Source organism: Schistocerca nitens, chromosome 6 (assembly GCF_023898315.1).
Source record: "Schistocerca nitens isolate TAMUIC-IGC-003100 chromosome 6, iqSchNite1.1, whole genome shotgun sequence".
NCBI classification, from domain to species: domain Eukaryota; kingdom Metazoa; phylum Arthropoda; class Insecta; order Orthoptera; family Acrididae; genus Schistocerca; species Schistocerca nitens.
The window spans coordinates 243,533,374-243,777,166 of NC_064619.1; the positions used below are offsets into that span (position 1 = coordinate 243,533,374).

Consider the following 243,793-nt stretch of genomic DNA (forward strand, 5'->3'; position numbering starts at 1 on the left):
TAGTTGTGTTAGTTACCTATTTTTCTCATAGAATTACACGTGTACTCGAACAATATTTCAAAACAAATTGGGCAGATGTGTCCACGTCGCCACTCCTTTTCCCTCGCCTTCAACATTTCGCAAGTAGCAGGGCTACGTTTGTCACTCAGCTGCACAGTACATCGCGCTCGGGCATTAGGCGGCAGCAGGGGGGCGGAGTGACGAAGAACCAGTGCGTGAGAAAGTTTGAAAGCTGTACTTTCAGAAAGCCATAATTCCATACCGTCAGAATTATAGCACGAATTTTCGAGTGGTATCGGTTACTAGGGCTGATATCGTGCAGGCGTGTCTTCTTCTCTTTTAAGTACAGGCACAGATGAAAGTAGCACGTGTAAGTATGAAGGAAATGCAGTGAAATTACAAAAACGAAGAGCTGTAATGCGCGTACCATTTACTCACAGTGAAAAGTACGTTGAAAAATACATTTATGGAAGATGCTGAAAGTAAACTCTTGCAACATCAATACACAGCTGTGCACACCTAAGCATACTCAGGTACACCCGGTGTAGAGGTCGGATATCGATGGCGACAACTTAACGGCTGATGTTGTCTTTCATTCCTGTATTGTGCGTGGACTTGTTTCGTAGATCTTGCTCTTCAAGTGTCAAACACCTTGGACGTGTGGCATGTTGCTCCGAGGAATCATGACGTCATATCATGACATGACGTCGTCTCTCGTGCGTGTCAAAAAGTATTGTTCCAATGATGCGCGTTCGAGTTAAACCACAACCAACGCCGATTTTTTGTCGTGTATTGGCTGTTGACACACAGTGTTAGGGTTCTCCGTTGCCCAGTATCTCGTGTTCTATGGATTAACATGGCAAGAAAGATGGAACTAAGCTTCATTAGTCATGAAGTAATGGAAAGGGTCAAACAAACCATCGTTGATGTTATTCAACAGTCACGTGCAGTAATCTGCACGTTTCTGACTCTCACTCTCCCGTAACTGCTACACAACGGTCACACAAAATGGCTTCAGATTAAGAGTTTTCAGTATCAGCTGGCAACTCCTACTCTTATCTGCCTGCTGGGCCAGTTCACGTGTAGACTTCTCTGGGCTCCGAATAACTCTTCGTCGAATGTCTACAGTACCTTCAGGTGTGCGAATTGAAGAAATTCTTTGTCGTTTTATATTTTTACAGATCTGCAGGTGCCTCTATTTTTATACCAGCACTGCCTTGTTCTCTTTGCTGGTAGTCCTCTATCGAGATACTTGACACCATAAAATTGTGCCTCGTTGTGCTAAGAACCGATTGTTCCATAAAACTGTGCATTGTTGTAGCTGTTTATTTCACAAGTCGAAATACTGTATTCGCTTGCAAAGGGGATGCAGGCTGCTTTTAACGGGGCCACCCCGTCAGGTGTCAAGTTGGTGATGTTTTCTTGTAAGCTCACTGGAACGAACGTTCGATTCCTGTAGATTCTCTGTACTGGTAAATAAGTTGGTTGATCGCTCTGTATTACCAACCACTTACTTCATAAACGCGCTTCACAACGTTAACCCCGTCCCAGAAGACACATCACACAATCTACACCCACAAGGAATCTCACCCGACTCCAATTTCGAGATGTGCAAACCGCTCCACGACATTATTTAATATTTAGGCCTTTCAGAGGATCAGAACCAGGAGCAGGTTGGTTGGTTGTGTGTGAAATCTTATGGGACTTAACTGCTAAGGTCATCAGCCCCTAAGCTTACACACTACTTAACCTAAATTATCCTAAGGACAAACACACACACACCCATGCCCGAGGGACTCGAACTTCCGCCGGGACTAGCCGCACAGTCCACGACTGCAGCGCCTTGACTGCTGGCTAATCCCGCGCGGCTCGAACCAGGAGCAGAATGTTGGCATTTTCATCAGTCATTTCCTGCTCCCATTTATAACGATTCCGTCACAAGTGGTGCTTCCTGGCAGAATCTGTAGAACTACCACTGCAATGAATTTTAGAGAAAACCCGTCACTGAGGCGAATTTACTTTTTCTTGAGCCTGCCTCGTATGCTAAGACCGCCGCTTTTTTAGCGTAGTTAAGATAGAACTGGTCCATTATCTGCAGACTGGAAAAAACCTCACAGAAACGACGTAAAATCGATTATCTGTCTACATCCGAGATTGCAGCTTACATACCAAAGCTGTAGATGCGTATCAAAATCCATTAAGAAACGATAAATGAGGATAATCCAAACTTAACGAACAATATTTTCGTCGAAGTAAAAAACCAGGATAGGATTACGACAGTCACCAAAATTCTGTCAGAAAAATAGTAGACACTAGTCAGGCAAAGTACTGAGGAGGCTTTGGAAATGGATAATACATAACGCACCACTGACAAATCACGAATGGAATTACAGAATGGAGCAAACAGCATGAATCATCACTTTGCCTGTAACTCAAGAATATTGAGAGAACTTTGGCCTCTGTTTTAACAAAATCTTTTCTAACAGATGTTGAGAAAGGGGGAAAAAATTCTTGGCGATTGTTCTGGGCACTGTTAACCAATCTATTTGTTCCACATAAGCATGGTAAGCGATCAGGAGAATTTCCAGTAACTTATTCTCTACATCACAGCACCTGGGTTGAGGAAAGTGTGTCTATAAACAACATCTGGCGTCATCGCCCAAACAACAACAGATCACTTTCCAGTGGTTACTACGTTTTCGAGACAGGACCCAAGTTTCCTCTGCTGCAGTGCTGCCATGGAGAGGAATGTTTAAGACATTAAATCCAACAAGTTTTGGTATTACAAATGTACGTTCTGCACGTGGGAGTTGATGTTGTGATCGTTTATGGCTCATGATAATGTGATGAGTAATGGCTGCCATACTTGCGAAACCAGTCAAAAGAATTCCTAATAGAATGTTTGATTCAGTGCAGTAGACAGGATATTTTCCCAAATCGTGTATGGAGGCTAATTTGGACCCTCTCCTCGAACCAAGAAAAGACTGTACAATCTTCAGTAGTCACAGAAGTCCCAACTAACGAGTCTTAAAGAAATCGCCTGAGTGAACAGATAACCATTTCTTTGAATGTATACCAGACACCAAATAACTGCTTACAGCTTTCAGTATGGTTTCAAGACGTACTGATCTACTGAAATTGCTGGAGCAGATAGACAGAAGGACTCCCTGGATAGCTAGTAGTACTAGGTGATATGTTTTTGATGTACAAAAACCATACAGCGCTACTTGGAGGTGTATTAGTCTGAGATAGTTCCTTCGACAAGGCTTCTCTTGCCGTCTACCTGGGATAATTCGGTTCTTCTTGACATAAATCTTTTTTGAAACAAAGCTACTCAAGTTCTCTCCAGCAGTTTCGAGCTGGAGAAGGGAGTCTCTTAAGAAAGTGTTTTCAGTATCATGTTCATTACCACACTGTCTAACCCCAATTGCCAGTCGCCCTGTGGACTTCAAAAATTTGATAATTTTATTGTATTTCTATCTCAGTAAGATTACATTCAATACCCAGCCATTCCAGCCAGCCGCACGTGCTATTATACGCGTGCTGAATCAATAGCTCAAAGCCCAAGGGCAATACAGAGCTCGTATTAAGTGCTGCATAATCCAGCATCCTTTGAATAAACAATTAAGAAGTGTGGAAGAGATGCCGTTTGTCTCTGACTCAGTCTCTTTCTCTTATTCTGCATCCACCCTGAGATATCATTGTTCCCTTTTAACCTTTTTAAATTTTGATCGCCGACCCATACTGCCTAAGCGACTCGTATATGAGAAGCCTATATCCTTCCTCGACATTTCCAATAAATGTTATAAACGTAGATATTTCTTCTTTTGCTTTACGTAACTCCCTTCAGACACCCACATCCTTGATCATCCAGACCAGAAACCGCTCTGCACCTGTACAATATCCATGACCAGTATAACGTCCACAGCAAGGACACCCATGGGATGCTCCTTATTTGAGGACACTTGTGTTGTTCTTTTGTTCCTGCTGCAATTGTGAACGAGAACTCACCTTTCCTTTAATCTTACTGTTGTACTATCATGCCTCTATCATCCAACCTGGAATTATCTCAGAATATAATTATTTTCGATATTAACTGTCTGTTTTTGATGACCCTATTCAATGGCATAGCCAGAATTTTGGCAAAAAGGGGGGGGGGGTCCGATTTTTTAAGGAGCCTCTTAAAAAGGCTCATGTTTTTATTTACTCTGAAAACAATTATTTTATTTTATGTACATTATTTGCCTTTGGGAGGCCTTCACACAAATTGTATTTGGTCTATAAAATCAAGCACAAAAATACGTATATGAGAAACATCCAGATGCACAATTAAATATTTTATCCATTGAGGAATATGATAACTTCACTTAATTGCCAAACGAATTATAACTCTAATATAATATGTTGCCTCTTTGGTAGTATAACACAGCTCAGTCTCCTAATACAAGGTTCACTACCGCAGAACATAAGAATCTTAATGTTGGATTGAATAACTTATGATGTTAAAGGGTTGAAACCTCTTTTAATAATAGTTGTCTTTCTCATAATACAATCTTGCATTTAAATTGCCCACTTACTAAAACCAAGTCACAGTTGGTTCACCACTTAAAAGCATCCCAAGCTCCTCAATTTAATCTCAAATTTTAGTAAAGAATCTTTCATTTCATTAAAATTCTTCAATTTCCATAAGTGATCAAGAACTTATTTTTAAATTATTATTTTCACAGTCAATTTGAAACTATAGAACCAAGTTTACTTACAAAACAAAACAGAATACACAAATACTGTGAGACCAGTTTGAGATCTTAACATTAATTCATGCATTGATTTCAACTAGACTTTCAATGTATGCAACCTCACAAATGAGTTTGTGTTTATCCACAGTAATGTGATTATACAGTTCTTTGATGCTGATAAACTCCTCTGTGATATATGACATGCGTTGTTACTTTATGATATTTATTTACAAATACATTAAGAACCCCAGATTTGTTCAACAGGTTGCAGATCACAGTGATTCATTGCATAGCCGACCGATCGCTTTGTAGATCATATGTTCGTGGGCAAATCACAGTGATCGGTGGCTGATCCCTGGTCATATGGAAATCCCAGGCAATCTGATGGATTGGATGAAATTTGGGCACACAGTACAATTGTCTGGATTGTTAGCAGTGGTGTGTGGATATATGACTGCAATTCGTTTATGGCTGCTATATATTTATGAAACCTGGCTGTGCAGTTTTGTTGTTTCACTTTACACACACGAATAAGAAATTTACATTAGAATTTATAGTTATCCAGGGACTATGAATTACTCTGAGAAGTGAAGTGGAAACTGGAGTTGCCATTTATATTAAGAAACAATACAAAATATGTCCTCCGATTTTGCACTGATTAGCATTTTGAAGCTTGTGTTAAAGAAGTAGAACCAATGGGACGTTCATAGTTACAGTCATAATACAATGGGCTCCATCTTATGATTTTTAGTTGTTTGTGAAATAATTATATACCTTGTTAAAGTTTTTAACTTCTAAACAGAATGGTATATGTACCTAATCGAATGTTAAGTGGACATTTTAACTTAAATGTTCAGGGCAAATCTCTTACGCAGTTATACTCTAGTTTGCAGTCATTTAATAACATTTAATTCCCTTTCATACAATTTATAGCAAGAGTTACAGTAATCAGTAGTGTCGCTATTGACATCATCTCAATAGACACATCGAGTAAATTGTGTAAATACTTGCAGTTAAGCTATAAGATTAATTAATAAAGAAGTAATTGAGAACTAATAAAGGTGAAACGGATTGTACTGGCACACTGGAAAGATGTACACAACCCATATAATCTATAAGGTAACCTACAATTCCCAAGAAGAGTATTTCATAAAACCTTTAATGAATTTTAATTCTTGTTTATTTTAAATTAATGTTTTGTAATTATTAGTGGGTATACAGAAATCAGCTGCAACTGTTCCTAAACATAGCAGTTCATTTTCCATGGCAGAACTTCTCGACATATTACTGATTGAAATTGCTTGACAAATCGCTTGTCTGCTGGATGTTATGATGAGTGATGAACTGCAGGTGACATTACATATGGCATATCGCTGTGAACCATCTTTCGTGTGTGGTACCCTTTAGAGTTGTGACGGCTGGACTCACTGTTCCAATGATATTACAAGTAAGACATTTCATAGTAGAACATCTTTTCCTGCAGTAAAAGTTGAAGAGGATCGATGGCCTTTGTAATCTGGTCCTTTTGACCTCCCCCCCCCCTAAACCAACCAACCTAAAACTTGAAGATATGATACATCGCTGTTCTAAAATGAGCCACCTGAATGTACAAATACGTGTTACAAAGTGACGTTTGGTAGCGGCCTAGTTATGTAAATATTACTTAACTACGCTTATTGTCGAATTTTACGTAAACCAACAGTAAAATTAAATACTGTCTGCCTTAGAAATAAATAACAACTCACCAAATCAACATAAGTACTGTTACAAATGTAAAACAAAATATTTTTATACAATTTTTTCTAGAATTAGAAACAATGCAATTTAAAGATAATCATAGAACATCTAAAAACGCCTTAGATATTGTAGAGCTACAAGAGCATAAACAGATTATAGACAAAAGGAGAGGGGAGGGAGGGGGCAGTGGGGTGGGGATGTAGGTCGCAGTCGCCTCAAATTGAAGTAACCCGCTGAAAAAATCCTTTATAAATGAACGAACTACAGAATGTATTGCCATCACATATCCTTTCTGCTCTTTACAAACCCCTCCCAATTGTTCCATATCGGAACTAGTTTTCATAATTCACTGTGGCCAGGGTGATCAGACTGGGCGATATTTTGCCATTGGAACTACTAATGATAGAATTTTTAAAGAAATGCAACCATCGCCATTTGGGTGACATTGTTGTTCATCAAAGCGATTTTTGGGCGACACAGGCTGATTTTAATTTAATAATATTTGTAGTTATGTTTACTGCTCCGCTGGTTAATTAAATGCTGCAATATTTCAACTCCAAAATACTATCAGTCTCCAAATAAAGACCCCAGTAATAACATTAAACTGCTATGGATAGGTAATTAGGCTATTATAGTAGCGTGTACATATTTTTATCTTATCATAACACTAGTGGACGAATAAAAATTGATTTTCCTCATCTTTATTTTTACAAATTTACATGTAATTAGGAACTATCACAACAACGCATAGAACAGAAGCAATAAACGTCAGCACTTACATTAAATTCAGCTTCAAATAGGAAATGAACTTAATAAGACAACAACAACTGTGCTCAAGCAAGGACAACAGTGTGCAGTACTTGGTCTTGACTAAAACATGGATGGGCTATAGCTGATAGTGCTATCGATATATCGATAACTGAAATATGTTGATGGCCTTTTTGACTATCAACACTTATTTGCCATATGACGTAAAATCAAAATATCCTTCAATTTCACTATGAAACAACTAGCACATGTGCAATTTCACTTAGATGATAGGGGGCCAGACCCCGTGGACCCCTTCCCTCTCCCCGTCCCCCTCCATCCCACCCTTTAGCTACATCCTTGCCCTATTCCAAACATTCAGGACATTGTAGTTTTAGGCGGCAAGGACTGAGTTTAAAGTTCTTCAGATAAGTATATGCATGCGTTTATACTCATTTAACTGCTCTCATCATATTTCTAATGCACATGACTTGCAAATATAGGAAACTGTTCATATGTAAGAGATTCCACTGAAATTCAGGGTCTCATATTTGATTCAAAACTGTACAGTTCACCTCTCCAAAGGAATCATTAAGCATGACTCTTGAAGGTATTGTTTCCATAATCACAGATCTTTGGCAAACAGTGGGTGGGGAGGCTATATGGCTTTTATGCGATTCTGGCTAGAATGTGGATGCACGAGATCAGAGAAACTGCTAGTCTGAAAATAATTGACTCCATCCTCCATGAATGGATCATGCTGACCACTGTGGCCTGGAGGACCAGTATTACACATAGTATGTGCCATAAGGTTGGCGAATCAAAACATATCTTCTGGAAGCAACTAATCATAGTGCATCACATTTAAGGTCCTTGCTGTCCCAGAGTCACTAGCAGAGAAAATGGTGTTCAAATGGTTCAAATGGCTCTGAGCACTATGGGACTTAACATCTGTGGTCATCAGTCCCCTAGAACTTAGAACTACTTAAACCCAACTAACCTAAGGACATCACACACATCCATGCCTGAAGCAGGATTCGAACCTGCGACCGTAGCAGTCGCGCGGTTCCGGACTGAGCGCCTAGAACCGCTCGGCCACACCAGCCGGCTTCGCAAAGTGTCTGTGAGCACTAAGGCCATTTGAGTTTCCTATGAAGCATGACCATGTGGCATTTGATGTGTGTAAATTCCACCCCGGATCTATAGTTGCAATTGATGGTCACTCTAGTTAGTAAAGACGCTTCAATCTGGAAAATGTTTTTAATTCGTTAATCTATTAAATTTGAAACGAACACAACTATGTAGCAGTACTTACAGATGTAGGTAAGCAGAAGTAGTCTTCTTTATATATATTCATTGTACACTTTCGCGTGGAGGAGGATGAGGAGGAAAGAAATGTTTAACATCTCATCAACAACGAAGTCATTAGATGCTTTGCACACTCTCTGATCGGGGAAGGATGGAGAAGGAAAGCGGCCATGCCCTTTTGAAAGAACCATTCTGGCATTTGCCTTATGAGATTTAGGGAAATCACGGAAAACCGAAATAAGGATGGCCATCCATGGGTTTGAACCATTGTCCTCTCGAATACAAGTCCAGTGTGCTAACCACTGTGCTACCCTACTCAACACTTTCGCATGATGTATCACTGCTAAATAACGTAACTCGATGAAACTTGAATCATGCACAGAAAGAACTGCTATGGTGTAGTACAGAAAGTAATCGAAAAAAATACACAATGAAACGAACAGAAACGACACTTTTATTCGAAGACTGTAATCACACTGAAGTCAATGCGATTCATAATGGTCCGCTGAACGTTACAAACGGCAAGAGATAGTTGATATAGGGTGTGCAATCACCATTGGCACAGTGTATGTTCTGCAACATGTCCCCATGCAGGCCAAAAGGTTGGTAAGGAGTTCTTGATGTAGGGCCATTCCTCCACCAACGCAGCTGATAACTGTTGGATGGTGATTGGTGCATGTGGATGTGCTTCAGTATATCTCCTCAGTGCATCTCACATGCGCTCGATGTTACTCAGGTCAGAGAAATGGTCAGGCCATGCCACTTGCTGAATATCATCTCATTCAAAAAGCTCCTGAACCTACCCATTGCGATGCGGTCACGCATTATCATCCATGAAAATGAAGTCATGGCCAAATGCACGACTGAAAAGACACACATTGGGATGGAGTACAGTGTCACAATAACGTTGACCAGTGAATGTACCATGTTCAAAGATTTGGAGGTCCATACACCCATGCAACATTATGTCTCCAGACACCATAACACCTGGATCACAAAAACAATCTTTATGGACTATGTTCCTAGGTGCATTAGCCATATGAGGGTATGTCCAGTATCGTTGAGCATGATCTTCTCATGAGTCATCTTTTATGGTGTGGAGAGGCATAATTTTGCATTGGCTCACTGATCTCCAGATCTTAGAATCAATACACTCACCTGGCAAGGTCATTGTGACACTATACTCCTTTCCCATGTGCATCTTTCTAGAGGTGCATTGAAACTGACTTAATTTTCATGGATGAGAATACGTGATTGCATCGAACTGTGCAGGTGTAGAAGCTTTTAGAATGAGAGGATACTTACTGAGTGGTCTGACCTTCCCATTCCCTCGACTTAAATCCGATCAAGCTTTTGTGGGGGTGACGTAATGCATCAAAGACCATCCAGCAGTTGTCAGTCTCACAGGAAGAGTAGTGGAACGCCCTACCACAAGAATTTCTTAGCAACCTTGCTGAGCAACAAGAGAGCACTTTCCAGAACATTCATTGCTGTCTGGGGTGTTCACACACCCTATTAAAAACCATGTCCATAGGGTTCTGCAAGGAGAGCGAAATATTGAGGGAAGGAGGTAACATTTGCCCCTCCTAGAATCTGGGTACAGGCTTTTTATTCATTACGGAATTATCTCGAATTTTTAGCAGTCATTGTCTGCGAATGCACTAAACTATAGAGTTAACACTGCCGACTGTGATGGTAAATACTGTAGCTTAGCAATCAGTACTTTGTTCGTGGGAAATTATGACAATTCCTTGGTGTACCTGCAGTTTCAGCACTTTTCTGCAGGCAAAATAAATGCGAACCTTTGCAGAACAGTGCTGAAATAATATCTTTGGCCTTTTTCAGTCTTTTCTCCACTTAGTGCTTACCGTACTCAGAAAGGAATCAATTACCTACCCAGGCACACGGTTTCTGTCACTAGTTCCCAACATTACATAAACATGGCTGCCACATATGTGCCAGTCATCCATCCCCGATTCTCAAAAGGAAAGCTGCACAGTGGAATCACGACTGTGGTTCCCCATTTGTCTCTGGATAAGAAAAAAAACCATGTTGGCTTTCTGAGTCTATGCTAGTTTTATGAAGGTATGCTGAAAAGTAATGCCTCCGAATTTTTTATGCCAGAACTCATAAAGCTTTTTGAATAAAACAAACGTTATTAACGTTTAGCATATCTATTATTCATGTCTACATATTTACTACTGAACATAGTCATCCTGGCGGTGAACACACTTCTCTCAATGAGAGTCCAGTTTCTCCAACAGGGCCAAGTCAGGAATGTAACGAGAATGATCAATGACAATGAACCCAAGGCGTCGGATTGTTACGGATGTTGCAGCGATAGTGTGTTTTCTTGCATTGTAATGCTGGCATTCTCATGCATAATCGTTACACCACAAAGATGACACCCATATTCATGTTAATTACATAAAATGACGAACTATGCATATACTATTCCAATTCCAATATGCTTACTGTTCAAGTACCAAAATAATCTACTTTGGAAATACTAAGTTAATAACTATCAGTTCTTGGGCATGACAAGTTTTCAAACTCACTGAAGTAGTTTACCGGTATGTTAAAAAGTGGATTTTTGAGTCTTATCCATCTTGGAAAAAATTCTGCAAATGCCCTCGTCCATGTCCTGCATCTGGTAACGTCCAAGACACCATAATGAACCATGGTGACTTCACTGTAATTATTGTCTTCGTGTAAAAGTGCCATTTCTGTTCATCTCATTGCGTATTTCTTTCAGTTGCCTTCTGTACTACACTGTAACAGTTCTTTCTATGTATGATCGAAGTTTCATTGAAGTATGCTACTTGGCATCAAAACATCATGCAAAAGTTACATCCGTCCTTAAGTTTCGATAATAAGTATGATTTTGTACCAAATAAAATATTTTTTGGAAGTCAAGACATACTGCATCCATCTGATCGTCTTAATCTTTGACTCTCAGCTTCTCAGATGAGTGGAGCATGAGTTGGATTTGGCATGATCAGTTTCTTTGAAAACTACGCTGGATGACATGGGGAAGGTCGTTCTTTTCGATGAATGAAGGTGACAATAAGAGTAATAGATCATATTTTGCGGAAACTATATGAAGAGTACAGTGATTAAAGACATTGTAGGGCTTCTATGAAGGCAACCATGATTCCTCTAGAGAACTGAAGCAACTGTTGAAAGTTTTTGACATTTTTTTTTATTTCTGTCACAGTTGTGATTTAATATAAGTCGTTACAGGTGTCAGGCACTTTCATATCTACCAAAAAATTGCATCCAAAACACGCTTATACCATATAGGTAGCAAGGTAGCTTGACTCTTTGATGTACTTGTCATTTTTCTTCTAATGTTCTTGTAGATCTCAAAATGGCAAACAACAATCAAAACCGTTAATCGTTTATGTTGGATTCCATGTGTAATTTGGAATGTAACATGCCTACCATTGTTCAGGCGCCGTATGGAGGTGGACTATGTAGGCTACAAGTTTTTTTGGTCGCCGTTACTTATCTCTGTCAACTGTTTTACTCGACAATGTTGATCTATCTTGATGCAGCAGACACCATTCTCAAAGAAGCAATGTCCAAGCCATCTAGAAACCGCAAACACCAGTCACTACAAAACAAATTCACTTGCTGCTCTTTATCGCACCTATATTTTACCACCATTATTACATTCCTTGCCAATGGCCTTGCCACAGTTGTAACACTGGTTACCATCAGGTCAGCAAAGTTAACCACTGTCAGTCCTGACTAGCACTTGGATGGGTATACCGAGTGCTGTTAGCAAACAGGGTGCAGTCATCCTTTGTGAAACCAATTGAGGAGCTACTTGATTGAGAAGTAGCGACACTGGTCACAAAAACTGACAATGGCTGGGAGAGTGGTGTGCTCTCCACATGTCGACATGCCCCTCTGTATCCGCATCTGGTAACACCTTAGGGCTGAGGATGATATGGCGACCGGTCAGTATCATTGGGCCTCCAAGGACTGTTCGGACATTGTTTATTTGTTTGTTTTATTATATTCAATTTTATATTTGACCATAGCAAAGCTTTAACAAAACTCACAGTACGTATATGGCTTTGTCATTTAACTCTGTCTGTCCTCTATGAGCTTCTGTTGACAAGTGGTGTCATGAACATTATCTTGCACAGAGAAGTTCAGTGGCTTGCATCAAATCTCCAAGGTCAGACGGTGTTCTCATAGAATACCATTCCAAAGGAGCAGACGTCTCTGTGCACAGGAAATTCAGGTGCCCATCAACCCTGCCTTGCAGATACACAGCGTCCACTTTCACTCTCATGACATTCACAAAAGAAACAAAATTTCTGACACAATATGCAGCCAGAAACAAACACTTACTTACTAAAATAACAAAAATGCTTGTTCAAAATCGCTACTATGCCTTGTTGGTTAGAGAGATAAAAGGAATACCATCACTTTTCCCAAAGTGATATATTTGATATGTTGCCCCGAAAACTGAATAAATAATCAAATATAGAGTTCCTAGTTTAATTGAGACTGAGTGTACATTGATTCAGGGTCATAATATTAAGAAAAACTCAGTTTAGTCAATGCTGATTTTGGTTTAATTGTGGCCTACTTATCTAAACTATGAACACTCACTGTAATATTATGCCTGCTATATTGGATATTTTTATTTAAGAGTCAAGATTCGTAGCTAAGATTTATAAATTCTGTGTGTTTGTCTGTAATGGTATAGTTAACTGTACAAGTATTATCACAAAAGCGCCAGTGCCCAAGGTCTGGATTAAGTCCAACTGGGACTTGGCCCAGTTTCAAGGTTAACAGTATTTTTGCTAACAGGGCCATTTATTTGCTAGCGAAGATATAATAATAATAATTTTATTGTCATTCCCCCATTATAGCAATAGAAAACTTCACACATACAATACAATACAATTGATAATTTGAAAGAAACAATAGGCTTCTTATTAGTATCACAATATTATTTCACAGTGAAATATTCATTTATGTCATAGAATGGGTGGGTGGGTAACTAACCAGTCATACAATATTTGTTTGAATGCTTGAACAGGTAATCCTTGTAGAGATTGTGGAAGAAATCTCAATGGAAAAAAATCCAAGTCACCATGCAACATTTGCAATTTGCAATACCAAGATAGGCAAGGACAGGCAAAAGAGAAACAACATTTCAGAACATCACCATTTATTTGCTGGCGAAGATATAATAATAATAATAATTTTATTGTCATTCGCTCATTATAGCAATAGAAAACTTCACACATACAGTACAATACAATTGATAATTTGAAAGAAACAATAGGCTTCTTATTAGCATCACAATAATATTTCACAGTGAAATATTCATTTATTGATTGGCGACTCCATGGAGTGTTCTGCGCACAACGACCAGATAATGAATATAATTGGAAGGAGAAACAGCATTGGTTGTATTTTTTGTTTTATTATCCGCAAAATCAATTTTAGGTCACTTAGTGCTGTAATATACAATTAAAATTGGTAGGCACTGGTATCAACAATTTTAGAGCATTCACATAAACATATGTGATCGCTCTAAGCTCTAAGCTTGTTGATACCAGTGCCTACCAATTTTAATTGTATATTACAGCACTGAGGATGGACACTAAGTGGCCGAAAATCGATTTTGCGGATAATAAAACAAAAAAATATGACCAATACTGTTTCTCCTTCCAATATTCGTTTATGTCATAGAATGGGTGGGTGGGTAACTAACCAGTCATACAATATTTGTTTGAATGCTTGTTCAGGTAATCCTCATAGAGATTGTGGAAGAAAACTCAATGGAAAAAAAATCCAAGTCACCATGCAACATTTGCAATTTGCAATACCAAGATAGGCAAGGACAAGCAAAATTAACGCTCAATCATCAGCAGAAACCCTATTAGGAAAAATACTGTTAATCTTAAATTGGTCAGCAAAGCGAGTGTAGGTCCAAGTTGCAGTTCACCCAGGCCTCAGGTACTGCCTTCTTTGTGAAATTGTTTGCAGAGTTAAAAATTCTAAGATCGACAAGGATAACCAAAATTAACATTCAGTCATGGGGGGGTTAAATTCTATTGCGGGTTACATTCGCTCCATGGACCAATTTCAAAATTAATAGTTTTTGCTAATCTTTTTAAAGTTCTAATAATGTTCTTTTCTTAAGTGGTAATGTTGTTATAAAATGTTTTTAAATGTTTTTAATTAACTCAAGTTTACTCAATGATTTAATTATTAGAGTTTGTTAAAAGTAGTGTTAATAAAGTAACTCCATATTTGCCAAATATTTTGCTGCAAATTTCTAAGCTTCCAATAATGTGTCAAAGGGCTATAAGCTCGGTGTCTAAAAGTATCTCACTCGACTGTGTTGCTTTTATGCAAGTATGTGCCTGTGTAAAAAAACGAACAGCTACATAAACGTTGTAACAAGGTGCTCAGAGGCTGTTCACTTTCAAACCATTGTCTTCAAGCCTGTCCTGCTCCAAAGATTGCTTTTGGTTCCCCATACCTGTCCTGAAGGTTTCAATATTAACCTATTGAAGTCTTTATAGAAGCTGACATTCCTAATGTTATTTTAATGATTTTCACTTTGTTCTAAGGAAAGATAAATACTGGTAACGAGAATGAACATTTAAATGTGAAGTTATTGTCAAAATACCTAGTTTTTTGAAAAGGTTTGTGATGCATGTCCCAAAATAAACAAGAAGTACAATTCTTACAAAATGTTTTTGAATTCTGAAAATGCTGTCAGTGTAAGCTGAGCTTCCTTAAAAAATGATTCCATGACTTATTACTGAATGGAAACATGTATAATAAACTAATTTAACCATATTTAAATTACATATCGAAATTCAATGTTGGCAACTGTAATTTTAATAATATGGAAACCATAAACATATTGTGTCTATCACTTCAAACTTGTAACTAATGCAAGAGAACATCACCATGCACACAATTAAAACCATTAACCAAATCACGAAATATTCTCAGCAGTAGTGATTTCTGATCCGTCAAAGTGAACTATTAACTATTTGGTCTGTTTTCCTTTATGAAAGCTACTATGCATGAACTTTTCGACAGTTGCTGTAAATGCTGGCAATTATGATATGGGTCATTAATTCTTTCCTGAGATTTTGTCTCCTTTTTCATGAAGTTGCTTGACAATAGCATGTTTAAATCTCTCTAGGAAAGTACCAATGTGAGAAGTTTAATTATGTAAGTAATTAAATATTTTCACAAGTTCAGGATGTGTGTGATGGCCTTGGTTAGTTAGGTTTAAGTAGTTCTAAGTTCTAGGGAACTGTGACCTCAGATGTTAAGTCCCATAGTGCTCAGAGCCATTTGAACAATTTTTTGAGGAGAAAAAATGGCTAATCTGCTTTCATCTCCATCTGATTTCTTTTCACCCTTCGTTTTCTAAAAGATGATGTGTCTTTCTTATTAATTTAATAGTAGTATTGTCTGAAAAAGGTGATGTTATTTGCGAATACTATAAATAATGTATTTGCTGCATTTCATCTCGCAAAGATCAACAACTGAAATTTTTCTCCAGCAACCAGATATCTTAATGCGACTGACAGTCTATGTCAGAAAGTAAACACAAGTTATACATTGGAAATTTTTGCTATTATGAAACTTTCTGTAAATGATGTACCTATCTCTTGGTTTTATGGAGTGTCACATGCATGTATCTTGCCAGCAAATATCTTTTACAATGATATACTTCAACTACAATCAACTTAAAACCGAAAATTTTATGATGATTCAGTTGTGTTAATGACTGACTTTTACTAGTATCTAACTCAGATCTTTGTACAACATTATGTAACGTTCATCTACCAGCAATTTGCTGTTCAAGCCATGGACCAACACAAAATCTTCTTCACGTTTTTCTCCACTCTACTTCGACAATGGCTAACAGAATTAACGCAGCTATTTTATGCGAGTCCATTTTCGTAAAGAAACTGTGAACTACGCGCCAGATGCAGCCATAACTGTCACTGGAGAACGCTAAGGTCGCAGATTACGATGAGGAGCTCATTCCATGAGAAGTAGCAGGTCGTTTCAAAGTGAAAAGAAACCGTCCTGAGTGAGGATGGCAGTATCGAATAGTGAAAGGTTATCAGTAACCATCTGTGATACAGTAAGTTGGAGTATAGTACCAGAATTAAGGAATGAACAACGCTAAAGTTTATTAACAGTCAAAGCAAACTTCACGTTCTTGGTCAGTTTGGTGTGCTAAAGTACTGAGAAGTGGAACAGCATTTCAAAACGTCGCCAATTATTTGCTAGCGAAGATATAATAATAATAATAATTTTATTGTCATTCCCCAATTATAGCAATAGAAAACTTCGCACATACAATACAATACAATTGATAATTTGAAAGAAACAATAGGCTTCTTATTAGCATCACAATATTATTTCACAGTGAAATATTCATTTTGGAGGTGCATTCAAGTTCTAAGGCCTCCAATTTTTTTTCTCCGGACTGGAAAGAGATAGAAACATGCCCATTGTTTTAAAATGAGGCCGCGTTCATTGCCAATACGTCCCAGAGATAGCAGCACCATACGGCAGATGGAATTTTACCGCCAGCGGCGAGAATGAGAACTGTTTTAAACACTTAAAATGGCGACGTTTTCCTTACTTGCACAGCGTGCAGTCATTCATTTTCTGAATTTACGTGGTGTGAAACCAATTGAAATTCATCGACAGTTGAAGGAGACATGTGGTGATGGAGTTATGGATGTGTCGAAAGTGCGTTCGTGGGTGCGACAGTTTAATGAAGGCAGAACATCGTGTGAAAACAAACCGAAACAACCTCGGGCTCGCACAAGCCGGTCTGACGACATGATCGAGAAAGTGGAGAGAATTGTTTTGGGGGATCGCCGAATGACTGTTGAACAGATCGCCTCCAGAGTTGGCATTTCTGTGGGTTCTGTGCACAAAATCCTGCACGACGACCTGAAAATGCGAAAAGTGTCATCCAGGTGGGTGCCACGAATGCTGACGGACGACCACATGGCTGCCTGTGTGGCATGTTGCCAAGCAATGTTGACGCGCAACGACAGCATGAATAGGACTTTCTTTTCGTTGGTTGTGACAATGGATGAGACGTGGATGCCATTTTTCAATCCAGAAACAAAGCGCCAGTCAGCTCAATGGAAGCGCACAGATTCACCGCCACCAAAAAAATTTCGGGTAACTGCCAGTGCTGAAAAAATGATGGTGTCCATGTTCTGGGACAGCGAGGGCGTAATCCTTACCCATTGCATTCCACAGGGCACTATGGTAACAGGTGCATTCTACGAAAATGTTTTGAAGAACAAATTCCTTCCTGCACTGCAACAAAAACGTCCGGGAAGGGCTGCGCGCGTGCTGTTTCACCAAGACAACGCACCCGCACATCGAGCTAACGTTACGCAACAGTTTCTTCGTGATAACAACTTTGAAGTGATTCCTCATGCACCCTACTCACCTGACCTGGCTTCTAGTGACTTTTGGCTTTTTCCAACAATGAAAGACACTCTCTGTGGCCGCACATTCACCAGCCGTACTCCTATTGCCTCAGCGATTTTCCAGTGGTCAAAACAGACTCCCAAAGAAGCCTTCGCTGCTGCCATGAAATGATGGCGTCAGCGTTGTGAAAAATGTGTACGTCTTCAGGGCGATTACGTCGGGAAGTAACGCCAGTTTCATCGATTTCGGGTGAGTAGTTAATTAGAAAAAAAACCGGAGGCCTTAGAACTTGAATGCACCTCGTATATCATAGAATGGATGGGTGGGTAACTAACCAGTCATACCATATATGTTTGAATGCTTGTTCAGGTAATCCTCGTAGAGATTGTGGAAGAAAACTGAATGGAAAAAAAATCCAATTCACCATGCAACATTTGCAATTTGCAATACCAAGATAGGCAAGGACAAGCAAAAGTGAAACAGCATTTCAAAACATCGCCATTTATTTGCTAGCGTAGATATAATAATAATAATAATTTTATTGTCATTCGCCCGTTACAGCAATAGAAAACTTCACACATACAATACAATACAATTGATAATTTGATAGAAACAATAGGCTTCTTATTAGCATCACAATATTATTTCACAGTGAAATATTCATTTATGTCATAGAATGGGTGGGTGGGTAACTAACCAGTGATACAATATTTGTTTGAATGCTTGTCCAGGTAATCCTTGTAGAGATAGTGAAATCTTATTAGATATTAATTAACTTTTCATAACTGGGATTCACAGTCATGTAAAATTTTTTGAAAGACATCATGTTTACGCCAGTGACTGTTAAACTTTTTATTTACATATTGCAATTTCGGCCTTAGGCCATTATCAAGTGCAGATATTTTGGCTTTAAGCCATGTCAACTTTATACAGGCTGACACATTTATATGTCGTTGTCATTTCCTGTTATATACATTCGTAATGCAGCTAAGTAGCTTATTAGATAATTTGTGTCCCATACATACAAACACATCAAACAATAATCAAATATATTTTATATTCTAATTAGAGCCTGTTTACCCTAACCACTTTGTTTTCATGTCTTATGTAACTATTAATGACATTAACAATTGTATTTTTCTCCATCACTAGAGCTGATTTTTTCACATAAAATGTCATTTAATGAAAATTGCATCATGAACTTATGTTATTATTTATATACTGTGTAAGGGGCACAGCTCTGTTCTGTTATTGTAAAACCTAAATAACTTTTTGCTTGCAGATATCTGACCGCACTTCTGGAAGAAAAGTCAGTGGAAAAAAAATCCAAGTCACCATGCAACATTTGCAATTTGCCACGAAAACAAAGCACAATAATAAAATAATGATTAAGAAGAAATATGAACACAATATTGACTGCTATAATATGAGTGAGTGAATCGGAAATAGATTAACTTCTGATGTTAGCAGATGACACCAACATCAAACCGTTCTTCCCTAGAAACTTTGATGTGAAGGGAGTGCCTGTTTGAATGCTGCCACTTGGAATTCATTGGGGAATATCTTGACATGACACGACATGATGGCCAGTGTGATTTACGCTTTAACCCTTAAGTAGTCGTGCCGCTTTTTTTCCATTATTGTTAGCATGGTATACTGCATACAACATCCTACTGATTCGCACTTTAGGGTCTAAAATTATGTAAGTGCTGCTATTTATGATTATTGTAGACATACAGTAAGTTGAGTCTGTAAAGAAAGAATTCATCAAAGAAAGGTTCAACAGTTAAAGATAATAAAAAAGCAGTAAATGTAAATATAACCTTACAATTCCAGTCAAATGTGCAAACTTCAGCAATATGGTAGCCGTTAGGGACTCAGCATTCATTACTGGATATGGCTTTGGCGACTGCCAGGGTCCTGAGCTGGGGACTGATAAGTGCTGCCAGTCCTCCATCACCATAACCTCTAGTCGAACATTGTGTGTCACAGGGAAGTGAGATCTCAGACTGACCCCTTGGATTGAGCTTATGGTGAAAATCTTCCCCCCCCTTCCCCACCTCTCTTTCTGTGTCTATCTCCGTCATATATATATATATATATATATATATATATATATATATATATATATATATATATATATAGAGAGAGAGAGAGAGAGAGAGAGAGAGAGAGAGAGAGAGACAGAGAGAGAGAGAGGGAGAGAGAGTGAGAGTGAGAGAGAGAGAGAGAGAGAGAGAGAGAGAGAAAGAGAGACAGACAGCGAAAGAGGGGGGAGGTTTTCACCAACTGCCCAATCCAAGAGGTCAGGCTGAGATCCCACTTCCCTGTGACACACAATGTTCGTCTATCGTGACACATGGTGATCATTGAAGAAGCATGGGGTGGGCAACCTCTGGGGAAGCTGCTGCATAAAGTTTACACAGGCAAGTGGGGCTCTATCTGACAAGAGTGGACCCTTATATCCCTAGCTGCTGATGGGATCAAGATGGATATCTCTAAATTCGCTCCTCCTCCTTTTAGCAGAATGGATGGCCCTCTGGTAGGTACCTACACCCAGTATAATAAGAAGGTTCGTATGCTCCAGACTCCAGACTCAGGAATATTTCAGAGTCCTGGTGTATATAGTATCAGAATGCATGTTGCTAGTTGGAATGTGTTTTTTTAGTTAAAATGGGGAGGGAAGCATTGAAAAAGTCTCATCTTTTTACATTCAAAAGGGTTTAGAGGGGATTGCAGGTACACTAAAACCTATGAAGCGGTCTCGAAATGGGACACTGTCAAAACATGATGTTTACAACTAGCGTCAGACCTGCAGAAAGTCAAAAGCTTTGGTGGAATATGCCACAGGACTGAGCCTCATACCACTGTAAACCATAGCAAAGGTGTTGCAGATCTAATGGACAATCCCAAAGATGAAATTGAAGTTAAATGCGGCCAAGATGGCATTATTGATGTCCAAAATACACTAGTGTCCAAATTTAAAGCAAAGAAACGCTATTTCCCCATACCAACTGTCAACAGACGTCTGTACGACAGTGTTCTGTATGTAAGATAGCATTCTGGTCAATGGACACCCACGTCAGTGATGACGTCAGGGCACCCATCAAATGGGGTAGTATGTTTTGGTAGTCCTGCATCAACAATCTCTGTTTATACAGTCACAGACGGTTAGTATGGCTCAGAGACGATGCCTGCCACACTCTCTGCAGTGGAGAGGAGTAGGAGGAATGGAAGCAGGACAGTCGCAAAACCAATGCGGCTCGATGGTTTAAAATGAATCGTTCTGTTGTCTCTCGGATGTGGTGACAGTTTGTAGGGACCGAAACTGTATCCCAAATACTCCAGGGGAAGGACAACCATGTGTCACATCAGAAAGAGAAGATCGATGTTTGGCAGTAAGGGTAAAAAGGTACCGCCTCAGTATTGCACAGCAACTGACATCTGACCTCGCAACTACCACGGGACGTTTTGTATCGAGGCAAACAGTGTACAGAAGGCTTCATCAGAGTGGCTTTTATTGTCAGAAACTGCTCAGGAGATCAGAGTAAGGACTGCAGCAATTCAGCATATATCATGAAGAATGGAATATACAAGTACTTAAAACTCTGAAGCTCATCCTGTACTGTGAAGCCAGAAAGATTAAAGCCACGATACCCCTTGTATTAGCTACTTCGTTTGCTTCTGTTCTCAAACAGCCAGGTCATAAGACTAATACTGGTACATACACGGAGGTTGCTAGGGTCAGCACTATTACCTACGTTTGTCAATGCACTTACGATGCTGCAGTTACTTCAAAGCCCACACCACCCCCCAGAACATCATAAAAGGTCTTGGTTGCCGACAGTGCTGAGCTCCCTGCTTATCCAAAGGTCTACCGTCCAGCACTGCCAGTACCACCTCTATGGTTGTGGCTCCAAAGCATACCCAGGCAAAAAAATCAGTCAAAAGCAAAGAATCAGCCTCTGACTGAGATGGGAAATAAGCAGTCTGCCTGTGTCGACTTTGCTCTCTCGCTTACATTTCTCATGATCAGTCTTCAGAGCCAATGAACCTTGACGTCGGCTTGGGACCTCATCTCGCCCTAAGACGGAGCCTCCAGTGCTATGGGCTACTCCGCCTGAAGCAAATACAGGGTGGGAATGCAGCCCCTGGCAGAGGAACATTAGTGGCTTCAAGATACATGTGGAGAAACTGAGACAGGAACGCCCCCTGTACTTCTGTTTGGATGAAATACATTTTATGGCCTACTGGGGAAAGGGCCACGGGAGGTATTGCTGTATGTGTCAATAACACACACCATTTCTCAACTCTCTCCATGATTATCGATCTACAAGTTGTAGCCATTGCAGTTCACGTGTGTCAGAAGATCCTATCTGCTGTCTGTACTTACCACCAAAGGAATCGATAGACACTGGGGCTCTCACAGATCTTACAGAACTACTCCCCCACCCAGTTCTTCTACTAGGTCATTTCTATGCCCATTATGTATTATGGGGCTCAAACTATACTTGCACTAGGAAGTCAAGTCTTGGAGAATATCATGATATCTGAAGACCTGTGCATCCTCAACATAGGTGGCCCCACTCATTTCTCAGATGCTACTCAGTCATCCTCAGCAATCTACCTCTCTTTCTGCTCTTCAGCCCTTGCAGACACTGCTCAGTGGGCTGCAGTTAATGACCCTCATTCCAGTGACCAATTCCCACCATGGATCCAATTACTGGATGGAGCTATACTTGAATAGAAGCCATGGAAGTGGATGGTCAGCAGAGCCAACTGGATGCTATTCAGTCAGCTGAGTATAGGCTGCTGTACACGAGGCCAGTAGTGGCGTCCACTATAACTGGCCAATAGTGGCTGCCACCATTTATCATGCCAGTGGCCTTGTGTGTAGGGGTACTGGCGCCTCACGTAGCCAGTAGCGAGTGGCGTCCACTAAAGTCAAACATGTTTGATTTTTGTGGCCGATAAGGCGGCCAGTAGCTGATCACGTGAGCTACTGGCGGTCATTATTGGACGGTTGTTAAGTGCAGTGGCCGCCACCAGAGCTGATTCCGCCATTATGTGGCCAATAGTGGCTGCCACCATTTATCATGCCAGTGGCCTTGTGTGTAGGGGTACTGGCGCCTCACATGGCCAGTAGTGAGTGGCGTCCACTAAAGTCAAACGTGTTTGATTTTTGTGGCCGATAAGGCGGCCAGTAGCTGATCACGTGACCCACTGGCGGTCATTATTGGACGGTTCTTAAATGCAGTGGCCGCCACCAGAGCTGATTCCGCCAATGTGTGAGGAGCTGTACCTTTGTTTTTGAGCTTAGATCAAGTGGCTGGTGTGCCATGCTGTTCTGTAGTGACTTGATATGTCCTGTTAAGTGCAAACAAAGATACTGGTACTCAGAAGATCAAGAAGTGGGGTACAGGTAATACTGAAATATTTTTAGAAACTTTCTGAAACTATGAAATACTGTGGAATATACACCACGAAGATTACTCGAACAAAACAAAAAGAGAAAGTAGTATTTTGAAACTGAAAGAAGTCCTTGAAAGTGAGGATGTAGTTGTTCCCGATGTTGCGTTTTTGAGAGCTAGAATAAAGACTATCACAACAACATACAGAAGTGAGTTACTAAAAGTTATCTCGTATAAAAGAAGCAGAGCTGGGGCTGATGATGTTTATACGCCGAAGCTACCTTGGTTCAAAACACATGACACGTTTCTAAACAGCGTCGTCGTAATTCGAGACTGTCAGTCAAATTTGGTAAGTTCTTGTTATTGTGGTCTTCAGTCCAGAGACTGGTTTGATGCAGCTCTCCATGCTACTCTATCCTGTGCAAGCTTCTTCATCTCCCAGTATCTACTGCAACCTACATCCTTCCTCCACGTGCCCTCCAATACTAAATTGGTGATCCCTCGATGCCTCAGAACATGTCCTACCAACCGATCCCTTCTTCTAGTCAAGTTTTGCTACAAATTTCTCTTCTCCCCAATTCTAGTCAATACCTCCTCATTAATTATGTGATCTACCCATCTAATCTTCAGCATTCTTCTGTAGCACCACATTTCAGAAGCTTATATTCTCTTCTTGTCTAAAATATTTATTGTCCATGTTTCACTTCCATACATGGCTTCACTCCATACAAATACTTTCAGAAACGACTTCCTGACACTTAAATCTATAAACTCCTTTACTACTTTAACTGTCTCATTTCCTAATCTAATTCCCTCAGCATCGCCATTCTAAGTACATTGCTTGAAAATTACTAAATACAGAAATAAAAATTGCCTTTTTAGAATTGTTAATGTATGGAAATGTTCAATTGTATTTTCCAATGCAAGCAAAAAATTTTAATCGTAAAATGAAACAATTTTTTTAAATAATATGATAACTAATTTTTATTGATTATTTACAAAAAAATATTACGAGTCTCTGAACTATTTATTAGAGATTGTTAAAATTCTAATTTTGTAAGAACAGAAAAGCTAAATCGTTGAACAAAAGTAGATACAATCTGAAGTTTGAATTACTAATCATCTTGCACCAAATTTACATTCCGATGGCATTCATTTGCCAAGGAACTTGTCCTTCGTTGTTGAAGTAAGCATCCATATTATTCCTCCTTTCCGAAGCCTGCTTTGAGTAGGCGTTTGCTGTATGAACGCTACCTATGGCTGGTAGCTCAGTTCCACCTGTGCACCATAGCTCTGGATGCAGCACTCCTGTTTCTGTGTCTTCATAACCAGCCAATCCCCTTTCAAACTACGTACCTGGCGGCACTGTATGTAACCGGTTATGAATTGTACATGCAGCTTGCACTATTAGATCAACTGTGGATAAATTAACTTCAATCTCTTTTCAAAATACTCTAAATCTAGTTGCTAATATGCTGAAAGCATTTTGAGCAACTCTTCGTGCTCTTGGTAACTGGTAGTTGAATATGCGTTCTTCCAAGGACAAGTTTCTTCTTGAGAAGGGTTTCATTAAATTTGTAGTCAGGGGAAATGCGTCATCTGCTACAATAATGTAATAAAGAAGCAAATTCAGGCTGCTGTTGTCAATGACTGTTTTCAAAGTAGACAGCCTAAACACACTTCTATCATTAGCCCTTCCATTTGTGCCAACATCTACATACATGATTTTACTATCGGTCTCAATCAAAGACAACAGTATTATGCTGTAACCCCCTTTGTAGTTGTAAGTCTGCACAACTTCCAGGTGGCCATTTGATGGAAGTATGTTTACCATCCAATGCATCTAAACAGGATGGAAAATTCCATTTGATCTGAAAACTGTTTTGTATATGTCTCCATTCATCCAAAGTTTGAGGTACCTTCAACAACAAAAAAAAACATAATAAATAAATAAAAATAAAAATATAATTTATTGATTTGTTAATCTATTTAATAAACCAAACAATAAACTATTCAAATAGGCAAATCATTACAAAATTTCTATAATGTCGCACTTGTATCTTTCAGAAAAGTCCAACTGAAGAATATGATGATGGACAACAAGAAACCATTAGTCTCCTTACTGAACTTCAAGGAAATGAGGAAGAAAATACTCAAGACATGGATGATGAAAGTATTGCTAAGAGCACAGTAAAAGCAACAGGAACGTCGGCACAAGAGAACCAATTTGCGACGCCATTTTCAAAGAAAAGACGCATTTCAAAACATTCCGAAGTGGAAAGTGCAATTAATAAATTGCAAAAAATTGCTACGGAGAGATCATTGTCTACAAAAAAATGTAGTGGACTCGTATGGCCTGTTTGGCCAACACATTGCTGGCCAATTGAGAACACTTCCTGACCGAAGCTGTGCAATCTTGCAAGAAAAGTTCCAGAGCCTTATCACCAAAGAAAATCTAAAATACTTGCCACCATATTCACCAGTTACTTCAGCATCACCATACTGAAGTACATCTTCTCATGTGTTAGAAGAAGAAGATGACCTTACCAGTTTGAACTCAGATGTATTCACAATTGATGATATGATATAAAGAAATCTTCAATAACTTCTCCAGAAATAAATACTGAGTTAATGTTTATATAATGTTTATATAAAGTAAAGTTCCATTTGTAGAAAACTTTGGGTCAATTATAATACCTGAGAAAAAAGAGATGAACTTATTATTTACCTTGTCAAAGTTTCATAATGAAGTGAAATGATCATGTGGCATTTTCTTGCATTGTGCCAGTCTCTTTAGTTAAAGCCATTCAGCGAGTTACATGTCAATGATGATGAAATAATGATGACAAACACACAACACCCAGTCCCCTGCCGGGATTTAAACCCGGGCCCCCTGCCTGGTAGTCAGCAACGCTTTCGACTGAGCTAAAAAGGAGTACAAAGTTTTATAATAGTAGGTTGTGGGTGAATATATTTTGTTTCTGAATAACAGTGATAAAATAATCAGTTAAATAATTACATAATTAATAGAAGGTAGGTCTAAACGACTTTCTACACGTCTACTTTTATCAAATTACACAATTATCAACCAGTAAAACTCACCTTTAAGTGGTGTCATAATCCACTTATGCCTGCCTGGAGAACTTCAGAAATGAATCTTGAAATTGTGGTGGCTGATATGCGAAACAATAATGTCAGAGACTGAAAACTATCACCAATTGCTAAATACCGCAGTGGAACCTCTAGTTTCTGTTTGGAAGTTATTGCATTTCTCATAATAGTATCTCTCTTGGCTATCTGTTGCTCAATTATGCTCAAAAGCTCATTAAATTGTTCAACATCGTTCTCAATTGTCTCTGATATTCTAAAGGATCTTTCACTGACAGTTCACGAAAGAAAGTCGATTATCCTCCAAGGGTTTCTCTTCGACCTACATAGTCTTTTACCCACACTCTATGTTGATTTAAAATGGTTCTCAGCTCCTCACTTAAAGTAACAACAATTTCACCCATAACTTCGTCAAAAGCCTTCTCAAACTCACTGTCACTGTCACATCCCATATTTTTCACGAAGAAACACGTAACACTGTATACTTCACCATCTCTAACTACACACTGGCGGCCACAGATGAGAATATTTTGGAAGCCATTATTGGCTTCGTGTATAGGCTTACCGCCCGGTAAAACCTGTAGCGTCCACTTCTGACCGCCAGAACTGGCTACCACTACTGGTCCCGTGTACAGCAGCCTTATGACTGATCACTGTGACTACATCTAGAAATGGGTGAGCAACATCGTATGGGTGATTCATCATGCCTCTGACTCATCTGTCCCAAAGTCCTCCGGTCACCGTTGGAGTCAGTGTGCACCATGGTGGAGTGATGAGTGCTGATTAGCAATATGAGAAAGGTACGTGGCTCTTTGATGGGTTAAATACTGTCCAACAGCAGGCAACCTCACAGCCTTTTGAATCGCGAGAGCTAAAGGTAACCCAAAATTGAGGGGAGTAAGGAAAGTTCATGATAAGCGTTCCTGACTCCATCAACCATTCCACTTGTTCTTCGAAAGTAGGGGAAGCCATCAGGAGGATTTCTGGTAAACATAGTCGTTTCCCAGAGGCAGCAATGCTCAAAGAGGGGTGTCTCTAAACAATGCCCAGAGCTATCGCTCAGACGAAGGCAGAGCATTTTTCAGTGATTACCGCCAATGCCAGCCAGTTTCAGGAGATCCACCGCTATCATGCAACCATAGAGAGGGACAAGCTGGACTTCAGATCTAACAATTCTGAGTGTCACAATTGCCACTTCTCCATGTGGGAGTTGCATTCTGCACTGTCAGGCACTCATGATGCTGCACCCAGTCACGACCAAAACTAGTACTGCATGCTTCGACATTTGCCAACAGCATCACAGGAAATCCTTCTATACTGTTTTAATTAGATATTGCAACAGGTTAGTTTCCCAACTGATGGAGAGAGGCAATTTTGATATCCCTCCTCAAAACAGGAAAGGACCGAACATCTCACAGTACTTATCAGAGTTTCAACATCAGTAAGGTGTACGATGCTACTTGGAAATACAGTATTCTCATGCATCTCCATCAATGGGGGTTTTGTGGGCAGCTTCTCATTTTCATATGGTCTTCCCTGTGTAAGCGCTTTTTTAGATCCCATGTTGGTGACGGTCGGATCGTTTTGAGCAAGAGAGTGGTGTCCCTCAGGGCAATGTTTTCACTGTTACCCTCTTTACCATAGCTATAAAAAATATCACGTCTACAGTAAGGAGTTTTGTCCAATGCTACTTATTTGTGAACGATTCTGCAGTTTTCTATTCCTCCTCAAAAGTTGCAACAACGACTTGTCAGTTACAATTTACAGTGCAGAGCATAGAGGAGTGGGAGGCAAAGAGGAATTTTCAATTTTCTGCAGCAATATTGTGTGTGTGTTCATTTTAATCATTCTCACAATATCTTCAATTTACCTGGCTTGCATATGAGGGACACCATTCTACACGTTAAATATACAGGGAGGTTTCTGGGTTTCATTTTTGACTCTAAATTGTTGTGGTTACCACACCTGAGAGAACTGAAAGCCAGAATTCGGAAGGTACTGAATACCTCAAAGCTCCTCAGCCACAGGTCTTGGAGAGCAGACAGGACACGTTTGTTCCAGTTTTATAGGGTTTTTCGCATCTTTGGTGTGAATCACAGAGGCCCTTTAATCTGAAGATTATTGAGGCTGTCCACTGTGATGGGGTCATGCTGGCTATAGGTGCTTATAAGATCAGTCCTATACCCAGACGCTGTGCTGAGGCTAGGGAACCACCACTCACCAGATGGCATAAATTCCTCATGGTGTGTCAGGCATGTAAGTTCCTTGCTCCTTAGAATTCACCTGTTCACCATACTGTTGCTCATCCATCTCTCGAATGCCTTTTATCCAATTGCCCATGAGCAACAAGGCTATTTGGAATCCGCATGCAGCATGTACTTGAACTTGAACCACTTGATGTGAAGGATGTACAACCCCAACTTCAGGGTTTTAACCATCTTCCAACCTGGTTACTCAAGAGGTCCAGAGTGATTTTACATTTACTGCAGTACAGGAATGATTGCACTCCTGCACATGTTTTTAATACATTATTTCGTAACAACTGAACTGAACACCAATAACTCTGTAACTGTATTTATACATGAGTCTCAACAGGGAGACTCTGGAGATTACTCTGTTGTTTTCCTCGACTGTATCCTCAAGATGTGGCTTCCTCAAGACTTTACTGCCTTCGATGCGAAATTATAAGCGGTCTTGTGGGTACAGGGGATAAGATGAGTCGTGTTTCAAGTGCTAAATTCCTTGTATTTTTCTATTCCCTGAGAGCTCTTCTCACTTTACAACGATTGTACCCAACAGATAAAGTAGTCCAGAATATCCAGGACCCCCTCCTCCGACTACAAGGGCTTGGGAAAGAGGTGTCTTTCTGCTTGGTGCCATGGCATATGAATATTACAGGAAATAAAAGGGCGGATGTAACAGCCAAGGAGGAGTGTCATGATCCTCAGTTAGTTCAGTTGGCCATCCCCTGCATGCTCTCACCTCACTGTTGGGGAACAGTGTCATGTGCCATGTAAAGAAGAACGACTGCAAGTGACAGATAATAAGCTGTGTCTCATTCAGTCCACAACACGGGCTTGGCGTACCTCCTTCCAGCCATGCAGGCAGGGTCAGGTCCTCCTTACTCATCTTCGCATAGGCTACAACTCTATGATGCATGGCTTCGTGCTCTGCCGAGTGAACCCTCCAATGTTTGGTGGTTTTGGCATACAGATCACAGTGCACCACATTTTACTAGATGTGTTTTTTGGACCAAAGGGTAGCAGCTCATTTGCCTATGTGTTTTAGCTGACAATCAAAAGAATGTAGTACGACTTTAAAATTTTTGGGAATTGTCCAACATGTTGCCTGAGATTTTAAATCACCATTTTTAATGTGTTATCGAAGGGGCTGGCTCATCCATTTTTTGGTAAGTAATCAGCCAGCCACATGTTGCTGCAAATCTCTTTTGATTTATTGATTGACTTATTGATCCATTTTCATTACAGCTGCACAATGTGCAAGAGATATTTGGATTTGTATGTTAATATGAACAATTTTGTATATAATTATACCTTTGTACATAATAACACACATTAATATATCAATTAATGATGAATACTTAAATACACTATGTGATCAAAAGTATCTGGACAACTTGCTGAAAATGACTTCGTGGCGCCCTGCATTGGTAACGCTGGAATTTGGTATGGTGTTGGCCCATCCTTAGCCTCGATGACAGCTTCCAATATCGCCGGCATAAGTGCTGGAAGGTTTCTTAGGGAATGGCAACCCATTCTTCACGGAGTGCTGCACTGAGGAGAGGTATCGATTCAGTCAGTGAGGCCTGGCACAAAGTTGGCTGTGTATTGTGTGATTTTGAGTGACGAGTTGTCTTTTTGTGTGTAAGTTTTGTTTTGAATACATTTGTTTTCAAGTATATATACACAAGTAAGAGGCAATACCATCCTTTTTTGAAACAACCATCTACATGATTTGCGATTATCTACATCTTTCATTATTCTTATATATATTTTTTTTAATTTTGAATGTTTTGATGCATCTCCAGAATTTCCCATACTGGAGATGAGATAGCATGGCTGCATAATATACACACTGAAGAGGGTTGTAGCTAGTACAATTTTTTACTATATGCCCTAAGGGCCCAGGTTCGATTCCGGTTGGGTCGAAGATTTCCTCCGCTCAGGGACTGGGTGTTGTGTTGTCCTAATCATCATCATTTCATCACCATCGACTCACAAGTCGCCGCAGTGGCGTCAAACCGAAAGACTTGCACCAGGCAAGCGATCTACCCGACGGGAGGCCCTCGTCACACGCCATTATTATTATTATTTACTATATGCCACACAAAACCAGAGGTAGTACTTAATTTTAGTTTGTTTGCCCAATATGTGATTCCATTACAAGTTGTCTTGTAGATGAAGTCCAAGAAATTTGGTACAGGCTGTTTTGATAATTGTGTGTCCACATAGGTCTAGATTGTGTGAGATCAGATTTTTTGTTTGTGCTGTGTATATATCCACAGCTACAGCTTTTCCAGTGTATATTATTAAGTCATTGTTATTAAAGTAACATGTTGGCCAGTCTGTGACTTCTCTTATGTTTTTTACAAGGGTTTCTTCTGAGTTTCCTGTAATTAGAACGCTTGTATCATCAGTAAATTAAAATATTTTACTGATCCTTGTGGCACTCCATATTTAATAGTCAGTAGCTTGGAATGATGTTTCCTATTGACATTATCCCTTTCCTGATCTGTTTCCATATATTTTTCCTTTTTCTTAAGATAAGAGCTGAGCCAGTTGTTAGGTGTTCCTCTGATGCCAAGATTTTCTAGCTTGTGTAGCAATTTGTCAAGATTTACGGTGTCAAATGCATTTGGCAAATCTAAAAATATGTCCATAATAAGTTTTTTGTTGTCTAATGCTAACAGCGCCTCTAATAGAATGCAGTGAACTACTGATGCGGTTGAACACTCTGCTCTAAATCCATGTTGAGATTTTGACAGGTTGCCATTATCCTCTAAGAAGTCTGTTAATCTCTTATTGAAGAGTCATTCTAATATTTTTGAGAAAACAGACAAATGTGCCAATGGTTTGCAGTTGGAAATATCATCTATGTTTCCTTTCTTGTACCACGCTCGTTTCAGTTGATCTTTGTATGGGCGCTGATAAACTCTATTTTGAGCGCCCCTAACCCACAAACACAACAGTGATATGGAAGGCGCATGGACAAGGTTAGGCAACACAGTTTCTTCAAAGAATAATCAAAAATGGAGAAGTGGTGTATGCAGTACAGCAGCACAAGTGTTTAAGTGTTAATAACCTTTCACCGGTCTTTTTTTTACGAAAACGGTTCTAAAGAAGCTTATAACTATGTTTTTTTATTTATGTGTAAATTTTTCCAGTATGTATTTCGTAAATTAGTCTTGATTTCCTCAATCCGTTTTCCATTTATCAGTCTTTTAATTTCCATTTATTTTTAATTTTTATCATGCCTCTAAAAAAATGATGAAAATTAAAAATAATTGGAAATTAAAAGATTGATAAATGAAAAACTAATTGACGAAGTCAAGACTAATTTTTATCATGCCCCTGTAAAGGAAACAAAAGAAAAATTCGGTGTAGGTATTAAAATCCATGGAGAAGAAATAAAAACTTTGAGGTTCGCCGATGACATTGTAATTCTGTCAGAGACAGCAAAGGACTTGGAAGAGTAGTGAACAGAATGGACGGTGTCTTGAAAGGAGGATGTAAGATGAACATCAACAAAAGCAAAACGAGGATAATGGAATGTAGTCGAATTAATTCGGGTGATGTTGAGGGAATTAGATTAGAAAATGAGACACTTAAAGTAGTAAATGAGTTTTGCCATTTGGGGAGCAAAATAACTGATGATGGTAGAAGTAGAGAGGATATAAAATGTAGACTGGCAATGGCAAGGAAAGCGTTTCTGAAGAAGAGAAATTTGTGAAAATCGAGTATAGATGTAAGTGTCAGGCAGTCGTTTCTGAAAGTATTTGTATGGAGTGCAGCCATGTATGACAGTGAAACGTGGACAATAAATAGTTTAGACAAGAAGAGCATAGAAGCTTTCGAAATGTGGTACTATAGAAGAATGCTGAAGATTAGATGGTTAGATCACATAACTAATGAGGAGGTATTGGAGGTATTGAACAGAATTGAGGAGGAGTTTGTGGCACAACTTGACTAGGAGAAGGGATCGGTTGGTAGGACATGGTCTGAGGCATCAAGGAAGGGATCACCAATTTAGTATTGGAGGGCAGCGTGGAGGGTAAAAATCGTAGAGGGAGACGAAGAGATGAATACACTAAGCAGATTCAGAAGGACGTAGGTTGCAGTAGGTACTGGGAGATGAAGCTTGCACAGGATAGAGTAGCATGGAGAGCTCCATCAAACCAGTCTCAGGACTGAAGACAACAACAAAAATAACAACATCATGGCCCTTGCTATTTAAGACCATCGCTGTCTATAAGACCATTAATAATGGAAATTACGCTATGACTTTGCTGTCTCGATGCGTCATTAAAAATGTTGTCTGTAACGATGTTGCTGGGTCACGTAACTCTTCTTGTGAATTTTGTTACTAATGAACTTGGAAATATAAGGCAGTTATATGAAGAATAGAAAGTTAAATCTTAATACTCGCGTTATAGCTTCTGTTCTTTCTGCCTAAACTATGGTCCGCTATGTATTCAACGAAAGACAAACTCTGCCGAGCACTGCATATGGAATGATGTAAGATAAGGGTTTAACGTGCCATCAACTGTAAAGTCGCTAGAAGCGGGTGCGTATGAAACATAAGACCTAGAGAACTCAGACGTCAACATAGGAAATGTCAACAAACTTTCTGAAGATCTCTTATTTAAGTGGTTCATTTCTATTGAAATTATACCTCTCCACAAACAGCATATCTGGTGCCGTGGATGTTTCACATCTCTAGATAGCGGCTCTACAGATGACAAAGTGAAAGGATTGAAAAACGACTTTCAATGTTGCGACATCTACATACCGATACGTGGAAAGTTATGAAATACGTAGCTACACAGAAAATTTTCGATATTATCCTGCAACAAAGCCATCACGTTATCGAATATGTAAACCGATTGTCATAGAAGTCCCGATTATCGATGAAAGAGCAAGAACCCAGGGAACCAAGGACGTGTTTGACACAGAAGGGAAGCGACTGTGCGATGAGGGAGGAAGTTTGTGGGCGTGAGTTACTGTGCCTTGTTTATCCGTGTGTTGTATTTTTAACTTGATATTGAAAGACAGGCCGTGTTACGAAATGTGCGTAGTTTGTTGTCAAGACACTGTCATCTAATCCAAGGAAATGCATTTTGCAGAATCAACAACTTAGAAATTTTTGTTTTGTTTTTTTTGGAGAGTAAGCAAGACACTACGAGAAAGGGAAAAAAGACGCTGAATAGGTATCACAGTGCTTCGCTCCTCGTTTGGATGATTCACTGGGAAGTGTAATGTACGCTGGCATGTCGAGGATGAGAGGACTGTATTTATAAACATGACTTCTGTGTGGAAAAGACTGCAGCGAGTTAACAAGAGAGCAGCAAAATTTCAATTTACTATTTCCTATCACCAGCTAACGTTAGAGACTACTTCGAAATGGTGAGTTAACCCGTTGAAATAATATAACTTTTGGGATTATATGTTCTCCTGTCATTTTAATACTTACAAATTCATTCAGTAAATTTCTTTTGATCTTTCAGCGTTCCATTTATACGCTTCGCGTGTTTGTTATGATTGTGCACACAATGAGGAGTTTTATGGTTTGACGTGCCAAAAATTAGATGTGCTAAATCAAATGACAGTTTAAATTTGTAGTGTATATGAATCGCAAAATAATCAAATCCATGACCGACCATCAAAAAGGTTTTGCATATTATAGTGTGGACATCAATGCTTTGACTAAAATTCAGTGATATGTAATGCATTGAAACGACGAACATGATCGGCCTCTATTTATGACGATCCTCTACCCATGAACAATTTGTGTATGCTATGGACTCCTTGAAATAACCAGCATTGGAAGTATTTAAATTGTTTGGTGTATTAACTTTTTTTTCACAGAGATATATTTAAGAGGTGCTTGATGTATTCTATACATTCTGCCAATTCGTGCATTGCCATAATATGCGCTTGACTTGCTGTGATGATGCAGCAGTGTTGAGGCTTCAGTAATTCACTTGCATCATTTTTCGAAGTTTCATGTGGTCATACTTTTAACACAAAATATATGCTGCTGCTGATCGTTTTTAATTTCAGTGTAAAAACAAGAAAAAAAGCTATGTGCTGATTCTTCAGTTTCTCTCGGCGTATTTGTTGATCAAACAGTTCATGGGTGTATTGATGGTTCATAGTGTCCTGCGAGTCTGTTGCACACTATGAACTGCCAGTACACCTGTGGACTGTTGGATCAGAATACGTGATGCTCATGTTTTTTCTGTCAGTGTTACTTCAGTTTGAGGCTTAGCTGTTCTTTGTTTGCATGTGTCAGTAAAGGACTCAAACGCTGTGATAGGACTTCCTGACATAATTCCACAGTGGTGGTATAAGCTCCACGGCACCTAGATGATGACTTTAGGAAAAGTTGCTTAATGATGAAAAGAGGATAAGTGTGCATCTGGTGTACTTCAGGTGTTTAGTGTGTTGGTTTGGATCATCTGGATATATAATAAAGTTGATAGTTAAGGCTTTATGGGTAGCTTCAGTTCCAGTATGCATCTGGTGTGTACGAAAAGTGCAACCTCCATGCTGTTAGCATATACATTGTCCTCAAATTTATTCATTGATGGAAACACCTTTCTACTCACGCAGCCAGCTCCTTACAAATCTAAATAAATTATCATCTTCAGTGTGGTTCCTGTATGGGAAATTATGGCAAAGAAAATTGTATAGCTAGTTGTTTGTAAACCCATTTCACATTATAAGAGAGTAATTTGATTTCCAGAGTACTTTCATAACACTGCAGAAATAGTATCATTGTGTATGTTTGCCTATCTAAAAAAACTATTCCTTTCACTATTTTTTTCTAAGTTGCTGGGTAAAACATCTCACTGAAGTGGATTTATACCTTCCAAAGTCAAAATGTTTAGCACTTCCAACAGCAGTTGGGCCTATGTGCACATGAATGTAAAGGTGACGACCCCCTCTTAACTGTTGGAACTGATAGTTCTTCCTCCTTAAGCAGAGAGGTGGATCAGTGGTGGGGAACGACTCTTCAGTGGAGTTGAGGTGTGCGTGCTTTACTGTATGTTCAGAAGACATTCATCTTCTAACCCCCCCCCCCCCCCCTCTTCCCTGCTTTGAATACTTATTTATGGTGGCAGACTGATCCGTAATGCCTTCAGTGACTATTGTAGCAGAATATTCTCAAATGATATTCCACGAAACCCAAAGAAATTCTGGCTTGAATGTTAAGGCTGTTAGCAGATAAAAAGTTAGTATCCAGCTCTTAGCGAATGAGACAGGAACTGAAATTGAGGGTAGCAAAGCAAAAGCTGAAATGCTTAACTCTGTTTTCAAATGTTCCTTAACAAAGGAAAACCCAGGTGAACTGCCCCAAGTTAATCCTCGTACCACTGAAAAGATGAATGAAATGAGTGTTAATGTCAGCAGTGATGAGAAACAGCTGAAATCGTTAAAACTGGACAAAGGGCTAGGGCTCGATGGAACAGGAAGAAACTCTAATAATGGTACAATGGAAAGTACCCTCTGCCATGCAACTCACGGTGGTTTGCAGAGTATATATGTAGATATAGTGCAGTCTGAGGTCTAGTTTATGTTGGGAAGTGACAATTTGGGTGACAGTTTAATTGTGAGTTGGCAAAGCCAGTGAGTGTGAAAGTATATTGTCTGGTTGTGGGAACAAATCAACTGGTAGCGAAGCATAATGTTAATGTCTGCGCCATATTGAAAAACTAAAGGCCTTCAAATATGTAAATTTCACTTGAGCTCCAAAGCATATTATGTGGAGTGGTGCTATAACAGAACTTCATTGTCTAGAGCATCTTTCGGTACATGCCCTACAGCAGCAACTGCTCATAATTTTATTTCAAAGTGTAAGAGGCTGACTTGACTACAGTAAGATAGTTGAAATGAATGTAGGTTGCGGTGATTATGCAGAAATGGAAAGGCTTGTAGAAAATACACTAGAGTGGACGCTAGTTGAAGGCACAACAGAAACACTTCTAACATAGCTGATAAATAAACTCCTAATACCAGTATTTGTCTACCCACCAATTTCTCTTCTTTTTCCCATACGCACAAATGGCAGTTGCCTCCCCCCCACCTAACCACTCCCTCTGTACTTACAGAAAACAAATTGTTGATATATATTTAAAAAAAAAAGCAATAGAAACTATCATATAGAATATGATTTCTCTGTGCTGTTCTGTAGTTTTTTGCTTGTTCCTATCAGAAGGATGTAAAGAGCCATCCCCATACAGCTTACAGCTCACATTCAACATGTTACAAACATATTGTTACTACAGAATGTCTGTTTTGCTAAACAAAGTTTGTACTCAACTCATTTATGGATTTTTTAACAGACATCACTGCACATGTAGCTTCAGGCACAATCTGCATGACTCGGTTATTGCATTCTCCTGCCTTACTACACATAGGAAGGCCTTGTTGGCTAATGTAACAAGGCCAGGTCAGTTGGTCATCACTGTTGCCCATACAACTACTCAAAAAGCTGTTGCAACCCTTTAGGGGGTCGACAGAAGTGTCTGATCCCATGCGTCGGCTTTGACCCGTGACGTAAGGTTGTTATGGTGTGTGACATCATGACGGTGTGGAGTTTGCTTTGTGAGTGTCATGTGTTTGTAGATGTCATGTTGTGGTTTGTTGTGCTCTCTGGTGGTATGTTTAGGGCTTTCGTTTGTGTGGTGTCATGGGCTCAGTTTGGTCTCGCTCATTATACAGAATTGTTCGAGTGTTGGCTGTGTTTGTAGTGGAATTCGTTTCAGTGAGTTAACGATTTAATGGTTTTGTGTGAAGGTTAATTTAGTGCTGTTCAGTGTAGGTCGTGTGGTAATTTCAGTAAATTAATCGGTTGTTGTTTTTGTTCAGGAATGGATATGAAGGATAAAATTAATAGCGTGCGTCTGCGGGAAATGATGGGAAACACCGCTTTGGAACTTACAAAGTTTTTACAGCTGTTTGGTTTAATTGCCGAGATCGTGAAGTGCACTATTTGTTGTGAAGAAATGGAAGTTGGCTAAAGTTCCAGCGTCTTGGACCAGGGACTGTTATATGTGGCACTGTCGAAAGGATGACATTTGGCGTTCCATACAGCATGGTTCCTGGTTCGAGAAGTCTAGGTTGGTCATGCGCGAGATTCTACTGGTGATTTATTATTTTTGTTCTGGATCCCCACACAGTTTTTGTGTGCATGAGACTGGTGTGAGTGAGAGGAGTGTGCTTGATTGGTTTTCTTTTTGCTGTGAAGTGTGTTCCGAGTTCGTTAAGTACAGGGGTAAGTTGGGGGGCATGGGGTTGTTGTGGAGGTGGACGAGTCGCAGTTTGGGAAAAGGAAGTATGGGGGGGGGGGTAAGTCTGTGGTTGGTGTCTGGGTGTGGGTGGCTGTTGTTTGGGGGGGGGGGTGTTCTGAATGTGTTTTTAGGGTTGTGGAAGGGAGGTCTAAGGTGGAATTAGTTGGGTTAATTGAGGAGTACATAAAACCAGGGTCCACAGTAGTTTCAGTTGCATTTTCTTCAAATAGGGGTTTGGGTGAGGGGGGGGGGGGGATTCAATCATTTAGTCATTAACCATAGCTTAGAGTTCAAAAATTATGACACGGGGGCTTGTACAAATACAATAGAGGGGATGTGGGGTGGCTGTTAAGTCAGTTCTTGGAAGGGGGAAGAGGCACTATTCCAACCTTCAGTCTCAATTAGATGAGTACTGTTGGCAGAAGAGTGTCCCTGAGGGCTATTGTGTTTTTTGAGTTTTTTAAGGGCTGTTAGTAAAATGTATAGGCTGAAAGTGGTTGGTTAGGGTGGTTTGGGTGGATGGGTGGGTGGGTGGCTGCGGCTCAGGGTGGGGTGGGTGGTTAATTTCGTGTTAGTGTTCGTGAGGGGGGGGGGAGTGTGTTGGTTTGTGTTTTAGTTGTGAAGGATCTATTTTGTTGAAATTTTTGTTGCATTGTAGTGCGTGATTGAGATTTTTTTATGTTGCATTTGGGTTTTGTTTGTGGGTTTTTTATTTTGAGGTTAGGGGGGAGCTTGGATTGCTTGGGGGGGGGGGGGTCGGGTCTTTCTTTTGGTTGAGTATTTTTTCGTTGGTGTGTTTGTGTTTGTTTGTGCGTGCATGCCTGTGTGTGATTGTGGTGGCCAACCTAGTTTGTGGCGCTGGAACTTTTTGTGGTAAGTTTTTATTTTTTTGTTTTTAGTATATGTGTTATGTGTTGGGGTTGAGGGAAGTGTTTTATTGCAATGTGTGGCTGCGAATGTTGGTATTGGTATTGGGAGATATTTTTGACCTATATGGGTCAAGGGAAGTGTTCGATCCTAATTTATGGGATCGGGAGCTGCTGTTGAGCTATATAGGTCAAGGGAAGTATTCGATCACAATTTATGGGATCGGGAGCTGCTGCTGAGTTATATAGGTCAAGGGAAGTGTTAAATCCCAGTTTATGGGATCAGGAGCTGCTGTTGAGCTATATAGGTCAAGGGAAGTGTCCGATTCCAGATGATATTGTGTTTAGTGGAGTTTGGGGAGTTTTGTGATGTCGCTTTTTTTCATCGTTTTGCGTGGTTTTGTATCACGGTGGGTGTCTAAATTTGTTTATATTTACTTTGTCCCCACCCAAAAACCCCCAATTTCCCCCGCATGCCCCGTTAGTGTCATTAGGCTTTTTGTGTAACGTGTGTGTGTTTGTTTTTTTGATGTTTTTTTGTCTTTATAATGTGTACTTAATTACTTTATATGCGCCATATTGGAATCGTGGTTTATGGTCGTTTCTGCCATATTTGTGACGTCATGGGTCAAAGCAGACGGGCGGGATCGGATGCTTCCGTATTTCCCCTTCAGATAGGTACTGTATTTAGTCTGGCCTTCCTCCAGGTACCACTCTGGTGTGGTTGCATCTGTGCACAGTTTATCTGTATTAATGAGGCACACAAGCAATCCCACCATGATTCATGAAGGAAATGGGGTTAACGGAATTCAGAGCACTTTCATGTAAAATAAAGAAAGAAATTTATAATTCTGCCTGTTCGAAAGAATATTAAGTACATACTTCAATAATAACTCCTACTAATTATTGTTCCTTCTTATCCCAGGCTTTGAGTGACTTTTCTGAACTCTACCCCTTTTCTTAAACTTCTCCAGGCCTTTTCCTTCACCCTTGTTCCTTTCCCTTCCACCCTCCTACCAGAAGAAGGAGCCACTGGCTCCAGACACACCTTTTTATATATATGTTCTCCTGTCGCCACTGGATGAGTAGATTTTTTAGCTATACAATTATGTTAAATTATCTAATTATCTAGATCACATTTCTATTATCTATGTGCCAAATGGCAGTGTTCATTTTAAAGCAACAAATAAGTGTTTATAATATATTAACATCCATGAGTGTAGGTATTTATTTTAGTTGATAAATAGCTGAATATAAAAGTATAGCCTGTATTTAAATAATAATAGAAAATAAATATAAGGTATTTAATATAACAGTGCAAGCAGCAGTTTTCTGTTTGTAAATATAGAATAGTCATTAGGTTTATTTTTCATTTAAGTAACATAAATGATTTCAGTAAATACTTATTTGAACACACAATTCTTATAGCTTCCAATCTATACATGCTCCAAGTAGGCTGCTTTTATGTGCCAAACTGAATAGCCAGAAATATGAAATTAGATCAGATGTGCATTCTTATGGGACCATAAACTGGAAATTACTGGACATAACTTGGCCTAGGCTAAGTAAAGTCGAAACCAATTGTTTACCTGTTGCTTAAATATTTTTCAATAATGTACCATGTGACACAAGGGAATTGCATTGTGTTGACAGTAAAAGCTTTCTGTAAAACAAATTACTTTGTAGCCAATCAAAAACTATTTTCGTTTTTTACAAATGTGACAGCGAACTAAGAAAGTTGTATCTTATTGCATATATGTGCTTTAGATGCACGCAAATCATTCACGTCATTACATATGTATTGATATGATGTAAACCACCACAATCATTTACAGGCAAATAAATCTACTTTAAATTTAAATTTCTTGTTATTGAATGGGTTAAATGTTGTTGGTGTAAGCAGAGTGGTATAAATCTGATTAAATCTGAGAGAGTCGCTGTTCTTTTATTAATGTATTCCTTGATTTACTTCATAATCCTGAAAGTTCTTCAAAACACTGTGAATTAATGATGAGTCTTTTTCTGGGAGAAATTAAATTAACAGATGATAATAGACCCCTAACAATGAAATTTTTTCTTTCAGGAAGCCAACAAAATTAAGTGTTGTATGGACTCGCCGAAGTCGACGTGTTGTAACAGAGCCCTTGGCGTGGGAACCAACCATGAAAGATCCACTACGTGGTGTTGTCGTGTGGGCAGTTCCAGAGAATAAAGAAATTACAGTAACATTATTCAAAGATCCAAGAACACAGGAACTGGAAGACAAGGACTGGACTTTTCTAGTTGAAGATGTAAGCTTTACTTTAGTGTTAAATTTCTTCACCAATTGCTACCCTTGGTATCAATAAATAAATAAAAAATGAAGAACGCTGTGTTCAAGAAATGATACACAGCACCATTATGAAAATACTTGATTGACAGTGCTGTGCTTTTGTTGACCTTCATAATTAACTGTAGTGTTAATGGTATGTTCAGCAATAATATGATGTTTATTGAAGACTCAGTTATGTGTCAGTTACTTTGTTTGCTTTACTGCTGTGCATGCAAATACCAATTTTCATAAGTCTTTAGTTGCAGATGGCTATAAGCATAATTATTTAAAGTGGTAGATACGCAGAGTGGTTAAAGTGACTTCAGAATCCCTTGCCATTCACCTACAGTTTAATCAGCTCAGGGATGTTGTAATATGAGACAGAAGGCAGAGTAAAGAATGAAAGGAAAGCACGAGAGCTGTTACAGCAGTGTCTAGCTAGTCGTCCACGCACTTTCTTAGAGAACAGAGAGATTTTCTCTCTTTTTCAGTTCCAATCATTTCACTAGACTTTGTGTCCAAAGAGAGAAGAAACAGTTTCAGAAAGTAATGGAAATAATATTATCTGCAAAACGTGAAAAGAAACAAGGCCCTCTTCTGAACTAATCATGAGTAAATGAATTCTTTGACAAGTATATAATTCCTTCCCTTCGTTTATGACATGAAATTTGTTTTACAACAAAGTGAGGAAATTTACCTTTTTAGGATTCTGTAACTAAATAGAACTTACTCTACCGATTACAACAGTGAGGAGCTTTGCAGCTGTGTACATTAAATTCTGACACAACAGATGCAACACTTCACAAAATTCAAAAGGTAGCTAGCTGTCAGAACAGTTATGAATTCATATTGTCTGTCATCAGTGGTTGGTTGAAATTACAAGTAGTGTTAGTGACTGAGTTATAGTGAACTGCAGCAGCAGCCAAGTTTAATGCTGTAGCCTGTTTTGACAATTGTACCGTGATAATTGTCACACTAATGATTGAATTATTAAAAAATTTCAGCATTGTAAAATAATTGGCTATGTTTCATCTTAATTTAAATTCCTCACCAAATTCATAAAGGATTGAATTTAATTAAATGTTAATCTGTGCTTACTCTGACTCCTTACAAGGTTACACAGTAAGTACATTTCTACTTGGCTTTATTTGAAGCCTGTATTCCTTTTTGCAGTGCTTCTACTTCTGGGATGATTTTAGTTAGTTGAGTACAGCTTCTTCTGTAGCACTGGTTCTAGCCTCCACTTTTTGAAGTATCATTTAACCAAATGTTGCAATTTGCTTTTTTTATTTTTCTGAATCTTTTTAAATTTCCATAACTTCTTATTTGCGAAACCATACAGTTGTTAGATACTACCTCCTTCTGTGTGGCTATTCACTTTACGTTGTGCCTAGTCTTAGAAGATGGGTTGAAGTAAGGATACTTCCCATATTTTTCATTCGTAGATTTACAGAAAGTTTTTGACAATTTTAGCAGAATAAACAATTCTGAAGGTAGTAAGTATAAAATCCAGGGGGAGAGAAATTATTTCCTACATGTACACAAATGTGTCTGCACTTATGATTCAAAGGGCATGACAGTGGTTGGGAATGGAGCGATGCAGTGTTGTAGTAGATTGCTCTTATTATTCAATCTGTACATTGAACAAGCAATAAAGGAAACCAAGGATGAATTTGGAAAGGAAGTAGATGTTCAGGAAGAAGAAATTATAGCTCCAAGATTTGCCAATGACATTGTAATAATGTCTCAGACAGCAAAGGTCTTGGGAGATAGGTTGAATGGAATAGATAGTGTCAGCAATGGGATATGAGATGAACATCAACAAAAGTAAAACAAGGGTAATGGAATGGAGCGGAATTAAACCATCAGTAGGTCTGTATTCAAACTGACTGGGTTGCAATGATAAAATCAATAAACATTGGGCAAGGAATGATGTTATTGCTCATATGATGCATTTAAGAATTTATCCATTGTCGGATACCTACAAAAAGTCAGATACAAAAATATTTCATAAAGCATAGTAATGCATGTCTATAGCATTCCACTTTGATTCAAAACACCTGGAACAAACTATAATACATCTAATCAAAAGTGATTGCTGCATGTAGATGTAATATTTCCAGTTGTATGTGGCACAAATATTTGCATACTGGTGAGATAATTCTGCAGAGTGAGGAACAAGAAGACATCTTTGCCTCCATGTGGCATTACAAAATGTATAGTGGTACCAAGGCGCATCAACTACTGTTTATTATACCACGTGTCTGATAGCTGTGGACCAACTTATAATAAAAGAAATGTTTTCATTACACAAATGGTAATACTACAGAAGAATGCTGAAGAGTGATTTGGTAGATTGCATAACTAATGAGAAAGTACTGAATAGAATTGGGGAGAAAAGAAATTTATTGAACAACTTGGTGAAAAGAAGGGATCAGTGATACAACATATCCTGAGGCACCAAGGACTAATGGGGTGGGCCAGGATGGAGGGGGGAGGGAATAAAAACTGTAGAGGGATACCTAGGCGAGAGTACAGTAAGCAGGTTAAAATGGATGTAGAATATAGTCATCATTCAAAGATGGAGATACTTGCACAGGACAGGCTAGTGTTGATAGTTTGATAGGGCAGTGTCTCCTTTTTCATAAACAGTATGTTGGATAGAGTGAGCTGCAATCTGTGATTGTTTGCTGATGTTTCAGTTGTGCGCGATAGGAATATTTTGTCAGTGACTGTAGAGGGATTCAGGATAACACGAACAGGATTTATATAGAGTGTGATGAATGGCAGTTTTGATTTAAATGTGGGTGCTGTAGATGGCTAGAAGTAGTACTCTTATAATGTCCAGTTAGTGTATTTATGGGTTTCTGCTTGACTTAGTCTTGTCCATTAAATACCTAGGCATGTTGTTGTTGTTGTCCAGAGACTGGTTTGATGCAGCTCTCCATGCTACTCTATCCTGTGCAAGGTTCTTCATCTCCCAGTACCTACTTGTTGTAAAATGACAAGTCAATTCATTAGTTTCATATTCTGTGGCTCATTTGCACAATAAATCGTAATGATCTGGACTGAGTTATTTTACATACACATTGCTAATTAATTTGTAAATATGGCTAGGTGTTGAACATTTGTTTTTCTTAAATCTATAGATTTGAGTTAGTAATTCCTATCCACTACCTTTTACACATTTCAACAATAGAAATTCTTCTATGGAATAGAATGATTTGTCAAGGAGAAACTTTTCAGTTTGTTTTCAAATTTTACTTGTCTGTCTGTCAGACATTTTATATCACTGGATAAGTTATCAATAATATTAGTTGCAGCATTGTGCACCCCATTTTGTGCTAAGGACAGCCTTAATGTGGAGTAATGAATGCCATTTTTCATTCTGGTATTGTAATTATTTACATTGTTGTTCCTCATGAACTACAGAGGATTATTTACAACAAATTTCCTGATTTAATAAATATAATGTGAAGCAGTAGTCAGAAGAATTATTTACATCATTGTTCCTCTTGAACTGCAGCAGATTTTTTTCTATGAATTTCATGATCAAATAAATATACTTTGAAGCATTAGTCAGAATGCCTAAATCCTGAAAGATTCTGTCTGTGTTTCAGCGACTACTGCAACATTCACCGAAATGTCAGATTTTTATAGTTGACTATGTGGCCTCAAACATAGAAGAATTTTATTAACTGTGGCAACGGCCGGATAAGCCGACGTTTACATTTATGGAAGTTGCTTTTTCAGCATAGTACTGTGATTTTTCTGTAGAACTTTTTGTCTCTATACTTTCTAAAGTACACTATGTGATCAAAAGTATCTGGACACCCCCTAAAATATAAGTTTTTCATATTAGGTGCATTGTGCTACCACCTACTGCCAGGTACTCCATATCAGTGACCTCAGTAGTCATTAGATATTGTGAGAGAACAGAATGGAGTGCTCCACAGAAGTCACGGACTTCAAATGTGGTCAGGTGATGTACACGAGATTTCCACACTCCTAAACCTCCCTAGGTCCACTGTGTCCAATGTGATAATGAAGTGGAAACATAAAGGGACACTTACAGCGCAAAAGCGTACAGGCTGACCTCGTCTGTTGACTGACAGAGACTGCTGACAGTTGAAGAGGGTCATAATGTGTAATAGGCAGGCATCTATCCAGACCATCACACAGAAATTCCAAACTGCATCAGGATCCACTGCAAGTACTATGTCAGTTGGGCAGGAGGTGAGAAAACTTGGGTTTCATGGTTGAGCAGCTGCTCATAAGCCACACATCATGCCATTAAATGCCAAATGACACCTCGCCTGGTGTAAGGAGCATGAATGTTGGATGATTGAACAGTGAAGAACCGTTGCGTGGAATGACGAATCACGGTACATAATATGGCGATCCGATGGCAGGGTGTGTGTGTGGCGAATTCCCGATGAATGTCATCTGCCAGTGTGTGTAGTGCCAACAGTAAAATTCGGAGGTGGTAGTGTTATGGTGTGGTCATGTTTTTCATGGAGGGGGCTTGCACCCCTTGTTTTGCGTCACACTATCACAGCACAGGCCTACATTGATGTTTTAAGCACCTTCTTGCTTCCCACTGTTGAAGAGCAATTTGGGGATGGCAATTGCATCTGTCAACATCATCGAGCACCTGTTTATAATGCACGGCCTGTGGCGGAGTGGTTACACGACAGTAACATCCCTGTAATGGACTGGCGTGCACAGTGTCCTGTCCTGAATCCTGTAGAACACTTTTGGGTTGTTTTGGAACGCTGGCTTTGTGCCAGGCTTCACTTACCGACATCGATACCTCTCCTCAGTGCGGCACTCCATGAAGAATGGGCTGCCATTTCCCAAGAAACCTTCCAGCATCTCATTGAACATATGCCTATGATAGTGGGAGCTGTCATTGAGGCAAGGGTGGACCAACACAATATTGAATTCCAGCATTACCGATGGAGGGTGTCACGAACTTTTAAGTCATTTTCAGCCAGGTGTCCGGATACTTTTGATCACATAGTGTATTTAAGAAATGATTATTAAATATATTTGCTACCTATGACTCAACATTTATATCTCTTCCGTTCAGTTCAATAGTGATGTGTCCCTGTTCAGTGGCTAGTTGTCCTGTCTTCCTGTCTCCCATGTCATTGCATACCAGATTCTTAAGTCTGTTGTCAGGCTTACTGATTTCTGGCATTTGCAAATGTTGCTTGATGTTTAAAAACTTTTCTCAGTAATCTTGAGAAGTTTTTGTAATGTGCAACTACTGCATGATCTGTACTTGTTTTTGCCAGCAGATACATTTCACTTTTCTTCTTACAAGATAGTTTAATCGCTCTGTTGAGCCAAAGTCTTTATGTGGCTGTTTAATGCCCTTCCTTGTTAGCATTTGGAAATCTGTTTTTAAATAATGATATGAATTTATCATGAAATATATCAAATTTTATGTTAGCATTAGTTCACTATAAATTTCATCCCTGGTCATCTCTTGTATCTTAGTCTTAAAAAAATTGTCCTGGAGTCATTAATTATTCGAACAGATATCCACTGAAGAACATCTTTTCTGTAAGGCGCTATCTTATCCATCCTCAGTAACTGCGCATCATAGTGAGCATTTGTTACGTGGTAAAGAGTTACTGTCTTGCTCTGAGCGTCACCAAAGAGAACAATGTCTATTTGGGTCCTACTGTCTTTATGCACCTGTGCTGCAAAAGTTAACTACTGAGATCAAATTCTAGGATCCAAATAAGGTTTCTGGATCACTTTTCATATCAGAATTCTGTAGAAAATTTGCATTGAAATCATCACAGACTATTAACTGCTTGCTGCTGTTTGCTTTGTAGCACAGTAAGGAATCCTGATTCCTCATAAACAGATCAAAATTCCCCAGTGGGAATCTTATACAGTTACAGTTAATAGTGAACTATTTTTAAGTATTAATTCACAAGCTTGTGCTTTTATGAGCTGATCACTGCAAAATATATTTGTGTCAGTGTTTTTGAAATTGTGTTCTGTTTAAATATATCTAACAACTTCTCCTTTTTCTGTATGAGTAAGCTGCTAGAGTGTAGTCTTTTACATGTGGTTTATCTAACACTGGTTATGTAGTGCTCAGGGAGGCACAGGATGTCTGTTTTCAGAGCTATCTAAATTTTCCAAACAGACCAGAAACTACCTTATCACTCCGTCATCCAATATTAGGGTAAAATAAGTTAACCTTTCTTTTCTGTGCATTATCGAGCGTTTGTGGGGCACTTTTGTTATTTTGACTTCTCTCAAAAGGATGCCTAAATTGTGATTCTAACCTAAAAATGATATTTCTTTGTTGCCAGTAACGACAGGGATCTTGCTTTGTGTGATGGCGGCCCCGCATACATTTTGTGCAAAAAGCTCATCCAATCTATCTTTCAGTCTCCTGTTCAGGTGTAGGCCATGTTTAGTGTAGGCAGCACTGCACTCATATGAATTTCAGTCAGCAGCAGTCTACTCAACTCATTGTTCACATGGCTGGCATTGCTGTTAATCCAAGAATGGTCATGACATTGTCCACAAAACTCACATTTGTGTGTAGCTGCTACTTCTATTTTGTGCGGGTCATCCCTAATGCTGTGATTATTGTCCTTAGCGGGGCTGTTACCGGCTCCACGTACTACAATAACCTGATCCTCTTTTCCAAAGTCTGTGCACAGGTTCCTCATGTTCTCTTCCACCTCTGGCATTTGGCGTCACAATACTTGTGCTTCTAGATCTATGTACATACTCCGCATGCCACCATACAGTGCATGGAAGATAGGAGAGAGCACACTGTACACCACTACTAGTCATTTCCTTTCCTGTTCTACTCTCAAACAGAGCGAGGAAAACACAACTGTATATATGCCACTGCACGAGCCTTAAATTCTCTTATCTTCTTGGTTATTTGACATCTATTTAGGTGGCAGCAGAATCTGGGTAATACTTGTGTGTTGTTGAAACCTACTTATAACAAATCTGACAGCCCACTTCTAAATTGATTCGATGTGTACCTCCGATCCTACCTGGTGCAGTTCCCAGACAGTCAGCAGTATTCAATAATGGTTCACAATAGCATCCTGTATGTGGTCTGCCTTACGAGTAAACCACTTTCCTAAACTTAAACTTCTCCCAATAAACCAAAGTCGACCACACACCTTCCCTACTACAATTCTTACATGCTCATTCCATTTCATATTGCTTTGCAATGTTACATCTACATATTTAACCGACATGACTGTGATGAGCAGCATGCTGGTAGGGCTGTTTTTGAACATTACAGATTTGTTTTTCCTACTAATTTGCATTAACTTGTATTTTTCTACATTTAGAGCTAGCTGCCATTCATCACACCAACCACAGATTTTGTCTGTCATCTTGTATCTTCCTGCACCAATGACACCAGCTCGTACACCACAGCATCATCAGCAAACAGCCACAGATTGTTGCTCACCCTGTCCGCCAGATCATTATAGATATAACAGAACTCTATCGTGCATTCCTGCGGCACTCCTGATAATACACTCGTCTGATGAACACTTGCAATTGAGGACAACATACTACATTCTATTGCTTAAGAAGATTGTAAGCCACTCACACATCTGGGAACCTATTTTGTATGCTCACATCATCGTTAACAGTGAGCAGTGGGGCACTGTGTCAAATGCTTTTTGTAAATCTAGAAATATGGAATCTGCCTATTGCCCTTCATCCGTGGTTTGGAATATATTGTGGGAAAAGGACATGTGGAGTTTCACACAGCTGTTGCTTTCTAAAGCTGTGCTGATTTGTGGACAGAAGCTTTTCTATCTCAAAGAATAATTTTTTGGGTCTGTTCTTTTACAGTCCTTATATCCTGGAGAAACTTGTGCCTTTTTTCCAGTTGCTTGGGACTTTGTGCTGTGTGAGGGATTCACGATAAAAGAAAAATACATAAGGGGCCAGTGCCATAGCTTATGTATTTGTAAAACTGAGTTGAGATCAACCTGAACCTAGTTACTTATTTGTTTTCAGCTCTTTCAGTTGTTTCTTTATGCCAGGGGTGGTTATTACAATGTCCTCCGTACGGGAGTCTGTGTGGTAGTCAAATGGTAGTATGTTTGTACAATTCTTGTGCATGAACAATTTCTTAAGTCCAAAATTTAAAACTTTTGCTTTCCTTTTGCTGTCTTCTACTGCCATACCAGACTGTTCAGTGATTGACTGCATAGAAGCCTGAGATCTGCTTAGCGATTTAATGTAGGACCAGAATTTTCTTGAGTGTGGCAGATTTTTTTCTAAAGTATGACAGTGGTAGTTGTATGCTTCACACATTAATCTTTTTAGAGCCATACAAATGTCTATTAACTTTTCCTTGCACATTTGGACATTCTCTTATGAATGGAGAGTGCAACACCCTTTGCTTTCTCAGCATTTTCCGAATTTTGTTGTTACTCCATGATGGATCTTTTCCATCCATCAATCGTACTGGAACTAAGTGAGATCAGTTCAGTGTCTAAATGGAATGCTAACAACTGATTATCTGATCTTTCTAGCAGAAATGCTCTCCTAGCCTTATTGATTAGTTTATGAACTTAACCACAGTAACTATGATATGATCACTAATCCCTGACTCTACATTGCTGCCGTTGATAAGGTCAGACCCGTTTGTAGCTACAGTGTCTAAAATGTTTCCAATGTGCATTAGCTGTCTAACTAGCCGCTCAAGACAGTTTACTGAAAATTTGTTCAAAAGTACTTCGCAAGACTGTCTGTGTGTACCCCTTGCTATGGATCCGTAGACGTCCCGGTGTATACATTGTTGTTTAGAGTAGCTTCCAACTAATATTGCATGTTCATGGTATTTCTGCACTACTGACCATAGACTTTCTCTGAGTGACTCTAATACTGTGATAGCAGAATCGAGTGAATGGTAAAAGCATCCAGCAGTTAACTTGATTTCACGTAGACCTCTTATATATATCAGGATAACCTCACTGTCACTCTCAAATTCGACCTCAGTAGATACAATATTTTTGTCAACTGCAGTGAACTTGTGACCCGACATCCTGTCCCTGATTTGTCCTGTGTCATCTGGCCCACGCCCGTCCCATGGCTACTACTTAAATGCAAGGCTCCTTTGTTCCTACCCTCATTTGGTACCAAACTGCACTTAGTTTCTTTGCTAGAAGTCCACTGCACCTTACTGTGAGCTGCAGCTGATGAGGCTCTTCCCCTCGTGCTTCAGTTAATTTATTCGATACTGTTAGCTTAAATGTAGATGATGAAGTTGAAGAGCTGTTCCGTTTTTACCTATTGCTTTTGACCTTTATCCAGTTCCCATGATCTTTTTTCCTCCTTCACCCTATCTAGTTCAAATTTCGTGTGTTCTATTTTGGCCTGAAGGGTACAAGTCTGTGCCTCCAGTGATTCTCTTGTCTTTATAGATTCTATAGTTCCATGGCAGAGCCTCATTGAGTTCCACATACATTCCCTGACTACAGTCACCCAAGTGAAATTCCATTCTACAATCTACACGGACCACTCCCTCTCTGACTACCTTATGGCAACATCCACACTTATCGTGTATTGCAACACAGATTACATGCTTAAAACTAGAATTAAATCACTTGACATACTTTATGCTACACGAATTTTTGCAAAGTTAGTCAAATGGTTAGCGCTTAAGATGTGATATAATGTAAAAAGTCCATTATTTCCGCTTACAACAAGAACTCGGTACTCACTTAACTGCAGTAGCTTTTAATTAACTTATTCACAGTAGAAATGCAATGTCAATGTACAAACTGTATGCAAACAAACCACTAATGCAAAAGTTTCTGAATCAAACAATTTAAGATTTGTTCGAAGAGATTTCGGGATTACAGCCGGTCGTCATAAACCTCATTTTACGATATTTCAATTGAACACCTGCCAGTCATCTTCAGGTAAGCCATCGAAGGCTGTGAAGACGTTCTCCACTCGGCCTTATATACCGTGCTCATAGTACTGCCGTGCATGTGTCACTGTCACGGTGACAGAAGGACCACACCGCCCGGTGGCAGCACCTTCGCTGGTGGAACTGCAAGGATCAGCTGATCCTTGCAGTTCCACCAGCGAGGGTGCTGCCGCTGGGCAGTGTGGCCCTTCTGTCACAGTGACTCTGATGCATGCGCGATAGTAGCATCAGCACACTATATAAGTTGGAGAGGAGAAATTCTTTGTCAGTCTTTGATGGCTCACCTGAAGATGACTTGCAGGTGTCCAGTTGAAATATAATGGAATGAAGTTTATAACGATCGGCTGCAATCCTGAAATCTCTTTGAACATTTAATTTGCTGGGAAAATTTAAAATTTCACTATTTAAGATTCACACTACTGTCTGGAAATATGAACTTAATAAAGATGGATATGCTGTACTTAAATTTATGGAAAGAAAAAGAGCAGAAATAATGGGATTCTTTAAGTTAACTGCACGAAAATATAAACAAAAGTATGACTACAACCTGACAGTATGATTTTTTTTTTCAGTTCTTTCTGGAATCATATGTAAAGATACCTATAACAGTAAGCTTAAAAAGCACACTAATACTTGTATTTAATGAGTAGTTTGCCCTAAAGTAACTGTTATTACAGTAGAAACAACTTATCTTTATGAGAGTGCAAAAACTCACATGCACAGGACACCAAAATATCACATAACATCAGTTGCAGAGAAGGTGAATGGCCAAATACAGTTTATTGGTAGAGTTGTGGGGAAAATGCAGTGCAGCTATAAAGGAGACAATTTACATAACACTTTTGCCACGTATTCTTGAATACTGTTAGTGTATTTGGATTCTCACCAGGTTCGATTAAAGGTAGACGACAAAGAATTCGGAGGTGTGCAGCTGGATATGCTACTGGTTGATGTGATCAGTACAAGGGTATTGAGGAATGGGAATGCTTGGAGGGAAGATGATCTTCTTGCAAAATGCTGTTGAGGAAATTTAGAGAACTGCACGTGAGAGAGACTATGAAAAGATTCTTTTGTCTCTGTGTTCATCTTATATAAAGAGCATAAGGGTAAAATAAGAGAGATTAGGACTTTCAGAGAGGCATTGAAGCAATTGTTTTCCTTATAACTTAAAAGGAAAGGAAATGACTAGCAGTAGTATAAACTAGTGTTCCTCACTGCACTGTGCAGGGTGTGTGGAGTATTTATTATATGTGCATGTAGATGTCATAAGTCTCGTAACCCCAGATATCATTTTCTAACATTGTTATTTTAAAATTGGATCCACAGATAGCTGTCAACTGGTGGCACATTTGGCTGCAATTGTTTTCCCTGATTGCATCTTCTGGATATGTCTTTAATGAGTTGGCTATCTGTAGTGGAGAAAATCTCTCAATTCCTATGTCACTCCAGCTGAGTAGACAGGATTAAGATATGAAATTCCTCAGCTGGGTGATTTCCCCAATATATCCTGTAATGCAACCAGCACTTGCCTCTAGATGATGATGATGATGATGATGATGATGTTCAAAATATGCAGAATATTGTGCAGAATGTGGACATCATGTCCATTTACAGCAGCAAGGGAAGATAGTTGCACCCTGCTTGCTATCTGACTCTGTGATCAAGCAGGGATGTGACATTTCTCAATAAGTAGCATAAGACTATTATGAGATGCAGACAATAACACAGTGTCCTTTCTCTGGCCCGCATTTACCTCACTGTGGCTGCTTATGTGGACTAAGCAGCTTCATTTCACAAAGCTGGCCGGGTGGTCTAAGGATAGTGCCATCTGGGCATGAAGAAGATTGTGTTCTGACATGTCCCTGTCTTTGGAGCATGCTATGGATGCATTTTCTGTTTTGATGGAAAGACCTGCCATTTTGTGGTGTCTGTCGCTTACTGAATCCAGTGCAACATTCTTTACTTGATTGTTTTATACACTGGTGAGAGCAAGTCTTAGTTTAATTAGTGACAGATTGCAATTTTTTTATGTGGTAGGATGCGTGCATATGAAATTTAAATTATTGTGTCTCAAGGGACTCAATCTGACAAAATTTTTACAAACTGTTTTGTGATCAAATAACAGCTTAAATTTACATACTTGCTTATAGGAGTTTTATGTTGTGTATAATGTTGTGTATTTTAGAACAAAATTTAAATATTGCTGTGTGTGTGTGTGTGTGTGTGTGTGTGTGTGTGTGTGTGTGTGTGTGTGTGTGTAAATATCATGAGTATCACTGAAATAACAGATTATTGTCTAGTATATTAGCAAAAGAAGATCGTGGCATTAAAGATACAGAATATCATAACCAGGTATCCCATTTTCATACTTTATTTTCCATTTTTGCTTGGTGAAGGTTCCAGCAACTGGCAAACGTCGTCAGTTGGCAGCAACAAATATTAACATGCGCAAATATGCCAGTGTAGAGTCCAAGCAGAGTCATTTGAACATGACTTTGAAACCAGTAACTAAGAAAATTGTTGGTGCCACGTTGGAGGCAACACTATTTTGTGTTCTTGTCCGGGAAGGGAAAGCCACGTAAGTATTTGAATTAATGTGTCTGGCACATGCTACTTTACTGTTTCATAATGTATGTTTTATTGCATGTGAAATGAGAGCATCATCACATGTTGTGCCAGCATATAATTCAACATGTTTCCATTTTTTCAAAATAAACACTGCAAATTATAGTACCAAAATGCTGTCTCACATTCTCTAGTTTCCTGAGCATATGAAGGCAAAATAAATGGAGTTAATAGGAGTAATGATTTAATTTGCAACATGTAAACAATGGACACTAGAAATTTTTCTTGTTTCTGTGTAGTATTTCCAAACTGGAATAAGAGATCATATACTCATTGGACATTGTGTGAATATTATGTTATGCAGATGTGTTTGAAAATGAAACCTTGTATTAGAGAAATTTGGCATATGCCAGCATGCAGCAAATGTCTACATCATCCTATATATAGAAAGAGAATGGAAAGTTGCTGTTCTCTTTCTTGTAATGTTTGTTTTGTGTTGTTTGTATGCATGAGAAAATGGAATGAAAACATGCTTTTCTCAGAATTCACAGTTCTTTAATTGTCTTTATTCACTGCATGCAGCATGTGTAATGTTCTCCCATTCACAGACTTTTATGGATATGTGTTCTATATTGTTCTGAATATATCACAAATCACTGTACTACCTTTGTTTTAAGACAGATTATCCGCAATTTATTATAATTGTAGTAATTGGAATTCCTTCATGCTCATAAGCTCTGCAATTATAAGAATGTTTATTGGACAGTCAACTAGTTTCTTACTCTGTTCTGAGAAATATCTCTTATAATAAGTAACTTCCATGATTTTGTATTATTTGCACAATGCTGTGTGTTCACTACTGTAAAACTATCTTTAGTATATGAGTAAAGTGGCAGATCATCCACACTTATTCAAACTGTAACATTTGTACAGTATTCAAAGTAATGCATTTCTGTTTTCATACATGTCAACCTAGGTAGACACACGAAGTGTTTCTGTATGTGGTGAGTACAACATATTATGACAGAACTTTTATTACACTACTAAGTTTGCTGTATCCATTGTTTCTCGATAATGGTGAAACAATTATGTCATCTTTCCTTCCTGTGCTGCAGTGTGTGATCACTGTAGTTTTGTGCAATATGAATGTTACAGACTGACTATGTGTTTCATATACAGTTAAGTGTTTATAATCTCAGTGCACATACGTGAGAAAAATATAATTGATCAATATTTTAATACTATTCAGAGATGAAGATATGCAGAGTATGGCGAGCCTGATGAGTATGAGTGACATAGCACCTCTTGAAGATTTTGAGGATGAGGAGGAAGGTGAGTTAGAAGTGGAATGTAGATATAGGAATATTTCTTATGGAACAGTACGGGTGGCGCAGTTAAAAGTAGCCCACCTTCTCTTTGAATGCAAATGCAATATATTGGCTTCTGAAATAAAACGGCTACAACAATGCAAAGTTTTATGCAATAATTGATTGTTAGTGATCTTATGTTAGCATTTCAGTTTATTTCGTCAGTGAAGGTAGACATTTCTCTTTGCAGTCTGCAAAATGACTTTCTTGATAGAAGAAAGAAATTAAATCGTGGACACATGTGAAAACAAGTTCTATTAAGGAAACTCGCAAAATTTCCGAGGTCAGGTATCAGGATAAAGCCTGTATAAAAACTGGTGCACCGAAGGATCTATACAAAATGTAAAATGACAAAGGATTCCTTCAGTTTGCTCACCAGAAGTTATGGCAAACATTCGCTGGAGGATTATTCAAAGCCTAAAGAAGTTTACTCATAAACTGGCCCAACAGGCCCATGTCGGTAGCAAGAGTTACTAGCAGATATTGAAAAGTCTTAATTTGAAGCCATGTTGTATGATGGCTGAGCAGCAATTAGGGAGGATGACAGTCAGAAACACGTAGATTATTGCACGTAGCTTTTGAATAACAACAACAATGGTTTGTTAGATTCTTTCCATTACATTGTGAGTGATGAAGCAGGGTTTCATTTTTCTGGTCATAGGAATTCACAGAACCATGAGGTACTGGGCAATGAAAGATCCTAACATTGTGTGTTACCAACCACTCCATGATGGAAAACATCGGCGTTTGGTGCAGTATAGCAGGAACGCGCATCGTTGGACTGATATTTTTTTTACATTGCCTTCAACACAGTTACATATATGGATATTTTTGTTAAATTCTTTGCTCACTTCACTGAATATGAAAGCTAATAATGCTTTTTCCAGCAAGATGGGGCAACATGCCATGCATCTGAGGCATCTTAGGAACAAGTCCATGATGTCTTAATTGAGTAATGAGCTGTTAGCAAATTTTTATGGCCACTATGTTCAACAGATCTAACAACGTGAGATTTTTTTTTTTGGAGACACTCAAAGAGACAAATCCACATGCAGTAGAGGAACTGAAAGACATCATCAGCCGTAAAGCTGCTGCCATCGATATCTGAACTTGACACAGGGTGTATCCCTGAATATTCTTAGATGTTCATATCTGTGTACTGATGTCACTTTCAGCATCTTATATAAATATATTTTTCACTGTTTTTTTCATTATAAATAAATTGTAAGTCCATTTTGGCTCTTCGTTTCTGTAATTTCAATGGATTTCCTTTATACTTACACAGGTTTCTTTTATCTGCGCCACCATGTAGATATGAAATAATTAATAAATGTGTGCAAACCGATTTTTTAAGTGTGAATGTGTTTTAGTGTTGTTCGTGTTTTGGTGCATCACGAGTTTAACTGGATTACATGTGTTATTGAGATATAATTCATTAAAGGTACATCCGAGTAAAGTAATTTATATATATTGCAGAAATAATGATGACTAAACTATGTTCATACTTTTTGGAGAAATGTTGAAATTGTGAAAAGTCCCTGCTCTTTTGTAAGTTTAATTATACAAAAGAAATTAGATTTCACTTAAAATTGTGTTTGAGACGCCATGAAGTATTTTGACGCCTTATTCAGAGAGCATGCTGTAGCTTGAATTAGAAATGTTACACGAAAACTTCAATATTTTAGCTCTGTTGTGCTTCATTATACACTCTAGGTGACACTGAAACCAGATGCAAACCTGTTCTTAAGATTTTGAAAGTGTGATGGGATTTTTATCTGATGAGAGATCAGTCTGTATGTGACAGTGGTAAATTCATGGGTTCCTTTGTTTGTGTGTTTGTTCATTTCTTTCTTTTCACAGTACTTTTTCTTTCACCTCTTGTAGAGTAGATATGGTCCTATTATCTGATCTGTATAAAATGTGAGAAATTGAATTCTAAAAAATTCAGTCACTTGCGGCCCAGTTATCATTCAGTCACACGTTCGTGAGTAAAACGTAATGATTGAAGAAGAGTGAGTACACGAATGTAATCCCCAGGTTCAGTAATAATGTATCCAACATACTGGCAGTTAATAAGACATATATTTATAGTCTCTCTCTCTCTCTCTCTCTCTCTCTCTCTCTCTCTCTCTCTCTCTCTGTGTGTGTGTGTGTGTGTGTGTGTGTGTGTGTGTGTGTGTGTGTGTAACTGCTTGATACTTTCCAAATGATGAATAACTGTCATGATAGTCAAATAAAGTTTCCCTGGATCTGTACTCATTTATTAAAACACATTATCTAGTCCCACAGGGGGTTTCTGCTCTTTGGTGGGTTTGTGCTTGGCTACCACGGGGCCCCAGCCTTTGCAGCATCTTTTCCCTTCCATGCTGCATGTGTATCCTCTTGCTGTTCTGTTTCCTGTCCCTTGGGGGAAAATGTCTGGGTTGTTTTTGGAAATGTAGTCTGCATTTTCAGTAGTCAGTATCAGAATACTCTCCACTGTCCTTTTCTTCTTTCTTCGTTCACCTTCTCCTATCCTTCCTCCGCTTCAGCATTTGATGTTCCTCTTTTTCTTCCTCCCTGTGCGCTCCTAAAGATCGGCCCATGTATCTGATGCGTAACAGGTGACAGGGTTACGCGTAATTCCCAGCCCCGGGTCGACAGGTAGGGTTTGTGCGTACCCCATGGTATAGGCCAGGCCCAGGGAGGGGTGATTGCCTGAGCTGCTACCTTCCCAAATTGCTGATTGGTCCCTCTGTAAGGTGTTCAGGAGGCCTGAGGCATGAACAGTCACTTAAGGTGGGTGTGCCCCATTCCAGAGGGGGACCCCAGTTGGAAGGATCGCGCCATCGGAGATGCTGGCAATCTTGGGGAATTTTCTCACAGTGAGCCAATCACCTTCAGTCAGTGGCTACGAAACTTAAATGGAATGAGGCTAATGATTCAAAGACCCTCTGAGCTGCTCCGAAGCTCCTTGTGGTTTCATGTATTGAAGACAGTCTTTTGCTACAGTACATCTGGGGGGGGGGGGGGGGGAGTGAATGTCTTACTGCCAAGTTCCTTGTAAATAGGACTCAATTTTGCCATCACTGAAATAGCATCACATGCCCTCTGAATCCACGAAATTCATTTCATTTCCTTTCTGTGCCCAGCTGTGTATGTTTTATCTCTGACTTGACTTGTTTCCAAGATAAACTTACTAAGTTTAGTTGCTTGATCCTTAATAGTGTTCTCAGTGTCTACCAATTGGCCATCCAGTTTTGCTATAGCTTCCAATATGATATTTACAGCAACTACTTCCATTTCACAACCTTTCAGTGACGAATTATTCTTTTAATTTTCTTACTACACCTACCACAAGACTCGGAAACATAGTGTTATACAAGACAATACACTTTGTCATTTCTACTTCTCATTTGGAATTCTGCTGCTCTCCACAATATGCATGAAAGCAAACATTGCTGTTGCTATCACCATGTGGATAAAGCTACCACTTGCTGTTTCATCCTGCCCGGCCGCAGACTGCTGTTGCTTAGTGATACCACAATGTTGCTCTGGCAGTTTACTCTTTTCAAGCTCACCATAATTTCCAGCTGTCTCCGTGTTTTGTGATGTTGCTTCAAAGATTGTTTGCCGTTGGCAACACATCTTTTTACTCATTTGAATATTGTTCATACGTCATTAATTACCTGAACCATGACATTGTGCTCATATGCAATTTTATCTTATGCAAGCCTCCTTATTTCAACTTTATACCACTGCTTTAAAAAAAATGGTAAATGCTTTTAAGCTACTAAATAGCTGTCATGGTAAGTCCAAAAAAGTTCCACAGAATCTAAACTTGTTTTATTAAAACCCATTTTTACTATACTATTGAGTGTCACCATCATTGCTACCTTGGACATCAAGGTCTGATGATAGCCATAAATCTCTCAAATAATTTTGATTCACCTCATGCTCCATTGCAATAGGATAAGGAAAGGAAATTATTAAATTTCATTGAGAGAATGGTAGGTGTAGAGGGATACAAGAGAGAAGAGTGGAGCAACTTCATGATTCCAGATGTCATCTGAGAACATTAATCTTCTGTGGGATAAGATCAACTATGCCAGGTTGGATTGTACTTGCAATGTCTTCATACTGTCTCAGCAGTGCTAACATGAATGGAATTAGGAGGGAGGGGAAGGAAAGTGGGAAAAGGGGAAGGGTTAATTTGGTATGCGAGGAAATTGATGAATACCAACAAACACTGTGGAAAGGTAATGTAGTAAGCTTGTTATTCCCAGACTGGTTAGTGGTGGGGGTAAAAAGCTTAAGAGTTGTGGCAGTAGACCGGATTGTCACACTAGTTTATTTATTTAATTTTTGACCGTATTATTGTAGCCTGCAGCAAAGATGCATAGCAGTTGTCTGATAAGTAAGAAAACTGAGATCTTTAGTTGAAATCGAAATTTGGTGAATCTTTTCCTTGTAGATATTGTAAGTTGGTTTTAGTTGCAAAAGAATGCTGGGCAGTATATGCAGGGTGTTTCAAAACAAATGTACTGGTTTTAAGGCTTTTTAGTCTTCTATTACATTAAACTTACAGTTATAAATAATACATAAAATGAAAGAGCAACTCAAACAAGTTTTTCTTGCAAGTGTTTAATGTGAACACCATTCCTCACACAGAATCAATAGGAGAGCTAAGAGTTCTTCCCAAACCTTGATCAGAGCATCTGGAGTAATTGTTGCAACAATGCTGTTTCTAAAGTTGGATCAGCTTGTGGCAGAGGCACAGAGACAATATCCTGTATGACATACCAAAAGTAAAAAGCTCGTGGTGTCAGATTGTGTGTGAATGTCAGATCATGTGTGAATGTAGAGGTCGTGCAGAACAAGTTCTGTCATCTCGACCCCTTGTGTCCAATCCAGTGGTTGTGTACAACGTTGTTTAACCTATCACGCATTTGAGTTATGTCATTGAGGCAGTGCAGTATCTTGCTGCCAAATAAATTTCTGTGGTTCAGCTTCATCAAGTTGAGGGAAGAGCCATAGTTCTAGCACATAAAGATAAGAAACACCAGTTACAGTTGCTTCGAAAAAGAAAGGCCCATAAACCTTCTGCCAGGATAAAGCACAAAAAAATTAAATTTAAAGGAGTGTTGTTGCAACTGTACCATCTCGTGGGGATTTGCTGACCACCAGATGTGCTCTTTATGCGTTCGCATTTCTACTTTGGAGAAATGTTGATTCATCACTGAAAACAACACAATCCTGAAAAATCTTCATCGTGCGGCAACTTTAATTTGAAAAATTGACACATAAACCATAGTTTGTAAGTTTTAGAGGTTGTAGCATCTGCAAACAATAAGGACACAGCTGTAAGTATCCCCTTAAGTCTCCCCACAGACATCACTAGAATTACTGATTCATGACTAGCCTTCCAAATTGATGTCTTGGGGCTATGTGTGAAACACTCTCACTCATTCACCATGTTCTTCAGTAACTCTGTGTCATTCCACACTTTTCTCTTTGTGCACAGGTATACAAACAAAACTTTTTGAGTAGCAGTTTCATTTTGTGTATTACTTATAACTGCATGTCATTAATGCTACAAAGCCTTAAATTCCATATGTTATTTTGAAATGAAATTACACATAAAGTGTGTACCCTTGGAGAGTACTGCTACTGTACAAGATGTCCCTCCTAAACTTTTCACTGCCAATATCTGTGGAACCACAATAGATATTTACAAATGGCTTTCACGGCTAAGAATGTACGGCAGGGGCTCACGAAAGTAAATACTGAGACATTCTAAACCATGTGAAAATATTGGTTTCAACATAAACTTATGTTTTTTTTAAAATGGACACCCCATTTTATTCCACACGCAGCCAATAACACGAGAAATCACAGTAATAATGGCTTTGTTTACATTGCAATAGATCTGTTACTTCCAGAGAAATTGGAATGTGAAATTGACACATGGAATGAACAAAACGCATCGCTGTTGCACTTGCTGCAATGCATGTGTGACCCACACGTTGCTCGTAATCGTGATGCGATTGATGTATTACGATGCCACAGACGCTGTACTTACATACTGATAATATGTGGCCTGGGATTCATGTCGCCCACAATGAAAATGAGGACATGGTTTATTAAACTTTTGACAGTAATAAAATGGACATAACAGTATTGAAATACCAATAACCACCGGCCAGAGTAAACCAAATTAATGGCTGTCGAAGGGTCTCACAGGGGCTACATGTTATTTGTACGTAGTTACATGAATTACACGACGGCACATGCTATGTACAGGACAGTCACTGAACATCTTTAATGACTGCAACGCAATTGAACTTTGCAGATGGTGCAATGCAGACATAAACATAAACTAGTACTAACAAAACAAACATATATCTTCTCTGTAATACACAAAATGTATGCTGGTGTCCGATCACATGTCTAGCAGCCAAAACACTACCATGTATGTTCGAAGAGGTTGCCATTTGTTTGGCAACAGCACTATGCGCACTCCATCACAGATCCACTCACAGCTGTCAGTGTTTGTGGTGTTATTGTAGCACATGCAGCGGTCAGTGTCGTCGTAACTGCCGTCTGCGTCACGTCTGCTGTGCAACGAGCTACGTTAATTTAAGTATTAACTGTATTTTTCTTACTTGTCACTTCTTCTTCCGTGTGTTTTTGCTTTTAGTAAGCTTTAATTGTCGAGTGCTAGTAAAAGTGTTCCATAGATTTCGTGTTTGTTTTGAATACAGTCCAGAGACAGGTAGTGCTATTTTCATTGTTTTCTACAAGAAGTTTCTAGTAACCACAGTTTAGTCAACTATCAGCTGCCTTTAGTGAATTAGCAGTCTAGTTAAAAGCTGATTAACTCTCTTCAGTAAATTGATTCCTTAGGATGGATAGGATGTGTGACTGCTGTGTACGGACGCAGGAGGAGCTGGCCACTGTTCGCGAACAGCTGAACGTGTTGATGGTCGCGGTCAGCCGTCTTCAGGCTGCTGCATCGGAGTGTAGCGGCAGTGGGAAGTCTGGTGCGTCGCATGGTACACCCCAGGTGTTACATGCTTCACTCACTGTCCCTGCTGTCGAGACATCTTCGAGGGTACCGGGCGCGGTTGGGTCACCCTCTGCCCAAGGGGTGTGGCGGGTACAACGGCGATCGCGGCGCACGAGGCGGAGGGTCAATGTGGAGGCTGGCCGTGTGGCATCGCCCACTCTGCCTGTGAGTGGACATGTGGCCCCTCCTTCAGCAAGGTCCGAGCAGGCACACGGGGGTAGGGGTTTATTAGTGATTGGGAGCTCCAACGTTAGGCAGGTGATGGAACCCCTTAGGGAAATAGCGGAAAGGTCGGGGAAGAAGGCCAGTGTTCACTCTGTCTGCTTGCCGGGGGGGTCTCATCCGAGATGTGGAGGAGGCCCTGCCGGCGTCGATAGAGAGCACTGGGTGCACCTGACTGCAAATTGTTGCTCATGTCGGCACCGATGACTCCTGCCGTCTGGGTTCAGAGGTCATCCTCAGTTCATACAGGTGGTTGGCGGAGTTGCTGAAGGCGGAAATCCTCACTTGCGGGGTGGAATCTGAGCAGCTAACTATTTGTAGTATCGTTCCCAGAACCGATCGTGGTCCTCTGGTTTGGAGTCGAGTGGAAGGCTTAAACCAGAGGCTCAGACGATTCTGCGGAGATCTGTGGTGCAAATTTCTCGACCTCCGCTATCGGGTGGAGAAATGTAGGGTCCCGCTGAATAGGTCAGGCGTGCACTACAGCAGGAAGTGGCTACAAGGGTAGCGGAGTACGTGTGGAGTGCACATGTGGGTTTTTTAGGTTAGAGAATTCCCTCCCTAGGCCCGAGAAGACACCTCCTGAGACGCGGCAAGGTAGGAGTAGGCAAAATGCAACAGGGAATAACAATATTAATCTGCTAATAGTAAATTCTAGGAGCGTCTATAGAAAGGTCACAGAACTGCTCTCATTAATAAATGGTCACAATGCCCACATAGCACTAGGGACAGAAAGTTGGCTGAAACCAGATGTAAACAGTAATGATATTCTAAACTCAGATTGGAATGTATACTGCAGAGACAGGCTGGACAGTGAAGGGGGAGGCGTGTTTATAGCGGTAAGAAGTGCAATAGTATCGAAGGAAATTGACGGAGATCCGAAATGTGAAATAATTTGGGTGAAGGTCACAAACATAGTAATTGGATGTCTCTATAGGCCACCTGGCTCAGCAGCTGTTGTGGCTGAGCACCTGAAGGATAATTTGGAAAATATTTCGAGTAAATTTCCCCACCATGTTATAGTTCTGGGTGGAGATTTTAATTTGCCGGATATGGACTGGGACAAAGAATCCAGTAAATTTTTTTTTTTTTTTAAGTGCTTTATCCGAAAACTACCTTGAGCAGTTAAACAGGGAACCGACTCGTGGCGATAACATATTAGACCTTCTGGTGACAAACAGACCCGAACCATTTGAAACAGTTAATGCAGAACAGGGAATCAGCGATCATAAAGTGGTTACTGCATTGATGATTTCAGCCGTAAATAGAAATATTAAAAAAGGTAGGAAGATTTTTCTGTTTAGCAAAAGTGACAAAAAGCAGATTTCAGAGTACCTGATGGCTCAACACAAAGGTTTTGTCTCAAGTACAGATAGTGTTGAGGATCAGTGGACAAAGTTCAAAACCATCCTACAATATGTGTTAGATGAGCAAGTGCCAAGCAAGATCGTAAGAGATGGAAAAGAGCCACCGTGGTACAACAACCGAATTAGAAAACTGCTGCGGAAGCAAAGGGAACTTCACAGCAAATCTAAACATAGCCAAAGCCTTGCAGGCAAACAAAAATTACACGAAGTGAAATGTAGTGTGAGGAGGGCTATGCGAGAGGCATTCAATGAATTCGAAAGTAAAGTTCTATGTACTGACTTGGCAGAAAATCCCAAGAAATTTTGGTCTTACGTCAAAGCGGTAGGTGGATCAAAACAAAATGTCCAGACACTCTGTGACCAAAATGGTACTGAAACAGAGGATGACAGACTAGAGGTCGAAATACTAAATGTCTTTTTCCAAAGCTGTTTCACAGAGGAAGACTGCACTGTAGTTCCTTCTCTAGATTGTCACACAGATGACAAAATGGTAGATATCGAAATAGACGACAGGGGGATAGAGAAACAATTAAAATCACTCAAGAGGAAAGGCCCGCTGGACCTGATGGGATACCAGTTCGGTTTTACACTGAGTACTCGAAGGAACTTGCCCCCCTTCTTGCAGCGGTGTACCGTATGTCTCTAGAAGGGTGTAGTGTTCCAAAGGATTGGAAAAGGGCACAGGTCATCCCCGTTTTCAAGAAGGGACGTCGAACAGATGTGCAGAACTATAGACCTATATCTCTAACGTCTATCAGTTGTATAATTTTGGAACACGTATTATGTTCGAGTATAATGACTTTTCTGGAGACTAGAAATCTACTCTGTAGGAATCAGCATGGGTTTCGAAAAAGACGATCGTGTGAAACCCAGCTCGCACTATTCGTCCACAAGACTCAGAGGGCCATAGACACGGGTTCCCAGGTAGATGCCATGTTTCTTGACTTCCGCAAGGTGTTCGATACAGTTCCCCACAGTCGTTTAATGAACAAAGTAAGAGCATATGGACTATCAGACCAATTGTGTGATTGGATTGAAGAGTTCCTAGATAACAGAACGCAGCATGTCATTCTCAATGGAGAGAAGTCTTCCGAAGTAAGAGTGATTTCAGGTGTGCCGCAGGGGAGTGTCATAGGACCGTTGCTATTCACAATATACATAAATGACCTTGTGAATGACATCGGAAGTTCACTGAGGCTTTTTGCAGATGATGCTGTAGTATATCGAGAGGTTGTAACAATGGAAAATTGTACTGAAATGCAGGAGGATCTGCAGCGAATTGACGCATGGTGCAGGGAATGGCAATTGAATCTCAATGCAGACAAGTGTAATGTGCTGTGAATACATAGAAAGATAGTTCCCTTATGATTTAGCTACAAAATAGCAGGTCAGCAACTGGAAGCAGTTAATTCCATAAATTATCTGGGAGTATGCATTAGGAGTGATTTAAAATGGAATGATCATATAAAGTCGATCGTCGGCAAAGCAGATGCCAGACTGAGATTCATTGGAAGACTCCTAAGGGAATGCAATCCGAAAACAAAGGAAGTAGGTCACAGTAAGCTTGTTCGCCCACTGCTTGAATACTGCTCAGCATTGTGGGATCCGTACCAGATAGGGTTGATAGAAGAGATAGAGAAGATCCAACGGAGAGCAGCGTGCTTCATTACAGGATCATTTAGTAATCACGAAAGCGTTACGGAGATGATGGATAAACTCCATTGGAAGACTCTGCAGGAGAGACGCTCAGTAGCTCGGTACAGGCTTTTGTTGAAGTTTCGAGAACATACCTTCACCGAGGAGTCAAGCAGTATATTGCTCCCTCCTACATATATCTCGCGAAGAGACCATGAGGATAAAATCATAGAGATTAGAGCCCACAGAGAGGCATACCGACAATCCTTCTTTCCACGAACAATACGAGACTGGAATAGAAGGGAGAACCGATAGAGGTACTCAAGGTACCCTCCGCCACACACCGTCAGGTGGCTTGCGGAGTAAGGATGTAGGTGTAGATGTACAAATAAGGGCTTTCACATTGGCCATTATTGTTGGGACCTGCTGATACGTCACATCTTTCACATGTCTTCAGAGAAAAAAAGTCCATGGGGGTGAGGTCTGGCGACTGTGCTAGAAATACCTGAATGGGACTGCCCCGTCCAATCCATTGTTGTAGGAATTGTTGGTTTAGCACCTGTTGTGCCACCATGGCATATTGGGTAGGGCACCCATCATGATGATACCACATTACTTTACACAAATGAAGGGGTGCATCTTCAAGTAGTCCAGGTAAGGTACATATTGGGAACCGCTCATACTGTCGCCTGTTAAGAGTGCCATCTTTGAAATATGGGCCAATGATGTGGTGTCCTACAATACCACACCATGCATTGACTCCCCACTGATGTTGATGTTCGACCCAGCGATTCCAGTGTGGGTTTTCTGGTGACAGTAGTGCATATTGTGAAAGTTGACACTCCCATGGTTTTTAAACATGGCCTCATCAGTAAAAAGTACCCTATGCACAAATTCATGGCCTTGCTGCAGAACCCACTGACAGTATTCCAGTGAATGTCATTGCCATGGAGGACTTGATGCAGCACCATGTGATTGGGTGTTATCTGTGCCTGTGCAGAATATGCGTAACGCTTGTTCGAAGGATTCCCATCTGTCTCTCCTTTTCACGAATACTTGCATGATAGTTTATTGCGGTAGCTGCCAGATGAGCTACCTCTTTTGTTTCATGTGTTATGCCTCTGCTCTGGATATGCGTTCGTGGAGACAATCGCCCTGTCATGCGGAGCCTTGTAACAATATTCATGAATGTATGGTGGGTCGAATGGCATTTGTTAGGGTACCATTGGGCATACACCTGGGCCGCAGATCTGCCATTTTAGTGACATTCTCCGTACAGTAATATTATGTCAACCATTTCCTCTTTTGTGAATACCAGTTCGAACGCCTCGAACAGATGGACAGATAATTTAATATCACGATTACCAGAGTGACCCCAATTACAATGTACAGTCACTGGTGCTGTGTAGCTCTGTGCACTTCCACACAGACCAGCCTGCTTTGCAATGAGTCCTTCCCACACACAGCGCTGATTACAGCCCATTCCTGTACACAACTGCAGTGGCAAATATTTGACCTGGGTGGTGTAATGGTGCGGTGTACACTTGCCGGTTCTGTAGTTTACACGTAGACAAATACAGTATGTACATATCAATGTTTGTGGCAGGACTCCCTAATATTACTTTCAGTCCTCAGGATAACAGTGAAAGTAAGAATATGGACATCAATTGCATTGTGATTACGAGCAATGTGCGGGTCACGCTTGCATAGCAGGAAGTGCAATAATGGTGCATTTTGTTAATTTCATGCATCAACTTCACATTCCAGTTTCTCAGGATGTAATTAACGTATTGCGATGCAACCAACACCATTATTATTGTGATTTCTCATGTTAGTAGTTGTGTAGAATAATGTGGGGTGTCAGTTTGTGTTGAAACCAATATTTGCACACTGTTTAGAAGGTCTCTTATTATTTACTATTGTGAGTCCCGGCTGTACAGTCATGTCTTGAAAGCTGTTTGTCAATCTCTATTGTTGTTCCAGATATACTGGCGGTGAAAAGTTTAGGTGGAACGCCCTTTATAATAGGTTTTATTATTATTTAAAAGTGAGTGCTGTTGTTCACTGATGCACAATTTTTCAATCTTTGAGTCTACAGAATTGGAATACCTAACTAATTTTGTGTGGTATCGATACAGGGGTTCATGAACTTAGTTGAGGAAGAGATGTTTGTATTTCATACCATTCCTTCTGTTCTGCAAGTAATTACTATTTAGAAATCAGATAAAATTGAAAACAGTTTCTAAATTGGCTTCTTCATCTCCAAACATAGGATAAAGAAGTAAATGGAAATCACTACCTTACCTGCTGTTCAGAAAACATGTAAATATTCACTATCAAATCATTTCATTGAACTTCATCCGGTAATTGGGTAATTGCCACCTGGTGATGTTTGACGAAACAAACCAGTAGTGAAAATTGAAATATTTTCAAAGAGCAGGGTAGGTGGTGATTTCCATTTACTCTAAAGTATTTTGTATCTTCACAAATAATTATAATTATTTCTGAGGATAGCATTTTATTCTACCGTTATTAATGTAACTGATTCATAAAATCTGAAAATGTACTATCAGTTTTAATACTGCTTCTTAGTTTATTTACACTATCAGACCCAGAGGACCACATGTGTCTACAAGGCTCCTCTTCCACAGGATTGTGTTTCCTGTTTTCTGCCATCAGTTAGCCCCTATGCCAATCTGCAACAAGATGTTTTGTTCACATCAGGCTTACAATATTTTGACTGTTGTAGCTCTCATCTGGCTCACAATAATGTTAGAACCTCGGTTCCCCAGTGATATCATCTTTTACCAGAGCATACAGCCATATGGGTTGGATTAGATTTATGTTAAACTGCTGGAGTTTTAAATTCCTTAACAGACTAGAAATTTAGAAAGCTGACAGACTTACGTATGAATGGTTTCTGGCTTAGATCCTCATTTTGTTGTCTGCTTCATGCATTGCATCCTCTTTAAAGATAACCTCCAGATATTTAAGATTGTGAACCATTCTTAAGATTGGGTTGTGACTACAAGTAGCTGGAGTGGGTATCTTGGATAAGCGTTGAGTTCTGGTTATCATCAGATAAGCTGGGCAGAGAAAAGGGCTGCATCATCATTGTGCAAGAAAAGTTTGTATTTTCTTTGTAGGCCAATCTGAAGATCCTTTAAACAAGGTGAAATGTGTTACTGGCAAAATATAAAATAATAAAACCTGTTTTGCAGTCAAGCCTGTTTCTCTTCAAAACACCACTTGCTGTCAAATCCTGCCATGAATGTGAAAAAATTATGTCACCAGATATTCAATCTTTGCTTCATTCACCAGAAAACAGGGCTTGCTCACTACAGCTTCCACAATTTCTCTCACTGTATCAGTGCTTCCTTAGATCTGGGAAATCAGATCATGTCATTGGCAGATGCTAGATATGTGATTTTTCTCACCTTCTACCTGGATCCCTGCTAGCTACCAGCAGGTGGGAAACATAAATGCTCAATCAAATTATCTGTTTTTGGTCTGTCAATTGTAGTATATGGTCACACAACCTTGCAAAATATTTCCTATTAGAAAGATTACATGTGTAAAGCGTAGTTTACACTATGCCTCTAGATTGCACTACCAGCCTTACCAGGCACTGTATATGCGTGACGCATGTTTGTGTAACTCATTGGTTAAACTTAACAGTTTCGGCGTGATACAACTTCGGAAACACTAGTTGCACTTGTTCTGTGGGTAGATGTCATGTTGGTAAAGTGGTAAAGTGAAATATGAAGTTGGGAATGGAGGAGATTGTTTGCTTTTTGTAGATCTATGATGTGGAATACAAAAACAAGCAGTGACATGTTGCTGCACTTGAGGAGGGTGTCCTAACAGTCTGCATATAGATGGGTTGACAATATCTGAGCTTAAGAGCAAAAGTCATACAATTAGGAGTAATATACAATGAATTCAGAAAAATACAGATAAACAAAACATCTGGCTGTGGAACAGCTCATGTCTAAAAGGTTAAAATTCCATGTTTTGAGTACACCGATTCTTTCTTAATGTAATGTGTGTACAGGAAATTTGGAAACTAAATTCCCAAGTGCATTTTCCACTACAGGGTGAACTCTTGACAATCTGTAATTGAATATTCTTTCTTTGAAACTTGGTGGACCATGCTTTGATAAAGATTCCATTAAATATGGTGTTAACATAAATGCATCATCACCAGCTAAAACTGTCTCTTCTGGCAGGCTGAGAGTTCTGGCTCTATTGCCGATTTTTTTTAGAGTACTGTGTGTAAAAATTTCACAGTTGGGTACTCCTCCTGTTTCAACCAAAATTATTTGAAAAGTAATTACTGTCTGCAACTGCTAAGAGAACAATGCTGAATTTGGCAGTATTGATTTTTGGAACACATTATAGGTACTGTAGAGAAAAATATGATTCACCAGTTGCCAAGAAACACACCATCTGCCAGGCACTTAATTGTGATTTGCAGAGTATCCATGTAGACAGTTTAATTTGTAGTTTCAGTTGTGGCTATAGTGCTTCATGCATTACAGTGTCTTCCTTCCTTATTGAATTATTAACTTCATTTAAAAGAAATGTAAACTGATCCAGCGATTAGAATGAAATTTTCACTCTACAGCGGAGTGTGCACTGATATGAAACTTCCTGGCAGATTAAAACTGTGTGCCAGACCGAGACTCGAACTCGGGACCTTTGCCTTTCACAGTCAAGTGAGGAGACGAGGCGGAATTAAAGCTGTGAGAGTGGGGCGTGAGTCATGCTTGGGTAGCTCAGTTGGCAGAGCACTTGCCCGCTAAAGGCAAAGGTCCCGAGTTTGAGTCTCGGTCTGGCACACAGTTTTAATCTGCCAGGAAGTTTCATGATCTGGTGATGTTTTTAGACAGAAATAACTTCTCAGGTCTTCCACAACAATTTCTTTCAGCAAGGGTGCTGACCAACTGAGCTTGATATCTTTTGTTTAACCAGTTACAAACCCAAAAAATCTAGTTTCCTTTTTTATGCAGCGATTTCACGCAGACAATTATTAATTTCGCTACAACTTATGCAGCTGCCAAAACTTCCAGACATGACTCCGGCACTCACAAAACAACGAAACTGGTGTGTACAATGTTGTCGCTGTGTCTACAGCTATGTAAGAAACTACATGCACGGAACTCGTTTCTGGAAAAGATTGTGCAACCTAGTGTCACCATGTATACTAGCCTTAGAAGTTCTTTGTGGACTTGTCAATCTACACTGATCTGCCAGAATGTTCGACCCCCAACCTACTATTAATATAATCCTGTCCAGGTGGTAGGAACATCACCTGGTTAGGAACGACTGCTAGTGAACATGCACATGGTGCATTTAGTATCTGTGTGTTGTCCCTGTGCAAAGCACAAAATCTATCTGAGTTGAAGTGAGAGCAGTTTGCAATGGCCCAAAGGCTCAGCACAAGCAGTGAGGAAACTGCATAACTTGTTGGGTGTTCAAGCAGTGCTGTGGTGAATGTCTTCAACACATGGCAAAACTGAGGCAAAACCACATCCAGACATTTTGGATTGGGCGGCCACCTCTCATTACAGATTTTGGACATTGTGGACTGGGTAGACTGGTAAAACAGGACGGGTAGTGAACTATTGCAGAACTAACATAAGACTTTAATTCTGGGCAAAATAAAAGTGTGTCTGAACACGCAGTGCACCAAACGCTCCTAATGATGGCCTTCTGCAGCCGACGACCCATGCATGTGCCAATATTAACACCACAACATCGCATTACTGAAATGGGCACTTGACAATTGGCAGTGGACATAGGTGCAGTGGCAGCGTGTTGTGTGGTATGATGGATCCCAATACCTACTTAATCATGCCAACGGAAGGGTGTGAATTCATCATCTTCTGGGTGAACTATGGGACAGAGATAAGCTGACGGCAGCTCCATTATGCTCTGGGAAGCACTCGTGGGCATCCATGGGTCCAGTGGAGCTTGTGGAAGACACCATGATGACCAAGGAGTATTATACACTGGTTGCAGACGACGTACACCTCTCCATGACGATCACGTTTCCTGATGGCAGTGGCATTTTGCAGTGAGATAATGGACCATTTCACAAGGCCACGAGTATGATGGAGAGGTTCGAGGAACGCAGTGGCGAGTTCCAATTGATGTGCTGGCCCCCCAACTTGACAGATCTGAACCCGAACACGCCTGGGATGTGGTTGCACATAGCGTCAGAGCTCATCCCCCTCCCCAGGATATACGGGAATTGGGTGACTTGTGTGTGTGTGTATGTGGTGCCAACTCCCTCCAGTGACCTATGGGGGGCTCATTGCTTCCACACCATAACATGTTTCTGCTGTTATCTGTGCCAAAGGACATACCAACTATTAGGTAGGTGGTCATAATGTTCTGGCTGATCAGTGTAGCTCATTGCTTGTAACAAATGAACTAAGCAACAACAAACACTTTTGAAATTATAATGTTCATTCCCTAAACACAATTTTAGTGGTGGCATTAGTTACTTCAGTCCACTTTGGCAGACAACTGAATTCTCAAAGCAGACGTAAATTATTTCCCGCTATACATAATTAAAACAGTTCAGACTGTTAATATGTATTAAATCACTTCCATATGAAACTTTCCAGTTTCTCTAAGATCACGCTCTCTGAAAAATTCTATGTTGCAGTGGACTCGCGAAATAATCAGTCTCCACAGTTGTACTAAATGGCCACTAGGCACCTAAAAATCAATCGCACAAATGTCACCAAAACTTGCACTCTTAAAAATGAGCTTCTCACGCTTTAAAGACCAGCTTAAATATGACTTGCCCCACTACTTCTTTTTGTTTGCTTCCTATTGGTTGCCGCTCTCATCTCTGCCCTACTATGCCACTCCATCCTAGTGATGTGCCTTATATTACAGTTTTGTACAACTGTGAACCAATTGGCCAAAAAGATTTATGAGATAGATCAGATTCAAATGCTGTGCAAATAACATTATGTCCTACGTGCATCAGGAGCTGATGAGCATGCCCCTCACAGTGATCCCTTCCCTCCATAAACTCTGCCATTCGATTTTCAGTATTATGATGCGTGAGTGAATATTCCAGCATGTGTTCACTTTAAGTTGGTTGTTCATTACCCTCAACCTGAACTGGATGAAACAAAACCTCTTTAATATTTAAAACACATATTGTTAGCCAACATTTTTTCCTTCACCGTAACATTGTCACAATTTTTGTAATATAATAGCTTGATTAAAATTATCCATTTCATACAGAACATCAGTCGGTTCATGGGTGCATCACAGATAAAACTTGGTGCCTAGTTTCACATTGCATCTACCTTCAGGACACAAGTTCTTATTACTAAAATGACGTGAGCACGAAAAGTTATATTTTGCCCACGCAGTAATAAAATTTGTGCTCGATTATGGTATGTGAGGACTACTGTGGGTGGGGTATGTATTGCTGCCCTGTGGTAGAAGTTGGGCAACAGCTGCCACTGTGGCACAAAATCCTATGAAGGAATTGGCATCGTAGGTGGCAGGCCCAGATGGCAGGTCACTGGGGCTGTAAAGTCCCGTGAAGGACATAGAGCTGGCAGCAGGTGCAGCTCGGTCTCGAACCCCTGGCTGCTGCTGCTGCTGCTGCTGCTGCTGCTGGCGCCCAGTTGTCTCAAGGTCTAGTGTACCTCTGATGTTGCGGTGGTGGTGCTGCTGCTGGTTTCCAGGGATGAGAAATAAGCACCTACCTCTAAGTGCAGACTTATTTATATGCCTCTTACACACATTTGTTTCACTGAAACCCGGCACCTATTTACATCACCCATAACAAGAGACTTATTCTGGTGTGGCGACATTGCCCCATGTGCGACACAGTTTCTGCTGCGCAGTAAAGTTTACTGCTGCTCTTGGTTATCCTGGCTTCATAATGCACTGGCATGTCTGTCACTGTAACCCACATCTCGCAAAACTGGCAGTTACCAGCTTGTGGCTGTTAATGCAGCACTGCCTTGTGGGTTCCACCCAAACTGACCTGACATTGAACATTCAGAATCAACTTCTCCGTATTGTAAAAGTGGGGTAGTTTCTTTGAAGCACAGCTTATCAAATGACACTGACTTTTTATGCCTATAAGTATTCATAGATGGACAGCAGTATAAAATTGATGAATGTTGTGTGTTGTTCAAAATAAGCTTGTTTGTTGCTGTGGCTTAAAACAAAAATTTGAACTGACATTTCTGAGATTTTAATCATTTCCTGGTTATGTAATTCTGAAAAGAAATAAATATTGTAATTTTTCTTTAAAGCATATGTGAAGACCAAAATAAAAGCAGTGTAGTGGCTACTGGGAAAATTCGTAGAACTCTGGAATTATGGTCTGTCAAATTTTTGCATCTGGCTACTGGATATCCCTTCCTTTCCACCTATTCAGCACACGCAACACATTATGCTCTTTACTTGCATGTGGATCTAGTCAGAAATTCAGCCATTGCTGTAATGTTACTGTGGTGACATGTGACTGACTTGATGCTGTTTCATTTTCCAGATAGTTCAAAACTTCAGGAAGTGGCGGATCTTGCAAATCAGATTGACTTATTGACTAATAGTTTGAGTGAGTCAGAATTTGCTAGCACACCCATCAGTGGTAAGTATATAATGACATAGATGTTACATTCAGTTTTAGAAATAACAGATTTATTTAGTAATTAAAGGTAAAAAAACACAGAAAATATTTCTAGAACATTATATTTTTTGTAACTTAATGGTTTCAAAAGTGAACAGTGGAAGCAAGAAATGACTACTGCAGGAAGAAAGTGGGTAAGAGAGTGGTAGTTTGGGAGAATATGAAATGGATGGAAGAATAAACAAAAATGATGGAAGCAGACAGTGAGGAGAATAAGAAGGTTGTCTGTGGAATGGTTGAGACTAAGAAGACAGGTGTGATGGAAAATGTCAGAGTGAAAAATAAAGAAGGAAAGGAAGTTGTTAATCTACAGGAAATACATGAATATTTTGATGAGTTAATAAATCCCAATGGAAGCATGCAAGAGGGAAAATCGGAAGCTTGAGGATGTAGAGCATGTAGAGATGGCTCTAATGTGGACAGAAGTAGAGGATGCGATCAAGACCATGAAAGGAGGAAAAGTACCTGGACTGGAGTTGAATAGAGCAGCTGGCATTGTTAGAGTGCTGTGGTTCTACTGGATCATGAGTACAGTATAGAAAGAGGGAGGGGGGTGGGAGTGGCAGTTCTTCAGGTACCTATACAGGGAACATGCTGTTTCTCTCCACGAATGCCAAGGAGTATATGTTTATCTTCTTTGGGACATGAGAACTCTGGGAAAAAACCTTCGTGCCAGGTGATCATTGGTTAGGCAGGGTGTGCACATAGGGAGAGTCCCTGGTCAGAGTGGGTAGTTTCCTGGCAAGAGTGGATCAGTTGTACTAAACAGGATTAAGTTGAACCACACTAGTGGCCATATGGCCCCAGCAGCCTCATCAGTGCAATAGTGTTTTTAAGCCAGAAGGATAAAACTCCAGTACATTTCCCTCATTTTATGTACAAATTGAGATGGAAACCAACCTATCTAACTAGGAGAGAGATAAATATCTCAGTTTGTGGTCTGCACCAGGACTGGGAGTGAATCTTTTCTAAATACGAAGCTGTTATTTTTTGTGGAGATGTCAACTCAATAAACAATACATATAGAATCTGTACTGGTCCAAACAAAACTTCTGTGCTCTGCCACAGGCATTGTTAAGCTATGACGAAATTGGTAATGTCCTTGTCACAGTTATTGCTCAAAGGAACCTAAATATGTTGACAGGTATAATTTTCCACAAAGACCTTATACTTAAAATGCGTGGAAAAATGTCATGCTAATTTGGAACAGCATGGTGACTGTTTCATCCATTGGGTTAAGTGAGATTCTAAAGATAAAAGAGCAGTCACCAGAACATTTATCTTGGGTGTTGAAGGTGGCTTACCACTGTATAAAGAAAAGGTTAGTCTACCTGTGTAGTATAAAATCTTCTGTACCAGTCGTTATGAGATGCTTCAGATGTTTGAAATTGTGCTATACGTCATCTACAAATGAATCGATAGATCATGTCGCCAAATCACCAGGCTGCCATGCTGGAAGAAGGGAACATAAGATCCAAGATTTCAAGATGTTAGATTGTTTAATATGTAAGGTAGCCAGGAACAAGTAAAGTTGCCTTTTCCATGTCCATATGATGAAAGCTAATTCCAAAATGTAAGTCTTCCATCATCAACCCAAGGATGCATATTCCTTCTCCTGCCTCATCACTGCACCCTAGCAGCCACCCCAATTCATCTGTTCATGTAAAAATGTAAAAGAATGCCCCCCCCCCCTCCCTCCTCCACCTTTACAACTGCACTCGGGACTAAAACTCGGGACTGTGAACTAAAACACCTGCTCTCACTTCACTTAGTGGTTTGCGTAGCTCTTCAGGGACCCCAATTTGCTATGACATGTTCACCTATACTAGATTATTATTGAACCTGTTACAAGAAGAAATTGAACTTGAAAAAGACCCTCTGTGTGTGTGTGTGTGTGTGTGTGTGTGTGTGTGTGTGTGTCCACACATACACCAGTAGCGGTATGCATATGAACAAATTTAGAATTCACTCTTTGCAATTTCTCTTGTGTCCTACCCCCTCCCCCTCCCCGCCCTCCCGCTCCCCGCCCCACGCCCCACCGCCCCCCCCTCCCCACAAGGGGGAGAGGACATTCCACAAGATAATTAGGTTTGATCTCTGTTACCCCCACACTTTCTTTTAATGGCTGATTTTAATGCTCTTAATCCTTAATGGTGTAGCTTTTAAGACCGGTAACTGTGGTAATTGTTAGAACAAGGGTTTTTACACTTTGACATTTTATGCTAAATACTGCCCCCTCCCTCCACTTATTTCAGCCTTTGACCTTACGGTCTGTAGCCCTTCTATACAATCGAAGGTTCATGATGATTTCTGTAGTGGTAATTACCCCTCTCCCAGTCATTTCATGCCTCCCACACTATTACTCAGCTGGATACTCTCTGCGTTGGATGCTTAAGAATGTTGACTGGCACACTTTAGCACTTGCCTGATCCATGACACACCTTCCTATGGGACTGCTGAAGAGACCCTCAGACAAACATGATCATGATGATCGTGCACTCAGCAGACCTAGTGATACCATTTTCCTCAAGATTCCCCCATTGGAGGCCAGTTCTATGATGGATGTAAGAGATCACTGTAGCCATCAAATGTTGCAGAAAGGCTCTCCAACACTATAAGTGCCCTCTGTAGAAAGGTGCTCTTGTCATCTTTAAGTGTATCCAAGCCAGAGCCTGCTACTTTATAAAAAGACAGAAGAAGGTACACAGGGAAAATTTTGTATCCACTATTAGAGTTCATACCTCTCTCACAGACTTGTGTGAAATTACAATGTATTTGTGGTCAACAAAATGTGACTAATATCTCGGACATCTGCAAGGATGCCATAGAGGAATCTGACCCCACTATCATCGTCGACCATCTGGCAGTGCATTTTGCCTGAACATTAGTGTCTCAATGAAAGGCAAGCAGACAGTGTTTTGAATGCTGCAGCTCTGCTTTCTTCTAAGTGGGTACACCACAGCACACTTATGTGCTAAAACTCTGTACAGTTCCGTCCCTGATCAAATGCAGAATCAAATTTGGCAACATCTACCTATAAAAGGCAAACACCACAACTTTGCTGTTTTTAACTGAATTTATGTTGAGGGCATGTTGCCTTCCCAGTGGAAGGAATCTATGATCTTACTAGTTTTGAAATGGTTAGCTACAGACCAATCGGTCTTTCCAATGCCCCTTGCAAGTAGTTTGAGTGGATGGTAAGTCAACTGTGCTAGACTCTTGAATCAAAAGGCCTCAGGTCTAACAGTTTGAATGTGGGAGGGAAGCCAGTAAACCTACTTTGTCTGGAGTCTACCTGCATAATGCCTACATCATCACGTGACCCTTCCCTATCTCCACCACCTTACATGAGTGGGGCTTCTGTGGCTCCCTCCCAATTTGGATTCAAAATTTTCTGTATCTTCAGAGTTCAAATTGGTAGTTCCTACAGCACTCCCCATATACAGGAAAACAGAGTCCCACAAGGTTCTGTCCTGAAAATGACCATCTCCTCATTTGACTCACAGAGGTGTGGTCTCACAATCCTTACACAGTAGAGTTCTGCTTCTATAATAATTCTTTCAACATGATGAGTGTTATAGAGTGACAACTACAAGGCACTATACAGAAAGCAGAATATTGGCCATGTACACCACTTCCTATTTACCACAATCAGAATCTGGGTGATGCATTTTTTGCCAACATGGAGACATCCACTCACAACTAGAACTCTACGTAATGAGCTACTTAATGTGATTAAGACATATCACTTCTCAAGTGTCATATTTGATGGCAAGTTAACTCTGTTACCACTTCTACTCGATCCCTGTGGGCAGTCTCCTGGTAGAGGTAGGGATTCCCTCCATGGATCTTGCACTGCCAATACAGAAATTCAGCTTTCAGAAAATTGATTAAAGTCAGGAATTCAGTTAATTAAATAGTTTTGGTCTATCTATTATGACTTTTGCTTGCCACATCTCAATCCACTCACTACCTTACTCTCACAAACACCCCGTGATTCTTTCCTTCCCCACAAATTTGCCTGGCTCTTTCGCTTGGTTCCTTGATTTTTCTCCAATTCAAGGGTCCGGAGGTGAGATAGTGTTACACCACACTTTTGTTTTTCTGACAAAAGTGCATTTGAAAAGTTTCAAAAAATTCTGTAAGTCAGATTTTCGTATTTTACTTTAAGTGCCTTTACTTGTATTGGTTTATGTTAGGCATGTTTTCAGTTTGTATAATGGCATGGTATATCTCAAAAACATTACGTAAATTTCAATTAAATGTAGGCTTGCACGAATAATGGTGGCTTACCACTTTCTTGCTCAGAACTTGGCACAATGTCAGTAAAGAATGATGTTTATTAATTAATACCTATTGCATACTAAATATTTGGCAGTATGTAATAAAAGTGTGTTTTAATATGATATATGAAACAGATGTCGAGCAAATCAGAATATTCTTTGTTGACAAAAAGATCAGGTTGTTCAGTTGACATTAAGAGGGCAGTCATAATCACCACCACTTTCTACACCTCCCATCTCTTTGCACTTAATACTATTATAAAATGAATGGTGCACTGGCAGGATGAACTGGAGTAGATTCTGCAAATCATTGAGGGATTTTCTCTTCCTCGTGATGGCTGGGTGTTGTGTGCTGTCCTTAGGTTAGTTAGGTTTAAGTAGTTCTAAGTTCTAGGGGACTGATGACCATAGATGTCAAGTCCCATAGTGCTCAGAGCCATTTGAACCATTTTGCAAATCATTGAACTTCTTTGAGTCGAGTGGAATTGGTTCCCTGTTCTTCTGAATGAGCTGAACATCTGCTGGCCATCCTCGCTTTGCGGTTGTGACTGGAACTGCTTCACTGTGCACAGAAAATTTCACATACATTGTTCATGTTGTTTCACTCAGGAATTGGAAACTGTGAATGTTGATGAACTTAAGAGGCATTGTGTCATCAGCAGTTGTCCTCTTCTGAATTCTGTTCGAAAAACATTCAGTTGCATTAAAAAAAAATATCCTTTCTCCATAGTGGTGACTTTGAATGGTTTCTTCTTGCAGCTTTTTGAAATAATATCTTTCCGTTCATTAGTGGTATACACATTTCCACAGTGAGCTGTTTTGAACTTCTCGATTCTAGAAAAATCCCTGTCTGAAGGCAGAAAAAATGTGGCCTGGGATAAGAAAGCAGTGCTCCACAGAATCAAATTGACCACTGGTTACTGTATGGTGTCAGAAAGCCATAATGTTCAAATTCTTGTTCTGCCCAACGCAGTTGTCTGAGAACACAAAAAGATTCTTTGCGTTGTTAGCTTTGCCACTTTGTAATACAGCTAACAATTTCATCGCTACCTCTCTTTGCCACTATCTCATTCCACAGGAACATATACATCACCTCTTTGGTACAGTTATGGACACCAAAGTTAAAAGTCCACAGTTAGCATTTGTAGAACACCGGTCCATAGGAGTAGGAAGTTCTAGCTGAAGATCCGTGGTCATCACACGTATGTCAGCATTTTCCTTTGCTTCTTCAGCTTGCTGTTATAAGAGCTGCTTCATTCACTCTGCTCTGAGTAAATGTGCTTTGTGTTCGGCTTCGAGTTTTTGAAGTTCGAGGTCATTTAATGTTTTGCTGGCATTTTCTTTTGCAATGGTTAACTTATCACCCTTATTGCCTGTATCTGATTGGGGATCTTAAATCCAATGTTGAACTCTGTTCAAAATATACATCTGTATTTGTTGACACTGACAGTTTCATGACCACTTTCATTGCACCAAGGTACATAATATTTTGTGTAAAGTCATAATCCAGATAAACTTTAGTTGGGTTTTGGCTTCTTGAATGTGATTGGTATTTCAGAATAAGGTAAATATGGGTCCTAACATTCTCCACACACTGGTCAGAGTACTTGTTTGACCTGTTTTGAATGCTAACTCTACCATCAGTTTGCACAGAACCTGTACTACTATTTTCTGAATGTTTTGAAGATGTCCCCTATTATTGTGTAACTGATGCAAAGACAAAAACTAATGATGACAAATATCTACATGTTTTCCTGAAATGTTTTCTGAATACGAATAGCTAAAGCTTCTTCTAGATTCATTGGTATGTTTGCCCCTTTTTTACATTCTTCCTTGTAATTGCGTTTGCCATAATGCAAGAAAACAATTATGCATTGTATGTGTTGAAATTGAACATATTCCAAAAAGAATTAAAATTTGTGGAATCTTTATCTTCTATTAATACCCAGCACCGCTTTTTGCATTTACAGTTAGGTTCCAGCTTCTTTGCCCAGTAACTCCCTCTTTTGTTCCATCACTGCCATAGGCAGAACTTTTGTTTCATCTTACTTGCCTCTTCATTTTTTGGGTGTTATTTGGATTTCTGTTTCTCCAAGAAGCTTTCTTAATCTGCATAGGTGTCATGATGGTTGGTTTATTGGTAGTGTCATCCTCTTCCTGAAAATGGACATCACCACTTTGATTATTTCTAAAAAAGGCCACAAAAATATAGGTTAAATGGTACAGAGTAACAGTTTTAAATTTTATTATATTTCATGAGATTTTGTGTCAATTTACTTTGTAAATAAAACAGACTGTCAACAACCTGCATGTGGTTATTATTGTTGCATAGCAATTAAACCTTGACTTTGAGAAACTATAAATACATTGGATAAAATTTTGGCAGTATAGTGCTATGCGCACTGCAGAATACTATGCTACTTATTCAAGAGTTACAAGGTTTATGTTGAATCTAGCATGCTGTAATAGCTTAATATACAAATATGCACCTCTTAATATACTAAATACATTGCCTACCCATTGTGTAAAGGGCAGATAAATTATTTTGGTTATAGCATACAATGCAACATTAACTGGACAAATATTTCAACAATGCAGTACTATGCCACAATATCAAAGAAAATGTAACACATACTCAAGATTCTTGGTCAGATGTGTGAGGAATATATTTATTTTCAAAATCTGAGAAAACAGCTTCTGGATCACTAGATGTTCCTGAAAGATAAAGCTGTTTCCTTACTGACGTCTTTCCACTGCTACAATCAGGCAATGCCATTTGCTAACTGTAGCCTGATACGAGAAACTAACAGAGATAGTGGGTTGTGCTGCACCTAGAGACAATGAGGAAACTACCAACCTGGATAAGAGGAAAAGGTGGCATAGCACTCTCTTGTGCAGAGCCCTTCAATTGTTTGTCTTCTGATGGCTCAAGAGTTGAAGACCATGTGTGTTTGATACTCCTTCACTTGCACTAGGACCCGTGAACAACACTCCCTGCCTAGTGGATGCAGTATTTATATGGCAGAATGTATGGAAATTATGTCTGCCATTCACTACGTCCACACCAAGTCACATCTGCAGTGACTCATGAGGAGTCTACAGGGTATAGACCACTGTAATTCACAGTATCCTTCGGTAACACACATACAAGGTCTTATCTTAGGCCTCAGCGACAAGTATTTCTCTGCTAGCACATTCATATTGGCTTCCGCCTGCTGGCTTTTTTTAATCTTTTTTCTTTTATCTTGTTTTGTCATCATCTATGTCTTGGTGATCTTCACTATTTTATTTAGTCGTTTCCCACTTTTTCTTGAATTCTCTTCCTATCTATGGTCTAATGGGGTGTTGTTTATTATGTCACTGTTTCATATCTGCAGTATGTTGGCTGGGGCTTATATTCAGTGTGTGCCCTCTCACCACAGAGTAAGCTCCTCAGGGTCCCCATCTACTCCCCAGCCTACAAGCAGACCTGACCCTACGTTCATTTTATATCTTATGCAATTGTTATTGTCCCCAATACCTCAGTTCAACACACCGTAGCAATACAACCAGACAGCCTTTACCACAATCTGGCAACAATACCCTCTTGGGGCTTATTTTGTGAATGAGGCACTCATGACACCATAGTTTGGTCCATTAATCTCCATACAACCAATAGAGTAGGAGGTTGTAATTATTCCCATGAGCTTGTAAGGCACTATTTTGATAAATTAATTGTTTTGATTCCATGACATGGCTACTCTTTAACAGTCATTCGTCTCTTTTATGGCAGTTTGTGTGTCTATTTGTTTTAGTGAGATGTGGAATCTCTCTTCACATTAAAGCAGATTTTAGTTACATTGTGTGCAGGTACTGCAACAACTAAATGCAAATATTGTGTATATTTCATTTATTCTCTGTTAGTTTGTACTGATTTTAAGGCTCTGTCAATTTTTCAGTTGCAAGTTTGTCCTCCTATATTAAAGATGAAACAACACCTATAGCAACTGAAAATATGAGCTTCATGGGGGATTCAGTAGTTACAGGGATTCCAGATGTTGTCGCTGAACTAGATAAAAAGAGTGATGATGCAAGAAGCAAAAGCATGATTGAAAGCAGTACTCATGGTGCCCCACAAGAGACCCTGGAAATTCAGTGAGTTTGTTTGTTTGTTTTTAATTCAATTGCACAAAAGTAGAAGACACAGTACTCTGTTCATTTGTTTATTGCAAAGCTTTTGACAAACTTTTTGTTCTTGAATGTAGTAAACAATTTTAAAATTAGTATATTTTAGCACTAAATTGTAAACATTGAAGTTATAATAGTTTTGCATGGGATGTGTTGCTCGGCTTCATTGAAGAGCATGAAGGTAGACATTTGTTGATTGTATTCTCTAAAGCTGACACTAATGGAAAAGTGGTATACAGTTACTGACAAAAACTGATTTCTAAGAATACTGGACCAGCTTATATCAAAAATAGCATCTGTTTTCTCATATTCAGTATGATGCTATGTTCAGTATGTTTATTAAAGTAAAAATATTTTTATTAAAAAAGTCTTCCAAATAAGAATAAAACAAGTAAAGCTGGAAAGTAAAGTCTGCTATATGTATAAAGTAGGAGAACAAATTTCAGTTAGTCTTCTGTATGTTGAATAATTTTGAAGGACTTCCAGAAATGCTGTATCTTGATGTAATCACATGTAAATGGCAATCTTATGTTTTAATTTTAAGTCCAAATAACATCACTCACTTTATACGGGGCAAATGATGACAGCTTCTGCAGTTTTGTCGCATTTTGTATGAAAATTGCAAGACTCATCATGCTCAGATCCATTATAATGTGCCGAAAAGTGAAACATGTAAGGAATCAGATGGTGGTATAGATCCCATGGGTGGAGATATGTTTTGGAAATCCTACTTGCCATTTTTATATTAACAGTTAAGAAGTAAGTTTCAAATACTTTTTACTTCAGATTTGGAGCAGCATCTCTTGCCTTTTTTCCACCAGCAATAGTAATCTCAGATTTTCCAACCTAAATTCTTACTTCTGAAGTAGATATTCTCCTGCAGTTGCATGCATCAATCAAAACACAAACTGGTATTTGCTGTCTCTAGTGACACACACTGACTGACTGGCTGAACTCAAGTTGTACTCCACTGTTTTGAAAGGATTGTGCTATGGGATGCGCTTGTACACTTAACAACCGAAACTGTTGTGTGCCATGTCATTAATACATTACTGCAGGAATGGCAAGGGTCCCAACACACTTCTCTATGGCACTTCTGATGCTATTTCAACATCTGTCAGTGATTCCCCATCCCAGATCACCTTCTGCATCATCCATACCAAAAAATCCTCAATAGTGTCACAAATTTCATTTGATACCCCCATTTGATTGTACTTTTGTTAATTAGTGTTGATGTGATAGAGAGTCAAAAACTTCTTGGAAGTCAAGAAATACTGGGTCTACCAGTTTGTCTTGATCCATGGCATTCGGGATGCCCTGTGAGAATAATTAGAGTCGGCTTTCATGTGACTGATGTTTTCCGAATCCATGCTTGGCAAGAGTAGTTCATTATGTTTGAGCCATCTCATTGTATTTGAGCTTGGAATATGTTCTAATTTTGTACAACACAAGGATGCAAGTAATACTGGACAGTAGTTTTGTGGATCAATTCTGCTGCTACTCTTGTAGAGGGTTGTAACCAGTGCTTTCTTTAAAGTGCTGGACACTTTTGCTTTCTGATAGTGATATACAGTATATTATAGTTAAGAGGCGTTAACTCATCCGTAAATGCTATATAGAATATGATAAAGGTTACATTGAGTCCTGTGGCAGTTCTCAGTTTCAACGATTCTATTTGCTTCTCAAAGCTGCTGCATTAATATCTATGTCACTCATGTCTGCTGTGGTTTGATGATCGAACTGGGCCAGTACTCCTGGATACTCCTTTGTAGACAGATCATTTGAAAGCAGAGTTCAGCATTACTGCAGTAGCTTTGCTACCCTTGATTTCAGTTTGTGTCATTCATGAGTGCCTGGACTTGTAAGTTTTGTGGAAGTAATTAAATTCTTGTTAATGAAAATAGTGGAACAATGAGGATGAAATCGGTGAAGGTGTAGTAACGTGAAATTACATCAGTGCAAACTATTCAGACATGCTAAACCTGGATATTAATAAACTTATAGCGACAACTGAAAATTTACTATTTATGCCAGACTTGGACTTGAACATAGGTTTCCTGATTGTTATGAGGAGTCTTTTTAACGATCAGGCTATTTGAACATACTTCCAGATCTGAGTCAAACTCTCATTGTCACTGGTGTTCCACATGTTATTTCTGGACACTACGTGGCATGACAATTAAATAACTGGATTGGTGCTGTTACCAGTAAACAGTGAGCGCACTGTGCCAGGTCTTAACGTGTTTGTGTCAGTTGATGCCTCTCCACTCAGTGTTCTGTGGGCATAGTTAGACATCACTCAGTCCTCTGATAACAGACATCCATTAAAGTCCTTGTGCTGGCATCTGGGTGGACATCCAAAGTGTTCAGATGGAGCAACAAGTTAACCTGAAGTTTCTTGTGAAACTGGGGCAAACTCGTGCCATGTTAAAGGAAGTGTACGGAAGCGAATATTTATTGCTAATCCAAATGACGTGAAATGGTGATCAGATTTTTAGAACAATGAATCCTGGGTGCTTCACCAAGACAATGCACCAACCCATTCCACCTTGTCTGTAAAGGCGTTCCGTGTGGAATGCAGCATCACCATGTTGGACCACTCACTATATTCGCCGACCAGGTCCACTGTGGTGGTGGCTCCTTTTAAGTCCAGTTGGTGCTTAAGGGGACAAGATGATTTGACATTATGGAAGTGGTGAAAGCAAAAGTGCTGAAGGTTCTCAACAAGCTGACAGAAACAGCCTTTTAGCACTGCTTTGTGAGTAATGCAAAATTCTTATGGATTGTTGTAGGAATCAGTAAGAAGAATATATTGAAGGTGATAAATTTTGTGATGTAATTGGTGACAAAATGTTTCATAGCACTAGTGTGGTTATTAAATTGCCACATCTTGTATCATAGCTTCTGCCAAGGAGTATATAGTCATAGGACCATTGGGGGAGGGTGTAGATGGAGGCTTACCCTGCCACAAGATTCATGTACAAAAATTAAATGCATTGAGTGAATGAAATGATGGGGTGAAATCTGTGAAGAGGCAGTTTCATGAAGTGATACCAGTACAAACTGTTCTTTTTGTCAGGCCAGGACTTCAACTCCAATCTCCTGCTTTCATCACCATCAGTCCATTCTTTCATTTCGTCCATTAATACAGTGACTGCCAGTGATGCAACAAAACTGTCTGCTGTGGCCACCACCGGCCACTTGTTAAATTCATTTAATATATGTTGCTTGTGGCAATGTAAGTAATTGTTCTTCACTGCCTCCATTTCCCCATTGGTACTGCTCCCACTTACCCTGTTTATGAACCTCTGCTAGAAATGCATGGAAATGATAGATGAAAACACCATTGACAGTGGAAGTTTTAACTAGACATGGAAGTGTGCTCAGATAGCCTAATTGTTAAAGTGGGAGCTCTTGACAAACAAGAAATCCAGTTTTGAGCTATGACTGGCAGAATAGGTTTACTAACTTTGGTGCAGCTTACAGACTTTACATGCAACCAGATTTTTTTTCATGCTTATTGTCCTTTTTGTCCTTATTGTCCTTTATTAACACTCTTCTATGGCAGTCACTGAAGGCTTCACATGTACTCTTGCTCAGAACTAAATGTTTTTAAGAGTCACTAATGCCTTATGTGATAAGGAGACAACTCAACCCATAGTAGCAGTGTAGAGTTGTTGGCAGGCACACAAAAAAGAATGAAAACTTACTACCTTTTGAATAAATCCTTTGAGGTAGACTACACATACATACCTATCTTTGAATGTGTCAAATACCATCAGCAGAAAATTCAAGACACTTTTTTGAGCCGGTTTCTGACCTGTTTTCATGATAGACCTAACTTTTTTTATCTTGTATTATTTTGAGTAATTTTATTACTGCAGTTTCTTCTGTATTCAGTGTAGGTGTGTACAGGCACTCTCGGCATTTTATTGGAGTTTTTCTTCCTGTCCTTGCCTGTACACTTCCTTTGCTGCCCAAGTCACCATAAAATGCTTTTAACAGTCTTGCTTCCATCATCTTCATATAAATTACCTGAATTTTCTTGTAAAATACAGTGCCAGTATTCAGCAATGAGTGCAGTGAATTACTGGCATCTTTGTTGGCTACTATTGCCTTCTTGGATACAGCCAGCAATGTCTATAAATGAAAAATATTCATAAATCCATTTAAGATGATCAAATGTCAAGCTTAAGTGTATATTCATCCAATTACAACAACAACAACAACAATAATAATCTTCTTTTTTATGCCCAGTTAGAGAACATTTGATCTCTGCAAATGTGTGTTTTGCTACTACAAATCCAAATGCTTTGCATTGTCTGAAGATGTCATTTGTGGCATTCATTTCTCATAAGTCCTGCTTAATTTCTTCTAACTGTTAGTGATTTTTACCTTTTGTGAATTTATTATACAGCTAAGTATAAATTTCATTGAAATAATTTGTAGTGACATATGTTTATCACAAGGTACATTCAACATGAGCACCATTTGCATCCCGCCACAGCTCCCATCTCCCGGCTGCTGCATGAAAGACATTTCCAGGGCATTTGTGGTGCTATAGCTGCAGCAGCTTGTCTAATGCAGTCTCAGTGCTCTGCCAATGATATGATACAGTGTTGGTGAAATGCATGTCTCGTGATGTATCCTCAAATGTAGTAGTCCTTGGGTATGAGGAATTGAGAATGCACCACCCATATCATGTGTTCTGCATGCCCATCAATCTTCTCGGAAACACATCATTTAAAAGTACCCATATCTATGATGTTATGCACACTTTCATCCTGCACAAGCTGTGGTAAAAGAAACTGTTGCAACGTATCCAGATAAACTTCCCAACTGATGGAGTTCTCAGCGAGGGACAGTGGGCTGTAGATTTTGTCTGAACTTTGTTTACATGTGCTAATTTTGCATCAGTAGTTGTGCCGCCATCGAATCTGGCTGAATAGTGGTCATCTGAAGTAGGCTATTTTAAATAATGAGGTCCACACAAAGTTTGCAGTTCAAACACTTTAATTGCATTTTGATGTTAGATAACCAATATTTTAGGGCCAGATCATGTCTTGTCTATCATAATTTTTGCACAGATGAAGTGTTAGCCGCATACTGCACACAGTTGATGTCCTGTAATAATAATGTTTGAGTGCAGTAACTGAACATAGTTGTAATTATTCATGTGTTGCAAACATTTATAACTAACACAGTCACTGTATGGAATTCATAAGTAACTTTTCTTTGTATGAAATTCATAAGTAACTTTTCTTTGTATGAAATTCGTAAGTAACTTTTCTTTGTATGAAATTCGTAAGTAACTTTTCTTGAAATCTGTCAATTCTGTACGAAAACTATGTGCAGAGTCTGCAAGTATTGGAAGTAGCACTGTTCATATTCTGATCCTATCATCACAGTAAGCATGATTAAAGTTTGGCAAGTCCATAATAACAGTTAGGCACGGTACATATTCATACACTCTGCCAAATCCTCATCCTGTAATTGGCGGAGAACATGCAGATGGTACGGCATTTTTTTCAGCGCGTATAACAATACTTTATGTACCATCGAGCTTGGAATGTCCATTTACACTGACAATCGCCACACCGACTTTAGACTACGTTCAGTGCATATTTGCTCGGGGAGATCGGGGTGTTTGAATTAGTTCAATAATTGTTGAATTGCCTTACCAGTAGGTCCAGCTTTATGGAATCAGCAATAAAATCTCATCTGAACTGCCGCCGTTGGATAAGCAGCTGCAGCAGCAAGTCGTATACTCCTAGCTCACTCATTTGTTACATAGTTTAATTCTTAATTTCTTTGCGTGTTTTTGGTACTTGCATTGTTTAATTCATAAATTTTGGGCGTATTATAGTATTTGAGAGTTGTAGCGTCGCATTTTTAGTACCTGAATAGTGTAAAATCACGTAGTCTCCTTCCGCCGCCGAGCAGTGTGTCAGCAGTGCGCAAGTAGCAGCATTACTGCATTTACTAGGCAATCTTGTATTTTAATAACCGTTTAAATGTTGTCGATTTGCTTGCGCTCTCTGTAGATTAGTTCAGACGTTCTTTGAAAAACAGTTTTTAGCATGGATAGGGACTGCAACTGCTGTGTTCGGATGCAGGCTGAGTTGGCATCCCTTCGCTCCCAGCTTCAGGCAGTGTTGGCTTCGGTCACACAGCTTGAGGCTGTTGCCAATGGGCATCACTGTGGGGGTCCGGATGGGGGTTTGTCGGTGACGGCCAGCTCGTCCCACGCATCCCCCGATCGGACTACGACTGTGGTTGCCCGGGATACTGCCCGCATTGAGGCTGATCCCTCACCTGTGGTGGAGTGGGAGGTGGTCTCAAGGTGTGGCAGGGGGGCCAAAGACATTCCGGAGGGCTGAGCGGAAGGCCTCTCCAGTTTGTCTGACGAACCGGTTTCAGGCTCTGTTTCAGGCCGATACTGATCTTCGGCCTGACATGGCTGCTTGTCCTGTTCCAGAGGTTGCCCCTCAGTCTGCAAGATCCAGGCGGTCGCAGAGGGTGGGCTTACTGGTAGTTGGGAGCTCCAACGTCAGGCGCGTAATGGGGCCCCTTAGGGAAATGGCAGCAAGAGAGGGGAAGAAAACCAATGTGCACTCCGTGTGCATACCGGGGGGAGTCATTCCAGATGTGGAAAGGGTCCTTCCAGATGCCATGGAGGGTACAGGGTGCACCCATCTGCAGGTGGTCGCTCATGTCGGCACCAATGATGTGTGTCGATATGGATCGGAGGAAATCCTCTCTGGCTTCCGGCGGCTATCTGATTTGGTGAAGACTGCCAGTCTCGCTAGCGGGATGAAAGCAGAGCTCACCATCTGCAGCATCGTCGACAGGACTGACTGCGGACCTTTGGTACAGAGCCGAGTGGAGGGTCTGAATCAGAGGCTGAGACGGTTCTGCGACCATGTGGGCTGCAGATTCCTCGACTTGCACCATAGGGTGGTGGGGTTTCGGGTTCCGCTGGATAGGTCAGGAGTCCACTACACGCAACAAGTGGCTACACGGGTAGCAGGGGTTGTGTGGCGTGGGCTGGGCGGTTTTTTAGGTTAGATGGCCTTGGGCAAGTACAGAAAGGGCAACAGCCTCAACGGGTGTGGGGCAAAGTCAGGACATGCGGGGACCAAGCAGCAATCGGTATTGTAATTGTCAACTGTCGAAGCTGCGTTGGTAAAGTACTGGAACTTCAAGCGCTGATAGAAAGCACCGAAGCTGAAATCGTTATAGGTACAGAAAGCTGGCTGAAGCCAGAGATAAATTCTGCCGAAATTTTTACAAAGGTACAGACGATGTTTAGAAAGGATAGATTGCATGCAACCGGTGGTGGAGTGTTCGTCGCTGTTAGTAGTAGTTTATCCTGTGGTGAAGTAGAAGTGGATAGTTCCTGTGAATTATTATGGGTGGAGGTTACACTCAACAACCAAGCTAGGTTAATAATTGGCTCCTTTTACCGACCTCCCGACTCAGCAGTATTAGTGGCAGAACAACTGAGAGAAAATTTGGAATACATTTCACATAAATTTTCTCAGCATGTTATAGTCTTAGGTGGAGATTTCAATTTACCAGATATAGACTGGGACACTCAAATGTTTAGGACGGGTGGTAGGGACAGAGCATCGAGTGACATTATACTGAGTGCACTATCCGAAAATTACCTCGAGCAATTAAACAGAGAACCGACTCGTGGTGATAACATCTTGGACTTACTGATAACAAACAGACCCGAACTTTTCGACTCTGTATGTGCAGAACAGGGAATCAGTGATCATAAGGCCGTTGCAGCATCCCTGAATATGGAAGTTAATAGGAATATAAAAAAAGGTGGGAAGGTTTATCTGTTTAGCAAGAGTAATAGAAGGCAGATTTCAGACTACCTAACAGATCAAAACGAAAATTTCTGTTCCGACACTGACAATGTTGAGTGTTTATGGAAAAAGTTCAAGGCAATCGTAAAATGCGTTTTAGACAGGTACGTGCCGAGTAAAACTGTGAGGGACGGGAAAAACCCACCGTGGTACAACAACAAAGTTAGGAAACTACTGCGAAAGCAAAGAGAGCTTCACACCAAGTTTAAACGCAGCCAAAACCTCTCAGACAAACAGAAGCTAAACGATGTCAAAGTTAGCGTAAGGAGGGCTATGCGTGAAGCGTTCAGTGAATTCGAAAGTAAAATTCTATGTACCGACTTGACAGAAAATCCTAGGAAGTTCTGGTCTTACGTTAAATCAGTAAGTGGCTCGAAACATCATATCCAGACACTCCGGGATGGTGATGGCATTGAAACAGAGGATGACACGCGTAAAGCTGAAATACTAAACACCTTTTTCCAAAGCTGTTTCACAGAGGAAGACCGCACTGCAGTTCCTTCTCTAAATCCTCGCACAAACGAACAAATGGCTGACATCGAAATAAGTGTCCAAGGAATAGAAAAGCAACTGGAATCACTCAACAGAGGAAAGTCCACTGGACCTGATGGGATACCAATTCGATTCTACACAGAGTACGCGAAAGAACTTGCCCCCCTTCTAACAGCCGTGTACCGCAAGTCTCTAGAGGAACGGAGGGTTCCAAATGATTGGAAAAGAGCACAGGTAGTCCCAGTCTTAAAGAAGGGTCGTCGAGCGGATGCGCAAAACTATAGACCTATATCTCTGACGTCGATCTGTTGTAGAATTTTAGAACATGTTTTTTGCTCGAGTATCATGTCGTTTTTGGAAACCCAGAATCTACTATGTAGGAATCAACATGGATTCCGGAAACAGCGATCGTGTGAGACCCAACTCGCTTTATTTGTTCATGAGACCCAGAAAATATTAGATACAGGCTCCCAGGTAGATGCTATTTTTCTTGACTTCCGGAAGGCGTTCGATACAGTTCCGCACTGTCGCCTGATAAACAAAGTAAGAGCCTACTGAATATCAGACCAGCTGTGTGGCTGGATTGAAGAGTTTGTAGCAAACAGAACACAGCATGTTGTTATCAATGGAGAGACGTCTACAGACGTTAAAGTAACCTCTGGCGTGCCACAGGGGAGTGTTATGGGACCATTGCTTTTCACAATATATATAAATGACCTAGTAGATAGTGTCGGAAGTTGCATGCGGCTTTTCGCGGATGATGCTGTAGTATACAGAGAAGTTGCAGCATTAGAAAATTGTAGCGAAATGCAGGAAGATCTGCAGCGGATAGGCACTTGGTGCAGGGAGTGGCAACTGTCTCTTAACATAGACAAATGTAATGTATTGCGAATACATAGAAAGAAGGATCCTTTATTGTATGATTATATGATAGCGGAACAAACACTGGAAGCAGTTACTTCTGTAAAATATCTGGGAGTATGCGTGCGGAACGATTTGAAGTGGAATGATCATATAAAATTAATTGTTGGTAAGGCGGGTACCAGGTTGAGATTCATTGGGAGAGTGCTTAGAAAATGTAGTCCATCAACAAAGGAGGTGGCTTACAAAACACTCATTCGACCTATACTTGAGTATTGCTCATCAGTGTGGGATCCGTACCAGATCGGCTTGACGGAGGAGATAGAGAAGATCCAGAGAAGAGTGGCGCGTTTCGTCACAGGGTTATTTGGTAACCGTGATAGCGTTACGGAGATGTTTAATAAACTCAAGTGGCAGACTCTGCAAGAGAGGCGCTCTGCATCGCGGTGTAGCTTGCTCGCCAGGTTTCGAGAGGGTGCGTTTCTGGATGAGGTATCGAATATATTGCTTCCCCCTACTTATACCTCCCGAGGAGATCACGAATGTAAAATTAGAGAGATTAGAGCGCGCACGGAGGCTTTCAGACAGTCGTTCTTCCCGCGAACCATACGCGACTGGAACAGGAAAGGGAGGTAATGACAGTGGCACGTAAAGTGCCCTCCGCAACACACCGTTGGGTGGCTTGCGGAGTATAAATGTAGATGTAGATGTATTACAACCTCTGGCACTCCATCACAGTGGATATCTACCCTCCTGCACAGTTAACATCATGATGTTCAAATACCTATAACAACAGAACACATATTTAGTGGTGCCATGAAGCCAATTCTGAGTTTACAGGAACAACTAAAAATTTTACATTTGCAGTGCACCTGCAGCGTACTAGCATAATTATATGTCTTACCCTTACACCACCATTTTCTACAAAATTGATACTTAATTTCTTTACATCCTATATTAAGTAGTTTATAATTACCCTTGTGTCATCCATTCTATAGATGTGGCCATAGAACCTAAAGTGTCTTTTTCCTCTTGTCTGTTTCTGTTGCTGTGCACAGGCTTTTAATCCATATGTCATTTATACTGATGGGACCATATATTTTTCTGTGCATTTTTCACTCTTACTGTCCAATTTCATCAATTTTAATGTAATTTCTAAATCATTTAATGTGCCACATAAAACAATTGTCTTGTAATACTGACATTTCCCATAATGGGATATCACTCATTTGTTGTAGTGATTCTGTGTTGTTCTGTACACACTTTCTAAATTGGCTTTACTGTCTAGTCCACATGGTACTATGATTTCTGTGAGATATTTAAAAGAAGACACACTTAAAATTGTCCTATATTTCACTTGTAGTAGAAATTATCTGCTATTTTGATGTAAATTTTCCATCAAATGAGTCTCCTCATATAACATTTGAAGGCCTGGGATGCTATATCGTGTAATTTCTCTATGGCATACTTGATTTCTTTGTGAAGATAGACTGCCAGCAAAAGATTTTGTCTAATACAATATTAAACAGTAACAGAAAGAGGCCATTTCCTTGTTGAACTCCTGTACCTACTTCAAAATGCTTGGATATTTCACCAAGAAACTTCACTTGAGGTGTTGTGTCTGTGAGAGTCTCGCAGATTAGTTCTCTAGTCTTGCATCTACTCACAACTCTTCCAAAGTGTCCATGTAGAGAATTAATTCTTCTGCTGTGTAAGTAAATTAACTGAATCTTCTCGTGTTTTCACGTTATCTGTTTTTCATTTACATGAGAACCTACAGTTAAATGAATATTCTAAAATCTTCAGCAGACACCAACAAAGTGCAGAGTAATGAAAACATTTCATCACAATAAATAACAGCCAGTTGGTTAAAATAAAGCAGCCAATATACTACAAAATTTCTTAGTTTTAGTGAGTGATGTTATGGGGATATATATATTATATTATAATTTTGTTATGGTAGTCAGTCACTCTCAGGAATGAATCCACAGTTTCATATGGTACTTTCCAGTGAGAAACAATTTCTTCTTTGGTAAAAAGGTTGTGTTGTGAAACACTGTTCACTTTCATGAACTGAAGCTTTGACTTGAAAACTGCTTTCGAACACTGAGTAATATGTCACAAAAATACTAATGTGCCATCACTGCACACACTTTTGCATTTATACAGTATTGTATACAATAAGTGTGATGATCCAATTATGCAGAATTTCCAGCTATTCTTTCCTGTGTTTGTCTTACTCAGTATTGGTATAACATAGTTTTCACCATAAAGAATTTAAAATTTGCCATTACTGTGCCAACAACAGATGTGCTGAGAGTCAAGCATACTAATTGGCCAAGTAAGAAAAAATCAACAAAAATTCAATTATATATTACTTCTTCAAAGACTACATATTTTATTACTTCAGAACATGTGTCAACTGTACTGGAATTTCGTCTCCTGAAGGTAAATACTGCTGAACTAGCATCTAGTATGCATCAATAAAGGTTGTTTACCTGTTTTTTTAAGCTCTTATTTTTTTTAAAGCTCATGTTGTTGATTTTGTTGAGTACAGTCATTTCTTGTTTTCTTACTTGTCTGATCCACAATTTCTTACATTGCAGAGAAAAGGAGAGTACTCCCAAAAGAAAGTTGAGCTTGAATTTGCAGCCTCTGAATTTTGAGCAGGTAATCATTCACACATTTACCATTTGTGCATTTTGTTCAACTCTTAAAAATGGTTCATAGTTGATTGATACATAAGAAACTATATTTGTATGAGGGTGGCATTGTTTCTTTTTGGAGATTAGAGTATGCTGTCATACACGTGTTTAACATAATAAACAGAAGAAAGTGAAAACTACTTGTTGCTAGGTGGCACATCAAAAATATGCTGTTGTTGTTTGTTCTCAGAGTTATATATTCATTACAATCCTCAAATGCTTGATGTACCATTAATAAGAGTTTATAAGTAAAAAATTGGAGATAAATGTTTTGGACTGTGTGCTCAGTAAAAATCTACGTGGCAGACTATAGCATTAAGACATTAATGTCTTGTTTCTCTATGAAATTGTGAATTGTATAACAACAGTGGAAATTCCCAGATGGAGTAACACATAATATAAAGGAATGGCAACCATTCGCCTATTGCTGACTTACATGTGATGCACAGAACACACAACAGGAAGTAGCATTTAGACTAGCTATTGAGATCTTGTTCTCTCTAGTAAAAGGTACACACACACACACACACACACACACACACAAACAAACAAACAAACAAATGGGTTGTGACATTTTTTTCTATTTTCGTAAGTTGCATCCAGCTCAAATTACTGGTTCATCCTGGATGAATTCATGCACTGAGTAATAGCATTTCAGTATCAGCGCCCTCATGTAGCTTTCTTTTCAGTGGACATAAATTCAAGTGCATTAACTTGTTCCCTTTTTATTTAGTATAAACTTTAGTTTTCATATATTGAGGTGCCTGGGTATGAAGTTTTAGGTGGTGGTGGGAAGCATACAATTTTCTTTGTTTCTTTAAATAATGGAAAATCCAGGATGGAGTAATGACAGTGTTTGGAAAAGGATAGGTTGCTACTCACCATATAGTGGAGATGTTGATTTGTAGCCAGGCACAACAAAAAGAGTACTAAACATGTAAGCTTTTGGTCAGAAGGTCTCTGCAGCCAGAGACAGTAGTCGTGTGTGCGAGCTGCATTTGTGTGAATGTATGTATGTATGTTGTCTATTTCAGAAGAAGCCCTTCTGCCCGAAAGCTTTCATGTTTAGACTCTTTCTTTGTTTCTTGTATCACATGTATGAACAAAATAGTTTCCCTCAAAAGAATTCCTATTTGGGATACAAAAAGATAATAATTTCATAAATATATAGGGATGGGAGGGTAAGTTTTCTAAATAAGGGGTGACACGTGCTTCATCTTTTACAGTGACATTTTCCAAATGATTTTTTTCTATATCTTACGTATCTGCACTATTTTAAGTGAGTTTTGCCTGTTTAGTTTTGAATTTTATCAGGAGAGTCTTAGATTCACTAATGTCCAGCCCATTTAACTGAAATAAAGCTTGTAAGGTACTGAGTGTAGCGGTCAAATATTTGGGAATTTTTCTGCATCCTGATTTGTATGATTTGTAACTAACACAGAACTGTCATCTGTGAGAAAAACTAATGGGAGCTGATATGTAATTGTGAATCAGTAACAGAGAACGGAAATTGTACTGGGCCTGCTATGGAGCCTTATGGGAAACCCTGAAATATTATTTTCCACATAAAAAAAGCCCCATTACAATAAAGCTAACTCATTTCTTTCTTTTTGATGAGTAGGATTTAAGCCATTTTAGGGCACTGCCCCTAATGTTGCACTCGTCAAGTTTGTGAAAAAGCAAGCAATGGTTTACAGAATCAAGTGTCTTTGTGAGATCACTCTTATCTAATTATGTGCTTTTTTTCCAAACAAAACTGTTTACTGCATTTATGATGTTTTTCCCTTGTTGAAAGCCACATCGATTGTGTAGCACAATGGAATATTTTTGTGATTAAGTTTTGGGTCCATGAAACACAAGTTCTTCAAATATTTTGGATTTTGCTGTACTATCAAAATACAAAGTATAGGGCCACTTCCACAGGTTGCATCACAAGAACCAAAATATTGGAATGTGGGATAAAATAAGGACTCTCACAAGGGATATACTCACTCTCTTCACATATATGACTGACCCTCTGGAGACTGTAATGGCATGTCCAAAAGGATAATATTTGCTTTTGGCACTTGCTTATTAATCGTGGATCATAACTTAGTATAGCCAGATAACCAAAACCATAACGGAATAAACAATTGATCAACAGCAACAAAGTGTAAGCTGCAGTCTTAGAGAAACACAGATTGTGTCATTTGAAACAAATTACAATAAGCTAGAGATACAAAAAATAGACATTGGTTGTCTCTAATTAAATGGAATATTGTGTAAAATTTCAGTGCCCATGGCTAGAATACTAAAATAAAATCAGCAAGTAGATAAGATAACCAGTAAACCCAGTTATGCATATTTTACAATTGAAAGGTATCTACAATGTCACCCTACAGATAAAAATACTATCATATTTTTGTATACATATACTAGGTTTTCCTATAGTAACACAACCAGTAAAATGTTTGTCATTTAGGAAGAGATAGCAATGAGAATGTATGAATGCAAAACTTGCAGCAATAAAAAAAGGGATGTAAGGGAAAGCTTATCATTGCTACTGTTGAACTGTCAAAGACACAATGAAGTCAAGGAAAGTAAATTAATCAGCATACATAGAAATGTGAGTGAACAGATACCAATGCTAATATTCTCAAACAACAAAGTCTATTTGGTAAAAATGTAATGATATAGTAAAAATATTGAGTGGAGAAGATAGGTTACCTAATACACAATGTGAATTAAGAGTAAATAAAACATAGGTGAAAGGGTGGGAACATTGTAACAAAGAGAATAAAGATTTGCTATACTTGAAAATTGGAGAAGACCTAATACAATTAGTGGAGGAATTTTGATATCTGGAATTCCAAATTACTCGAGACACCACAGCCAATGGAGCTGTCAGAAGTAGATGTGTACTAGTGAGGAAAGCTTTTTGTGACAAGACTTTTGGCATCGGATATTGACTTGGAAAAAAAAAAAAAAAAAAAAAAAAAAACTCTTCAGATTGCATATATCAAACCAACTATTATATGGAAATAAAACTTTGACCAAGGTAGTACTGAATGTGAATAAACTTGGACGCATTTAAAATGTAATACTGTGTCTGCCATCGCTGCTACTTTTGGTACTATGAAAATAAAATGGGTAGATAAAGTAGATGCTAGAGACACATCAGAAAGATTTGAGGAGGAAAGAACTCTATGGAGAACCTTTGTCAGAGGAAAGAATATTTTGCAGGAGATAAGTGTAGGTACCCACAAACTAACTTGGCACTGGAAAAAACAAGCAGGGGCAAAAAAAGATAGGAGCTGATAAAGATTAAAATGTCAGACACATTATTCGGGATTTTGCATGTAGTAGATACAGAGATGAAAAGATTACCACAAACCAATAAAATATGCTGGATTATATAATACCTTTGAAATAAGTTAAACAATGGAAAATCCAGGACGGAATTATGACAATATTATGAAAAGGATTGATTGCTACTCAGTGGAAATTTTGAGTCACAGACAGGCACAACAAAAAGACTACATTCTGGCCTGAGCTGCCGAAATTGGTGGTTGTGTGTGTGTGTGTGTGTGTGTGTGTGTGTGTGTGTGTGTGTGTGTGTGTGTGTGTGGGCGCGCGCGCGCGCGCGTGTATGTGCGCGCGTGTGTGTGAAGTGTGCTTGCTTGAGTGAATAAGTGGTGTCTTTCTCTTTTTATGATGAAGGCTGTGGCCAAAGTTGTATGTGTAAGTTTCTTTTACATACAACTGTCTGCAGCTTAGTGTGTCATCTTTATGGTAAGTAGCTAGCTATCTTTTCCTACATTGTAGACTGCTAAAAACTCTCATACACCTGACCACTGTCTTTGTTTAAGAAGTACAAGTGTGAGGTGGAATGATAAGTTAGAAGTGGCATGCATGCTAACCCGGAAATTCAATAATGGCCACCAATGCTGTATAATTAGCATGTCTAAGAACCAATGAAGGCAGTAAAAGTATGAAGAAAAGCAGTTCAAAATGAACAACGTTAAATTCAGATCAGGAATAGAAGTGAAAATGCACCATTACTAAATCTGGAAGCCCTTTTGGTTGAAAGTGTTTGAGATATAGAAGAAAAAGAAAAACTAATCACCATCAATAGGCTGGCTTAAGGGTCACCCTCATATATATACAAAACCAAAATGCTGTTGTTTTTTCTGCAATATTTGTGGTAAATGCTGTGTATTAATATAGCTTGCCCATTTTGAATTTTTCCCATTTTTCTACTTTTTCAGTAACATTATTTTCTTTTGTTCCTCTTAAAGTTACTATGCCTTTCTTTCTGTGCATATCTTGATGAACACAAATATCATCCCAGAAATTTACATGTATTTGTTTATCACTTACTCATCTGCAGAATATGAGTGGTTGTCTTTCCTTATGCTGGAATTTATGCTTCGATATAAGGTTTTCTTTAGTTTGTACAGCTTTCTTCTTAATTTCGCAAATCTGTTTGTGTAACACTTTTTGTAGTATGTTAATTGCATCAACACTTGAATTTTGAAGGTCATTGTTTTCAGTCATTGATGTGTTTGCAACAATCTTTTATTTTAATTTTATTGTTTGGTTGTATATTCTATAGTATTGTGTATGAATTACACACCATGGAGATTTTACAGTTTATAAATTCTTGCAACACTCGCACATAAGAAAATATCATAAACACGATAATAATTACTGTATATATTGTGGGGGGAAGAAAATCAGGATGGACTGTAAGTGTCTGTAAGAGGGTAGATAACTATTTACAAATCGAAGAGACCTCCAGGAGGAGGCACACACATTGAGGAACTTAGCTTTCAAAGCCCTTTGTCAGAGTGGGTAAAGTGCTAAAGTCAAGTCTGTATCTTTTAGTAGAATCTCACATCTGCTCAATAGAAAGTAGAGTACATTAGCTACTGGATTAGGCAAGCAGCTTCTTGTTCATTGTGAAGTCAACATTCTGCAGAAACGATGGAATGATCCAGTGTATTGCTGAACACAAAGTACTGTAGTTCTAAGAGGAAAACTATGTGCCCATATATGATACCCCAGAAGGTAAAAGTATAGTTTGTATGCATGGGGCTTTGAGAGATGTACAAGGGATTCAGTTATATCTCACTTCAACATTCCACATATATACCTGAACAGCGTACTTTGTGCTAGAAAAATCTGTTACCTTGTGTTCTTTGTGATACACTTTCACCACTATATTGGCACTTATGACTATGTATTGCGGTTCAATATTCCATATTCTGTGTGGCCACTGATGATGTACGAGGTGCATTCAAGTTCTAAGGCCTCCGATTTTTTTTGTAATTAACTACTCACCCGAAATCGATGAAACTGGCATTACTTCTCGACGTAATCGCCCTGCAGACATCCACATTTTTCACAACGCTGACGCCATGATTCCATGGCAGCGGCTAAGGCTTCTTTAGGAGTCTGTTTTGACCACTGGAAAATCGCTGAGGCAATAGCAGCACGGCTGGTGAATGTGCGGCCATGGAGAGTGTCTTTCATTGTTGGAAAAAGCCAAACGTCACTAGGAGCCAGGTCAGGTGAGTAGGGAGCATGAGGAATCACTTCAAAGTTGTTATCACGAAGAAACTGTTGCGTAACGTTAGCTCGATGTGCGGATGCATTGTCTTGGTGAAACAGCACACGCGCAGCCCTTCCCGGATGTTTTTGTTGCAGTGCACGAAGGAATTTGTTCTTCAAAACATTTTCGTAGGATGCACCTGTTACCGTAGTGCCCTTTGGAACGCAATGGGTAAGGATTATGCCCTCGCTGTCCCAGAAAATGGACACCATCATTTTTTCAGCACTGGCGGTTACCCGAAATTTTTTTGGTGGCGGTGAATCTGTGTGCTTCCATTGAGCTGACTGGCGCTTTGTTTCTGGATTGAAAAATGGCATCCACGTCTCATCCATTGTCACAACCGACGAAAAGAAAGTCCCGTTCATGCTGTCGTTGTGCGTCAGCATTGCTTGGCAACATGCCACACGGGCAGCCGTGTGGTCGTCCGTCAGCATTCGTGGCACCCACTTGGATGACACTTTTCGCATTTTCAGGTCGTCGTGCAGGATTGTGTGCACAGAACCCACAGAAATGCCAACTCTGGAGGCGATCTGTTAAACAGTCATTCGGTGATCCCCCAAAACAATTCTCTCCACTTTCTCGATCATGTCATCAGACTGGCTTGTGCGAGCCCGAGGTTGTTTCGGTTTGTTGTCACACGATGTTCTGCCTTCATTAAACTGTCGCACCCACGAACACACTTTTGACACATCCATAACTCCATCACCACATGTCTCCTTCAACTGTCGATGGATTTCAATTGGTTTCACACCACGCAAATTCAGAAAACGAATGATTGCACGCTGTTAAAGTAAGGAAAACGTCGCCATTTTAAGTATTTAAAACAGTTGTCACTCTCGCCGCTGGCGGTAAAATTCCATCTGCCGTACGGTGCTGCCATCTCTGGTACGTATTGACAATGAACACGGCCTCATTTTAAAACAATGTGCATGTTTCTATCTCTTTCCAGTCCGGAGAAAAAAAAATCGGAGGCCTTAGAACTTGAATGCACCTCGTACTTGATCTCATGCTCTTATCTCTTCACCGAGCGAGGTGGCGCAGTGGTTAGCACACTGGACTCGCATGCGGGAGGACGACGGTTCAATCCCGTCTCCGGCCATCCTGATTTAGGTTTTCCGTGATTTCCCTAAATCACTTCAGGCAAATGCCGGGATGGTTCCTTTGAAAGGGCACGGCCGATTTCCTTCTCCATCCTTCCCTCACCCGAGCTTGCGCTCCGTCTCTAATGACCTCGTTGTCGACGGGACGTTAAACACTAATCTCCTCCTCCTCTTATCTCTTCAATTAGAAATTAGCAGACATAGTCATGGAGATGATATCTTCTGTACCACACAAGAAAGGACAATTCATGATAGACTGGTTTTACATTGTTGTTCAGCAAATAATTTGAGTGTATGCTGCTGTACTGTAGCTGATCTGTTCACTAGTGTGGTCAGAGTTTGATAACTATAACCAGTACCACATTCATGCTGTTAACCATGGAATTACACTGCTTGTGGCTTTACTTGTGATCCTCTTGACCATGGCACCAACTGAAATACCAGTTGCAGAGTTGGAGTGCACCATGCTTTTTGGCCCTGATGATCTGACTAAGATAAGATGCAGTGACAGCAATAAATACTTCCCTTTCTTAAGCAAGACTGTTTCTCAGCCAGCCAATGAAATGTCTGAAGTTATGATGAGCACGTGACATGCTGAACTGTTCAAGTCACTGAGGAGTTTTCTTTTGCTCCAGTATAACTCGGCTGTACATCTCGTAGAAGTAATTGAAACTGATTATCTCATAGAAGTAATTGAAATTAAGAAATCCATCTTGAAAGACTGAAGTTAGTATTGTATAATTGTAGAAATAGTAAAATCAGAGTCAAATAATAAATTGTAGAACATAATGAATACTCTATCCGAACAGGCCTTGGAAGGCCCAACAGAACCGACTGGCCCCTGTGTCATCCTCTCAGTGCAGTGGATACGGAGGGCTATGTGGTCGGTACACTGCTCTCCTGGCCATTGTCAGTTTTCGTGACCAGAACCGCTACTTCTCAGTCAAGTAGCTTCTCAGTTTGGCTCACACGGGCTGAGTGCACCCTGCTTGCCGATATCGCTCAGCAGACTGGACGGTCACCCATCCAACTGCTAGCCCAGCCCTGAAGCGCTTAACTTCGGTGATCTGTTGGGAACAGGTGTTGCCACTGTGGCAAGGCCATTGGCCATAGTGAATACTGCTATCTGAATAACCTGCCACAGTTAGACAAAGAATTAGCCTCAAATTACACATACCTTCTTCCAGTTTCACCAAAATCATTTCCGAGGCTGCACCAAATTATATAATGCAGGGTAATATTTCAGAGAAATTTATTACTATCCTTCATGTTTCATTTACATAAAGGGTACTCTGCTGAGAGAATCGTCCATGATCTCATCAATAAAGTGTTTGTCAAAATGAACTTAAAAAATTTTCCATTCACAAATGAAATAATGAAATCCATTCACTCACATACAGTGCTCTGTCTGTATAGACATTCTGCAAGTGCCTACAAATATCTGTGAATACCTGGTTTTGTGCGAAAGAAACTCAATGTCGGCTCTGTTTGGAACATACCCCCATTACAGATGTCATTTTGACAGTTATGTAGAGTGCTGCCACCTATCGAAACTTCATGAAACTATAGGTGCTGAAGCGGGAATATTTCACGATGTCCCACAACAATTTTCTCATTTTTTTCAACTGAAATTGGCTCAGGTAAAAGATATTGCATCACTTATTAAATGTTCCTCACACATTAACATGTTGATGCAATCATTACAGGCTACTTCACTTCTGTAAAGTATACTAATAACCTGTTACAACTAATACTAACCTCTTCATATCGTTAATCGTGGCACTTACTTAAGGGTTACATTTTTCTAGACTTTTCTCTGTATGCGAAGACCACTGACGGTAAAGATTATAAATTTTCTGCTGGAATACTAAAAGATTTATGACAATGATGGCAGCAGTTTACTCGCACAATAGAACATAAATTGCTTGTCAATTGCAAGGAAACAACAAATTTCCGCAATGAACTCTGTGTTACTATGTTACAATGAAACTTCAATTTTGCATTCTCAGATTTTACATTTTTCGCAATTCTATGCCATAAATTCGTGGCCCCTGTGAAAAACCCATAAGATCTATACTAAAAATTAATTTTACATTTCTTCGTAGTAAGTTTTACTCAATTCTGTGTTCCTACTTGACTTCTCTCTTCACTTCATCCTGTTTTCTTCCTATTGACATTTGATGTGACTGGACAAGTTATAAGTGGCACAAAAGACCCACAGTTCGCACCATGGGTAGCACGCACAAGTCACCAAAGTGGCGTCAAATTGAAAGACTTGCACCCGGCAAACGGTCTACCCGACGAGAGGCCCTAGCCACATCACCATGGGTAGTGGTGGAGTTAAGGGCCATTGTGTAGAGGGGGTCAAGGTGAGAGAAGAAATAATGAAGTACCCTCGATTAGCATTGCCAACACAACTTCCAGTGTTTAGTTTCACCATGCAATGATGATGGATTGAGTACGTTTCACACTACTTTTTGCAGTAACTGACTTAATCATGACGTGGTGGCACTGCGAAGGCAACCAGGAATGAGGCTATCGATTTGTCGATCGCTATAGCATCAAGTTGATGTTTACGGATGCATTGGTGACAGGAGAATCTCGTTTGTAGCAAGAACTCTTTGAGTTAATATGTTATGTGGTTGTGCAATGTGCGAAATATTTGTGACAAGGAAGAATATGAATTTTATTGCTCATCATTTCACTTCCAGCAATTTAAGCTGTCCTCTTAGGTCCCTGCCTGACCACACACTAGGAAATCACCACACGTTCAGAAAAAAATAGTGAAGGACTTGTGACAAGGAACAGAATGAATTTTATTGCTGCTCATTTTACTCGCAGAAATGTGAGTTGCCCTCTTAGGTTTCTGCCTAAGACACACTCGGAAATTGTCACACAGTTGGAAATAAAGAGACAAATATTTTTTCACCCTTCATTGTCTAATGAGACAGAAATGCAGATGTCACAGCACTCATGTGCGGTCTGACATTATACTACTGAAGGAGAGGGTGCTCCATATGTGGACGAACTCTTTGAATTTGAAACTTGATTACAGCACCCTGTTTGTGACACACCAACATAGTTACATTACTTCCATGTTGCCTACTATAATTTGGAGTCCACTATTGGCAGAGGGTTGCAGCTTGCGTTTTTGAAGTGGGAAAGTGGACAGAATAATATGCATGACCTGTAATACCTCAACCAAGAGAACACAATAAAAATTTGGAGGCATTACTTTTCAGCACACCCTCTTATAATTGTTTTTCAGCAGTGCTTATGTGGTGAGGAGTGCAATGTTAATAAACTGTCTTTGAAATGGGGACTCAAAACATGACACTTAAAAAACCAGTACTTGGACTACTTCTGTTCTTGATTTATCCATTAACATTGTTAGTAGCTCATTTTGTGTATCTAAAGCAGCAATATTTGTTAATGATTTGAGCATATTGCTATGCTGGCTGGCGTGCTGTGGGTTGCCAAAGGCAATGATGCACATAAACTGTACAACTATTCACCATCACACCAAGCACAGCACCCCAAGCATGCATATCTGGAACTACAGGCTGGTTCACAGAGACCAATCGCAGCACCCACGTGAGATATACCTGGCACACATGCGCAGTAGATGGTAATAACGTGTGAAACACAAATAGAACCGTCTGATCTCTTGTAAAGTCGTTTGTTCTACCATGCGAAACACAAGGGGGACCATGTGACATATTGGAATGTCATTTATTGTAATTATTTATGTGAGCTCCAGGTTCCTATTTAATAAGAAAGTGTTTTTTTTATCATTATTTATTAAGTAATTTTTATTCTATTATGTAGGTTATTACTGTTCTGAATTAGACTCAACAGTTAGTTTTATATTATGACACTTGGTTACACAGGCATATGTATATTTATATTTACATTTTGCACGTGGTGGACTCACTTGTTTTTGGAGCTTTTTCCCTGCAGTGACAGTAAATCTTCAGATTAGGGCAGAACGACGACAAAAACGAAAAGCAAGATGATGAAGATGATGATGATGATGATGATGATGATGATGAGTTCGACCCTGGCTGTAAAGAAGGAACAAAGGCAGGGGATTGTATTGCTTATGAAAGAACTGAGGCTTGAAGATCTGCAAGAATTTCGGAACTTCGTGAGGATGGGCATGGCCTGTTTCAAGAAGCTGCTGTCTATGATAGAAGGTGGAATTAGCAAATGTGACACAGTCACGAGGCAGACTGTCTCAGCTTCTCAAAAGTAATAATTAAATCATATGTTCGTATGTTTTGTGATCATACCAACTTAGATCACTGATAAAATAACAGTACATGCCCTGTTGTGTTGCAGGCTGGTTGTAACGTTGTTTCTTGGCAGCTGGGGAATCTTTTAGAGTCTGGCTTTTAGCCACAGAATAGCTCAGCCCACCATTTTAAAAGTTGTTGTGGGTATATGCACTGCAATTTGCAACACTTCAAAGCGCCAATACTTAAAGGTGCACTTGTGTTATTTTTCCAAGTTTGGAAAATGGAATGCAATGTGCATTGTGCTACTCAGAGTTTTGCAGTCATCGTCTGTCGCACTGGGCGAAACTGCATGGACTTTCTCGCCATCGCTACCAGTTTCTCTTTTCTGACATGCTGAAATAAAGCAAGAGACGCAATCAAATCAAACATAAACTTTTGTAAGCTAAGGCATTAAAATACAAATCGAAAATCACCATATAATGTTACACGCATATCACTCAAAAAGAAACGATTGCCAGAATACCGTATTATGATATTGTGGGTCATATAGACACCTTTCCTCGCTGTATGCCTGATTTAAGATGCTCAACACCTCTTTGCTCCATTTCATTTTTATAATACGAAGTAATCAAAAAAAAAAAAAAATGCTTTCACAAATAGCTGGTATAAAGGAAAGTCTACTGGCAAAAAGAAAACATGTCTTTTTTCTGTATTTATGTAAACCTACTTACTAAAAAAAATGCAAAAAATCCCCAACATGAAAACTGAAGTTAGTACTAGCCACCGAACAATAAGCAAAATAACAAGCAGAAAGCACTGAGGTAGCCCCTTCTGCACATGGCGCGAGTTATTGCTACCTGGTGTGCATGCGCAGATTGACGGCAGTTTAGAACTGCTGTCTATTCTGGCACGTGGATAATGTGTCTGCTAATTTTTGAAGTTTCACCCGGTCTACAGCTAGATGGCTGTTGCGTTAGACCAGTACCGATTGCGGTGGATTGTCGTGTAATACTCACTTAATTAAGAAACAACCAACAGAAGTTATATGTTTAGTATTTATCATTTCTGGAAGGTTCTTGAAATACCTCATGTCAATAACATTAATATATTCTGGAGTATTCAAGTTCCTACAGAAACATTGCAAGGAAAGCAGGATTAGAAATTAATGAGAAGAAAACAGAGTACATGGTCAGGAGCAAGGCACCCAATAATGGTAGCCCACTGACAGTTGATCATCTCACATTTAAAAGAGTAGTCACCTTCATATATTTGGGAAGCATCATCAATGAACAGAAAAAATGGAAATTGAATTTAAAGCGAGGATAGTAGCAGGGAATAAAGCTCATTTTGGACTAAGAGATGTGTTATCCAGTATAGTTGTTTCCAGAAGCTTCAAACTTAGGCTATATCAGAGTGTAATTCTGCCAGTAGCTCTACATGTGTCAGAGAGCTTCACATTCAGGAAAGCAGATGAACAAAAATTACTAGTTTTTGAAAGGAAAATATTAACGAACATTTTTGGACCCAAGAGAGACCCAGAGACACAGGAGTGGAGAGTACTTCAAAACCAGGAACTGAAGGAGCTGTATCAGCAGGCTGATATTAGTCAAAGGATGAAGACGAGGAGACTGATGTGGGTCAGACATCTAATTATGTTGGAGGAGGAACGAGAAGAAGAAGGAGGAGGAGGAGGAGGAGGAGGAGTGTTCAATGTCTGTATAAATCACTGCATTCTCTGTCCAAGAGGTCATTTCTGTTCTGGTGATATGTTGGTGTCAGTGATAAATGTGCTATGTACTTCACTGGTGAACCTGCCTTCAGATTTGGACGTGATTGTGGTTTCAGTGCGACATTGTTTTGTGGAGATGCCGAGTACTTCAGGACATCTACTTCGCTGCGGCTCCAATTAGGCAACTTAACAGCCAATTCCTTCACAGGCAGAAACCAGAATACAAACAGTAGTTCATTCCAAAGGTCCGTATATTCAGGAGGTAGATTGATTTCAAAACAGTAGTGTCAACTATAAATCAGACATTCTTCAGTGTTTTCTGGAGAAGTTGGTCAGGGTCCGACGAAATAGCTGTAAGGATTAAACTGAATTGCCAAATGTTACACGTGGGATGACATCATGTGTTGTTCGGCAAGTATGTACTTTTGCTTTTACGGCACAGCCTAGAAGTGCTTTTAGAAGAGTGAAGAGAAGGTTAGCAACTAGGGAAAATTTGAGGCCTAACCAAAGAAAACATTTGGCGACATTCAGCAGCGAGTACACTTAGTGCAAGAACACCTGAAGAACATTGCCAAATACCATGGGGATCTACTCAGTAATACATAAAGAATGTTTTGGTCTCGTGCCAAATCATGAAGCTGAATATTACAGAAGCTGACAAAATCTCAAGTTTCACGAAAGGGATCACAGAAGACATGTACCACACTGTTCTGGTATATGCTGTCACAGCAACGAGGAATTCATTATGCAGTGCCAGAAAATTGAGGAAATGCAACAGGAAAGATTCGGACAAAAGAAGTATGATCAACTGCTGAATGTGTACCATGTGACACTTGTGGAAGATGATTATTAGCTCATCTCTCTCATTAACTAGGTAATAAGAGGAGAGATACAGCAATGTGGCAGCCACAAATTTTGGACCAAGGGCACAAAGAAGGTAGCCACAACTGCCGACCCTCATACATCAAGATGTAACAGAATAGTCAAAGAAGAGGTTTATCAATCTGTAGCCCCATTCTCCACCACCAGTGAAATTCGTCGAGAAGAAAGGACACGGCCAACTCATATTTATGCCGCAACCACTCCTCTGCCTAGTACGATGCCCTATAGAATGACAGACATTTGGAGAAGATATAATGAACATGATAAATATGTCCGTCTGATAGGAACGTGTATTGTGAGAATAACTATCTATGACAAAACACAGCCCCCCGAATTCATCATTTTGACAGACTGTAGTCATAATGTTAATGTTGGATGGGACTTCATGTAGGCATCACAAGCACTTGCTGTGCAAGATCAGAGCTTCCAGATTGATGAAGCCATCCGAACAAGCATGCATAACAAACTTTGCCATGGGTGGTTGTTTGCCATTGAAGGCATTATCACATCAATGAGATGAGTCCCAGTTGTCAATGGTGATTTACATCTGCATCTCCATACATACTACCCAAGCCACCATATGGTGTGTGATAGAGGGTACCTTATATTGGTGGTGGTGGTAGTTAGTGTTTAACGTCCCGTCGACAACGAGGTCATTAGAGACGGAGCACAAGCTCGGGTTAGGGAAGGATTGGGAAGGAAATCGGCCGTGCCCTTTCAAAGGAACCATCCTGGCATTTGCCTGAAACGATTTAGGGAAATCATGGAAAACCTAAATCAGGATGGCCGGAGACGGGATTGAACCGTCGTCCTCCCGAATGCGAGTCCAGTGTGCTAACCACTGCGCCACCTCGCTCGGTCCTTATATCAGTACTAGCCATTTCCTTTCCTGTTCCACTCGCATATTGAGCAAGGGATAAATGACTGTTTTATGCCTCAGTATGAGCCCTAAATCCTCATATTTTCATGGCCCTTGTGCAAAATGTGCATTGGCGGCAGTAGAATTGTCTTGCAATCAGCTTCAAATGCCAGTTGTCCCAATTTTCTCAGTGGTATTCACAAAAAGAACCTCATCTTCTCTCGAGAGACCCCACTGGAGTTCATGAAGTGTGTGTGTACTACTCATGTGTTTATCAAACCTACCAGTAACAAATCCAGCAACTTGCCTCAAATTGCTTCAGTGTCTTCCTGTAACCCAACCTGATGGGGATCTCAAACACTCTAACAGTACTCAAGAATGGTTTTCACTAGTGTTCTGTATGCACTAGTGTTCTGTATGCAGTCTCCTTGGCAAAACTTCTTCCAAAAACGCAGTGTTAAGCCCCAGATATTTGACACGACATATGTCAAGCAGTACGCTACTAATGCTGTATCCGAACATTATGGCTTTGTTTTTCCTACTCATCCACATTAACTTAAGTTATTCTACATTTTGAGCTAATTGCCGTTAATCACACCAACTAGAAAATTTGTCTAACTCGTCTTGTATCTTACAGTCGTGCATCAATGATACCTTCTCATATACTACGGCATCATCAGCAAACAGCTGCAGATTGCTGCTCACCCTGTCATTAGTTAATTTATGTATATAGAGAATAAGAGTGGTCCTAGCATACTGCCATGGAGCACTCCAAATGATACCCATATCTCTGCTGAACACTCGGCATTGAGATCATTGTACTGGGTTCTATTACTTAAGGAGTCTTAGAGCCACTTGTGCATCTGTGGACGTTCTCCATATGCTCATACCTTCATTAACACACTGCAGTGGGTCATCCTGTCAAATGCTTTCTGGAAATCCTGGAATATGGAATTTGCCTATTGCCTTCCATCCAGTGGTTCTCAGGATATCATTTATCATGTGAACAAAGGGCAAGCGGAGTTTTGCACGAGTGATGCTATCTAAATCCATGCTGATTTGTGGACAGAAGCTCTTCTGTCTCAAGGAAATTTTTCATGTTCGAATTGAGAATATGTTCAAGAATTCTGCAGCAGACTGATGATGATAATATTGGTGTGTAATTCCATGGGTATGTTCTTTTACTTTTCTTGTATACAGCAGTCACCTGAGCTTTTTTCTAGTCATGTAGCACTTGGCACTGGGTGGAAGATAGGCAGCAAATGTGAGCTTAGTAAGGGGCCATTGCAGAGAGTACTTTCTTAAAACCAAATTGGGATTCCATCCAGTCCTGGTGACTTATCTGTTTTCAGCTCTTTCAGTTACTTCTGTACACCACGGATGCCCATACCTATCTATTCCATATTGGAGCGTGTGTGATGCTCAGTGGTATGTGGGTACGTCCCTCTTATGTGAATGATTTCTTAAATGCGAGATTTAAAACATCAGTTTTTCTTTTGCTCTCTTCAACTGCCACACCAGACTAGTCAATGAGTGACTCGATAGAAATGTTCGATCAGCTTAGCAATTTTATGTAAGACTAGATTTTCTCGGATTCTCAGCAAGATCTTTTGCTAAGTACTTGTTTTGTAAATAAAACTGCCTTTTCCGGCTGCTGGTTACTTTATTTACCCCATACGCATTTCGCCTGCTCCTGTTCTAAGGCATCATCAGTGGGATCTATAACGATACAATTTTGTTAATTTTAGATTGTCAAACAGTTCACTTCACGGTTTTTTGTAAAAAAGGTAATTACTTACGATTTGCTGATTTGCTGATCTGCGTTTCCTCACATATGGTCTGGAGGTCACACTACCGCTTTTATCACTGCCATATAATCACATCTTTGTGTTCTTGTCTTCCACACACTGTTCACCTTGTTTCTCGCTCTTTTTTGCGGGGTGGACTATTGTTCTCTTGTCACTCGATACAACTATTCTGTCATACACTGTTTTTCACAATGTAAATATTGCGACTCCATTACAGGTTTCATCTTCTTTGGTATGTTTACCTATTTGTTGCCAACCTAATGAAGTATATGTTTGAGACTAACTTCTATTTATGATGTTTATACTGTGTGTGTGTGTGTGTGTGTGTGTGTGTGTGTGTGTGTGTGTGTGTGTGTGTGTGTGTGCGCGTGCGTGAGAGAGAGAGAGAGAGAGAGAGAGAGAGAGAGAGAGCACCGACGAGGTTGGTGTTTTTTTTTTTTTTTTTTGTGGGAGGTGTACTAGCTGTTAGCAAGTGGTTGAAAACTTTGGTAACAGCTGATTTGACTTTTTGTTTCAATATTCTGTGGAGGGGTTCATGAATGAGCGAGTGTAAAGATGATGAGTGCTATTATTATTATATTGGACAGTATTATTATATTAATACTTTTTGCAAACATTATTCTATTATTTTATCTATTTTTGTGGATAATGAATTGCTTGGCATGAGTGCTTGGCCATTCAACAGGATTTTTCTCCCTGCTTTGGTTTTCTGTATGTGGTAATTTTCCTGCATGGTTAGGGGGTGTTTTTTATTGTTGATTCTAATTATTTTCATGTCATCTTCTCTATTGGTTGGCTTGTGGTCATTTTCTCTTAGGTGCTCTGCAAATGTGGAGTGGTTTGTCCCATGTTTCCAGGCTGTCTTGTGTTCTTTGTATCTGACATCAGAAGGTCTTCCTGTTTAACCTATATATGTACCTTCACAAGTGTTACACCGTAGCTGATATATACCTGCTTTCTGGTATATGTCTCTGTTTTTTGTCAGTTTTGGGGTGTATTTTTGTATAGAATTGTCTGTTGTGTATGCTATGTTTATTCCCTGTCTTTTGAAAATGTTGGTGATTTTATGGGTGAGTTTGTGTTTGTATGTCATTGTGTACCATCTTGTGTTTTCTTTCATCTTTTTCTGATTATCCTGTGTAGTTGTTATGAGACTTCGTGTTTGTGTTTGGTTCTGTTGTGTTGTTGTCTGTGGTTTGGAGCTTTCTGCTTTTGTTTTATTTTTAATTACCACATACAGAAAACCAAAGCAGAGGGGAAAATACTGTTGAATGACCAAGTACACATGCCAAGCAATTCATTATTTACACTAATAGATAAAATAATAGAATAGCGTTCGCAGAAAGTATTAATATAATAATACTGTCCAATATAATAATAATAATAATAATAATAATAATAATAGAACCCAACATCTTTACACTCACTCATCCATGAACACCTCAGCTGTCACCAAAGTTTTCAACCACTCGCTAACAGCTAGTACACCCCCTGCCCTCCAAAAAAAAAAAAAAAAAAAAAAAAAAAATTCTTCGTTAGGTTGGCAACAAATAGGTAAACATACCAAAGAAGATGAAACCCGTAATGGAGTCACAATATCTACATTGTGAAAAACAGTGTACGATGAAATAGTTGTATCGAGTGACAAAAGAACAATAGTCCACCACAAAAAAAGAGTGAGAAACATGTTGAACAGTGTGTGGAAGGCGAGAACACAAAGATGTGATTAGATAGCAGTGATAAAAGTGATAGTGCGACCTCCAGACCAGATGTGAGGAAACTCAGATCAGCAAATCGTAATTAATTAATTTTTTTTTTCCAAAAAAAATTGTGAAGTGAACTGTTTAATAATCTAGAACTAACAAAACTATATCGTTATAGATCCCACTGATGATGCCTTGGAACAGGAGAAGGCGAAACGCGTATGAGATAAATAAAGTATCTAACAGCAGGAAAAGGCAGTTTTATTTATAAAACAAGTATATATATGGTTGCTGCAGAAGATGGCCACACAAACAAACTTGTTCTTTTGCTAAGGTTTGATTGTGGTAGTTTTTGTATGCCTTATACTTCAATCTTTTTACAGATGTACATATTTCTGCTAATTTTTGCTCTTAATGATTTTTACGTTCTGTTTTCAGTTGATATTGCAAGTGTGTCTGCCTCCTCAGCATTTTCTGTATTTTGTGACTAAACCATCATAGGTCTTTTCCATCTTTAGTCCACTTACTTGGCAAATCCTTCTCCAGGGCACAATGTACAATCTATTTAAACTTTCCTGTAATTCATCTCTGCTTGTCATATGGGAAGTAAGTGAAGTCTATTTATTTTTGAAGTAGGATGCTAACAACTGCTTATCTGCTGTTTCGAGCAAAATACTCTCCTGACATTCGTGGTGGATTTATTAACTTTAGTATGCATCGTCGTTATATCATGATCACTAACCCTGTCTCTATACTGACACTGTTGATAAGGTCAGGCTTGTTTGAAGCTATATGGTCTAAAATATTCATGTTGCATGTGGGCTGTCTAACTGGTTGCTCAAGACAATTTTTGGAAAAGTGTTCAAAAATACTTAACAAGACAGTCTATTTGTATCACTTGCAATGAGTCCATATACATCTCATCCTGCACTTGTTAAGTTAGTCAATTCCAATTTATATTGCATGATGATCCTGTTCCTACACTGATGTGGGTAGATTTTCTTTGTGCGATTATAAAACTGTGATGGTAGGATCAGGTGGCCGGTGACAACACCCTAATATTGACTTGAATTCACCTAGACTTGTTAAATGTGTCCAGATAACTTCTCAGTCAGGCCTCAGTACAAACAATATTTTTGTCAACTGCAGTGAACAATGCTCCTCCTGTGGCATCTAATCTGTCTTTCTGATATACCATCCAGGCCTCACTAAATATTTCAGAGCTTCCTACTTCAGTATATGTGAAGCTCTTGTAGATTTCAAAAAGCTGCTAGGCTTACCAAAGAAACCTACATGCCAGCGATAATCATAAGCATTGTTGTCAGTAAAGGAGAACTATTGGATCATAGTCACGAGCAACCCCAACTCATTCACAAAGGTAAGTGCATAGGGACAGTAAACAAGTCCAAGAAAGGCAGCTTAGTGTTAACCGGCAAAGTATTGTGCTCCATTAGCACTAAAGGCAGTGCAGGAGAGGAAGCCACTATTGAATTGCCAATATGGTCTGGACTAACAGATGAACAGCATAGGTGAGTGATAGCTGTTCTGCTACAATTTTCAGGTGCTTTCTAATCAGGAGTGGAGAAGAGACAGTCCAAGCAGCTCATGCCAAACACTGTATCAAAACTAGGGCTCATTCACCAATTAGCCATGACTTGTGTATAGGGTGTCACCAGCAGAACAGCAGGTAACCCAGGAGGAAGTGGAGAAGGTGCCACAAGTTAATATCATTGAACCTTCAGAAAGTGCTCAGTGCTCTCCTGTGGCCTTTGTGAAGGACAGCACATGGTGCTTCTTTGTCGACTACCATAGCCTGAATAAAATTACAGGGAAAGATGTTTATCCACTGTCTGGTGTTACATCCTATACCGCTTGAAAAGAGCTAAGTATTTCTCATTTATGGACATGAAGACAGACTACTGCCAAAATGAGGTTGATGTTGACTAGGAAAAGATTTTCATAACTCCTGTCAGTCTCTGACTTTAAAGTTATGCCATTTGGACTGTGTAATGCTTCAGCCACCTTTGAATCTGTGGTGGGCAGCCTGCTTAGAACTCCCCCCCCCCCCCCCCCAATACCCCCCCCCCCCCAATACCCCCCAGTCCCATATTGCTGTATGTCTGCATTCTTATAAGAAAGAGACATTATTGCCTGAAAAAGGACTGATCATTATAAGTGAAAAATTGTCATTTTTCCGAAGTATCAGTTTCTGTATTTTGTTCTGTTAGTCAGCTTCTATGCTATGCTGGGAAGAAATTGCAACTACATACAGCACTTTTCACATCCTTGTGATAACAATCTCCTGTTATTTACACAGCCTCCATCATATATTTGTTAGATCTTATTGATCTTACTACACTTCTTATGTTACATTGTTTCATAAGTGTTAATATGTGACAATTATGTTGTAAAGACTGCCCTTTGGTCTGAAACCATCAAGTATGATATACTTCAGCCCCATCTGTAATAAATAAATGTTATTTGTATTATGCGAATAGAGAAACATGAGAGAGAACACACATCAACCTGTCATTGGTGGTATCTTAAACTATAAGCTTTGTTTGTTACTTCCAGCCTAATAATTGACTCTGAAGTTTTGTTTTACATGACATCCATGAAACTACCAGTCAGAGTAATGGCCATAGGGACACTACCTACACCGACAACATCCAATATCCAGTAGTGATATTTTATTATTTGCCGTGCTCTATATTGTGTACATAAATGAAGAACAATTATTTTATGATCAATGGATTAATTTGAGTGAGTAGTCGATGTTATCTACTCTTTCCTCTCAGCCTAAACACCCATTAGTTCTGTCCTTGTTCATCTCCATATCTTCAAACTTCCTTCTTTTATTATTTGATAGTTCAGCTATGTATTTTAAAAATTGCATGTTAGTTTTTTCTGGCACATCAGTGTAATCTTTTTTTCTGATGTACATGTATTAGTGCCAAACATTAACAAGATTCTTTTTTTTTTTCCCCCAGGGTGAACGAAAATCTCCAAAACTCGCAGAAACCACTCCAGGCCAAGACCTATTGGAATGGTGCAAGGAGGTAACCCAAGATTATCCTGGAGTGAAAGTGACCAATCTAACAACGTCTTGGAGGAATGGCATGGCCTTCTGTGCTGTTATACATCATTTCCGTCCAGATCTTATGTTAGTCCAGATTATTGTAATTTTTTATTTAATTATGTATATGATGAATGAATGACTATTAAGCACTCTTTTGGGATCCCATGTAATTTCACTTAAGTTCTTTGTCTCTTAATATTATGAAATTATAGTTTTACTGTTTGACTGAAATATTCTCGCTCACTTTAGCTAGCTATTTAAAAATGTTATAAGGTAAAGTGATGGGTTAAAACTCCATGCTGGACTATCTTAACACCACAAACATTGGCCTCTCCTAATGAATGAATTTTCAGCTGTCATCTATATTGTGGTCCAGTGAGATACTGAAAGCTTGAACCTTGTGCTGCTTACTTCCTGCCGTGGTAGGAAGCATATGAGTGAGTAATTCTGATGGCTTAGTTAGATGGCCACTGACTGTGAGGGCTAGCTGCCCATGTTTGTCTTGGCACAGTCCGAAGTTTGTGTTTGTTATTCACTTGAGTTAGATTCAAGGTGCAGTACATTACTGTATTTACTCGAATCTAAGCCGCACCTGAAAAATGACTCGAAATCAAGGAAACAAAATTTTCCCGAATCTAAGCCGCACCTGAAATTTGAGACTCGAAATTCAAGGGGAGAGAAAAGTTTTAGGCCGCACTTCCAAATCGAAACAAAGTTGGTCCATTGTAATATGAGACACAATTTAGGTTAAATGAATGACGATACAGCTGTAGTAGTTTGGTTCGAGTCGTAAGCTTAGCAGTTAAGCTTTACCAGGTAGCCGTTGTTATGCGTCAGGCGCTCAGTCCGTATTTATACGGGTACCCTTCCTTTTTCACGTGCTTCGTCTGGTTTGAATTGATTGCTTATTTTTCTTTGATCTGACAAGTGCAGTTCTCTTCGTTATAGGTATTTTCCGTCACTCAGAGCTGAAAATGTATTACTGTACTGTGTCATGCATTGTTTGTCGCATTCTGAAAATGAGGGTTTACGGCCTGTAGCCGCTCGCGGCATGGCTTGCTTTTGTGCACGCTACCGCCGCTTACAATTAAAAAAAACAAAGAGAGGAATCGTCTCATTAGCGAAACAATGGCAAGAGACTGCTATTCGTTGCTACTTACACTGCTGCTTTCTTTGATAATGATCAACAAGAACCAAATAATAGACTGCGTATGATAGAAGATGTTCTGAACGAGAATTTAGCGAAAATTTTTTCCGTTTGAAAATCTTTGCAGACGCCTCTTTAGTACATTACATTATGCACAGAAATTAGAGTCATCTTAGATTTAAAAATTTAATCAATTGCCGTGCTTCATTTCTGACTGTATCACTTTTAGGCATAAGAATAATACGAATATAAACATGACATGGTATGTATATTCTTCCGCGTCTGCTGTTGTCTCACTCTAGTTTCGTAGTTTACTAGGCGGACAGGATTTAAATGAGATAGCAGCAAACACGAAAGAATACATGGCAAAATGTTTATATTCGTATTATTCTTATGGTGAAGAGAATACTGCATGTGATTCACAATTCATAAAAGTTCCTATTAGCAACCATTTCTTCTCACAGTTAGGAAAAAATTCAGAAAGCAGAGCTGGCCATATTGACAAACATCCCAAACAGTCTTGCCAGTCGGATTTTCGTAGTACATTGAAATGCTGCTACATTCGAAGAGGAACAATACGGAATTTGTATTTACTTCATTGGATAATGTATGAAAATGCAGTGGTCGAAACTCGGGGCGGAGAAAAAAAAGCTCGTCTTCCACCTCTTCTTCTTCTTTTTTTTATTTATTTATTTATTTATTTTTTTTTTAATTTACTGACGCAGAGGTTTTGGTGCTAGTATTTGTCTTTGTGCCTGCGAAGCATGCCTGCGTAGCGCTACATATATTCGACGACAGAAGTTAGTTGTGGCGGCACCTACCAACATTTTTCAGAACTTCCGCTTACTTTGCACTCGATTCTATGCCGCAGGCGGTTTTTTGGATTACAAAAACCAGAAAAAAAGTGCGGCTTAGATTCGAGTAAATACGGTAGCTTTGAGGGATGAAATAGTGAAGGCAGCAGAGAATCAAGTAGGTAAAAAGACAAGGGCTAGTAGAAATCCTTGGGTAACAGGAGAAATATTGAATTTAACTGATGAAAGAAGAAAATATAAAAATGCAGTAAATGAAGCAGGCAAAAAGTAATACAAACATCTCAAAAATGAGATCAACAGGAAGTGCAAAATGGCTCAGCAGGGGTGGCTAGAGGACAGATGTAAGGATGTAGAGGCTTGTCTCACTAGGGGTAAGATAGATACTGCCTACAGGAAAATTAGAGACCTTTTGAGAAACCATGTATGAATATCAAGAGCTCAGATGGAAACTCAGTTCTTAGCAAAGAAGGGAAAGCAGAAAGGTGGAATGAATATATTGAGGGTCTATACAAGGGCGATGTATTTGAGGACAATGTTACGGAAATGGAAGAGGGTGTAGGTGAAGATAAAATGGGAGATATGATACTGCGTGAAGAGTCTGACAGAGCACTGAAAGACCTAATTCGGAACAAGGCCTCAGGAGTAGACAACATTCCATTAGAACTACTGACAGCCTTGGGATAGCCAGCCCTGACGAAACTCTACCATCTGGTGAGCAAGATGTATGAGACAGGTGAAATACCCTCAGACTTCAAGAAGAATATAATAATTTCAATCCCAAAGAAAGCAGGTGTTGACAGATGTGAAAATTATCAAACTATCAGTTTAATACGTCACAGATGCAAAATACTATTGGGAATTCTTTACAGACAAATGGAAAAACTGGTTGAAGCCAACCTCGGGGAAGATAAGTTTGTATTCCGTAGAAATGTTGGAACACGTGAGGCAGTACTGACCCTACGACTTATCTTAGAAGAAAGATTAAGGAAAGGCAAACCTATGTTTCTAGCATTTTTAGACTAAGAGAAAGCTTTTTGACAATGTTGACTTGAATACTCTTTCAAATTCCTGAAGGGAGCGAAAAGCTATTTACAATTTGTACAGAAACCAGATGGCAGTTTTAAGAGTTGAGGGGCATGAACGGGAAGCAGTGGTTGGGAAGCGAGTGAGACATGGCTGTAACCTATCCCTGATGTTATTCAGTCTGTATATTGAGCAAGCAGTAAAGGAAACTAAAGAAAAATTCGGAGCAGGAATTAAAATCCATAGAGAAGAAATAAAAACTTTGAGGTTTGCCAATGACATTGTAATTCTGTCAGAGACGGAAAGAACCTGGAAGAGCAGTTGGACAAAATGGATGGTGTCTTGATGGGAGGATATAAGATGAACATCAACTAAAGCAAAATAATGGAATGTAGTCAAATTAAGTCGGATGATGCTGAGGGAATTAGATTAGGAAATGACACTCTTAAAGTAGTAAAGGAGTTTTGCTATTTGGGGAGGAAAATAACTGATGATGGTCGAAGTAGAGAAGATACAAAATGTTGACTGGCAATGGCAAGGAAAGCGTTTCTGAAGAAGAGAAATTTGTTAACATTGAGTATAGATTTAAGTGTCAGGAAATCGTTGCTGAAAGTATTTGTACGGAGTGTAGCCATTTATGGAAGTGTAGCATGGACAGTAAATAGTTTGGACAAGAAGAGAATAGAAGCTTTTGAAAGGTGGTGCTACAGAAGAATGCTGAAGATTAGATGGGTAGATCACATAACTAATGAGGAGGTATCGAATAGAATTGGGGAGAAGAGAAATTTGTGGCACAACTTGACTAGAAGAAGGGATTGGTTGGTAGGACATGTTGTGAGGCATCAAGGGATCACCAATTTAGTATTAGAGGGAAGTATGGAGGGTAAAAATAGTAGAGAGAGACCAAGAGATGAATACACTAAGCAGATTCAGAAGGATGTAGGTTGCAGTAGGTACTGAGAGATGAAGCTTGTACAGGATCGAGTAGCATGGAGAGCTGCATTAAACCAGTCTCTGGACTGAAGACCACAACAACAATGACAATGAGTAACACTTATTTTGGTGTCCCAAAAGTTGCAAATGTAGTAGGTTTTGCTGGTGAAACTGCTTTTTTCAAATCTTGATGATGAAATGAAAATAGAACGAGAGAGGACATCCTTGAAACCTTTGTAGGAAAACTAGCAGTCACCCAACAGTACTTAGAACTGTTAATGCAATTTGTTGTTCAGGATGGGTTAGAAATAAAGTAGTATTCATAAACGTATCGAGTGAGTTAATAATGGGCACCACTGCTCTCAACTTAAGTTTACTTTTGCACATAAGCTAGCAAAGTATGCAACTATAAAATTTTTGACCACCTCCTCTTGAATTGAAGGCACTAATAGACAATGAAAATAGGTCTAAACACAAATTGAAATCGTTTTTGCTTGACAACTACTATTACTCTACAGAGAACTTTCAAACTATACTTGATTATTTCATTGAAATTTAGATTAACAAAAGTAAAACAGTTGTGTGAATATTTTTGCATTCAGAAACCACCTTTCCAATTACACATCATAGTTAAATGAATATGCCCCATGAAATATTCATATTACTAAAGTAAACAAAATCTCACATGTATAGTACACAGAGATAGCTATGTGGGTTGTGTCTCTGTTGGAACAGAAGTATAAATATATGTGAATAATATATCTAAAAACAAAGATGATGTAACTTACCAAACGAAAGCGCTGGCGTGTTGATAGACACACAAACAAACACAAACATAGACACAAAATTCAAGCTTTTGCAACCAACAGTTGCTTCATCAGGAAAGGGGGAAGGAGAGGGAAAGACGAAAGGATGTGGGTTTTAAGGGAGAGGGTAAGGAGTCATTCCAATCCCGGGAGCGGAAAGACTTACCTTAGGGGAGAAAAAAGGACAGGTATACACTCGCGCACCCACACAAATATCCATCCGCACATATCCATCCGCACATACACAGACACAAGCAGACATTTGTAAAGGCAAAGAGTTTGGGCAGAGATGTCAGTCGAGGCAGAAGTACAGAGGCAAAGATGTTGTTGAATGACAGGTGAGGTATGAGCGGCGGCAGCTTGAAATTAGCGGAGGTTGAGGCATGGTGGGTAACGGGAAGAGAGGATATACTGAAGGGCAAGTTCCCATCTCTCGGAGTTCTGACAGATTGGTGTTAGTGGGAAGTATCCAGATAACCCGGACGGTGCAACACTGTGCCAAGATGTGCTGGCCGTGCACCAAGGCATGTTTAGCCACAGGGTGATCCTCATTACCAGGCCTCAATCTTCGCTAATTTCAAGTTGCCGCCACTCATACCTCACCTGTCATTCAACAACATCTTTGGCTCTGCACTTCCGCCTCGACTGACATCTCTGCCCAAACTCTTTGTCTTTAAATATGTCTGCTTGTGTCTGTATATGTGTGGATGAATATGTGTATGTGTGCGAGTGTATACCTGTCCTTTTTTCCCCTAAGGTAAGTCTTTCCGCTCCCGGGATTGGAATGACTCCTTACCCTCTCCCTTAAAACCCACATCCTTTCATCTTTACCTCTCCTTCCATCTTTCCTGATGAAGCAACCGTTGGTTGCGAAAGCTTGAATTTTGTGTCTATGTTTGTGTTTGTTTGTGTGTCTATCAGCATGCCAGCGCTTTAGTTTGGTAAGTTACATCATCTTTGTTTTTAGATATATTTTTCCCGTGTGGAATGTTTCCCTCTATTATATATGTGAATAATAATTTTGCTGATAATTTTTTTTCTTTTTTGCAGAGAATTTGATTCACTCTCCACTCATGATGTGAAAGGAAATTGTAAGAAAGCATTTGAGGCTGGTGAAGCCCTGGGAATACCAAAGGTGATTGAACCAGGAGACATGGATTTGTTAACAGTGCCAGACAAGTTGGCAGTAATGACATATTTATATCAGTTGAGGGCCCATTTCACAGGTACATTAGTGCTATAATGAGTTGTGATTGTTGTCTGTTCAGTACTTTACATTGTCTTTACTTTTTATTAAATTTATATGTGAAATTTTGTTAGTAAGATTGAGAATTGTGTTTGATATACCCAACTACCTACTTTAATATCATGAAATTGGAAGATTGATACTCACCATATAGAGGAGATGTTGAGATGCTGATGGGCACAACAAAAAGGCAGCTGTACATTTGAGCTTTCAGCCAAAAGGCCTCCTTCTTAAGTAGGAACAAACACACACACACACACACACACACACACACACACACACACACACACACACACAAACCTGTCTCTGGCTGCTGAGGCCAAACCATGTACAGCAACTGTGCCTAACAGAAAAGTAGTCTGTGGGTGATGGGGGTGAGGAGGAGGCTGGAGCAGAGAGTTTTTCCCGACATGTTTATATATTTTTACACATTTTTTATCCTTACCCATGATTTATTGCTTCTTCCTTTTGCACCAATAAAGAAAAGTTTCCTATGCCCAGTTAGAACACAGTCCCGTATACTGTTCCTCCATTGTTGTATAGTTGATTGAATAAATGCCCTGACCAGCAAATTACCCACCTCCAACTGCAAACCCTCTTTGCAAGATGACTTTTATCTGTTCAGATTCTGCCATTCCATATTCCTCAAGAATCCCATCCTGTAAATCTGTGTAAATCAGGCCCAAACCTCTTGTAACACCTCCTCACCATCCATAAAATTCTCCCACTCTACAATTCCAAATTCCTGCATCCAATCTCTCGCAGTGAAACTCTCCTCCTAGGAACTAGGGCAGCATGCACACCACCACCCCAAAAAGCTCTCCAGCCTCTTCACCTCCTACTCCTACCTTGGACTACTACTATCCACTACCTCTGCAACAGCCTCCAAACCTCCCTCACATCCCCTCATAACCAACAAACCCTGCCTCACAGACCTACTACATTTACCACACCCTCAGGAAATCCAGGAAAAATGAGGGAATTTTTTCATGTGGGAGAAACCTGCAATTTTTTTAAATTTCCAGGCATTTCTCATTGTTTTAATTTTCAGTTAATTTTCTGTAATTTTGACTGATAACTGACACTCTAACAAAGAATTTTACTTTGGCCCGCTACTATGGAATAATACTGCAGCAATATAACATAAACAAGAGAATAACACCAAAATAAAACTTAGGTTGCAAAGAAAATGTGCCATTTACAAGCAACAGAACATAGTGCACACACACAACAGTAAAATGTGTCAAAGGCTTTTGGACGACGACTATGCAACGCTTCGTAACAACAAACTGCTTTAATGTTCTTGATGTCTCAACTGTTTACATTTATAACAGGTTGTGAGAAAATATTGTGAATAGTGGTTTGAGAAGCATTACTTTCTAAGTAAATTTCCTTTCATGCAAGATGAATTATGTTGTGGGAGGAAGTGCATTGACTAAATCATGGAGCATTTGACTCTCATTCAAATCTTAACATTTGGAGGACCAGACACTTAAAAAAAAAATTGGACCCAGAAGATCAGCCATTATCTAAAATTTTACTGGCACATTTGTGTTTGATATATTTTAAAGGGTAACACACACTATAAAAGGCCAAACTACAAGGTTAGGTTTGTATAGTTATTTCAGTCCTTTCACAGATCACAAATTATGTAATAATGATGGCAAAAAGTATAATAATCCTTAAAAGTGTGACGTGAGCACTTGAACAGTTTCAAATATAATTGGCTTTTCTACAGAAAAGTTGAAGTGCTCGATGGAACATGTTTTCAGGCAGGTAATCCATGAAACTTTCAGTGCACAGCAGTGAAAGTTATAATTAAGTTTGCCAGAAATATTCAGCTGCCATGCTCTTTGGATCCTGCTTAACCACACCCTCCAAAATAAATAAATAAAAAAAAAAATTGACGAGAATATTGTATGCGAAAGTTTAACTTTTCTTGTACCTACACTGTATATAAAGTAACTTAAACCAAAACTTTTCCTATTTGTGTGTTTGCGCTGCTTAACAGTGATGTTGCTACTGGCTGACTACATCACATCCCTTCGCTCTGAATATTTGCTGTCATTGAGTGATGTGATCCCATGACATGAGCTACGACTGGCTGACGAAAGCACATCACTCAGAGAAATCTCGATTTGAGTGTTTCAGAAGCTGCCATGCTGTATTTGTTGAAATTGGTACTGATGTATTTGATGAAATTGGTACTGATACTTTCATAATACAATAATGTGCAGTGTACACATAGCCACGCATGAAAGATCTTCCCACAATGTGTTGTTTGTTTTTTTGATAGATTTCATTTCTTGAAGTGCCAGGGAGCTGTAGGCTGGTACATAAAACCACTACCATTCAAAGCACTGATAAGTTTTACAGTTCCAGTGGAAAATATATTGGCACCTAATACAGAAAAAAATGTACTTTCACGTGGGAAAAAGTGGATTTTTACCCAAGGGGTGGGACAAGGGGGAGGGGGGGATGCTTATACATCCTCATACATAATTCAGAACCTCAACAAACCTGAAACACAGTTGTCAGTGTTTCATCCAAGAGCCTTATTCCCACAAAAATATCAGTCCTTTCCAAAGGCCTTACGTTTTGCCCCCACTCCTAAATTCAATCATGCTGGACTTGTTGAATACCTTCTCTTCTCCTCCCAGTTCCTACAGTGGAAACACTTTGTCACCACCAAACCCACCAATCAGACTGAACCAAAAGCCAATGTTGGACCCTGCCTGACCTCCACCAAACAGTGATCCACCCCCACGGCCCCCAGATCATCCCCCCCCCCCCCCCCCTATTAACATTCCAGAATTCCTTGACCTCAAACCCTGCTTGGTCATATGTGTTTGTATATTATGCGTGGGTGAAATGTATGTGTTTTCTACTTTAGTAGAAGGCCTTTTGGCTGAAAACTCAAATGTATAGCAACCTTTTTGTTGTGCCTTTCTGCAGCTCACTGTCTCCTCTATATGGTGAGCAATAATCTATACTTTTGATAATGTTTTTGTTATTCCATCCTGGATTTTGTATTGTTTGATTTTCCACTACTAACTTTGTTTTATAACAAGAGCATGAAAATGGAGAATAATACGAAATTTCTAAATATATTTGCTGCAGTGTGAAATTTGTTAAATTACTAGTCATTAAGTTTGATTGGTGTGCTCAGAGATGGTACAGAGTAAATGTATTATTTTCATTATAACTCTCCTGCAAACAAGGCCATGAACTGGAAGTGCAGCAAATTGGGAAAACAACTGATGAATCTTCATACATGGTTGGCCGTTTCAATACGGATACTGACACGGATGTCACAGTCCAGCTGTTTGGCCAAGAAATTATGAATCTCCGCAAGCGGGAAACAGCAGAGCGAAATCAGCAGAACAGGTCTTCGTACAGGAGGTGAGAATGTTGGATTGTCATTCGCATCATCAGAGGTGAATTTCCTGCAACTGATGTGTTGTTGAAATTTATCGTAACTGATGGTGATGCATGCACTAGTGTGGGCACTTGTGTGTGTGTGTGTGTGTGTGTGTGTGTGTGTGTGTGTCACATGCACAGTGTTGGCAGCTCCGCATTCAGTATTTCCGTTTTGGTGTCCTACTACTGCACAGTTATAACAAGTGTCAATTCATTTACCCTCTCGCAGTTAGGGCCATCTTCAGACAGCAGTTTCAGAAGAGCTTGCACCAGGGTAAACAGAATTAACATTTCACTGGGATTGAAATCAACTTCTTGCTCAGTTCCAACTGTGGCTTGCAGGGGTCTCTGATTACTTAGGAGACTGGATAGGGCTGTCAATATTCAGTCAAGATGCATTTAAACCACTTTTGGCAAGTAAAAATGGTGACATTTGTATGTAAGTGACCTTCCAGCAGTGTACTCAAATTAATAAATAGGCAAACTGTTAAAAACTAGAAAAAATAGTTGTCACTGTATCCCTGTATGTTTTCTCTGAATAATTACAATCAAAACCTGATTCCAGATTTAAGTTCCTCAGTACATCAGAAATCTGTTTATTACAGCCTCCTCTCTCTTGTAGTTTTTATTAAGTGGTTAATTTGCAACTGATATTTAAGTAAGCCAGACATAAAATAAACAGCTCTAAGATATATTCACCTGTGGGTTGATCATTAGGAAAGAATCCAAAATCTGTAATTAGATGAATAGATTAACAATTAATAAGTTTCTCTTTCTTCGTTGGAGGTCACACATGGGTACATCCCGCCACATGACAAGTGTGGAAAGTGTCATTGTCTTACACAGGCCACACTGGTGTTACACAAGCAGCCATTTGCTTTCTTTTGATTCAGGTAACATTATGAGAGATCTTTAGATGATGACAAAGTTCCTCCACAAATTGAGAGATTGTAACCACTATTCACTGGCACTTCTTTTGAAGGTGCTATTAAATATCATCTTGCCTTGCTCTGCAGCTAATACTCATGTTAGCACAAACTTCCAAATCTATGCCTTGTCAAATATTTTATACCCGGTGAGGCACTGTAGCAATGTGTTTGCAAGCCTTTGCATACCTCGCAAGCTTGACATATGCATATAAACACAAACAAGGTACATAGTTCCAGCATGAAATTTTTACTCTACAGCAGAATGTGTGCTGATGTGAAAGTTCCTGGCAGGTTAATGCTGTGTGCCACACCAAGACTCGAAATTTGGGTGTTTCACAGGCAAGTTTTCTACCATCTGAGCTACCCAAGCATAACTAACGACCCATCATAACAGCTTTACTTATGCCAGTACCTTGTCTTCTACCTTCCACATCAGCGCACACTCCCCTGCAGAGTGAAAATTTCATCCTGAAAACATCCCCCAGGTTGTAGCTAAGCCATATCCTTTCTTCCAGGAGTGCTAGTCTTGAACTTTTGCGGGAGAGCTACTGTGAAGTTAGGAATTTAGGAGAAAAGGTACTGATGGAAGTAAAGCTGCGAGGATGGGTCGTGAGTCACACTTAGGTAGCTCAGTCACTAGAGCACTTGCCTGTGAAAGGCAAAGATGCCGAGTGTGAGTCTTGTTTTGGCACACAGTTCTAATTTGCCAGGAAGCTTCAAGGTACATAGTTCACCGTGCTTCATTTGCTTACTTGTATTCTTCTACAGTACACGATCAACAATTATTATATTTGTGATGTTGAAAGCAGGTATGGCTACAGCACAGACACAAGGCTGCAGAACCATACATAACATGGGAAAGATGGATGCCACCTAATTGGAAAAAGTAGACAAACTTTGTAGAAAACAGAGACAGTTATGTGAGCTTAAAGAGCTCAGATGGAAAGCCGGTACTAAGCAAAGTAGGGAAAACAGAAAGGTACAAGGAATATATAGAAATACTGTGAAAGGGTAATGTACATGAACGAAGTAAATGAAGATCAAATGGAAAATGTGATACTGCAAGAGAATTTGACAGAGCACTGTTTCGTTGCTCTTTCGGATTCTTCTCGGAGTATTAAAAAGAAAGAAAAAAAGAATCCTGCTAAATAGATGACATTCCCTCAGAAATACTGATATCCTTGGGAGAGCCAGTCTTCACAAAACGAATCCACTTGATGTGCAGGATACAGAAGAGAGACAAAAAAAACTCTGATTTCAAAAATAGTGTAATAATTTTAATTCTAAAACGGCCAGGTGCTGACAAATATATTACTGAACTACCAATTTAGTAAGTCACAGTTGCAAAATACTGACACAGTTTATTTACAGAAAAAATGAAAACTGATAGGAGCCAATCTCGGGGTTAATCAGTTTGGGTTCCAAAGAAATTTAGGAATATGCATGGCAATGTTGACCCAGTGACTTACCTTAAGAGATAACTTAAAGAAAGATAAACTTTCATTTATAGCGTTTGTAGGTTTAGAGAAAGCTTTTCACAATGCTGAATGGACTAGATTCATTGAATTCAGAAGCTAGCAGAGATAAAATGAGTGAGTGAAAGGTTATCCGCAACTTACACAGAAACCATATTGCAGTAGTTTAGAAGGGAGTGAGACATGGTTGCAGGTTTCTGTTTTGAGCAAGTAGTAAGAGGAACCAAGGAGAATACTGGAAAGGGAATTAGTGTGCAGGGAGAAGTAATCAAAACATTTAGATTTGCTGCTGATACTGAGATTCTATAAAGATACAACAAAGGACTTGCAAGATCAGTTGAGTGGAATGAGTAATGCGTTAGAGATGATAAACAGAACATCAAGCAAAAGGAAAATAACAGTATTAGAATGCAGCCAAATTAAAGTGGGTGATGCTCAGGGAATTGTATAAGGAAATCAGACGCTCAAAGTTCTTGATAAGTTTTACTATTTTGGTAGAACAATAAATGATGATAGCCAAGTTAGAGAGGATATAAAATGTAGGTTGGCAGTAGCAAGAAAAACTTCCCTGAAGGTTTGTGCCTGGGATGTAATCCCGTATACAATGAAGTGTGGACACTGATGGTTCGGACAAGAGTAGAATAGATTTGAAATTTGGTGCTATAGAAGAAAGCTTGAACATTAGATATGTTGATGAAATAACTAAGCAGGGGGTACTAAATCTCATTGGGGGAAAAAGACGTTCGTGGCACAACTTGACTAAAAGAATGGACTGGTTGGTAGGGCACATCCTGGGCATCAAGAAATCATCAATTTGGTAATGGAGACAATATGGGTGGTAAAAATTGTAGAGGGAGACCAAGACTCGAATACAGTAAGGAGGTTCAGGTGGATATAGTTTGGGGGAAAAAATCCATGGAGGTGGATGGCTGTTGAGATGAATAAGTTGTTGGTGTGCAGTATCAGGAGTAAGTTCCATATCTAGTGAGGGAACTTTGTGCATGACATTTTTGATGCCTGAGATGCCAAATTAGTGGCCAAGTTGATGTTGATGTGCACGGAAAATGTTGTAAATCTATCATAACAAAAAGTTCTAAGCATAGCATATTATAAGGTCAATAAATTTGTTTATTTTATTAATAAATGTACCATTCTCTGTTGCACGTTGTGCACTTCCATAGAATGCCACAGCTCCAAAGTAAATTAGAATTTGCAGTGAGTGCGCTCAGATTCTCTCTTAACAGAGATAAAGGAAGTTCTGTGAAAGCCATTATAATTTGAAAAAATTGATAGTTACAAAGACTGCCCTTTCATCGCTTTTGAGTGGTCAGAATGTTTGGTGTCAGGTAAACATGATTGAAATGAAGCTTACACATTATTTGATATACCTGCAGTAACATTGCGTGGGGTACTGATTTGTGTTTAAAAATAAAATTTTTTCTGTTAATGGATAGTGTCTTGATATTCTTTTGAGAGACATGCTCACTAATCTACATTCGTTTATTTCTGGATCATAAAATGAAATAAACAATCAGAAATAAAGTTTCCTATAGTCACTCACTGCAAATTTTCTATTTGGTTCAGTTGCCACTTCCATTGTATTGTCCTTGCTCAGGTACACCTTATGGGGATGTAGTGCACAACAGTTACTACAACTATTCCCAGAGACTTGGGCTGTTCAAAAGATAACACCAACACCCACAACCAAAGAGACCCAGAAGGTCCTGTTGAAAAATCATCGAAAATAATAATAAAATGCAGTAGCTTTTGTGCAGATAGGTTCTGATTTCTTTCCTCGAGTTGTAATTAAGAAACTTTGACATTTTGCCTTTCGGTTCCTAGCACAGCCAACCCCATAGTTTTATCAATTAAAGTAAGGGTCAGATACCTCACAGGTCAGATACCTCACAAAGTTGGTAATATTTGGTATAGTGTCCCTCATTCAGGTTTCAGGGGCACCAAAAGCTTGATGAGAGTTGCTAGAAGTGACTCACTCTTTCTCATTAAAGAACTTACAACCACTAGTGTCCAGTCCTCTTACAACTACTTCATTGTGAGCTAAAAATGGTGCATGGTGGTTGAAAAGTGACAGGTCAACCAGGAAATAGTGAAATAGTTCACAAATAATGAGCACTCCCCCACTGGGTTCACAGTTCTTTAGTGAGTTCATTGTGGTGCACATGGGGGCCCCAAGCTGGCTACATTCCCTTCACCATGCCCCTCCCTCCCTATCATCACTCCTTCCTTGCTGCTCCCTCCTTCTCTTGTGGTGCTCTGATTTATGTCAACCTGGCTATCAACCTAATTCCCTGTATTGCTTGCAATTTTGTTCCTCCTGCCTGTTCGCTATTTTTGTCATTTATGTCCCTGCATGAGGCTTGACCCCCACTTCTAAATTTTCTGTTTTTAGTGTGAGCCATTTGGAGAAGAATTCCCTCCCTGGTATCTACAGTGTGGTTCCTCTCTCCCCTTCTTTCCCCACCTTAGCCTCCTCCATCCCACTAGGTCACCAGCACGTGTAGCCAGCTCATGACAACGCAGGGATCACACCACTGCTACCTGAGCTGTTCCTTCTATGTGTATGCCAAGGAATGGTTGCTTGTCTTCCTGGAGCATCGGAATGCGTGGCTACAGCCGCCGTGCCAGGCAGGCCTTGCTGTGGCTGGCTGGTGCCCGTGGGGAGAGCCCCTGATCAGAGTGGGTGGTATCAGGGCAGATGCCTGGTGCATAAAGTGTATCAAGCTGCAAAAATCTTGGTGTTCTCAAATGTCCATCTCTTGGAATGGTAAAGGATCATCGAATGCTGCTTCATGTGACCCAGTGGCCCTGGGAGGAGGGGCAGGCTCGCTGTCTTGGGATGAAGCACTTTTCTCGCTACCTATTTCATACATAGATAGCTGGGGAGACATTTACTGCACAAAGCCATTGTTTTTTGTGGAGAATATAGAGGACAAATTTAGTGAAGTAGAGTCTCTCAGTAAGATGCAGTTGGGCTCCCTGTTGGTCAAAGCTACTTCTGCTGCCCAGCCTGCAGCTCTTCGTGTTTGTGATCGTCTTGGCAATGCCCCAGTGTCTATTACTGCTGATCAGTTTCTGAATATGGTCCAGGGAGTGAATTTTCATAGAAATCTCATCCTGCTAACTGATAAGGAACTCCGGCTAATCTGGAGCGACGCGGCGTTCATTTTGTTAGATGTGTGCAGCAGGATTGTAAAGACAACCACACTCATAATGGTGCCTTCATTCTGGCTTTCGAGGGAGATACCATCCCAGAGAAAGTCAAGGTTATGTGCTACAGATGTGATGTTTAGCCGTACATCCCACCACCCATGAACTGCTTTCAGTGCTTGCACTGTATGGCAGAACCTCTGTGTGGTGACTGTGAACACCCACTCCATGAGGGAAGCTCCTGTGTTCCACCACCTGTGTGTGTCAATTGTCATGACCATCACACTCATTGCTCACCAGATAGCCCAACTCATAAGAGAGAAAAGAGGATACAAGAGTACAAGTACCTGGATTACCTATCTAAAGTAGAGGCTTGCCAAAATATGACAGACTCCATCCAGTGTCACTTCCTTCAACTTTTGCCTCTGTTACATCCTTTTGCACACCTACCGCTTCCTCTCCCCTCTCCCCTCTCCCCTCTCCCCTCTCCCCTCTCCCCTCTCCCCTCTCCCCTCTCCCCTCTCCCCTCTCCCCTCTCCCCTCTCCCCTCTCCCCTCTCCCCTCTCCCCTCTCCCCTCTCCCCTCTCCCCTCTCCCCTCTCCCCTCTCCCCTCTCCCCTCTCCCCTCTCCCCTCTCCCCTCTCCCCTCTCCCCTCTCCCCTCTCCCCTCTCCCCTCTCCCCTCTCCCCTCTCCCCTCTCCCCTCTCCCCTCTCCCCTCTCCCCTCTCCCCTCTCCCCTCTCCCCTCTCCCCTCTCCCCTCTCCCCTCTCCCCTCTCCCCTCTCCCCTCTCCCCTCTCCCCTCTCCCCTCTCCCCTCTCCCCTCTCCCCACTCCCCACTCCCCACTCCCCACTCCCCACTCCCCACTCCCCACTCCCCACTCCCCACTCCCCACTCCCCACTCCCCACTCCCCACTCCCCACTCCCCACTCCCCACTCCCCACTCCCCACTCCCCACTCACCTCTCCCCACTCCCCACTCACCTCTCCCCACTCACCTCTCCCCACTCCCCACTCACCTCTCCCCACTCCCCACTCACCTCCCCCCACTCACCTCTCCCTAATAAACTATGAAACTTGAGTAAGACAACAGCAAACGCGGAAGAATATACGTATCGTGTCATGTTTATATTCGTATTATTCTTATGCCTAATAGTGATACAGTCAGAAATGAAGCACGGCAACTGACTAGATTTTTAAATCTAAGATGACTAATTTCTGTGCAGCATTTGATGTACTAAAGAAGCAGCCGCAAAGATTTTCAAACGGAGAAAAATTTTCGCGTAACTCTCGTTCAGAACATGTTCTATCATACGCAGTCTATTATTTGGTTCTTGTTGATCATTATCAAAGAAAGCAGCAGTGTAAGTAACAACAAATAGCAGTCTTTTGCCATTGTTTCACTAATGAGATGATTCCTCTCCTTTTTTTTTTTTTTTTAAATGGCGGTAGCGTGCACAAAAGCAAGCCATGCCGCGAGCAGCGACACGCCGTAAACACGCACTATCAGAATGCGACAAACAATGCATGACGCAGTACAGTAACGCATTTTCAGCTTAGAGTGACGTAAACACCTATAACAAAGAAAACGGCACTTATCAGATCAAAGCAAAATAAGCAATCGATTCAAACCAGACGAAGCACGTGAAAAAGGAATGGTACCCGTATAAATACGGACGGAGCGCCTGACGCATAGCAATGGCTACCTGGTAAAGCTTAACTGCTAAGCTTATGACTCAAACCAAACTACTGTAGCTGTATTGCCATTCATTCGACCTAAATTGTGTCTCATATTACAATGGACCATCTTTGTTTTAATTTGGTGGTGCGGCCTAAAACTTTTCTCTCCCCTTGAATTTCGAGTCTCAAATTTCAGGTGCGACTGAGATTCGGGAAAATTTTGTTTCCTTGATTTCAAGTCATTTTTCAGGTGCGGCTTGGATTCGAATGTGGCATATATTCGAGTAAATACGGTAGTAGTAGTCCCTGGATGAGGTCCCGACCCCCCCCCCCCCAAATGCCTCCGTAGGTGCCATCTGCCCCCTCACAATGTGAGTCTGACATATTATTTATGGATGTCATCCAATCCTTGTCAGTGATGACTACTGACCGAGTGACATGACCACCTCTCATCTGCTTTATGTCTAACCTAGACTCTCGCCACACAATAATCCAGTGGAATTGCAATGAATATTATCGTCACCTACCAGAAATACAACACTTTCGTTCCTCCTATCGTGCATTCTGTCCTGCTCTTCAAGAAATGCACTTTCATAATAACCACTCTCCAACATTTTGCAGTTGTAGGGCATTCTGTCGGAACCGTGCCGGCCCTGGAATAGCATCTGGAGTGGTCTGCATTTTAGTTCTCGCTGATGTGATGTGATTAGTGCCTGGATCCCCCTTCGTACCAACCTGGAAGCAATAGTGGTTAGTCCAAACGGCTCTGACAATCAACATTTGCAATGTCTACCTCCTTCCAGGTAGGCCACTTTCTTATTTTGAATTGCCTACATTAAGACAGCACTCCTGCCCCCATATCTCCTCCTTGGGGATTTCAGTGCGCACCACCTCCTGTGGGGGAGTGCACTTCAACAGTAGGGGTCTTCTAATTGACCAACTTATTACAGACTTTGATGTGTGTCTCCTCAATTTGACGGTTCCCCTACCCGCTTTAGTGCCACTCATGACACCTTTACTGCTGTTGATCTCATTAGCTCCTTCCCTACTCCCATGGCTTCCCTACATTGGTCACATGATGATCTTTGTGAAAGTGACCACATTCTCTTGATTGTATTGTTCCCCTATTGCTGCCAGGCAGACAGGCCCCCATGTTGGGCATTCCACAGGGCAATTGGCCTTTATATACATTGGCTGTGCACTTTGACATCTATCTCTCGAATTGCCTTGATGCAGTCTTGCAGGGCATCTCTGCCACTATTCTTTGTGCTGCTGTCACTGCTGTCCCCCTATCCACCTTATGGCTGTCCCATATTCGCCAACTGAAGACTACCTGCATGCTGATGCTTAATGCTGTCCGCCTTCGGGCTCACATATCTTTGGGTGCAGACCATGCTACTCTTCTCAATCTTTATCATGCTGTGGTCTTGCCGGATTAGATTATGGTAATGAGGTTTATGGCTTAGTGGCTCCTTCCACCCTGAAAATACTTGACCCTGTTCACCATTGTGGGGTGCGTCTGGCTATTGGTACCTTTCGCACTAGTCCCATTAACAGTATTCTCATAGAAGTGGGGATTCCCCCTCTACAAATAAAACGTAGCCAACTCTGGATTTTTACATCATCACTATGTGCTGATCCCCTGACTGTCCCATGTAGCCTGTCCTCTTTGCAAATTAGGGTTGTCCCCCCCCCCACCACTCCCTGGTGGGATAGCCAGTTGGAATGTGTGTCTATTCCCTCTGTCAGGATCTGCATCTTCACTCACTGGAATGTTCCCTGTGTGTTTCCCCCCACACCATCCCCTTGGATAGTGCCTTGATCACAGATTAAGACTGACCTATTACAGGATCCTAAAGGTCTCTGTTGCCCCTATGGTCTTCTGATGTCTTGTACAATCCATCCTTGCAGAGTTCCAGGGAGCTACCATCTTCTACACTGACAGTTCTAAGATGATAGATAAGGCAGGATACACTTTCACATCTCCTACTGGCTTGAACACCATTTATTGCCAGGACCACGTAGTGGTTTACAGAAGAACTGTTTGCGATTAACAGGGCCCTCCATTTTGCTATTCAGCCTCCCTGCACGGTATTTTAATATCAACCGACTCAATGAGCAGCCTGCAGGCTGTCCACCAATGCTCTCATCACCTTCTGGTCTCCGCTATCCATGACCTTCTCTCTGCCTTTGGCCGTGCCACCTGCTCAGTTGTCTTTCTCTGGATTCCAAGTCATGTGGACATCTCAGGGAATGAACTGGCTGACTGTTTGGTTAGAGAAGCAGATACTTATCCCCCATTTCTGTTTATGATTCCAGCTGCAGATATGTGTATTTATGTCAAATCTCTCTTTGCTCAAAAGTGGAATGACATCTGGCGCACTACTGCTCTCAGTAATAAACTCTACACAATCAAGGAGACTACTACAGTTTGACACTCTTCTTTCCGGTCCTCTCGGAATGAGTCCACTGTCTTATCCTGTCTAAGAATTGGCCATACCAGGCTCACCCACAAACCCCCACAATGTGACTGTGGAGCCAGACTAACAGTATCCCATATGTTGGTGCAATGTCCTCTTCTTTTGGCCCTTTGTACTAGGTATAGACTTCCAGATTCCTTAATTTTAATATTAGCAGATGACTCACAGATGGTTGAATTGGTTGTCAGTTTCCTCCGTAAAAGTGGTTTTTATTTTCAGATATAAGGTTTTGCTTTACTCCTGGAGCAGATCTAGTTTTCTTCGTTTTGGACTCTGACCAATCCCCCATGGAAAGACCAATATTTTACCCCTCTGTTTCTCCAGTTTCTAGATTTGTTATATCCTTTTATGCCGTCTACTGTGTGTTTTAAATTCCTCGTTATATAGTTTGGCTCTTCTGACAGGACTGTTCACTTTTAGCGACCCCCTCTCTTCTGCGAGTAACTTTGGAATTGCGGGACTGATGACCTCGCCGTTTAGTCTCACGACCCCCCTCAATTAATCAATCAGTTAGCGAGCACCATAGTAAGCAATGTTCTATTGATCATGTGTGCCATTCTGCTGCTCTAAATGGTCTCACATGACAGAATCAATGTGATTCCTGGAGAAATATTCTAGTGTGAGGGAACTGTGTGATTATGAAGAGTGAACCACAGAATTCCCATTTGTGGAGTTCTTGTTAGAGGTTAAGAATCCAAGGAATGTCTCTTTCTGTGTTGAGTAGAACAGTTAGATTCTGCCTGTATTGGTATGCCTGCTGTAAAGCTGCTTCCAGTATTGCCATCTTATCGGTAGGCAAATATTTTTTTAACACATCCTGAAAGCAACTACAGAGCTCTTTTATTTCTTCAACACACATTAGTTGTTGGTTCACCATGCCCTCCAAGATCTTCCCTTTGCTGCTAATAAGCTTTTGTTTTGAGAGGAGAATGAGGATTGCCTCTAAGGCTGTGGAAAAGTGCATCCTTCCAACTGTCATTAGATAGTATGAACAGGATTTCATTTTGAAACTTCTTGACAGATTAACACTTTGAGAACTAGGCAACTAGTTTGTAGTTCATCTAGCTGGTACTGTGCTTTTTCATAATTTTTCTGGATTTTGTATAGTTGATTCTACTGCGCAGGACTGACTTCAGTTTACTGCATTTCAAAGAGAGATCTCCTTTTTATGAAATTCTGTAAAGAAACAAAACTCACTGACTTTTTATAGTGAAATGAAAACGTGCTACTTTCTCAACAAAAACAAAAAGTTTTGTCATGATTTGTTTCACAAGGAGATAGAACAAGAAGTTGTTGGTACTAAAAATAAAACTGTATGAAGATGTAGTTTTTTGTTGAAAATTACTTACTGACATTTGTCTTGTATTAAAAAAAATTGGAGGATTTTGGAAAACAATCATTCTTCACAATAGTACCTGTTATCTTTCCTTGTCACTTTCCCAGATCTTGCCTCGATTCATTCTGCACAAAACCTTACACCTCCTCTGAGGCCATTTTGACATTTCTGTAAGTGGAATCAATTTAGGAAAAGTCTACCGTTGAGTCTGTTTAGAGGTGAACTAATCTAATGGAAGTTGATTCCATCAAGCCTCCTTTGTTTGTCAAAGCTGTTGCCAATTCAGTAACAAATTCAACAAGATGTTTGCTAACATATTTCAACTCCTTACATAAAAAGTACAAATTTACGATCATCATCCTGAAAATGTGAAAAAAAGGTTTCTTCCGCCTCTTTGTTTCTTCTCAAAAGGGTTGTAGCCCATTAGCTAGTCACTGTGGTCCACACCAGCCATGTTTTTATTATAAGCTAGAATACTGGCATGTTTTATCTTGTCTATCATTCCTAATTTTGTTCTGACATTTACATGAGATGAAATCATTTTGTGCTTTGTCATCAAAGGAAATATGTTCCAACTGTCTTTCCATTTCACAAACAGCAAATGGTCTCGCCTGTATACCCCTTCTTCTATGTGATTAGATCTTTAGAAAGCATATTTTTGGAATATAATCCATGTTACATAGGAGCTACATCACTCGTCTTTGTGTGCTGAAGCACGACTCGAACCAGAACACACGGTTTTAATCTGCCAGGAAGTTTCATATCATTGCACACGACACTTTAGAACGAAATATTCATTCTGGATTAATTACTTTCACTATCTTATTAAGTTTTCATATGCTTCACTGATTCTATTCACTAGCAAGAGCAGTTTTCCAAGCCTTAGGTAGTATGGATTTTACCTCCACTGAGTGTCTTTTTTAGTAGTGAAAAGCTGGATCTAGACCACTTGTAGAGGTTGCACTAGCATAATATTCTGTCATTACCTGGACAGTGTCTCCAGTGTTTGTATGTGGACTTTATTGGCAATATGGGTGACAGTGGTATGCTGGATTGTCTGTTGAAAATCCTCCTTCCCATACTTTTATGGAACTTTTGGTTTGTTTTGTTAAGTCCAGAAGTTTCTACTGTGACATTATTTTAGTCTTCACTTTGCTTTTGCTGTTCACAACCTTAAGTGCTGTGAGCTTCTCAACAGTTGGCAAATCCCTGTAACTTTCCACCCTTCTGTACGTGACTGGTGAATCGTAATTATTTCCATTCTGAGGATCCGTGTCAGCAGCTTCCATTCAGGAACTGCTCTGTGTTGTTAGTGAAGCTGAACAGGGAATTGGTAACTTGAGTGAAGATCAGAATGACTTTGCACAGAGCATCATTATTTAGGGATGGGGAGCATAATGACAGGTCACCACTGGAGAACAACACTGAAGCAGTTGTGACATGAGATATAAGTCCAGTATTGAGGAGGTGGAAGTCTTCATACTCGATAACAGTGTGTTTTATCTCCTCAGGCAGAGGAGGAGTGCCATACTAGATTTTTTGCATGTGAGTTCACCAGGATAAGAATTGGATGGAGGTGGCAGTTATTAGAGTGTATCTTCACAGTCTCACTGTCCATGAGCCTACTTGGTGGAAGCAATGTTTATATGGTTGTCTTCCTCTGGATGTATATTTTGATGGCAACAAGAAGTCATGGCCTTGTTGAAGTAGCTGATTGATACATTCAAGGTCAGGATAGTACTGGGTGACAAGTGGTGTGCTCATAAGTTGTTTTTTGAAAGGATCAGCAGTGTCAGGATTGGATGTGATGGCACAGGAAATCTGCTTTTGAACTAGGCTGTCGGGATTATTATGTCCGGTGAAGGCTGAAGTGAGTGCAGCAGTGTATTGCTCTACAGTGTCTGCATCCGAACAAATACGTTCACCTCGAATGCCGATGCTGTATGAGAGGGAACGTTTGACAGTACTTGCATCCTGACAGTTGCCATCCTTAGCATGTCAAATATTCCCTCCCATACAGCCTCGGCATTCTAGGCGAACGTCTGGATGCAGACTCTTTAGAACAATACATCGCCACTCTCACTTCGGCCTTCAATGGACTTAATAATCCCAACAGCCTAGTTCAAAAGTAGATTTCCCAGGCCATCACATCTAATCATGGTACTGCTGATCCCTCCAAAAAACAACTTTGGAGCACACCACTTTTCACCCAGTATTATCCTGGTCTTCAGTGTATCAATCAGCTTCTTCAACAGGGCCACGACTTTCTAAAATCGTGCCCTGAAATGAGATCCATTCTATCTGAGATTTTGCCCACTACACCTAGAATAGCTTTTCATCGCCCTTCCAGTCTACACAATATCTTTGTCAGACCCTATGCGCCTTGTGCACCCATCTCCCTAGCCTGTGGCGCCTACCCCTGTGACCGTCCCTGGTGCAAGAGATGCCTTATGCACCCTCCTACCACCACATATTCCAGTACAGTAACTGGCAATACATATGCTGTCAAAGGGAGAGCCACCTGTGAAACGACATGTCATATACCAGCTGTTATATAAAACCTGTTCAGCTTTCCGCTTCGCATTACTACCACCTAGTTTTCAGTCAGGACGCATGGGCATAGGCAGAGGGTGTATACAGGCAACACACAATATCCTGTTGCAGAGCACGCTGTACTACATGACATGACCCCACCTTTAAGGTCTCTGGTTTTCAAACCTCATCCTGTGCAGGTCACAATTGGTTTTTCCTTCTCATCCCGTCTGGTAAGTCTGCCCTGACTTGGGGTTCTGAGTGGCTTCTAAACTGTACTCCTTTCCTTAAACCCCTCCTGTCCTGTTCCTTCACCCCTCTTCCTTCCCCTTCAACTCTTCTGCCAGAAGGAGCCACTGGCTCCGAAAGCTTGTGAAAGTTAAACGTATGTACGTGTGTGTGTGTGTGTGTGTGTGTGTGTGTGTGTGTGTGTGTGTGTGTGTGTGTGTGTGCGCGCTCCCCTGCCGCAGCTTGGTGAGTAGATTTTTTTTATCTGTCCATTTACATTATATTATCAATAATTGATTATTTTTGTTGTTATATAAAATTATAGTTCATGTCACTTTAGAAGACTGCCCTATTTTCAGCCATGCTGTGCATCCCCCACCATTAACTGCTAACAGCCAGTATGATTCATTCTCGTTCCGAGCGGCTATAAGTTACAAACTAGACTGTGAGGATCTCTCTCCCACATGCTGCGCTGTTGCTGTATTTTGCGACAATGCAGTTTCATTCACTGAGCGATCAAATTACTCATTCGGATGTCGATGTTACTTTCTTGTAGCAGTATAGCTGTGTGCATGTGTGTGTCTGTAAATGTTTTAGTGTGATTTCCAACTGAAAATGTCGTGTGACGGCAATAAACATAAAGTTTCTCACAAGCAACTTTAATTAAATTGTGCGCCTGTGGGGTATAGTCTTAGTTGTGCGACTGCATTCACGATTTCCTGTCAGGAAGATTGTTGTATGTAGTAATCATTGTAAAATCATAGTCAAACAGAAGTAATATCTGGCATTTGCAAGGAAGTGTTACTGGCATTTCTCTGTTTCTGTTCCAATAAATGATTTAGGAGACAATCTGAGCAGCCCTCTTAGACTGTTTGCAGATGATACTGTGATATACCATCTTATAAAGTCAGCAGAGCTAAAAACAAATTAGAAAACGACTTAGACAAGATATCCGTATGGTGAGAAAAGTAGCAAGTGACTCTAAACAATAAAAAATCTGAAATCATCCACATGAGTACTAAAAGGAATCCACTAAATTCGGGTTACAGGATAAAACACACAATTCTAAAGGCTGTAAATTTAACTAAATGTTTAAGGATTGCAATTATGAATAACTTAAAATGCTACCATCACATGGATAACACTGTGTGGAAAGCAAACCAAAGACTGTAATTTATTGGTAGAGCACTTAGAAAATACAAAAGGTCTACTAAAGAGATTACTTACACTACACTTTTTTGCCCTCTTCTGGAGTATTTCTGTCAGGTGTGGGATCCACAGCAGATAGGATTGATTGAAAAAGTTCAAAGAAGGGCAGCCCATTTTGTATTTTCGCATAATAGGAGAGAGACTGTCATGGATGTGATACGCAAATTGGGGTGGCAATCATCAAAACAAAGGTATTTTTCATTGTGGCAGGATTTTATCATGAAATTTCAGTAGCCAGCTTTCTCTTCAGATCGTGAAAATACTTTGTTGGCACCCGTCTACATAAGGAGCAATGATCATCATAATAAAATAAGAGAAATTAGAGCTTGAGCGTTAGTATTCCCTGCGCACTGTTCGAGGGGGGAACAGTAGAGAAATAGCTTGAAGGTGGTTCTATGAATGCTCTGCCAGGCACTTTAATTGTGAATTTCAGAATAATCATGTAGATGTAGCTGTAGATGTAGATGCTTCACAAGCAGTCGAGGAGGTTTATGCTCTGCATATACACCTTCTTCAAATGTGAATCTGAGAGCAGTACTTCTATTTTCAACATTTTGAAGACTCAAGAACAAACAGCAAAAGTGTGTCGGTGAAAGGACTGTATAGAGAATAGTAAACGTAAGTGTCAGAGCTGTAGAAACCTCAGGAAAATTTGTTTTCATCTCACCTGAAAATCACCGAAAACGCAATAAACCTATAACACAAGTGGATGGTTTTGATAATGTTGTTTTAAAGTTCTTTGTGTTTGAAATGTGCATAAGAAGGGAATATCCTCCATCAAAAAAGCATGTTACAATTATGCTTGAGCAAACTGGCTTCAAAGGTAGCATTTTAACAGTGCAAAGAATTTTAAAATACATTGATTTCAAATATGTTAAGAAGAGAGTTTTTGATTGAAAGAAGTGACATAGAAGCAGCATGAACCACGTCCATTATAAAGATGCATGATACAAGAGGAGGAGGTAGTTCTGCGGTGTATTACCTTGATGAAACATGGGTGAATCAGAATCATTCCATGAATACCTGCTGGTACTGGCAGTTTTAAAGTTTCCTCAGGAAAACGTTCTCAGATATTTATTCTGCATGCTAGCTCTTCTGATTTGGTTCCTCAGAGTAAACTTGTATTTAGGCATAAGAAAAACAGTAGTGACTACCCTTCGAAGTGACTCACTGAACAAGTCTTACCATACCTAGCTTCAAAGTCGGTCATTGTAATTATCATGCCGGTTATCACTCAGCTGTTACAGAGAAGTGACCAGGTATGAGCACCAGGAAAGGGGATGGCTAAAAAATAAAAATATTCCAGACAATATAAGTCAGAATTGTGCTAAACTCCTGCAAATCTTTAATTTATAAAAGTCAGGCGATAGACTTTCCTGTTTGTGAGTGTGGCCATACAGTTTTGCCTTTACCCACATATTACTGTCAGTATAATCCAATAGAATTAATTTGTGCATAGTTTACTACCAGTGTGTGTGTGTGTGTGTGTGTGTGTGTGTGTGTGTGTGTGAGGGGGGGAGTCAGAATATTCAAGATAACAGACTCAGAAAGGATTGGGCATGAAGCAATGGACAGCATCCCCCTTCAGCGCACAAACACTGTGTGTGTCACACTGAAATATTTCAGAAATAAGACTTTCACAGGGAGGTGAAGATGGATAAAAGCCTTGAAAGTATCATCCTAAATTTACAATCAGATGATTCAGACATGGACTCAGGTAGCAGATGGTATTACGATGTAGACTTTGAAACAAAGTAAAGTAATGATCTTTCTTGGTTTTAAAGGCTCATGGTTTAAAAACGCTTTTGTCAACATATCAATTGCGTACACTATATCTGAGAACTTCCTAGCTTTTATTGATTAGGAATATGTAGCATGTGAAGTATTCCGACTATAATGTTCAAACATTGCCCAAGGAGAAATAAGCTTTTCCCAGACTGTTGTATTACTCGCGAGAATGTGGCTGGATAAATTCATCAAAAACTCCAGTATTTGTACAAGTAAACCACTGCCATTTCCAAGGTATGAATTGGAAAATACCTTAAAATGAAAGGGTCAGTTACCTGTTGAGGTATCGGTGCTTTTAGACATTATCGGTTAGCATTCTATTGAGTTGTTTACAGAACAACATAATTGTTAGCTTGTTCAATGGATCATAAATGTGTTCTCCCACTGAAATGTTGAATGAGTTAGTTTAAACTCATAATGCCTGTTGTTACTGAAAAATATGATAACCTACTGACATTTTTACAATAGTCTTTTATACTAGCGTTAGCTACCAGTAATTCTTTGTTACACATAGTGATTTACATTGAACTGCTACAGTAAAATACATCCACATGCATGCTTTACACACGTTAAAAAAATTATGTAGAGTAGAAGTGGCTATCAAACAGATATAATGATTTCGGTTTGAGTTTGAAATTTATTTTGTTATGCATTACATTGTTATTTATAATATAGTCCAAATCGCAATAAACGGCAATTATTGCAACTATTTTCAATTATAGTGTTTAGACAATCGTCATTTTGAGAAAAATTCTGCTTGACGTCTTCACAAAGCTGTATCCACTGTTCTTTCTTTCCGTCGCCATACACTCAGTTGCTGTGGATCAGTGGACACAACTTCAAGACTCACAAGTAAGATTTATCTCATGTAGATGAATGATCAAAATCAGTTTTAAACTGTATTATTCCCTCATAGATTGGAACATATAATACGATGTACCAAAGGCAAATGAACCTGACTTTTGTCCTCAGCAACATGGTTCGGCATTTACTACCAATGATAATAGTTCTATATTAGTATTTTCCATATAATTTACAAACATGGATTTTTTTGTAATTAATATAAAGTTAGAGGGTCTCCCCCCCCCCCCCCCCCCCAAATGTATGTTCAGTGAAATGGGGTGGCATTTTGATTAACTTGCTCATTTGGAAACTCGAGAACTTTGTATTAGAACAACTCACCAAAAAAGAGAAAAAGATTGTCATTTTTTTTCTAGATTATTGTTGAATGTATGTAGGATTTGTGTAGCTTAAATACATTTTATTTTTGTATCTTTTAGTATGACTGAACATTGTAGTGCCACAAAACATTAGGAACATGAAACCTGTATGGAAGAGGCTTGGATCTTAGATTTTAGATCGACTGAGATAGTGCAAGTTTCTTTTGTTTCCTTAAATACTTTTGGATTAACCCTTAACTTTTTTTTCAACTTGTTCCAAAGAATAGTATTTTTTTTATTATTAATGGAAAACTTCCTATAATGAATGACTTTACATGTAGACATATAAAGACATCATCTAATGTTTAAAATAATGCATACACAACAATGTGCTGTTTTGTTTTCTTCCTGGTTGTTGGTTTAGAGAAAACAGGAAAATAGTATTTATTGCTCATCAGCTTATGATTAGAATACTATTACAGAATCTGAATCATCCAAAAGCAGGTAATACTACTGATTCACATATAACAACCATTTGAAATACTGTCCTTACAGATATAGCAGCAGGAAAGGTGTGTCTCATGCCCAGTAGACTAATGATTCAAACTTATTTACCCATTCATTTTAAATGACTGCAATTCACAACCAAGGTTGCATTTGCAAGAACAATAAAGGGGTAAAATACCGAGAGGGGGGAGGGGTAGGGAGAGGTGGTGATGCACAGAGAGACTGGGGGAGGAGGAGGAGGAGGAGGAGGAAAGTGACAAAGGGGGGAGGGAGGAGGAGATGCATAGAGAAAAAGGTGGGAGTAGTAGTTTAGGATGTATATCCAAATCCCATATACACTGATCACTAATCAACCAGAACATCATGATGACCTACCTAATAGCCAATACGTCCACCTTTGGGACAATAACAGTGGTAACACTTTGTAGCATGGAGGCCTCGGTAGGTCACTGGAGGGAGTTGGCGCCACATCTGCATACACAAGTCACTTAATTCCCATAAATTCCGGGGAGGAGGTGGTGAGCTCTGCTGCCACATTCAATCACATCCCAGATATTTTCTATCAGGTTCAGATCTGGCAAGTTGGCGGGCCAGCACATCAATTTGAACTCGCCACTGTGTTCCTCAAACCAGTCCAGCAGACTCCAGGTCTTGTGATATGGTGCATTATGTTGCTGAAAAATGCAACTGCTATTTGGAAACGTGTCGTGAAGGGGTGTATGTGGTCTGCAACCAGTATACGACACTCCTTGACCATCATGGTGCCTTGCAAGAGCTACACTGGACCCATGGATTCCCACGTGAATGTTCCCCAGAGCATAATTAGCCACCACCAGCTTGTCTTCATCCTGCAGTACAGGTGTCTAGGAGCTGTTCGCCTGGAAGACAACAGATTTGACCCCCCACCCCTCCCTCCCAAGCTAGTGGGATTCATCAGACCATGCAGTGCTCTGCCACTGTTTCAACATCCTGTACTGATGGTCATGTGCCCATTTTAGTATTAGTCATGGATTTAACATTGGCACATGCATGGGTTGTCGGCTGCAGAGGCCCATCGTTGTGAGTGTTTGGTGCACAGGGTGTTCAGACACACTTGTACTGTGCCTGGCATTAAAGTCTGATGTTAGTTCCACCACAGTTTGCCACCTGTCCTGTTTCACCAGTCTGCCCAGCCTATGAATTTCGACTCTGTTATGAGGGGTGGCTGCCTAACCCCACAATGAATGTCTGGACATGGTTTCGCTTTGGTTTCGCCATGTGTTGAGGACACTCACCAGGGCACTCCTGGAAAACCTGAAAAGCTGTGCTGTTTCTCAAACGTTCTTGCCGAGCCTCCAGGTCATTACAATCTGTCCTTGGTCAGACTCTGATAGATCGCACGCCTTCCCCATTCTACACAAGGGCAGCATGCTCACTGATACTACATGCAGCCTGTGTGTGTCTTGTCTAGCAGTCACTCCTCGCCAAGTGACACTGCTGTCGCCTGGATGGTTTTGTATCGATAGTAGGTCAGTAGTCATAATGTTCTAGCTGATCAGTGTATATTAAATATTTAATACCAAAGATCCCAACCAATTTACCAATCCATTTCAAGTGACATGAATTCCCAATCAAGGTTTCGCTAGTTGTAATATAATATGAATAGACCTTCCTCTTTTGTGATCTCTGTTGCTTCAGGATATTATACCTTTAGAATGAATGGTTGTATTTTTCTCATTGAGATAAGAGATTTCATAGACAAATATAGTACACTGCACTGTGAAATGAATAATCATTGTGATATTTTAGATATATGAAAAAACTGTTACATTAAAAAATTAAAATTGACTCATTGTTCAATGTTGTACATGTAGCTAAAGTATTTCAATGTCTATCACCTTTTTTTGTAGAAATTATTGTTTTAGAATCTTGCTAGCTATTGGGTACTTTAAGAAATGATAATTTTTAAGGGAACAGTGCTTGCTTAAATATTTACTTTCTTAAAAAATACGTTTCACAAGTGAATTCAAAACTGGTGCTGCATACTGATTCTTATTGAAGCCTATCTGCACTTACAGTAAAAAGTGTCATCCACAAAATGAAAGAGGTTCAGGTATGTTCTTTTAACATTTTTTTTTTTTTTTTCGTTTTCCCACATTAAGGATCTGGAAAAGTATTCTGCAGCTGCTGATAATTGATTTAGTGACACGGAATTTTGCCTTTGAATTCTGAATTATTGTTTAATGAAGTGTAATTGATGATGTAGCAGTGATGTGGATATTCTACAGTGTACAAATTCTGCTTTTCAAGTTGCATTAGACTGGTTGATACATACAAATATTTAAAAAAATGCAAGCATTCAGTAGTGTGTCAAAAGAGAATAAAGAGGGAGTGACACTATTGAAAAGTATTACATATGTTTCTTGAAGTTTTCCTAACAGGTAGAATAATCCATCATCTTTCAGGTGCACATCCATAATAGTATTATTTCTTCCTCAGATATTCTGCCTGATAACATGCCAATGACTCACCTTAAAGGTGACTGTAAAGTTATCAGCCAGAATATCAGAAGAAGAAAGAATACAAATACTATCCACGATGCACACCAGGTAGATGATGGAATACTGCATTACATAATTTATAACACTCCATGATGGTTCACAATATATGAAAGCTGTAGTTGAATAAAGCATGTGAACATTCTGTGGTTTAATGTATTTACACGACATACTTTCTGTATTACCAGGCCAGAATTGGAAATAAGTAGAGGGAATGTGATGGCTTGCCATTCTTCATAATTGACTGTGTGTTAACATGGAACACCGTGCACACCACACTGAACTCACTATTTAAATGATATATGGTATAAACTTTCATTAGTAATTCATCTAACGTGTTCTTTGACACACTACATTGAGCACCTTTACTATAAGAACTATGATATTGCAGCTGTAAATTTTGATTATGTTTTCAAGTAGCAGTAGACATCTAAGTACAAAATCTCCTTGCAGCCCATTTTATGGGATGAATGCTAATCAAGAGTCTTGTATCTACTGTTTAATGACATTGATTACTCCTATAATTTTTGTTTACTTTTAAGTCATGCATAACTTAATGCTTACAGCTCGATGATGCATATTTCCAGTTTTCCACTTAGTGCCGTCATTGGTGGGAATGTGTGTTGGCGCTTCCTACTAAATTCTTCTTTGTATGTCCCTTTTGCAAGATTCATGTCATATCCAGCTCATTGCTTTATTTTTTGTCAACAGATATCCAGGTCCTCGATCAGTAATGACTGTAACAATTGACATAAGCAAATTAATAAATTCACATTGGTTCAGATTTGTAGCCTAACAGTACTGCCTGATTAAGGAAGTATGGATGATGGAACAACTACTGCACTCTATATTTGATGAAAATCTTACTATTGGAATTTTGGGTGTTCACTGTATAAAATTGTAACAGGCTGCAAGTCCTAATTTCTATACATATCTCTTCTTGAAATAAGTGCTTTTCTGTTAGTAATGTTAGTAAATGCTATTTTACAGTGATTGAGTTGTGGATGATCTGTTACTGATGGTAGTTATATGCTAAATGGCTGTGCAAATGTGATCCCTCACAGTGTGAAGAAATTTAAAGTTTTATCTGTAGTTTGGCCCAGATGGCCAACAAGTTGAATTATTATTTATGTGTAACTTTTGAGTCTTTGTGTGTTTCAGGTCTGCTTCAATTGATTCGGAAGGAACAGGTGACAGTGAAGGAAACAAAAGTGCAGTTCTTTCCCCAAAGACAGCTCGGCAGAACTCTTTACTTAGGCTCCGGTTACCGCTTGTGTCCGGTGACTCTGGGGACAATTCAGAAAAGTCTCCAACATCGGTAAAAGATGTCAAAGACAAAATTCTTGCCAGCTCAAAGAGTATAATTGGAAAAGTTTTGTCCCCTACTAAGGACAAATTTAATAGAGAAAAGGTATATTATTGTAAGTTAGTTTCACACAATTAAAGTGTGTACCTGTATATATAATTTACTTTGTGTCCCCCTTGTCTCAGAATCCTAGCAGACTTCCCTGTCTTTATCAGCCGTGGCAGGTTTCTTTCTGTGGCTGATGAGGAATATTAATAAATAATGGTTTATGGGTGTCTTATGTATGATAAGTTTCTTCTTGCTTATGAATAGGGTTCATTTTCTTACCAACCCCTACATTACATATTACAGTTTCTCGAATTGTCAGTCATGTGTCTTATAAAATATTCCAGTTGCCTGATATAAACACATCAAGGAAAAATTTTGCATCATCCCGATTTCCAGAACTGTGGATATTGTATCACAGACACAGTCCCTTTGACGGTTCAGAGAGGTCACTAAATGTGCCCAAAGACGTAAACAACCATGCATGAGCAGCGCCTATTAGAGATGGAGGGAGTCAGACAGCCGATCTGTTCCAGTCATTCCACCAGGATGGAAGTACATGGCTTGTGTTGTCTGTAGTTCAACCATGCCTAGACGTTCAATACTGCAGTTCGATCAAGTACGCTTTGTTACTTTGTGCCAGGAAGGGCTCTCAACAAGGGAAGTGTCCAGGCGTCTCGGAGTGAACCAAAGTGATGTTATTCGGACATGGAGGACATACAGAGAGACAGGAACTGTCGATGACATGCCTCACTCAGGCCGCCCAAAGGCTACTACTGCAGTGGATGACCACTACCTACGGATTATGGCTCGGAGAAACCCTGACTGCAATGCCACCATATTGAATAATGCTTCCTGTGCAGCCACAGGACATCGTGCTAAGACTCAAACTGTGCTCAATAGGCTGCATGATGCACAACTTCACTCCCGACGTCTATGGCAAGGTCCATCTTTGCAACCATGACACATGCAGCTCAGTACAGATGGGCCTAACAACATGCTGAATTGGCATCATGTTCTGTTCACCGATGAGTGTCACATATGCCTTCAACCACACAATCGTCGGAGACATGTTTGGAGGGAACCTGGTCAGGCTGAATGCCTTAGACACATTGTCCAGCAAGTGCAGCAAGGTGGATGTTCCCTACTGTTTTGGAGTGGCGTTATGTGGGGCCGACATATGCTGCTGGTGAACATGGAATGTGACGAAATTGCTGTACGATATGTGAATGCAATCCGACCGATAGTGCAACCATATCAGTAGCATATTGGCGAAGCCTCCATCTTCATGGATAACAATTTGCGCCCCCATCGCGCCCCTCTTGTGAATAACTTCCTTTAGGATAATGGCATCGCTTGACTAGAGTGACCAGCATGTTCTCCAGACATGAACCCTATCTAACATGCCTGGGAAAGATTGAGAAGGCTGTTTATGGACGATGTGACCCACCAACCACACTGAGGGATCTATGCCGAATCACCATTGAGGAGAGACACAATCTGGGCCTAAAGTGACTTGAACTTGTGGCTAGTATGCCATGACGAATACAGGCCTGCATTAGTGCAAGAGGATTTATTACTCGGTATCAGTGTGTACAGCAGTCTGGACCATCATCTCTGATGATCCCGCTGTATGGTGGTACAACATGCAATGTGTGGTTTTCATGAGCAATAAAAAGGGTGGAAATGATGTTTATGTTGATATTTATTCCAATTTTCTGTACAGGTTCCATAACTCTCGGAACCGTGGTATGCAAAACTTTTTTTGATGTGTGTACTTTGCTGGGGATCAGGGCCTGCTAATCAGTACCTGATAACCATGCTCCAGCAGTACGGGATGGACCTCATATCCTCTTTTGTAGTTGCAGTGCTAGAAAGAGAACTTCGTCATCTCTCAAAACTACCTAGGAACTCAAAGTTTCTTGCAATAACTGTTATATCTAAAAATGGTTTTACAAGTACATCAGTTCCTTAATATTTTGTACATAGATTGACAGATCATTCACATGTTCAGATCTCCTTTCAACATAAGATGATTTTTGAGTTCTGTCTCGTAACTAACACAACCACCATTCAGTTTTCTTCTGCAGATTTTTTCCCTTACAATGTCCTTTACTCTGAGACTAGTAAAGTACTCTTGCTTCTCTTTACATCTACTGGTGCACCTGTCAGATGAAACTGTACACAGTGGAAAGTTCCCCAACTTAATACCCCATCCCAGGGGCCTCACCATTGTTTGGTGAGTTCATGCTTGGATACCATGGAACCACAGCCTTTGCAACACATTTTTCCTTTCTGTTCTGTGCTGCATGTCTTTCCTCCTGCTATAATTTTTCCCCTCCCTTGAGGAACATGTCTGGGATATTTTTGGGAATGTGTTCTGAAGTTTTAGTAGCCTGCCATCAGAACAGTCCCACATCTGTTTTTTCTTTCTGTATTCACTCTGCATGTCAACCCTTCCTCTGATTGGGTGTTTGAGGTTCCTCGTTGTTTCTTCTTCCTCCCAGTGTGCTCCTTAAGGCCAGCCCATGTGTTTGCTTTGTAACAGGTGACTGAGAAATGTGTAGTTCCAAGACCCAGCTTGACAGATAAGGGTTGTACATACCCGCTGTTACAGGCCAGGCAAAGGGAGGGGTGGTTGCCTGAGCTGTGACCTTCCAAAATTGCCAGTTCTTCCCAGTCAGGAGTTCGGGAGGTATGGACAATCGTGTAAGGCGGGTGAGCCCCCATCTTGAGGGCCTCCAGTTGGAAAGAGCCTGCCATCAGAGATGCTGGAAATCATGGGGGGATTTTTTCTTAGTAAGTTAATCACCATCTCAGTCTATGTCTACTAAAAGTGAACAGAATGAGGCTAAAGTTTCCAAGACTCTCCCAGCTGCACCTCGGTTCCTCATGGCATCACATACCGTAGATGGTGAGTCCTTTGCTACAGTTAATCCATTCATTGTTCAGAAAGGTGTTGATGCTGTTATAGCCCTGTGAAATCCTGCTCTCGTTTATGCAATGGACTTTGCTTCTGGAGACCAGCCCTCAGGGGGCTCAGCATTCGTTTGCTGGGTACGGGCTTGGCGAACCCGGGGTCCTCGAGCTGTGGACTGGTGTGCGCCGCCAGTCTGCAGATGCCGTAAGCTCTGGGCATGCTTCAGCGACCACCGTGTGGCGCAACGGTGGAACGTTGTGTGTCGTAGGGACTGGGGATCTTGGCTTGATTGCCTGGATCGCGAGGACGGTACATACCTTTATAAAAAACCCTTCAATCTTAAGGTGTGCTGCACGCCGACAAGATGCATGGCTGTTGAGGTGGAACAGTCGCTAGCGGGCAACCTCTGGGGAACCTGCCGCACCTCAGTTGTACAAGGTTTAACCAGGCATGCAGGGCTCTGTCTGGATGGACATAAGTTTCCCTAGCTGCTCGTGGGACGACCATGGATACCACGAATTCTTCCCCTTTTCCTCCTCCTAATTTTTCGCTGGCCAGTGGGATGGGTGGACCGCTGGTAGGCACTACCGCCCAATCCATCAAGAGGGCTCGGTTAGCCAGTCCTCCTGACTCAGGCGTCAGGAAACGTACAGTAGTTCAGAGTAACAGAGCACATACTGACAACCAGAATGTGTTTGTAATAATAAAAAGGAAAGAGGGTTCCTTTGAAAAGGTTTCGCCATTCTATATCCAAAAGGGTCTAGAAGGAATAGCTGGCACTTTAAAATCAGTGAAGCGTTTACAGAATGGGACACTGCTTGTTGAAACATCAACTGCTCAGCAAGCAGTTAACCTTCAAACAGCTAAAAGCTTGGGGGAATACACGATCGATACAGAGATTCACAGCACCCTGAACTCCAGTAAGGGTGTTGTTACCTGCAGGGATCTTGTTGACATTACTGTAGAAGAATTAGAGTGAGTGGGCTCAGGTGGGAATTGTTGACGTTCAGAACAACATGAAAAGGGTGGATGGGAACCTGGTGAAAATTGACTCCTTCATTCTTACTTTCAATACCCCCAAACTCCCAGAACACGTCAAGGCAGTATTTCTTTGACTAAACGTCCGGTCGTATGTCCAAAACCCAATGCGCTGTTTTAAGTGCCAGCGTTTTGGGCATACAACTCTAGGGTGTAAAGGAGACGCGATGTGTGGCAACTGCAGTAAGGCTGCCCATGACGGAATTGACTGTTCGTCGCCTGTCAGATGTATAAACTGTTCTGAAAGCCACCCTGTTTGGAGTAGGGACTGTAGAATCTTCCTAGAGGAACATAAAATACAAGAAATAAAAACAACTAAGCGTATCCCCTACAGTGAAGCCAAAAAGATCTTTAAGGCCATGCAGCCACCCACATTCGTTACGTCTTTTGCTTCCATTGTTCAGAAGCCGCCTCCAAAAGTCGATGCATCTACACAGACAGAGGTTGTTCGTGTTGGCACGAATACCTGCACGTGTCAGTGCACTTGCAATGCAGCAAGTGTATCAGAGCCTGTAGCCCCTCCTCGAACAGCAGAGAAAGGTACCGTAGCTAACATTGAAGACCCCAGGCATCTCCGGTTGCTGAGGCTGTTCCAAAGCCCAGCGTGGTCATAAACACCCCTGCTCCAGTTCTAGCAAAGCCGCCTAAACAAAGGAAAGCACACATCAAGCAGCACCAACAGATTAAATCGGCTGGTAAACCCTCGGATCATGTTAATGTGGTCCCACTAGACGCTTCATCAGACTCTTCCCCAGAGCTGATGGAGTCTGAGAATATGGGGCAATCATCTCGCCCCAAGACTGAGCCTCCACCCGCTGCAGTCTCCCCACCTCGGCGGAAAGAGAGGCAGAAAATACAACCACCGTGATGGCTCCCATATTGCAATGGAATCTGCAAGGGTTCAGGACACATGTGGAGGAATTAAGTCTATTGATTCAGGATAGACCTATGTGTGTATGTCTGCAAGAGACAAATTTCAGTGAAACATACACCCCTGAGCTACATGGTTATCTCCTCCACAAAAAGGACGACCTGAGTGGACAGAGAGCTCGAGGAGGAGTAGGTATCTTCGTCAACACCGACTACCACTCCTCGCCTCTCTCCCTCACGACGAATTTACAGGCAGTTGCAATATTAGTACATGTGCGTCATATGCTAACAGTATGTTCGCTTTACCTGCCCCCACATGATGTGCTCGACGAAGAGGCTTTCAGTGATCTTCTTACACAGCTCCCCCACCCCTTCATCCTCTGTGGTGATTTTAATGCACATAATATGCTTTGGGGCTCTGTGAGTACTTGCCCCAGGGGTAGAGCAATCGAGAGGCTTCTTCTGTCTTCCAGTGCCTATTTGCTAAATACAGGTCAAAGCACGCATTTTTGCATTGCAACTGGGTCGTTCTCTGCCATTGATCTATCACTTTGCTCTCCAGCCATCGCCCACACTGCTGCATGGGAAGTGGTTGATGACTTACACGGCAGTGATCACTTCCCCATCTGGATTCACCTGCCACATGCAGTGGAACCGGAAAGGAAACCGCCTCGATTGATGCTCCGTAGAGCCAACTGGGCACTGTATAGTCAACTAGCCCAGTTTGAACATCGGGTCAGTGTCCAGGAATGGGTGGATCATATTACTGAAGTGATCCACCGCACCATTGAAGCGTCCATCCCACAGTCCATGGGACAACCAAAGCGGCAGCCTGTCCCTTGGTGGAGCGACGAATGCAGTCAAGGCTAGACGGGCAGCTCTGCGTAGGTTCAAATGCCGGCCAACTGTAGAGAACCTTGCAGCCTTTTGGGTGGCGAGGGCAAAGTGTCGTCGGATTATATGAGAGAGCAAGAAGAGGTCGTGGCAGCAGTTCCTGAACACCATTAATCGTTCTACGCAAAGTTCCATTGTATGGGAGACCATAAGGAGCAGCCCTATGGCTGCTATAATGTGGAATGGTACTCTCCAAACGACCCCAAAAGATATTGCCCAGTCTATGGCGGCTCATTTTGCAGCTATTACTGCAACCGCCAGTCAGAATCCAGCTTTCCAGCCCCACAGAGTGGCTGCTGAGAGGAGCAGTTTTGACTTCCGCTCACCCAATACAGAAGAGTACAACTGCCCATTTTCCATGTGGGAACTGGATTCTGCATTGTGGGGGGCTCGTGATACATCCCCTGGTCAGGATAGAATCCACTATAGCATGCTGTGGCACCTCACAGGGAGAAATAAAGAAATCCTCCTCCGACTTTTTAATCTAGTTTGGATGTCTGGTCACTTCCCCGACTCGTGGCGTGAAGCAATTTTAATTCCTCTTTTAAAACCTGGGAAAGACCGCACGTGCCCGGGTAGTTACCGTAGTGTTGCCCTCACTAGCTGCGTGGGAAAGACCTTGGAGCGGATGGTCAACCGCTGCCTTGTCTGGATGTTAGAATCCAGATAACTCCTTAGTCGCTTTCAGTGTGGGTTCAGGAGGTATCGCTCCACCTTTGATAACCTGGCCCTCCTGGAGGCGGCTATACAACAGGCTTTCCTGCGCCAGCATCACCTGTTGGGAATATTTTTTGACATTGAAAAGGCATACGACACTACTTGGAGGCATCTTATCATCAGGCAGCTCCACAAATGGGGTTTTCGTGGATGTCTTCCCAATTTTATTCGGTCCTTCCTGTCGCCACGTTATTTTCAGTACCGAGTCGGAGACATACTGTCTAGTCGCTTTGAACAAGAGAACGGTGTCCCTCAAGGTAGTGTTTTAAGTGTGACGGTCTTTGCTATTGCTATTAATAGTATTATGTCTGTTGTGAAAAGTCCTGTGCAGTGTTCCTTGTTTGTGGACGATTTCTCTGTATTTTGCTCTTCTTCAAGCCTTGCAACGACGACTCGTCAGTTGCAACTCACTCTGCGACGTTTGGATGAATGGGCACAGAAGAGTGGTTTTAAGTTTTCAACTGATAAGTCGGTGTGTGTTCTTTTTAACCGTTCTCGTTCCATTTTCGACTTGCCTGAGTTGAGTATGAGGGACACCGTTCTGAATTTTAAGACACAGTGAAGTTTCTGGGCCTCACTTTTGATTCTAAGCTTACGTGGCTGCCACACATTAAGGAACTGAAAAAACGGTCTCTTAAGGCACAGTCTATTTTAAAATGTCTTAGTCACCACACATGGGAAGCAGACAGGACTTGTCTGCTCCGGTTTTACAGAGCCTTCGTGTGGTCCCGGCTCGATTATGGATGCACGGTGTATGGGTCTGCAAGACCCACTTATTTGAAGCTGTTGGATGTGGTGCACCATGAGGGGATGCGGTTGGCCACTGGGGCGTTCAGAACGAGCCCCATACTGAGCCTCTGAGCAGAGGCAGGTGAACCGCTACTTTACCTCCGGCGGCGTCTACTAATGGTGCGCCAGGCCTATCAAACATTATCCACACCGTACACACCTGTATACCACACTGTTGCTCGGCCTCCACTGAAAAGGCTTTTTCGCAACCGGCAACGAGCAACAAGGCCCTATGGGATTCGTGCAAAGGATTGCATTTTAGAGATGGGTATGGCCGGTTTTAATGTTTCACGTCGAGGTTGGAGCAGATATCCACCTTGGCTCCTCCAGAGGCCCACACTGATTTTAGATTTGGCAAATTTTAAGAAAGACAGTAAATCAGATTTTACTTTCAAATCTTTGTTTTTTAACATTTTAGACAGGCATCATGATTTTACAGTAGTCTACACTGATGGATCCCAACAGGGGGATTTTCTTGGCTGCTCAGTCGTGTTCCCTAACCGTGTCATCACGATTCGCCTTCCCCAGGAATACACTGTTTTTTCCGCAGAACTTCACGCGATCCTGAAGGCATTGGAGAAGATACGGTTTACTCAGGGCAAACACTTCTTAATTTGCTCTGACTCACTGAGCGCATTACAGTCACTGCAGAACCTGTACCCAGCGGAGAAGTTGGAACAGCTGATTTACGACCAACTGTACATCCTCCAACAACAGGGCAAGCAAGTGTCCTTTTGCTGGGTGCCAGGGCATGTGGGCATACGGGGAAATGAACAAGCTGACAGAGCTGCCAAGGACGCCTGCAGGTTACTGGAGGTGACACAATGTTCTATTCCTTTGCAAGGTGTCGTTTCTGTGCTGCGGCGGAAGTATATGCAATTGTGGGAGGAGGAATGGCTGGCGGTGAGGGAAAATAAGCTGCGGTTGGTGAAACCCACCATCCAGCCGTGGTGTTCCTCCTGCCGGTCACCTAGGTGTGACGAAGTGACCCTTACACGTCTTCGCATAGGGCACTGTCCTCTTACGCATGCCTTCTTACTACGGCGAGAGGAACCCCCTCTGTGTGATGCCTGTGGCGTACGAATCACTGTACGCCACATTTTAGTTGAGTGTGATTTATATCGTTTTGTCAGGGCGGAAGTTAATATTAGTGGGGATCTGCCCTCGATTTTAGCCGATGACGAGGCGAGTGTCAAGAAAGTTTTAAGGTACTGTGATGTTTCTGGGCTTCAGCCAAAAATTTTAGGTTGGAATATTTAGTGTGTTGCCGAGTGGCTTACCACTCCTTTTTTATTCTTGTAATAGGTCAGTTCCAACCATGTGCTGTGTGTTTCATTTTAACCCCTTCCCCTCCGTTCTCTTGCAGTTCTCATTATGTGCTGCTTTCCTCTTTGCTACTGTTGACGTGCAAACTGCCTCTGTAGACTTTCACCTATAATTTTAGTCCTATTTTTGCACTTGCTGCATTTTAGTGACACTCGTCCGTTGTTGTTTCCGTTCGGGCTCTAAAGACTACACTGTTGAGCGCCCATAACACCATATCCATCCACACACCATCTGGAGACCAGTCGTGATTTTCAAGCCCAACAACTGCTTACAGTTTTGCTGCTCCATGGCTATTCTGTTCATGTCGAGGCCCTTCAAACGTTGAATTCTTCGTGTTATGGTATTTACATTCAACTGCTTGATGGTCTGACTGAAGGAGAAATCCAAACTTACTGCTTTGATCAGGGTGTCACTGGTGTCCATCGGGTAACGAAAAAGGTTGTTGGAACCTTACTGCCTACACACAGTTTTTCTGTATGTTTGGTTGAATAGTGCTTCCATTGAAGAAAAAAGCAGGCTATGAAGTCATCACAGTCTGACCACACATTCCCTACCCAGTGCATTGCGACCAGTGTCAACATTACAACCACACTCGTCTGTCCTGTAAAAACATGGCCAAATGTGTTACTTATGGTAGGGATGCTCACAAGGGTGACCTCCTCTCTGTATCAGTTGTAAAGGCAACTGTGCCATCTTATCTCATGAATGTCACATGCATCTAGATGAGCAGGCCATCCAGGAGATCTGGGTGAAGGAAAAAGCACCTTACCCTGTTGCTTGAAAGTTGTTGGCTTATCGAAAGCTCTGCATCTCACCATTCGGCATTTACAGCACCGTTCTTGTTACATCTCACTCCACAAAAGACATGGCCATGGCCACACAGACTTGTGACCTCCCGTTCAGCACTGCAATTGTAAAATTGCCCAGTATAATTGTAGCATCCCATTCCTGTTCTCCTCCAACTGTGCAACAAGCCACCAAATCTTCACCTCTGGTGGTGAAATTGCCTGCTACACAACCGATGGGCCAGGAAAGAGACACACAGTACTCCCATGAAGACTTATTACATCCCACCAGCCAAAAACATCCGAGTCTTCATCTGCCAACTGCAAGAAATCAAACAAAAGCAAATGTTCATCTCCTTTCTTGATTTGCAGATGCTATTACACAATGTCTTCATGTGGTACCCTCGCCCAACCGACCTCCATTATGTTGATGTGCACTGCCTACCTCTTTTTCTGTACTGGAATCAGCAGGCCAACCCAGTGAGAATGCCAACGCCTCTGTAGATCTCATGGACCAGGATCTAATAGCCTCTATGCCCTGTAGCAATGAGTCTTGAAAGTCTGGCACTCTGCAGCTGCCGAGGTGATTACTCTTCAGTTGTTCCCTGCGCCTCATTCCCCATTATGCCTCTTCTCCAATGGAATGTTCATGGCATTAGGTCCCACAAGGAGGAATTGCACTCTTCTTAGAATCCCAGCGTCCACTTGTTCTTTGCCTCCAAGAAACAACATTATATCCTAATGACTGCTTTGACCTCTCGCATTTCCTTCTGGTCCGCTTTGAACTTTCCCCCGAGGACAGCATTCCATCTCGTGGGTAAGTCATGCTGCTCATCTGGGATGACGTTCATAGCCAAACCATCTCACTGAACACTTGGCTGCAATCTGTTGCAGTCCACATTATCCTTCCTTGCTTCATCTTTTCTCTTTGCAACATCTACTCCATCCTTCATTCTGTGTCAACAGAGCAGACTTTCTCCAGCTTGTTGGTCAACTCTCTCACCCCTTTTTGCTGCTTGGTGGCTTTAATGCACACATCCCATTTCCAGAACATGTCTGAGAAGTACCCTGTTGGCTGACCTTCTCAATAAACTCGGCCTCATCTGTCTTAACACTGGAGCACCCATGGTCCTTTCAGACTCCATGTACTGCTATTCCCATTTGAACCTCTCATTCTGCACTGCCCAGCTTGTTGGTGAACTCGAGTGGTCCATTTACTCAAGGGACCATTTCCCATGTGCTATACATTTCCTGACTCCTACCCCACCTCTGTATAAACCCAATTTACAGCATTATGAGGATGACTGGAGGCTGTATCCTCTCTGCTGACCTTCGATGAACAACATTTTCTCAGTTGTGATGACCAGGTAGAGTACCTCATGATCGTTATTCTTGCCACTGCAAAACATTCCACACCTCCTACTTCATGTTTCCTGCACCGTGTCCCAGTCCTCTAGTGGACTGAGATGTTCTGTGCTGTGACGCGATTCTTGAACAGAGACATCAGAGTTTAACTGTCATCCTACAATGGTGAACTGTATCCATTATAAACAATTACATGCACAGTGTTGTTGCATTCTTTGTGATAGCAAAAAAGCTAGCTCGATTTCATTTACCTGTTCTTTCAACAACTCACTTCCTCTTCTGTCGTGTTGGTCAATCTCTGTCAGCTCTCTGGGACCAAGGTTGATTCCCAGATTTCGGGTCTGACTGTAACAGGTGATGTCATTGTGGAGCCTTTAGCTAACTGCAACACCTTCGGCTCCTATTTTGTTGAGATTTTGAGCTCCACTCTCTACCATCATGCCTTCCTCCTTCAGAAATGAGTGGAGGAAACTTGGGTGATACCTTTCTCCTCTCAGAATCATGAATGATACAATGCTGCCTTTACTATGAGGGAGCTAGATCTTGCTCTTACTTCATCCTGATCGTTCGACCAAGGCTGGACAATGTTAACATTTAGATGGTGCAGCACTTTCTCCTCCGGGCAAGCAGTTTCTCCTCCACATGTACAGTCACATTTTCTTGGGCAGATCGCAGATTTCCCAGATCCTGGTGTGAAGCCACTGTCATACCCATACCTAAGCCTGGTGAGGACAAACACCTTCCTTCCGGCTACTGCCCCATTTCTACCACTAGCTGTGTTTGCAAAGGGATGGATTTATAGCTGGGTGGTATGGTGGCTTGAGTCTCACAATCTACTAACCACTGCACAGTATGGATTTTGAGCACACCGTTCCTGCAGTTGATCATCTCGTGACTTTGCCAACCCATATCATGAGTGGTTTTCTGAGGAAATACCGCACTGAGCCCATGTTTTTTTTTTTTTTTTTTTGAGAAAGCCTACGACATCTGCGGGGGGACTGGTACCCTCCGTACTCTATACACATGGGGTTCCGAAGCCACCTACCCCGTTTCCTTCAGGAATTTTTAAAAGATCACATTTTCAAGATATGTGTGGGTTCGTCCAAGTTGGAGTTCGTCAACCAGGAGAATGGGGTGCTTAAAAGCTCCATCCTGAGCAATGTCCTCATGCTATAACCATTAACCCTATTATAGCATGTCTCCCACCAGGGATCTCTGACACTCTTTTTGTTGACAACTTTGTGATCTATTGCTGTTCTCCACGGACTTGTCTCCTAGAGTGGTGTCTTCAGCAATGTCTTGATCGTCTATACTCGTCCAGACTTTTACTTTTCTACTGACAAAACCATTTGAATGAATTTCTGACACCACAAGGAGTTTCTTCCAACTTCTTTACATCTTGTGCCTGTTGCTCTTCTGTTCGCTGAAACTACAAAATTCCTGGGGCTCTTGCTTCATAGAAAACTTTCCTGGTCCTCCCATTTGTCTTACCTGACTGCACACTGTACCTGGTCTCTCGATTCCTACATGTCCTAAGTGGTACTTCCTGGGGAGAGGATCAGACACCCTCCTCCACGTATATCAACCTCTTGTCCATTCGAAACTAGACTATGGGTGTTTTGTTTGGTCGTCTGCACGTTCGTCCATCTTAAACCGTCTTAACACAATCCACCATTGTGGAATCCATTTGGTCACTGGTGCCTTTTACACAGCCTTATTGAGAGCCTTTATGCAGAAGCTGCCGAACTACCACTGTCACACTGGCATGATGTTCGGCTCAGTAGATAACTATTTGCCTACCATGCTTGGCCACCCATCCTGTGCCTTCTTTGTTTATGACTCCCTTGGCAGCCAGTATGGGGCGGGTCCGTTGTCTGTTACCTCCCAGAGTTTGCTTTTGGATCCTGCTCCAGCAGATTAACATCATGCAAGCTGCCATGTTCCTGATGGGTGTGAACCCTTCACCACCTTGGTTTTGTGTGGCAGCCCGTGTTCATCTTGGACTTCATTCACATCCTCAGGAAAGTACTCTAGGTTTGGTCTATCGCATTAAATTTTTCGACCTTCGCACACAACTTAGTGACAGCATCTTCATGTACACTGATCTGATGTGTACACTAATGGTTCTAAGAGCAACCATGGGGTCAGGTGTGCACTCTTCATTGGCACTGACCATTTTCGGTATCGGCTTCCAGAGCACTGCTCAAATTTACAGCAGATCCCTTCGCCCTCTATCAGGCCACCCAGTACATCTGGCAATACAGGCTTTTTAATTGTCATACGTTCCAATTCTCACAGTGTCCTTCAGAGCCCGTGTGTTCGGCAAACAGCCGGTCCCTTAGTGCGGCATGTTCAAGAAAGCTTCCACTTACTCCTGTTGAGGGAGCCACTGTGATGTTCATGGGGGTTCCTGGTCATGTCGTTCTGATGGGAAATGGGGCCATTGATGCTTCTGCCAAGGCTGAAGTCCATCTACCTCGGTCTGCTAGCTCTTCCATCCCTTTGGATGTGTTGCTGTCTGTTGGCAGGTGGTGTCACTGTGGCTTCACCACTGGTCTTCTCTTCATGGGAACAAGCTCCGGGGAATTAAAGCTCTCCCAGCGACTTGGCTGACCTCATCTCGACCCTCTCGCCACAAGGAGATTATTTTAGCTAGGTTACGTATTGGGCACAGTCGCTTTAGCCATCACCATCTGTTAAATGCTGATTTCCCACCACTTAATGCTCATTGTTGTCAACCTTATATGTTTTGCCATTTCATGACCTGATGCCATTTTCTTAACCACTTAAATTCTATTGTATTTTTGCCATCTGAGTTATCGGCTGTTTTAGTGAAATATGCGCGAGTTTTCAACCGCATTTTACTTTTTATCAGTCATAGAAATGTTTCCATTGCGTATTTTGGGCACCTTTCTCCACAAGGAAGTCCTTTTTCTTAGCTCACATTCTTTCTGTTGATTAGGATTAACATATAGTCACTTTTAAGTGTTTTTTCGCTTATTGATCTAAGGTTATGACATGGGCACTTATGACCTTAGTTGTTTTTGCAGAAAAAAAACTTAATAGCCACAGAAGTGGTATGATTGGGTCACACAAACCTCTTGTATTATGCCAAGAGTGTAGTGGTCGAACATGACATTACTGAAATTGGGACGATATACCTCATAGCCACCCACTGAAACAGATGATGTCGTGGGACCACTTTTAAGGTTTGCCTTATTATTTTGCTATTCCCTTATAAAAATACATGTATGTCAACTTATTTTCTCTTGTGTTCTATGAGACCAGATCTGTCTGCTCTTCTTTTTAATTTCATCAATTCAGACACTAGAGTTAAAACATTTTCTCTTACTTTACTATGGAATCAAGTGCCCTTTGGGTAGCTTCATTTAGCTCTTTACATAATTCCTTTTGAGTAGATTGGCTCTTACTTATCCTGGTTTACCTTTATTATCTTAGGTTTGTTCACAAGGGACATGCTTCCCCATTGCATTTTATTTCTTGAGAAGATAACTTACTTATTCAAATCACCACTTGTGGTATAAGGCACATTTATTGTCATCCTCCCCTCCCCCCCCCCCCCCAAAGAGCTTCATGTGAGTATATTATATTAATGTGGACTTTCTATCTCAAATATCAGATAGTGATTAACTCTGTTCAAAAACATTCATCCATTCGCAGTTTTCATATAATTTGATTTGCTTCACCTAGTTTGAATGGGAGAGGGTAGTTCTGTCTTCAAATAGAGTCCTGTACCTGATTCTGTTATCAGATACAGCCTCACAGATTTGTTGTTAATATCAAACGCAGTGAATCTTGTAAAAAAAAAAAAAAAAAAAAAAAAAGAGTCAACATTAACTCAAGGCAGAAGCTGAAGTTCTCTCTTCTAAACTAGTTTGAGTAATTACCATGGATTCTTAATATTAAGCGATGTTTATTCATTTTTCTTGTGCTTCGACTGAATTTCTAGTTTTTGATATCAAAGTCAATGTGATTCTGTATACTCAAGAGGGGAGCTTTTGTGGCTAGTGTGTTTACCCTGTGCTGTGATTCCCTCTGAAACATTCGTATATTCAGTATTTTGTGTGATGAAGGCAGTGGTGTTACCAGCCTACCTACAGTAGAGAAAGTTTGTACCTCTATTTTCTCAGCTTGGTGCAGAAAGTAAAGGTAGGAGATGTAATGCGAAGTGGTGATGGTGTTGTTGTCTTCAGTCCAAAGACTGGTTTGATGCATCTCTCCATGCTATTCTATCCTGTACAAGCCTCATCATCTCCGAGTAACTACTGCAACCTACATCCTTTTGAATCTGCATAGCGTATTCATCTCTTGGTTTCCCTCTGTGATTTTTACCCTCCATGCTTCCCTGCAATACTAAATTGGTGATCCCTTGATGCCTCAGAATGTGTCCTACCAATCAGTCCCTTCTTCTAGTCAGGTTGTGCCACAAATTCCTCTTCTGCCCAATTCTACTCAGTACCTCCTCATTAGTTACGTGATCTACCCATCTAACCTTCACCATTCTTCTGTAGCACAAAATTTCAAAAGCTTCTGTTCTCTCCTTGTTTAAACTGATTATTGTCCATGTCTCACGTCCATACTTCACTACACTTCATACAAATACTTTCAGAAAAGACTTGCAGATACTTAAATCTATAGTCGATGTTAGCAAATTTCTCTTCTTCAGAAACGCTTTCCTTGCCATCACCAGTCTACCTACATTTTGTATCCTTTCTACTTCGACCATAATCAGTTATTTTGCTGCCCAAATAGCAAACTCATCTGCTACTTTAACTGTCTCATTTCCTAATCTGATTCCCTCAGCATCATTATCCTCGTTTTTCTTTTGTTAATGTCCATCTTATATCCTCCTTTCAAGACACTGTCCATTCCATTCAGCTATTCTTCCATGTCCTTTGCTATCTCTGACAGAATTACAATGGCATTGCCAAACCTAAAAGTTTTTGTTTCTTCTCCCTGGATTTTAATTGCTATTCCAGATTGTTTTTTAGTTTCCTATACTTCTTGTTCAACGTACAGATTGAATAACATCAGGGATAAGAAACTTCCTGGCAGATTAAAACAGTGTGCCCGACCGAGACTCGAACTCGGGACCTTTGCCTTTCGCGGGCAAGTGCTCTACCAACTGAGCTACTGAAGCACAACTCACGCCCAGTACTCACAGCTTTACTTCTGCCAGTACCTCGTCTCCTACCTTCCAAACTTTACAGAAGCTCACCTGCGAACCTTGGTTCCGAGTTCGAGTCTTGGTCAGGCACACAGTTTTAATCTGCCAGGAAGTTTCATATCAGCGCACACTCCGCTGCAGAGTGAAAATCTCATTCTGGGAACATCAGGGATAGGTTACAACTCTCTCACTCCCTTTTAACCATTGCTTCCCTCTTGTGCCCCTTGACTCTTGTAACTGCCATCTGGTTTCTGTGCAAATAATAAATAGCCTTTCACTCCCTGTATTTTACCCCTTGCACCTTTAGAATTTGAAAGAGAGTATTCCAGTCAACATTGTCAAAGGCTTTTTGTAAGTCTACAAATGCTATAAATGTAGGTTTACCTTTCCTTAACCTAGCTTCTAAAATAAGTTGTAGGGTCAGTATTTTCTCGTGTGTTCCTACATTTGTACGGAATCCAAACTGATCTTCCCAGAGGTCGGCTTCTACTAGTTTTTTTGTTTGTCGATGAAGAATTTGTGTCAGTATTTTGCAACTGTGACTTATTCAAGTGATAGTTCGGTGATTTTTACACCTGTCATCACCTGCTTTCTTTGGAATTGAAATTATTATATTCTTCTTGAAGTCTGAGGGTATTTTGCTTGTCTCTTACATCTTGCTGACAAGATCGAAGAGATTTGTCATGGCTGGCTCTCCCAAGGCTATCAGTACTTCTAACAGGATGTTGTCTACTTCCCGTTAGAACTACTTTCCCCACCCCCCCACCCCCCTCCCTCTCTCCCCCATACAATAGACCTTGCCGTTGGTGGGGAGACGTCCGTGCCTCAGCGATACAGATAGCCGTACCGTAGGTGCAACCACAACAGAGGGGTATCTGTTGAGAGGCCAGACAAACGTATGGTTCCTGAAGAGGGGCAGCAGCCTTTTCAGTAGTTGCAGGGGCAACAGTCTGGATGATTGACTGATCTGGCCTTGTAACACTAACCAAAACGGCCTTGCTGTGCTGGTGCTGCGAATGGCTGAAAGCAAGGGGAAACTACGGCCGTAATTTTTCCCGAGGGCATGCAGCTGTACTGTATGGATAAATGATGATAGCGTACTCTTGGGTAAAATATTCCGGAGGTAAAATAGTCCCCCATTCGGATCTCCGGGCAAGGACTACTCAAGAGAACGTCGTTATCAGGAGAAAGAAAACTGGCGTTCTACGGATCGGAGAGTGGAATGTCAGATCCCTTAATCGGGCAGGTAGATTAGAAAATTTAAAAATGGATATGGATAGGTTAAAGTTAGATATCGTGGGAATTAGTGAAGTTCGGTGGCAGGAGGAACAAGATTTGTGGTCAGGTGAATACAGGGTTATAAATACAAAATCAAATAGGGGAAATGCAGGAGTAGGTTTAATAATGAATAAAAATATAGGAGTGTGGGTAAGCTACTACAAGCAGCATAGTGAACGCATTATTGTGGACAAGATAGACACGAACCCCATGCCTACTACAGTAGTACAAGTCTATATGCCAACTAGCTCTGCAGATGATGAAGAAATTGATGAAATGTATGATGAGATAAAAGAAATTATTCAGATAGTGAAGGGAGACGAAAATTTAAGGGAACAATTGACAGAAATGGGGAAAGAAATACAGTAGGAGAAGAATGGCTAGCTTTGAGGGATGAAGTAGTGAAGGCAGCAGAGGATCAAGTAGGTAAAAAGATGAGGGCTAGTAGAAATCCTTGGGTGACAGCAGAAATACTGAATTTAATTGATGAAAGGAGAAAATATAAAAATGGAGTTAATGAAGCAGGCAAAAAGGAATACAAACATCTCAAAAATGAGATCAACAGGAAGTGCAAAATGGCTAAGCAGGGATGGCTAGAGGACAAATGTAAGGGTGTAGAGGCTTATCTCACTAGGGGTAAGATAGATACTGCCTACAGGAAAATTAAAGAGACCTTTGGAGAAAAGAGAACCACTTGTATAAATATCAAGAGCTCAGATGGAAACCCAGTTCTAAGCAAAGATGGGAAAGCAGAAAGGTGGAAGGAGTATATAGAGGGACTATACAAGGGTGATGTACTTGAGGGCAATGTTGTAGAAAGGGAAGAGGATGTAGATGAAGATGAAATGGGAGATACGATACTGCGTGAAGAGTTTGATAGAGCACTGAAACACCGAAGTCAAAACAAGGCCCCGGGAGTAGACAACGTTCCATTAGAACTACTGACAGCCTTGGGAGAGCAAAATGTATGAGACAGGCGAAATACCCTCAGACTTCAAGAAGAATATAATAATTTGAATCCCAAAGAAAGCAGGCGTTGACTGATGTGAAAATTACCGAACTATCAATTTAATAAGTCACGGCTGCAAAATACTAATGCGAATTCTTTACAGATGAATGGAAAAACTAGTAGAAGCTGACCTCGGGGAAGATCATTTTGGATTCCGTAGAAATATGGGAACACGTGAGGCCATACTGACCCTACGACTTATTTTAGAAGCTAGATTAAGAAAAGGCAAAGCTACATTTCTAGCATTTGTAGACTTCGAGAAAGCTTTTGACAATGTTGACTGGAATACTCTCTTTCAAATTCTGAAGGTGGCAGGGGTAAAATGCAGGGAGAGAAAGGCTATTTACAATTTGTACAGAAACCAGATGGCAGTTATAAAACTCGAGGGGCATGAAAGGGAAGCAGTGGTTGGGAAGGGAGTGAGACAGGGTTGTAGCCTGTCCCCGATGTTATTCAATCTGTATATTGAGCAAGCAGTAAAGGAAACAAAAGAAAAATTCGGAGTAGGTATTAAAATCCATGGAGAAGAAATAAAAACTTTGAGGTTTGCTGATGATATTGTAATTCTGTCAGAGACAGCAAAGGACATGGAAGAGCATTTGAACGCAATGGACAGTGTCTTGAAGGGAGGATATAAGATGAACATCAACAAAAGCAAAACAAGGATAATGGAATGTAGTCAAATTAAGTCGGCTGATGCTGAGGGTATTAGATTAGGAAATGAGACTCTTAAAGTAGTAAAAGAGTTTTGCTGTTTGGGGAGTAAAATAACTGATGATGGTCGAAGTAGAGAGGATATAAGATGTGCAATTGCAAGGAAAGCGTTTCTTAAGAAGAAAAATTTGTTAACATCGAGTATAGATTTAAATGTCAGGAAGTCGTTTCTGAAAGTATTTGTATGGAGTGTAGCCATGTATGGATGTGAAACATGGACGATAAATAGCTTGGACAAGAAGAGAATAGAAGCTTTCGAAATGTGGTGCAACAGAAGAATACTGAAGATAAGGTGGGTAGATCACATAAATAATGAGGAGGTATTGAACAGGGTTGGGGAGAAGAGGAGTTTGTGGCACAACTTGACTAGAAGAAGGGATCAGTTGGTAGGACATGTTCTGAGGCATCAAGGGATCACCAATTTAGTATTTGAGGGCAACGTGGAGGGTAAAAACCGTAGAGGGAGACCAAGAGATGAATACACTAAGCAGATTCAGAAGGATGTAGGCTGTAGTAGGTACTGGGAGATGAAGAAGCTTGCACAGGATAGGGTAGCATGGAGAGCTGCATCAAAGCAGTCTCAGGACTGAAGACCATAACAACAACAATGTTATCTACTTCTTGGATCTTGTTTCTACTTAGGTCTTTCAGTGCTCTTTAAAATTCTTAATGCCGTATCGTGTCTCCCATCTCATTTTCATCTATGTCCTCTTCCATTTCCGTAATATTGCCTTCAAGCACATCGCTCTTGTATAGATCCTCGACATACTCCTTCCACCTTTCAGCTTTCCCTTCTTTGCTTAGGTCTGATTTACCACCTGAGCTGTTGGTATGCATACAGGTGGTTCTCTTTTCTCCAATGGTCTCTCTGATTTTTCTGTAGCCAGCATCTTTCATACCTCTAGTGATACATGCTTCTACATGCTTACATTTGTCCTCTAGCCATTCCCGCTTAGCTGTTTCGCACTTTCTATCAGTCTAATTTTTTAGACATTTGTATTCCTTTTTGCCTGATTATTTACTGCATTTTTATGTTTTCTACTTTCATCAATTAAATTTAATATCTCTTGTGTTACCTTAGGATTTCTAATAGCCTTAGTCTTTTTACCTACTTGATCCTCTGCTGCCTTCACTATTTCATCTCTGGAAGATACCCATTCTTCATCTATTGTATTTCTTTCCCACGTTCTTGTCAATCGTTCCCTAATGCTATCTCTGAAACACTCTAAAACCTCTGGTTCATTCAGTTTATCCAGGTCTCATCTCTTCCCATTCCCATGTTTTTGCAGTTTCTTCAGTTTTAAACTACATTCCATAACCAATAGATTTGTGGTCAGAGTCCACGTCTGCCCATGGAAATGTGATACAATTTAAAACCTGGTTCCTAAATCTCTGTCTTACCATTATATAATCAATTTGAAACCTTCTGGTGTCTCCAGGTCTCTTCCACGTAGACAGCCTTCTTTCATGATTCTTAAAACAAGTGTTAGCGCTGATTAAGTTGTACTCTGCAAAATTCTACCAGATGGCTATCTCTTTCATTCTTTACCCCCAGTCCATATTAGTCTACTGCTTTTCCTGCTCTTCCTTTCCATACTATCGAATTCCAGTCCCCCATGATTATTAAATTTTTGTCTCCCTTAACTATTTAAATAATTTCTTTTCTCTCACCATACATTTCTTCAATCTCTTCATCTGCAGAGCTGGTTGACATATAAACTTGTACTACTGTGGTAGGCACGTGCTTCGTGTCCGTCTTGGCTACAATAATGCATTCACTATGCTGTTCATAATAGCTTATCTGCGTTCCTACTTTTTTTTAAAAAAGCTACTTCTGCATTACCCTTATTTGATTTTGTATTTGCAACACTGTATCCACATGACCAGCTGTTTGTATTGGCTTCGGACTTCACTATATCTAACCTTAGCCTAACCATTTCCCTTTTTAAATTTTCAAACCTACCAGCCCGATTAAGGGATCTGACATTCCACGCTCCAATCTGTAGAACATCAGTCCCCCCCCCATCCTGGTAAGATGTCCTCGTGAGTAGTCCCCACCCGGAGATCCGAATGGGGGACTAACAGTAAAGCTGCATGCCCTTTAGAAAAATTACAGCTGTAGTTTCCCCTTGCTTTTCAGCCGTTTGCAGTACCAGCACAGCAATGCTGTTTCGGTGGATGTTACCATGCCAGTTCAGTCAGTCATCCAGGCTGTTGCCCCTGTAGCTACAGAGAAGGCTGCTGCCCCCTTCAGGAACCACATATTTGTCTGGCCTCTTAACAGATACCCCTCCGTTGTGGTTGCACCTATGCTACAGCTATCCGCATCAGTGAGGCGCACAAACCTCCCCATCAAGGGCAAGGTCCATGGTTCATGAGGGGGGGGAGTGGAGAGGGGGAGAGATCTATGAAGCACAGTGTAACAACATGCATGCAATAGCTCCACTTGAGAAGCATACTCTGACACTTGATTACTTACTTAGGCGAGAGGGTTCATGAGTGTGTGGTGCTTGCAGTCTGCGAAATAAAGCACACCGTGCTCTTAATTGAATGTATTACTGCAATTGCAGGTTAACGCATTTCGGTGTCTTAGTTTGTGTGTTAATAAGCTCCTTAATGTCCTCATGTAAGAAACTAACTTTGCTCACTATATCCACATTATTTAGCAGCTCAAATTCTGGTTCAAAGGTATCACTGTTGAACCACTCGCCAAATTTTGTCATCATCTATGTCTTCCCAACAAGAAATTTGTTTCGCAAGATTGGCAAGTTGAGTAGCAGTATCATCATGTTCATCACCACTATAGCATTGAAAGCCTATTGCTGTAGATGATGTTGCAATTTTTTCCATGAGTTAACTGTTATTGTTGCCTTCAGGTTGTCACAGGCCTTACAAATACTGCAGGTTGCATCAGGAATATATAAGGATTTCCAGAAACTGAGGACGTCTAAAACATTCTTGCACAAGCTTTTTCACTGTTCAGTGGGTATTGTATTTTCATTGTCACAATAACAGCATGGTTTATTTGCTGTGTGAGTGATGTGGAAGAGAACTCACAAAAATCATCTTTTCATACAAAAAAAGAACGTTCTCTGCAGGACAACAGCGGTAGAGTGTTGCTGCGATTGTCAATGGCTAGAAAAGTATGATCGGTTACCCATACCAGCTGGTGGTGTTTCAAAAGTATGCTTCTATTTCTTATCAACCTAGAAAAAGAAGGGAAGCATCCCAGAAGAAAATCTAAACCATTTTCTTTTACTAACAGTTTTCTATGAGTTAAAAGCTATCAATTCTTTGCTGCAAGTTAATTTATTAGATTGACAGACAGACAGAAAATCTGCCATGAACGTATCGGGATAGTCTCTACATTTACTTGAAAGTGAAATGTGAAAATAACGGAAAAAACATTTCAGTTACATCCAACAGTGTGATTGGGGATGGCATCATCTTCTGGTGGTAAAACATGAGTCACTTGTGTAATAATGTATTCTAAATGAAAATATTTATTCTGATTATAATAGAATACTTCAGCTTTCATTTCTTATTTCTTCAAAAATTTCCAGACTATACACAGGTAATCTGCAGACTGTGTAATTGGGAGCTTGCTGAGCGTCATAGGGGTTTCTAATACCTGCAGTTGCTCATTCGTTTACCTTACCTGCTGCTGCTACTACTGAAGTAGGCACATCTGGAAATGCACCCTAAAATTAGTTTGATCAATGTGCACAGTGTAGAAAATTACATCTAAATTGTTTCCTCTATGCATTCCATCACACTGTTGGTTTTACCAGTACCCTTGAAAAAGTGCTAAACATATTTCACTCCTCCTCCCCCCCCCCCTTTTTTTATTAGTTCTGGGATTTCGGCACACAATGAGAGAGTCCGAAGAATTTAATTGCAATATTTCTACAATTTATATTCATAAGTTATGAACTAGATTACAACTGTTAATTATAATTGTACATTTTCGTAATACCTGTATAAATTAGATTATTTAATACTGATTTGTAATACTTCTTGCTATAGGAAGAAACACAGAGAATATACCTTTTTCTTTTCCCCACCAGTCTTTGTTTCTTAAACTCAGTTTGTTTGAGTTTATAGAAAACTATGCAGTGAGAGTCCACTGATAGTGCTGATGATGATCACACAAATAGTTCTTTTCTGTACACAGAAACGCATTCTGTTGGGCCTAAAGCAAGAACAGTGTGTTGGGAGAATCTAGCAGCAATGTGACTTCTCTGACTTTGCCTCAGTCACCTTATATAAGGGGCAATCAAAAACTTTCCATTTGAGGGTGTTGCTGCAGCATATATGCAATGTAGCACAACTCTGATGTGGTTATGAAAGCACCAACATGTAGGCAGGGTTTTAGCATGGTGTTTGCGTTTTTCTGACGCACGTGTGGTAAATGTGGAAACATGAACTGTGGTGGTGTTATTGCCAAATGCGTCCAAACAAAGCTACTGTGCTGTTATTCTTTTCTTGGCTGCCAAATTACAAACATGGTGGGCATCCATCTGATAATGAAGAATGTGTATGGGGCATCATGTCTGTCAAAAACCACCATTGTGGAATGATACGTGACAAGTGGTGCTCCTGCTTCATGATGACACATTATTCTCTTATTGCTGAAGTTATGCCAACTCAAGAGGGAGATGCTTGAGCACCCACCCTATTGTCCTGATCTCTCCCTCGTGCAATTATCACGCCTTTGGTCCCTTAAAAAGAGCCTTGAAGGGTCTAGGATTTCAGTAGGCTAGGATGTGCAACAGGCAGTTGCACTTCTTCATGCAGCAGGACGCGAAGTTTTACTGATTGCCCCAATGCTCTCAGTAATTTTGCCCCTGACTGGCATATTGAGTCTGGACTGTAAGGCCTGTGAACAGAATGTTTTTGATCGCTCCTTATATAACAGAAATTAGCAAATCCTTTGTATAATATTACTAGGAGCCTTAGTTCATGTTTCAGTTTTATAGACTTGCATTGGTTCATGAGTTAAAATAATTGTAGCTGTTCTATATCTCTTTTTGTTCATTGTATGTTTACAGAGTAAATCTCCAGTAGCAAATACTCAGCGTCCAGTACTTATGACAAGGCGTCAACTGACTGATCCGTTTGCATCAGATGAAGAAGATGAGAGGTGAGATTATGCTATAAAGTAAACTATTACTAACTTACTATCTTGACCCTTCACAGAAGAGTATAAAATACAAAATTGTGAATCAGTGCTCATGGTTATGAATTACATTAATTTTGGATAAATATCCAAATGTTCATAATGCAAAGACTGACAAACTGTCGTAGGATTGACAGAAATAAATATTGCTCTAACCCCCACCCCTCCCCCTCAACCGCCCCCCCCCCCACCCCTCCACACACACACACACACACACACACACACACACACACACACACACACACACACACACACACACACACTTACTTTTACAAACTTACTTTCTTTAGTTTCGTAGATATACAAAATAGACACACAGATTCCACATTCCTGCCTTGTATCCCTCATTACAATATCAGTGGATTATATTATGGGAGAATAAGAATGAACATGTGTTTATTATTATTATTGTTATTATTATTATGCACATTATTATTATAATGCACAACAAAGGGTATTTTCAGAATTTTGTTTCTTCTCTCCCCCTCCCCAATTACTTTCATTTCCTCAGAATGGGTTCTTTTCCATTTGTTGGACCAAGATGTTCTAGTCTCCTTGAGTTTTTCTACCAGGCCAACTATCCAGTCATGAATTTTCTGCCCAAAAATTTTGTGTCATTTTGTGTAGTTGTGTTCAACAATGTGTCTAGTTCATCTGGTTAGTTCCATTCTTTTAATGTACCGTAAAATTTTAGCCTGTATTTTTTCTATATATACAAATAAATGTTTGTATACTTTTCAGTTTCATTATTTGCTGTAAATCTTGTATGTTCCTTCTTAGTATAATTTTAACTTAAAAAAAAAATTTTAGTCAGTTATTTTTCTCTCTCTCGTTTTGGATTTTTTAATTCCTCTGTTTCTGTTTAAAATTGGTATTTCAGTCTCATAAAGATATTCTGGTTTGATAACAGTGTTGTAGTGTCTCAGTTTTGCATATTTTGAGATGAATTTTATGTTATAGAATTCTTTTGTAAGTATTAAGGCTATTTCCATTTTGGGGCATGAATTTTGCAACTAATCAGTGGAAAAAACCAGGATGGAATAATGACAATATTATGGAAAGAATAGATTGCTACTAACCATATAGTGGAAATGTCGAGTGCAGACAGGTACAAGAAGAAGACCACTAAACGTTTGAGCTGAAAGACCATTTCTAAAGCGCGCGCACACACACACACACACACACACACACACACACACACACGGTAGCACAGCTCTCACACACAACTGCTGTTGAGGCCAGATTGAAAGCAACTGCGAATGGTGAGAGGAGCAATCTGGGTGGTGGTGGTGGTGGTGGTGGTGGTGGGTGGTGGTGGAGGAGGAGGAGGAGGAGGAGGAGGAGGGAGGAGGAGGTGGTGGTATAGCAGGTTAGGGTTGGAGGCCAGTAAAGTGGTGCTTGTGGGAGTGTATAGGAACATGTTGCGGCAGGATATGGCAGCTAGGTGCAGTCGAGAGGTTAGACTGATAATGTAGAATCCAACATTAACAGAACATAAAAATTGCATTGTGATCTAGTGATGTGGACTGTTCCAGGTAGGCCTCCAGAATGCATCTAGTGAGCAGGCAGCTGGACACTCACCTGGAACAATAAAACATAAATCCTTATACATAATCATTAAAAAAAACAGTGATTATCCCATTAGGCAACACCTCACTTGTTTGAAATACAGGCTCATAGGGTTGATCCCTCACAATAACAGGAGAATCCCTCTGTACTCTGATGATCAGAGCTTAGTGTATGAATAGGTAATTTCCTTCTTCAGATACAGAGATTTTAAGGTTACTGACCTGTTTATTCAATGCCTCAGTAGTCTTCCAAATCTCCTTTTTCCCTTGCCGATGACTAAATAAGTGCTTTGAGTTGTTATCAGGGCTCTTAACACCAGGTCAGCACCTCATATATAAGCTCCGTTTAGCCTAATACAATTCTACAGGACTGACTTTGTGCATATTGTTTTTATGTAGATGCATGTGGAGCGAAGCTTTTGCAAAAAATACAAATGACTCATAGTTATACACTCAATAATAATCTAAAAGGCATGAAAAATAGGTAACCGATATATGTGTTAGAGAAGGTTGTTTTTCTGATTAACGATAAACTATATGGTCGAAAAATGGCAAAAACTGCTAGTACTGCTTCATTGTGCATAATGTTGAGAGTGCAATTCAATCATCAAAGGCCGCGGAAAATTTTCTGGAAACTTGTAATTTCTAATTAGAATATTTTGTAAACTAACGTGTTATTTTAGTGCGATTGTACATTTTCATATTCCGAAACATCAGGGGAACAAAACTATTACATTGAATTTTGGAAAGAATAGGATTTATAGATTCTAAAATTCTAGATTGTGATAACCTCGTATGAGAATAGCTTCTGAAAAATGACAATATTATGAAAAGAATAGTTGTTATTCACCATATAGTGTAGATGGTAAGTAGAAAATATTGTGTTTCATAATATTGGCATTATTCCATCCTGGATTTTCCATTGTTTAACTTCTGAAAGATTATGATTTTGAAAAAGAAACTGTTTTCCAAAAAGAGGGGAATTACGGCTTTCAAACAAAGTATATCAATCTTTCAACAAATAATTCTTAGTGGGCTCAAATTTTCAAGTGCATATAGTTTGTGGGTATCATAAATGTTGAAAATATCTTAACGTAAAATATATAATAAGCTCTTCAGCATCAGTGGCATGTAACCTACTCAGTGAACATTAATTTTAGAAAGTAACATCACATATAAGAATATGAGGATTTCAGATATACACAGTGTATATATGTTGTTGTTGTTGTTGTTGTTGTTGTGGTCTTCAGTCCTGAGACTGGTTTGATGCAGCTCTCCATGCTACTCTGTCCTGTGCAAGCTTCTTCATCTCCCAGTACCTACTGCAACCTACATCCTTCTGAATCTGCTTAATTTACTCACCTCTTGGTCTCCCTCTACGATTTTTACCCTCCACGCTGCCCTCCAATGCTAAATTTGTGATCCCTTGATGCCTCAAAACATGTCCTACCAACCGATCCCTTCTTCTTGTCAAGTTGTGCCACAAACTTCTCTTCTCCCCAATCCTATTCAATACCTCCTCATTAGTTACGTGATCTACCCACCTTATCTTCAGCATTCTTCTGTAGCACCACATTTCGAAAGCTTCTATTCTCTTCTTGTCCATACTAGTTATCGTCCATGTTTCACATCCATACATGGCTACACTCCATACAAATACTTTCAGAAACGACTTCCTGACACTTAAATCAATACACGATGTTAACAAATTTCTCTTCTTCGGAAACGATTTCCTTGCCATTGCCAGTCTACATTTTATATCCTCTCTACTTTGAAAATCATCAGTTATTTTACTCCCTAAATAGCAAAACTCCTTTACTACTTTAAGTGTCTCATTTCCTAATCTAATTCCCTCAGCATCACCCAATTTAATTTGACTACATTCCATTATCCTCGTTTTGCTTTTGTTGATGTTCATCTTATACCCTCCTTTCAAGACACTGTCCATTCCATTCAACTGCTCTTCCAAGTCCTTTGCTGTCTCTGACAGAATTACAATGTCATCGGCGAACCTCAAAGTTTTTACTTCTTCTCCATGAATTTTAATACCTACTCCGAATTTTTCTTTTGTTTCCTTTACTGCTTGCTCAATATACAGATTGAATAACATCGGGGAGAGGCTACAACCCTGTCTCACTCCCTTCCCAACCACTGCTTCCCTTTCATGTCCCTCGACTCTTATAACTGCCATCTGGTTTCTGTACAAATTGTAAATAGCCTTTCGCTCCTTGTATTTTACCCCTGCCACCTTTAGAATGTGAAAGAGAGTATTCCAGTCAACATTGTCAAAAGCTTTCTCTAAGTCTACAAATTCTAGAAACGTAGGTTTGCCTTTTCTTAATCTTTCTTCTAAGATAAGTCGTAAGGTTAGTATTGCCTCACGTGTTCCAACATTTTTACGGAATCCAAACTGATCTTCCCCGAGGTCCGCTTCTACCAGTTTTTCCATTCGTCTGTAAAGAATTCGCGTTAGTATTTTGCAGCTGTGACTTATTAAACTGATAGTTCGGTAATTTTCACATCTGTCAACACCTGCTTTCTTTGGGATTGGAATTATTATATTCTTCTTGAAGTCTGAGGGTATTTCGCCTGTCTCATACATCTTGCTCACCAGACGGTAGAGTTTTGTCAGGACTGGCTCTCCCAAGGCCGTCAGTAGTTCTAATGGAATGTTGTCTACTCCCGGGGCCTTGTTTGGACTCAGGTCTTTCAGTGCTCTGTCAAACTCTTCACGCAGTATCGTATCTCCCATTTCATCGTCATCTACATCCTCTTCCATTTCCCTAATATTGTCCTCAAGTACATCGCCCTTGTATAAACCCTCTATATACTCCTTCCACCTTTCTGCCTTCCCTTCTTTGCTTAGAACTGGGTTGCCATCTGAGCTCTTCATATTCATACAAGTGGTTCTCTTCTCTCCAAAGGTCTCTTTAATTTTCCTGTAGGCAGTATCTATCTTACCCCTAGTGAGACAAGCCTCTACATCCTTACATTTGTCCTCTAGCCATCCCTGCTTAGCCATTTTGCACTTCCTGTTGATCTCATTTTTGAGATGTTTGTATTCCTTTTTGCCTGCTTCATTAACTCCATTTTTATATTTTCTCCTTTCATCAATTAAATTCAGTATTTCTGCTGTCACCCAAGGATTTCTACTAGCCCTCATCTTTTTACCTACTTGATCCTCTGCTGCCTTCACTACTTCATCCCTCAAAGCTAGCCATTCTTCTCCTACTGTATTTCTTTCCCCATTTCTGTCAGGTGTTCCCTTAAATTTTCGTCTCCCTTCACTGTCTGAATAATTTCTTTTATCTCATCATACATTTCATCAATTTCTTCATCATCTGCAGAGCTAGTTGGCATATAGACTTGTACTACTGTAGTAGGCATGGGGTTCGTGTCTATCTTGTCCACAATAATGCGTTCACTATGCTGCTTGTAGTAGCTTACCCACACTCCTATATTTTTATTCATTATTAAACCTACTCCTGCATTTCCCCTATTTGATTTTGTATTTATAACCCTGTCACATCATCTTTGTTTTTAGATATATTTTTCCTACGTGGAATGTTTCCCTCTATATAACCCGGACGGTGTAACACTGTGCCAGGATTTGAGGAAGTCGTATCCCTGCTGGATAGCCACATTCAGAATCTGATCCAGTCCCGGAAAGTATCCTGTCACTGGATCAGATTCTGAATGTGGCTCTCCAGCAGGGATACGACTTCCTCAAATCCTGCCCTGAAATGAGATCCATCCTTCATGAAATCCTCCCCACTCCACCAAGAGTGTCTTTCCGCCGTCCACCTAACCTTCGTAACCTGTTAGTTCATCCCTATGAAATCCCCAAACCACCTTCCCTACCCGCTGGCTCCTACCCTTGTAACCGCCCCCGGTGTAAAACCTGTCCCATGCACCCTCCCACCACCACCTACTCCAGTCCTGTAACCCGGAAGGTGTACACGATCAAAGGCAGAGCCACGTGTGAAAGCACCCACGTGATTTACCAACTGACCTGCCTACACTGTGACGCATTCTATGTGGGAATGACCAGCAACAAACTGTCCATTCGCATGAATGGACACAGGCAGACAGTGTTTGTTGGTAATGAGGATCACCCTGTGGCTAAACATGCCTTGGTGCAAGGCCAGCACATCTTGGCACAGTGTTACACCGTCCGGGTTATCTGGATACTTCCCACTAACACCAACCTATCTGAACTCCGGAGATGGGAACTTGCTCTTCAATATATCCTCTCTTCCCGTTATCCACCAGGCCTCAATCTCCGCTAATTTCAAGTTGCCGCCACTCATACCTCACCTGTCATTCAACAACATCTTTGCCTCTGCACTTCTGCCCCGACTGACATCTCTGCCCAAACTCTTTGTTTTTAAATATGTCTGCTTGTGTCTGTATATGTGTGGATGGATATGTGTGTGTGTGCGAGTGTATACCCGTCCTTTTTTTTCCCCCTAAGGTAAGTCTTTCCGCTCTCGGGATTGGAATGACTCCTTACCCTCTCCCTTAAAACCCACATCCTTTCGTCTTTCCCTCTCCTTCCCTCTTTCCTGATGAGGCAACAGTTTGTTGCGAAAGCTTGAATTTTGTGTGTATGTTTGTGTTTGTTTGTGTGTCTGTCGACCTGCCAGCACTTTCATTTGGTAAGTCACATCATCTTTGTTTTTAGATGTATTTTTCCTACGTGGAATGTTTCCCTCTATTATAACCATATATATATATATTCCTTCCAGGAATTTCTGACTTTCAGCCTTGCATCTCAATCCTTCTTAAAAAACCTTAATCCTACTCCCAACATCACCACTGCTGAAGCCCAGGCTATCCGTGATCTGAAGGCTGACCGATCCATCGTCATTCTTCCGGCGGACAAGGGTTCCACGACCGTGGTACTTGATCGTCGAGAGTATGTGGCTGAGGGACTGCGTCAGCTTTCAGACAACACCACATACAAAGTTTGCCAAGGTAACCCCATTCCCGATGTCGAGGCGGAGCTTCAAGGAATCCTCAGAACCTTAGGCCCCCTGCAAAACCTTTCACCTGACTCCATCAACCTCCTGACCCCACCGACACCCCGCACCCCTACCTTCTACCTTCTTCCTAAAATCCACAAACCCAATCATCCCGGCCGCCCCATTGTAGCTGGTTACCAAGCCCCCACAGAACGTATCTCTGCCTACGTAGATCAACACCTTCAACCCATTACATGCAGTCTCCCATCCTTCATCAAAGACACCAACCACTTTCTCGAACGCCTGGAATCCTTACCCAATCTGTTACCCCCGGAAACCATCCTTGTAACCATTGATGCCACTTCCTTATACACAAATATCCCGCACGTCCAGGGCCTCGCTGCGATGGAGCATTTCCTTTCACGCCGATCACCTGCTACCCTACATAAAACCTCTTTCCTCGTCACCTTAGCCAGCTTCATCCTGACCCACAACTTCTTCACTTTTGAAGGCCAAACATACCAACAATTAAAGGGAACAACCATGGGTACCAGGATGGCCCCCTCGTACGCCAACCTATTCATGGGTCGCTTAGAGGAAGCCTTCTTGGTTACCCAGGCCTGCCAACCCAAAGTTTGGTACAGATTTATTGATGACATCTTCATGATCTGGACTCACAGTGAAGAAGAACTCCAGAATTTCCTCTCCAACCTCAACTCCTTTGGTTCTATCAGATTCACCTGGTCCTACTCCAAATCCCATGCCACTTTCCTTGACGTTGACCTCCACCTGTCCAATGGCCAGCTTCACACGTCCGTCCACATCAAACCCACCAACAAGCAACAGTACCTCCATTATGACAGCTGCCACCCATTCCACATCAAACGGTCCCTTCCCTACAGCCTAGGTCTTCGTGGCAAACGAATCTGCTCCAGTCCGGAATCCCTGAACCATTACACCCACAACCTGACAACAGCTTTCGCATCTCGCAACTACCCTCCCGACCTGGTACAGAAGCAAATAACCAGAGCCACCCCCTCATCCCCTCGAACCCAGAATCCCCCACAGAAGAACCACAAAAGTGCCCCACTTGTGACAGGATACTTTCCGGGACTGGACCAGACTCTGAATGTGGCTCTCCAGCAGGGATACGACTTCCTCAAATCCTGCCCTGAAATGAGATCCATCCTTCAGGAAATCCTCCCCACTCCACCAAGAGTGTCTTTCCGCCGTCCACCTAACCTTCGTAACCTGTTAGTTCATCCCTATGAAATCCCCAAACCACCTTCCCTACCCTCTGGCTCCTATCCTTGTAACCGCCCCCGGTGTAAAACCTGTCCCATGCACCCTCCCACCACCACCTACTCCAGTCCTGTAACCCGGAAGGTGTACACGATCAAAGGCAGAGCCACATGTGAAAGCACGCACGTGATTTACCAACTGACCTGCCTACACTGTGATGCATTCTATGTGGGAATGACCAGAAACAAACTGTCCATTCGCATGAATGGACACAGGCAGACAGTGTTTGTTGGTAATGAGGATCACCCTGTGGCTAAACATGCCTTGGTGCACGGCCAGCACATCTTGGCACAGTGTTACACCGTCCGGGTTATCTGGATACTTCCCACTAACACCAACCTATCCGAGCTCCGGAGATGGGAACTTGCTCTTCAATATATCCTCTCTTCCCGTTACCCACCAGGCCTCAATCTCCGCTAATTTCAAGTTGCCGCCACTCATACCTCACCTGTCATTCAACATCATCTTTGCCTCTTCACTTCTGCCTCGACTGACATCTCTGCCCAAACTCTTTGTCTTTAAATATGTCTGCTTGTGAGATGTCTGCTTGTGTCTGTATATATGTGGATGGATATGTGTGTGTGTGTGCGCGAGTGTATACCCGTCCTTTTTTCCCCCTAAGGTAAGTCTTTCCGCTCCCGGGATTGGAATGACTCCTTACCCTCTCCCCTAAAACCCTATCCTTTCGTCTTTCCCTCTCCTTCCCTCTTTCGGCAACAGTTTGTTGCGAAAGCTTGAATTTTGTGTGTGTGTGTTTGTGTTTGTTTGTGTGTCTATCGACCTGCCAGCGCTTTCGTTCGGTAAGTCACATCATCTTTGTTTTTATATATATATATATATATATATATATATATATATATATATATATATATATATATATATATATATATATATATATATATATATAATCTGAAAGAAAGATGATGAGACTTACCAAACAAAAGCGCTGGCAGGTCGATAGACACACAAACAAACACAAATATACACACAAAATTCAAGCTTTCGCAACAAACTGTTGCCTCATCAGGAAAGAGGGAAGGAGAGGGAAAGACGAAAGGATGTGGGTTTTAAGGGAGAGGGTAAGGAGTCATTCCAATCCCGGGAGCGGAAAGACTTACCTTAGGGGGAAAAAAGGACAGGTATACACTCGCACACACACACATATCCATCCACACATACAGACACAAGCAGACATATTTAAAGACCACGTGGAATGTTTCCCAAAAAAAAGAAAAAATTACTTTGTATGAGGGATAGTATAGAAATCGCATAGAACACCTCTGCATTGCTGTGTTATGTGTTGTAGTTGATGTCCCTCAGTATAGTATTTAAAGGAACCCACTTGGGTTGTTTGTTTCAGTCCCAAAAATGATGGCGAAGAAAAGAAATCTCCAACAAATACGGTGTCCCTCTATCGCTTGTCACAAGACAATGTAAGTATTTGCTATATACTGTGCAATATAGTTGATATCCAAGCAGGTTCGTGGTTCATTTGGTGAGGAGAAACACATGATGGCAGTGTTCATATGAATTACTTAGAATATGGAAAGAAATGCACGTGGAATATTGGGAGAAATATTAAGCAAAAAAGAAGTGTAAATAGTTCTTGCATACAGAGGGTAATGTTGGAAATGATGTCTGGATTGGAGTATAATTTTTCTGGAACTTGAGGATCCCACAAAGACAGAGAAACTAACAAATGTGAAAGTAAAAACCATGTGTCGTGATATCCTGAATGACCAGCTTATAATTTTTCTTACTTACAACATTTGCAATGGTTATTTATATGCTGATTAAGACCATAACCTTGATAGCTTCGCAGTAGTTACAGGGCCCTTTTTTTGTATCAATCCACTAATGTAATAATTTTAGAAATTGTCAGTTTCAACATAGTTGTTAAAGTAAAACAGGTATCTTATTACTCTCCCATGGGGTACACCTGAAGCTGCTTTCTCCTCATTAAGATTTATGTGCTGAGTTCTGTAGGCTGGAACTTATCTGCTCCAGCCACAAAGCTGATCTGGTATTGCATCCTCTTCTATTTTGTACATTAGGTGCCTCGTATGCCGCTGTATCAAATATCTTCCAGAAATCAAGGTATGCTGTGCTTATCTCATTGTTGAACATAATGAGTTGAGCTTCACAAAATCCATGTAGATTCCTTGAGAAGAGATTTTCAGTCTCTTAGTTATAATACAAATACTTAAAATATGATTTGTAATTCTACAACATATTGATACTTTCAGTATGCCCTATAGTTATGGGTATTTGTCCCATCACCGTGCTTGAAAAGTGGAGAGTGACTATCACCTTTTTCTAGTCACTTTGAACGATTCATTGCTCCTGTAACCAGTGATAAATTGCTGATAGAAAGAGAGAAATATTCTATGTAAGATTATGCAGGAATCATATTTGATTCACCTACATTTTCTCTTGTGTTCAGTCATTTTAGTTGATTTTCTGTTCCACACTCACTTATCTCAGTATGTCTGAGTGATAGAATTTTACTTTCAATGATTCTCAGATTTATCTCCTTATGACTTTCTGGCTTTGTTCACTTTTTGTTTGCAAATGAGGCCTTGACATCATTTAAATCTATGATGAATTACTCATTACTTTTGTAGTAACTTCCCGACAGGGCGATTGAACCATTCCTCACAGTCTTTCTTGGCACAATTTATAAACTGTTATACAGTATTCATAAATTTTATGTATTAATGCTCCATCTTTTTAAACTCTGGAGATGAACTTTGTATGTTATTTACCCATATAATCTGCAAAATTTATTTATATTTATTTTCCCCACTTGACGAGGAGAATGTTTTTGTACATTCCTCCACATTCCTTCAACAGATTCAGTTAAAGATAACCATTTGATATTGTTGGCTGTATGACCTCGAGGGAAGGCTCCACTCCGTAATGAGAAAGGTAATCCTGCTTTGCACACATGGTACCTTTCTGTTCTGAAGTGTATTGTGTTTTAAATGCATGTGAGAGAAGAGAGACGGTGAAGCCCTGTCATTGTTGAAGCTGTAACAGCATAGTTGTCACTGACTTCCTCTTTTGTGTTTACTAAATTAGTATGTTTGTTTGTTTGTTCTTTGGCTACAGGATATGCCTGCAGTCTTTGGAAAATTGCTGTCCACATTTGTGAGAAATATGTAAGAAGAAATCCCTTAATGTGTTTAGTGATAGCTACCTTGATGGGCTTTGTTTCTGTTTTCAGCAATCTGTTAAATCATATGACACAAAGATGAACAAAGAGAATCCAGACTTGCAGGACCAGCCTGCTTCACCAGCCCATAGTGAACCACTTACACGGCATGTAAGTAATTACTTTGCTGTGAATGTTAAACTGGTGTGTGATATTTTTGTAGTAGTAAAAAAGAGTACTTTCTTATTATAGCATCCAGTTATGTTTCCTCCCCTTGCCATGCTTGTAACATTGTTTGTATTTGTGAAAGACTGTTTTATTTGTAGACACAGTGATATTGTTTTGTTTGTCTAGATAAAGTTTAACTTTTTGCTTTCTGAAAAATAGAACAATATGTCATTCACTGCATGTGAGTTTTCTTCACAACTAAATATGTAATTATCCATTATGAGTGATGATAATAATAATAATAATAATAATAATAATAATGTAACTGATGCTTGGTCAGCAAATTCTAACACGTCATGATGAATTGAGAGAGCGTGCTCGTCAGCTCCTGGAACAAGCCAGAAGAGAAGTAACAATTCGTGGGACTAACAGCCATTTAACAGTTCAGTCACCAGTCAAGGTATGTATAATTTGGTTGTCATTTTTCCTTTTAAATGAACTGCAGTTTACACGTATTAATACTGGAAATGTTGTATAAAATAATGACCATTATATGTGCGAAAGCAGTTGTTTCAGGATTAACATACAAAAATTATTCATATTTGCTAATGGCATACACAGCAGTTTCATATGTTACTACAGAAGTGAGCTAAACCAGAGCAGGTCATGATAATTAACTCATATCTCAGTTTAATTTTCTGTTTCACAATGTATCTCCTTGCCTCTGGTTTGGTGTGACCCTGTCTTTGGAAGCATTCACCTTTTGCGAAATATTAGAATATTAGTAAAATTCATCCGCCATAAGCTACTATGTAGCCTGAATATATTTTACCTCAGAAAGACAGAAACAGACATAACCTTCAGAATAAAATTCAAACGTACTATGAGGGAAAAAAATAAGTTTTTCTGTTGAAATGATGGTACTGGGATGAGGTGTGTGTGTGTGTGTGTGTGTGTGTGTGTGTGTGTATTTTAAAGGGGTGGAACCGATATCATGTAACTGAATAATTTGCAGTAAAATATTATAACGACCCTTTCTATCATTTGTCTTTTTTTATTGAGAATGTTGACCAGTACTTGTTGATAAAACATGATGTAAGTACTACCAGATATTTTGTATTGCTTACCACTTATATTGTAAGGAATGATAAAAAAAGTTTCCATTTGTGGTAGTTGATGCAGTGTATATGCAGTGTAGCATGGTTTGGATGTGAGTATATAAATGGTTTGGATGTGAGTATATAAACACTGACATGACGTGTAGACAAGGGATTAATGTAGTATTTGTGTCTTTCTGACATGCGTACGTTAAATGTGGAAACATGATCTAGGGCAACTATAAAGACTCAAAGACTCCTTTCTTACTAGGCTAATTACTGTTTAGCTCTACAGGTCCTTTATACTGAATGTTTCCCCACACCACCTAGTATTGTCTTTCTGTGTGTGTGAGTAACTGTATGTTCACTGTTGTGGGTAAATACATACAGCATACACAGGGCGGTGTGTGAAACTGATAGCGATTACACGCTTCCGCTGTTGTAGAAATCTGCTCCAGATGCTGCAGATACCGTGTTGAGCTGAAAGTGGTAACCAAAGTACGGAGAAATATTCTTCGGGGCTTTGTTGCATAGCAATCAGATTGCTTTCAGTTCTGAGAAATGTCCAGGTACTATTGTGGATTTGAATGATCCATGAAGTGACTTCTTTTCTGGAGAAAACATCGAACTATTTCATTAGAACTGAACGCTCCCGTCAGAACTGTTCTCAAGCTGATGTTTATTAGTAAATCACAATAGAAGTATATTGCTGGGTGTGTAATAACACGTACCTTCTTGAAATGAACAATATTTTATTGTTCTATTAACTGATTTCCTTCCATATACACTTATATTTTACAATGTGAATCAAAAACTCCCAATGGCGTCGATTTTTACATCACAAGAATGGCTCTCCTCTCGTAAAATTACTGTTAACAAGAACAAAAAACTCTATATCCTAAGAATAATTATGTGAGCGCTGACCGCCACAGAGTAATAAACAATATCTCTCTCTCTCTCTCTCTCTCTCTCTCTCTCTCTCTCTCTCTCTCTCTCTGTCACAGCAAGTTACGCCACATGATACATCATACAACATTATGACCTAATGACAAGTCCAAACAGGACCATTGTGCTGTTATTCTTTTCTTGGCTGCTGAAGGGCAGACACTGCCTAAACATCCTTTAGAGAATGAAGAATATGCATGAGGCAGCATGTCTGTTGAAAAACCATTGTGTTGGAATATTGCGGCAAGTTCATGATAAGACACATCCCCATATCGCAAATACCATAATGCAGAAGTTACGCCAACTCATGTTTGAGACATTTGAGTACCTGCCTTATAGTCCCCATGCAATTATCATGCCTTCGGTCCATTAAGAAAAGCCTTGAGGTGTCAAAAAATTCCTGTCTGATGATGTGCAGCAGGCAGTTATGGACTTCTTCATGCAGCAGGTATCTTCAATCTGGTGTATCAGAGGGATGATTGCCTCAATGCACACTATGATTTTGCATGATTCTGGACTGTATGGCATTCAAACAGAAAATTCTTGATCATCCTTTGTATATTTTCTGGTAATGATGTTAGTAGCCAAATGCAGAAAATATAGACCACATAAATATTGACTGAAGCACCAGTAACTTGTTAACTTTCTCTAAATCAGACTTAGATCTACACCCTGCATGTTCTTTAAGCCACACAAGCGAGAATCTGTCTGCTTGGTAAATGATATCAGTAATTCACACTCAAACAATGGAAGTTGTAAAATCTGTGAAGACTATAATGCATGTGTTAATGACAAGGTTGATTCCAGTAAGAATTTTGAATTCAAATGTAAATTGACTGTACCAAATTATTAATAAAAATAAGACACAATATTGTTTGGTGGCCTAAGCAAGTTCTTGATTTTATTACTTAAGTGATACTACACACTGACTGAATTCAAAAAACTGATAACAACTTGGTCTATAACATAGGTTTTGTAGTGGAGGTTATCACAAATTTTATGAGCAAGATGGCTTCTGGCTGTTACACTGCCAGACAGCTATGTTATGTAGATAGTGTGAATCAGGTTTGGTTAAGTTGAAAGCTGTTTTCATGGTCCCTGTCATCTTTGAGTTTTTTTGTTGCTCACTCATTTGTTTCTTCTCTTTTCAGCTGATTTTATTGCCAGTTGCCCCATAGACTCCAACACACTGTTTTTCTTTTCTTAACTCATACTATCACCTCAAACAGTTTAAGTTGTTTCTCTGTTTTCTTTGTGATGTAGAAATATTGGACATAAACTAGAAAAGAACACATCCAAGATTTAATGTCACCATCTTGATTCCCACAAATGAAAACTGTAACAGTGTGTCCATTTAAGAAGACTGTAGCAGTTTCTTCTATCCTTACCACAAATAATCTTACCATAAGATTAAGTTTAACTATGGATCCTAACTTCCACAACAAATTCTAACTTGGCTTCTCAGCTGTTGTCTGTGTCTTTACAAGCTTGTTTTGTCACCAGCATTGTCATCCTTCTGGGCACTGAAGCACAATCTGTCCCTTACCTTATCTCCTGTATGATCTGTTCATGTGCATTGTGGTGCATAATTTTTTGTTATATTCCATTCAGAGTTGTTCTTGTGGGTAAATTGTTGTCTCCCTGTATTTGAAAGATATTAACTGCTTCATTCACCAATATGCACCCCATTACCTCCTGGACCTCTTCTCATCACTGTTTGTGCTACCTCACTATACATCAACAGCCCTCATGCCCATGGCCTTGCCACAGCTAAATACTACCTCTCCAGAAGACCTTCCAACTCAAAACACACTATCTCATTCCTCATACACTTCACTGGTCAAGACACTCTGGCCTCACTCCTCCATAACCTCAACACCTTCTCCCCCATCTGCTTCACCTGGTCATACTTAGGATAATATGCCACTCTCCTGGACATTAACCTCCACCTCTCTGATGGTACCATCCACAACCCTGTCCACATTAAACCCACTAACTACCAACAGTACCAGCATTTTGACAGCTGTCACACTTTCCACACCAAAAAACAACTCTTACACAGCTCATCCACCTGTGGATGGCATGTCTGTAGTGACGGGGATTCCTTTGTCCAGCACGCTAAACATCTTCATGGCAGGTACTAACCCTCAAATGCGGACCACAGACCATTTCCTATGCCATTACTTCACACACCCCTAACCCCCTCCCCCACCCCAACCGCCACCCCCCAAGAATCAGCTGCAAAGAAGCGCCACCCTCATCACCTATTATCAGCCCAGACTGCTGGAGCAACTGAACCATATTCTTCACAAGTCTATCGTCATGCCCCAGAAATGGACATCCTACCTAAGATCCTTCCAACCCCAACCAAAGTAGCATTTCATCGCCCACCCAAACTGCACACCATCCTGGTGCATCCCTATGGCACTCACACTCCCAACCCCTTGCCACATGGATCATGCCCATGCGGAAGACCCAAGTGTAAGACATGCCTGATTCATCCACCCAGCAAATCCTACACCAGTCATGTCACAGGCTTATCATATCCCATCAGAGGCAGAGCCACCTGTGAAAGCATCCATATTGTATATTAATTGTCACTGCACATCATATTATGTGGACATTGGCACCAGCTAGTCATCTGCCAGAATGAATGGCCACCACCAAACTGTAGCCAAGACCGAAGTTGACCACCCAGTCATGTAACATGTTGCTGAGCGTAACATGCTAAAGTTCAAGCATTGCTTCACAACGTGTGCCATACGGTTTCTTCCTTCCAGCACCAACATTTCTGATCTACTTACATGGGGGTTGTCCTTGCAACACATCCTTCGTTCCCCTAATCTGCCTGGCTTCATTCTCAGCTAACCCCTGACCCCACACCCTCTACCCAACTGTCTCCCCTTCCTCTGTCCTCTCACCCCTTCCTAATACACTGCTCCACATCACCTTCATCATGCTCTGAGTCTCATTGTCTCTGGTCCTGTGTGTTGCATGGCTATCCTGTGCACCTGCCACTCCTCCCTCCCACATTCCTAGTCTGCACACCTGCTGCATCCTGCTGAGCTGCTAGCTGTCTGTCCCAAACTCCCCCCCCCCCCTCTTCCTGCTTGTCCCCTCCTCCTCTAACCACCCCATCTGACGCAGTCTCCACCCTAGTCAACCAGCCAAACTCCAGTTTCAGAAGTTTCAGAATTCTAGGTACAGCCAGCACAATATAGAGGTACAGGTGTGCGTGTTGTGTGTGTGTGTGTGTGTGTGTGTGCGCGCGCGCGCGCGTGCACACAGCATGCATGCACAATGTTAAAACACTCTTGTATGACTACCACAACTCTCAATCAATATTTTGTAGATAAAATTACATTGTAATTTAAAAATCCAGTTAAAAACAATGATGAGAAATCACTCAGTCCTTATAAATTTGTTACATTTTACTGTTTCTTGGTGTTACAGGATGATGAGGAGAGGCAGCAACAGTTACGAGAAAGAGCACGAAAGCTTATTGCGGAAGCAAGAATGGGTGTTGTTCCTACTTCACCAAGTGAGTTTAACAGCAAAGGTAAACAAGAAATTTTGTTCTATTTTGAATACATCTCTATGTACTTGAAACTGTACAACTGAAACTTGACAGGTTGCATTTTTTAAAATTTTTTTACAGTCACAGGTGCTAGTGATAATAGTCCTTCTAGGGAGAATGAAAAATCGGATGACCAGAATAATGTTTTGTCACGGACCTTGGAGAGAATGAAGGAATCATCTCCAGTGCAATCACCAGAGCATAAAGTAAGTCAGGCAGTAGATCTAAAGCCTGTCAGTTTGTCATTCTTCCCATTTTGTTTGTAGACAGATCTCACTAAATTTGTGTAAGATAGTTTTTATAATGTTAACCAATAGATCAATATTTCTATGAAAGTCAGAAAACTGTCTCCTAAGTGACATAAAAGAGCCATAATTTGAAATTACCATCACATTAAAGTTGATTTATTGTTGATTATTGCTGATTATTGCTGAAGTTGAGCTTTGTCTTTTGGAGAGTTTTTTCACCCATAGTCTCATATCTGACATTCAGAAACCACACCCAAGATTTTCATATTCTCTCACTTGCTATGCACAAACTAATAATGCTACAGAAAAAAATGAATAAGACATTTTTGTACGAAATTTAATGTAGTTAAAATTTGTACTGGAAAGCTTTTTTTCTGGAGGCCATAGTTTTTGAGTTAATCAAGAAAAACATACAAAAGTGATCTTCAAACCCAACTCCACCTCCACCCTCGTCCCTCACCAGTGAGGATTTCTAGTATGTTGTTCGTGGCACTTCCTCCTGCCATTGTGCAAAAATTTGTGAATACACAAACTATTCCCAATATTTAAACTCTTTTGGTCTCTATTGATTGGGTCATTATACTACCAGCATAGTTGGCTATTTTGATAATGTGACCATGAAGTTAATGAAAGAAAAGACACATTTGGAAATGTTACACTAAAAATAATTGTACTGACAATTCAGTCCAAATGTACTGAGGAAGGTGGTGCAGTGGTCAGTGGTTAGCAGACTGGAATGGTTCCATTGAGAGGGCATAGTCAATTTCCTTGCCCAGTTGGCAATTGTGCTTAGTCTGTAATGACCTCGATGTCGACGGGACATTAAAGTCAGCCTTCCTTCCTTCCTTCCTTCCTTCCTTCGATTCAAACTTAACCATTATAAGCACAGTAGTTTTGTAGTCAGAAGGCCGCACAAGCTCAATGATGTAATTGTTTATTTTATATTGTTAAAATTCACAAAATTGTTAAATAAAATTTATACAAATGTCAGTTTTACAATTTGTAAATACTAGACCCAGCCAGTGGCATATGAAGGACAAACTGCATTAAATTTTCTACAAAGATGTCGTGTTCATTTCTTCTGTGTGACTAATATACTGCGCATAGTAAGCAAGATAATATGAAAATCTCACACATGGTTTTTGAAGGCCAGATATAACATTGCAGGTTGCATAAAACAGCATTGGTAGGGGCAGCTGAATCACCATGTATGTACATTCATACATTTCAATATTTTTGTGAGGTTTATGCTTGGGTGCCACTTTCTAACTTTCCACTCCTTTACAGAATTCTTTCCTTCATCTTAATCTTAATCTTCACTTTTAGCTACTATGTTGCTGATAGCATATATAAAATTAGTTCAGTGGTTCATGAAATAATAGTTCAGTATTACCCATTAATAACTGTTTTGTGTCATTTGACTACATGAGAAACATTTGTACCAATTATGAGTCTGTACATATTCCTTTTTGTGTTACTTACACACTTCGTTTCTAGTAGAGTCTCTCTTCTCTGTGGCTGCATTCAGTGAAATAAGACATTTTTGGCTGTGAAAATTATCTTGTGGTTGGGACACAAACGCAGCTATTTGATCCAACATTTGGTATTTTTTCAGTAGCCACCTGAGATTATTTCATGATGTGATGGAGCACATTGTTCTGCCATTGCAGCATCAGTCTTTACAGAAAAACTCAGCTTCGACCAACTTTTTGCATTTTCTGTACTCCATGTATTCAATGTTTATAGCCAGCCAGTTTTTTTTAAAAAAAAAAAAAACCGTACCACTCTTCTCCTTGTGGAAAAATTCAGCTCTCCGAATTCTCTCTTCTGCTGTATCTAGAACCAGCTAACTTTCACACTCCTTCGTGGGCACATTATGTTAGTCTTGAGTTACATTATTTTTAGTCCTTCTACAACACTTCAACAACTAAGCTACTTCCTCACAGGACCTGATGCTTAGTGTGAACTTCCAGGTGGAAGATTGTGAGGGGCAGGATCTGTGCAATTCTGTCTCTGAGACAGTAATAGACAGTGCAAAATTAAGAGTATGACTGATATGGAGGTTCCCTATGTGATGAGTCTGTGCTAATGTTCGTTACAGTGCTGTCATATATTCCCAAGTATGTGGTTGTATTAGCTCCCTCAATGTCCAACCATTCTGGATGGCTGGCATTTGATCTGTGGAGGTGAGAAGGGTTGAGTCCAGGGTGGCGTTTAGGAAGGTCGGATTTATCTAGAGAGAATTTTGAGGCAAAAGCACGTAGATAGAATAAGGAAAAGGTGGTATTTATGGATGTGGTTCCAGTAATGGTGGCAGTTAGCAGGAACAGATGACCCAAGATGTCACAATGAGTGCCATTGGTTATTATCAGACCCTGCCTTTGCAGTTCTGATCATTCCATGTTGCTTAATGACCCTGGTCATAGCATATGCACATGACAGCTGCTGGGTCTGCCATTGAAAAGAGCCTTGTGGGCCTACCCTTTACAAGTGCTGGTCAGTTGCAGCCAGCAGTACATTTTCAGACATAAAAATATCTCAACTAATATTATCTATTAAATATGATTTGAAAATAACATTATTAACTGTCTTTGCTGAGTTCAGCACATTCATGTACACATTACTGAGCTTGAAATCATTGGTGCTAAATTTCTTTGTAGCATTAACAATATTACACATCTCTCATAAATAGAAGTCTCACCTAAAATTTCCTTTAACATTTTACACACACATTTTTTAACTACAGAAAAATGTTTCCCCTATGCTTTCTTATAAACCTCCTTCATAAATATAATACTTTTTATGATTTGAATATCACTATTTCTTAATGTGCACAAATATAATCATAAAAAACAAACACACACACACACACACACACACACACACACACACACACACACAGTAACTAATATGAGAAAGCACAGATAAATTTTGCATATATATTGTGCCGTAGAGGAAGAGAAAATCCTCAGTTAGCTCACTAGACCACACCACGGCCCTAGAGCATATGGATAAGCTGGAGTAATCATAGGGCTAATTTGTTTTTGCTGGGCCTTGTCTTTCTTCTCCCCTGTTTCACTCACTCCCCTTTGGAGGAAGCCACCTGCAACTGAGGCAGGGTTTTCAGCCACCTTTAAATGCTCCTATGTGCACCACAATAGTACATAACAGGTTGGGAGTTGTAACTTAATGTTGACCAGAGAGGTCTTTTGGTTACCAAGTAAGGCCCTTGGTACTGTGTAATGAATTTCTTTGTTTTTCCCATTGGAACAAAGGGTTTTACCAACAATACTCATTACACATTGTCGAACTTGGTACTTGGGCAGCTTGGCCATCTCTTTTTGTATCTCTTCCTGCAAGCCCAGCTCTTTTGTATTTGCTGTTTGAACCTACCACCAAATACCCCTCAACCTCTTGGTAAATAATGTACAGCTGATACATCTTACCCAGGAAGTGGTTCAGACAGTTCTAAAGGGGACTAAAAATGACCTTGTACGGTAATACTCCTCTACTTCGGTGTACCTTTGAGTTATAGAAATACAGTAGAGAGCATCCCTGTCACTACGGCAACTGTTCACATAAAATGGAGTGAAATGATGGTATGGCATTGATGGCCGTCTGGGGAAGTTCTTTCATCAAGTTACAAGTCTTTTCACTTGACACCACATTGGGCGACGATGATGATGATGATGATGATGATGATAACACAACACCCATTCCCCGAGCAGAGAAAAATCTCTGACCTAGCCAGGAATTGAACCTGGGCCCCGCTGCACGGCAGTCGGATGCACTGACCACCCAGCTAAGGTGGCTGACACTGTTCACGTAACAACTCAACATTTTTCCTGTGCTTCTTTACATTCATTCTGTTCTCCCATTAGATCTTGCAAAAAACGTAAGACATGTGATCATAAAGTAACAAGGATTTTTAATTTTGAGGGCTTTATACATCAGATTTTCAAACTTCATCTTCTTGGTACATGCGGTCCTGATGTATTATTACATTTTCAGCTGTTTAGAATATTTAGTTCTTTGTTGACAGTCGAAAAGGTTGTAAATGTTTTTGGGTGCTCAGTGAATTTTTTCTTTCAAAGAATATGGATCCCAGAATTTGCATTAAATTTTGCTTGAAAAATGGAATAAAATACACCATCGCAATCTAAATGGTGACTGCCTTTTGGTGACTCTACTATGAATAATACAAGATTTGGAGTGATGTAAACCTTTCAAAGAGGGTCGAGAAGTTGTTTATGATGATGACTGCCCTTGGACGCCCTAGCACATCAGTTACTGATGACAGTGTGGAAAAAGTAAAGAAAATGGTTGAGGGAAAATGCTGAATCACCATCAGAGGGGTTGCTGATGATTTCACCATATCATTTGGCTCATTTCAAGCAATTTTTTCAGGTGTTTTGGGCATGAAACATGTAGTAGCAAAATTTGTTCCAAAATTGTTGGATATTTAACAAAACTGATGTCATGTAGACATTGCTCAGAAATTGCTGAATCAAGTCTACAATAATCCAGAACTTCTAAAGGAGGTCTGTTATAACAGATGACAAAACATGGGTATGTAGGTATGACAGTGAAACAAAGGCCCATTCGTTCCATTGAAAACTTCCTGAAGAGACGAGAAAAAAAAAAAAATCAACTATTTTGATCACAGGTGAAGGTTCTTTTCACCTTTTCCCTCAATTACAATGGGATAGTGGATCATGAGTTCCTGCATTATGGCTGTACGGTCAATAAGGAATAATACCTGGAAGTTGTGCGCCATTTGTATGATCCTGAAGCAGTCTGAAGAAAATGACAAGAGTTGTGGCTAAACTACTTTTTTAAATTGCCTCAATGCTTGCTCATGATTTTTTGGCAATAAACAAAGCAATTATGTTACCTCAGCCACCGTATTTGCTGGACGTGGCCCCCTGCAATGTTTCTGTTCCTGAGGCTAAAAAGTAACCATGAAAAGTAATCATTTTACCACCACTGACGGGATAAAAACAGAATTGCTGAAGGAGCTGAATGCCATAAAGAAAAATGAATTCCTGAAGTGCAACCAAGATTGGAAAAAAGCTCTTACTTTGAAGGGGACAAAGTTGATGAATAAATAAAGATTTTTAAGAAAAGTAAAAATTCCCTGTTCCAGTTTCATCACACCTCATAATTGTTTTATTAACTCTGACATGTAATAGGTGCCCGGATAAATTGTCAGTTTCCAGTGATCCAAAATGGTTCACCATTGCATCAGCTGCTTCTCTGCCTACTGGCTTGACACAACAGTCATAGCCAAATAACACGAAAAGTGATCAGTTGTAAATAAACTGGAAGCAGTCTTGAACACACAAATTTTTTACTGTGGAGACCGGTTTCGATCTTATTATAAAATCATCTTCAGAACAGTCTGTGGCAGTACACCACCAGCCACAAGCAAGAGGGTTGCCATGTGCTGCCGCCTCCAGCAGACAGTTATAATAAGATCAGAATCGGTCACCACATTAAAAACTTTATGCGATGAAGACTGCTTCCAGTTTATTTATAATAATTATAGATTGCTGTTTTCTATAATAAGAACTATGTTCCGTAAAATGATCAGTTGTTGTTAGTATACATTAATTCGTCATCAGTGTCTGTGCAAATGGTCTGAGGATATCCATACCAATCATTTGGAAACGTCTGTTGACCTCCGGTAGTTGCTGTAATACAATTTGCTGAAGGTTGATCTCAGCCATTTATGCAGTGGGTATGCAGTTTTCACATATTGCTTCAGGTCCTACTTGTGCATCCTCCATCAATAATTTTCCACAAAATGATGCCAGTAGGTAGACAACATCCATGCGCTGCTAAGATAATTGTGAGCCTGCCTCAACACTTCATCGCATAAACTTTCTGGCTCATCAGCGCAAACTGGCCTTGCATTCCAGACTGCTGACAGTCTGTAAGTAGTCTAAGCTGTATGCCACTTGTCTGCAGAAATATACTAACACCTGTACTTTGTGACTTAATCCATGAGCATTGCCATGTTATTACCCAGGGCAGTGTACTACTTCAAAATCAGACTCAGTTAGCCAGAAAGACCTTCAGGATATCACTTTCATGACAGGCTCGAGTTGCACTTGGGCTCTGGCCCATGACCATAGACATCTTCTGAACCATGTGTTTTACAATGACATAATTTTGCTGGTACATTGGCTAATATATGTGGATTCTGTTTGCAAAATTTAATGTGAATAAATGTATTAGACTGGTGCACAAGTTTGTAGTGTTTTTGTTTTGCATGTTGGTATTCCAGTTGCTATTGGTTTATGTATCAATTGTCATTTTTTATTTGTACTTCAGTGTTGCTATTTGAGTTAGCGTATTGTTGTATTGTCACTTAGAGATAGTGAAAGGAGCTGTGTATGCTAGAAAAGTGGAGAAATAGGAACATTTCTGAGGTATTCTTCTGTTTGAGTTTAGTAGAGGGGTTACAACTGCCAGAAATATTTGTGCCATGTGTGGGGATAATGCCACTGCACAGAGCACTGCAAGAAAATGGTTTTCTCGTTTTAAGGAGGACTGATTTGACAGTAGTGTGTCTCCATGTTCAGGAAGACTGCCGGGGTTTGATGAAGATCATTTAAACACATTAACCCTCAATGATCGACATCAGTGTACTCAATAACTGGCAGATGTGTTGAACTGTGATCATTCTACCACCATGCAACATTTACATGGGGGACGGTTCAAAAATCAGGAGTATGGATATTGCATGTTCAAAGCCAGTTTAAAAAAGGGGGGGGGGGGGGGGCAGCTTTGCTTGCTGGTCTTCAGTTGGCTCATGAACATCATCAATCATTCTTATCCTGTATCATTCCTTGTAATGAGAAATGACATCTTCATTCTAACATAAGAAAAAGAAAAGAATGGTTTTGCTCATATAAAACAGCAACTCTCCTTACAAAGACATGCGCACATTCAAAAAATGTTAATGTTGTGCATTTGGTGGAACAGTGATGGTGTGGAGTACTGTTGAATTGATTTTCCATGGTGTAAACATCACTGCTGACATTTACTCTTAACAACTGGGAATCTTGCTGATGCAATCTAAAAACAACCATCAGGAAGACTGTGTGAAGTGATACTACTCCACAATAATGCCCACCCACATTCTGCTGGACTGACAAACAGTTACAGGAATTGCGTTGGGAAGTCATCTGATCTTGTGCCCTTGGATTTTCACCTTTTTCCATTCTATATTGAACAGCCTCCAAGGAACTTCCTTCCCAGATGAAAATGCACTTCGACCATGGCTCAGCAAGTTGCCTCAAAACCACGTGATTTCTATCATTGCAGAATCGGGAAGTTACTCCAGCATTGGCAGACTGTTGTAAATAGTGCATGAGAATATATTATTGATGACTAAATTCTATGTTATGTGTATCTGTTGTGTTCATTGAACTTCAGAAAATGCTATGAACTTATGAACCAACTCAGTAGTAGTAAAGACATAATACATTAAAACGTTATGCCTTGAGACTTGAACTCAATCTCAGAAGTGTTAAGTGATGGGGCAGTATTGGCTTCACGGTTGAAGCTGAGGCCGTACTGGACGTTGACATGACTTGCCAATTCGACCAGATGACCTGCCTGACCTAGCAGCCAGTATTTAAATGTACCAAAGTGGGTGTATTGTGATGTGGCCGACACGAATGTTGTGTACACTGCATGTCAGTATGCCTCTCGTTTCGGTAACTCAGTCACGAACCAGCAGGTGGGTGGTGTTGCCTATGTGGGTGTCATGGTGCAATATGCAATGAGCATATTGCCCCAAGCAGTGAGTCTTCTTGCATTAGATTCCTGCCACAGCATTATAAAGATGCGAGTAATATTTCGTGAAGAGAGAACTTATATTTTCATATCTTAGTCTGTGATTCCTGTGCCTAACATTTTGTGTCCAGCTGTATGTGATATCTTGCAGGATTTTCAAATTAGTTAACAAAACTTTATAAAAGCTTCATATTTTTCAAAACAGTTTTTTTTATTTACATAAGTACCAACCTTTGTTGCACTACTGTAAGCAGTGCTTCGGAGTGGAATATACTTTTTCTTATCATTTAACTCTCAGTAGCCATTATCACCAGACTTGATAGTGAGTACTACAAGAGTACAAAGAAGTGTAGTGCATGTCAGATTTAATTAAAAGAACTGATACAAGCTTTAGTGAAATCCAGGAATCTCAACTGGAAGTATGGAAACAGCAACACTGTCATCAAAAATTTTGTCTGTCACTGTGGTTTCACATACCCCCATTCTTATGTGATTAATTGGAGGTACATGTTTGTTTAATTTCTTTTGATATTGTGTGCTTGAATTTCGAATGCAACACTAGAACTTCTAACCCATCAGTCACATCAATTATCCTTTGTGTGATGGTTGCCATATTCTTCTTTCTGTTGATAGATCTGTTCCTTGCTTATTTAAATCTCTTACCTCTTTAGCTACATGACTAAGACTAGCAATTGGTTTCTTAAAATTTGTTACCTGTTCCTCTGAATGAATTTTTTCCTTTGGCTGCTGGCCTACGTGCTTCTCGTGACTGCTGTGTAGCAATAGATATTTTCTTCTCTGATTCTGTTTTTATTCTAGCTTATTTTAGAGTTCCTTGCATTTTTATGCTGTGCCCTAAATTTCCTTAACTTGTGATGCTTTCATTGTCTTCTTCACATATGCTAGATCAATTCATCAGCCAAACCTTAAGTGATGCTAGTTAAATTATCACTTCCATGTTCTTTCCTTGGCAACAACAGACATAATCGGCATACATTAAGCATATTGCAAAACAATAAGTATTACCTTTTTTGCACACAAACCTACACAAGCACCAAAAATAACGCACAGTATTATGTACCCTTTATCCTAAGCTGGAAATCATAAAGTCATCTATAGAGTAGAAGTCATGTTGCTGCTCCATAAAAAAATGCTGAATAGCAAACAGGTATGTAAAAATAATGATCATCTCCTATTGCAGCAGTGATAGAATTGCATGTTTTTTCTAAGTGTATGAATGTTACCTTTTTTAATATACTGGTTGACACACCTTGACACTGCATCCATAAATGACTGTTAGCATTAAACATTTGCTTCTATTTCAGCTTATACCCAAGATTCTTTACACCATTCTCCTTAATTACTTTTTGCAGAATATATTTTTGCTTACTGTCATTTGGGGTTATATTTTGCTGCGCACCCTGCTAAATTGTTCACCTATGCTTTAACAAGTATTAGTAGAAATTTAAGGACAAAATTTTCTCCCAGAGTTAAGTTTTCTATTGATATAGTATTGACAACTTTTCTCTCTGACTGTAATGGACTGTGAAGCACCAGCAGTGTATTTAGTGTAAAAGTTACTGTCCTTTACAATTGTGCCACTTCAAATTTTTTTAACACATTTTCTTTAGTTTAGAAACATTTATTTGAATTACACAGTTTTTACCAACCACATAAATGAATTAATTTTGTCTAAAGGATGAGCAGAATGGTAACATCACGCCATGGAGTCCAACGAAAAGTCCGACAAGTCCTACGAAGGTTTTGGAGACCTCTGATAATAGTCATGTTGCACAAAATATTATGGATGAAGCAAACACTAATAAACCAGCGATATCACCACTTCATTCATTTTCTGCTCTTATGGATAGAATTTCACCAGAAAAGTCTCCAGACGCTCATCAAAGAGGGGTTTGTACTTCCAAATCAAGTGGACATAAATGGTTTTTGTTCCATATTCATACTGTTCTATACTGATTTACAATTTTTATTTCTAGTGTGGAAAGGATGTAAATAACTACATACAAAATGAACTGGAAGCATTAGAACGAGAGCAGAAACAAATAGATAAACAGGCTGCATTGCTTGAAAAAGATCTACGGAAGGTAATGGAAGCAGGTAAGGTTTGTTGAGACCTTTTGCAGCAATTATACACAGAAATAGTTTCAAAAAAACTGAAGAACAACCTATGCAGGTGGTAGAAATAAAATTTAAAAATTTTTGGAATTTGTTTTTTAAACCTACATATTCATTTCATTTTGTTCAACAGGGTGTGTGTGGGTGTTTTTTTTTTTTTTAAAAAAACCATGGCAGTTCTATGTAGTCATCGCATGCTAAGAAGTGATACTTTCAACATGATTAAAGCTTATGATGTAAAGGGTGTTTAACATATGATGCGAACATTGTCTCCATCATTGCAGGGCAACCAATATACCATAAGCAAGCTCTGAGCACCACTTCTGGCCTGTCATTCAGTGTTTAGCAGGTGTCTTATCAGTTTTAGCAGGTTAAGCTAGACAAATTGAGCACTTTTGAAAAGCAAAAGATCTGGACAAAAACGCAAGAAAATTTTGGTTCTATGTAAAATATCTAAGCGGGTCAAAGGCTTCTATCCATTTATTCATCAAGCAATCTGTTGTGGCAATAGAAGACAGCAAAAGGAAAGCCAAAGTTTTAAATTTCACATTTAAGAAATCATTCATGCAAGAGTTTGACTGTTGCACAGACTCCTGTGTGGAGGACATAGTAATAGGCGTCCCCGGTGTAGGGGAAACACTTGAAAGAGTTAAAGACAAACAGGTCACCAGGTCCAGATAGAAATAGAGTTAAGGTTTAAAAAGTACTCTTCACCACTGGCCCCTTAGTTAGTTTGCATTACAAATCTCTCGTCTAGCACAAAGTCCGAAGTGACTGGAAGAAAGAGCAGGTGACTCCTGTTTAAAAGAAGCATAAAAGAACAAACCCACGAAATTACATACCAACATCCTTAAAATTGGTTTGCTGGAGAATTCTTTAACATGTTCTCAGTTCAAATGTATTAAATTTCCTCGAGACAGAAAAGCTTCGGTCCACAAATCAACAGGGGCTTAGAAAGCATCACTCGTTTGAAACTCGGCTTGCCCTTTTCTCACGTGATATCCTGTGAACCGTGGATGAAGGGCAACAGGTGGATGCCATATTCTGAGATTTGTGGGAAGCATTTGACATGTCACTTTCGCTGCAGCCTGTCAACAAAGGTTCCCAGGTATGTGAATGCTGTGAAGACTTACTAAGTAATAGAGCCCAGTGTATTGTCCTGGATGGTGAGCGTTGGTCAGAGACAAGGATATCATCAGGAGTGCCCAGAGAGTGTGATCTGATGGACAGGGTGAGCAGGAAACTGAAACTGTTTGCTGATGGCACTGTGGTAATGGAAAAGTATCTTCATTACATGACTGTATATGGTTCAGGATGGTCTGTACAAAATTTCTGTTTGTTACAATGGATGGCAGCATGCTCTTAATATAGAAAAATGTAAGTTAGTGCGGATGAGTAGAATAAATAATCCCTTAATGTTTGAATACGGTATTGTATGTATGCTGCTTGACATAGTCATGCCAATTAAATATCTAGATGTAACATTGCAAAGTGATAAGAACTGGAAAGAGCATGTAAGGTCAGTAGTAGAGAAGACTTCGGTTTATTGGTAGAATTTTAGGAAAGAGTGGTTCACCTGTAAAGGAGACCCCATATAGGACACTAGCATGACCTGTTCTTGAGTACAACTCTAGTGTTTGGAATCCTGACTAGGTCAGATTAAAGAAAGACATTGAAGCAGTTCAGAGGTGTGCTGCTATATTTGTTACTGTTAGGTTCAATCAACATGCAAGTATTACGAAAACATTTTGTGAGCTCAAATGGGAATCCCAGTAGGGAAGCCATTATCCACTCTGCAAAATGTAATAGAGAAAATTTAGAGAAATGGCTTTAGGGATGACTATAGAAAGATTGTACTGCTGCCAGCATACATTGTAAGAGAAATTAGGTCTCATACGGAGGCATATATGCAGTCATTTTTCCCTCGCTCTATCTGTCAGTGGAACAATAGAGGGAATGACTAGTAGCGGAACAAGGCACTCTCAGCCAAATACCGTATGATGGCTTGCAAAGTGTGTACGTATGTGTAGGAGTAAATCTGTCAAGTTTGATCTTGAACTGATCTTTTTTCAATGAAGCATAGCTTCAGTTACATAAAGTCACAGAACAGTTGACATTGGGTGCGGAAAATCCTCACCAGTTACACATAGTGTCTGCATGTTGTGAAAACAAGAATTTGTATGTAATTAGTCCATCACAAATTATGAGATTGATTTTTTTCCATCAGTCCATGATTTCTGATGAATACATGAACAGTACATTACAGCCTGTGTTCAGAAAACTAACAACTAATGAAAGTACATATGGTTATTTCATTCAAGACAATGCGAGAGTCCTCAAAAATCCATGTCAGTATCATTACATGTTTTTGATAATAGGATACCAAGGCCTCTCATAACTTATGTACTTTTCTCTCTGTTAAAACTGACTAACCACCTGCCACTCTGAGCAATGGGTCTCACAATCGTGCAGTGATCGGGACTTGCCTACAAGAGTATTGGTCCTCATTTAACATCAGAAACAGTGCTTGCATCATACATAAAATACATTTTACATTCAGCTTTATCTGGAATTGTGTACATTGCTGTATCATACCCTGCTGTTACCTGCACGTACACATCTGGAGTGATGTATCTGTCCTAATCTATTTCTTTTCTTAGTCTTTTTCGAATATGTTGCTACTTTACAACAGTAAATGAGGTTGATGGTGCTATGATCACCTGTAACGGGATCATACGTTATTTCAGTAGGTCATGCACAGACTACACTGTTGGTCTCGTTTCGTATGGCACTCATAGATGTGAATCACCAGGTCACCCAGATCTGTGTCCATGTGGCCCTGTGTCTAACATTTACAAATCACTGCTTCTCACACCATTCTGTAACAATAGATAGTTCAGAAAAAGTCTACTGTCATACTTTGGATGCAGCACTTATCAGTTCTTTATTCCCCTCTTAAATAATATTCTGTAATTTCTTAAAACAAAAGAGAAGAAAACTCCACTCCGTCACGACTTCCTAGTTATTTGAGTTTTACAAATACTTTATTTTAAAAATATAATTGCTCATTGTTATTTGGACCTGATTTCAAAGCAGTCAGTACATCCAGATATTTAATGTACAATGGACAGTAAAAAATGAACCTTTGAAGCGATCTGTCACTTTTTTAAAAAAGACTGTGACGGCAATACTTAATGCTGTCAGAAGGTTCTAAGAGGAGCACACTCACTTCCTTGACATGTTATATTCAAAATACTCTGTTGCTCTACTCAGAATGCCATTTACACATTCATTCAACCATTAAATAATAAAACGATGCCAGTCAGTATTTTTCGCAACCTGTCTAAGGCATTTGACTGTGTGAATCACAGTATACTCCTAGATAAACTGGAGTGTTATGAGATTGTTGGTAATGGTTAATGCCATATCTGACCAAAAGAATGCAGAAAGTTTTACTTAGTAATTCAACCAATATAGTCCGGGACATAATTCTGACTGGGGAGGAATCAATCACATATGGGGTTCCCCAAGGCTCAATCTTAGGTCCACTATTGCTTCTCATATATGTAAACGATCTTCCATCTAACATAAAACAACCAGAATCAGTGATGGGATGGCGAGGTGCGGCGACTCGAGCGCACTGAGAATTCCTCGAGCCTCTAGTTCTCAAACAATTCTCGAGAAGCTCACGAGAGACGGCTCGGCGGCATGTGCCACTGCACAGCAGTTTGCTGCGACAACATATGCCACATTGCTGTTGTTTTATGAATTGAATGCCGCCGCTAGACAAACATGCTCGCTGCCCTTGTAACTAGTATGTCTCAGGTTTCATTCGAGTAAAGTTGTTATTCAAATCAATATGGACACTTGAAAACGAACATCATGGTGCTGGCAATACTTTACAGAGGATGGAGATAGCATTACTTGTAACATTTGTTGTAAAAATCTCTGTAATGTAGCAAAATAGACAACGGGCATGATTAGACATCTTTAACTGCACAATTTATCGAGCAATAAAACAGCGACGTCCGTGGGTGCAGAGGCTCATTCTTCCAATAGTGCGAGGCAGACAAAATATCCAGGTACGTGTGGTACAAAAGGTGAATTCCATGCAAAAGTTAGGATAGCGTCCGAAGCTGTCCGCCACGCTTCAAAAACATTGATTTTTTAATCGTACTCTGATAACATACAACATACCCCAAAATCAAACCTATACTATCCTAGCTTTTGCATGATACGATACGTAATTTTATTGGACTAGTTGTCGAGCATAACATATCCCCTTGGAGGAACACTGATCTAAATCTTACGTTTCTCTTCATAGAGGGAAGTAAATGGCAACAACAGCTAGATGAAGCACTAGTGGCCATGATAACAGAGGATTTTCAACTGCTTTCAATCGTTGAGGACACTGGTTTTCAATGTTTTGTTTCACTGGTGGACCCACAATACTCGATACCAAATCGAAAAAAAGTTGCGCCTCATGATTGAGGATGATTGCCATAAACAGAAAGAGGCTGTAAACTTGGCCGTGGATGACTCTACTTGTGTTTCTTTAACGACCGATATTTGGACCTCACTTAATTGTGAGGCATATATTGCTGTAACTGGTCATTTCATTAACACTAATTGGTACCTGAAAGCTTTAGCTCTTGAGACATTCCGTTTCCCGGAAAAGCATACAGTTCTAAATATTAGTGAGGCGTTATATAACGTGATTTCAAAATGGAACATTGAAAACAAAGTTGTAAGCATCACAATCACAGCAGCTGTACAACTTATTCATAGTAGCAACATAGATATGCAACATGTGCCTTGTTTAGCACACACCATCAATTTAGTTGTGAAAAGTTCTTTGAACAGCAACAGTGAGCTCTGCATAATGCGGGAAAAGGCAAGAAAATTTGTTAGCTATTTTAAAACAAGTTGCAATGCTAATGAAAAACTCCATGAGACCCAGGATCTAATGGAAAAAACCTGTTCATAAATTGCTTTAGGAAACCGAAACCCAATGGAACAGTACGTTTTATATGCTACAACGTCTAGTGGAGCAAAAGGAATTCATTGCAGCCTGTTTATCATCTATGTATTCAGGTGTAGAGAACCTCACAGCTGACGAGTGTCGAATTCTGAGCAAATGTTGTATGGGACTATTTGAAATGGTAACAAGTGAAATCTCAACTGAAAACTATACCTCTCTTTCGAAAGCTATTCCAATAATCAGACAGCTAATCCTAACCGTATGCAATGGGAAGTGGGCCACCACGATAGTGCAAGAGCTACAGCAACATCTGCACATCTAGGATTGATAGAAACAAAGTAAATGCCGTTGCCACAGTTCTCGACCCAAGATTCAAAACGTTACCATTTATGAATCCCATTCATTCGAAACATGCCGGTGCAAGCCTAATTGCAGAGTGCACAAACGCGGTAGAGAGCGTACGATCTACTCATTCGGCTGCTAACGACACTAGCCACGAGTACCATTTCGTACAAAACGCCAGTAGTTCCTTATGGGCTTCTTTCGGTGAAGAGGTTTCCAACAAAAATCTAATGAAAAGCGCTAGTGATACCATAGACCTGGAGGTACAACAATATTTGGAAGAACCGTACCTACAAGGCACGGATAATCCTTTACACTACTGGAAAAAAAATGAAAGCAGTTACCCAGGTCTAACTGTCGTGATAAAAAAATATCTTGCAATACTGCAACTTCTGTTCTAAGTGAAAGAATATTTTCAAAACAGGACTACTTATAAACAAACAAAGAAGCAGACTAAAAGGCCACTTGGTTCATAAAATCATATTTCTAAACAAAAATCGAGGGCAGTGCAACAAAGGGATGTAAAAATGCCTTCTGCTGAAAAACTTTTGTTTCCTTTGTTTCTTCAGTAAGTAAACACATGTACGCAGTTTCTGTATATAAAGGGCTATAGCTCTTCTCTTTTACATTTAAGCATGCATGCATACATGCAGAATATACAAGGTAATTTATTTTGTAAGAATAAAGCTTGTGTGTCGTGCGAATTCTGTGCTTTGTTTTAAACAACAGTTCTATGATTTTTGTCTTATGAGACATATACTAATACTTCAGTACACATTAATAGAGGTAGTACAGTTGATATCAATTGTAGAATTTCAAAGTTTTCTGTGCACGTACGTACGACGAGTACGACCGCTGCGGCTCAGTGCTTCATGTACTGAAGGTTTGCGCAATTTCTCAGAGAGCACAGCACTATAAACGTCTCGAGTGTACCTGAGACATTCTTGAGAAATTGCCTTCGCATCGCGCGTTTCTCGAGCGCGATCATAGCCCATCCCTAACCAGAATTAGTTCATTTTGCAGATGACACTAGTATTGTGTTCAGTCAAAGTATATGTATCGAAACAGAAAAAATGGTAAACAATGTTCTTAAAAGTACCATTGACTGGTTTTCTGTGAATAGTCTCACCCTCAGTTTTAAAAAGACAGATTGTATTCAGTTCAGCACCTCCAGGGGTACTACACCAATGATAAGTGAGGAAAAATTGGATAGAGTGGAGACTTCAAAATTCTTAAGTTTCCATATCGATGAGAATTTCAACTGGAGAAAGCTTCATTCTAGAATTCCTAAAAAAAAAAAAAAAAAAAAAAAAAAACCCTCAGTTCAGCCACATTTGCACTTAGGATCATTGCGAATCTTGGGGAGAGACAAATCAGTGAGACAACATGTTCCACAAACTTTCATTCAATAATGCCAAATGGAATAATGTTTTGGGGGGTAACTCAACCGTAAAAAAGAAAGTCTTCATTGTTCAGAAGGATACTGCAAGAACAGAGGGGGTGCTCACTCATGACCGTCTTGCGCACATCTGTTTAAGAAGTTGGACATTCTGACTATTGCTTCACAGTATATTTATTCCCTTGTGAAGTTTGTTGCAAATAGTTCACAACATTTCAAAAGGAACAGTGATGTACATATTTACAATACCAGAAGGAAAACTGGTATCCATTACTCCACATTAAGGTAGCTCTTAGCACAAAAAGGTGTACACAATGCTGCAACAAATTTGTGATCAGTTAGCCAGTGATAAAAAAAGTCTGACACACAGAAAAGCAAAATTTGAAAACAAACTGAGGAAGTTTCTCCACAATTCATTCTATTCTGTAGAAGAATTTCTGTTATTGTGACATGTAAAAGGTAATAGGTAGAAATTAATAAGTCACATGTGTATATCCTTTTAAAAAATTGCAATGTGAATGTAAACTAATTGTGGTTCTTCAGCTTCTCCCAGCGCACTTCATGTCAAAATAGTTCACTTGTGAACTAACAGATGTCAGTGTGCAACTGGCACAATATTTCAGGCAATGACTGCGTGACCAGCACCAGGCTTATATCTCTCCCACCTCTCCCTTTAATCGGCCACTTCATGTGTGGAGTGGCCAATCGGAGGGAGAAGGGAAGGAGATTAAAGTGCGGCGCCAGCCCCCATAAGTCAGTTCATCAGCACACCTGATGATGGCAACATGGTCATTTGCCAAAATATTGTGCCTGTAGGACACTGGAATCTGGCAGCTCATCCATGAACTGTTTGGAATTAACTAATTACTATTTTCATTACTAGTCATGCTAACCTTTTCTTTGAAACGCTGTTTGGTTCATTTAATCTACCCAATACCTTTCCTTTGATTTTGATTATGATTTTCCTCTGTTCACCTGAAACATCTGTATCCTTTCTATACTTCATTTTATTTTTGTCTTCTGAATCTGTTGTGTGAAGTTCAACTGCTTTGACATGGATCAGTTTTCCTCTCACTTTCTTTCCTGAATTTCTCATCTCTCATTGTCTTATGATTGTGTGTTTTGGGAGCTACAAAATTTGTATGAAATAATTGATTCTCTTCTTCTGCATTGTACTGGTGATAAGGCCAATATGTTGATAAAATGTTCCATAGGAGATAATCTCCTAAAGCCTTTATTTGCCGTGTACAAACTACAAAGATTGGAGTCCCCAGGGAGTCTTTTTGTTTCATACATACATGTTGAAATACAATGTGTATCATTTAGTGATGGTATAAATGTAATAAGGAAATGCCTGAAAAAGTGAAAATAAGTTGGGAGTAAAAGAGACCACTCACCAAATAGCAGAAGCGTTATCAACAGGTGCGCGGACACACAAAAGAGAATGAAAACTTTGCTAGCTTTCAGAAGAAATCCTTAAAGAGTTTTCATTCTCTTTTGCATATGTGCCTGTCGACAACTCAATACTTCTGCTGTTCACTGAGTGGTTCCTTTTATTCATAACTTATTTTTGTGTATTTATGTTTGCAATTAATATCTCCATATCATCCTTCTCTGCACTAATAGTTATTCCCTTTTTTATCTGCAGTTGTTACTGTATGTGATGTAAATTGCAGGTAATGACAGGGAAAGAGAAGAAATACTTATGTCTAAATGGTTCACATTAGTCAACAAGAAAAATGCATTGCTAAGGAGACAAATGCAGTTGAATATCCTGTAAGTACACGGTTTAAGTTTAAATGTTTGTGGAGTGATAATAATCTAAAGATCCATATTCATGTAAGACAAGTTTTTCTTTAGATAGTGCACAATGCCAGTGACAGTCTGAATGTCTTAAGTATCAAATCATTGAGAAAAATTATAGTAAATAATGCTCAGACTAAATATAAAAAAAAGGAAAGAGAGTGTGTCAAGCGACATCAGATTGTCACTTACAAGAAACTGTTTCGAAAGGCAAATTCGGTAATGAAAACTAAGAAATTGCAAAGAGACAGAATGGTTGGAACGTACTTACTCTGAAAAGGAAGAAGTGTATTGTTGCCTATAGAGAAATTTAAAAGTAAAAATATTAATCCTAGCTTTCATCTTCCCCCCTCGTCCTCACAACGGATGGTGTCTGAGTAAATTGCTACTTCTTTCTAACCTTCTGCAACTTTTCCTTCTATCCTCCCTTAAGAATGCTCAAATAGTTAAAAAATCTAGGATTAGTGGTTTCACTTTTAAATGTATCTGTCAGCAGTATTCAAATTTTGCCTGCTTAAAGTAAGTACTGGCCAGTCATTCTACACCATTCAAAAACGGATAGATTTACTGGTAGCTCTGTACTATGTAGATATGTTTGATTTAAATTTGTGTTAGATCATTTGCTGTGGTAGCAATCAATTTATCTTTTGTTCATGTGCAAGCATATTTGTGTTACTTTTCAATACTGCTGTTGTTGCCATGTGTAAAGGTGTAGCTCACATTATCACAGAATTTGGTGTTGCAAGTTCTCAATACTGTTAGTGTATGTACATTGAGTTTTCGTGAAGTAGCTCCTAAATGTACTGAGGATTCCAACTCTGACAGAAGTAAAATATTTTCAGTTGGTAGTGTATTTTGAATAATGGTACAATGTGCCGTAATGAATTGTTTGTTGGAAATTATAAATTAATTGTAACTATTAAATGATGTGATGGATAATAGATGTTGGCTTAAGTAACAAATTTTCTATTTTCACATAACCACTCAATCATAGTGACTGTTTCTGGCAATAGGATTGAAATCTGCATAACATGTACTTTTTTTATTTTGCGGAGACATTAAATTCAGTAAATACAATGTACAGCAGCAGTTTTGTTCCAATATTTTACTATTTGAAATATATGCTTTGTTTTCAGTGAGAAAGAGGATGATCTAGAAAGAAGATCTGAGCTGTTAAACAGAGAACTTCGCAGTATATTGGCGATTGAAGGTAAGTTTGTAAGGATGAGCAGCGACAATAGCAGCTGCTGTTGCCGCTGCTTCTAAAATGCAAGGTTCCATATTGTAATCACTAAATTGACATTAACATTGAAATAAACAACTGGGAATAAGATACATATAACATAGGGCCTCTATCTTTTATTTTAAACACAGTCATCTCTAAATTACAAAAATTATTTTGTTTACTTAATCTTTTTGAAACTGGAAAGTAACACCAAACTGTAGAATGCTCTGCACAATGTATCCATAACCTTTAAATTTATTTATAGCGGGATGTACTTTCAAGTGGAAAAATTACAGTGCTGATTGAAATGTTGTCACAATGAGATTTGAAAAACCTTAGTCCCAAAGTATCTATCACTAGGAGTTAGATAAGATAAAAGTGGTTTGTGTTTAATTAAATGTTGAGAAGCCAAGGATCTGTCTGTTAAAGATCAAATTTAGCAGAAATTCAGTTGCTTGATACTTTCACTCTTTGAATGTAAAGCCCATATGTGATATAATCTACAGAACTTAAAGCAAATGTTATTGAGATTCACTTGCATCATCTACTCCAAATTACTGATCAAGATGTTAAAGGCTCAGAAAGGGGCATAATCTATAATAAGAAGTCCGTGATGCTTCATTGAAGAAATGAAGATGAAGCAATTGTCAAAATGGACCAGAACACACTAACGAGAAGAAATCAGAAGTAATGCTCAGGTGGTTGTATATAAACATAGCCACAGTGATCTACTGGATAAATTATGTGACTTTCATAATTGATTGGTTCCTTATCTCAGGAATCAATGCCTTTGATTTTGTTTAATTATTCTAACTAGAGTCCACCTATGAGTGTTCAGAGATCCATTTCATGTAGGATGTGAATCAACCACCTGCACAGGCTGCCCAAATGCACTGTTACCTCATAATAGGTCCATTCTCGTGGCCCTCTCAGTGGGCTGTTGACCTTTCCTGAGGACACTTCATCAAAATTAATTTCTTAGTTAAAATATATACATATGTAAACATAACGATAACAAAATTTAGTTTAGCACAATACACTGACCCTTTCCAAATATTTACGTACAGTTAGATGCATACAGCCTGGCCTGTGTAAGGTGTCACTCCACAGTGTAAACTATTTCATCTGACGCAGTACTAATAGTTGTAAATGGAAAGGCAATTGTAAAAGAGCAAAGGCTGCAGTCTCATCCAAGCTGACATTACCCAAAGGAAAGATACTTATGCATTAAACTCCCAAAGTCTCTTGCAAAAAAGATGTAATATTCAATATCTCCTCATTAACGACTTCTGCATAAAAAATGAAAACTACAGATAAAAGTAGGAGACATTAAGAAAACAGTGTTAAACTTACAGACTTTCACACACAGCCTATTGTTGTAACACTTATTTCACTGTTAAGTTGATGCATTGTCTAACCAACATAGGTTCCTTATCTGAAATTCGTCAATGGACTGACTGTCTTGTGACCAAAAATTGGCCCCTTATATATCCTCGCAATAATAGGTGCTGAAACTACACATTGTTTGAAGTTTAATTTTCAGAAATTACGGTTAAAACTTAACTCATTAAATTAACTGACCACTTCGAAAAATTGGTTCTTTTTAACAGTTTCTTCTACTATGAGGGTTAAACTGAATTATTTGCTAACATGTTTTCAAATAGAGCCAAATAAATACTTTAAGATTACTAGCAGTTCGTCTTCCAAATGCTTATAATTAGTGCAAAATTTATATTTATTTATGTCAACAAGAGAATTTAAGTTATGAAATAATTACTGATTTCCCCCTATAGTGGAAGATACTAACTAGGAATAGTCAAAATAGATTAGAAAATCAATTACATACATAAAACTAACCACAAAATTAGATCTGGTAATATATTCTTTAAAACTTTATAGTTACGTGAACTGGCCATACAAAAATCCCCATACAAAATAATTACACACAGTGTATTGTTCTACAATATCACAAAATATCCACACGTTATACTTTTAACAAAAATTATGCATCTTCATCATAAGTGATGTCGTTTTTTGTTAAGCAGAGATTACATTTTAAAATACATATCACTTTGTACAAGTCCTGTCTTGCTAAACAAAATAAATACTAATGGGTTGCAAGAGACAGAAAATTTCATTTCCTCATGTTTAGTATTTTTCACAAACACTTTCACACTTTTAATGAGCTTTTACACACTTGCTCACCAAATTGTCCATGCCTCAACAGGTCCGAGTGGCAATTAGCAAGGAAGTGAACTATGATCAGTCTCCTTGGGCTTGGCTCTTCTCCGCCACAGTACATGGAAAAAATTAGACAAAATACCCTACTTTAGTACATTTACTTTTACTTCTAACTAAGTCCAACAAAAAAATTGTTTAACACTAATGGCAGATGATAGTCATTACATCATAAATAAATACATTACATAGTTTCCATGATATTACAATAATTAGCACTAATATTGACTATAGTACAAAAGGTGTGGACTAGAAGAAATTTTTAATCAAGTGCACATTACACTAAAAAACATTACTTTAAGTCATAACAGTGTGAAACTGGTTAAACTTAAAAGATTTGGGTCTCTTTCCCCCCCCCCCCTTTTTTTTTCAAAATAGCAAAAACTCAAGATGTGCAGTAGCATAGATTTACTAATCACTACGTTATGAAAAAAAGTGTTTCAACACCAAGTCACCATTACGTAACTTAATTGCTACTCAGATCAAAATTAAGGGGATGAAATGTGTACCAAATCATAGCCCCACTTATCTATTCAACTCTGAGCACTACTCTCATTCAATCAGAAAATTAAATCCTCACAAAATGTTACCAAATAGTTACCTGTCAGAATATACACAGCAGCCTTAGCACCACAGTTATCAGTTAATCAGCAAAATTATTGTTCTTTGTTCCAGTATTACCACTTTAAGTTCATAGTTCCTTAGAACACAAAAAGTTTTCAGATATCATAAAGGTCGAATGATGCAGAATTATATTATTTGTACCTCGCAAAAGCATTGCTGTTTCTGTTAAACTCTTATTCCCAGCTGCAGTGTCATGAATCGCACAATATACCCAGTATCCAGTCTTGCCTAGTTCACAATTAGATCATCATTACAGTTACACCACATTTGTTTGCATACAGTTATCTTTTGCACTAATCATGTTTGTCTGCACCATAATTTCACTTACATTTCTCACTTAGTTAACTAATGGAGTGTGTTCTCAAAAAATATCCCTACTGCAGAGACAGTAACATTATTCATTTTTTATTCTTTCATTATTGTTTCATTACCTAATAAATAAATACCTGCAGTGCTTATCTAATGCAAAACAGATCCTTATGCTAAGGCAAACTTAAGTCTCATTACTCATCAGACAAAATTATCACTTAGAAAACCTATTATTTCACTGTACTCCATCGCATTGCTTGAGATTCTGGCCTAAAGGCCATACAAAACTTGCTTATTAGGCAAGGTTGTACCATGACACACTTCTATAAGTAAATAGTTCTCAGTGTACTGATTCCACTAAACATGAACACTTCTATTTTACCACAATTAATGTTAAGATGTTGTATCCGAGATGGTTTATATTGCATATTGCCTCTGTTGCTGCACCAAATCACACTAATTTCACAAATGAGCTGATTACTTCAGATTTCCCTCGTCCGCCCATCCCGATTTAGGTTTTCCGTGATTTCCCTAAATCGCTCCAGGCAAATGCTGGGATGGTTTCTTTGAATGGGTACGGCTGACTTCCTTCCCCGTCCTTCCCTAATCCGAAGAGAACGATGACGTTGCTGTTTGGTCTCTTCCCCCAAACCATCCAATCCAATCCTACTTCTGATACACTGGAGAAACTTTTTCTAACACTTTTCTATACTAAATAATCCTGCTGCACAAACTTACCTGAAAGTCAAAGATAGAATGGTTCTGATTTACTTATGAACTACAGACAGGATAGGAGAAGAGTTTGAGTGCCTCAGGAAACATGAAAAATGAGACAGACAGCTGGGGTAAGTGTTATCGCCACATAATGAATCCAACACAGAATGTTGAACCCCCTGCTCGATATTTGCACATGAAAATAAGTCTCAAATATCAAATCAATGCTGAGATTTTGAATCACCAACAAATTGCATTCCAACAGCTGTCCTGCCAATTCCACAGTTAATAGTATCTTTTGTTTCACACTCTTTGATAGCTTACCAGCAGCACCAATAATTTTTATTCCAGAAACAGGCATCACCACTATAACCTCTGTGTTATTAATAGATTCAAAAAATGCCTCTGAAATGTTATTCAAATCACCACCACTGTCCAATAAACACTTATCATCTGTGCCTTGTACACTTGCTGTTATTACAGGGTGACACACTTCCATTTTGCTTACCATGTGAATTTTTTACAACAAATCCTCATTAGTCTTTCCCTTTAAAAACTATCACCCTGCTTATCAAAATGATTATCAAACACACTGTCACTTTCTCTGTGCTTCAGATTTTGTACCTGTTCCACCTTTTTCTCTTATTTTAGCCAATTTTGAATCTACATTTTCGTTTACTTTTACAGGTTTTTCCTCTACAACTACTGCACACTTGATTTGTACCTTAGTTTCTGAACCATTTTTAATGTGATCAATTTAGTTCTCAGCACAAAATTTCTCAGAAGGCATGACTTCATCTTTACACTGTTTTTCAGAAGCCTCCACCTTCCTACTATTGTCATCACAAAGTTTCTGTCTCTCTTCTACACTTTTACTGATGATGAGGTCCCATACTCAGAGGAGTGTAGGGGATGATGCGGGAGACCTACACCACTGACTAGGCAAAGTCCTAGCAGAGGTGGTTTGCCATTGCCTTCCTCAGACTGTAATGAGGATGGATGATGATGATGTGATGATGATGATGATGATGATGATGATGATAACACAACACCCAGTCATCTCGAGGCAGGGAAAATCCCTGACTCTGCCGGGAATCGAACCCGGGACCCCTTGCACAGGAAGCGAGAACGCTACCGCGAGACCACGTTCCTTACAGCTTAATATTGACTTCTAACCATGGTACAGCTTGACAATTTTCACAGTAATAAATCATTGCATTGCCAGATGTGGAAGAAATTGCAAAATTACAAGGAAAAATCCATGGCTGACAAGGACTAAACCCCGTACCTTTGAGTTTACTCTGTTAAACTTAGCCATACAGTGTCGTCATATAATTGAAAAATTTTACAACTTCAGCCCTCTATTTAAGCTGTTGTTACATATTCTTTATACTGAATACAGTTGTTTACTACTTCTTTAAAATGTGTTTTGAACTAATTTGATAATAAACAGCTTTATTGTCTCACATCCATGACACTCTTAATACTCCTCTTATTTCTTACACAACTTTCACAAATTATTTGATACCTGATTCAGTTTGCCCAGAAACCTTTTTTCCCAGTCTATGTCAAATGCATTTTCTGAGTACACAAATATTATGCTTTCTGCCTAGTCTTCCTCAAGATATCTTAAACAGCTATTAATTAATGTAGAGTAATGAAATTACAGGTATATATTTGTCTCAGTAACATTTTTTGAGTAATTAACATTTGCAAGATCACAGGTAAACATGAGATAAGTAATTGCGAATGTGAAATGCTGGTACATTAATAACATGCAACCACCAGAATGTTGTACGCAAACATGCAAATGTGCGTGCATTTTGTTGTACAGGTGCCAGATGTCAGTTCGTAGGATGGAGTTCCATAGCTGTTGCCCTTGGCCAGTCAGTACAGGTACGGTTAATGCCGGTTGTGGAAGACATTGGAATTGTCATTTGATGATATCCCACGTGTGCTCGATTGCAGAAAGGTCTGGTGATCGACCAGGCCAAGGGCAACATGTCAACTCTCTGTAGAGCCCCCCCCCCCCCCCCTGCGGGTCCGGGGGTTAGAATAGGCCCAAGGTATTCCTGCCTGTCGTAAGAAGGGACTAAAAGGAGTCCCTCTCCCTCAAGGGGGTAGATTGCGCCTGCGTCCGGAGACGGATGGTTCCACGACTTCTATTTGTGGTCATTTTGGTTTTTCACTTATTCTTGTTTCTTCCTTCCTTTGTTTGGTTCCTTTCTTTGTCCTTCTCCCTCTCACTGTCTTCCTTACTTTTCCCCTTGCCTTCTTCCCCTTGCCTTCTTTTCCACCATCTGGTCTCCGCCTCTGCGTTTGATACAGTCTGTCCTTTCTCTCCCTATCTCCCTTCTTTTTTCCTCTTGTTCTTTCCTCCCTGTGCGTGCCTGAAGGCCAACCCACGCATTCGCACGTGTAGCCGGTGACGGGGTAACGCGTAATTCCCCACCCTGGATAGACAAGTAAGGCACGCACGTACCCCCTGGTAAAGGCCAGGACCGGGGAGGGGTGATTGCCTGAGCTGACACCTTCCGACCATGCTGATTGGTCCCTCCGTCCGTTTCTCGAGAGGTGTGACCTGAGGTGTAAACATTCACCTAAGGCGGGAGTGCCCTCCGAGAGGGTCCCCACAAGGAAGGAGCGCGCCATTGGAGACGCTGGCAATCATGGGGATTCCTCCACAATGGATTTCTCTTCTTCTTCTTCTCTCTCGACTTCTGCCCAAAAACGGAAACTTGACCAGACACCAGTGACAAAAGTACTACTGCCTGTCCCAAAGTTCCTCGTAGTTTCTCGATCTGTGGACGGAAAGGATTTTTCATCTGTCAACCCTTTCGTTATCCAGAAGGGCGTAGATCTGTCAAGTGTTGTACCAGGATGCGTAACGGTACCTTTTTACTGGAAACTGAGAGCGCCTTTCAGGCACAAAAACTGCTTCGGGCCACACTCCTGTACACGTTCCCTGTCCGGGTGGAGGCTCACCGCACTTTGAATTCGTCGCGTGGTGTGGTATATACTAGATCACTCGACGGATTGACTGATGATGAGATTCAGTCTTTCCTCGCTGAGCAGGGCGTGATGGCTGTCCATAGGGTCATAAAAAAGGTCAACAATGACCTTGTACCGACCCGGGCACTTTTCTTGAGCTTTGATAGTGTTCAGCTGCCGTTACGAACAGTGGGCTACGAGTTTATTTCTGTTCGCCCCTATGTCCCGACACCTACGCGCTGCTACCAGTGTCAGCGTTTTAATCACACTCGCCAGTCTTGTTCTAATGCGGCTAAATATATCACTTGTGGCAGGGATGCACATGAGGGTGACTGCCCACCTCCGTCTCCTCGTTGTGTGAACTGTCAGGGTGACCATGCTGCGTCCTCCCGCAACTATCCCATCTACAAGAAAGAACAATGTATACAGGCGCGTTTCTTCTCCTGCGCCACCCAGCGGTTGCCGCCCCAGGCCGTCATCTGTTTCGCCTGGCCGCACCGCTGGTAGCCGAACATCTGGCCGTTCACCAGCGGAGAAAGCTCCCCCTCCCGGCCATCTTAACAAGATGGTCGATGGACCTATAGAACCAATGGACGATGACTGTCCGCCTACTGATAGCGGCGGCAGTGCTCGCTCGAAGCCAGGCCCTCAGCGGCCTTCGAGGTGACCCCTTCTTGCTTCTCCTTTTTCTTTTTCTTCTCCTGATGGCACTTCTTCATTGGAATATTCGCGGCATTCACTCCAACCGAGAGGACTTAAAGTTGCTGCTACGCTTGCACTGCCCGCTCGTCGTAGCCCTCCAGGAAACGAAGCTACGCCCATGCGATCAAATTGACTTGGCACACTATGCCTCTGTGCGTTTTGACCTACCCCCTGTGGCAGGTATTCCGGCTCATAGAGGGGTTACGTTGCTGGTCTGGGATGATATTTACTACGATCCCATCACATTGCACACCGACCTGCAGGCAGTTGCCGTCCAAATTACTCTCCCCACTTTTACATTTTCCATTTGTACCGTTTACACTCCATCGTCATCTCCCGTTAACAGGGCAGACATGATGCAAATTATTGCTCAGCTACCTGCACCATTTTTGTTAACTGAAGACTTCTATGACCACCATCCCTTTTGGGGCTCTCCAGCATCCTGCTTGAGGGGCTCCCTGTTAGCAGACCTTTTCAACCAACTCAATCTTGTCTGCCTCAATACTGGCGCCCCTACTTTTCTTTCGGACACATCTCACACCTATTCCCATTTAGACCTCTGTATATGTACTACCCAACTTGCACACTGGTTTGAGTGGTGTGCACTTTCTGATACGTATTCGAGCGACCACTTCCCGTGTGTTATCAATCTCCTGCATCACACCCCCTCTCCGTGCTCAACTAGTTGGAACGTCTCCAAAGCAGACTGGGGGCTCTTCTCTTCCAGGGCGACCTTTCAGGATCAAACCTTCGCAAGCTGTGATAGTCAGGTCGCACACCTCATGGAAGTCTTTCTAACTGCTGCTGAATATTCCATCCCTCACACTACTTCTTCTCCACGTCGTGTACCGGTCCCCTGGTGGACCGCAGCATGTAGAGACGCTTTACGTGCTCGTCGACATGCTTTACGCACCTTTAAACGCCACCCTATGGTGGCGAATTGTATCAATTATAAATGATTACGTGCGCAGTGTCGTCGTGTTATTAAAGAAAGCAAGAAAGCCAGCTGGGCTGCTTTCACAAGCACCTTCAACAGTTTTACTCCTCCTTCTGTTGTCTGGGGTAGCCTGTGCCGGCTATCTGGCACTAAGGTCCACTCACCAGTTTCTGGCTAGCAGGTCGCGAATGACGTCCTTGTGGCCCCTGAGGATGTCTCCAATGCCTTGGGCCGCTTTTTCGCAGAGGTTTTGAGCTCCGCTCATTACCACCCTGTCTTCCTCCCCTGAAAACAGGCAGAGGAGGCTAGGCCACCTAACTTCCGCTCCTCGAATCGTGAAAGTTATAATGCCCCATTCACTATGCGGGAACTCGAAAATGCACTTGCCCGGTCACGGTCCTCCACTCCAGGGCCTTATTCTAGTCATATTCAGATGCTGAAGAAACTTTCTCCTGCGGGTAAAGGTTTTCTTCTTCGTACTTACAGTCGCATCTGGATTGAGGGTCATGTTCCCACATGCTGGCGCGAGGCTATTTTTGTCCCGATTCTTAAGCCGGGGAAGGACGAGCACTTGCCTTCTAGTTATTGACCCATCTCGCTTACCAGCTGTGTCTCTAAGGTGATGGAGCGAATGGTTAACTCTCGTTTGGTTTGGCTGCTCGAATCTCGACGCCTACTTACCAGTGTACAATGTGAATTTCGTAGGCACCGCTCTGCTGTTGACCATCTGGTTACCTTGTCGACCTTCATTATGAATAACTTCTTGCGGAAGCGCCCGACCGCGGCTGTGTTCTTTGACTTGGAGAAGGCTTACGACACCTGTTGGAGGGCGGGCATTCTCCGCACCATGCATACATGGGGCTTTCGCAGTCGCCTCCCTCTTTTTATTTGTGCCTTTTTAATGGATCGACAGTTGGGGATACATGTGGGTTCTGACCTGTCCGACGCCTTCCGCCAGGAGAATGGGGTGCCACAGGGCTCAGTTTTGAGCGTCACTCTCTTCGCCATAGCGATCAGTCAATAATGGTTTGCCTCCCAGCCAATGTATCAGTCTCCCTTTTCGTGGACGATTTTACCATCTATTGCAGCGCGCAGCATACATGTTTCCTGGAGCGCTGTCTTCAGCGTTGTCTTGACCGTCTTTACTCCTGGAGTGTTGCCAATGGCTTCCGTTTTTCTGCCGAGAAGACGGTCTGTATTAACTTCTGGCGCTACAAAGAGTTTCTCCCACCGTCCTTACGACTCTGTCCCGTTGCTCTCCCATTCGTGGAGACAACAAAATTTTTAGGTCTTACATTTGACAGGAAACTTAGCTGGTCTCCACATGTGTCATATTTGGCTGCCTGTTGTACCCGTTCTCTAAATGTCCTCAGTGTTATGTCGTGGGGAGCAGATCGAACCATCCTACTTCGCCTATATCGATCGATCGTCCGCTCCAAGCTGCATTATGGGAGCTTTGTATACCCCTCTGCACGGCGTCCATCTTACGCCGCCTTAACTCCATTCAACATCGGTGTTTACGTCTTGCGATCGGAGCGTTTTATACTAGTCCTGTCGAGAGTTTTCATGCCGAAGCCGGTGAATTGCCTCTAACCTACCAGCGCGATACACTGCTTTGTCGTTATGCCTGCCGGCTGTTGTCAATGCCCGACCACCCGTCTTATCGTTCCTTTTTTGACGACTCTCTCGACCATCGATACGGGATGTATGTCTCTGCCCTGCTACCCCCTGGAGTCCGCTTTCATCACCTCCTTCAGCACCTTGATTTTTCACTGCCTGCAACCTTTCGAGTGGGCAAGAGCCAAACGCCACCTGGGCTCCAGGCTCAGGTTCACGTTCACCTTGACCTCAGCTCGCTCCCAAAGGAGGTTACCCCCGGTTCGGTATACCGCTCCCGTTTTGTCGAACTTTGTTCGAAGTTCATTAATATGACCTTTATTTATACAGATGGCTCTAAGACCAGTGACGGTATCGGGTGTTCTTTTATTGTCGGGGCACACAGTTTCAAATACCGGCTCCATGGCCATTGTTCGGTCTTCACAGCTGAGCTATTTGCCCTCTACCAGGCTGTTCTTTACATCTGCCACCACCGACATTCTGCTTATGTCATCTGCTCTGATTCCTTGAGCGCCATCCAGAGCCCCAGTGATCCGTATCCGGTTCACCCTTTCGTGCACCGGATCCAACGCTCTCTTTAGCAGATGGTGGACGACTGTTCTCCTGTTACCTTTATGTGGGTTCCTGGCCATGTCGGTATCCCTGGGAACAAAGCTGCGGATGCCGCGGCCAAGGCTGCGGTCCTCCAGCCTTGGACAGCTTCTTGTTGTGTCCCTTCATCAGATTGTAGCAGGGTCATTTGTCAGCGCATTTTATCGCTGTGGCATGCCGGTTGGGCTGCCCTTACGGACAACAAGCTTGGAGCCTTGAAACCTCTTCACGCCCTTCTCGGCAGGAGGAGGTCGTTTTGGCCCGGTTACGAATTGTACACTGCCGGTTCTGCCATCGCCATCTGCTGATGGCTGCGCCGGTGCCGCTCTGCTCGTGTGGGCAATTGCTGACGGTACGCCACATTTTAATGACTTTTAATAAACTGCGCGTTGATCTTGGCCTGCCATGTACTCTGGCTGCCATTTTAGCGGATGACCCAGGAGCAGCTGCTCGCGTCCTTCATTTTATCAACTTGACAAACCTGTCTAAGGATATTTGATTATGCCGTTTTTTAAATCCTATGCCTGTCTGTCTTTTATAGTATTGTCCCTTTTTGTTGCTGTTTTAACCTTGTGCCTCGCGGTGCATTCTTAATTTAGTCTGGGCGCTAATGACCACTGTAGTTGTGCGCCCTAAAACCACAAAAAAAAAAAAAAAAAAAATTCTCTGTAGAGCAGGTTACAACAGCCTGATGTGGACGAGCATTATCCTGTCGGAAAACATACCGTGGAATGCTGTTCATGGAATAGCAGCACCACAGGTCGAATCACCAAATAGACGTACAAATTTGCAGTCAGGGTGCACGGGATAACCACGAGAGTGCTCTTGCTGTCATACAAAATTGCATCCCGGACACACAACTGTATGTGTAGGTCCAGTGTGTCTGGCACATAGGCAGGTTGGTTGCAGAGCCTCAACTGTTCTCCTCCTAACCGACAGTTGGCCATCACTGGCACTGATGCAGAACCCGTCTTCATCAGAAAACCAAACAGACTTCCATCCTGCCCTCCAGTGAGATCTTGCTCGACATCACCGAGAACGCAAATGTGGGTGGGTGGGGTCAGTGGAATTTACACTACATGTCATTTAGATGTCGTTGAAGAAACCAATTTGTAACAGTTCATTGTGTATGTAGTGCCAACTTCTGCTAAAGATGCAGCTGCGTATTATGTTTCACGTGCCACAGCCATATGCCGAACATGATGGTCTTCCCTGTTAGTAGTGCCAGGAGGCCATCCGTAGCGCAGTCTACTTTTGACTGTACGTTCTCATGACCAGCGCTGCCAGTAGTCGTGTACAGTGGCTACATTTGTGCCAAGTCTTTCTGCAATATCGCAGAAGGAACGTCCAGCTTTTCATAGTCTTATTACACGACCCCATTCGAACTCAGTGAGATGTTCGTAACGGCATCTTTGTCATCTTACAGGCATCCTTGACTAACATCGACTCGGACCACATCCAAACTCAAAGGTAACTAATGCTCATGTCTGTTACAACATGTATTTAATTCAAACCTTATTTACATTCTCAGAGTGGCACTACCAGCACCACTCTTATGTGACTGACATGAGATTTGAACAGACATTATTGTTCAGATGTAGAAACACACCTACCAACTTTCATTTGCGTCACACAACTCTTTCTTACTGTTGTGTTTTTTTTTTCTGTCAGTGCATATTTTTAGGAAGTAATTGAGAAGTACTCATATTCAAAACACTCTGTTCCTTGTATACTGATTTGCCCTAATTTTTCATGTGCAAAAGATAATTGTATCTTTTGGCCATAGGTGGTAGCAGTTGCACAAATACTCTGGAACCTCTTGTTAATAGTTGCTCCTGAAACATAACGGTTATTCTGAGAGTCACAAATACCTGATGTGGTTATTCTGCAGAGAGTTAGATAAGTTGTAATCAGAGTTTATATGAAACATTGTACAATTCATAAACAGACATAATGTGAACAGATTTATCATATATGATGCAGAGGGTCACTAGAGGTTCAGTATCATGAAAATGGAGGTGTCAAGGCCTATATCACATCAGTACAAGAACAAGTTAGTTCCCAGAATGAAGTTTGGAAGGTATGAGACGAGTTACTGGTGAAATTAAAGCTGTGAGGATGGGGTGTGAGTCGTACTTGGGTAGCTCAGTCAGTAGAGCACTTGCCCGTGTAAGGCAAAGGTCACCGAGTTCGAGTCGCGGTCCGGCACACAGTTTTAATCTGCCAGGAAGTTTCAACAACTAAGTTGTCAAAAAATTTAGGAACAAGTCATATGAAAAATGGAATGGAACATGTAACACAGATACTCAAAAATAAGGGCAAAATATGGCAGATTTTAACACAATTGTTCAAGGTAGTGTCTACAAAAAGGAGGGAGTGTCACCAAAGGAGCAGTTAGAGATTGACATAGTTTACAGAATAACTACTACATTACAATTGGCTGTTGTGGTGGTACAACTGATAGTGCTGTTGACATACATCCTAGTGTGAAGTTGTTGCTGCAGAATACCAACAACACAGGCTGCACCACTAGGCTTGAGCAAATCAGAGTGAGCAATAAAGTGCAGTGCTGTTTGTAGATAGAAGTGTGCCATCTGATGATTGTAAATACAGTATTCGTAAATTTGCAATTGCAGCTAATGTTAGCCATTGATGCTACAAACTGAATGTGCTGTGTTGAATGAGATAATCTAGCATGTCTGTTGGGCACTTCTTTATTCAAAGCATGCTTCAATTTTTCAAAACTCTAAAATGTGGCATATGTAGAAGCAGCATTCATCTCATTATTTAAAATCGTGTGTGTATTGCAGAGTGGCAGAAAACAGAAGAGCAGAAGGTGCGTGAAAATTTGCTGCTAGATGAGCTGGTAACCATTGTAAACAAGAGAGATGAGCTTGTCCATCATTTGGACACCCAAGAAAGAGCGTGAGTATAATATATTTAATTATTTCAGCACATTTGTGAACGTACCTTGTAATTGGCAGTATGCTCTGTAACTAAGTGGTCAAGCTGGACCTAGTTATATGAATTGTCAGTTTGTTTTTCTTTGTGCTTTCAAATATGGGAAATTGGGTGTGATCCACCTGCTACCATTCTACTCTTTTTGGCTAATAATTTTTTTCTTCTCCTACAAATAACTCCAATTATGTACATAATGTATATAGCAAGTGTATACAGAAATGTCAAGTACTTAATTAAGTAATACTTGAGACAATTGTATTATGTACTTCTTAATTTAACAACTACTGATTCCCAAGGCATAGTTAGATTTACAGGAAACTTCTTAATCTGAAATAAATCAGTAGTTGAAGTTGTTACAGTCCCAAGCAGCCGGGAAAAAGTCATTAGTAATCAGTAAATCTGAGGAAACTTGGGTAGCTAGTTGGATAGCCATAATTCCATTCATTACAGCAGTCACTTTACCTTCTTCAAAAATTCATTAATTAAGAAAATATCCTCAGTTAAAGGTTTGTCTTGCCCTAAGCACTTTCGTCATTTAAGCTCTTCAGCTTGTGTAATTGGCAGGTTTGGTGTTAAACTTTTGTTGCTATGATTTTCCTGAATCATATAATGCATTTAGTTTCCAAATTAAGCCACTAATTGGAAAATAGTCCAGATTAGCAAAATTATGAACATCGAAATTTTACGTGAACATAGGTCCACTTGTAGGCATACAGTGTATCATTCAGACAGTACCTTGAATTTTTGTACTTTTGTGATCACTTAACATACAGTTAAACCAAAATATTATCAGACTGAATAAATTTACAACAGCATTAAATAGCCATCTTGCAGTATTATACACAAGATGTGATTATGGAGTTCACAGAATATCATAACACCAGTCTTTACACACACCCCAACCACATATTGGCAGTTAGGATTCAACTAGTGAATAGCTGTGTGTAACCAGCTGCCTTATTTGTAAAAATTTTGGAGCTAGGAATCACTAAAGCAACATACCTAAGTCGGATCTTGTAATCACAATATGTACATAAAAACCAGTGGTGCTGCTGCTTGCAGTGTGGTTGCAAGTGCAGTGCGGTTTTTATGTGAATACCGGGCTGGTCCCCACATCCCACCTCAGTTACATGACTCGCAGTCATTTGAAACATGTTCGCACTATTTCATGATTTACATTAGACGCAAACAGCTGGGGTGCTCTGATTCCATCCAGGGGTGTACGGATGGGGTGGTGGCAGGAAGGGCATCCGGCCACCTCTTCAAATTAACCATGCCAAATCTGATTGTAACAATGCCGACCCTGTGAAATTTGCAGGACAAGGCACAAGCGAAAGAAACAAAGAAAGAAAGAATGTGCAAGTGAGATAAGAGAAATGTTAGTTGTGAACTTGTTCAAAAGGTACCACAGAATTATTGTACCAGTGTCGGACATCGATGAGTAGGATCGCTTGCTTGGTTGACTCAGTGACATACAACAAACTGAAAATTAGATGAGGGATTGCATAAAGAAATGGTCTTTGCTCACTTGGGTTCAAATCAAAGTAATTATGCCAATAAGTAAACTGAAAACCTATGATGTTGTTTGTATTATTTCTTAATTTAGTTAAATAGTCCTAACAATTTTCAGCAACGGACTAAGAGTTTAAAAGTGCTACCAAGGAAGACTAAGCAACAAGTGGCAAGTACATTTTGCAGTTTAACTGACTGATGGGATGTAAATTTTGAGACTTTTGAAACATTTTGGGGGAGTGTTTCTCCTTTCAGGTGGTTTTAAATGGTAGTAAAAGCTCTCTCAGAGAAAGTACTTAATTTGTTCCAGATAATATATAATAATGGAGTTGTTCTTTTGTGGCTAGTTAATGCCGCAGTAGTGTGTAAGCTTAGGGACTGATGACCTTAGCAGTTAAGTCTCATAAGATTTCACACACTTTTTTTTAATAATGGGTGTGCATGAATATTTAAGAATACCATTTGAGAGCCCTGTTATGGACCAAGTGTGCCAACATGTGAAGGTAAGACCATTCTAAAAATGGAATCAACAGAAGTTGCTCACTACTGCAGATACAGCACTCGTAAGTTACAAGGCTCTAGCGGAGGGACATTTTGGTATGGAAATGGTGGCAAATTTCAGTGTAGAAGTGTTTTTAATAGTTGGTTGATTTAGAAAGAGAATTAAAAAGCTGTGGATCATCACTGAGATTTGAGTAGCTTTGTAAAAAAAGCAGGAAGATCACATTTAACTTACATTCTGTGAATTAAGTTGTTATCATGGTTTGGTGCAACTCTCCGTGCTAACAGTGCAAACCTCTACATCTCTGCATAAATACTGCAACTTATGTTCGTCTGAACCCACTTACTGTAGTCAAGCCTTGGTCTCACTCCAATTTTTACCCCTCCCCGTCCTCCCCACCACACCTTTTGCTCCATTACCAAATTGACAATTTCTTGATGCCTGTCAACGTATTCCTTGCAGTGCCACAAATTTTTTTCCTCCTTATCTAATCTTCAACAGCTTTCTGTTGCACCACATTTCAAAAGCTTGTACTCTCTTCTTGCCTGTTCATGTTCATCATGCACATTTCACTTCCACAAAAGACTCCAGACAAATACCCGCAGAAAAGACTTTCTAACATTTATATTTATATTGTGTGTTACCAAATTCCTCTTTTTCCAGAAAAGCTTTTCTTTGTATTGCCAGTCTGCTTTTTATATTCTGTGTATTTTGCCCACCATAACTTGTCTTCCTGCCGAAATAATGCAAAAGAAAATGCATTAGCTACTTTGAGTGTCACACTTCTTAATTTAATTGCCTCAGTATCACCTGATTTAGTCTGACTACATTCAATTAACCTTGTTTTACTTTTGTTAATATTCATCTTATAACCTCTTTTCAAGACTCTATCCATTCCATACTAATCAAGGACTGAAACTCAACTTTACCATACACAGCCCAGATGGTAGATGAACTGGTCTACAACTGGTACACAGGCTACACAGAAAGTCTTAGTCTCACAGAAACTCATAAGATATATAAAACCAGAAAACTGTCCTTCCTGTACCACAGGCAAACGTTAATCCTCATTAACTAAAAGAAACATGGTGTGTAAAATCCCTTTCAAATGGTCCAGCTGGGTATAAAGTGAAAATGAAGTTGACATGCAAAAGTTCAGTTTCGCATGGTACCCACTAAAAGTATTTCTCATTGTGTCAATCGAAATAATGTGTTGACTTTATTTGCATATTTACCCCTCACTGCTGTGTTCCCTTCTGGGACAGTGCATCTAAACCAAATAAAATATTTATTCAGTAGAATCAAGTAGATAACCACACTTCTTGCAGAGGCAGTTTTAAGGATCTTGGAATTATTACACTCATTTTGCAGCACATTTACCCCATAATTGTACTTTTTGCTGGTGATACAATCAGTGTCTGCTGAACTGTGATTTCCAGAATGACAATGCTAAACAAATGGATAATTTGCATGTACATTGGAATTGTATAGCCTGGTGTAAAAGTCTTTAACAAGCTCCCAGCTAAAATGAAGAATGACATTAGGCGCCACTGCCAATAGAATATTTGGCTGTTTTCTGGAAATAGCCATAAATGGTTAATTATGTCATTTTATGCTCATAAGATGCTCAGTATTCTTTTACAAAAACGGAAATGAAATTCAAATAATTTGAAAGCCCACTAAAATGCTCCATTTGTGTCACTGGCGGGCTCACTGCTGCTACTGTTATAAAGCTAATTCACAGTGATGCCTTGTTTTGGAATTTATGTTTTGGAAAATGGATTACAAATGGGCCGCACTGTACAAATGCACCCATAAAAAAAAATTGATTTGGAGTGTTCCAGAGAATGAGAATGTACGAAAAAATTGGTTGCTCTGTACCACTATGTCGATGCTAAAGTTCCCTTACTTAAATTAAAAATATGTTACAGTCTGAAGTTAATATTAATTTACCTCCAAGATAGGGTTGCCCACTGCTACAAAAAAGGATAGCATCACTCGTTGAAATTAAACTCATGGTAAAAATTATTGCTCATTATTTGTAGTTCAGTTGGTAGAGCAGTGGACTGTCAAATATCAATAATGATAATTGTAGGTTGCTGTTAAATCTAGCTTGCAATAATATTTTAACTTATTTATAAAACAAATCAACAGTCTGTTCGAATGAAAACTGCATCTCAATTACAAAATTTCACCACATCAATTAGAAACAGAGTATTATTGTGTTTTTCTTGGTGTTTACATGCACTTCCATTTGCAGTAGCTGTTCACACACACCTCATTCAAAATGATAATTTCTAGTTAATATGACCACACACTTTTTTTACTTTATTAGAAACAATGTTGTTGTTTATATATGTATACTGTCCAGCTAGGATTCTTACTCTTTAAGTTTTAAAGTTTCATCATCTTACATAAAATGAAATTAAGTCTGCTTCAGACACTGACATTATTTTACACTTGCAAACGGCACAGCCGTTAAATTTGTATTACCTGCATGTCATACGTGCATCGCACTTTAAATTCCTCACGTGAAGTCGTTTATACACGCTCCCTCGACGAATTGTCTGACGAAGAAATTCAGCACTACCTGTCTGACCAGGGCATAACGGCTGTTCATAGAGTTATGAAAAGGGTTGACACGAACATCATTCCAACCCGCACTGTCTTCTTGACATTTGGCAAAGTTCAACTCCCATCGAAAATCAAAGCAGGCTATGAGATAATTTCCGTTCGCCCTTACGTCCCAAACCCTACGCGTTGCTATTGGTGTCAGCGGTTCAATCACACCAGCCAGTCCTGTTCCAATCCGGCCAAATGTGTTACGTGTGGCAAGGATGCCCATGAGGGTGCTTGTCCACCTCCATCCCTTCGTTGCATCAACTGTATGGGTGACCACGCTGCTTCCTCTCGAGATTGCCCCATTTTTAAAGACGAAAAGCTCATTCAGGAAATCAGAGTGAAGGAAAAGGTGTCGACCTTTGATGCTCAAAAATTATTCGCCAGTCGACAGCCCACCGTGCCTCAGACAGGAAAATACAGCACTGCCCTTGCTTCTCCTCGGCCAACAAAGGAGGCGCCCACGCAGACTTGCGACCTCACCTTTAGTGCCACGGTCGTCAGATCGACCAGCGCAAAGATCGCCCGTTCAACCTCACCACTTTCGCCTGCCCACTCTATGGCTCACCCTTCATCGGGTTCTGCTAAATCTCGAGCCCAAAAGTCAGTCACCAAGACTTCGAAAAAAGAGCATACTCATGAAGATTTTTTATGTACCCCAACTTCACAACCATCGGTTCCTCCTCCATCTAAACATCATGTTTCCAAGAAGGCTACTAAGAAACCCAGTTCATCTCCTTCTCCGCCAAGGCGTGTCTCATCTACAGCACCACCTGGCGGAAATCGCCCTCGGCCATCTTCTGTGTCGGCGAGGCGCACTGCTGGCGGCTGATCAACCGGCCGATCACTGGTGGCAGGAGCTGCTCCTGAACAACCTATGGATCAGGATCTTCTGCCTTTGGCTGAATGCCATTCCATGCTGTCGGTCGCAAGCTCTGAGCAGTCATTGAGTTGACGGCAACCTTGGTCACATTCCTCCATTTTCTGTTCACCCTATGTCCATTATCCACTGGAATATACGCGGCATTCGAGCCAATCGGGTTGAATTGTCGATCCTCTTACGATCCTACTCGCCGGTCATCTTCTGCCTTCAGGAAACAAAGCTGCGTCCCCATGACCGCTTTGTTTTCCCCCATTTTCAGTCCGTCCGATTTGATCTCCCCGCTGTTGAAGGCACTCCAGCACATGGAGGACTCATCATTCTTCTCCATGATACTCTCCGTTATCACCCAATCCCCTTAAACACTTCCTTCCAAGCTGTCGCTGTCCGTCTTTCCCTTTCTGGATATACCTTTTCCCTTTGTACTGTATACATTCCATCGTCCACACCAATGGCACGAGCTGATCTCCTTCATCTTCTTGGTCAGCTTCCACCCCCCTATTTGCTGGTTGGGGACTTCAATGCCCACCACCCGCTTTGGGGATCTCCACATCCTTGTCCACGTGGCTCACTATTGCTAGACGTCTTCCACCAAGCGGATCTAGTTTGCCTCAACGCTGGGGTCCCTACTTTTTTGTCTGCCTCCACGACAAATTTCTCTCATTTGGACCTTTCGGTCGGCACTGTACCGCTAGCTCGGCACTTCGAATGGTTCGCCCTTGATGATACACACTCGAGTGACCACTTTCCATGTGTCCTTAGACTGCAGCCTCAACTGCCATATATGCGCCCGCGACGCTGGAAGTTTGCCCAAGCCGATTGGACACTTTTTCGTCTCTAGCGACATTCGATGACAGTCACTTTCCTAGTGTCGACGATGAGGTCACACATATTACAGACGTTATTCTTACAACTGCAGAACGTTCAATACCACGCACCTCCGAATTGCCCCGGCGCCCCCCAGTTCCTTGGTGGAACGAGGCATGCCGTGACGCAATACGTGAGCGGCGACGTGCTCTTCGCGTTTTCCACCACCATCCTACTTTGGCCAACTGTATCCGCTATAAGCAGTTCCGTGCGTGATGCCGTCGCGTCATCCGTGATAGCAAGAAGGCAAGCTGGAAATTCTTTATTAGCTCATTTAACACCTTCACTCCCTCCTCGGAAGTTTGGAGTCGGATTCGACGGTTATCAGGCGCGCCTAGTTTCTCCCCGGTCTCTGGGCTCACTGTTGTGCGTGATACGTTAGTGGACCCCGTCGCAATTTCTAACTCACTGGGTCAACACTTTGCTGGGATTTCGAGCTCTTCAAATTACCCGCCAGCGTTTCTCCCGAAGAAACGTGCAGCGGAAGTGTAACCTCTTGCTTTCTTCTCTCAAAATCGCGAAAGCTATAATAGTGTTTTCTCCATGCGGGAACTCCAACATGCACTCTCTTCTTCTCGCTCCTCCGCCCCAGGACCGGATGGTATTCACATCCAAATGTTGCTGCATTTATCAACCCATAGTCTGCGTTACCTCCTTCGCCTTTATAATCGAATTTGGACCGACAGTACTTTCCCAGACGATGGCGGGAAGCTATCGTCGTTCCTGTTCCGAAACCTGGAAAGGACAAACATCTCCCACCTAGCTATCGCCCCATTTCTCTCACGAGTAGTGTATGTAAGGTTTTGGAGCATATGGTGAATTGCCGTTTAGCTTGGTGGCTGGAGTCCCACAGTCTTTTAACACCTGCCCAATGCGGTTTCCGAAAGCATCATTCTGCAGTTGACCATCTTGTTGCTCTCTCCACTTATATCATGAACAATTTTCTCCGGAAACGCCAAACAGTAGCAATATTTTTTGATCTGGAGAGAGCATACGATACCTGTTGGAGGACAGGCATCCTCCGCACACTGTTCTCTTGGGGCTTTCGAGGTCGGCTGCCCCTTTTTCTTCGCGACTTTATGGCAGAGTGCACATTTAGAGTGCGGGTGAACACTACTCTCTCCCGTACTTTCTCCCAAGAAAACGGGGTACCCTAGGGCTCTGTGCTAAGTGTTGTACTGTTTGCCATTGCCATAAATCCAATTATGGATTGTCTCCTTCCTGATGTCTCAGGCTCCCTCTTTGTGGACGATTTTGCAATCTACTACAGCTCTCAATGGTCCAGCCTTCTTGAACGACGTCTTCAAGGATGTCTCGATCACCTCCACTCTTGGAGCATCGAAACCGGCTTCCATTTTTCTCCCAGTAAGACCGTTTGTGTTAATTTTTGGTGACGTAAGGAGTTTCTTCCATCCTCCTTACATCTAGGACCTGTCAACCTTCCGTTTTCGGACGTCGCTAAATTCTTGGGTCTTATGTTTGACAGAAAACTGTGCTGGTCCTCCCAAGTTTCCTATCTTTTGGCTCGCTGTCTGCGATCCCTCAACACCCTCAATGTCCTGAATGGTACCTCCTGGGGAGCGGACCAAGTGGTCCTTCTCCGCCTCTATCGCGCCTTAGTGCGCTCGAAATTGGCCTATGGAAGCATAGTCTACTCCTCTGCTCGCCCGTCTATTCTTCGGCATCTCGACTCTATCCACCACCGTGGATTACGTTTAGTGTCTGGAGCTTTTTACACCAGCCCTGTGGAAAGCCTTTATGCTGAGACTGTTGAACCTCCGCTGTCCAATCGGCGAGCGGTCCTTCTGAGTCGTTATGCTAGCCATCTGTCTTCCATGCCTGCTAATCCAGCCCATGACATTTTTTTCGACGCCTCCTTGGATGTAGGGTATGCAGGCCGCCCTTCCTCCCTACTACCACCTGAAGTCCGCTTCCGTCAACTGCTCCATTCTCTTTCCTTCCGCTTTCCTAAAACCTTCTTGACAGCTTGGGGTACAGCACCACTTTCGCTCCGTCCCCGGATCTGCCTGCTCCGTGACCTTTGTCAATTTCCCAAGGATGGTACCCCTTCACTTGTTTATCGTCGGGCATTTGCTGCTCTATGTGCACAAGTGAAGGAAGCCACATTTATTTACACTGATGGCTCGAAAACATCGTTAGGTGTAGGGAGTGCCTATATTGTTGGCAACACCCCAAATCGATTTCGGCTTCCCGACCAGTGTTCGGTTTATACTGCGGAGCTTTACGCTGTTCTCCAGGCTGGCCAATACATCCGCCGCCATCAGCGGATACAGTATGTTATCTTTTCAATCGATTCCCTTCACCGATCTACGGAGCGTTTTATGTCGTCGTCTTGTTCTTTTATGGCACGCACATTGGTCGACACTTCCCCATAATAAATTGCGGTACGTGAAAGCTCTTCCCTGTGCTTGGACCTCTTCCTCCCGAACGCGTCGTCGGGAGGAGGTAATTTTAACTAGACTCCGGATAGCGCACTGTCTTTTTACCCATCGACATCTTTTAACCGGCGATCCTCCCCCACTCTGTCCGCACTGCTCTCAGCTGTGGACGGTAAGACACCTTTTAATTGAGTGCCCCTATTTTACTCCGTTACGCGCCCGTCTACAGCTGTCGCCTGATACATCGTCCATTTTAGCAGATGACACGCGCTCGGCCGATCGCGTTCTCGAGTTTATTACTGCCAGTGAGATGACGTCAGTCATTTGAAGCTTTTTTTGGGGACAACCAAACCCTTTCTGTAGTGGATTTTTAAGCTTTCCTTCTGCTTTTAGTTTCTCCAATTTTTTGAGTTTCGTTCCCATTGCTGCTGGTTTCCATTTTCGTTTTTTACTGTTTCCTAAGTCACGGACCGGGCACCCTAAAAAAAAAAAAAGAAAAACCTACACTATTAGCAATGCTTTCCAAAACAGATAATTGTTTGTAAGCAAAGTACATGCATTTACCTCAGTTGTCCATTTTTCAGGTTACGATTAATGCCAAGCTATATACAATACATCCCAGCCTCGAAACAAATGCTACAATGAGTGCCTGCTAACACTTTTTTTCATCTTTCGTAAAAATTTATGATCCTTCCAGGATACAAACCTGTGTTCATCTTACCCACAGTCACACACGCTATCCGTTGCACCACAGAGCATGTGCTTCTGGCAATGTGTCTGCTGGGCATCTTGTGTAGCAGGAATCAGCATTAAGATACAGAACCATTTGCAAAAGTTCCACAGTTCCTTAACAATGTTGCAGGGAGCAGGGAAAAGAATGTCCGTCTTTCAGATATCACTGCCCTAAGTGAGTGGAGCATAAATGCATCCATTTTCGTAAGGTTTCCATTATCGGTGTTCAGAAAATTCCTTTCAGTTGTTACTTAAAAGTTGCAAATGTATTTTCCACCACTAAATAGCTAAACAATTTTGCAGAAAAAATACGGAAAAATGTAGTAACTGCGGCTAGCATTCCTGTAACACACATACAGCTTCATCTTACTCCTAGTCTGTGACATCACCAGAGCTTCAGCCGATAACAGAGTGTTTTCGATCACTTGAGCAAATCTTGGTATTTAATGACTTTTAAGCTTTAATTACATAAAAATAAGAGATATTTTGTGAGAATATTGACCGTATTTGAATGTTATAATCACTCCGAATAACAGCAAACCGAACCATATTTTTAACATAAGAAAATAGCCTACTCAAAAGAAAATTAAAAGCTCATCACATTAGCCACTACTGCAAATTATCTGTTTAGATTCAAGTGTTAAAAATTCCTGTAAGTATTATATTTTAAACAACTTTCCATTATTACAGATGTAGGTAACTACTTTCTTTAAAAATACCAATGGATTCGTGTCAACATAAAGAGATAAACAGCAGCTATTTAATAACCTATAGAAGCAGCACTTCTTTTTTAAATGGCTGCTTTTCTACTAATTCTTGCTTAATTGAGGCAGGCACAAATACTATTATGTTGTTCGGCTGGATTCATTCCATGTACCTGAGGATCGTCCTTCATGGATCTGTGGGAGACAGTGAAGACATTAATTCATGTATCATTTTACAAGTTCAATATATGATACTGATTTTATTTCCCCAATTATTGTTGACATTCAATCTTGTGATCAGTGTAGTGTGTTCATTGTCCATTGGAGTTCAGTGTGCTAATTGTATCCAGTACTTGCAGCTGCTACGTGCATAAACTGTATTGTATATTCCAGAATGAGATTTTCACTCTGCAGTGGAGTGTGCGCTGATATGAAACTTCCTGGCAGATTAAAACTGTGTGCCGGACCGAACTCGAAGGCAAAGGTCCCGAGTTCGAGTCTCGGTCCGGCACACAGTTTTAATCTGCCAGGAAGTTTTGTATTGTATATTAATTGTTCTAGTCAAATAGTTAAATTGGTGCAAAGTAAAGAGTGAAGTACCACAAGTGCTCTCATGATTTTTAAAACAAAGGATAAAAATCTTGATTCTACAGTGTGTAATGCAAAATGTGTTATTAGACATGGATGATGGAAAGTTAGAAGACGGCATGCAAAGTTAAATAAAGTCCCTTCCTGAATAAATCTTTGGGAATTGAAACTGAAAAATAACTATCCATGATAATGGATCCAGACCTCAAAAAATTTCTTGCACCATACTCTTAGCATAATCAAAGATTTATATCAGTGGGTTGCACCCTTGATATATTTAAAATTTATTTAGCTAGAAGTCCTAATTCTCAAGCTAAAATAAAATAAGTTGTTATAGATCTGGTTATAGCATTTACTATGTATCAGCTAATCAAACCACTTAAGAAAGTATAATTTATTGCCATGGTATGTAAGCATTTGTTACAATAACTTAGTAGAATGTTTGTGTGAGTACAATTCTGTCATATTCTGATTTCGCTGAAAGTTTATGTGCGTATCCCAATTACTCTGAGTTTTAAGAACTGATATCATTATGTTTTCTTTTATTACAGTATTGAAGATGATGATGAAATTGAGAGAGATGTTAGCCGAGTTGGAATTGGCCAACAAAACCGAAATTGTGTAATTCAGTGAAACGTCGCTCCTATAATGTAAGTAATTCCAAATTCATTGTATGTATACTTATTGCAATTGGTGTACAACTCTATAAAGCATTACATTTTGTATTAATCCCCTTCTCCAGATTACTTTCTTGTTAAGTGTTGTATATACTAATAGCAATACTGACAGAAAGTGAATTAATTTCTTTGGAGAACTAAAGCAGCCCAGCCATCCATTTTGAGGTTTCCTGTAGAGCCCCTGTGCAACTTGAGGAAAATGTGAGGATGGTTTGTTCAACAAGGACATCACCGGTTTCTTTCATTCTTTTTCTCTGAATTGGCTGTGTAGTGATGTATGAAATTTTACTTTTTGACATCTTGTTAATTGGTCAATAATGGAAGTAGGAGGAAGACCAGCTGTGGTTTGTTGGAAGTGACGCACATGTCATCACCTCACTTGATTAAGGATATATTGTCGAGAACCAATCGATACGTTGGGATTCTCAAACAATCATGAAAATCTTGAACAAGATTTACCTCTACCAGAAAAATTGAAGAAGTAATGAAGACCTTTAAAAAACAGTAAGACTAGTTGGGGAGACTGTGTTATAGCAGAACTTTTGAAATGGTCTCCACCAAAAATAAAAAATGAGTTAAAATTATTAATCTTTAAGGAAATCTCAAAAATGGAAAAAAATCCAGGAGATTGTAAGGTAGCCTTGATACATTCACTACAATAAGAAAGGCAATGAACAAAACGTTAAAAATTAGAGAGATTTCTTTGCTTGCCTGTAAAATATTTTTCCAATATTGTACTTAACAGAATAGAAACAATATTGGATGATCATTTTGGTGAATATCTAGATCGTTTTAGGAATGTCAGATCATGTTCTGAACAAATATGTAATTTAGTCATTCACCACAGATATTCTAGTAATGTTTGTTAATTTCAAAAAGACATTTGATTGTTTTAACAGATAAAGAACAGGTAAAATAATGTGAGAATTTGGTGTAAAGTCTAAATTAGCAACTCTAATCTCTCAAACACTTACAGACACAGCATCTAAAGTGAAATTTGTGGGCGAAATACCTCAGCCCTTCAGAATAAACACAATTGCATTGCAAGATGATGGCACGTCCCCAATTGTTTTTAATTGTCAGAGAAAAAAACAGTGAGAATGGAAAGTTGAATGAATATAAAATTTCACCATTACAGTTGGGAAGATGAAACAAAAAACTGGAATAAACGCTCAGATTTGTAGGCGACTTTTTTATACTTAATGTAAATGTGACATATTACAACACAAATTAATCTTTTAGAAGAAGTAGCTAATAGGTCTGGCTTAAGAATTTCTGTAGGGGAAAAAAATTTAAAAAAGAAGTAACAAGAAAAAGTAGACTATACTTTTTGGCTTTTATACCAAACGCAAAACAATAGATTTTCCATAAAGATCCTCAAATATTTGTGGAATAAGATGTCGAGAAGAAATTTGACCCATGAAGTACAAAAGGATTTTGAAAAAAATAATATAAAAGGTGAAGAAACAGCAACCAATGAAATGTTTAGAGAAAGAGTATTGAATCTGGAAGGATTCCAAAGAAGAAGAGTGAAAGAAACTGGTCTGAAGTGGTCAGAAGACACATCTATCCCTATCCCTATCCCTATCCCTATCCCCCTCTCCCCCTCCCCCTATCCCTATCCCCCTCTCCCCCTCCCCCTATCCCTATCCCCCTCTCCCCCTCCCCCTATCCCCCTATCCCTCCCCCTTTCCCCCTATCCCTCCCCCCTCCCCCTTTCCCCCTATCCCTATCCCTCTCCCCCTCTCCCCCTCCCCCTCCCCCTATCCCCCTCACCCTATCCCCTTATCCCCCTCACCCTATCCCCCTCACCCTATCCCCTTATCCCCCTCACCCTATCCCCTTATCCCCCTCACCCTATCCCCTTATCCCCCTCACCCTATCCCCTTATCCCCCTCACCCTATCCCCTTATCCCCTTATCCCTCTCTCCCCATCCCCTTATCCCTCTCTCCCCATCCCCTTATCCCCCTCCCACTATCCCCTTATCCCTCTCCCCCTATCCCTCTCCCCTTATCACTATCCCCTTATCCCTGTCCCCCTCTCCCTCTCCCCTTATCCCCCTCCCCCCCATCCCACCCCCGACCCTCTCCCCCGTCGTCACCTCGACCTCTCCCCCGTCGTCACCTTAACCTCGTGCTCCCCCTAATCTCTCTCTCTCTCTCTCTCTCTCTCTCTCTCTCTCTCTCTCTCTTCTCTCTCACTCGTGTCCGCAGCTCGTTGTCGTGCGGTAGCGTTCTCGCTTCCCGCGCCCGGGTTTCCGGGTTCGATTCCCGGCGGGGTCAGGGATTTTCTCTGCCTCGTGATGACTGGGTGTTGTGTGATGTCCTTAGGTTAGTTAGGTTTAAGTAGTTCTAAGTTCTAGGGGACTGATGACCATAGATGTTAAGTCCCATAGTGCTCAGAGCCATTCTCTCTCTCTCTCTCACACACACACACACACACACACACCTCTGGGAGTAAGGATGAGTTTGGGGTGGGAAGGGGGAAGGATGGCAGGGTAATGGTGAGGACAGTAAAGTGCTGCTTGTGGGAGCATATAGGGGCAATGTAGTGAAAGCGTAGGCCAGCTACTGAGTTTTAATTGTGGCACTGATTGTTGCTTTGTAAGGAAATACTATTCAATAGGGTGCCAGATAAACACAGGTGATTATTGAATCCATACCTACTGCGACTTTCCTTACAATGACAATCACTATTGTTTTTAATAATTAAGAAATAAATAATCAAAAGGCATTTTATATAGAAAAAAGATAAAAAGGTGACATAAAACTGTGTCGTTTCAATCACAGAGATGTAAATCATACGGATTCATGTCCAAATTAAAGATAGATGGAATGCAATTAAAAAGGTGTTCTGGTTGCTGGCCATAGCTTGTATTTGTGAGTTTTTGCTGGATTAGGCTGATTATATTATACCCACCAAGGGAAAAAAGTGTTAAAATTTGAATGCTGTTTTCATAATCTGTGGCTAAAAGTTGATTCCAGTGTTTCTCACCACTTCAGATATAATACTTACCTGGATTGTTAGTTTCTCCAATATCAACAATATAGGAAAAGATAGGTTTATACTTACTGTAAAGAAGACATGTTAAGTTGCAGATAGGCACAATTAAGACACTCAAAGCTTTTGGTGATAGCCTGCATCATCAACAGGAAAAAGAGAAACACACACCACTCATACACACAAGCAAGCATACCTCATGCACACGACAACCAACAGCATCTTGGACCGGAATACATCATCGTGTGGGATGCAAGCAGCAATCTGGAGGGGGTGGGAAGGCAAATGGTTAGTAGTGTGTGGTTGGGGAGAGAGACGAATGCTGTGTGGTGAAGTGTGCAGGGACTAGATTGAAACAGGCACAGTGTCAGGAGGTTGTGGGCAGGGAGGTGGGGAAAAAAGCAGCGAAAAGGAGAGGAGTGGGGAAAGACGGGCAGGTGCATTGGCAGAGGCTGGGAAATGAGAATGGGGAGTAAATGATAGGACAGAAGGGGTGGAAACTGTTGGTTGAAGAATGTGGGGACATTGTTACCATTATGTTGAGGCCAGGATAATTACGGGAGTAGAGAATGTATTGAAAAGATAACTCCCATCTGCACAGTTCAGAAAAGCTGGTGGTGGAGGGGAGGATACAGATGGTTCACATAGTGAAGCAGCCATTGAAATTGAGCATATTATGCTTAGCTGCATGTTGTGCTACTGGGTAGTCTACTTTGCTCTTGGCCACAGTTTGGTGGCTGCTTTTCATCCTGGTGGATATCTAGTTGCTAGTCACACCAATATAAAAAACTATGCAATGTTTGCAGCAGAGCTGGTAAATGACATGGCTACTTTCACAGGTGGCCCAGCCACTGATAGGGTAGGGTAAACATGTGACAGGGCTGGAATAGTTAGTGCTGGTTGGGTGGATTGGACAGGTCTTGCACCTGGGCCTTCCACTGGGGTATGATCCTTGTAGCAATGAGTTAGGTTTTGGGAATGGCGTAGGGATGGACTTAGACTTGTGGGGGTTAGTGAGTAATGGAACACCTTTTTAGGAGGAGTGGGAAGGATCTCCCTCATTTCAGGGCATGGTAAATGCCTGGTAAATGATAAGGTTCAGTTGTTCCAGTCTGGGGTAGTACTCGGTGACAAAGAGGGCTCGCCTTTGTGGCAAGTTCTTGGGGTTGGTGGGGGGATGGGAGGTGTGGAGCGAAATCGCACGAGACACCTGTTTGCAGACTAGGTCTGGGGAATAGTGCTTGTACATGAAGGCCTTGGTGAGACCCTCGGCATACTGAACAAGGAAGTTCTTTTCACTGTAAATATGACATTACCAGGTGGCCATGCTGTAAACGATTTTTTGGTGTGAAAGGAGTGACGGCTGTAGAAATGCAGGTGCTGTTAGTTGCACTTCCTTCCCTGCTCCTTCTAAATTGTTGCTGCCATCACACATGATAGTTACAGTCTGGTCTGAGCTGCCGGAGTTGGCAGTTACATGTGTGTGAAGTCTGCCTGCCTGTGTGCACGAATGGTGTGTTTGTCTGTTTGCCTTTGCTGATGAAGGCTGTGGCTGAAAACCTTGTGTGTCTTAATTGTGCCCCTCTGCAACTTAACGTTTCTTCTTTACTGTAAGTAGCAATCTATCTTTTCCTACAGTGTTGATATTCGTATGTGGAGTTTCCATTGTTTGATTTAGTGTCTTCAGTGCTTGTACATGAAGGCCTTGCAAAAAGAGAGAAGACGGCAAACTTGATTATATAAAAGACAGAGAACAACATAAGTTCTCCATTGTTAATTAGTAGGCTGTTGCATTTTGGAAATGTGCCATACATGATGTTTGAATAGGTATACACAAAGGTCCATTATGTTTAAAGATTTTGAAAAATACTTAATGAAGTACAGGCTTTCCCATACAAGCAATTATTCCTTAAAGCCAGTAGTGTCTCTGCTTGTGATTAGCATAGTGATAATGGTTTTTTGGGCCAGCTGGTGCAGGAAGGCAGCATTTTATTTAAATTGCTATAGGGTAGAAATTATTTGCTAATAATTAACGAGAGTTTCAAGAATTGTTAATATTAGACATTTATTATGTTGGAAAATGTACATGTTCCCTTAAAATAAACTTTCATTGTGGTACACTTTGAAGCAATCTTTAATATGAAGCATTAAACAACAATCTTGTTCTTTGAGTTTCGAGCAATTCTGTTAAAAGACTCATCCTTGGAAATTAATATATGCAGCATCCTTTGCCTTTTCGTTGGCTTCATCAGCGACAATGCATTGTGCTTTGAAATGTTCAGTAGCCTTCTGAATATTTTTAAACGCACTACACACTGTTTTTACACAAGTACAGTTTTGTAATTCCTGTTTTCTACTGACTTGCTTTCTGCTCGACAAAAATTTTAATGGTGGATCAGCACAGATATTCTTAAACTTAGTTGACAAAATGGAAGTTTTTAAACTTATTTGAAGCCCTTTTGTATACCTTAGCACACTAGAAGCTGTAATTTTTAAATAGTTACTGTCTGTAAAGATAAAAAGTACTTGGTGTACAGGATGTAAAACAGTTTGTCCCACATGGATGTTTGCCACAGAAATCATGAATAAGCATTGACTATTTAAATGGGATTTTTGCTCTTCCTCAAAAATTTTGGTTATTGAAGGGGCATTTATTTATGGCTATCTTCCTTTACACATGGGCAGTAGTGGAATCCACATCTGTCCAGCTGTATTTATCTTTCAGATACATCTGATTGGTAAGTAATTGTGATTAGAGTTTACCAAAGACAAAAGTGTCCTTGGCCTGAATGAAATTTTACTCTACAGCACTGAATGTGTGCTGATTTAAAAATTACTGACAGATTGAAACTATTGCAAGACCAAGACTCAAACCTGGGACCTTTGCCTTTCACAAAATGTGCAGGAGAACTTCTGTGAAGCTTGGAAGATAGGAGCAGAGATACTGGTGGAAGGAAAATTGTGAGGGCGGGTCATGATCTGTGCTTGTATAGCACAGCTGGTAGATCACTTGATCCAGGTTTGAGTTCCATTCTGGCATACACTTTTGATCTGCCAAGAAGTTTAAAAGTCCTTGTGGGATTAAGAAAGTATTGACGTTAAAGTGAAAATGAAAAGGTAATATCAAATGCACAAAATGAAAGGAGTAGTTTGTTATGTTAATTTAACCAAATGGTAAAGCTTTGCATCATTTACAGGAAGAGGCCAAAGAGGTGACCTGTGGAGGATACATAATTGAATGATGAATAGAATTCCTGCACTTATAGTTGTGGTTCTTGATCCACATGCCCAGCCACTTGGATTTATAGTGTTAAAAAGGAAGGGTAGCTGAAAAAAATTCTTGCAATCTTGTGTATGATGTCCTGACAGACACAATAGTATGGGAAGTGGGTACAAGGAAAAAAGTATTTTTTGAAATAATGACTTATTATTTTTCAAAGAATGATAGAAATATTGTCTTGTTTACCAAAGTCTTTAGTGTAACAGTATGATGTAAAATATCATAATGTACGTGGTAATTGTTGGAATTCCTTGTCAAGTATCAAACACTGTAGTTAAAAATTTGATTTGTGCGTAACTTCTGTTTTGTGCAAAGCTTATTCTTATTTCATTTTGTACAACTTTTCTGGCATTTGTAATTTAGTGAACAGCTGTGCTATAAACCATTTAAACTGTGGTGTCATAAATTTTGGTGTCTTAGAAATTATTTTATCGTGTGCCTATAGTGCAAAAGAGTGAGGAGGAATTTTTAATTATTTTTTCTTTTTTCCAGATACAAGACTGTATATACATATATGGCTGTCATTAAAATATTGTGCTGCCAAAGATCACCATAGTCATCATCATATCGCTGCCGTGTGCTCCTTGCTGGGTCTTGTTTTTACACTTTTTTAAAAATTGTACTCCATTATGTAATAAGAACACAAGTGTGTATATGTGCGACTGTTGTGGCTACCTAGAAATTAATTTGTGTTCATTGTTTTTGTTGTTGTTTCTTTTGGATATGTGCAGATTCTGTCTTGGCACAATCACCCAAATCACACTTTGTTTCTTGGAAATACAGAGAGATGTTGAAGTGCACAATGAGTCTGCTTGCATGTAATTGGCAGAAACTGTGATTTATTTTGTGATGCCGAAGGCTTTCCCGGCGTAATAACTGATAATATTCTTCTCTGGTGTGCAGCCGGATCATAATGTCATCTTGACACAATATTTCAGCGGTCCAACTGGCCGCCATCTTCAGGTGAGAGTGCTGGTACACGATCTCACCGAAACTGACTTCTCAGCGCATGTGGCGGCCTCTATGCATCAGATTTCATGTCTAATACTTGTGTGTACAGAAATGCTGGTCTGTGATTTTGCCACCTAATTGTGAGTTTTCATGTCTTCTTGAATATAGATTTATCTAAAAACAAAGATGATGTGAATTACCGAACGAAAGTGCTGGCAGGTCGATAGACACACAAACAAACACACACACACACAAAATTCAAGCTTTCGCAACAAACTGTTGCCTCATCAGGAAAGAGGGAAGGAGAGGGAAAGACGAAAGGATGTGGGTTTTAAGGGAGAGGGTAAGGAGTCATTCCAATCCCGGGAGCGGAAAGACTTACCTTAGGGGGAAAAAAGGACGGGTATACACTTGCGCACACACACACATATCCATCCACACATATACAGACACAAGCAGACATGCTGGTCTGTGATTTTGCCACCTAATTGTGAGTCTGCTTGTGAGATGTCTGCTTGTGTCTGTATATGTGTGGATGGATATGTGTGTGTGTGCGAGTGTATACCCGTCCTTTTTTCCCCCTAAGGTAAGTCTTTCCGCTCCCGGGATTGGAATGACTCCTTACCCTCTCCCTTAAAACCCACATCTTTTCGTCTTTCCCTCTCCTTCCCTCTTTCCTGATGAGGCAACAGTTTGTTGCGAAAGCTTGAATTTTGTGTGTGTGTTTGTGTTTGTTTGTGTGTCTATCGACCTACCAGCGCTTTCGCTCGGTAAGTCACATCATCTTTGTTTTTAGATGTATTTTTCCCACGTGGAATGTTTCTATCCTTTCTGGCTAATGAGGGTAATCGAACTTGGACAACATGAGACTAATTCACTCTGCCGTTTTATGAGCTGATAAACAAACAAGTTTGTTTTAGATAACATCAGATAGACTTTGGTGGGTCCAGCTGATCAAAATTACACTTTATACAGAATTTCATGAGTGTGTGCAAGCTGTAGATATGTGGCATACTGCAGACAAGTTTCCCTTTGTGATACAAATTTTAAAAGAAAAACACCAGTTGAAGATAATAATATAAAGAATTTGTGTTTAGTTGGAGACAACAACAGAAAATATTGTCTAAAAAGTGGGAAGATATAATTACAGTTGCCTTCTGGCAACCAGTACTCTTTTAAATATTAGAAAAACACTATGCCTTTCATTACTTACAGTGATACTAGTAACAATTTTGTGTGTTTGCATTCAGAATAATGGAGCTATTATGTTCAATAAATTTCATTCATGTCTTAGTTAACAAAATAAATGTGTTTGTGTGTAGCCTGAACTCATATTATTAAACTCTGAATTTGGTTAACATATGCCTGTGACAGGTCAGTCAATCATAGCTGATTCAGTCTTTCACACTGAAGGGTGGAAATACTTCAACTCTCTCAGAGTACAAAGTTCACTTGCTACATTAGCTTCTGTGACAGTATCTCTTTAGGTCATGTGTCTGCTGGTGACATGCATGCTTGATTATTATTTTTGTGCACTGCAACATATCCTGTGATATTAAACTGTCATGATTATATAAATATTGTGTCAAATCGAAAGACATTGTGTAAATTCTCTCTCTCTCTCTCTCTCTCTCTCTCTCTCTCTCTCTCTCTCTCTCTCTCTCTCTCTCTCTCTCCCACCCCCCCCCCTTTTCCTCATTTTCTTTAGAAATTTATGAGAATGAAAAGCATTTCTTCTGATCCATCACAAGTTTGTGGGGAACAGTGCTCCATAATTTTTATTTTTCTTAAATGTTCAATAAATATCAGCTCAGCATCAAGTTTGGTAGCTGTTGCTTCCGTACCATTGACATTATCTTTAAAGCTGCATATTTGTATAATGAATATTAATATATCAGCATTTTTTCTAGAAAATTTTACAATTTCATTATAAATTATGCTTCCATTTTATTGCTGTCATATTGGATGTGCAATTTTAAAACCTTTTAAGCTGTTTATATATTAATTTTTGAAATAACAGTTTAGCATGTGGTTGTGACAATTTTTTTTTTATTTGACGGTTGAAAGATGAATGAAACCATCTGTGTTGTGATAATTACCCTTTGTAGTTTTTTTAGGATTTATTGGCTCTCCCTCCTTGCTTTTTGCCCAACATGTTGCACTCCTATTACATTTATAATGTTATACTCATTTTTGGTTAAATGTTTGTAAGTGGATATTTCATGCCTCAATCTAATGCCCAAAATGCACAAATCAATGTTCCATTTTCTTTTTGCACTACTGTAAGACCACCCACATGTATGTTGCAAGTTTTTAAAGTTCAAGATTGTAAAAATATTGTTGAATGTGTATACAGTAGTGAATAATTTTTAATTTGAAGTGCAAATACTCACTAGCAACTATTTGTGTTACGGTCTTTTTTATTGTACTTGTGATAAGTTTTGTTCCTATTTCCATGATTGTGTGTCTGCAAAAGGTGAGACATTTCTTTCTTTCTTTCTTTCTTTCTTTCTTGTGTGTTTAGGATGTGAATGTGAGTCTAATCTCAGGAATGATGTGTGTTATTCATTTACATTTACTACATTTTCTTGTTGTCTGTCTGATGAATGCTGAGTTTCATTAGTATGTAGAATATGAAATATTGTGAAGTTCTGATTTAAAGGTAATTAAATTAATTTGTCTTTGATAAAAATGTACTGTTTTCTTTATAATGCTTCTTGTAATTTATTTTTATGATAATTTTCTTCTGACAATACAATCAATTTATGACATAACTCTGCAACATATATCCATTCCTTACTGTAGACCATTTTGTGCAAGATACGAATTTTTTCTTTCATTTATGAAGAAACTGAAAATTTACCCCATATTTGTAACTGTAGCTTTTATGTAAGTAATAAGATGCAAATGTTGTAGCTGAGTAAGAAAACAGTATACAAATAAATATGAAATTGACTGACGTTTTTCTGGTGTGACTGATAGAAGATACACTTTCCAAGTAACATCAGTTTTTATGCACTTATTTCGATGGCAGAATAAGTCTTACAATTGTGTGTAAAATATTATTACATACGTGCCTGATAGTATACATTCTATAATATGTACTGGTATGGGAAGCTCATCTGTATGGTGATAGTTTCTTGTGTGAAGGAAATTCAGTGAGTTTTGTCTTTTTTACATTATAAGTTTGAGTTTTTATAGAAATACATCACTTTAGCTGTAAAATAATACCATTATTTTTTATCATCGGAATTTAAGTTATACTGACATACTTTAGTGTGTTATATTTTAAACCCATTATTGTGTGATTTAATTTTGCTGACACATATGGTTTATTTCAGCAGTTTTGTCAAGCAGTATGGGTCTTTTCCTTTCATTCCATATTTATCATAACTTATAG

General features: G+C 40.3%; 1 protein-coding gene across 3 annotated transcripts; it reads left to right on the forward strand.

Annotated features, from left to right (window-relative positions):
- The first annotated feature begins 33,686 nt into the window (after positions 1-33,686).
- On the forward strand, positions 33,687-240,619 carry LOC126263010 (EH domain-binding protein 1). Of its 3 annotated transcripts, none has more exons than XM_049959974.1 (24): positions 33,687-34,161; positions 41,001-41,208; positions 53,580-53,761; positions 54,998-55,080; positions 73,927-74,025; positions 82,286-82,481; positions 94,354-94,417; positions 115,355-115,527; positions 121,218-121,393; positions 124,635-124,815; positions 147,021-147,270; positions 171,155-171,246; positions 180,477-180,549; positions 182,343-182,441; positions 182,779-182,898; positions 187,934-188,039; positions 188,139-188,263; positions 197,810-198,022; positions 198,109-198,229; positions 206,646-206,745; positions 207,909-207,982; positions 221,531-221,645; positions 233,036-233,134; positions 239,935-240,619. In XM_049959974.1, exons 1-23 carry the CDS (start codon positions 34,058-34,060, stop codon positions 233,115-233,117), a joined length of 3,036 nt encoding a protein of 1,011 aa, XP_049815931.1. In that variant the 5' UTR covers positions 33,687-34,057; the 3' UTR covers positions 233,118-233,134; positions 239,935-240,619. The 3 variants fall into 3 exon arrangements, with proteins under 3 accessions (XP_049815931.1, XP_049815932.1, XP_049815933.1); XM_049959975.1 differs by having other exon boundaries at positions 187,934-188,021; XM_049959976.1 differs by lacking the exon at positions 182,779-182,898.
- The last annotated feature ends 3,174 nt before the right edge of the window (positions 240,620-243,793 follow it).

Excerpts from the sequence above, each read along its gene's own strand:
- LOC126263010 (XM_049959974.1), top strand. The coding sequence starts at position 34,058 with ATGACTTCTGTGTGGAAAAGACTGCAGCGAGTTAACAAGAGAGCAGCA. Across the intron at positions 198,023-198,108 it reads CAGACGCTCATCAAAGAGGG|TGTGGAAAGGATGTAAATAA; the intron begins GTTTGTACTTCC and ends TTTTATTTCTAG. Across the intron at positions 221,646-233,035 it reads TTGGACACCCAAGAAAGAGC|TATTGAAGATGATGATGAAA; the intron begins GTGAGTATAATA and ends CTTTTATTACAG.